This window comes from Cryptomeria japonica, chromosome 9, assembly GCF_030272615.1.
Source record: "Cryptomeria japonica chromosome 9, Sugi_1.0, whole genome shotgun sequence".
Lineage (NCBI taxonomy): Eukaryota > Viridiplantae > Streptophyta > Pinopsida > Cupressales > Cupressaceae > Cryptomeria > Cryptomeria japonica.
The window spans coordinates 395,623,930-395,912,287 of NC_081413.1; the positions used below are offsets into that span (position 1 = coordinate 395,623,930).

Here is a 288,358-nt window from a genome sequence, read left to right on the forward strand (position 1 = left end):
GGGATGGAGGTGGTGCCTTGTGGAGTTGCCTTTATGGTAACTTTGCTGCAACATGTAACAACATTGCAATTTGAGTTGGGATTTTTGAAGGTTATAGTTGCAACTTGTTCATTGGCATCATACAAATGATTTACAGTGTAATTATACACAGCCTGTGTATAATCAGTGGTATCAGTGCCTCGCCTGGAAGTGGAAGGACCCCTTTGATCTTGTGATGGAAGTGGATTTTTGAACATCAGATGATCATTATTTGTTGTTTTGGGGTCATGTCCTTCTATTTCAATTTCTCCTCGGTCAATAAGATCCTGAATGAGATCTTTCAATCAGTGACAATTACTTGTCTTGTGTCCTCTCCCTTGATGGAATTCATAGTGTTCAGTATCTCTCCACCATGACGGTTTGACTTGAGGCTCATAGTTTGATAGTTTAGGTAGAGTGACCAAATTTTGAGAAATGAGTTGTCGCAATACTGTTTCAATGGGTTCCCCTAAGGGAGTGTATGTGCGTTTCTATTTTTGCTGACGAGGTCTTGGTTCATCATGAGATGTGATGCGACTTTGATTGGATGGAACATTTGTGGTATTCTGAGGTGGAGGATTTGGTCCTGCAAATCGAACCACAAGTTGTGCATTTTGTATAGTCCTGGCATCCACAACCCCATCGTTGACAATATTCTTGTTTTTGTTCCAGAAGCTTGGTTTATCACTATTGAAGCATGGGTGAGGACCATCTTTTGGTTCATTAAAGATTTTGATGAGTCCTTTCTTGATGAGTGCCCTTTCACATTTCAAACCCTTGGTGATCATATCATTAAAAGAGTCTGTGTCTTTGACATCTAGGTGAAATTCCATTTCTTCGTTTAAGTTGGAAATGAATATTTCCACTAGTTCTCGTTTAGGTAACTGAAGAGAACGTCTACTAGACATTTGACATCATCATTGCAGGAATACTGAGAATAGTTCACCTGGTTTTTGTTTAGTGTTGTACAGATCAGCCATGGTAATGTCGCATTCAATGTTATGAGAGTAATGAGCTAGAAACTTCTGGATGAGTTCCTCAAATGTTCTAATGCCACCTGGTAGTCGGAAAAACCATGATGTGGTTGTTCCTCCCAAGCTTTGGGGAAAAAGGCGCATTAGGTATGTGTCTTCATATGCCACTTCGAGACAAGCAGAATGAAATTCTCTGACATGATCACGGGGATCTCCCTTTCCTCTATATTTTTTGAATTTGGGTGTTTCAAATCCTCGGGGAAAGGGTGGCATATAAAGATTCCTATCAAAAGGATAGGGACAGATGTCATTGAGTGAGAATTGGTTAGTTTTGACACCACTATGAAGTTGTTGGGCGAGATTCTTGACTTGTTGTCGCAACATCTCCATTTCATTTGGAGGAGGAGATGGTGGGTTACCTCGAGGAATGTTATATCTGATGGGATCTCTACCTCTTTCCTCTTCATGGCGACTTTGTCTTTCTGATGCTTGTCTTAATTGGGCAAGATCAAAGTCAGAGGGGAGTTTTGCTCCTTGAGCGAGCTTTAAAAAGTGAGCATCCGCATTGCTCCTGAGTATTTCATCAAAAAGTCTGTTAAAGAGAGGGTTATGCTGGGCCCTTTCTATTGTTGCAGGAGTGGGAGTACTTGGGTTTTCATCATTCACATTTCCTCCAAGTGCTTCTTGAAATTCATTGAGATTTTCTTATTCTTCTTCTTCCATTTCTATTTCTCATTGCCTTGACTGTGATCGGGTTTGGGCCATTTTGTTTACAAGCTTTTGTTGAAGTTGTGTGAAAATGATGATGAGTTTTTGATGAAATGAGAGATTGATGATTGGTGAATTGTGTTGCATGTAGATCTCTAGCACTTTTAAGGTAGATGTAACCAAAATTCCTTCTTTGAATTGCTTGCTTGTTTGATAAGATTTTGATGTGATAAGGTGTAGAGAGATCTGAGATGTGTTATAGATTTAACTACCTAGTAATGAGAGGATTCACTCATGAACTAGTTTTAACCTGCGTAGATGTGTCTCTTAGGATGAGCTTATCCTAGATGTAGAAACAATCTAAAAAGTGATGTGAAGTGTTTGATTCAAGCAATATCTAAAAGAGAACTTTGGGACAAGAACCTCTTAATATTTTGAGAGTTTGGAATGAATTGATGATGAAGTGACAATGGATGAATAAGATGATGGATGAAATGTTTTCAACTTTAATAAAAACTTTGTGTCACAAATGGGACAAACTCTATCTCTTCTCTTTCGGGTGTTGGTGGTATTTCTTGAGCTGTGTTGTATGTGATGCAAACATTTGGGAAAAAGTTGGGATTAATCTTACCTCCTTGGTTTTTGTGATAACTCAGAGCTCTATATTGCATAAAAGCTCTGTGGTTCAATGTCTCTGAATCAAATTCGTTTGTTTTGCCTTGAAGGTAGAGACGCATGTGTCGTAGAAAAACTCTATGGGAGACAAAGATTTGTCTATTGATATAGAAGAATTTCTCCTTTTGATCAAAGCCTTTGAGGTTAATGGTCTTCTTTTCAAGTTGATATTCTGATGACGCTTCTTCTTTCGCAAGATGTGAAGAATGGTCATAAAATTTGACTCTTTGTTGTTTGCACTTTGTTTTTGATGTGTTTGGTTGTTTTGAGAAATGTTTGGTTGGATGAATACTTTGTTTTTGGAAGTGATTTTTCTGATTTTTCTTTGACAAGAAAACAAAGCAAGCTCACAAACACAAGAATGTTGCCTAAAAAAGGCACAATTGAGTATGGGTTTAGATCAACCCAATCCTTGGACTTGTATATGACCCTTCTTTTAGATGTATTTTAAGGTGTATTTCCAAAGCCTGAAGTCGGCTCAATTTGCACTTGGTCTTTAAAACGAACACACTTCAAACACTGTTTATCCCTAAGGTCCAATGGCCAGTTGTGATAAATTTAGCCCACATCTTGATATTTCTTCGACTTTGGTACTACATACCTTATGAATCCTGTTGTTGCAGGTAAGGATGTGATATACTAAGTCTTGCACGAGCATAACAAATAGATGATCCCTATGATGGGGGAGCCACCACTTTTATCAAGCCACAAGTGACTTTTCAAAAAAGCTATGTTTCTACTCAAGGAAATATGTATGGTGAGTATCTCGGGAGCAAAACCATCTATGCTCTTGCACTAAATTATATCACAAATATCCTTAATCAATAGAATGGGTGGGCTACTATTTAAAGGTGTTTAGTCATTTTCGATGTTTTTGGACATAAGTTCATTCTGCAGTGACTCACTTAAGAGCCTTGTAACTGGTGGTGGGGCCCATTTGTCCTTTCAACCAGTTACACTGTAGGAACAACTATACCCAAGGTTACAGCTTTCGCTCTCACCTGATTTCTATAGCAGCTCGAAGGATTTACCACTCGAGGTCATTCCCAAGAGTATCGATCCCTTGGCAGGCCTCTCTTAAAAAGATAAATTTTGAGTGTAACTAACACTTTTCTCTTGCACCTAGGAACATGAAAGTCAAGGGAGAGAATAGTGTGTGTTAGAAGTGGGACCACTCGACCAACCTTTTGCACAAGTGTGCCAAACATGAAAAACACTTGTTCTTTTTAACCCATCATCACAATGTGGTCTAACTATTTGGAGATGTTGCTCCAACAATCATGATGTTCTTTTTAACTTTCAAAGGCAATATGTTTTATAAACTAGGAATGGGAAGTCCTGGTCAACTTAACAAAAAACACGTTTTGCATAAAGTAAATCGCTTGCAAAAATTGGAACAAGTGGATTGTAAGTTTTTAATTGCACCAAAATTTGAAGTGTGGCTTGTAAATTCTTTAGTTTGATGCAAGGAAATCAAATTGTTGATTTTAAGCCCCAAAAGAAAATGAGTCCTAACTTGCAATGAAAGCAAATGTTTGTTTTGTTCAATTTTTAATGCACCAAAAGATGAGTGACCCTAACTAGAAAACAAGTAAAATTTGTTTTTGTTCAAGTTTTAAAAGCACCAAAAAGACAAGTTTGTGATTCTTTTTTTATGGTGAGTTTTAAACCTGCACAAACAACAAATTGTTAGTAAAATCTATGTCCAAGGGGGGCTTCCACAAGCCTAAAATTTGCAATTTTTTTGGTTACAAGGTGATTTTTACGACATTCTGTTACAATAACACTAGTCTGTGTTTGAACAGAAGCGCTATTTAACTCAAAAACACTAAAAGAAAGGGAAAGACAGAGAGGCAAAAGTGTTGAAACAGGGTTAATAGCGCTAAAATGATGTCAAATGCCCCAAAACAGTTTCAAAAGTGCTGAACTTGAGACAATAGCGCTATTGTAAGAACAATAGCGCTAAAACTATAAGTATCGATAGCGCTAGAACGAGTTCAATAGCGCCAAAGTGCAACCTATGTGACATTTTCAACATTCAAACATGTTAGTTGGGTTTAAAAAAATGATATTTTTGGTGCTTCGATTCATGTCGGGTTCACCAAATGATTCTCTGCAAAATGGACAAGGTTAGTCTAAGATAAACAACACAAAACACACAAGAAAAACGTTAATGTTATTCAATCAAAAACTAATCTAAACAGGCATATCAAAAGAGACACTAAAATCATGCCAATATATCTAACTAATGAAACAAAGATAATGAGGCATCTCCAAATGCCTCTTAGCATGCTCTTAGTTCCTTCTCCCTTGTTCCTCTCCTCTCCAAGTTCCAAAATAGTGTAGCTCTCAACAGCTTTTTGCACTATGGATGTTTATGGAGGATTGAGATTGAAATATTGCTCTAAATGTAAATAAAGAAGCAAATATTAAGCTATTGATACTAAAATGATTTATTTTAACCAAAATGACAATATATGAGTTAATTATGCTAAAATGCTCTCTTAAAATGCCTATAGCTTAAATGCATACAAGTTTTTAGGATCTGGATTATGAAGAAATGGGCTCTATTTATAGGAAAAATGGAGCAATGGATGGTTGAGATTGAGTAATCTCAACAAGGGTCAGGATTGAATGATTTCAAATCCATGTGAGGGCTTTCAACCCAATCCCAGGATGACAAGTGTCAATGTGAGATAGGTTGGGAGGGGAGGGAATAAGCATTAAATGCTTGATATGACTTTGGGAGTTAAAGTCAAGGTTAATTGAATGAATAAACTCTTTATTCAAAGAATAAAGCTTTTATCCAATGGATAAACTTGTGCAAATGTGAAATGGATGAATATGGTCAAAACAATAAATGTTTGGGGAGACAAGTTTGAAATAACCATAAATGGTTATGTAAGAGCCATAAATGGTCATGTAAGAGCCATTAGTGGTCTTGGAAGACTTTGGGGGTTAATTTGTTGAACACACAAAGCATTAAATGCTTTTCAAAGACTTTGGAGTCTTTGAGAAGTGACTCCATTTTGCTTAGGAATGTGACAATAATTAGGGGATGGATTAGGCTAATTAGGAAGGGGTTAGAAGAATCTAGAAGGGGATTAGATTTTTGCAAGTGGATTTGGTGGGTGAGGGAAAATAGGATTTTATTAAAATAAAAATTCATTTATTTCAATAAATATGTGCAAGTTACATTTGTAGGAAAATGCAAGTGGGGTGGGAATAATGATTTAAATAAATGTTTTATTTAATTTATTTAAAAGAGGAAAAGGGGATTTAATTAAATAAATAGATTTTATTTATTTAATTGATTTGAATTTGATTTAATGAATTAATTAAAATAAATTGAATAATTTATTTAATTAATAGAAGAATGTTTGGGGATGAATTAATTAAATATTAATTTAATTAATTGATGGCTAGTGGATTTTTAATCAAATAAATACGAAATATTCATTTAATTAAAATGGACAGATTTGTGTGACTACAGTATGCTTTTTACTCCTGCAATTGATATGAAATTCGACATTTAATATTCTTTTGGGTATGTCAATATTGATAAATTTTTGAGTGCAAGTAATGCAGGATGAGGTGAAGGAGGTCGAAGGCGAGAACACAAATTAGGTAGAATTGCTTTTAACTAAATAACTTTGATGGAAAAGGGAATCTCTCACACACCACAGTAGAAAAGTTTGTTTGTGCAATTGTGACTTCTTCAATGTATGATTTTGTATTAGAAACAAAATGATGTGAGTAATTGGTAATCATTACATTGATTTCATCTATAAAAGTGAAAATTAGTTTGCTATTTAGAGTTATGAAATTTATCGACTTAACGTTCTTTATTAAGATGATTTAATGTTCTAGAAAAAGAGATGTGTTTACAATTATATGGAATTTGTATGCATGAAATTTCGATAATTGTTTTATAATTTGTCTTATTTTAAAAGTGATTAAGATAATTTTTATTTTCAAATTGAAATATTATGTCTCAAATATTCTTGTTTATGATTTAAGGATTATACATATATATATATATATCATCTTTATTTTTAAAACATTTTTACAAAAAGAAATCGGGCGTTATAAATATATATATGTATAATTAATTTATTAAATATCTTAAATGTTTTAATTAGGTTTTCTTTTTAAACATTTAAGAATTAAACGCAATGTATATATATTGTTAAATATAAAATTGTTTGTATTAACACGATTTATGCGATTAATATTTTGTTTATGCAAAGGTGGCGGGTTGGTATTGTTATCGACTATTAGAAGTCGATATCTGCAGTTAATTTCCTCCACCCATGGTAGCCGTTGTCAAACCATTAACACAGGCCAAAGCACGATGGGGGACTTAACACTCCCACGACCCTTTGTGGGTAACTTGGCATGCAACCCAATCCTTAGTGGATAAGCTGAGAAGTCGATAGTTAATGTAAACGCCTCCATGATCCATGTGAAGCATTGACTCATGCAGCAATCAAAGCTCCAACTGTAACCATTGCAAAGTTTAAACAATAAAATGTCTCAAGCTTGCCACAAAACGAGGGTTGTATTTAATTTAAAGACATGCATGGAGATTATAGTTACAACCAACTAATAAACATGACAACATAAATAATGGTAACAATAAATAAGACCCAAAGGATAGCAGCAAACGTAGCTCAAGATTAGAATAAATAGATGTATAAACACACACATTTTTTTCATTCTTTCTCACATGGAGAGAAGAGCGATAATTTCTTGAAGGGAAGGTTAGAATAGTTGGAGAGAGGAGAATATATTTGGATAATATCGTAGAGATTGAGCAATAAAGATAGTTGGATAGAGAGATAGTTGGATATAGAGGTAAGAATAGTTGGATAGAGAGATAGTTGGATATAGAGGTAAGGATAGCTGGAGAGGGAGAGACTTGCGATCAAGGCGTGGAATCATTTGACGAAAGAACGACAAGGTCAAAATCTTACAAACCACTCTAAGTTTCCAAAAGGTTAGAATCCTTTGTTTATGTTTTATTTTATTTGTTATGTTTGGTATAAAATGTGTACAAATGGAAGTTTAGATAATAGGTATGTACGTTCAAATGGGTAGCAATTATTATTATCTTATTTGAAATGCTTTGTAAACCATTGTGGAATAGAAGAAAAGAATTTAGAGAAAAAATGTTGTTAATATCATATTTTGCACAAAAATAATTAGTTCTAATTCTATTTTAAGAATGTGTTTGCGTACTTTTGGTTATATATGAGATTAATTTCATACATGTATAACACCTTCATTTGTATGTACCTTATTTAGTCGAAAGATTGATTTTAAGATTATTGCTTATAAAAGTTTATCGTTTTCCAAAATATGAAAGATTGTCTTCGATAGATATATTAGACAAGTAATGATCAGTAAGGAAAAATGATACCTATATTTTTGTTTTAAAAGAAAGATTGTATTCTCAATGGAATTTGTGTTTGAGGGAATCAAGCTAGGGTTAAGATTGAGTTAGAAAATTTACCTTTCGTGATGGGTACCGAATGTGGATGTTTTAGGGAGAATAGTTGCTTTTTCCAACTATTATTTTGCTGTGCATGGCATATACTCGGCCGAGTTATTGTTTGAATTATCAATAGAAAATGATGGAAATTCAATATTTATGCTCTCTACCACATCCGAGTATGATAGTGAATGCTTGTTTCTTAGAATGAAGTAGGAAAAATGAAAATGCATATATTATCTAGGCATGCACCAAATTCCCTCTTGCTTTCAAATTCTTTGGTTAAACCAATTCATGTAGGGTCGGGTATTCTTGATTGACCAAGAATTCTGGGGAAGCGTAAGCTTCAAGGTTGGGTGGAAAAAGCACCTGATTCTTGTTCTCGTCTGCATTCAAAAGACAGAAGGAAGCGACTCAAACTAAATATCGACGGATGCATCTTCTTGTATATTCTTAAGGCAATTTGGAAGCTTAAGTAGGAAATAAGAACTTCTTAGTAATGGATATTGTATTATTCATGTGCATTATAATGATATATCTATGAGTGTTTTTATATCCATATTCGATGTTTGCTTATATCTTGAATAAAATATGCTTAGAGATTGAAATTTAAGTTTATTTATGGATAAAGACTAGTTTAGGGTTAGATCCTAGATTGATGTCTTTACATTTTTGGTATTAGAGCCTAGTTTTATAACACTAGGACCTATATGAGTCACTTCACTAAGATAAATCTGGAAATTAATATCTTGTTGTTTAAACATTACAGAATTGGTTCGTACCAAGCAGACAGCCTGAAAGTCAGTAGCAGGGTATGCCCATTACCTGAGGGTTAAAAAGGATCCTCAATCACCTGTCAAGCCAGTTTTGGATGACGCCCCTTTTGAAGTGAAACAAGTCCCAGAAGAAAGTGTTGTAATACCTTCTGAGAAGAATATCCCTGAAAAAGAAAAAGAGCCTAAGTTGGAATATTCACCTATAAGGCCAATAGTAATCAGTTCTGAAGAATCCGAAGAGTATACCCCTCTAAGTGAGACTGAATCGGAAGGATATACCCCATTAAGTCGTAATGAGTGGGAAGAATCCACTCCCCTGACTCCTTCTGATGAGTGATGTAACATGTTACAACACTTCAATAAAATGTCTTTCCTTCTATTACCGAATAAGGATGTAATCCCTTCTACTATAAAATAAAGATGTATTCTCTTCTATTATCAAATAAAGATGTCTTCTATTGTATTTTGAGTTAAAAATTGTGTATTCCTTAATGATATCTATATATATACTTTGAACCTAACTTATATAGTAAATGGGAAAGAAGTAGAATGAAATTATTTGATATTGTTATATTTTAAATTTATATTGTTTTTCTTAAATATTCAATAGGAGTATTAAACTCTCTAGTTTCTTTATAAGGCTATAAGTTAGGGAATATTATAAAAGTTATGAAAGACATAACATTGCAAATATGTCTCTTATTGCTAAGAATTATCAATATCTCCCTGTTGTAGAATTAATAAATATAAATGGCCTCAAGAACCACAAAGGCGGGGTCAAGTAATGGGAACGAAAGGTTAGATCAAATTCTTGATCTACTAAATCAGCAAAGTGCAAGGATGAATGATCTTGAACAAGAGGTTCGAAGGGTCGGAGAAGTCCGACAGGAAGCCCCAAGGGTTGAGGAGCAACCCGACAACCAAGCCAGAATAGAAGAAGAGCTGGAAAAGGATTTGAAAAGGATAGCCCCGCCAAATTTTGATGGAAAAACAATTGGTGATGGTGCAGAGGCATGGGTAATTGAAATGGAGAAATATTTTGGTCTCTGCAACATGTCAAATGAAACCAAGGCAGTTTGGGCTGCTTATCAGTTGTCTGGTGACGCTGCTACTTGGTGGGACAATGAAAAGTTAGAAAGGAAACTACAACCAAGAGAGATCACTTGGGATTTGTTTTTACAATCCTTCAGGAAAAGGTGGCTTCCACAGTTATTCTTCGACAAGAAGATGACAGAATTTCAAAACCTTACTCAAGGTAGTATGTCGGTAACACAGTACTGGAAGAAATTTACTAATCTCCTTAAGTATGTTCCGCAATACCAGATGGATGAAAGGTTCTACATTCAGAAGTTCATTTTGGGTTTAAGAACCCATATAGGAGCAGAGGTGGATATCCATAATCCATTAACTATGGTGGAGGTATTTGAAAAGGCGACTAAGCAAGAGCAGAAGTTACAGCAGTTGGGGAACCTTCGAAAGAATGAGAACAACCGACCAAATTTTGGGAATAGAAATTTCCAAAGGAATCACAATAGCAACAATCGACAGATAAGAAATCTTAAGAGGGGACCCAACACCCAGGAAAAAGGAAGAGCAAATCAGGATGGAAATAAGAAAGAAAACAACAACACCAATGCTCGACAGAATATGGACAGAGGAAGGTCAGGTGGCCATCCTGGTCCTAGGGATGGGTGTTATAATTGTGGAGGGAGTCATTACGCCTCCAATTGTACACAACGTACCCCAGCACAGAGAGGATCATATCAGCAAGGAGCCCCTCAACATTAGATTCATGCTGCTGTCGACAATCGTCAAGCTGATTTCCAAGCCGCACCTATCCAAATTACGGGTAAGCTCTTTGGACAAACAGTTTCTATTTTAATAGATACGGGAGCTACTAAATGTTTTGTTGATCCACAAGTAGTTTCTAGAATATCTGTTAAACCTGGTTATATTTCAAATTCATGGATGGTTCAGTATGGAAATCGAGCAGAAAAGAGGGTAGATACTTGTCTATTTTGCAGTGAATTAGAACTGCCTAGTTTCCAAACCCAAGTTAACCTTTATGTTGCACCACTAGGATCATATGATGTGATCTTAGGTATTAATTGGTTGACTGAACATAAAGCCATAGTGAACTGTGAAGATAAGGTCATTAGTTGCATGGATGATTTTGGGAATTCCGTTGAAATTTTCGGGTCTCAAAGTCCTCTTGAATTGAGATACATTTTGGCAATGCAACTCAAGAAGGCCCAAAGAAAAGGATGTTCCATCATTGCCATCATGGTTAATGATTTGAATAATGTAGAGAAAATCCCTACAGATTATCTTGTCCTTGCAGAGTTTCTAGATATTTTTCCAGAAGATCTTACCATGTTACCACCTAAGAGAGAGTTCGATTTTTCTATAGAACTCTTACCTGGAACGGAGCCACAATCTAAGGCTCCATATAGAATGACAATGACAGAACTATATGAGCTTAAGGCTCAATTGCAAGAATTGCTTAGGCAAGGTTTTATTAGACCAAGCGTATCCCCGTGGGGTGCATTAGTGATCTTTGTAAAGAAAAAAGATGGTACTTTGAGGTTATGCATTGATTATAGGATGTTGAATAAAGTAACCATCAAAAACAGATATCCTCTACCAAGGATAGATGAATTATTTGATCAAATGAAAGGTACATCTATATTCTCCAAGATCGATCTTCGATCCGGATATCATCAGTTAAGGATTAAGGATGAAGATAATCCTAAAACTGCATTCCGAACAAGGTATGGGCACTATGAATTCACAGTTGTACCATTTGGTTTAACTAATGCCCCAGCAGCATTCATGAACCTCATGAATAGTATTTTCAGAGAATACTTGGATGACTTTGTTTTAATCTTCATTGATGACATATTGATCTATTCTAAGAATGAAGAAGAACATAAGAAGCACCTGAGGATAGTTTTGCAATGATTGAGAGATCATAAACTTTATGGGAAATTCTCTAAGTGTGCCTTCTTTCAGGAAAAGGTGCAATACTTAGGTCATGTCATATCCGCTGAAGGAATTTCAGTTGATCCTGCAAAGATAGAAGCAATAGTAGATTGGCCAACGCCCCAAAATGTTTCAGAAGTTCAAAGTTTTATGGGACTTGCTGGATATTATAGAAAATATGTGGAAGGATTTTCCAGGATAGCAGCACCAATTACCTCACTTTAGAAAAAGGAAAAAAGGTTTGAATGGACTGAGAAATGTGAGGAATCATTTCAACTCTCGAAGAAAAAATTGACAACAGCACCAGTACTAACAATACTAGATCCCAACGGACATTTTGTAGTAATTACAGATGCCTCGGGTGAAGGTGTGGGAGTAGTATTGATGCAAGAAGGAAAGGTGGTTGCATATGAATCATGAAAGCCAAAGCAATATGAGATGAATTATGCTCCGCATGATTTAGAACTACTAGCTATTGTGCATGCATTACAAATGTGGAGGCATTACCTTTTAGGGAAGCCTTTTGAGCTTAAAACGGATCATTTAGGATTGAAGTATATTTTTACACAACCTAACCTAAATGCAAGATAGAGAAGGTGGCTTGAATTTCTAAGTGATTATGACTTTGGTATTGAATATATCCAAGGGAAGGAAAATAGAGTAGCTGATGCTCTCAGTAGAAGAAGACACCTATCTGCAATGGTTACAACAAGGACAAATTTGAAGCAACAAGTGTTGCAGAATCTTTCCGAAGATGAACATTATATATGAGTTAAACGAGCCTTGGAAAGAGACTCTTTAGACCATCGCTATGATGGATATGAGATAGAACTAGAGGGTATTTTGAGATACCAAGGAAGGATGTACATACCAGAAGGGGTAGAGTTGAGGAAGTTGATCTTACATGAGATGCACAATACACCTTATTCAAGACACCCTGGAATAACAAAGATGGTAGCTAATTTGAAAACATTGTATTTCTGGCCTAAACTCAGGAAAGAAGTGGTTGAGTATGTAGCACAATGTCTGGAATGTCAAAGAGTAAAAGCTGAATATGTTCATCCAGCAGGACTTCTATTTCAACATGTTATACCAGAATACAAGTGGCAGGTAATCAGTATGGATTTCATCCAAGGATTACCGATGAGTAAGAATAAGCATGACACTATCTTAGTAGTGGTGGACAAGTTGACTAAAGTTTCACATTTCATACTTGGTAATCTAAAAGATGGATCATTTGTTCTTGTCAAGAAATTTGTGCAAGAAATTTTTTGGTTACATGGAGTTCCAGAAACTATAATATCTGATAGGGATACCAGGATGACTTCCAGATTTTGGACAACATTGAATGCAGCATTGGGAACAAGGCTAAATTTTAGCTCAGCATATCATCCTCAGACTAACGGCCAAACAGAAAGGGTTAATCAGGTAGTGGAGGATATTTTGAGAATGTATTGCATGGATCAGCAGTACAAATGGGAGGAGTACTTGCCCTTAGTTGAATTTGCTTATAACAACTCCTTTCATGCATCATTAGGTATGGCACCTTTTGAAGCACTCTATGGGCAAAAATGTCGCACACCTATCAGCTGGGATAGACTAGAGGATAGGATCACTATTGGTCCAAATTTACTCAAGGAAATGGATGAGCAGATGGTGTTGATTAAGAGTAGATTGAAGGAAGCAGCTGATCGACATAAGAGTTATGCAGACTGAAATAGAACTTTTAGACAATTCGCTGTAGGAGATAAAGTCTTTTTGAGAGTCAAACCTCATAAGAGCTCTATCTCGTTTGGAAAATCATCAAAATTGGCTCCAAGATATGTGGGACCCTTTGATGTACTGGAGGTTATCAATCCAGTTGCTTATAGATTAGCTTTACCCCCTGCTCTAGCTCGAATCCATAATGTGTTTCATGTGTCTTTATTGAAACTTTACAATGCTGATGCATCTCATATTCTTGATTGGCAATCCTTACAGGTTTAGGATCCAGGGGTGGTGCTAGTGGAGCCCACCTGAATCTTAGATAAGCGTACTGTGAAGCTACGTAGAAGAGATTTCACTCAGTATAAGGTTCAGTGGGACCAATATTCTGAGGATAGTGCTACATGGGAGGATGCTAAGATGATTGACCGTCATTTTCCTCATTTGCTTTCTTAGGAAATAACTGCTATTTAATTTTGGATATTTTGAAACAATTATTATTATTTTATGATGTAAACTTGGATAGCCTATGTGCTCTTGGTATTATTATTTGAATTTGAGGTAAGATTGACATTTTGTGAGATATTATGGTTTTGTGATTATTGATGAGTGGCAAGACATCGAGACGATGTCTCTTCAAGGAGGGGAAGGATGTCACGAATCGTTTTATTTAATAATGTGCAATTTAAAGATGTAATGTGATTTTGAAATTTAAAATAGATTAGATCATTCATAATCTAGTATGAGGAAATATAGTATGCTTTTTACTCCTGCAATTGATATGAAATTCGACATTTAATATTCTTTTGGGTATGTCAATACTGATAAATTTTTGAATGCAAGTAATGCAGGATGAGGTGAAGGAGGTCGAAGGCGAGAACACGAATCAAGTAGAATTGCTTTTAACTAAATGACTTTGATGGAAAAGGGAATCTCTCACACACCACAGTAGAAAAGTTTGTTTGTGCAATTGTGACTTCTTCAATGTATGATTTTGTATTAGAAACAAAATGATGTGAGTAATTGGTAATCGTTACATTGATTTCGTCTATAAAAGTGAAAATTAGTTTGCTATTTAGAGTTATGGAGTTTATCGACTTAACGTTCTTTATTAAGATGATTTAATGTTCTAGAAAAAGAGAATGCAAATATAATTTCATTTATGATTGATGCGTTTACAATTATATGGAATTTGTATGCATGAAATTTCGATAATTGTTTTATAATTTGTCTTATTTTAAAAGTGATTAAGATAATTTTTATTTTCAAATTGAAATATTATGTCTCAAATATTCTTGTTTATGATTTAAGGATTATATATATATATATATATATATATATATATATATATATATATATATATATATATATATATATATATATCATCTTTATTTTTAAAACATTTTTACAAAAAGAAATCGGGCGTTATAAATATATATATATGTATAATTAATTTATTAAATATCTTAAATGTTTTAATTAGGTTTTCTTTTTAAACATTTAAGAATTAAACGCAATGTATATATATTATTAAATATAAAATTGTTTGTATTAACACGATTTATGCGATTAATATTTTGTTTATGCAAAGGTGGCGGGTTGGTATTGTTATCGACTGTTAGAAGTCGATATCTACAGTTAACTTCCTCCACCCACGGTAGCCGTTGTCAAACCATTAACACAGGCCAAAGCACGATGGGGGACTTAACACTCCCACGACCCTTGGTGGGTAACTTGGCATGCAACCCGATCCTCGGTGGATAAGCTGAGAAGTCGATAGTTAATGTAAATGCCTCCATGACCCATGTGAAGCATCGACTCATGCAGCAATCAAAGCTCCAACTGAAACCGTTGCAAAGTTTAAACAATAAAAAGTCTCAAGCTTGCCACAAAACGAGGGTTGTATTTAATTTAAAGACATGCGTGGAGATTACAGTTACAACCAACTAATAAACATGACAACAAAAATAATGGTAACAGTAAATAAGGCCCAAAGGATAGCAGCAAACGTAGCTCAAGATTAGAATAAATAGACGTATAAACACACACATTTTTTTCTTTCTTTCTCACATGGAGAGAAGAGCGATAATTTCTTGAAGGGAAGGTTAGAATAGTTGGAGAGAGGAGAAGATATTTGGATAATATCGTAGAGATTGAGCGATAAAGATAGTTGGATAGAGAGATAGTTGGATATAGAGGTAAGAATAGTTGGATAGAGAGATAGTTGAATATACAGGTAAGAATAGTTGGATATAGAGGTAAGGATAGTTGGAGAGGGAGTGACTTGCGATCAAGGCGTGGAATCATTTGACGAAAGAACGACAAGGTCAAAATCTTACAAACCACTCTAAGTTTCCAAAAGGTTAGAATCCTTTGTTTATGTTTTATTTTATTTGTTATGTTTGGTATAAAATGTGTACAAATGGAAGTTTAGATAATAGGTATGTACGTCCAAATGGGTAGCAATTATTATTATCTTATTTGAAATGCTTTGTAAACCATTGTGGAATAGAAGAAAAGAATTTAGAGAAAAGATGTTAATATTGTATTTTGCACAAAAATAATTAGTTCTAATTCTATTTTAAGAATGTGTTTGCGTACTTTTGGTTATATATGAGATTAATTTCATACATGTATAACACCTTCATTTGTATGTACCTTATTTAGTCGAAAGATTGATTTTAAGATTATTGCTTATAAAAGTTTATCGTTTTCCAAAATATGAAAGATTGTCTTCGACAGATATATTAGACAAGTAATGATTAGTAAGGAAAAATGATACCTCTATTTTTGTTTTAAAAGAAAGATTGTATTCTCAATGGAATTTGTGTTTGAGGGAATCAAGCTAGGGTTAAGCTTGAGTTAGAAAATTTACCTTTCGGGATGGGTGCCGAATGTGGATGTTTTAGGGAGAATAGTTGCTTTTTCCAACTATTATTTTGTTGTGCATGGCATATACTTGGCTGAGTTATTGTTTGAATTATCCGTAGAAAATGATGGAAATTCCTTATTTATGCTCTCTACCACATCCGAGTATGATAGCGAATGCTTGTTTATTAGAATGAAGTAGGAAAAATGAAAATGCATATATTATCTAGGCATGCACCATATTCCCTCTTGCTTTCGAATTCTTTGGTTAAACCAATTCGTGCAGGGTTGGGTATTCTTGATTGACCAAGAATTCCAGGGAAGCGTAAGCTTCAAGGTTGGGCGGAAAAAGCGCCTGATTCTTGTTCTCGTCTGCGTTCAAAAGACAGAAGGAAGCGACTCAGACTAAAGATCAACAGATGCATCTTCTTGTATATTCTTAAGGCAATTTGGAAGCCTAAGTAGGAAATAAGAACTTCTTAGTAATGGATATTGTATTATTCATGTGCATTATAATGATATATCTATGAGTGTTTTTATATCCATATTCGATGTTTGCTTATATCTTGAATAAAATATGCTTAGAGATTGAAATTTAAGTTTATTTATGGATAAAGAGTAGTTTAGGGTTAGATCCTAGATTGACGTCTTTACAATGGATAAGTGCAATTGGAACACCCCTTCTTTTACATTAGGACATTAATGGACCAAAGATCCAAGAAAAAACTTGTGATACAAAAAAGACCTTAAGCAAGTCGCACACCATAACTATACATGCTGAAGGTGTCATAATAACATGAGATAACATTTGACATGCATACCAATGCACAATGCATGATGAGATGAGCAGAAGACTTAATTCTACCTTAAGACAAGACACCAAAGTTGGATTAAAAAACAGGTATGATGTTACATCCCATTTTATAAAACCCCAAGATTATGTTATTTTTAATTTGCATTTTAGTTTCAGCTTTAAAACGTGAATTGTGATAAATCAAGCACATTAAATATGATATATTAAGGATACGTTGATTTAGCATTTTGATGAGTTAATATAATATGAATTGATGAAATGTGCATTTGATGTTTAAAACGATTAAATGAAATTTAACGTGAATGTTCCAAGTGATTTATATGCTCTCTCACCCACACACACACGTGTTTTAATAATAGAGTAACTACATTCTAAGTTTCATGAGGTGAATGCCTCTGAGGCATAACTAGAGGGAAAGTATCACCAGAAAGAGAGAAGCAGATCGGGGAGAAAAAGCATGTTCATCAAGAGTTTGAGATTGCACAACACTAAACTAGTTTTTATGGATTTAATGTGACAGAGTGCTAATTTGTGAATTGTATGTGCTGTTCGCATTTTCTTTAGTCTCCTGCATCGACATTACCTGTATGCATTTACTGAATTACTACTATATCTTCTTAACAAAATGCAATGTGGAGTTCATAATCCTTTTTGCAATTTGAGCGGATGCTTCTATGTTTATGAATGTAAGGAAATACATGTTTGACATATGCGTATACATGTATGCACATATAGTTGTGTATATATATACATATATATGGGAAGGGTGATAATAGCTGTTATAGCTAATTTCATGCATTCACAGATCTTAAATGGTACATTGGATTTCAATGATTTTTTTTTACATGAATTTTTAATTATCATTTTTTTGATTTCTTTAAAATTAGTAATTTGGAGTTGGATGAGAAAGGAATGATCAGTTATTGAAACATGGATGGTAACTAGACCCCTTAGAAATTCGAATAGGGACACTTGAATTGATTTCCAATAATGACAATTAATGATATGCACAAAGAAATTAATGCAAGACATAGCATATGCTAAATCGTCAAAGTGGAGGTAAAAGAAGGGTTAATGGAGATGGCATGGTGAGGAGGGAAATGAATGAGGACTAGATGCAGAAGATGTAGGAAAAAGAAAGAGGATTAAGAGAACAGGGGATGAAGGTTTGAGGTAGATAGAGAAACAAAGGAAAATAGTGGAAAACTTCAAGCATTTTGGGTGATAACAGGAAAATGGTAAGCATCTTGAATTTATCCATTTTAAGTCGTTTGGAATTGCAAAAGAATTGAGAAGGTATTTGCTAAAGAAACCTCAACATTTGAAGTATATGTATAGTTTTGTATTAATTTTTAAGTGCAATGTTTAATGTTTGATTTTCCTTTATTGTAAAGGAATTACCATTTCTTGCTGAGGATAGCTCAAAAGATTGCAGTATTGTTAAGCTACAAACCTAAGAACCATAGGTTCTTTAGCTGGTTGGTTCTCTGTACTAGAACCCTCATGCAACCTCAAGTGCTCAACTTACTCTTAAACTCTAATATGGTTTAATGTTGGGGCAGATATTAGTTATAAAAAAAGTTTATTTTCTCTCTCTCTTTCAAGTTTAGGAGAGTCTCTCAGTTAACTAGGGAAACTTACATTCCCATTGACCCTTTATTCATGTTGCTGTACAGAGTTTGAAACCATTACAATCGTCTTCTGAGCATTGTGAAGTTTGAGAATACATTGTGATATAATATATGTTAGTCCAGCTTGCCCTTGTTGAAACAAGGTAATGATATCGGTCCTTGATCTTTGGATAATCAAAGAAGATAAGCTTGGAGATGTCTCCGATCGAATATAGCATATCTTATCATAGTAGTCGACCTTTATATTTTTTCTCTTCACCATAATTGTGATTTCTCTTCTCTATTTACATTAAGAAAGGATGTTAAACCGTCCAATTAATCTTCTTAGTTTAATACTGTGTTGCTATGAATCCATTGATTCTCGAGCTTAAAGTAAGGCGAGAGTAACAATTACTCAGTGCAAGTATTCCCAGATAATAAAGCTGGCTATAGTATTGCTTTTCAATGTGATTAATAGTATGTAATTAATATGTACATTTGTTTCGAAAGAATTGGTGGTTACTGAGCAGTACTACATGGATATGCTAGTTAAGTATTCATCGAAAATAGAATTAAGATTTAAATGTAAGTGCATCTATACACATATATAAAGACATATATGCACATTTATTTTTTGCCTATGTATATCTTTACGTTCAATAGTTGCACATTATATGCACATTATTCTTGGTTCTCTCTATATATGTGCGTTATTACTCCTCTATCCCAAAGGGTTATCTTAAGTATTTATATTTTCTAATGTCTATGTTTGGAACTGTTATGCTCTGTGCAAGTGATGATTTTCATAAATATTGAGTTTTGAACATTATATATGAAGCGTGAAATCATATTTCAATATCTAATTTAAGAAAGAGGCGTTCAAACATAATGGCCCCATAACACTTATGCATATTTTTACAAATATTTGGTCAAAGTAATGCAAATTCATTGCTTACATTATCAGTTCACCATGTCTAAAGTTGCAGATTAATTAAATGCATCATGTATAGCTAGAGAGTATCTAGAAGTTGTATGATAAATTAATTGCATTAGTAAACAACACTAGTTCTCAGATGGCTTGATGACCTTGGAGTTTCCTTGGATCTACTAGTCTCATGAAGTGTAGAGCCACTTCAAGTAGGAAGGTGTGCAGGGGATTGCTGGTTCGTGGTTGGAGGGAAAACACTCAAGTGATACTTTCTCTTTTGTAGTTGAATGCTAGAGACTTAGATTATCAGAGACATGATTTGGTTTCACATGAATTGTATTGATTATTGAACTTGGCATTGTAAGACTAAATTCAGAAGATTGTATGGTGTTATTATTGAGATACGGATGTTCTTTTCTATATGAGACATGAAATGTATCTGAACTATTGATTTCTATATCAGTCTATATATCGTCATCATGTTCCTAGTGAAAAATTTGTTATTTCTATTAGAAAAAAATAGAAATTAAAATATTTATGTACTTATGAGAAGAATTATTCTTTTATTTTAATGTTCTTGATTTAAAAAGCAGTGAGAACCAGGGTGCAGATCCTTTACATAGCAGAACTATCAATCATAGCGCAGAAACAACACTATAACAACAATTTACAACACCAAGCATAAAAAAAGAATAGTCTTTTAAACAATAAAAAACAACAATAGGAAAAAAAAAAAACTACAGGGGTGCCTTGTGCACCCCAGTGGCCTCCATGGTACTGCTCCATTCGGTAGACACAAATTTGTAGAGGTTCCTAGCCTCCTGTTTGTCCTCCTCAATGTCAGCATAGTGTTCCCTCGACAGAGATAGGGTGGGAGCGGAGCTGTGTAACACCTGCATATAGAATTTGTTCATGCCCACCATTTGGGCTTCCCAAGTCTCTATCTTGTTCTTGAGCTGTTTGACCTCCTCCTTTATGGACTGCAAATCGAGAACAAGGCCGAGGTTTTCAATTCTCTGCGTGATGTCCAGCACATCCATGCTCAACTTTTCCATTTGCTGCAGAGTAGGGGCCTCTTGGGGGTTCTCAACAACCAAGTCATCAGTAGTTTGAGTAGTCTCTTTGGGCTCGCCACCAGCAATGGCGTTATCAGTATCCTTAACCAGGTCCATCAGAGGGATAGAATGCATCACCTGTTCAGCCAAGTTTAAATCCGTATCCAAATTTCTAGGATCCAGAGCATTGTTGTCAGGGATTTCCACATCCATAAGACCCTCAGTGTCCATGTTCATAGGGGTCGTATCTTTATCATCAATGAGTTCTTGGGTTTTCCTTTTAGGGGTAGTCATGTCAACAACACCAATAGTGGTCGGGACTATGGGGTCCCTAGTCATATTATCTTTTATTTTAATGTTATACAAAAAAAAAAAAATTACAATATTTGAAATCAAAAAATTATGGTGTTTTTTTTATCGGTAGCATGTATGTTTTTTATATTATAAAATAAAGCAGTACAACACATTATCATCAATGATTTAAACATCCACCACCCCAAACCACCTACTAGATCCACCAAACCACCCATCAAAAACCAAAAATCAGTCCCACCAACTAGAAACTTACCCAACCATCATCTCACATCCAAAAAATAGTTGATCGAGCTCAAAAAATCGCTTGTTACAACATTGCCATACAAAAATTAACTGGCAATTCGAAGTTCAATGACATTTCTAAAAAAAACCATAAAACTTAAACATGAAGTTCCAGACTTAACAACCTAAAAAACACAGAGGTACCTGGGCCATAGCCATGTCATTCTCATTCCTCTTCTGTCACCTGCACAACCACAATACTTTCCTCATTACCTGTCTTGCCTCCTCCATTATTTAGAAGAGTTGTCAAAGGGACATTTTTCTCTGCCAATTCTGTAGATAAACACCAGGTCATTGGCTGCAACCTCCTTCCTTCCACTTCCTCATCTGCTGCTTCCGTGCGCGCATGCTTGATGACCTCCTCTAGCTCCATAATCTGAACATACAATTTCAGGGCCTCCCATCCCCGTTTTGCCATCTCTCGAAAATGAATTTTCACTTCATCTCTTTGTCTAAGGAAGGAAATGTGCATATGTCGATTTCTCGATTCAACCAACTGCTCTAGAATTCCTTTCGACATGTCAAAACCCCGACCCACCACTGCCCACTCCAGTAAAGACTCCATATTCTCCAGGTACTCTTGTGGTACTATTTCCTGCATAACACTTTGAACCTCTGCACATGAATACTCCAATTCGAGCCCCCATGCCATTATCAGAGAATAATTATCTGCCCTTGTTCTATACCTATGGCCATAACCACTACCTCTTCTCCTAGAACCAATTGCACTGCCTTTAGAAATAATGGTTCCTTCAATCTAAACATATTCTTCAGTCGTCTCTTTGGAATCGGTCCCCAAAATGTCGGCATCATTTTGTTTGTTTTTATCATGAAATTGGATTTCATTCCTCTTGCCAATCACAATACCACCTTTCTCTGTCAAAAACCACTCTTTCAGTCTCTAGAAAACTCCCACCATCTGCATTGAATGAGCATTCTTTTTCATTATTTCTATTAAAAAGTCTATTTCCATCTCCGTCATCACTGCATATCGACATTAATTGCCCATGTCAGTTGAACTAGCCTAGACTCACGCACAGGAACTGAAGACATGCTCTCACACACTTTGATTTAATCATAGGTACCATATGGTACAAGACAAAAAATTATGGTGTTTGATTAATGAACCGATTGGGTTTTTATACATGGAGGGGAGACAGGGTTTTGAAAACTATTGGCACATAGGAGATATTTTCCATAATAAGTCAAATTATGATATTGCTATCAAGATTCAACAATGTACTTTTCGAGTCAAATCAGTCAATGAGTTTGCCTTGAAAACTACATAGTTGAATCTTGATAGCAACATCATAACTATTGGCACATACTTCTTACCTCTCTACTAATCCACCCTCCAAATTCCAAAGGACTACAACAACAAGAAGGGTTATCATTTCTATATCAAGCTTGAGAAATAAATTTCCTACAAGTTGAATTCAAAGTCTTGAAATGGAGTTGGAACTTGGTTTATAAATCCCAATTACCTTTTGAATTACACCCTTTTCTATGCTAAATAGAAAAAGACTCAACAACTCAAAGATCTCTATCCCTTGCTTAAGTCCTAGCTTTTCTCAATCTTTGGGTCTTGTATCTCCATCAAAAATTCCTTTGTGGAGCTTTGGTAGTCATGGACCTACCTAGAACCTGTTTCCAAGTCCTAAGTTCCATATATAACCCATGACCCATGACCCATGGTACAATGAAAATCTCTACCACCTTCTCATAATTTTTAAACTAGCACTAGGACTTGACATGTTTGGTTTTGTGTCCCTAATTTGACCTAGTCCACATAACCTGCAATACGAAAACACTAAACACTATTCATTGCATGGACTTTTAGACTCCCACATGCACACTTGGGACTTGTTACCAAGTCTCAAATCCTTTTGAATTATTGTAGGTCACCAAACAACTTCATAGAGAAATACTTGTACATAAACCTATACATATAGATATTATGTAGTTCAAAGTCTACTCTGACCTTTGTGACCTGATAGCATGAAACACTACACCCTCTTGAAAGGCACCAATCTCAAGGAGCAAGTGGAGAAGACAACACAATTTAAAATTAGGAATAGAAATAGAAATCTATGCTCAGTGGACACCAAGGTTGAGATAGGCCAAAAACAACCACATAACTTACTACCCCTATGATAAAATAATATAGATTCACCCATTAACATCCATAATCTTATATAAAAACTTAAAAAATTAAATTAAAAATGCATAATGATCCTAATATTTGCTATATAAATATGGCAATGCCCTCACAAGAGGAGGTGTGAAAAAATGCCAAATTAGAATATAGTGTCAAAACTTGAATATCCCTACAATTTCACATTATGTTATATGTCCACTTTGGAATCCATTTTGTAATTCTTTTTGTGGGCTCATTTTACCCCCTGTGTCATCCTTTCTCCTTTTCAAGGTGATTATGTCACTTTTGTGTTATCCTTATTTTTTTTAAAGTCTCCCATTATTTTATTTGTGTAAATTGTCTAGAAACTAGCAACTCATGTGGATGCCCATTTTTCACGCTAGCGTTCTATGATAATTTTTGTTTTGTATTCATCTTCAAACATTTTTCCACTTTTCACCCTCCCAGGTTAGTGTAAACAACTCAAGATGATTTTAAAGAACTTGAAAACAACCTCCTTTTATTTTGTCTTCTCATTTTTTAATCTATTTTTTTATTTATTTAAGCTCTTTTGCTCTCTTTCACTCTCAAGCTTGCATATAGCTCTCTACAACACTTAATTTTTTACAAAATTCTCCCATTATATCTTTTTCTCTTGGCTTCCTCAAGCCTCTATAGATGATATCATCTTCAATCTCATTGCTATTAGAACATTTTATTTTGATTTTTCCCTTAAGAATCTTGGGATCTTCACATACCTTCTCTTTTATTTTAGTCACTGTTTTTAGTTATGGATGCACTTAAAGTAAGAACACACATTTTTTTCTATCACTCTTGATTGCTTTGGAGGTATAAATACCAAAAATAGAATTTGATCAAGGAAAATCCCCAAATAACCCCAAACATTTTTTCTTTTCATTTGTGTTTGTAGGTATTTTGAGAGCACTCAACCATTCCGAGGTTTGAAAGGGATTGTTTGTAAATTTATTTCTATTGTTCATTTAAATCATCTAACTATTGTTTTGTTTCTTTATATTTTCTTGTATAACATTCGTTGGAGTATTTTCCATTTTTCTTTTTGTAGGCAAGGTGAACAACTAAGTTCAATTTTCATGTTTTCTAAAGATTTTTCAACACTTTGATCACATGGATGACAACACATTGCATAGATTTGTGTGGAGACTGGTGTCTAAAGCCAAGACTTCCATTTTTTTCATCCCAAGTTTTTTGTCGTCTATATTTTCTATTTTATTATCAAAAAGTTATTTTTATTTATCTATTTTAGTAAATTTAATAGTTTATTTACCTTGAGCATCTTATCAAGTTACTTTTATTTTTTAATTGAAAGTTAAGTTTTCTAAAAAAAGATAATTAGTGTTTCTTTAAGTAAGTTTAAAATTATTGATCAACTTAGCATAATAAGTGAAGTTTACTCTCAAAGGAAGTTTATTCTCCTTTTGTAAATGTCAAATTTCCTTCATTACATGTTGGTGAATCTGACTCACACTTACAACCTTTTCCAAAAAACTTCTCAAAAATAAAAACAAAATCCTAATTGTCCACTTGTTTTCTACATTCTTCTTCTATTCTTCCAAAATGCTTTTTTCTTTTTTCTTTCTCCCTATCATTTGTTAACTCCATTAAGAAACTTCAAGAGGTTCTCTTACAAGCATGTGAAAGTGATTTATCATTTCCTATCTCACTCTTTTTTCTTGTTTCCTCTCCTGAAATTCATCCTTTTGAGGATATTTTGGTGCAAGAGGATGAAATCATTGATACCTTTCTTAACATTATTTTACCTTCTCTTCATGTCGATGCTCTCTCTTCTAGAGGCAAAGTATTTTTAGATCAAAATTTCATCTCACATTGAATCCTCTATTAATATATGTTAGTTCCATACTTCTCTTGTTCCTTCTCTTACATCCCATATTCCTTGAAAAGATAATAATGTTAATTCAACAATAGTCAATCAATTTATCCCACCCACTAAGGGGATGCTGGATAAGTCCATAAAACTTCAAAATGTTTCTTCTATTCCTAATTATTTTGTGCACACACCTTATTTACTTCTAGGTCCTCAATGCATAATATTCATGCATGCAACACCCAATTACCTCCATCTTCTCATCCCATAATAATAATTTGTGGTGTTCTTAGCACAATACAATTTCTAGGTTATTATGCTTAAATAGATAAATCTATTACTTCCACTGTGTCTATGGATAATGACTATAACTTAGTAGGCTACATGTGTAACACTTGTTGAAATAAATAGAATATTGATATTCAAACATATGTTCCTTCTCCCACACTTATTCTACCATCCATTCTTAAGCCCAGTTCTTACTTTCTAAGAGAGCATGATCTTACTAAACAACTTAGTGCTACTTCCATTAAGATCTCTTTCTTGAACCTTCTACAAAATTATCTTATCTATCATGGTATGCTTCAAGAGGCCTTGTAGAAGATCCTCATGCCATATTTTGCTAGAAGAAAGGATGTGAATTAATCTACGAATGCATTTATTAAAAAAAATCTAGACATTATATTTCGTTAGCATAAAATTACTCTTGAAGTACAAATTCAATCTGATGCCCTTCTATTGATAGTTGATGTTTATAATGTGGGTATGAAATTCACCCTCATCAATCTAGGATCAGATCTCAATTTTGTGGTGTTGGTTTATTTTTTATTAAAGGGTTAAAAAGGTTTTTAAGGGACCCAAAACCCTATATGAAAAATGTTGTCAACAAATAAACCACACCTAACCAACAACCAACCAACAACAAACAAAAAGAAATAGAACAACTAAAGCTAAAACAAAAGGAACCCTATTGCATTTTCTTGAGAGTTTTAGTTGCTTTCAATTCCTTTAAGTAGAAGTTCTTATGAAGGTTAGCCAAACCTAGCAACTCCTTTTTCTCTTCTTCAAAGTATTTCTACTTGCTCCCTTTAGTCCAAAAGCTCAATCCTTTCTAATTAATTTGATAAACTTATTTACCCTTATCCTTGATGTTTTTCCCATCACTCTTTTCCTTAGCAGTAGTGACCTTAACAATATGTTCCTCCATTAGATTCTAAAGTTTTTTAGTCGAAATCCTAATACTTTGCATTTTGTTCTGAATTGTGTAGTGGCTAATTTTCACTACTAGTTCCAAATTTTCATTGATCTCAATAAATATATCCTCTAAATTCTTGATTCTTTATCCAAATCATTCCTCAAAGCAACAATATCATTGGCCATTTCATCTAGCCTATAATGAATCTCCTGTTACTCAATTGAACTCTTGATCCTCTCTTTAATCCTCCTAGTGCCACCATCCATCCTGCAAGGACCTTAAATTAAAAATTAATCTTGTTAATTTCATGGAAGAACCATTTTGATAGCTTAACTTGACCCACAACACCTCTTGCAAGCCCCAAAACATCATACATATCTTCTCATTGGAATGAACATATGTGAAATCCTTTGAGTGATCGAGTATAAAGATCCCTTGTTCCCCCCTTCCTTTTCCAGTATTAGATAAGGGGCTTTTGTCAGTTTGTTTTCTCCCATTCTTCTCCTTCCATTTATCTTTATCTTTCTCCAGACCTTCCCCAATATTATTTTCATTGTGCTACTTAGCTATGACTTAAATATTACCACTAATATTCTCATACACACTATGTAAACCTCCAATCTAAGAAATCTGAGAACTCTCCCTTCGTTTACTTTATTTCTTCTTCCTTCTCTTATCCTTGTTAGATGGTGGGTTAGAAAACATTTCCATAGATGCATCCTTGTTCTCATCTTCTACTCACTCATTGGTGCACTCATAGTGGGAGAGTCCTCAAAGAGAACATTGCAAACCATGCAACAAGAGTTACATAGTAGAAACAACACAATCGTGGTGGAGGCAATGCAGAACAAACTTTATTATCTCATGAAAACTAGTTACAAACTACCGGCAATATGTGGGCTCATAGATTTGGCTCACAAGCCTGAGTACAAAATATGCATTTTATGCAACATTTGACTCTAACAAGAATGTGAGCCAACTCCGGACCTCCTATCCTTCAAATCTAACTTCTATCTTCTCACTACTACTTTCTAAATACTTAATTACATTGATTTATATGATCAAGGGTGATCTATGTCAGCTTGAAGGTGAAACAATCGCCGATGAACAAGATGAAACGTGTAAAACAACAAGGTCGGCCTTCGCCAAAGAGATCCATCCAGAAAATCCATAGGATGGAGAGCGGACCTAAGGGAAGTTCAGCCACATGCCAAGGAACATTGGAAACAACAAATTGAAGCTTCACAAGCTACGAAAATTATCCGCAAGATTCACCAATAGCCAAAATTGGTCCAAGTGGTTCCGATGTTCTAAGCTAGAAAACTATCTCAGATTTTAGAAGTGATAGCTTACCAAGAAAAAAATCAAATGTCCTGTGGACTCAGGATAAGGCAAATGAACATGTATACAATCAAAATCCAGCTTTGCAAGATCCGGTGATCAAATGCAAAGAAATACATAATGAAATGTTGAAACTGCAAAACAAGAACAAGCTAAAAAGAAAATATTCTTGGTTGATGTAAGATTGCCAAGAACTAGCGATGCTCCTACATCAGACATCTGAGGTTGGTTGAAAAGTGAGTCCCTCACTTTTCTGGGGTTAGAGGAAAACTAAGATGGTCTACCTCTTCCTAAGAAATCCATGATGAATCTTCAACTGGTTTGCCTTTCCACTTCACAAGATACTCATTATACTGGTTGCTCCAGGTGCTACACCCAATTCTATTGTCCAAAATATCCTCAATCTGATCCCGTTCCCTACAGGGTATTTGGTTTTTGAAGTCTGCTACACTGTCCTCACTAAATTTTGCCTCATGATATTGATGTAGGTCTGTGATGTTGAATATAGGTGAAATACCCAAACTCTCTGGTAACTCCACTTCATATGCATTTTTGGAACTGAATTTCCTCAAGATCTTACAAGGTCCAAACTTCCTCAACTGCAACTTACTATAGGTTCCAACTAGAAATCACTCTATTCTTAGATATACAAGCACTTCATTGCTAAATTCAAATTGATTACGTCTCCTTTTCTCATCTGCTTTATCCTTATACTTATTGTTCATGTCCTCTAAATGTTGTTTGATCTGAGTTTGTATTATCTTCATATGCTCTGCAAATTCTTCTGCTTCTGCAATCCTCTTATCTTCATTACTGATATCTCTCAATTCTGATAGACCTCTAGGATGTGCTTCGATGACTATCTCAAAAGGTGTTCTTTCGGTACTTTTGTTCACTAAATTATTGTAGGAAAACTCTGCTTCATCAAGAATCAAATCCCAACTTCCGGTCTTCTCTCCAACTAAGCATCTCAACAAATTTCCCAAACTCCGGTTTACTACCTTTGTCTACCCATCAGTTTGTGGGTGAAAAATAGAACTCAATTTTAAATATGTCTTCATCTTCTTCCAAAGTGTTCTCCAAAAATATCCAGCAAACTTAGTGTCTCTATCTGAAACAATTCTTTTAGGTAATCCATGCAATCTCACCACCTCCTTGAAAAATAAGTCTATAACATGCACTGCATCTATTGTCTTTTTACAAGGTATGAAATGTGTCATCTTCAAGAATCTATCAACCACCACAAATATAGAATCATTTTCTATCTGTGTCTTAGGCAATCCAAGTATGAAATCCATGCTTATGTCCTCCCAAGGTCTTTCTGGAACTATCAAAGGCTTATACAATCCAACATTCTGACTACTACCTTTTGCAATTTGACAAACTCTACAACTTTGCACAAATTTCCTCACATCCTTATGAATGTGAGGCCAAAAGTGATTCCCACTCACCAATGCTACTGTCTTATCAACACCAAAGTGTCCGACTAATCCTCCACTATGCTTCTCCTTTATCAGACTTTCTCTCGTAGAACTTCTAGGTATACACAACTGAACTCTTCTAAACAACATCTCATCTTGAATGAAATAATACAGCCACTTACTTCTATCCACCATAATCAGTCCCTTGCAAGCTTTCCAAGGCTCTATAGAATCTGGGTCATCCTCATACAAGTTCCTCAAAACCTAGTTCCTTCACACTCATCTCTGTCAGCATATTCCTCCTACTCAACGCATTAGCAACTTTATTTGACTTTCCACTTCTATGCTTCAAGACAAATCTATAACTCTACAAGAACTCTACTCATCTCATATGTCTCTTATTCAACTTACTTTGACTGTTCAAATACTACAAAGCTTGATGACCGGTATATAACACAAACTCTTTAGGCAACAAGTAAAGTCTCCACTTCTTCAATGCTTGAATTATGGCATAGAATTCTTGATCATACACTTAATATCTCCTCCTTGCATCATTCAAATTCTCACTTAAATAAGTTACCGGTATTCCTTCCTGACTCAACATTGTTCCAATTGCATTTCCACTTGCATCATAGTCCACTTGAAATACTTTACTAAAATTTGATAAAGCTAACACAGGCTACTCAATAACCTTATGCTTCAACAATTCACAACTCCTATTTGCTTCGGTTGTCCACTTGAAATCCTTTCTATCCCCTCTCATTACTTCTATCATAGGGCTACAAATTATACTAAAATTTCTGATAAACTTTTGGTAGAAACTAGCCAATCCATGAAATGATCTTACCTCTCCAGTGCTTTCTGGTGTAGGCCATTCAACAATTTCTCTTATATTCTTAGGATCCATCTTCAACAAGTCTTCCTTCATGAAATTGCAGTTCTTAATGTTTATCAACAACTTCTCTTCTCTTAGACTCTACAAAACTTGTCTCAAATGCAACATATGTTCTTCTTTGCTCTTACTGAAAATCAAAATTTCATCCAAATATACAATCACAAACTTACCTAATAATTTCTTCAATACCTCATTCATCAACCTCGTGAAAGTACTTGGTGCATTAGTCAATCCAAAAGGCATCACCAACCATTCATACAATCCTTCATTTGTCTTGAATGTTGTTTTCCACTCATCTCCTTCTCTGATTCTGATATGATGGTATTCTCTCTTCAAGTCTTTGTGTAGTATTTCTCTCCACTCAAACAATCCATTATGTCATCCATCCTAGGCAAGGGAAATCAATACTTCACTATGATCTTATTTATTTCTTTGGAATCAATACACATCCTCCATTCTCCATTCTTCTTAGGTGATAACATTGTTGGCATTGCACAAGGAATCAAAATTTCTTTGATCAAAACTTTCCTCAACAATTCATTCATTTGTCTATTCAACTCCTCATTCTCTATCGATGTCATCCGGTGTGTTGCTTTGTTAAGCAAACTAGCTTCGAGAATCAGGTCCATGTAATGACTGATACTCCTTACAAGCGGTAATCCATCAGGTACATTGTTTGAAATGATATCTCCATATTCTATTGGCAACTCCTTTATCTCCTCTGATTGTCCTCCTTCATGCTCCGGATTCTCAATCTTCTTAGGAACTATAGCAAAACACACATTCTCATGTCTCATCATGTCTAGGAATTTCCTTCCATCCACCAAACAGATTCTAGCACTGGTACAAAATTCACTCTTTAGGGGCTCTTCTAAGGGTAACAAGGTCTGCTTCATCACATTTACAACAACAATGTATATGTTCTTTCTCCCATCATGTATTGCCTATCTATCAAACTGCCAAGGTCTTCCCAACAAGATATGATAAATATTCATAGGCATAATATCACACAAAACTTCATCATGATAATTTCCAATCTTTATTTTCACCAAATATTGCTTGCTTACTAATATCTTATGATTATCCCGAATCCATGCTATCTGATAAGTCTTAGTGTTTTTCAATCTTTCCAGATTCAACTTATTCACCATCTCCTCTGAAACAAGATTATCTGAGCTACCACTATCAATTATCTTTACAACACTTACTAGATACCTTACATCTGGTCTTGAAAAAATTCCTTCTCTGCAAAGGCTCCTCATCATCTCCTGTATGACACAAAGCTCTCCTCATCACCAACAATTCTCCATATGATGGGTGAAAATTATGTCTTATCTTTATACTCTTTTTATTCCATTTCATTACCATTTTCTCCTCTTTCCTAAGCCCTTTTCCATTAATAATTAGGGAAAATGAATAATGTTTGATAGGGTTTTAAGAGATGAAAGAATAGTTCTTAAACGCCAAAATCATTCAAAGAAGTAAAAGATTCTAGTTGGCTTTGCTACATGAACTTTGTGTGAAGGAGGAACCAGCTATGGGGACAAAACCGTGGACACACAATTGAACTAATCATTGTAGGATTAATACTTGTTTCTGTTTCTATGTCCTATTTTGAGTCAGCCGTTTAGAACTTCTATGGTTTGTGGTCTGTAGCCAAACCAAAAATTATGTTTGGTATGTTTGTTGGCTAGTGGCCATAAAAAACCTCTGTTTTATTTTGATAATACCCAATGAACTAAGATGTATATATATGTGTGTGATCTCAAGACATATAAGGGATATACACAAACTTTAGCAAATCGTTTTTATCTTTCATTCGTGGATGATTTGATATAGCGTGCTGGTTGAGATAAAGTAAAACATTTTCATTTTTTTCTCACCACAAGAACCAGAGGAAGGCCCCCCCCTCTTGGAACCCTAGTGAGATTGTTTATATTTGTGTTTGTGTTACTTTTTATGCGTGGTTTTATTTCTGTTCGTGGATGGTTCATTGTGCGTTCATTTATATTCAGTGTAAGTTCCAGCGAGTGCCTACAGTTTGATTTAAATGTCAATTGTGAAAAGGGATTATAATTCTGTTTGCATAATTAGTTTAATGATAAATGAGTTATAATTTGTTCAATGATACCTTGTGAGATATATCTGTGACTTGAGAAACATGATGTGCATAACTATTGTTGTACTTACTATATCCAGTCTTGTTCCATTTTGTTCCGTTACACTTGATATTGAGCTTATTCTCGCATGCTTCATCTGCAATCCTCCATACTTGTATACACTCCATCAACACTGATCTTCCTGTTTCATCCTACCTTTTCACTATTTTCCATTGAATTGAACCTCCCGTCGCACTTCAACCTCCTGTCGCAGATTGAATTTCCTGTCACTTGCATTGTCTTGATTCAAATTTGGTGACTATGGTTTCTTTTATAAAGTAAATCTCTTAGAAGTGGTGTGATTTCAGTTTCACGTTTAGATCTAGTAAAGAAGTAATTTTATTTGCTTTGAATTTAAGAGTGTGTGTTTTGATAAAAAAGTGCATTATAGTTCAATTCTTAGAATAGAAAGGATACTTCAATTCCACTAGAGTGATTAATTGATTAATCCTTGGACATAGATTAAAGAGTGGGCTTTGGAGAGTGTGAGTTTCAATTCAAACTATAGTTGCATTTATCCCCACTTAGTTCATTATCTTCGTCCCTTAGGTAAACAACCACAATATCCTTCACAAGTCTACGAATCCCAGATTGACATAGTTAGGAGGAAACTAAAGGAACCAATATTCAAAATTCAACATAAGATAGAAATTGCTCATATTTAAGCCCTCAGTTTTGCTCAACATTTTTGGCACCCTTGTCGGGGAAGGTATTAGAGGCACAAAACCATAGTGAATTAAGTTAGGACCAGTGTGCCAAGGTGAAAGTCCGCGCGGTTGTCAACATCGCCTAGGTGATTAACTTTAGTTTGCACTGCTATAGATCATATAGGTGCATGAATCATAGTAGGGATAGTAAGGGTAGATTTTTAAGAAAAGACACATCAAGTAGTTCTCAACAAGAATTATCAAAATAAGAAAAAAAGCCATTGATTGAACAAGTTGTCGTCGAACCTGATCTAGAAAAGTGTGTTATAGAACCCTCTGTTGTCTCACCCCCTAACATATCACAAAAAATTCCTGAGTTCCCCCAAGATCCATTAATTACCCTAGAATTTGCCCAATAATTTGTCGATTCTTTCGAAACACAGTGGGAAGCCTGAAGAAAAACTATTCATAATTGTTTACACTCCTTGGATATTTGAAGATAATATGGGTGACAACAATAATAACAACAACCATGGGGGGGATACCTGGAAATAATAATCCTATAACTTTTGAGTTCCCTATTGTTGATCCTACAGAAGACACTCCAATGAAAAATGTTCCTCACTCTGCTTTGCTAGTTTTTAGGGGATTGACTGTGGAAGATCCTGATGTGTTTTTATTTGAATTTTAAGTTTTGTGTAACAACTATGACTATTGCAATGATGTACACAAACTCAAGCTATTCCCAGCCACCCTGAAAGATGCATCACTCAAATGGTTTTTGAGTCTCGAGCCACAATCAGTCCATACCTGGGACAAAATGAAGGAAAATTTTCTTGCAAAATATCAAGAGTATTGAAAGACCAAGAAGGACGAGATGAGATCTTTCAGATGACACAACCCAAAGAAGAAACACTAGAAGACGATTTGGAGAGATTCTTTTTCAGTCTTAAAAGAGCTTGACAAAATGGTTTGAATAATGATACTATTAAAATGTTATATTTAAGGGGAATTCAGGATGATTGCATGGAAATATTGAATCTCATGGGTGGGGATGATATTTCTAAAGCACGTTTTGATAATATTTGTGAAGCATGCAGGAATTATTCAAGGTCTGCTCGATCGGTTTGTGGATATACGGGAATAAACAATTTGGTGGGAGGAGGTACGTCAGGAGTTACTAAATGGGAACCTATTATGTTACTTTAAGACCTTAAAAATGATTTACTAAGTCATATGGGTAAACAGATAGATACGCTTTATACTCAAAAGAAATAGGAAGACACTGAACAAGAATTAGCAGTCTTTTGTCCAACTTGCAGGAAGAAGCATGGTAGTGAGGAATGCCCCTATAATAAAACCATAATCTCATCCTTAGAAGATGTTAGTAGGAATTCTATCTTATGGACCCTTCTCGTAGATATGGAAGAAGTTGAATATCCTGAGGAAACTGTTTACTTTATGGCCCCTAGACATCCTTGGCCACCTAGACCCATACAACCTGGAATGATTAATAATTATTCTCCAGCTGGACCAAGTCAACCTTCTTCCCTTTTAAATCAATCAGGATGGTATGATGGTTGGCAACAACCTATGCCCTATTATTCACCATGGCCTAATCAACCTACATCCCAACCATGGCAACAACCTTGGCGATCACAACCACAATACCCTCAGTATCCCCAACAATTTCCACCTTATCCTCCACCTCCTATGGTTCTTCCATATCAACAACAACAACAACTTCTTTCACCTCCTCCAAATAATCAGTTGCCTCAGCCTACACAACCACAAAAATCCACGTCAATGCCAACATAACCAAATCCCAATCCCAACAATAAGGAACACAACCCATGTATAATGACGAGGTGGTAGGATATCCTACTTATCCAATAAATGCAGTGGAACTTGAAGGATTACAATTAAGTTCAGGGAAAGCCCTCTAAGGCCCTACCATCACAGAAGTAAATGATGAACCTAAAAAAGAACCACCATTTCTCGACCGATTTCTTTCAAAACCTATACAAAAGGAGGTACCACCAACATAATTTAATTTTGTAAATGAGCTTCGTAATGTTAAAATTAAGAGTCCTTTGTTGCAGGCCATAAAGGATATTCCAGTGTACAACAAGACCATTCGTGAGTTATGCACAAGGAAGAAGAAAAAGAAGGAAGACCCAAAGATTGTCCAGGTTATCAAGCAACTAGCTGACCTTATGCTTGGGAACTTGACCTTTCCAAAATATTCAGATCCAAGGAGTCCTGTCATCAAGGTAAGTTTTGGTAAGGTCACTATTCCCAATATACTTGTTGATTTAGTTGCTACAATCAATGTAATGACAAATGAGACAAAGGAAAAATTATCACTTGGGGGACTTAGGCCTACTCCCACATTCCTCCATATGGCAAACCGTTCATTGGTCAAGCCTAAGGGGGTTAAAGAGGTTGTAATTATTTCCATTGATTTGTGAGACTATCCAACTGACTTTATGATCTTGCAGCCTAAAGTTAAGATGGGGGGATACCCCTTGATCTTGGGATGACCTTGGCTAGCTATCACCAATGCTTTCATCAACTGTCAGTCAGGTAATATGGTTATTTCTAATGGGGAACAAACAAAGAAGATAACATTATACCCACCACCACAACCCTTGCTAGAAATAGAAGACCCAATTTGGGTTGATAGTGACTTAGAAGGGTCACTCCCAATCTTAACAATTGATCAAGCACAAGACCTTGACAAACCTATTGAGGATAATATTCTTGTCAATTTCCTTCAGAATAGGTATGAATCAAATGGTATTCTCAAGAACCTGGTCCTTCCTTTAGGTATGAGTATTGGTTGTCCTTTTGGGAATTTTCCTTTGGTGGGTAGTTCTTAGTCTATTCGACACTTTTTAACATTACATCAATTGTTACCTCACCAATGTTTATATAGGCCATTATTATCTTTAGAGAGTCATAGTCCTTCACAAGTTCTTGCCCTTGATTAACCAACACAATCTAAACTTATGGAAATATTACCAGGTCACACACTTAACATCAATCCGCATTTGAACCCTGAACAAGTCCAGGACCTTATTGCCATGCTTATGGATAATAAAGTTGCATTTGCTTGGGAATACCAAGACATGCGTGGTATCCATCCAGACACTTGTACACACCATATTTAAATAGAAGAAGGAAGTTGTCCAGTCAGACAACCACAATGAAGACTTAACCCCGCTTTGCGAGAAATGGTCAAGGAGAAATTGCAAAAATGTTAAATGTTGGTTTTATATATCTTATTTCAGATAGTCAGTGGGTTTCTCCTCTAGTTGTGGTCCCAAAGAAAAATGGTAAGTGATGGATTTGTGTTGATTATAGAGCTCTTAATAAAGCAACTAAAAAGGATCATTTCCCATTGCCATTTATTGACCAAGTACTGGATACTCTTGGAGGAAAGCACTTCTTCTCTTTCTTGGATGGATTTAGTGGATACAACCACATTTGCATAGCATCGGAGGATCAAGACAAAACTACCTTCACATGTCCTTGGGGTACCTTCGCTTATAATGTTCTACCTTTTAGGTTGTACAATGCCCTCGCTACTTTCCAAAGGGCAGCGTTGAGTATTTTTGCTGACCTTGTTAATGATTGTGTTGAAGTTTATATGGATGATTTTACTATGCATGGTAACACTTATGAAGAGGAAAAAACAAACTTGGAAAAGGTGCTTAAGAGATGTATAGATACTAACTTGTCTTTAAGACATGAAAAATGCCACATTCTTATGACATAAGGAATCATGCTGGGACATTATATATCTTCTCAAGGTATTCAAGTGGATCCTAAAAAGATCTAGATTATCCAAAACTTGCCCACACCATCTAGCCAAAAGGATGTTCGTAGTTTTCTTGGTCATGCTGGGTTTTACTGAAGGTTTATCCAAAATTTCAGCAAGCTTGCCTCCCCCTTATTTTCTTTAGTCGCTAAGGATGTGACCTTTTTGTGGACACCTGAGTGTCAAGAAGCCTTTGAGACTCAAAATAAAACTTGTGACCACACTTGTCCTTAGAGGTCCGAATTGGGTGTTACCTTTCCATATCCATACCGATGCCACCGATTCTTCCATGGGGGTTGTGCTAAGACAAAAAGAAGACAATCTCTTCTATTCTATCTACAACATCAACAAGAACTTCACAGGCATTGAGGTAAACTACACAGTAACTGAAAAAGAGTTTTTAGCTGTTGTATATGCAATTAATAGATTTCATCATTACATTACTGGATATAAGGTGTTTGTTCATATAGATCATTTGGCTATTCATTTCTTAATGAATAAACCTGTTGTAACTAGTTGAGTTGTTAGATGGTTTCTTTGATTATAAGAATTTGATGTAACTATACTTGATAAGCCTAGTCAAGAAAATGTGGTTGTAGACTTTTTATCTAGATTACAACATCCAGACAATGAACCAACTCTAGTTGATGACACCTTTCTAGATGAGCACCTCTTTGCTATCTCAGCAAAGAGCCCATGGTTCACTGATTTTGCCAACTACTTGGTCACATGAAAGTTCCCACCCCACTTCTCTCTGCGGGATCGCCGAAAGTTGGTTGGCCTTAGTGGACAGTATACTTGGATCAATGGTTTGCTCTCCCATACTAAAATTGACATTATCATGTGGCAATGTGTACATGAGGACTATGTCTTTGATATACTTCGTGCATGTCACACAGAACCATGTAGAGGACACTTTGCTACTCAATGGACGAAACAGAAGATTCTCACTGCTGGATACAATTGGCCTATAATTCATAGGGATTGTAAGTGTTATGTTCACCATTGTGATAAGTGCTAGTGTATGGGCCACCCACAAGCTCTGATGAAATGCCATTGCATCCATAGTTATCTATAGAAGCCTTTGAAAAATGGGGTCTTGACTTTTTGGGCCCAATCAATCCACCATCCAGGAACAAGGAATACATCCTTGTTTGTTTAGACTATGTCACCAAGTGGATTGAGGTTGTCACCCTAAAACATGCAAGAGATACCAAGGTGGTTGATTTCCTCTACTCAGAGATCTTCATCAAGTTTGGTGTACCATGAGAGATAAGTGCAGACCAAGGGCCGCAATTCACATCCGAGCTTATTGTTGCCTTGGTTAAGGAATATGAGATTCATCACCAAAAGTCTACTCCTTATCATCCTCAGGCAAATGGACAGGTAGAATTCACCAATCGAGAGCTTGAGAACATTCTTATGAAGGCAGTCGCCCTTCATAAGCGTGATTGGGTCTCATAACTTCCTGAAGCTGTGTGGGCCTATCGCATAATGTAGAAGACCACCATTGGTTTGAACCCTTATGAACTCGTCTATGGTAAGAAGACAGTTCTCCCTATAGAATTTGAGATCAAGACTCTTCACACTGCACTTCAACTGGGTATGAGTATTTCTGATGCACAAAAGGAATGTATTGATCAACTCCACTCTCTTGATGAACTTTGCCAGGAAGCACTTTTTCATACTGAGGTTGTTCAAAAACAACGTGCTCTATGACATGATCATCACATCCGACAACAATCCTTTCAGCCTGGGGATTGGGAATTCTTGTATGATTCCGACTTCTAAGACTTCAAAAGCAAGTTTCACATGCACTGGCTAGGACTTGACAAGATTGCACAAGTATATGATAATGGAGTTGTTCGTCTTTGCATAGTTGACTTGGAAAGAAGAACCCTCCTCATCAATGGTCATCACTTGAAGTTATACCAAAAGCCTCTTTCCAAAGAAGCTTTCTTTTTGGATGTGGCAAAGGAACTCATAGTGGTTCCCTTTGGCCTCCTTCGACATTGATGATCAAAAGTTTCAAAAAAAAAAAAAGCAATAAAAGATCCAATAGCCAAAACCTTTGGGCATTATTGGCCAGTTAGTATTTGAAAACCGGTCTTTGACGGATGTTAACTTCTCTATACACCTAGGGGTGAAAATCGAGTTCTTGACACCCCTAGGTGTTGGTAGGCTGAAAATCAGGTTCCTGACCATCTATTCACCAAGGAAAAAATAACAAACCATTTTTTCTCTTAGTCATGTTGCCACTAGGACATCTTAGTTGTGTGATAGGAAATTTCTTTTGTTCCTGTCGCTGCTGTTGCTGGCTCCTTTTACCCATCATGTGGCCTCTAGATCATGTTGCTAACTTTCTACTATCTTAGTGTTGCTTGGTGGGGTCCACTAGGATGTGCCTCTTCTAGCATATGTGGGTGATCTATATGCCTCCTTGGCACATGCGACCCATGTTCCTGGCCTCCACATCCGCTTGTTGCAATGTTTCAACACCTTCTAGCTCTGTCCCATGCAATCTTTATTCCTCTGGCTCGTATCTATCTGTATTTATGCCACACGCTTGTGATGTTATCACCCGCTGTAATCAACATTTTCCAACTGAGCTCGTGCATTTACTTATTGTCCAGTTGTTGCATCACGATTCTTGGTATCAGAGAATATTATTTTCCCCTTTTAACTTATTAAATATTATTTATTCAACTAATGATTATATAGCATCGCTGAGATGGCTCATCTTTCAACTGGGTGGGGTCACGAGTTACCCATAGGATATCATTGGTTTACCCATGCCCATTTTATGATCTCTTTTACTCATTTTTCCATACCGTCTACCAAACTTGCCCATTTTAACCCGATATTGGTTATTGCCCATGACTTACCGTTCATAACTTCAAACAATCCTTGTTCATCACTTGTTTTGTATTTGCTGCAACTCGAGTAGTTGTTCTTGTTGCCTTCTACCATGGGGGGAAAACATGTGAGACGTGAACCTTCATCCATGCATAAGATTATTTCTAAGGAAGAGGCATTCAAAATCTTTGCCCAAGCCTCCTGGACATAGTAGTTTGAGCGGTTATGTGGTTCTGATGATAGCATTACCACAAATTTTGCTGAGGGGTTTCATAATAATAGTGTGACTTTGCGGGGTCTGTAATTTCTAGTTACATTTCAGACGATTGCCTCAATAACAGGTCTTCCACAAATTGGTGACAACTTCTTTCCTTCCACCTCCTCATGGGTCATAGACCTCAAGCTCCATCACAAGTAGTTTCTTCAACGAGGGGAATCTGTGAAAATTGTTCAAGGCTAGGGTGTCGATCGTAAGTCTCTGCCACCACCATGAAAGGATGTGGCCAAATTGTTGATCCAATACACTACTTGAGAAGGCCACTACAAGTATGTGTTTTCTCACCACTTTCACCTTATGTTGTATTTGAAAAATGTTGTTCTTGTTAATGTCTCTTATTACTTGGATTATTCATTGAAGTGTCATGTAAGCAATACCATGCAGGTCATGACAATTCTCTTGCTCATCACAGATTAATTCAACTAATTGTTATACACAACCTTCAAACTACTCAGCCCTCTTTAGAAAGGGATGCTTTCATAAGACATAATGAAAACCTTGGATCCCCAGATACATCCAAACCCTTAGCTAAAGGATCTTCTAAATGAAAGAACCTGAAACCCTCTTTAGCCACCCAAGCTTCTGGAGAGTCGAAACCTTGTTTTTCCCTAACTAAGGAATCTTCCAAAAAGAAGAAGTCTGAAAAAACCCCAATTGCTAGAAGCCCGGAATGACCAAAAATCAGTGCTACAACTACTTCAAGTCCACACCCCATGGTAAATGACAACCTTCCTCCAACTTGGATGAACTTGCTGAAGCTGTCAATTCCATTGCCGATGTAGCAATCATAGTAACCAAAACCACCAACAAGAAAAATAAAAGGATTCTTAGGGAGCTCCGAAGTCAACAGAGGTAGAATAAGAAACAATGAGATGAGTAGAGATAGAAGGAAACCACTCTATCTGAGGACATGGAAAACCTTGAGCAAACTAATGAATATGATGGTAATGTGCCTAATGAATAGGGACAAAATAATGTCAAAATGGAAGTGGGAAATAATGTTGGGGTTGCAGGTGCTAAAATAAAAAATATTGAAAGAAACGATGAAATCAAAGCTGAAGATGTATGGAAAGATACATCTCTTATGAAGAGAATAGAGGAGGTCTACAGAGAAAGTTCAGATATTTCTCCTGAAAATGAAAAAGAAGCCAATGGGTCATGACAAAGATATCCTTGCAGACCTATTGGGAATGAACAACTTCACATTTCTACTAAATCAATTAGCATGGTATGATGGTTGGCAACAACCTATGCCCTATTATTCACCATGGCCTAATCAACCTACATCCCAACCATGGAAACAACCTTGGCAATCACAACCACAATATTCTTAGTATTCCCAAAAATTTCCACCCTATCCTCCACCTCATATGGTTCATCCATATCGGGAACAACAACAACTTCTTTTGCCTCCTCCAAATAATCAGTTGCCTTAGCCTACACAACCACCAAAATCCACGTCAATGCCAACACAACCAAATCCCAATCCCAACGATAAGGAAACACAACCTATGTATAATAATGAGGTGGCAGGACATCCTACTTATCCAATCAATGTAGTGGAACTTGAAGGAGTACAATTAAGGTCAGGGAAAGCCCTCTAAGGCCCTACCATCACAGAAGTGAATGATGAACCTAAAAAAGAACCGCAATTTCCTGACCGATTTCTTTCAAAACCTATACAAAAGGAGGTACCACCAACATAATTTGATTTTGTAAATGAGCTTCATAATGTTAAAATTAAGATTCCTTTGTTGCAGGCCATAAAGAATATTCCAGTGTACAACAAGACCGTTCATGATTTATGCACAAGGAAGCAGAAGAAGAAGGAAGACCCAAAGACTATCTAGGTTATTGAGCAATTGGTTGACCTTGTGCTTGGGAACTTGACCATTCCAAAATATTCAGATCCAAGGAGTCTTGTCATCAAGGTAAGTATTATAGGGTCACTATTCCCAATACACTTGTTGATCTAGGTGTTGCAATCAATGTAATGATAAATGAGACAAAGGAAAAATTATCACTTGGGGGACTTTGGCCTACTCCCACAGTCCTCCATATGGTAGACCATTCATTGGTCAAGCCTAAGGGGGTTATAGAGGTTGTAATTATTTCCATTGATTTGTGGGACTATCCAACCGACTTTATGATCTTGCAGCCTAAAGTTAAGATGGGGGGATACCCCTTGATCTTGGGATGGCCTTGGCTAGCTATCACCAATGCTTTCATCAACTATCAGTCAGGTAATATGGTTATTTCTAATGGGGAACAGACAAAGAAGATAACCTTATACTCACCACCACAACCCTTGATAGAAACAAAAGACCCAGGTTGGGTTGATAGTGACTTAGAAGAGTCACTCCCAATCTTAACAATTGATCAGGCACAAGACCTTGACGAACCTACTGAGGATAATATTCTTGTCAATTTCCTTCATAATAGGTATGAACCAAATGACATTATTGAGAACTTGGTCCTTCCTTCAGGTATGGGTACTGGTTGTCCTTTTGGGAATTTTCCTTTGGTGGGTAGTTCTCGGTCTGTTTGACACTTTTTAACATTACATCAGTTGTTACCTCACCAATGTTTATATAGCCCATTATTATCTTTAGAGAGTCCTAGTTCTTCACAATTTCTTGCCCTTGATTAACCAACACAATCCAAACTTATGGAAAATGAATAATGTTTGATAGGTTTTTAAGAGATAAAATAATAGTTCCTAAATGCCAAAATCATTCAAATAAGTAACAAATTCTGGTTGGCTTTGCTATAGAAACTTTGTGTGAAGGAGGACCCCACCATGGGGACAAAACCGTGGACACAAAATTGGACTAATCGTTGGAGGATTAATACTTGTTTCCGTTTCTATGTCCTATTTTGAGTCAACCATTTAGAACTTTTATGGTTTGTGGCCTACAACCAAACCAGAAATTATGTTTGGTATGTTTGTTGGCCAACGGTCATAACAAATATCTATTTTATTTTGATAATACCTGATGAAATAAGATGTATATATATTCGTGTGATCTCAAGATATATAAGGGATATACACAAACTTTAGCAGATTGTTTTTATCTTTCATTCATGGATGATTTGATATAGCGTGCTGGTTGAGATAAAGTAATGCGTTTTCATTTTTTGCTCACCACGAGAACCAAAGGAAGGGCCCCCTCTTGGAACCCTGGTGAGATTGTTGATATTTGTGTTTGTATTTCTTGTTACGTGTGGTTTTATTTCTGTTTCATGGATGGTTCATTGTGTGTTCATTACTATTAAGTGTAAGTTCCAGTGAGTGCCTACAATATGATTTAAATGTCAATTGTGAAAAGGAATTATAATTCTATTTGCATAATTTGTTTAATGATAAATGAGTTATAATTCGTTTAATGATACCTTTTGAGATATATCTGTGACTTGAGAAACATGGTGCACATAACTATTATTGTACTTACTACATTAAGTCTTGTTCCATTATGTTCCATTATGCTCGATATTAAGCTTATTCTCGCATGCTTCATCTGTAGTCCGCCATACTCTGATACACTCCATCAACATTGATCTTCTTGTCACATCCTACCTTTTCACTGTCTTCCATTGAATTGAACCTCCTATCACACTTCAACCTCCTATTGCAGATTGTATTTCCTATCACTTGCATTGTCTTGATTCAAATTTGGTGACTATGGTTTCTTTTATAAATTAAAGCTCTTAGAAGTGGTGATTTCAGTTTCATGTTTAGATCTAGTAAAGAAGTAATTTCATTTTCTTTGAATTTAAGAGAGTGTGTTTTGATTGAAAAGTGCATTATAGTTCAATTCTTAGAATAGCAAGGATACTTCAATTCCACTAGAGCGAGTAATTGATTTAATCCTTGGACATAGATTAAAGAGTGTGCTATGGAGAGTGTGATTTTCAATTCAAGCTATAGATGCATTTATCCCCACTTAGTTCATTATCTTTGTCCCTTAGGTAAACAACGATATTATCCTTCACAAGTCTACGAATCCCAGATTGACATAGTTAGGAGGAACTTGAAGGAACCAATATTCAAAACGCAACATAAGATAGAAATTGCTCATATTTAAGCCCTCAGTTTTTCTCAACACCATCTTCTGATTTATTATCTGATCTGGTATGGTCTTCTTCCACCAATGTTGTTCTTCCAATGTTCTCAGTCTTCTTACATTCAAAGGCTCGATGCCCTTCTCCTTCACACTTAAAGCAGGTTCCTCTAAACACTGTAATGCCCATCATAATACCCTAGAGAAATACACTAACTAACTTCTCATATGAAATAACATTCATTATCTTAATAGTATTAAATTAATATGAGCATGAACACCAATAAGATACGCAAGCAAAATTAAACACAACTACATCAATAACATCTAACTTCCCTAGGTTATCTCAACATCATTACTTAAAACTAAACACCTAACAATTCATAAACATGATAACATATTTACTTCCATAATCCAAATGTAGTCTTCAATAATGCAACTACCATTTAACCCCATTAGGTTCGTTTTAAAGCACCAATACGAAATATTCCTAATCTCAACCATTCATTTCTTTTAACATCAAATAACCATTTCAATACCAATTACCACATTATTAAACCAAAGCAATATGAACTAATTACATCATCACAAGCATAGCACCAATACACATCCATATATTCAATATCCATTATTCTCATTATTAATCATTCACAAGATACACATGATACATCATTTTTCCCTAATAACATTTGCTAGATGAATACAATGTCTTTTACAACAATGAGCATAGTTATCAAATACAATTACATATACATGTCAAATTAATCATGTACAATAATGTTCTATGCATAACCATCCATGAGTTAAAGAGATAAGAGATCCACATCCATGCAAGGCATCCAAGAAAATCATCCCAATGGAAGAAAGGCACCAAATGCCCGTCCATGTGGAACCAAAGGAACCACCCCCCCATACTAGGAGATGACACAAGATCCCACACACACTTTAGATCTTAAGCTGACACCTAACAACCAAAGAGGAAACAATTCTAACACAAACCAAGGAAAATATACCAAACAACCAAGAAACCTCCAAAGGTGACTCAACAACAAGACATAAGGAACTAGGACCAACATGTAGGGAAAGAGTGTCATCACATGCTACCACATAGGATACACATGTGAAACCATCTCAACCTTTGAGAAAATCAAGGGAGTTCAATTTATCCGGTTGCCAGATCTACCACCTCACCCCAGTCTTCGATACATGAGATGGGTACTACTAAACTCATTTCTTATCTTACTTGTATGAGTTACTACTACCCAACCCACCTAAGATTTATTATTATGTTATCACTTATTAAATTACAGGAAAACCTCCACTGAGCTATCCAAACAGTCTAGACCCCGACTCTATTACTCAAGAATCCTAGCAATCTATTCCTCATGACCGCGATAGACTCATGGAAGCCCACTCCCCCTAATCATGCACCTAGGCCTCAACAACACATGAAATCAAAACAAGAAGGTGCACAAAGCACAATCTGAATAAGCAAGATAAAGTCTCATTAATCCACAAGGAGCCAACAACATATATTACATAAGTCACATAGATCACACAACATCACAAAGAAAAGAACCATTAACATAGAAAGGAATTACTCATCTTTCAATAATAAAAATGATCAAATAATGCATCAAAACACTACTTTGGACATCCACGAGTCACTCAAGACCAAGACATAGCCTCTGGACAGACATCATAACGATCTAAGGAAACCAAAAATACCAACTGAAATTCTAAAAAAATGGAAAATAGACCTAGAAGTAAAAAATGGCCAGATTAGTGTATATGAAACATCTCCTGACGCATTTGCGATAGAAAGTCTCACATATGAAACATCTCCTAGCGCATGTACAACATGAAGTTGCGCATATAAAACATCTCCTGGCACATTTGTGACAAGAAGGTGCATATATCTCTTGGCGCATTTGCGACAGGAATTAATGCATTTGCCACCCAGTTTGGCGCATCTGTGACATGAAGTGGCGCATATATAACATCTCCTGACACATTTGTGACAGGAAATAGCGCATATGACATAGAGGGTGAAAATATCAGAAAACGGAAACATAGATTTATGACTTGCGAAAATAAAATCACAGGAAACATATAAGGTCCCAAAATCACACTAAAAAATGATGCCTAGAAGAGAGGAATCGAAAGGAACAAACAAATAACAAATTTCCAACAAAAATAAAGAAGTAATCAGAATTCTACCAAATGCACTGCTGGCCATTCACGGTAGTAAAATCACAGGAAATATAAATTCCCCCAATACTATAGTCTAACCATATAATACATTTGTAAATCAAAATATATAACTTATGCAAATAAATACTTCCCAAATCTCCCGAAGACAATCTTTCTGGAAAACACTACGCACATAATCTTTTCAGAAAATAAAATTCACAGGGAAGAGATTTCCTCTAGCTTGGACAATAGAAGTAATGGCAAGAATTTGATGAAGTGCAATCCACAAATCCAAGCACGCCAAGAAATCTCCAAAATCCAAATCCTCAACCAAAACCAAAACTTGCAGAAGAAATTCCAGAAGGTAACCTAACAAAATGCACACGCAGCCGATTAAATAGAAAATCAAAGCCCAAACTATACAAAAATGTCAGCCAATCAAAATAAACAATTAAAATATATTTCTTACTAGCCCTTTCCAAAAACCAAGGTAAGAATAATAAAATATTATTTAATTAACTTACCCAATAAAGTCATCCAATAGAATAATAGAGTAGGTAAAGTAGATACAATATTTAATTAATCCCAATAGAGTAGAAAGGGAAATAATAAACAACTAATTTAATAAAATCATGTGCACAAATAATTATAAAGGCCCAATAATAAAATAACTAAAGATATATAAATAAATACCCAAATAATAATTAAATCTCACAACAAATAATAAATACTAAATACTAAATACTAATTAGATAATGAATCCTTGGTATTAAATTAAATATAAGACCAATGTAATAACCCACCCACGATTTGATCCAACAAAAATTGAGTATATATATATTTTTTTCATTATGTTTTATTCAATTGCATACTCTGGGCATCCATCCAATTAGGATTAGGCATTCATCCATTCGGGATGAGCTTCTAACCATACGGGTTAGGCAATTGTCCATACGGGACGTAAATTTCCATCTATCCAATACGGGATAGGCATCTACCCATACGGGGTAGGCATCTATCCAAACGGGATAGGAGGTGCTCTGGCCAGAGACTTAGACTCTTCGGGACCATTCGGGTCCTAAGCCACTCACTAAGTACTACATTCTTCTAACAAGAATGCACCGAGGTCGCCGTCCTTAGGAGTAATAAAAAAAAAAATAATACAAGCTTGAATTCCGCCTCGGAATTTGGCTTAAAGCCTCGAGAAGTCAAGCGAATCCATACGGGATTCCTTCCGAGTATGCATTGAATTAAGTTTGATTATCTTATCTTTCAATTAGGATTCTTACTCAACCAAGTACTAGACCCCACCCATGAACGCCTGAGTACGAGGGACAACTCCGTCCCAAGACTGCCTACATACCCGCTTCGGCACGGGATCAAGGCGTAAAGTATGTAGTTCTATTTTCTAATCTATGGTTTGATGTAAACTGATTTGTGGGTACGCAACCCTTTCTAGGGTCAATGTCCCAGACAGTTTCTCTGCGGTTGCTACCCACGATGGTAGCACTTAAGCGAAGGCTCAAGATGGCCTATTGCTTGTGGCCTAAACAAAATAACTAGATCCTAATACTTATCATGAGCGTCACCCAATTGCAAATCACCAATATCCCTTCGAGATGAATAAATAAATAAATAAAGAAAGTAAATTTCACGAGAGCTTTTAACTTGACCATCCCTAAGAGGGGTTTACTATGGTTTATCTCAACAGATGTGAAATTCATTTAAAAGTTATCTTATTAAATTATCGATCCAAGAGGGATTACCCGCCCCTTGGATTTTTTTAACTTCCAAATGTCCCTTATTACTCCCTGACGATTTATAGGGATGATGCCACAGACGTCGTTAATGCAGCTTTATTAGGCATTAAGTGCAGTAGTTCAACACGACGACATTACCCGTAAGCGTGACCTAGAGGCACCATATATACCGAACGCTGCTAGTTTTGGTTTTCCAACTTCCTTTATTTAGTTTTCTAACTACGAATAACAAAATGAAGGCGTAAATAATTGAAGTAACTACTTGAAGTGTAATTTGCATAATAATGAAACTTGCATAATAGTAATTGCATGAAGATATAATTATTCTATAAATAATTCGCATGCTATGAATCCAAAATAACGATTAAATTTAAGCATTTGTATTAAAGACCAATCAAGTGTCTCAACGATTCTTAATGGGTTGAGTAACTTAATTTTAAAAGGATATAGTCTACGATTTTAAAACTTACTAAGGCAATTTAATTGTGAGCTTGCTACATATTAGCCCAATTTTTCTAAGTCGAAATACAATATCTTAAAGTTTACCAAAATAATAAAAAAAAAACATTATTTCCTAAATGTCATTATTATCAAACTTTAAAAAAAAATGACTAAATAGAAATTAACTTAGATTATTATTTTTTTTTTTAAAAAACCAAATTAAAACTTCAAATTTCGAAATACTTAAAAAAAAAAACCAAATTTTAAACTTAATGGCAAAAGGCTTTGTATTTTGTTATGATAATAAAGAGGGTTGCGGGGTGGGGACCACGGGTCCCATCACCCTTGCGGCCCTGCATGCGCAGGTCCGCAGGGATGAGGGGATGTCGTGGGCCCCCCGTACCCCTGCGACGGTTTTATTGAAACCGTCCATGCAAACAGCGACCATTGAACGTGGAATGCTGTGCATTACGGAGGCGTAAGAAGATTTTTCTAACGTTCGATAGGGTTTCTTGCTTTTCGGGTTATTTATTTATATATATATATATGTATATATATATATATAAATATATGTATGTTAATATTATTATTATCATTTTTTTCTTATACAGGAGTATTAGAATTATTTTTTTATAAATTATTGAAGATTACTCAGAGCAGGGTAAATAATAGACAAATAACAATGTTGCAAATTAATTCCAGGGACAAAATGAAGCAGTAACCAGAGGGTTTCTTCTGCTCTTCTTTTCCCATTTCTTTTGTTTTCTACACAGGGAGATTCAATCACAGAGAAGGGAATAGTTTATCTCTTTTTTTCATTCCTTTTATTTTTCACACAGGGAAATTCTTTCACAGAGAAAGGATTAGTTTATATCTTTTTCTTCATTTCTTTTGTTTCCTACACAGGGAAATTCATTCACAGAGAAAGAAATAGATTATTTCTTTTGTTTTTCACACAGAGAAATTCTTTCACAGAGAAAGGAATAGTTTATTTCTTTTCTTTCATTTCTTTTGTTCTTTACACAGGGAGGTCTATTCACAGAGAAGGGAGATTTGTTTGTACACACAGGGAGATTTGTCTACAGAGAAAATTATTTGCACACACAGGGAGATCTAATTTTTATAAAAAATAAACTGAAGACAATGAATCTAATTTCCATTTACTCTACTTCTTTCAATCTGAAACTAATTTCTTATCAGAATTAAAACAATGAATCTTATTTTCTACAAAATCTGAAACTAAGAATTTAAACAATGAATCTCATTCTACAAAATCTGAAACAAATTTCTTATCAAAAATTTAAACAATGAATTTCATTCTCTACAAAATCTGAAACTAATTTCTTATCAAAAATTTAAACGATGAATCTTATTTAAACAATGAATCTCATTCTCTACAAAATCTAAAACTAATTTCATATCAAGAATTTAAACAATGAATCTCATTTAAACAATAACTCTCATTCTCTACAAAATCTAAAACTAATTCTTAACAAAACACAAATGAATTTCATTCTCATAAATAATTTAATCAATCTAATCTACCACAAAAATAAGATGCATAAACTAAGTTGAAGGAACCTGGATGCTTGAAGATGGTGTAGAGTCTTCCTTGATCCTCCAAATTGAAGAGAAATCCTCCCAACAAAAATCTTAGTTGCCAATGAAAGTGGACTACAAAGGAGAATTCAACTTGCAGAATTTCTTATGGAATAGCTAACACTCCTTTTGAAACTTGTACCTATTTTATAAAAGAAATTTCAAATTCCCACTACCTAATTTTTTTAATAGAAAAAAGAGATTCTATGCAAATTAATTAGGCTTAGTGGGAGGAGTTACATGCAAGGAGGTGGAGAAGCCTCTAGAAGCTTCTTATTCCTCCTACAACATGTGCCTTAATTTGGGTGAGGGAAATTAAATAACAAATTAAAATATATATGCATTTTCCATGTGTGTGTGGTTTATTATTTTTATTCCCTTACAATATTCATTCAATAATTCATCCAAAGAATATAAATAGAGTTTTGTATTTAAATCAAAAAAGGTGATAAAGGAGGGTTGTGACAACCAAGGGATAAAATAATAACAATCTCTCATCAAACTATCATTAAATATTAATATCAACTATTTTTTTTGATTTATTATAAACTATGTAAATCATTAATTTTAATTTAACATTATTAAACTATATAAATCTATTAATTAATTTAATAATTAAACCAATAATAATAATACTTCAAAACAAACCAACAAAGATAACTCAAGAGAGCACTAAACGCTAAATAACATCTCACACCAAAATACCAAACTGTCAAGGGTAATCAATCTTAAACCTAGAGTGTAGAATGGGTTTTCATGTCATCTTCGATCAACTTGCCATTGGGATAAGACACGCTCAGACCTGTGAAGCTAGGTGGAGTCGATGTCTAGTACCTGTAAATCTTGCATCCACAAAGCCACGATACAACATATACAATATATAATACAGGCAAGTGATAGAGAATCACAATGGCACATCCTGCTCACAGTGAGTGATGTGATATCGTCCCTATCATGAAGACAGTAGAAGACACTCACAACAAGAAAGCAATATCATAATCGATCGCACATCATGAATTAGGGTTATTACATCATAAAATATCCTCAAATCATCGTAAGAGAGTATAAACAACACATAGAATAGGTACATATAAGTCATCAAATGAGCACCTACCATCATAATAACCCATATAACAATCCATAATGTCATCATCCACATGGAATAGTAATGTCAAATACAATATAATATGTCCAATATCCATGATAAAGCATCTAAACCACATTTAAATCCACAATAACCTAATCCAAGCATCACGAGATAGTCTATTCTATGACAAAATAGTCTATCGAAGCACAAAAGGAAAATATAAATTAGGGAGGGACATTACAAACACTCTTTTATCTTGTCTTCTGTCTTCTTTTCCATAACCCTCATTTCGGTATCTATCAAGTTCTCTTCTTCGATAAAAAATTATATCATCCTTTTGATATGAACTTCCATCTCTACTAACTTCCTTGTATTTACTCTGATATGTACAAGGTTCTTTTCCTCCAAAAAAACTCCTTCCTCTTTAAAATATTCCTCCAGAAAACCTTCCACCTCTACCTCTTTTCTTTTGCTCATGTCTTTTGTTCAACTTCTCTTCTTCTTTCAGGGCATATTGATAGGCTTCCTCAACACTTTGCAACTTGATTAAACTGAGTTCATCTTGTATAGACATCCACAACCCATTCAAAATATAACAACTTGTTCAATCTCATTATCAGTATGTCCGAATCTGATGTTCAACTTGTAAAACTCTTTGGTATACTCCTTCACACTAGATTCCTTCTACTTCAGGTTCTGTAACTTCCATAACAGATTCACTTGATAATCAGTGGGCATAAACTTTTATTTCAACTTACTAACCATTTGTTGCCAAGATTTGATCTTCTCTTTACCTCTTCTCTGTCTATCTACTTGCAAATGTTCCCACCAAAGAGATGCATGACCTTTCAACTTAGTGCAAGCATATCTCACCTTCCTATCTTCTGCAGTGCCTTCAAAATCAAAATACTTTTTCATCTTCGTGATCCAATCTAGCAATTCATCTGAATCCAACTTGCCATCATAATCCAGTGGGGTAAAATGTGGTTTGGTATTTGCTCTTGACAATGCTCTTATAAACCTTTCTTCATATGAATCGTTCATCGGTGGATTTTCTCCTTGTTCTTTAGCTACTTCTTCTTCTTCATCTTCGCTCACATCTTCAACATGTCGACCTCTTCTTTGGTCCATTTCAACAAATTCTAATTAGTCTACATTTCCTCTCAACATTTCCATCACAACAGGGTCTACATTTCCATGTGCTCCACCATTTCTATTTCCTCTTCGCGTCATATTCACGCAAGTCCTCTGTAGTTGTAGGTCGGTTCTTCAATCTGCCATCCCACAAAAAATTTTATAGGACAACACAATCTTTAGAATGAAATCTTTCTTTCATACCACTTGGTGCAGTTACGGTGGGAGGGTCCTCAAAGAGAACAGTTTGGACCATGCAGCAAGAGTTACACAACACAAACAACACGATTGTGATGGAGGAAATGCAAAATAGGCTTTATTATCTCATGAAAATTAGTTACAAACTGCTGGCAATATGTGGCCTCATAGATTTGACTCATAGACCCAAGTATAAAACATGCGTGTTATGCAACATCTGGCTCCAATAAGAATGCGAGCCAGCTTTGGACCTCCTATCCTTTGGATCTAACTTCTATATTCTAACTACTACTTTCTAAATTCTTAATTATATTGATTTATATGATCAAGGGTGATCCGCATTGGCCCAAGGTGAAACAATCGCTGATGAACAAGATGAAATGTGTAAAACAACAAGGTCGACCTCCATGAAAGAGATCCATCCAAAAAATCCATAGGATGAAGAGAGCACCTAAGGGAAGGTTGACCACATGCCAAGGAATGTTGTAAATAATGAATTGAAGCTCCGCAAGCTACAAAAATGATCCTCAAGATTCACCAATAGCCAAAATTAGTCCAAGCGGTTCCAATGTTTTAAGCCAGAAAACTGTCTCAGATTCTAGAAGCAATAACTTAGCGGAAAAAGATCCAAATGTCATGTGGACTTAGAATAAGGTAAATGAACATGTCCACAATCAAAATCCAGCTCTGCAACATTCGGTGATCAAAAGAAAAGAAACACAAAATGAAATGTTGAAACTGCAAAACAAGAACAAATTGAAAAGAAAATATTTTTGGTTGATGCAAGATTGCCAAGAAATAGGGATGTTTCTGCATCACTCATGATTATCATCGTTGTCCTTCGTATCAGTGATCATTTCAAAATGGTGAGTCACACCATATTTTATTCTCTTACGAGCCCTAAATTTATTCCTAGTGTTCATTTTGGAAGAAAGGGCTTTCATGAACTCCATAATAAGAACGATAAACCCTTCATAAAGTATAAGGAGTTTATGATTTTGTTGTGTTCCTTAATACCAAACTCTAGAGAAGCCAAAACAAAATATGGGAAGGAAATAAACAATTTATGATGAAAATAGTTTAATAGAATAAAATGAACACCATAAATTGCAATAAATATACCATCAAGAGTTACATGCTGCATAATTACCTCTGCCACCTCGACCCAAATAGGTTTAATAGAGAGTCTATCATATCCTCTAGAAGTTAACATAACCAACTTGCCCTTCTCATTCCCTTTCAAGAATTGGTTCATGGCATCATCCACAGCCTACCCATCTCTAAAAAACATTTCTCCCTTGCACCAAAAGACCAATAACATGTGCAATAAAATCTTTAATGATAGTCATATTTTTTCCACACATAAAAATGGTTCTCTCCTTCTAGCCCTTAAGAAACAACTTAGTGGCTTTTGGATCACATCCATGGAACTTCTCCAAATAAGGAATTGGACTCCCATCCTTCATAATCTTCCATATTTAACTATTCCTATGAGCTTTATCACTAGATAGGGGCTCCACCCGTCTTTTATCCCCACCCATATCAAAATATACATGGAGAGATATATAAACCAAGAGACAACAACCCAACTGAAAATGCCTACTTCAAAGACCTCATCTAAAAGAGAGCAAGTAATAGGCACGTAAAACACCCAAAAAGTGCATGAAAAGACTTGTAATAATAGCATTAAAATGCTTCCCCAAACAACCCGTGCTGGAATTAACATTTAATGATGAATTGGACATTGATTGGAAGGGGATCGTGCAAACCCCAACATTGTGAAGATTGACTAGATGCCCCTAGGTTGCCAAATACATCAGCCACTCCATTACCTTCACAATATATTTGGGAAATATGAATTTATCCAAAATAATTAATAATCGATATAGAGTGCATAATAAGAGATTTGATAGATCAAATAATAATGTTATCTTTTTAAGGCATTGAATTATATTTAAGGAGTCCCCTTCTAGCCAAACCTTACTATAACCTTGAGAGTGGGCCAACATTAAATCATTGTTGGTTGCTGCAAATTTAGTGTAGTGATTACTTTGGGTACCCAAAGGGAGTGCCACAATTGAAATAAACCTACCTCGATCATCTCTCAATACTATCCCACTTCTAGTAGGCCTAAGATTCCCCTTAGCCACTCCATCAAAATTGAATTTAATTGAACCCCTCGAAGGGGGTTTCTAAACAACATTCTCCTTTGATTTATTTATATTAATTAATGGATTCTATATACCAAATAAAAAATTCCAAATTTTAACCACCTACAAATCATAATGAGAGACATAAATATTTGGCCCAAACACATTCTTGCTAGAAACCCTAGAGATGAAATTATCCTTAATAGATTTGCTAATTTTAATAAAACTCTATCTGACTCCAATTGATCCTCCCTAATCACCCGATTATTTATCTCTTTCCAAAGATCCCAAGAAACATGAATTATGATAAGGGACTAAAGAAATTTAAGAGCTAGGTTAATAGAAGGAGATATTCATTGAGACCAAAAACCACCGATGGAGTTAGGAAAAAACTAATTAATATTCCAAAGAAATAATTTGATCCCAAACATCCTTAAAAAAATCATACCCCAAAGGAAGGTGAAGGGAACCTTTGGAAGCATGCTCCCAAAGAGCACATGTATTAGGTAGAGAAAAATATCTCTTGCCATAAATTATCAAGGGTGAGGACTTTGTTCTCAATAAGAAGCCAAAAGAAGATTTTGACCTTAGGAATAAGCATCATATTCCATAAATTAGCCCAAAAGGGGGAGGGGATTGTGATTCCAACAATATATTAAAAGCATAAGATACAAAAAAAAATTCTAGGACACCCAATTTTCCATAGGAGACACCAGAACATGAAAAAGGGATAAAGCCCTTTGAAAGTTAGCCAAGCTTGAGGAAACATAAAATAATTTTTTTCCAATCTTTGTCAACTATATAATCAACCAAACAATTACTAATTTGTTTTGATAAAAATATCTTTGAAAGGAAAAGCCTAGGGAGTATTGGTAAGAGGAGAATTGCCATATCTCTAGTCCTCCAAAAAATTAATGAGCCAACCATTACCAACAATCCACTTGATACCTTTGAAAATGATAAATATGGACTTCTAGATATTATTCCACATGGTAGACCCTCAAACAAGCTCCTAAACATTCAACACTTCTGTGATATTACCATAACCTACAAGTTATTTACTAGACATCATATTCGTCCATTCATTTATTTTTAGATAGGAGTCTCTAGAACTAATTTGCAAGCAAGACACAATTGAACTTTTTGATATTCCTAATTCCAAGACCACCCATTTTTTAGGTTTACAACCTTGATCCCAAGCAAGAAGAGGTAAACACTTCCTTTCCTCAGTTCTAGCCCAAAGTTTTTTTGTGAATCTGGTCAATCTTATCAATAAATTTTTTGGAAACTTTGAGTAGGCACATTGAATAAACAAATAAATTATGAATAGTTTCTTTAATGAGTTGAATCTTACTTGCTTGACTAAGAAAATTATCTTTCCAAATGACAAGTTTGGATTGAAACCTATCCAGAAAGCCCAACCAAAAGGACTTTGACACATTGTTATCATAGAGAGGTAGACCAAGATAAGTAGAGGGAAGACAACCTGTGTTGACTTGAATTTCATCATCAGAATACTACCTACAACATGTTAGTTTCACAAAATACAAAGGAAATTCTATAGGAAATCCAAACTGAACCAATGAAACTACATGAAATACATATAAAATAAAAACATTATTTTTACCTTCATGATTTAAGTCTCAATGTGTCCTAACTCCATTGTTCTTGGTTGCAGATGGTGTGCTCTCAGGCAAGCATTGATAGCTTCCAAGATGGCATATGAAGAATGGACTGATAAATGATAGTTAATTGATACTATGATATGTAATGCTAAATGATTATGCTAAATGAGGAATGCTAAATTGCTAATTGCTTCAAGATAAAACTCACAGATGCATAATTTTTCACAAATGATTAACTTGAAAACTCACTTGAAGACTAACTTGAATACTAACTTTTTCTCAACTCAAACTCCTAATTTTATAGACTTTGAGAGGATAAGATGATGTATCCTAGATCAACGGTCATGATCAAATCTACAGATTTGGATGGCTATGAGAAAAGGTGAAGGTTGAGAGAAAGAGGGAAGGAGAAGACAAGTGACACTCATCTCACCTTGACTGGGTTGCTGATTGAGACAATCTAGGGATGGTTGGAGAAGTTTAGGCATGAGAGGACAAGTGGACTCAAGTCCTTCCTAAGATATAGGGGTGTTGGAGACAATATAGAAGAAGGTTATGAAATATGTGTACGTACACAATATTTCATTAAATTTGGAAGTTGGAGATAAATGATGAATTAATATTTAAGAAATATTAATATCTTTAGCCACAGGATTGATGAGTTGGCAAAAGGAAGATGAAGTGGAGATGGAAGGATGAGTTGGACAAAAGATTAAATAATTAAGAAATTATTTAATACTTGAGACTATAGGATAGAAGAATAACCATTAAATATTAGATATTCAAATGATTGGAGGAAATAATTAAATATTAGATATTTAACTAACCGATTAGAAGAATAATTAAATATTTATATATTTAATTAATTAGGGCAATAGGATAGATGAATTAATTAATAAAATATTTCAATTAAATTATTAGTAGAAAGACACAAAATGAATTAAATTAATTAATCTTTTCAAATTAACTGTGTAATAGAAGAATAAACATTAAATAAATATTAAATATTTATTTAATCGCTCATAGCCATTTTTATGTGTATACATTTTGCCCCTCTTTGAAATGATCTCGAGACAACATTGTTTCAAAGATTAAATCAAGTCTCGATAATGCGCCTGATGGAGATAAAAATCCTGATTGTGTGCCCCAGATACTGATTTTTGGATATTGAGTTGATGATGATGCCCCCTCGAGAGATCGTTTGTGCATTAAAGGAATGAATGATTTCTCGATAGAAGAATAATGTTATATGAAAGATAGATAAGTGAATAGATTGCAGATTGATCAGATGAATTGGATTGATAAGATTGATTGGATTGAGATCAAGTCTAGTTTTAGGAAGGACACATCTTGTATAAGACAAAAAATGATCAAAATGTCTAGTTTCAGGAAAGATACATCCTGTATAAGACATGATAGATGATCAAAACGTTTAGTTTCAGGAAAGATACATCATGTATAAGACATTATAGATGATAGTTGAATGAATGATGAAGATATCAAATTGAAGAATGATTCCATTGGATGATGATGCTGGTGCAGGTGTTGCAGGTGATCCATGTGTTAGACCCACAGGCTCGAGAGGCAGTCATGATTCTTGACTTGATTTGTATTGATGGGACTTTGTACATTATTGATTATTTTTTATCCAAACTTTTTATTATTTTATGATGATCTATATGCAGACATGGACTCTATATGATGATCTTTTATTATGCATGTTACTCTATATTATGATGATCTATATGCATTGATTATATGGATGATGTTATTATCTTTTCTCTTCATTATGATGATGCTCTATATGATGATTAAATGATATGCTTTTGATTTTGAAAATGCAAATGCAAATGATTATTAACTTAAATGATGTGAATGAGATGATCTATATGGAAATGCAAATGAATGATGAATTTCTTTTTCTTTTTAAATGCGAAAGATGATGTAAATGCAAATGATCTATATGCAAATGAAAGATTATGTAATATGTTATTCAAATGTTTTTTATGTTTATATGAAATGATTATAATGATTATGAATTTAAGTGCAAAGATGCCACTAAATGATCTTTAATGAAATGATAATGCAAATAATAATGATGATACACTACATGATTAATGAAATGCACTTAATTGAATGCAAACTAATACAATGATTAAAATGCAACTAAATGAAATGGATGATGATTAAAAAATGATTCTAAAAATTAATGCACCTACAATGATCAAATGCAAATTGTTTTTGTCTGTCTAAGTATACTCAATCTTTATTGGTGACCATTGATCTGTGAATGAAATGAAATTATTATAATGCAACTGACAATGAATGCTTATAATGCAGATGAATAATGAGCTAATCTAAAAATGATCTAAAATGATACTTCCATTCTTCATACGCTTGTCTTGTCATAGTGCTTGATTTCATTAGTGACCTTTAAAATGTTGTAAGAAAATACAAGCAACTTGACATAATGATCCAAGATGACCTGAGTATTTCTTACATGGATTTTGATATAGCAAGTTAATACAAGCAACTTGATATAATGAATCAAGTTGACCCGAGTATTGCTTGTAGAGCAAACAAGGATTATCCCCTTTCATGCATGACTTAGAACGTCCTCCTTGATATTTTTCTGATCATATCCTTAGAAAAGTACATACTTTAGTAAGAGATAAACCATAGACAACAATCAAAGAAAATAATCATGCCTCATCATAACTTCTCTAGTCATGGACATCCTTGAGTCGCATAGAGTACATGATTAGCAATAAAATCAAGAAATAAACACTAAATCTTGCATGTCATTCACATGTTCTAATGGTCATTAACTGATATAATCATCTTGATGAATGCTCTTTGATAATCCTTTATTACTTGCTGGTTGATTCTTCATTTTCTGAGTTTCACAATTTAGTTGTCATAATATGCCTTGATCTTCACTACTTTGTTGCTCATTATCTGTTTCAAAACCCTAGGTGTTTTTGGTTTTTCTAAGTTTTCCGAATGTTTTGGCTTTTCAAAGATTCAAAAGATCACCTTAGCAAAAGGAATTAGGATTTTGCCCCCAGCGAAATTTTTTTTTTATTATGAATGTATGAATTGATCAAGATCCAAACCATGGCAGGATACAAATGCAGATTGATTGATTCTGATAAAATCTAAGATAGTGACTATGACAAGTATGTCAAAGATTGATAACTGTTGGCAAGCTGCATATTTTTTGCTAATGGTTCAGAGCAATGGATGTGAAAGATGGAATGGATAAGCTAGGAAGTGATAGATTGGATATGATGGAGTGGATAGGTGCGCAAAGAGATCTCATAGATGGAAGGACTCACTTTTAAGATAGAGCTTGTTTACTAGGTTTTCACCATCTAAATTTATTGCATTTTTTCTTTTCATATTTTGATTTTTTTTTTCACTATTTTATGCTTTGTAGGGATTTTATGCTTTTTTGATTTTTGAGAGATGAAACATGTCCAACCATCAATTGATAAAGATAAGACTACTTAGAACAAAATCTAGTTATCATACTGATCTATGTCATTATTTTGATTTGTTCGATGATTGATAAGAATGTCTGGTTTCAAAGAGTGAGTACCCTATATAAGACCGATCTATCTGGTTTCAAGTGTACCTATCTCTATATAAGACATGTTGATGTTGATAGATGGATTGATTAACTAGACATGTGATCGGTTTGATTATAGACTTTAAGAGTTTGTCTGTTGTTGATCTGATGGATGGGCCATGCGCTCATGCTATGATTTTTAACTTTTTATTTGATTTTGTCGATTTTTTATTTTTTAAGACATTTTTGTGATTTTTGGAACTTTTTGGATCATAAGAAAGATGTATTTGGTTGCGCCAATGTATAACAAGACAAGGAATGGATGAATAGATGACTGGACCATTAAGGTGGAAATGGATAGGAGAAAGATGAAAGTAGCTTATGAGGAGACACATCAAGAGCTTCTTAAAATTATGTTTTTGTCCTTAGTTTTGATCAAGATCAAGGATGGATGGATATAGGATATGGATAGGAGAAACAAGATTATAGATAGTGATAGATGATGAAAAAATGAATAGTTAGGATATATGGTATAGATTAGCATGAAGCAAGATTGTAGATAGCATTGGATGAATTTAGATAGAGTAATGGGTACTGGAGGAAGGATAATGGGAGATGTGGTATGAAGAATAGAGTGGATGAAACTTTGACCCCAAGTATAGAGGTCTCCATATTTAAAGAGGTGATATGTAAGATTGTTACAGTATTTAGTACCACTCAAATAAGTGTTCCTAAACTTTTCAAAGATAGAGACCCAACCCACACTAAAAAACTCTGGAAAAATTCAACCAAACATATCTAGCAGCTAGGAAGTAGACTCAAAAGGGAAGAAGAACCCAAACTAGATCAAGGCACTTAGTTTTTGATTACCTATGTGTGTGCAATTAGGTTCATTCTGGCTCATATGATAATTGTAATCTTCAGAATCCAATGTGGCTAGCTACATGAGTTACCCTGACTTCAAAAGCATCCTGGATAGAGCCTCATTGTCAGCAAGCATCCATAGCTCCAATTAGGTTAGCACTGCAATATCACAAATATTACTCCATTTCCAGCTAGGCATGCATAGCCCCAATGAAGTTACTCGCATATTCCCATAGCCAAGCTTTTGATATTTTATTTTTTTTCTTTTTCTTATTTTGGATATTTCTTTTCTTGATCATGCTTTAGATCTTTTGATATTGTCTTTTTCTTTTCTTATTTTGATTGCATCAACTTGTAAGTAATCAAACTTACATGGGTCTGATAATTACAGTGGTGTTGAAGCAAGATTTTAGATTTTTCACTAGCCATGTCTTCGACTAAGAGATCACAATGATTTAGAGCAATTGATTAAGTGTATGAGATACAGTAATCAAAAGATGTCGGTACCAAGATACGATAAGTGGTTCTTTTCTAGATTAAGTGTGTATCCCAACCAAAAGATAATGTTAAAGAGGAATAACTTTAGATTCTGAAGTGTATCATGAATAGATATCTAGGAAAAGGACTAAACATGAGATTACAACATGGGCAAGCATGTGACAAAATGACACAAATGCTTATTTCATAGATGATGAATTTATGCAAAGGATTGAATGAAAGGGATGAAAGGATAGAAAAGAGGTGTTGGATAGTAGATAGAATTTTTGAATATTTGTGCAAGGATAGATGGAACTGTATTCAAGATGAGTGTTGGTACACAACTCAAGAAGTGATGAAGAGATGGAGGAAAATTGAATTTTTGGACATAAGAACCCAAAATAGATAAAGGAAATGATGGAAGAATGGTTTTGAAAAGATGTTTAGAAAGATGTTTGAAATAAGTTCAAAGATGTGTTACTTTGTTGATCTTTCTCATGGATCATTTGAGGTGATGGAATGATGGATGGAGGGAAGTAAGAACCCAAGATGGATGGAAGGGATGGAGAGTTTGAATTTGGAATGAAAAGGTCTAAAATGGATTTTGAGGATGAAGAGTTTGACTTTGGAATGAAAGAACCTAAAATGGATTTGGAGGATGAAGAGTTTGACTTTGGAACGAAAGGACCTAAAATGGATTTGCAGGATGAAGAGATTTCTTGATCTTGATCTTGACTTGGAGTAGGATCATTTGAGTTTGCGATTTTCTCTTGATTTTGAGTTAGATTAGTGAAGGAGATAGAAGAGATATCATGCTCTTCAGGAAGTGGATGTTGAATGGGACTTCGCTCTTGAGATAAAAGGGGATCATCGTGGATGGAATACCAAAATATTACGGGATCATCATAAGATTCTTGATAGGTAGGATCTTGATAAAAAATGGGATTAGATTGGAAAACCATGATATCTTGGTCTTGATTTAGGCTAGGACTCATTTCCTTTGAATAAGCTTCTTCTTTTTCAAGTGACAAGGGATGGTCACATGAGTGATCAAAGTTTCAATTTAGATAGGTTGATGTTGTTGACTTGATGGGTACTTCATTATGGATACTCAAGCTCACTAAGTCGAATAGAGGGTTTGTTCGATAGGCCCCTATGACAAAGTACGTCAAATGATATGGATAAAATCTCTTGATATGGAAACTTGATTTGATTAACTTGAATACCTAGCCAGGTATTGTTGTTGTTGAGATAGTTGGATGATAAACTCTTGATCACTTGGTTTGATACTCCCCTAATATTGTTGGATTTTTGTTCATTTTTAGATGATGATTTTCTTCAATTTTTGACCATTTTGAACATGTCATAGACATAGAAGACACAATGTTTTTGAAAAACAAAATACATAAACAAGTACAAATCCTATGGCAGGCTGAGACAATAATTGTTGAATCTCACATGGGGTTTCCCCAAGGCTACGCTATTCAAAGTGGATATTTAGATTCTTGACCCTACTGGGTCCACCCTCAACACTCACTTCTTCGGGGTAGCTAAGCACCAATTTCCATGAAAACTCCCCATGACAAACTTTATATCTCTACTAAGAACCGTATGTGTGTGAGCTGCTTCAGAGGTCCGACCTCCTGTGCCAATAATTAGAAGGATTTTGGCAACTAGTACAAGTGGTTTTTAGTAAAGGCTTCCGGTCATGTGGCCATACATGCGACACTTTCAGCTCTATAAATATAGAAGGTTCCCAGCCTATAGAGGTTACGCTCCATAGGGTTTATGGGGAAACATAGTGTCGGTATGAACTTATCAGCACATGTTGCTTGTGACTTTCATCACAAACACGATTTATTTAGAGTGGATTGGAAGGACTTGATATTAGCCCATTTCCACTTTGGGTCGTTCCCCTCTCACTGGCCCCCTCAAGGAAGCTCGGGAAGGCAGGCCCTCTAAAGGCTATACATAAAAGAAAGTAGGTCTAGTTTTCTGATCACCGTATGATGGTGAGAGCATACTTAACTACTACCTCATCAAGCACAAAAAATAAAAGTTCATTTTAGCCTTCTAAAATCTATGTGCAACTATTTTAAAGAGGTCACTCAAAATGCAAGTTGCATGCTGTTAATTTATCCGCCTTAGTTAAACTAAATGGGCATGACATGATGTGTTACTTTCCAAAATAGAACTCTTAATTAACTAGGTGAGGAAATGCATGAAATTTGCTTTAAAAATAATCCTGCACATACACGTTAGTAGTTTGAAAAAAAAATTAAGTTCTTGGACATTCGGACCTGCAAGAAAATTCTGTTAGTTGCAAATAAAAGCGCTATCCTAACAAATGCATTGTCTTTCACCTCTAAAATATGTCTTTCACGGTGGGCACCAAAATGTGTCGACTTGAATTTCATTATCAGAATACTACCTGCAACATGTTAGTTTCACAAAATATGAAGGAAATGCTACAGGAAATCCAAACTGAACCAATGAAACTACATGAAATACATATAAAATAAAAACATTATTTTTACCTTCATGATTTAAGTCTCATTGTGTCCTAACTCCACTGTTCTTGGTTGCAGATGGTGTGCTCTCATACAAGTACTGATAGCTTCGAAGATGGCAAATGAAGAATGGACTGATAACTGATAGTTAACTGATACTATGATATGCAATGCTAAATGATTATGCTAAATGAGAAATGCTAAATTACTAATTACTTCAAGATAAAACTCATAGATGCATAAGTTTTCACAAATGATTAACTTGAAAACTCACTTGGAGACTAACTTGAAGATTAAATTTTTCTCAACTCAAGCTCCTAATTTTATAAACTTTGAGAAGATAAGGTGATGTGGCCTAGATCAACAGTCATGATCGGATCTACAGATTTGGATGGTTGTGAGCAAAGTTGAAGGTTGAGAGAAAGAGGGAAGGAGAAGACAAGTGTCACTCATCTCACCTTGACTGGGTTGCTGACTGAGAGAATCTAGGGATGGTTGGAGAAGATTTAGGCATGAGAGGACAAGTGGACTCAAGTCCTTCCTAATATATAGGGGTTTTGGAGAGAATATAGAAGAAGGTTATGAAATATGTGTACGTACACAATATTTCATTAAATTTGGATGTCAAAGATAAATGATGAATTAATATTTAAGAAATATTAATATCTTTAGCCACATGATTGATGAGTTGGCAAAGGGAAGATGAAGTGGAGATGGAAGGATGAGTTGGAAAAGAGATTCAATAATTAAGAAATTATTTGATACTTGAGACTATATGATAGAAGAATAACCATTAAATATTAGATATTCAAATGATTGGAGGAAATAATTAAATATTAGATATTTAATTAACCGATTAGATGAATAATTAAATATTTATATATTTAATTAATTAGGGGAATAGGATAGATGAATTAATTAATAAAACATTTCAATTAAATTAATTAATAGAAATACACAAAATGAATTAAATAGATTAATCTTTTCAAATTAACTATTTAATAGAAGAATAAACATTAAATAAATATAAAATATTTATTTAATCGCTCATAGCCATTTTTATGTGTATACACAACGCACCTTACAATAAAAATTCTCATAACCTTATCTTGTCTCTCCTAGAGAGTATTCAAAAAGAAAACAACACTTTTAGGGATATTGATCTTATGTCTTGAAGCTAATTCACAATTGAGAAAAAATATTTAATCATTTTAGCTTTTAACATTGACACTTCCCCATGATTAAGGTATTAGATCAATAAATTGTTGATTAGAACAAGCCTTCCCACAATAAGAGGTACAAAGTGCCTTCAAAAAACTTCATTGATGACCCTTAGAATAATTCTTTACAAAGCTTCCACCATGATCACAAAGAGAAAAGGAGAAATTGGGTCTCCTTTCCTAAAGCCTTTGAAACTTTTGAAGAACCCTGAAGGACACCTATTAATAATAACATAACAATTGGGGGTAGAAATAAACTACAAAAGGATATCCATAATTTTTCCCCCAAAACCAAAAGCATACAAAACTCTAGAAAGGAATTTTCAATTCAATGCAATCACTAACTTTCATGAGGTCAAGCTTAAGAAAAAAACCAACCTTCTTGTTAACAAATAGTAAATGTATATTTTCATGCATCATAAGAATAGAATCAAGAATCTTCCTACCAAGCACAAAACCACTTTGGTGGATAGAAATAAAATCTAAGAGAATAGATTGCAATATAACCACCAAGACTTTGGAGAAGATTTTATAAATGGAATTCCATAATATGATTGGTCTAATATATCCAAAATTTGTAGCACTAGGAATTTTAGGGATAAGAACAATGAAAGTTGAGTTTTAATTCCTTGAGAATATTCCTACTACCAAAAAACTCCCTAGTAGAATCAACAACATCCTTCATAACAATATCCCAAAAAAAAATTAAAAAGAAAAGAGGAAAACCATTAGGGCCAGGTGCTTTATTACCTACCAAAGAAAAGACCTCCCTCCTTATCTCCTCTTCAAAAGGAATATTAACTAGCTTCTTATTGATTTCCTAAAAAACAAGCTTAGGAATAACTTCCAAAAACCAAGCCTCACACCCAGGATCGAGGACCGTATCTACAAAAACCTTTTTCGAAAAGAAATCAATGGCTACCACAAGAATATCTCCTTCATCCCCAATAATGGAATCACAAGCATGGATAGCTTTGATTTTAATATCTGCATGATTCTTTTGAGTACACATGTGGTAAAACATAGTATTACTATCTCCACTTTTAAGCCAAACATCTCTAGAACATTTTTCCAAAAAACTTCTTCTTTAGCAATGATATTGTGAAGACTTTTCCAAAAAACTTCTTCTTTAGCAATGATATTGTGAAGACATGATAAGAGGTCATTCTACTAAGACTAAGTCAAACAATCTAACCCTTTTTTCTTGAATCTCCTTTTACACCTCATACATTTTATTCTTGATAGATTCCTTTTCTCTAAAAAATTTATAAAGGGAGGCTTTGTTTCACTTTAAAATATTAGTCTTCACAAAGGACAATTTCTTAGCCACTCTGAACATAGTCGATCCCTTAATCCTAATTTTCAAACATTCTTTATTCCCATCTATGAGATTTGGATGTTTGGGCTACATCTTTTCAAATTCAAAAGAAAATATTTTCTTTCTACCCAAAATAATAGTAGAGAAAGAAATTGGAAAATGATCAGATCCCAACCTAGTGAGGATTGAGAGAGAACAAGAGAAAGAAGCTAACTAGGCCAAATAAATAAGAGCATAGTCCATTTTAACTTGAATAAGATCCTCCCTCACACAATGAATAGACCAAGTATAGGAGGCATCTTGGAGTTCCACATCAAACAAATCTTTCTCATTAATAAAATCCATCAGATCATACATACTGTCCATGGGAGCTTGATATCCCCTAATTTCTCATCTTCTTTTAGAGGAGTATTAAAATTCCCAGTAACCAACCACTTTTCTTCTTGGTAAGAAAATTTATAAATTCCTAACTTTTTCTAAAGCTTTTCCCTTGCATTCTTATTATTAGAATCATAAATATTAGAAACAATTCAATAAATTCCATCACATAAATGGTGAAATTGAGTAGTAACATGATTATTATCTTCAGTCAAAGGCACACATTTAACAATTCTTAAATTAAAAAACATAGCAAGACCACCTGAAGTACCATCTGCACTAATTACATGAAAATCATAGTCCTTAAAAAAATAATTCTTAATCTTTTCCAACTTAGCACACTACATTTTAGTTTCTTACATCACATTCATGTTGATCCTTCTTTTATTGCTGCTACATATCTTTCTATTTGTGGTTTCACTAACATTGGTCAAAAAGCTCTTGGCATGGTAATACTACCTATTGAGATAGGAATAGTTACACTAATACCCTTGTATACACAATTTTAGGTACCTTATCCTATAATGTGGGTATCAAATGCACCCTCATTAATATAGGATTAGGTATCAATTTTTGTAGTTACATCACATTCATATTGATCCTTCTTCTATTATTGCTACATCTATTTCTATTTGTGGGTTTGATAAATTAATCACAAATATCTTGGCATGGTAATACTATAGGACTCACTATGACTCACTACTTTACCTACCCTAGTGTACATAATTCCAAGTCCCTATCATATAATCTCTTTAGGTTAACAATGGATACATTGTATGGGTGGAAACCAATCTACCTTGTATCACTCCATAAAATTCATATGTAATAATCAAGCATATACAATACAAGTTGACCCTAATACCTTTCAATACTATTAATAGATTAAATTAGGTCATTTGAAGCCCACCCTTTATTCTTTTCATGACTTTGTGCATTTTACAAAAAAATCTCAAACACCATAATGCCTTCTAATGATGATGATGCACCTTCTTCTAATGCATTTCTTGGTGATGATTGAGGCTCCTTACACTTCACCCCTCATGAGCCAAGTGAGTATAAGGTTGACCCTTGTAACTTTGACATTCCCTCATTTAACAATGATGTATGTGAGCATGCTAGAATTGATCCTTCTTCTATGAATTCAACTACTATTTAAACATGTAATTATACTTCTCTTTTTTCCTGGGTGAGTGACATCGAATCTCTTTCTTTTTTGGAAAAATATTATGGGCTTGGATTCAAAATTCTTTTTAAGAATCAATACTAAGTAAATAGTCTTGGGTAAATTAAATTAGATGAATACACAAGGAGAGACTGGGCATTAAGTACGTTGGAGTTTGGTGAGCAGGGAGCACATGGGTCCAATGAATGCATGGCATTGCTTGTGAGGGTAGTTGTGTTTGTCTCACCCCCATTGTGTTTGGGGACTATTCCTTTTGGCATGCCAAATATTTTTTCTTGTACTGTTTTTGTTTGTTTCTTTTTTAGTGTTTTTCATACAAATTGGTGTCAAGTTCTGATCTATTTAGAGGTTTTCTTTTTGCTGATAGATGTGCTATTCCTTGTGATCTCTAACCTATGATGTTTTTTTCATTTTTATTTGCTATTATTTGTGGTTGGAGTGACTTCCTTGATTAGAGCTTGGTTTAGTATTCCTTTTTTGTATTGGTTTCTCTTTTTTATGCTTTGGTTTTTTGTAGTGGTCAGTAATATGGTAGCCTATGGGGGTTCAAGGAGCCCCCATTTTTTGTCCTTTAAGTATGTGATAAGTAATAATGAAAATTATTTTTTAGATCATGATAATGAAGTATGAAATTATGGATCCCATTGCTAATGATCCCTTGGGGTTGAGACCAAAAACGAATGGCTACTTGGAGAAAAGAAAAGATTGATCCATTTTGGCCATTAACCTTGACTCCATTATAGATGATGTTTTATACTTATTGGAGAATGGTATCAAGTATAAATTTTGTTGGTATTTTGGTATGGTTTTGCCATTGATGTCAACACCTACTAAAAACTAGCACTTTGGAGATCCAGCAACATTTATCGGCAAGCAAGTAACTATTGCACAGTTATTGGTATATGGTTCACTGGTAGGATATAATGTTCACCGCTACTTGGAATGATATGGAAGACACTTGGTAATGTCGAATACATCATGTGGACACTTTGTTTTGAAGAGTTAATCATTGGTATATTCATATTCACATATTTGCTTTTACCGGCAAATAGGTCCAGGGTTATCTAGGGTTACACCGGTAGGTTTATCTTTTCCAGATCAGCATGGCACGCTATGGAGATGATTTATTATTGTTGTAAATGCATTAAGCCAACATATTCAATCGGTTATTGCATTGGATATTATATTGTATGTAAAATGTTTTTTATTGTAATATCTTGTAGAGCTGACCTACTAAAACTGGTCTTAGGGTATGGTATAATGTAAGATCTTATTTGTAAGATCGAATGTGGAATACGAAGAAGAATTGTGAGAAGGTATATGTGAGATTAAGTAGAGGTATACACGAAGACATCATTTGAAGGTGAAGCTAGGTTTTTGAAGAAGCATATCAGCATTACACTGGTACTGAATCCAGCATATGAAGATGCTATTTTGTATAGTACATTCTTATTGGATTTAACCATCCAACTATAGTCAGTGTGATTCCCATTTTGTGATTGAACAGTGAGCTCTAGGCTATTGGCTTTTCGGCATGTGCAGACCCCATTTATTTACACTTACTATCTGTAGTAGTATCATCTGATTGTGGGTAAGGTTTCCCACCATGGTTTTTCCCTTTACAGGGTTTCCACATACAAATATTGGTGTTATGTGTTGTGGATGACTTTATGTTTATGTTTCATGCATTAATCTTTACCGGTATAGCAATTTACTGTTAACACTGTCTACTGACATACTTAACTGGTTTACCGATATTAAGCATTAAGTTGGTTAAATGGTTTTTGGTTTGAATGTATTAGACAACTGATCCACCCCCCCCCCTCTTATTTGTCTTTGAGACCTAACAATTGGTATCAGAGCGTAGTCCTCTTTTGCAGAAGTTTAACAACTTGAGGAGATCCAATGTCTACTAATTATTTCAGGAAGGACAGTCCTAAACTTGATGGAACCAACTATGGGATATGGAAGATCAGGATGGAGACACATTTGAATTGCATCAGTAAAGACATCTAGGAAGTTACAAAGAATGGTTATACTGCTGCTGTAGTTGGTCAGACTGCTCCAATTACCTTAGCTAAAGATGAGGAGAATGATTGCAAAGCAAGAGAAGCACTTTTGAGCACATTATCAGATCAACAACTCATGCGACTATCAGATAGGTCTACTGCTAAAGCTATTTGGGATCATTTGGAAACACTAAATGAAGGAGATTCCACAGTCAAGATTGCAAAACTTGAAAACTTCCGAGTCAGGTATGAACATCTGAAAATGGAAGAAGATGAAAGAATTTTTGCTTTTATGGAAAGAGTAAATGAAATTGTTTTGGGTATTAAATGTTGTGGAGGAACCATGAGTGAGGATGAAATTGTTTCAAAAATCTTAAGAGGTTTACCATTGACATATAAAATGAAGGTTACTGCTATAAATGAGTTGAGAACAATGCCTAATACATCAGTAACTAGGGATACATTGATTGTAAAACTTTCAGCTTTTGAAATTGAGGAATTTGGTCCTGTTGCTACTATAAAGACTGATTTGGACTTTAAAGCATCAACATCATCTACTCCATCATTTGACAAATCAGATTGGAAAGCCTTTTATGCAAGAGAACTTGAAGAAACCAGGAAGGAGAATGAAGAGCTTGAAGAACTTGAAGCACTATTTACAAGAAAAATGCCAAAAGGTCCAATTTGAAGTAAGTATGAAATTAAAGCACCCTTTAAATGTTTCAACTGCAATAAAATTGGTCATATGGCTTCGAGATGCCCTGATAGACATGCTAGACTAAGAGAAGAAGCTAGAAGAACATACAAGCCTAATCCTGAATATCAAAGATACATATTTAAGAAGAACAAAGACAATTCTTGTTACATTGTTGATGAAGGTGTGACTAATGACTCTGATGAGGATCCAATAGACAATGGATGGGTTTTTGTTGCTATAACAGAGGATCAACCGACACCTACTACTCAACCGATAGAACAAGCCCTAGCAACTAAAGTTGAAGCAAAGGATGAATGGATCATTGACTCAGGATGCTCACATCACATGACAGGAGACAAAGGTAAATTCTTGAACTTTCAAGAATACAATGGAGGTTTAGTAAGATTTGGAGATGACAAATACTTTTCAATCAAAGGTAGGGGTTCAATATCTCTTGATGGTAAGCATAACACTAACAATGTCTACTATGTTGAAGGATTAAAGAATAATATTTTAAGTGTTGGTCAATTAGTTGAGAAGGGATTTCAGTTACAATTCAAAATGGAAAATGCAAAATCATGAATAGAACTGGTTTGGAAATTGCAACCGGTAATCAAACTAGAGGTAATATCTTTCATTTGAATAACAATGAAAAGGCATGCTTGATTGCACATATAGATGAAAGTTGGTTATGGCATAAGAGACTATGTCATGTAAACTTTGATTGCATGGTAAATATCAGTACTTCTAAGGTAGTTAGAGATCTACCTAAAATTGTGAAACCTCATAATACAATTTGTAAGGAATGTCAATTTGGAAAACAAGTTAGAGCTAGTTTCAAAAGTATTCCAAAAAAATCCAATAATGCTCTTGATTTAATTCACACTGATTTATGTGGTCCAGCTAGAACTAAAAGCTTACAAGGTGATAGATATTTCATGCTAATTATTGATGATTATTGTAGAATGTGTTGGGTTAATTTTCTCAAAGAAAAATCAGAAGCACTTGGAAAGTTCAAACTGTTCAAATCAATGGTTGAAAATGAAACTAGTAAGAAAATAAATGTTTAAGATTAGATCAAGGAGGAGAATTCACATCTAAGGACTTTAATACATTATGTGAAGTGAATGGAATCAGAAAACAATTATCAGCACCTCAGACACCACAACAGAATGGAGTTGTTGAAAGGAAAAACATAACTATCTTGGATGCAACAAGAAGTATGTTATCAGAAGCAAATCTACCACATGTGTATTGGAGAGAGGCAGTTAGCACTGCTATCTATACATTCAACAAAGTTCACATCAAAGGTGAAACCGGTAAGACCCCTCATGAACTATGGTTTGGTAATACTCCTACTCTTAAGTATTTTAGAATTTTTGGAAGTAAATGTTATATTAGAAGAGATGAGTATATTGGGAAATTTGATCCTAGAAGTGATGAAGGAATATTTCCTGGTTATTCATCTAAGAGAAAGGCATATAGATGTTTTAATAAGAGATTGCAGAAAATTGTTGAGAGTACAAATGTAAAGATTGATGAACAATTCAGAGGAACTTCAAGGTATATAGACTCTGAACTGGCAATAGAAATTGTGACAAATGAACCTACACTAAATCCATCGATACAGAATGAAGATCTAGTTACCCCGGTATCATCAAAGGACTCCATAGTAATTGAAGAACAACAACAAACTAAGACACCCCGGTATGTAAGATTGAATCATTCTGAAGATCAAATAATTGGAAACAAATTTAAAGGAGTTATGACAAGATGAAGATTGGCAAATGAAGAGGTATGTCTTATTTCTCAAATTGAACCATCATCTATCAATGAGGAATGTGAAGATAAATTTTGGATTAAAGCTACAGAAGAAGAATTAGGACAAATTGAGAAAAATAATACTTGGATATTAGTTCCCTGGACTAAAGATAAAAATGTAATTGGAACCAAATGGGTATTTAGAAACAAACTTAATGAAGATGGTAAGGTTGTTAGAAATAAAGCAAGACTAGTGTGTAAGGGATATTCTCAGAAAGAAGGAGTTGATTACAATGAAACCTTTGCACTGGTAGCTAGAATTGAGGCAGTCAGATTATTCTTGGCTTTTGCAGCTCACAAGGACTAAAAAGTTTATCAAATGGACATTAAATGTGCATTTTTTAATGGAGATCTTGAAGAGGAAGTATATATTGAACAACCTAATGGTTTTTCTTTAACAGATGACAATGATATGGTTTGCAAGTTAAGAAAAGCTCTGTATGGATTAAAACAAGTCCCAAGAGCTTGGTATGCAAGATTGGATAAGTATCTTTTAAAGATTGGTTTTACTAAAGGAAATGCAGATAGAAATTTATATTACAAAATAACTAATGATGACATCTTGATTATTGAAGTATTTGTTGATGATATAATCTTTGGAGGAGAAGATGGATTATGTAAGGAATTTTCTATTAAAATGTAGCAAGAATTTGAAATGTCTATGATTGGAGAAATTAAATTCTTTTTAGGATTGTAGATTTCACAGACTGATAAAGGTATATTTTTTAGTCAATCCAAGTACTTGAAAGAATTACTAAAGAAATTTGGGATGGAGAACTCTAAACCGATAAGCACACCTATGACTACAAATGACAAATTATCTCAAAGGGATGAATCTACACCTGTTAATCCAACTAGATACAAATCTATGATAGGAGGTTTATTGTATTTGACACAAACTAGGCCTGATATTATGCATGTAGTATGTATTGTTTCTAGATTTCAAAGTAATCCTAGGGAAAATCATGAATCAACAGTAAAAAGGATTTTCCAGTACTTACAAGGCACTACAAATCTTGGATTATGGTATCCTAGAGATGAAAATTTTGATCTATGTGCATACACAGATGCAAATTGGGCAGGAGATGTGGATGATAGAAAAAGAACCACTAGAGGAGCATTCTTTCTTGGAAAGAGATTAGTTTCTTGGTTGATTAAGAAATAGAGTTGTAGATCTTTATCAATAGCAGAATCCGAATATGTTGCAGTAGCAACTAACTGTACATAGGTACTATGGCTTAGGCAAATGTTGAAAGACATAAAGGTAAAATGTAAGGAACCTATTACTATATATTGTGATAACACTACAACAATTGATATATCCAAGAATCCGGTATTACATTCTAAAACAAAACATGTTTCTATCAAACTGAATTTTCTAAGGGAAAAAGTTGAAGAAAAGGAGATAAAATTGGTTTATGTGAATACTAAAGAACAACTTGCAGATATTTTCACAAAACCTTTGCCTAAGGAGACTTTTGAATATCTCAGGGATCAGCTTGGAGTCATACCACCACCGGTAGAGACTTAGACAGTTGATGATTGTCATCAACCGGCAGAATTGAAAGACAAATCGTTTACTCCGGTCTTTGATGAGGAAGCTACTTCTCAGGGGGAGTAGTTGGTATTTTGTATGAACTTGATTTTTTATTGCTTTGGCATTTGATGTCAAAGGGGGAGAGATCTCTATGGAAAAACACATTATCTTTTGAGAAGTGATCAGTATTGAAGATTAATCTTTGGATAAACACATGTTGCTCCTAGGGGGAGAAATTGTTGTTTAAAGGAGATTGTTGGTTTTTGGTATTTAGCATTTCTATTTTGGCACTTTGATGGTTTTTCCATCTTGTGTTACCATCAATGCCAAAGAGGGAGATTGTTGGTATTTTGGTATGGTTTTGTCATTGATGTCAACACCTACTGAAAACTAGCACTTTGGAGATCCAACAACATTTACTGGCAAGCAAGTAACTATTGCATAGTTACTAGTATATGGTTCACCGGCAGGATATAATGTTCATCGGTACTTGGAATGATATGGAAGACACTTGGTAATGTCGAATACATCGTGTGGACACTTTATTTTGAAGAGTTAATCATTGGTATATTCATATTCACATATTTTCTTTTACCGACAAATAGGTCCAGGGTTATCTAGGGTTACACTGGCAGGTTTATCTTTTCCAGATCAGCATGGCATGCTATGGAGATGATTTATTATTGTTGTAAATGCATTAAGCCGACATATTCAATTGGTTATTGCATCAGATATTATATTGTATGTAAAAAATTTTTTATTGTAATATCTTGTAGAGCCAACCTACTAAAATTGATCTTAGGGTATGGTATAAATGTAAGATCTTATTTGTAAGATCGAATGTGGAATACGAAGAAGAATTGTGAGAAGGTATATGTGAGATTAAGCAGAGGTATACATGAAGACATCATTTGAAGGTGAAGCTAGGTTTTTGAAGAAGCATATCAGCATTACACTGGTACTAAATCCAGCATATGAAGATGCTATTTTGTACAGTACATTCTTATTGGATTTAACCATCCAACTGTAGTCAGTGTGACTGCCATTTTGTGATTGAGCAGTGAGCTCGAGGCTGTTGGCCTTTCTGCATGTGCAAACCCCATTTATGTACACTTACTATCTGCAGTAGTATCATCTGATTATGGGTAAGGTTTCCCACCGTGGTTTTTCCCCTTACAGGGTTTCCATGTACAAATATTGGTGTTATGTGTTGTGGATGACTTTATGTTTATGTTTTATGCATTAATCTTTACCGGTATAGCAATTTACTATTAACATTGTCTACCGGCATACTTATTTGGTTTACCGATATTAAGCATTAAGTTGGTTAAATGATTTTTGGTTTGAATTTATTAGACAACTGATTCAGCCCCCCCCCCCCCCCCCCCCCTCTCAGTTGTCTCTGGGACCTAACAAATTTATGGTGCTTTGAATTTCCATGTCTTTTCTAGAGAAATGGTTTAGGAGGAATTTGAGTGTAGAGGTAATTTAGAGATCAATATTGCTGCTAATGTGTATTTCTTTGTGGTACTTTCTTGAATGGAAGATCAAGATAAGAATTTTTAAGGAGAGCCATATTTTCATAATCAATCAGGGTTATTTTTTAAACCTTGACATCTATGGTTTGATCCTATGGAGGACATGCCTTCTCATATACTTATTTGGATTTTGCTTCCTATATTTGCAATATAACTCTAGAGGTTAGATATTTTACAATCTATAGCAATGATTATTGAGAAACTAGTGGATTTGCCTCAGCAAACCCTTGACAAGAAATTTGATTTAAAAAATCCACTTCTTGACTCCTTAGAGATCAAATTGAGTAATATGTCTTGGATCTAATAGATATATTATGAAGCACTTCCATTTTGTTATTGTGCATGTCATGAATATGGTCATTTATAAAGAAATTGTAAAAATACAAGTTGGCAATGCAAAAGCTAAGGGAAAGGATCCTATCTAGTTTTGGGTGCTTGGTTCAAATGGTTTCATGCCTATCAAATCTCATCGAAAGATGAAGCAGGTTAATAGGTTGAATAGAGTAGGTTTGGAAGGGACTTTTGATAATAGATCTGATGTGCTAGATTTTTTTTAAAGATTTGGACTTAGTGGAGCAGAGCTTTAATAAAGTTGGCCAAGGAAATGATCTCCAAGGCCTAGGTTCTAATTCCTTTTTAAACCCTTCTTTTTATTTGCAAACATCTTTTGAAGAAGGGAATTTTCTCGATTTTTCTCATTTGGGGAAAAAGAACATGCCTAAAGATGATTATGAAATTTATAGAAAAGAAATTGATTATGCCCCGTTGATAGAAAATAAGATAATTATAAGTGGATATGAGGTCATGAAATAACCCATATATGATATAGAGACTAAGAATTATGGAAAAACTAAGGCCTCTCTTTTGTCAGGTCTTCAACAAAAATAATTAAGAAGGGTGGTATAGATAAGGTGGTAAAGGTAGGAAGGAAGAAGGGCTAGGAAAAAAATCAAATTGATAGGGGAATCTTTGGTTGAATTTGATGTTATCAAGATATTAAATTCTCATTCTATGCTCCACTAAAATAAAGGTGATATATTGGAATATAAGGTGTCTAAGGAGCATCCCTAGAGAAAAGGCTACTCATGTAATGATTAGAGATGACAAACCAACTAATGTTTTCATCCAAAAAGAAAAATTATTATGTGAGAATCTTGTTAGCATTGCCTCAAAGATTTGGAGAGGTGGAAATTGTATTTCTATTGGAGCTTAAGGTACTTTATGTGTTTTGACAATGCTTGTGGGATCCACGTAGTATAACTGTTTGGTGGGATAATAGAAGAAATTCAATATTTTTGGTGGCCTCTTGTTTTATCTCAAGGGTTTTTATCCTACTCTCTAATTCCTATTCTCCTAATAATTTTCCAAATAAAGTTTTGTTGTGGACTTTTCCAAGTAAAGTTTTGTTGTGGACTCACATTAGATTTGTTCGATATCTTGTTCCTAGTTTGCCTTAGATTTAGTAGGTTATTTTAATTCTATTACTACCCTATGTAAGAAAAGAAGAGGTACATAGTGGTTGGGTCCCTCCTCTACCTTGATGAGGGAAAATATTTACTTTATCATTCTCATAGATGTAAAATTGAGGAATGGAACTTTTTCTTGGACCAAAAAAAGGTGTGATTTATATTCTATTTTTGAAAGGCTAGATATATTCCTTAATTTTGAATTTTGGATTGGTGAAATATAGACTTATTGATTTGATATTTTGGTATGGAAGGGGTTTGATCATTAGCTCATCATTTTTCACTCCATAGTGCTACCAATGTTGAAAATATAGCCTTGCAACTTCAACTAATGTGGCTCTGAGATGATGATCTCTATAAGCTTGTGGAGAGTTGGTGGTTAGAAGGGAAACTTTGATTTGACGTGAAAATGTTCTTCCTATTCAAACATCTTCAATTTATTAAGTATGAGCTCAAGACATGAAACAAGTTTACCTTTGGGAATATTTTTCAAAATAAGAAGCATCTTCAAGCTAATTTGAAGGATGTTACCTTTTAGATTAAGGATGAGGAATTAACATAGTAAATTTTGAGAGAGGAATCTTCCTTTCAAACATTCTTGGTTTTCTTCTATATTCTCTATTAACATTACCATATCTAACTATAAATTTTATCTTCTTGAGAATCTAGGTTGTAACTAGGAATTTAGGTAAAGGCATCAAAAGCATATAGAATTAGGCAACCACAAACCTAACAAGCTATGATAAGAACTCCTAATTCAATCAATAGAGATATGAAGACAAAGAACTTAAAACAAAATGCAAACCATCACAAAGAAATTCCTCCATGATTATCCACTGTTATTCTGTCTCCTTCAAATGGGATGTGGATCTCACCTACAAGTGAAAATGCAAGTGAAAAGAAAGTGGGTTGAGAGATGAAAATCGCAGCATAAGGGTACTAGAAGTGTGGTTAAGATTGATTGAAAAGAGAGCTAAATTTATAGAACAAAAGTCTCCAAATTTGAAAGAGGGCAATTGATTCAGAAATTGGCATGATTATGACAAATTTCATGACAAGTTACCATGTGCAAATATGACAAATTGAGAGAAAATTATGCTCATAAATTATGACACAATTAGGAGGGAATAGGAACTTGATTTATGAAAAATTAGGAGCAAACATATCTCATTGACTTATGACAAATTGGAGAGGGAAAATAGCTTTTCAATTATGACAAATTGAGCATAAAAAGGGGAGCTTATTTAGTGGAGAAATTGGGGGGAAAAATTAGTGGGAATTTGAATGTCAAAAATTAGTAAATTAGGTGGAATTTAATTAATTAATTCACATTTATTAATCAACTCACTTAAGAGGAAAAATGGAAATTAGCCAGCTAAATAATTAATTTAGTGGTGACATAGGATAAATAAATAAATCTATTTAACCTAGAGGGAAAGATATGTTAATAGGATTAAATGAATTAATCATAAAACCCTGTGAGACTTAGGAAATTAATTAGGCCAAGATAAAATTGAAGCACTAAAAATATGATGTTGATCATGATCAAGAAATTAAATGATCAAGGTTCAATAATTTCTATTAAGCCAATATTGATTGATGAATATCGACAAAAGGACAAAATTGATAGACGATAATTGACTAGGATTAGTGACTAATCAATCCAAAATTGATGAAGATTGATGATTGATTGAGATCGATGAAAAATCGATCAAAGATTGATAAAAGGTCAATTTGATGAAGGTTGACTTGATAAATACTAACAAGGATTGATGACAAATCGATCACAAATTGATAAAAGATTGATGACAATGACAATTGAAGATTGAAAGGGATTCAAAATGATCCAAAATGATTGATAATTGACCAAGGATGATTGAAAATTGATTGAAAATGATCGGGATCTATGAAAAAACCCTAATTAGACATAAATTAGGATTGGCAATATCCAATTTACATGATAAAGTTGATCGCGACCAATGATTGCAATTCAAAAAATGATATTGATAAGACCTAATTAAAATCGAATAGGGAAGAAACACATAAGAATGACACAAAATCGACAAATGATAAAGATTGATTGTGCGACATAGATGAAATGTTAATAGGATGCAAAAACCCTAAAATAAGGTCACATAGTCATGTTAAAGTATGACACCACAAGTGTTGACCATTTTTAGATGCCTACATAGGTCATTATCAATCTAGAAATGGTTCCCTTTCCGAAAAGAAGGTTTTATTGGTGGATATAGAGATAAATTTTTTTGCCTAATACTATTTGAAATGGTCATGTTTCATAACCTACAATCAATAAGTGTAGTTGTAGTAGCTAACTAGGGTCTTCTCAAGATTATTGGATAACTTGTGTATGCAGGAAAATGAGGTACGAAAATGAACAAATCGGATTCAAAAGACCCACACACCAATGAGAATTTGGTACAAGTATATGAACTGATCCAATCAGTTCAACTTCCTAAGGGGTGTCCCATTGTTCTCTATCTCACATGATCCCTAAAGTCAATATTTTTCTCTCTGATCATTGAGCAAGTAAATTAGGAATGACAACTCCAAGAATGAGTGATGTTTGATTTATATGCATGAATGAATTCTAAGATGTATGATATTGAAAATATGATGATTAAGCTAGTATAAAGATGATGATATGATAAAATATTATCAAACTATCCTAGCAATGATATAATAGTCTAACATGAATATTCTATGATATGAAAATGCTTCTAAATGCTATTATGATGATTTAACAAAGAGAGGATAAAATGCTTAGTAAATTAGACTATAATGTAGATGCATGAAAGATTGTTGATTATGGAAATGAGGAATGAGAGATCTATTTATAGGAAAAATAGGGTAATAGATGGTCAAGATTGAATAATCTTAACAAGGGTTAGGATTGAAAGTTAATCCATCCATGTTTACAGTTCTCACCAATGAAATGGTGACAATTGTCAACAAAGGGTTGCTTGAGAGGAGATGTAAGAAGGATTAAATGCTTGAGAAGACATGAAGGTTACCATAGGAGGTAAGGGTTAAGGTTAGGTTAGGATTATCCAATGGATAAATCTTTTACACAAGGGGTAAACTCTTGTGCAAGGATTAATATGATAACCAAGGTTAAAGCCATGAATTTTTGATGAGACCCTTGGGTTAGATGAGGGTTAAGTTAGAGAGAAAGTCTCTAACCATTCAAGAAGGTTGAGTTAACCATTAATGTCTAGGAAGACTTTGGGGGTTAACTTGTGGAAGACATAAAGCCTTTAATGCATTTCAAAGACTTTGGAGGCTTTAAGAAGTGACTTCTATTTGCTTAGGAATGTGACAATAATTAGGAGATGAATTTCATGAAGAGGCCTACCAAAAACTCCTAATATGCAGCCCAAAAAAGGTTAGGCTAGTAACCCCTTAACTAATCACTAGGGTCCTACAAGGTAAGACTCTACACCTTGGATGAAACTACTCACACACTCACTAGTCATAGGCATACTCAATATGAGGAAAAGGCTTCAAATCTTCAAATAGGCTTTCTGGTGATACCCACTCCTTAGGATTTGGAATTTGGTCAACACAAAACATCTAAGACCTCTTTCAAGCACTGGTTTTGATCTTGGGCATCAAATCCTTATACCTCCTTTGTAAACCTACCCCTCTAGCTAGTAGCCCTTCTAGACCAGTAATTTTGTTTTAACTCAAAAATATTCCACACACCCATACAAACAACTTAGAATTTCAGACACCCTTTTGGAAGATATATTGATCTCCAAAATTGTTTGGCCAGATCTACAATTTAGACCAGTTTTCCAAAGCAACACCTGTTACTGGTAAACTAATTGTAAAACCAAATTCATGAGAATGTGAGGGAGGGTGAGTAACCTCTAATTCTAGGGTTGCATGCCTGGGATCCACCACTATGACATTTTGTGATGACTGTCCTATATCTTTTCCTAGGTAGTCACATAGAGATGCCTACCTAAACTTACTCTTTTCTCCACAAAACCAAGTTTACCCTACAAAAAACCATGAAAAAATTAAAATAAAGAGGCCAATCCTACATCCCACCAAAGGAAGGAACTTCTAGATGGATAGAATGCAAGATAAGGCCATTTCTGGCTAAAACCCTAGCCAACCCTAGCTTTCTGGGTTGTAATTAGAAGAATGGAAGGTTCTCGCTACTCCAGAATAATTAAGACCTCAAACTTCATTCAAATGAAAGTTAATTCATGTCTCCACCTACTCCATGAATGGTGTGATTAAAAACCATTCGTATAGGCACGTACAATCAAAACAAAATCAGATTTTCTAGGAAAACTTCAGTATTCTTGTATTCAATTGATTCACAACTCCTCATACACCATCAAAAACCATAGGAATCATGCCCACAAGGCTTATAAAATTATACAATGGTTTCCCACAAAATTTGGAGTAGGTTGGAGCCATTGAAAGGCTTCCCCAATTGAATTACAAAAAGTTGCACTTTTGCACTTAAAAGTAGCATTTTTCAAAAGTTGCATTTTTGCAATTTTGCTCACAAAGTTGTAATACTTCCTAAGGTTTGGGATCCACACACATGGAACAAAAAAACACACACAAAACATGTATAAAACCTATTAAACATAAATATAAACCATCTACTACCCTTTTTACCACATTGTCCCAATTGGCTTCTCAAATTGCCTAATTGGTGACATGGGCTTACATGGTGGGGTTTATTTGCATATATGAAGCACGAGACACACTAGCACATCCTAATTATCTTAGTCTTCATCCTCAAGGTCATGAATAGATTTTTGATGAGGTTCTCCTGCACTATACTCCCCAGGAGAGGAGATCTCAAGCCCACTTGAGATAAGAGTTTGTAAATCTGCACCATGATTGGAAATCTGTTCACCGGTCATCCAAACTGCCTCAAAGTCTGGTTTGTCCTACCAAGCCACCAAGTAATAAATGTACTCCTTGTTTCTTGTCTTCTTTGTGACTCTAGTGTCAATCACTTTGCTCAACTTAGGTTATTCCTGTTTTGGACTGTCATTGTCTGTTGCAACCTGAATTGTTTCTTCTTCTTTATTGACTATACCTTTGAAAAGTGTAAGATCACACACATTAAAAATAGGTGATAATCCAAGATCAAGAGGAAGTTGGATCTCATAGGCATTTTTTCCACACTTCTTCAATAACTAACATGGTCCAATCTTCCTCTACATGAGTTTGGTGTATTTTCCTTTCGGTAGTCTCTCCTTCTTCAAATGTACCCATACCAAATCCCTAGCACTAAACTGTACATCTCTCTTCTTCTTATCAGCATGAGCTTTATACTTCACTATAGATTGTTGGAGATGAGACTTGATTTGGTCATGCACCTCTTTAATAGCTGATGCAAAGGCTTCACCATTTGCACTAATGGCTTCTTCTTTTGGTAAATCCCTTAACATGAATACTCCCCTTGGGTGTATGCCATAAACAATCTGAAAAGGAGATTTACCGATACTCCTATTTGTAATACCCTAAAATTGGTCATCTAAACCATGGCCCCCTAATCTTGACAACATCACCAAGGTCCTAACCAAAGGCAATGAAATCAACTTTGAGCACACAATTAATTAATTCTTCAATCATTAAATATCACATGGCAAGTGAATTATTCTATATTAATTAAATATTTATTTAATTAATTAAATCATTCAAAGAAAATCATTTTGATCAATTATCCTATTTAATTTATTAAATATCCTAGCATATTTAATTAATTAATAAGTTTGCCATTTAATCATAAAAAAAGAATTAATTTATTACAAAAGAGGAATTAATATGCAAAGCAAGAGTTAAATTGAAAATAAAATAAAAGAATTGAATTGAGAGAGAAATCAAACCTAAGATATTATTTCTTCTTCTACATTGAAATAACTTGAAATCAGAAAAACAATGAATTGAATTATTAATCATTCTCTAAAATTGGAGCTCAAAGCTTTTGAGAAAAGAAGTTCAGTTGCATTGAAAAGACTTTTTTTCTTGAATAAATCAAATAAGTGCATTGAATTACCTATTTTTATTAGAAGTGCATGGAATCAACTAAATTTATCCCTAATGCAACTCAAACTTGTAATCTAAATGCATTTCAATCAAACTATAATTGGAATCTATCTCAAGGTTAACTAAATCTGATTTCTCAATTATTTCAATTATCTTAAATTGAGATTTTTGCTTGATCTCTCTTTTGATTATCTATAAATGCAACCTTCATATTTCATTCAAAACACCCCAGAGATATCCTACAAACACCCTAGAGATTTATTGTTATTATACAATTTTTTTTGCTTTGGAGTCATTGAAAATATTGTGCTTGCTTTTTTAGATTATTGTATCTTAGTTTATCTTTTTGCATATTTAGCTTAATCATGATTTCTTGAATCCATCTAGCATAATCTTGCATCCATTTAGCCTAATATCATGCTCATATAGATTAAATCCTTCGTTTAGGTGTTGTCTAGTCACTGGTATTTGCTTATACAAATATGAGAGCAATCTAAACTCACATTTACTAGAAGGCAATAGGTCACTTTGTAATGGTTTATTATTTATTGATTATTGATTTATTAACCATGCATCTAATGACTTAATTGAAGTGTTGTGTATTCCATATATAGATTCTTATTCCACTTTTCACACACACATTTTTGGCACCCACCATGGGGTGGAATAGACTACATATTTCAGCTTCAAAGACTAACGTTTTATTTTATTTTTCAGATTTCATTTTTTTGGATTTTTCCATCCATACAGTTTCTACGTATTATCATACAATATTTCCTATTTGCCAGAACGAAAAACTTCAATTATCATACGATTCTATATGAATTATCGTATGAGTGGTATTACTGCATCGTACGACATTCTATCAAGATCTCTGTTTTATTGTATGAATTAGGAAATGGGCTCATACGAATTTCTGCTATGAATATATGATTTTGTACTTTGTCGTTTAATGTTCACTTCTAACTCGTACAATAAAATGCTTTTGTCATTTTATTCTGTGAGAATTGTCATACGATTTTGTATAATGTTGGGTTAAAGAAAATTTTATTTTTCAAGTTTTCATTTAGTTTGATTTCATTAATGCTAACTCTGGCTGGGTATCTATTTATCTGAAGAATTTTCACAGCCTAATCAGTTTTTGCAGAATGCCTGTCAAAGAATATGCTTGTTTCACAAAGACAATATGACTACTAATTCATTGCCTTTGCAGGTTGCCTGAGGAGAATCGACCAAATATCGTGTATTCTTTAAATTCATTTTTAGGCACCTAAATTGCTATCTAGTTAAAGAACAAATTTGTATTTCATGTTTTAAGAAAATTCTGAGAGGTAGGAGAGTATGCTCTTGTCTGTATAAACAATCAGAAATCCAGAACTTTGAGGCTTTTTCTTTAAGTTTGAGATTTGTATATCTTTAGCAGGCCTGCCCTCCCAAGAAGCTAATAACTCTTAGCCATTACGATCGGTGAGAGGGGAACGACCCAAGTGGGAACAACTAAATGCCAAGTACTCCAACCCACTATAAAATAAATGTGATTTAATGAAAATCAAGTCAACAACAGTGGTCAGGAATAGCTCTCCTTTGTACCTTCGGCTATATCAAACCTTGGTTTTCAAGGCTAGGAGATGCCTTAATTGAGTTTATACCCTGATGCACTGAACGAATCCCTTACTAGTTCCAATTAAAATTAGAAGCTACCCGGTTCACCTCCGAAAGTGGGGATAATATTTGTGCAAGAGAGATAGTAACTCTCCCAAGACACTTGCCATATCGTGCCCCCATTAGCATTTGGAGTCAGCTAATACGTCGTTGAGAATCCATTGCGTGAGACTCAGCGGCCGCATTCTGATTAGCTATTGGGTGTGTACCTAAGTCAGCAAGCAAAGGTTTTCTTCTCTCACCAATTTCCATAGGGTTTGCATGTTGTGTTTGGAGTTATTATTCATATTACGTATTTTCATCCTTGAAGTTGAAAGTGAAATATTGAAACTAGAGAAAACAATAAACCACTTGGTGATCAAAACTCTATCCGTGTCAAAACTAGTTTTTCATTAGACATCCAAGTTCTGCCCTGTAAAAAACTAGTCTACATCAGCAGTCAAAAACTCAGTCCACCTCTAAACTAGTCATCGCCAGTCAGTGAAAACTTAGTCCACCTCAAAACTGGTCATACTCAGGCATTGAAAACTCATAATTTTGCCTCTGTCCAATAAACAGTCGTACAAGTCTTCTTATTTATTGCCCTGGTTCATATTCTATGTCATACGATATACCATCAGTCTCAACAGTCTATCATTCGAGCCTCCATCCTGTGTCGTATGAGCTCTGATTGTTTGTCATCTGGTTCTGAGAATTGTTGTTTGAGCGTGTATCCTATGTTGTATGAAATTTCATTCCATCTCACAGTTTGTCATTTGAGCTTGAACTATGTATCATACAAGATCCTATTATCTGTTGTCCTATTTAGACAACTGTCATTTGAGCTTGCATTCTGTGTCGTACGAGACTTGATCATCTGTCATCCTATTTAGACAACTATCATTTGAGCCTGTATCCCCTGTCGTACAATAAAATTTTGCACTAAATCGTTTGTCATTTTAGACATACCCATCTGTTGTATGGTACTAGGTAGAAAATCATATGAAACAATATTGTTATCATCCTAAAGCTCTTAAAATATCATTTGGTCTTATAAAACCTGTCGTATGAATCTCTGATTTTGTCAGTCCAGAATAGTCAAACTTGCCTAAAATAGTCTACAATGAGCATAAAACTGGTTATCATCATCCTGAGCATAAACAAATGAAAACAATGTACCTCTTCTAGTTGTGTTGCACGATTTTGTCGATCATCTTTTAGCTAGTTCAATTAACTACTTATCAAAACTTAAGTCACTTAGATAACATCTTACACAGGATAGATCATTCCTGAAACCAGACTGAGTCTTAGTAACTTATCTTAAATCAAACTAGGTAACTTAGATAATGTCTTATATAGGATAGATCATTCCTGAAACCAGACTAAATCTTAGTTGCTTCTCTGAATCAATACGTTAGACAAACAACTAGCTTTAAATTTGATTTTGACTTCTGCATCACATACAGCTCTAGGTCACATCAGTCATAAAAATGCGTATTCAAACCAGAAGCTCTTCTAATAATTCTGACAAGAGTAAGAATCCCATGGCTACCTTGGCCCAACAAATTCAAAATCTCAAGAGAGAAATATATGACATTCAAGCTCAACGAAAAGATTCAATGACACCTCTTGAGATAAAATTTCATGATATTAAGAACACCAGACTTCAAGAAATGCTAAAACAATTACATAAGATGGAACAAAAAATAATTGACAATCAAAAGCCAAATCTCATACAAGTTCACAAGGCACCTTCACCAAGACAAAGACATCTATCCCCCGGATAGACAATTTACACCTTTGGGGCAATCTATTGAGTCAGCTTTGAAGGAGCTACTTGAGCATAAACTTATCATATCGCCTAAAAAGACCACATGGGGATGTGAAGTTTTGAGTAATTACTGTGCATGTCATAGACATAACAAACATAAGACTTCATATTGTATAGAATTAAAACATAAAATTCAAGACCTCCTTGATAATGGTGTTATTGAAATTGAAGGTCCTAATGACTCACCTAAAGAGAAACCAGATGTCATTACCAAGCATGATCAAAATAATGAACTTGTGTCTAGCAATGGCTCACATGTATCCTACATCTCTTCCATGATGCCTCCATCTCCTAAGGCTTCTCAACAACAGTCCATACCATATCCCTCAAATGATGAACCTAATGATGAAATTTTTCATGTTGACCCTCAAGTGATATCTCAAGGGCCATCCCATCCAATGGTTGAAAAGGATCTTACCTCAATGGAATCCCATGAGGATCCCATTATACCTTCCATTTCTTCCAAGATGATCCCCTTCCATCTCAAGAGAAAATAATCCTTCCTAAGCAAGATCATGATGCCTCTTCCACCTTTTTGAACGATCCTATTCAAAATGAAGAATCAAACACCCTTCTTGCTCTATTCAATGGTCCTCTTCCACATCAAGATAAACGTATACCTTCATGTCCTTGTAATAATCATCCATGTTCACCTCAAGGATCTACCATGCCTACAAATCCCTCTCATGATCCTACAAGTCAAAATATTTATAAACAAAAAGGGGTAGACCTTCACAAGCAAGAATCCATCCATGTTAAAGACAATATTAAAGTCATGGCCTTAGTGACATTCCTCGAAATGGTGGTATCCTTACTAAACCAAAATCTAGGTACACGCCTTCCCCTTCATCTCTTCCATCCATTTTAGGACCCTATATTCCTCCATCCCTTGTGTAGGATCAACAAAAGTGTACATCTTCGCATACCTTTCATTCATCTAAAAGGACACAAAGGCCCATTGAGCAAAAGAAAGCAAAATAAAAAGCTATATGGGTTCCTAAGGCACTTGTAGAAGCAATACGTTCCAAGGAACTACAAAGACATAAAAAACCAAAACCCATGTGGATCCCTAAGCATCTCCTTGAAGCACAACTATCTAAAGAAAAATCCAAATCAATAGCCAAGATTGTCGTTCCTCCATCCAAACCTTCCAAATCTATTTCTCCATCACCTCTTTCATCCATTCTGGATCCTTATATCCCAAAATCCCTTGTTGTTCCTCCATCCAAATCTCACAATCTGAGATCCACTTTTCCTCCATCAATCCACCATCCCTCAAGATGTGTGCCAATGGTGATTCCACAAATGTTTCCATTCGCTCATGCACCAAACTTTCAATATCTGATCCATTATCCAACACCTCATTTTCATCCTTCCATACCCCTTGTCCAATCGTTTGCATAAGAATTTACCCTAGTTTCATCACAAAATCCAAAAACTAAGGAAATCAACATTGGAGATGGTGGACATATATACTTAGCTGAGTCCTTCTTGGAAAGACATCTTTATGCTGGACCAATGCAACTACCTACACAAAACTCCCTAGCCCTATGAACAACATGCACCTTAAACAGTATCATATCTAAGGGCTGGGTTAGCTTAGCATTTTCTTTCTACATTGCATATCATTTTATTCAAAGCACTGCATCACATATAGTTTTTAAATACATCTCATTCATACAATTTTTGCATTTGCATATAGCAGCATTAATAAAACAAGGCAATTGTCCATGTTTATCATATGTTTGCATTCAAGACATACAAGGGTTGTCTCCTTTCTTAGATATTCAGAAATAAAGTCTTGGATGTCTTAAGGTCATCCATTTTCAACATTACCCTGTGACGACGCTTTACTTATGGTTGGGTAGTGATTTCACTATTTGAGACTTGGTAACCCAAAATTAATCAATTGATTTATCTCAAACACATTAATAAAATCTCTAATTCATTCTAGGCACCAAGTTGATCATATGACTGGTGAAAAATCTAAAATTCTACTTCAGTGCCGCTGTAATTGTCACACCCAAGTAGGTTTCATTACTTACACGTCAAGGCAAAAAAAAAAAGTGTTATGCCAAATATTCATCTCAAGGCAAAAGAGCAATGATATATAACTGAAATATCATGCATACAAAGTGTGACAAAAATATTGACTATGGGAACATATGAATAACTCCATCATGGCTATGGATGTCTGCTGGCAATGGAGCAATATTTGAGAAATTACAGTCTATAACCTCGTCGGAGCTCTAAAATCTTGCTGACAGTGAGGCTCTATTTGGGATGCTTTTGAAGTTAGAATAATCCATGTAGCTAGTCATATAGGATGCTAAGGATCTTTAGTGAACACAAGAGCGAGAATTAAATCATTTTCACTCACATAGGCAAAATAAGATCAAAGTTTCAAGAATCTATGGGGAAGTTTTCTGCGTCTCCATTTGTAAATCCTAGTCACTAAGTGTGTTAATTTGGATGTTCCAAGGGACCTTAAGGATTGATTGCCCACTTATCTATGAAATTTTTTGTACCTCCAATTCAATTGGTGTATTACAAAGTGCTAAAAAGAAACAGTCATCCTTGTTCAAATAGGAAATGCATCTTCATCATGCATATTGCATTAATATAGATCATATCAAAAAATCATTATCTCCACACGCATTATGTAGATCATCTTGTCATATAGGTATGCATATTGGGGGCATAGCTGAAGAAATTCTAAAAATCACAAAATGTCTTGAACAAAATCCTAAAAAGCATAAAATGTCCTAAACAAAATCCAAAAAAATAAAAAAAAACTCACAAAATAAAAATAAAAAACTGAAAAATCAAAGCAAGAAAGCATATCCATCAAACCAAATCAATCACAAACAAACTCTAAAAGTCTGCAATCACACTTATCTCATGTCTTGTTAATCAATCTATCAAACTCTATCAAACATCAACATGTCTTATACAAAGAAGGGTACACTCGAAACTAGACAGATCGGTCTTATACGAGGTATTTACTCTTTGAAATGAGGCATTCCTATCAATGATCACCAAATCAAAAAAAGGGCATGGATCAGTATGGCTGTTGGATTTTGTCCAGGTTCATCTTATCTTCTGTACTAAAGTGTTGCATCTACGCTTTTTCTTGTACATATCTTTTAGTCTCTTTTGTGACATTCTGGTTCTTTTTGGAACCTTCATGGCTTGAAATTGATCAATGTCCTAGTCTTAGGGTAATCAACTGAGCAATTTACATTTCCTAAGCAATATCAACCAAGTCATCATTTTGTCAATGAAACCTGGTTGTCCACTTTAAGTCAGTCACCTATCTCCTAACTACTGAAGAGTTTTATCACTGAGTACACAAGCAAAACAACATTACTAAAGACAATCACTAAACAGTTTGAGCTATGCATGAAAATTTTCTTTGCATGCTATTTTTTTTTATATATTGGTTTTCAATTATTATTCCTCTGAGTAACTTGAGGAAGTCTATCTTGACTAAGAGGAGAAAGGATTGGGGGCATAATATTTTCTTTGTTTTCTTCTTGTAGGAATGATTTCGATGATCTGGAAACATCTAATCAGCTAGGTGTCTGTGATAAGTGCCTTCATATTAAGGTAAAATTACCACACATACCTTGACTCTGCTTATTTTTATGCTACAGGGAGATTGGCATCATTTCTTTGTCTGTTTTGAGAAAATTTCTTTAAATGTGCAATCCGGATGCATGCATAGTCTGTCCAAGGATATGAATGAAAAGGGTCATTGCGGACAAGATAATTAATATTGCATATGAAGAGAAAGGAACTCTAATGTGCCTGTTATGTTTGTAAACACTCAGTGATGAAACTTAAGCATTTCAAATCTAGTGACTAGGTTTAGGTTGCATTTCATTTTGCATTTTGTGCATTTCGAGTGATTTCTGTATGATAACAATGATCTCTTTATCTTCCAAATGAGAGTTTGAAGTATCATCATTTCTATGCTAAGTGGTCTCTTTTTCATGATTTCTCCAATCGAGTACTTATGTATTGAGATGTTAGCTGCATACATAAGCATCTTATATAGACACATACATTTCATTATACACATTTATTTGCATTCATATTATTGCATAGAAAAATAAAAATTTGCATTACTCATTACTCATTTTTATTCATTTATTTGCATATGAAAAGAAACAAAAAATAAACATCCATATTCATCTCTGCATTACATACATCCATATTGAAAAGATATGTATACATATAGAATAAAGCATACAGAAAGACATCTCATAAATCAATCAACACAAGTATAATGAAATCAAATCAAGATCTCGTATATATATCATAAAAGCTAATTTGCCCGTTCTGATTCCATTTTCGGGATCGAAATCGAAATACAAGATCATTCTCCTAGTCAATTTCACACAAGTTGAACCACTTAACACTTCATCAAATGCTCATTCTTTCTTCAAATTTACTCTCATTTTCAACGTTGACTTTCAATTTTATTCTACAAATCAACTTTGCACTCATTTTCTCATTAATCATCGCTAAATATTCAAATGATCCTCTGAATCATTTCTTTGTGCTCAAGTAATTATCATCACCAAAAATTGCCTAAAATCATGTACCCTCACTATCTTTCGATTTCACTCCCGAGGGGGCATACTCATGACCTCATGACCTCACATCTTCAATGTCGAGAAAATTTTCAAATCTTCATCAAAAGTCGAGCAAATATCTTTTCAACCAAAGAAAATTAACAAATCCTAATCACTAGGGGCATCTCAGCTTCATCGCTTCATATGAAGTTGAGATTTCTTGATCATCTGAATCAAATTAATTGCTAGGGGTATATCGGTTCCATCGCTTCAAATCAAGCTGATATTGCCTTCATCTGAATCAGTCTCTTAACGTTAATTAGTTTCATCGCTTTTCATCAAGCTCATTATTCATTTAAACTCAATCAAAATTTTAAAGAGTATCTTTGATCACACGCTCAATCTAAGCAGGTGTTTAGTTTCATCGCATTAAATCAAGCTGGATAGTTTATCTTCGCTCATCGTATCTTGATCCATCAAGTTCAAGACCGGTTTTTATCTTCGCTCACTGTATCTAGTTCAATCAAGTTCTAGATCAATAAGATCCACTTTTTGATCAATCAAGTTCAAGTTCGGTATCTTTTCTCTTCATTGATCCTAGTTCAATCAAGTTCAGGATCGATATCACTTTAATCAACTCTGTTCAGTTTCATCGCTTCAAAACAAGCTAAAAACCTCACTCTTTATCTGGTTCGTGATCAATCAAGTTCAGAACTAGTATCTCCTAGACATCAACTATTCTTTGAACCAACGCGCTGCTCGCACATTAATTCAAAGAGGGGCAAATGTAATACCTTGAAATTGGTCATCTAAACCATGGGCCCCTAATCTCGACAACATCACTAAGGTCCTAACCAAAGGCAATTAAATCAACTTTGAGCGCACAATTAATTAATTCTTCAATCATTAAATATCACATGGCAAGTGAATTATTCTATATTAATTAAATATTTATTTAATTAATTAAATCATTCAAAGAAAATCATTTTGATCAATTATCCTATTTAATTTATTAAATATCCTAGCATATTTAATTAATTAATAAATTTGCCATTTAATCATAAAAAAAGAATTAATTTATTACAAAAGAGGAATTAATATGCAAAGCAAGAGTTAAATTGAAAATAAAATAAAAGAATTGAATTGAGAGAGAAATCAAACTTGAGATATTATTTCTTCTTCTAAATTGAGATAACTTGAAATCAGAAAAACAATAAATTGAATTATTAATCATTCTCTAAAATTGGAACTCAAAGCTTTTGGGAAAAGAAGTTCAATTGCATTGAAAAGACTTTTTTTCTTGAAAAAATCAAATAAGTGCATTGAATTACCTATTTTTATCACAAGTGCACGGACTCAACTAAATTTATCCCCAATGCAACTCAAACTTGTAATTTGAATGCATTTCAATCACACTATAATTGGAATCTATCTCAAGGTTAACTAAATCTAATTTCTTAATTATTTCAATTATCCTAAATTGAGCTTTTTGTTTGATCTCTCTTTTGATTATCTATAAATTTAGCCTTCATCTCTCATTCAAAACACCCCAGAGATATCCTACAAACACCCTGGAGATTTATTGTTATTATATAGTTTTTTTTGCTCTGGAGTCATTGAAAATATTGTGCTTGCTTTTTTAGATTATTGTATCTTAGTTTATCTTTTTGCATATTTAGCTTAATCATGATTGCTTGAATCCATCTAGCATAATCTTGCATCCATTTAGCTTAATATCATGCTCATATAGATTAAATCCTTCATTTAGGTGTTGTCTAGTCACTGGTATTTGCTTATACAAATCTGAGAGCAATCTAAACTCGCATTTACGAGAAGGAAATAGGTTGCTTTGTAATGGTTTATTATTTATTGATTATTGATTTACTAACCATGCATCTAATGACTTAGTTGAAGTGTTGTGTATTCCATATATAGATTCTTATTCCACTTTTCACACACACACTATTTATGGTGTCATTGTATGAGACTTCTACTAGTGACAAAATGTTATCCCACTTCTCAACATGTTGCCTTGTTAAACACCTTAATAGGTTTCCTAATAACCTACTGACAATGTTAGTCTGCCCATCTGTTTGAGGATTGTAGGCTGATGAGAAAGCTAGGTTAGTCCCCAACTTCTTCCAAAGAGTCCTCCAGAAGTGACCTATGAACTTCACATCTCTGTCTGAAATAATGTTTAGGGGAAATCCATGTATTCGGACTATCCCTTTAAAGAATAGGTATGCAACATATGATGCATCACAAGAAGTCTTACATGGGAATAAATGAGCCATTTTACTAAACCTGTCCACTACTACAAAGATACTATCAAATCCTCTCCTTGTTCTAGGAAAACCCAACACAAAGTCCATACTTATTCTCTCCCATGGCCTAGAAGGAATGGGTAAAGGCTGATATAAACCTGCATTTGTAGACTTTCCCTTGGCTTTCTAACATATGCCACATGTTTCCACAAAATTTCTCACATCTGTTTGTAATTTAGGTAAAAAATAACGTCTCTTTACAAGGTCTAGGGTCTTGTCAAGACCGAAATGACCTGCCATGGCTCCACAATACTTCTCCCTAATAATATTCAACCTCATGGAGTATTTAGGAATACACAACTACACTCCCTTGAACAACAATCCATCTTGTATTAAAAACTCAAAAAACTCAATATGATACCGATCACTCAAAGTTTCACATACCTTGTATATTTCTCCAAAATCTTCATCAGCAACATACATACTCTTCAAGGAATCAATACCAACACTCTCCATATTGATTTGGTTTATAGTAAAAACCCTCTTGCTCAAAGCATATGCAACTTTGTTCTTGACCCCCTTCTTATGTTTGAGGGCAAATGTGAAAGCTTGTAGGGTCTCTACCCACTTCATATGTTGGTGGTTAAGCTTCTCTTGGCTATTTATGAAACTGAGTGCCTAATTATCAGTAAACACTATGAACTCCTTAGGCAATAAATAGTGCCTCCACTTCTTCAGGGACTGTACTAGAGCATACATCTCCAAGTTATAAGATGAGTACTTTTTCTTAGCATCATTTAGCTTTTCATTGAAAAAAGAAACAGGCCTTCCTTCCTAATTGAATACTGCTCCAATTGCCATGTGACTTGCATCACATTCCACCTAAAATATCTTGTTGAAGTCCGGTAAGGGAAGGACTGGTTGTTCTACAACCTTCTTCTTCAATGTCTCAAATTAATCATCTGCCTCTTTGGTCCAACTAAACTTGCACTTTTGTCCTCCCTTTATGGTGTCAACCATGGGCGCACAAACATGATTAAATCCTCTTATGAACTTCCTATAAAATGTTGCTGAACCATGGAAACTTTAGACATCATTCATAGTTCTAGGTGTAGGCCAAGACAATATAGCACTCACCTTCTCTTGATCCATTTTCAACTCACCTTGGGAGATTAGAAAACCCAAGTAGATGATCTCTTCCTGCATGAACAAACATTTCTCCAAATTGATCATTAGTTTCTCTTCATGTAACCTCTTGAGAACCATATCTTTGTGTTTGAGGTGCTCTTCCCTTGTGTGACTGAAGATCAAGATATCATCTAGGTATACTATGACAAATTTTCCTATGAATACCACCAAGACTTCATTCATTAACCTCATAAAGGTAATAGGTGCATTGGACAACCCAAATGGCATGAATTTCCATTCATATAACCCATCATTATATTTAAAGGTTGTTTTCCATTCATCCCCTAGCCTTATTCTAATCTAATGGTATCCACTTTTTATATCCATTTTTGTAAAATATTTATCACTCCCTAATCAATCAAGCAAATCCTCTATTCTAGGGATTGGGAACCTATACCTGATGGTTATCTTGTTGATAGCTCTTAAGTCTGTACAAAGCCTACATGTGCATTCTTTCTTGGGTACAAGGACTATCGGTACTACACATGGGCTTAGACTTTTTCCAATCAATCCTGATTCAAGCAATTATTCAATCTGCCTTGCCATTTCTGCATTCTGGTCTGGGATGAGCTTGTAGGCTACTTTGTTTGGCAATGTAGATCCAAGGATCATATTTATGCAATGATTGATGTCCCTTACCAGTGGTAGGGACCTTGGTATTCCATCGGAGATGATGCCTTGATACTTATCAAGAAACTGTCTGACTATTGGTTCTATGTGTTTTGGTCCTCCTTTCTCTTCTGCATACTACTCTTTCCTTGTCACCTTTGGGCTAGGCATGAGGGCATAGCAAGCTGCACCTTTCTCTGCAATCTCCTTCATGAACTATTTACCTTCTATCATCAGCACTCTTGTATCCTTCCATTTTGACTCCATCTATTCCTCTATCAGAGGCAAGAGTTCTATTACCTTACCATCCTTGGTGATTGAATATGTGTTCCTTAACCCATCATGATGAGTTTTCAAGTCATACTGCCATGGTCTCCCAAATAAGAGATGGCATGCATCCATCTTGGCTATGTCAAATAGCAATCTATCCTTGTAAGATCCAATCTGAAACTCCACCCAAGCCTTCTCTTCTACCACTACTTTCTGACCTTGGGTGAGCCATGAAACCTTATAGGGATAGGGGTGAGGCAGCTTCCTAAGTTTTAGCTTATCTACCATTTCAAGTGATACAAAATTTTTAGTGGAACCGGAGTCTATCAAAACCTTGCATACCTTTCCTCCTGCTTTGCAAGTCATTTTGAAAAGAGATTTCCTTTGTGTAGGCTCCTTATTAGGTACCTTCATGGTGGTTACTACTTTCCTCATCTCCATAGCCTCTCCTCTTTCAGGATATCTATAACTATCATGAGCATTGACACTTTGATAAGTGCTTGCACTTGCCACACGTTGACAATCAGATTCCTACACCAAATTGCTTCTCCTTTCTCCCATGGAGCTAGAAACCTTCTTCGGACACCTATTGGCCATATGCCCTTCTTGATTACAATTGTAGCATCTATGAGGTCCTCTTCCTTGGTATCTCCCTATAGAGGGTGGTCTTCTCCCCCTAAAGCTTCCTCTTGGATTGTAGCCTCCTCCTTGATTGTAATTACTCTCTCCTCTATTGCCTTCTTGATTAGAGTCTCCCTGATAACCAAAACCATTTCCTCTACCTTTGAAAGGGCCTCTTCCTCCTCTCTATTATCTCCCTTTACCTCTGCCATTCTAATCCTGCCTTCTCTTCAACTTCTCCTCCACCTTGAGTGCCAATTGAAAATATTTTTGGACTATCTTCAGGGTGTGGAGATTCAAGTCTTCTTGGATTTTAAACCTCAAACCATTGAGATACCTTTCCACCTTCTCATCTTCACTCTCTTTCACCTTAGTCCTCACACACAACTTCATGAACTCCTCAGTATAGGAACTCACATCCATCCCCTTTTAATTCAAATTCTATCTCCTCCTATGCAATTGGATATTGTAATCCATTGGGACATAGGCTTCTTTCACCAAAGCTATCATCTTCTTCCATGTAGCTACTCTTCTCTTTCCCTCTTTCACCCTCTCATATTGGATGAAATTCCACCAAGTTAGTGCAGCCCCTTTCATTTTGGAGTGGGCCATCTTCACCCTTTGGTGTTATGGTATGTTTTCACTTTCAAAGAAATTGTCCAAGGAGTCCATCCACTCCATTACTGCATCCGGTTCCATCTTACTGGAAAACACTGGCAGATCCATTTTCAAATCCATTGTTCTTCTTTCCAAGGACTTGAGGATACTCATCAGGGGCCTCTGGTCTACAGGTACCTTTAGTTCTTCCTGCATATGGGTATCCTCTTCATCCCCTTCTTCTCCGAAGTCCTTCTCTCCCCTCTCCACTTTGTCCTTCAATCGGTCCATCTCATTTCTCAAGGCTTGATTCTCAACCGTAAATGCTCTACTCTCTGCCATTTTCTTCTTCACTAGGATATTTAATTCTATCATTCTTGAAGGTGCCTCATGGGATCCTTCTTCTTTCAACATCTTTTATTCTCCTCCTCTTCCAAAGGACACTCCTTTGCTCCAATACCACTTGATGCAGAGGCCTACCCAAAACTCCTAATGTCTATCCCAAACAATGTTAGTCTAGTGACCCCTTAACTACTCACTAGGGTCCTGCAAGGTAAGACTCTACACCTTGGATGAAACTACTCACACACTCACTAGTCATAGGCATACTCAATATGAGTAAAAGGCTTCAACTCTTCAAACAGGATTTACCAGTGATCCCCACTCCTTGGGATTGGAATTTGGTCAACACAAAACATCTAATACCTCTTTCAAGCACTGGTTTTGATCTCGGGCATCAAATCCTTATACCTCATTTGTAAACCTACCCTTCTGGCTAGTAGGCCTTCTAGACTAGTAATTTTGTTTTAACTCAAAAATATTCCACACACCCATACAAAAAAATTAGCATTTCAGACACCCTTTTGGAAGATATACTGATCCCCAATATTGTTTGGTCACATCTACAAATATAAGGTATGTTCCCTTTAGAGGCTAAGAGACCTAATAGGGGCATTTAGACTGGTTTTCAAAAGAAACACCTTTTACCGGTAAACCATTTGTAAAAAAAACTTCATGAGCATGTGGGGGAGGGTGAGTAACCTCTAATTCCAAGGTTTCATGCCTGGAATCCACCGCTATGACATTTTGTGATGACTGTCCTATATCTTGTCCTAGGTAGTCACATAGAGATGCCTACCTAAACTTACTCTTTTCTCCGCACCAAGTTTCCCCTACAAAAAACCATGAAAAAATTAAAATAAAGAGGCCAATCCTGCATCCCACCAAAGGAAGGAACTTCTAGATGGATAGAATGCAAGATAAGGCCATTTTTGGCTAAAACCCTAGCCAACCCTAGCTTTCCAAGTTGTAATCAGAAGAATGGAAGGTTCTCGCTACCCCGGAGTAATTAAGACCTCATAATTCCTTAAAATAAAATTTAATTCATGTCTCTAGCTACTCCATGAATGGTGTGATTCAATACAGTCCGTACAGACACGTACAATCAAAACAAAATCAGATTTTCTTGGAAAACTTCAATATTCTTGTATTCAATTGCTTTACAACTCCTCATACACCATCAGAAACCTTGGGAATCATACCCACAAGGCTTATAAAAATCTCCAATGGTTTCCCACCAAATTTGGAGTAGGTTGGAGCCATTAAAAGGCTTCCCCAACTGAATTAAAAAAAGTTGCACTTTTGCACTCAAAAGTTGCATTTTTGCAATTTTGCTCACAAAGTTGTCATACTTCCTAAGGTTCGGGATCCACACACATGGACCAACCAAACAAACACAAAACATGTCTAAAACCTATTAAACATAAATATAAACCATCTACTACCCCTTTTTACCACATTGCCCCAATTGGCTTCTCAAATTGCCTAATTGGTGACATGGGCTTACATGGTGGGGTTTATTTGCATATATAAAACACAAGACACACTAACACATCCTAATGATCTTAGTCTTCATCCTCACGGTCATGAATAAATTGTTGATGAGGTGCTTCTGCACTAGAATTAGGCTAAATTAGAATTGATTATAAGAATCTCGAAGGGGTTTAGGAGGCAAGTGGGAGATGTAGGAAAATGCAAGTGGATGGAGGAGGATTTTAATTAAAATAAAGTTACTTTATTTCAACAAAATTAGGTGCAACTTGCATAAATACAAGTGGGGGGATTTAATAAATAAATTAGATTTATTTATTTGTAAGGATCAATTTAATTAAATGTAAATTTAATTAAAAAGTGAGAAAGGGGAATTAATTAAATAAAGTGATTTATTTAATTAAAGGCTAGAAAAGGTTTAGGTGAATTTAATTAAATAAATTGAGTAATTTATTTAATCAAATAGATGAAAATGAAGAAATTAATTAAATAGAATTTAATTAATAGGAGGAATGGGGTTAAAATAAATATTAAATATTTATTTAGGAAAGTGGTTAGATTTATACGTCTACATTTTGCCCCTCTTTGAAGTGACGTGTGTGCGCATATTGATTCAAAGAAAAATTGCCAAATATGCTGCCAAAGTTTGATCAATATGATGTTGTGTGTTGAAATGTTGATATGATGCCTCAGATTTGATGAACGATATTGATGATGCCCCCTTGGGAGATGAATCAAGGATTGAGCGAAAAATTGTCAAGTTGACGAGTGTTTTCGAATTAATTGCACTATGAGAATATTGACTGCGTTGAATGCACATTTATTGATTCATCTCCCGAAAATGATGTTGATAAGGTAAAAAAATGAAAAAGTGGGAGTAAAATACATGCCCCACTTATTAACCTTTTTGATTTTACCCTATAAAAAGGTAAAAAGTGACTTTGAAAAATCATTTGCACACTTTTCTCTTTGTGATTGTGACATTTGGAGCTCTGACAATGATGTCGATTCCATACTCCTCACACCAATTTGAGCACGTCAGGTGACATCAGAGACCCACCACATATGGCCCACCAGTAAGTGGCCAAATTCCATCTTCGTTGTTGATTGATTTTATTTATTTTTGTCATGTTTTTCAATTTTGGGTCAGATTTTTCCAGTTTAGCGCATCGAGTAGGTTGTCTAGCGCATACGATAGGAGTGTTAGCACATAGAAAAACCCTAGGAGTTTTAGCGTCTAAGGGCCACATTGTAGCACGGTCGGGGGGTAGGTTAGCTCATAGGATGATTTAGTACATTGAGTAAATAGGGTAGTGCAATGGGTAGGTCAAGTAGTGCATAGGATAACTTAGCACGTTGAGCAAACAGGGTAGCGCAAAGGGTGTGCAAGTTGGCATGTGGTATCAAGATAGCACATTGAGTGTGTGTTTTAGCACATTGATGGATAAATTTAGCACATAGGAGCCTTGATTAGTGCGTAGGGACCAAAGTTGGTAAAAAAAGTGTTTGTGAAGAATGCATCGCAAGTCGAACAGATTAGATAGATTGTGTAGATGTCGATATGTGTCCGTTGATTGCTTTGATATGATCCAATGTGAGTCCTTCTTTGTGATGATGTCTAATTCTAATATGTTGCTGTAGTATGATCTAAGTCTTGTTACTATCAATATGTATTGCTTTTCAATATGGATTCTGATGGTGATTTTGATATGAGTCTAGATTGAATTTCGATGTGGGTCTTTGATGTTGCTTTTGATATGGGTCTTTGATTTGATTTTTGACATGGATCTTTGATTTAATTTTTGATATGGATCTTTGATTTGATTTTTGATATGGATCTTTCATTTTTGATATGGGTCCTTGATTCTTGATATGGGTCCTAATTGATTTTTCTTTCGATATGGATTATGATTATGATTTTAATATGATGTTTTCTTGGGATGCTTCGCTATTTTAAGTTTATTCTTGCTTTGATTGCTGATAGATTAGATGGAATTGAGAATTGATGATGGATACTTGTGGATTTTCACGCAGAGCTTGGCATGCTCTAGTCTCGAGAGCGATTTCTGAGACCATGGACACTGATTCCCCATTTGTCATAGGCTAACAGAGAAGTTATTGAGAGATGTGGGTTGTCCTCCTTATTAGACATGCCTTGGTATATTATTAACCGAGGTTTATTGGCAACATTGGCAGAGAGGTGGCACAGTGATACGAACACTTTTCACTTGGTGACGAGTGAGATGACAGTCACACCAGAGGACTATTATTGGATTCTGCAGATTCTTGTTGTTGGGACACTGTTACCTTACGAGTAGACTGAGGAGGGTGGGATAGAGGCTCTCTGTCACATCTTCCAGGATGATGAGATTTGTGGTTATGAGATCCTATGGCAGGAGTTTTTGGATTTAGGTTACGCTCCACTATTAGCAGGTTTTATTGGTGGGTTCCCGTGGCCTGACTGTAGGTCGAAGGGACTAGCCATTGGATGGAGATTGGTGCTGGAGGACATGGTGACTCAGGGATGCAAGTTTTCACGGGGGTCATGTATGTTGGCCCATCTATACAAAGAGCTTCCCTAGGTGGTATATCTGGGATATACTAGTTTATTAGCCGAGGTGACTTTGTTATAGATATGGGCCTGGGAGCATATACCAGTGTCGAGACCGCTTGCAGACAGGGATAGGACAATTGGTTAGGCTTATGTTTATAGGTATACAGGTGTAGTTGTCTAGCATAAGCTAGGAAAACTAGAGCATTGGTGGAGGGAACTAGATGATATCGATACGGTCATTTGAAGACCATATATGGATTGTAAGGTGTGTGCAGAGGATGGGCTAGAGATGCCCTATGTATATATGTCGAGGTACCTGATTGGGAAGATGCCCTCTATTATTGAGTGATTCTTGCACACTCATGTTCAACAGAAGTATGGTAGAAAATAGGGGATGCCACATGGAGCCTTTTTATATGATCGTCCATGAGAGGATGTGCCAAAGTGGGGACCTACCCTAGATAGCGTAGCAGCTGTTGAGGAGTATATGTCACTGGCAGGATAGATCTAGAATTATGGGGCTAGGGTTGTTGATGTTGGGATGATGGAGTAGTTTTTAGCTTACTTCGTGGCACATGCAGTGGCAGGTATATCTGATCTGACAACGCTACTATCTTCTTTGATGATGATGAGGATGAGTAGCCATAGAGGCAAGGAGGAGCTTGATGGAGAGATGAGAAGGATGGAGGGGAGGTAGGAGAGGAAGGTAGTGGAGGTGGTGGTGGAGGAGGTAGATGAGATAGAGGAGGGAGAGGAGGAGGTAGAGGAGATGAAGGAGATAGATCGAGAGGTAGAGGGGTGGAGGAGGAGGTCTCATTCTTGGTGCTAGCGGGGGTGGTAGGGTAGGTTTTGTGCTAGCTACAATGGGTGGGATAGAGGATGATAGGCGACCTGCCCAGAGGAGGAGATATGATGTTCTACCTCCATCGACATCTTAAACAGGGACAAGTGTGGGTGGGACCATGACACAAGTACCCATTCAGATTAGGGTTCCCACCCATCGACAAGATTCACAGATCAGAGCATTAGAGGCCTCAGCGTAGCAACTGCAGGCACAGGTTCTAGCACAACAACGACAGATTACACAAGTTATTGTCAAGTGGGATAGGGAGATAGAGCACTGAGGTCAAGCAGAGGCCCTTGCTGATAGGTTAGAGAGAGCCATGGTTGGTGCCCCAATTCGGGACATGCTAAGAGAGATATAATACTCAAACAAGGAGGCTGATCATTATAGGCATCTATACGAGGAGGTGGTCCCTCAAGATCACAGAGCTCCTAGCTACACTGCAGTGGCATCCAGTCGATCCGGTCATAGTCATACAAGGATAGAGAGAAGAGGTGTTATAGGGCCTGCCCAATGTGATCCACCTGGTGGAGATCAAGGAGTTGGGACATCTACTGCCAGACCATCTGCCTCGAGAGATAGTCATGCCTCAGAGACCTGTCTCTATTGTATTTTGACAGGCATGATATCCCTTGTATATTTCAACCATTTTTTAGATATATATATATGGCACTAATTTTCTCTGATCCACATGTGATATGTTGATTGATGATGATTGATTTATGATGCATTATGTTTTGATATGATGATAGTGTGAGGATAATTAGATTCTTAGATAATAATTATGCTCTTTTTTTTTGGATTTTGATTATGATGTGAATGCATGATTCATGATGGAACAAGTGATAATGTGATGATGTATTTGCATTGATTACTTTGATATGAGATGCAATATTATCTGAATGTTATGATTTGTGAGATATATGATAATGATGTGAGATGTATCTTGAAAATGAGATGTTGATAATGATATTGAACTCACACTAATGCAAGATTAAAATGATATGCAACTAAATGCAAGAATAAAGAATGATATGCAACTAATGCAAGATTAAGATGATATGCAACTAATGCAAGATTAAAGAATGATATGCAACTAAAATGAAAGATTAAGATGATATGCAACTAAAATGTAAGATTGAGATGATATGCAACTAAAATGCCATTGTATGCAGCTAAATGATCACTTTAATTCTATCGTTGTCATTCCTGTTTAGTCACTTGTTCGTACTTTGTTTGTCATCATTGAGATTTTGATATGTTGTAAGTTTAATACAAGCATCATGGTATAATTGAACCATAATGACCTAAGTAAAACTTACATGTATGTTTGATATTGTAAGGCAGCACAAGCGTCAAGGTATATGAACCAAGATGACCTGAGTGTTGCTTGCGTAAAATGGACAAGAGAACCATTTGCATGTGCAAAGTGGAAAATTTCATCAATGATATGTTTCCAATCATGTTTTGAGACAAATTTACACCATACAAATGATTGCCTCACAGACAAAAAACCAAAGAAAAATATCAGATTCCTTTGTTGTTCCTCTAGCTCAGTGCATCCTTGAGTAGCTCAGGAGATCTAATGATTCAGAAATCAAGATACAAATATGCTAAATGTAAATAAATCATAATTCAAAAAATCATCCATCATGTGTGTGTTTGAAGTTGCATTTGGATAATGATTTGGTTTTTCTAGCCTGATGAGTAGTTTTGACAATGGTTTCCTAGTATGTTGCGATCCTTGTTTGTTGTTTGAATGGCAAAATGAGAGGAATATTGTCCCCCAGTCATAGATATTTGTCGATGTGGATATATGCATTGATCACCAAGCCATGGTGGGATATGATATGGATAACTATTTTTAGATAATCAAGGACAGTGACTACGCTAAGTATATCTGAGATAATGCTGCGTGAATAAGTATTTGGTGATGGCTTATTAGCTGAGACTAGATGAAACAAATATATGAGTACTAATAGATAGAGAAGTTGTTCTCTCACAAATAGCACCTTTTTCCAAGTTTTCACCACTTGTTTTTATTGCACTTTTTGATTTTTTTGTATTTTTTTTTTGTATTTTTTGTATTTTTGTATTTTTTGCTTTTTCACTTGATCTATGCATTGGACGACTCAAGTGTAGAACTGCCTTAGATGGATGTTGTTAGTTGGTTCATCAATCACGTCCCCTTTCGAAGTTGACAACCGATATGCTCCTGATCCATAGGCTGATATGATAACGAAGGGACCCAACTAGTTAGGTTCAAACTTCCCCTTCTTTTCTTGATCTTGCTAATTTTGAGGATTTTTTTTAGGACGAGATCACCGACTTTGAAATCCCTTGGGATGACTTTGTGATTATAGCTTCTGCACATTCATTTCTGATATGCCTTGATATGGTCATAGGAATGTTGTCATTTTTCATCAAGAAGCTCCAGTTCATGCAACCTGTTTACTCGATATTCCTTATCTGGTATGAGGCCCTTCAAAGATACTCAGAGAGATGGGATTTTGACCTCAAGAGGTAGAATTGATTCTAAACCATACACTAATAAATATGGCATAGCCCCTATATGTGTTTGGATGCTTTTTCTGTAGGCCCAAAGTGTTGGATTGAGTTGTACATGCCAATCTTTGCCAGCATCATTTACTGTTTTCTTGAGGATATTCAAGATTGTTTTATTTAATGCCTCCGCTTGACCATTCCCCTATGGGTAGTATGGTGTGGAGAGGCAATTTTGGATTTTGAATCATTCACATAGCTCTCCCACATATTGATTTTTGAAAGGATGTTCATTGTCTATGATGATGGAATTGGGAAAGCCATATTTGCAAATGAGATAGTTGAGGATGAATTATGAGATCTGTTTTCCAATTATAGTGGTCATTGAGACTGCTTCAATCCACTTGGTGAAATACTCTATTGCTATGATAATGAACTTATGCCCATTTGAAGAAGAAGGATGAATTTTCCCTACCAAATCAAGTCCCCATTGATAGAAAGGCCAAGATGTGGTGAACGGTTGCAGCTCCTATGCTGGTGCATGGATAAGGTTGCTATGAATTTGACACTTAGGACATTTCTTAGAAAATTGATAGGACTCTCTTTCCATTGTCGGCCAGTAATATCGCATTCTCATAAGTTTCTTGGTGAGAGCAGGACCACCTGAATGTGTACCACAGATACCCCTGTGAAGCTCGTGTAAGGCATAGTCAGATTTGTTATGATTGAGGCATCGAAGAAGGGTGTCATCGAGACCTTAGTGGTAAAGTGTATCAATGGTTAAGGTATATTGGGCGACTCACCAGAGGAAGCTATGTTTTTGGTTACAAGATAGTTTAGGTGGGAGAGTATTGTTTTTGAGAATATCATAGATTATCCCCTATAGAGGTGAATCCAAACTAGTTAGGGCATAGATGACTTGGGATGCAGAATTGTCATAAGCTGGGGAAAACAATTGCTCTACCAGGAACTCGTAATGACTCTGGTTATCTAGAAGTTGCAACAATGAAGAGATAATGGCCATTGTATCGACAACTCTGTTATCCAATCTTGGGATTTGCTCAAAGGTGATGTGTAGAAATTACTATTTGAAATCATCCACCATTCTCTTATCATCCTTTGTCTGATAGTCATCGTTGACCTGATTGAAAACTAATTGAGAATCCCCATAGAATCTCAATTTTGTGATTCTCCATTCCACAACCATTTTGATTCCTGTTACCAGAGCTTCATATTCAGAAATGTTATTGGTGCATGGAAACATTAGTCTATAAGATCTTGGAATTGTGTGCCCCTCTGGAGTGATGTACAAGATGCCGACACCCGATCCATGTTGTATATAGGATCCATCAAAGTATAGGGTTCATTGCTTGGGTGTGATAGTGAGTACATCCATGTCTAATAATTCCACCTGCAGTGGTTGTTGGTCTGGTAGTGGCGCTTCTACCAGTTGATCTGCATTTACCTGTCCTTTGATAGCCTGACTTTTTGTGTACTGGATATCAAACTCACTCAGAATCATGACCCATTTAGCCAATCATCCTGTGAGAGATGCCTTGTTGAGTAGATACTTGAGAGGATCAATTTTTGCTACCAACTTGATTGTGTGGGCTAGCATATAGTGCTCAATCAATATTGGTGACCTTTCTTGATAATGTTCGGGAAGAGTGTCGAGTCTCCTATCTTTAGATGCCTCAAAAAGGTTTTCACCCTTAGATGCGTCCTTTATTTTTACTTTTTTGTGATCTAATACTGTCATTGACTAGTTTTCACCATTAGATCCATTGTTTATTTCATTTTTGCGACTGGGAGACTTGGCATTCCCCTTATTGCAGATATCATTATTTTTTTTGCTGGTAGAGCACATTTCTAGGTTGACTGAACACAGGTATTGGACAATGGATTCATTATTTAGAAATATTGGTATATCATGATGTTCGGGTTCTTCCTAGTTTATGAGATTAGGATATATGAGTGGTAAGGAGTCATTTGGTGGGTTAAGATCAACCTCTGTAAGTTTCATGATGGAGTCACCATTATATTTGTTTAGGATACTGGTGAGGTCTATGATATTTTTGAGGTCTTCGACGGTATTATCTTTGATGTTGCCTTGTTTTTATTATCGCTGCTCATTCTCACCAACCTTGTAGATATGACATGGTTTGAATTCAAGTAGTCAAGATTCTGAGCCTCCTCCCTCCTAAGAAAGGGGTGTGTATGCATGGATGGTATCCACCTCAATATCCTCAGTAATATCAGAACAACTATCCCACTCATATTCATTGGAATCAGTTTTAGAATCACTGTCCCAGGTTACCTCGTTGTATCTAATAGGTATGTTGTATGGTGAGGAAAGATCACTAATGATTGACACCAGTTTAGTAGCTTGTTCTGATTTAGGGTTGGTGCTTTCTTGTACTCTTTGCATTTGTTTGTACATTGTTTCCCCTCTATGAGTAGCAATTTCTTTAGGTGGTGGTTTCACCTTGGTTTGCTCAAGTTCTTGCACATGATGCACTTTCCTATAAGGAGCTTCTTCCCTTTGAATGGTCAGTTCTTTTTCTCAGTTCTCATTTTACTGATGCTTGTGCTCTTTCCTTATTGTTTCTGTTGCTTGGTGTAGTGCTTCTTGCCATGAGTTTTCATTATATTTTTTCTTAGCTCTCCACTGAGGTTTTTTATAGTTATTTTGCTTCTGCCTATGCAACACATGTTGTCCATACCCAAGTCCTATTTTGTCTCTCACAAATTGTGAAGGAGGTTGTAGGGGTATAATGCCTTATTGGCACTTGCCAATAGATCCTTTGCCATTGTATCCCATCCGTTGCATGATCTAGAACATGTTTCCATACTATTTTAGTGGTACAACCACTTCTATCGTAGCAGCTCTGACTTCTTCTTCATCCTTGTATAGCCAACTAAGGATGTCATTCTCTTCTGATTCATCGGTCAATATGCCCAGTTGGATAAATTTACCATGAAACTTGGTGATGGGTTGAGTTGCCTGATGCCATGATGTAGAAGGTTGTCCATAAGATTTTTCTGACATTGGCAATTTAGATAGACATAAGGGTTCAAAAGAGTATTACCCCATGCCTTGGTCCTTTATTTTCATCTTTTGTTTGAAGTCTATGGATAGAGACTTGAGTTCATCTTGATGATGATAGGATGCTAAGGAAGCTTGGGCCTCCCTGTTGTGTGGAACCAAGCTATCTTGAGCTACCCCCATAGCATTGCAATACTGAAAAGGGTTATTATGTAGATATGGAGATTTCTTGTCCATTGTAGGGGAACTTGATACATTGATGTTATGTGGAAGGTACTGCTTGCATTTCATGGATCCATGGACGATCCAATAGTATATTGTATGTCAAGTCTATGTCCAAGAATTGGCACATGATATCTTTTTGTATAGGACCTACCTGAATGGGTAGTATTACAGTTCCTTCAGATGGTCTCTCTTCATCATCATAGGCTTTGATGGTGATTTTCTTTTTTGGATCAATAGACTACTCAGAGAAGCCCAATGCACGGATAAGCTTTAAAGTATAGATATTGAGACCAACTCCTCCATCTATTAACACTCTTTTAAATTGATGTTTATAGACTAAGACTTCGATATGGAGTGGGGTGTTGTGTGGATGACTCAAGGAGACATCATCATGTTCAAAAAAAGATATGTTATGCAGCCCCGTCATATGGGCCACGATGGCTTGGAGTCAATCAATATCTAGATTATTTGGAATGTTTGTTTTGATAAGTGCTTGTTCAAGATATCCTTGTGTTTAGGCAAAAGTTTGAGTAACTCAAGTATAGATATCTGAGTGGGAGTTCTCCATAGTTGATCAACTAAGTTATATTGAGTCTTGGGGAGGGTTGTTGATGTTGATGTGTTCCCTTTCAAGACATATTTTTTCCCTCTGGTTGTCACATTTATCAACACATGTTCTTGTTTGTCCTTAATTTTTATGACATTTACTTGATTGTCATATGTCGATATGTGATTGATGGTGTTCTCATATAGGTTATTAATACAAGCCCCTTTGGTGTTGTTTGATGTTGATGCTTCTCCCTTGTAATTTGGAAGAGGATTTTTGAAGGCTTCATGGTTACCATTTGTTTTGTGACCATAAACTGTTAAATCGCCCATGTTAATCATGTCCTAAACTATGTTCTTCAACCTCATGCAATCATTTGTGTTGTGTCCTTTGTTTCGATGAAAATCACAATAATGTGTGTCATTCCACCAAGGTGGTTTGACCTAGGGTTCAAAGTTACTTGTGGTTGGCAATGTGATGATCTTATTCACCAATAGTTCTCGAAATGCTAATTATAAGGTTTGTCTTAATGGTGTGTATATGCATCGATATGAAAAAGTATTGGTCTTGCCTCTCTAATTCATGTTGTTTCCTTGGTTAGTGTTGTTTTCTTGATGATTTTTGTTGGTGTTCGATGTTGAAGCTCCTTGATTGGAATTTTACGGATAAGTGTTAGTGCCTTGATTGGCACTTTTTTTTTATCATTATTGTATGGTGGGTTGCTCGATAAAGTCACCAGTGGTTGTTTAGACTTCACATTGTTGGCACCAGCTACTCCATCATTAACAATGTTTTTGTTCCTTGTCCAAAATTTGGATTTTTCCGAAGTGTTGTTATTGTTTTGAATGTTAAGGGTGTTAGTATTTGATGAATTAATACCTTCCTTCAAGAACCTCAACGTTCCTTTCTTGATGCAAGATTCTTCTACTTGGATACCATTTTCTATCAATTTTGCAAAATATGGTATGCATTGGAGTTTGAGTTGATAACTCATCTCACTATTCAGATTGTCGATGAAGATTTCCATCTTTTCTTTTTCAAGCACATCCCGGGGATATCTCAAAACCATGCACCTCCACCATTGTAGAAACACCATGAATATCTCATTGCTCTTTTGTTTTGTGTTACACACATCCAACATGGTGATTGCATGTTGAATGTTATAGGAGTATTGTGTTATGAATTTTTTTACCAACTCATCAAATGATCTGATGGGAGAAGTAAGTTTAGACAACCACTCCATTGTTTTCCCTCCCAAACTTCTTGGGAATAATCTCATTAAGTAAGTGTCATCGTGAGAAAACTCTAAGCTCATGATATGAAATTCCCAAACGTGATCACGGGTATCACTTTTACCATCATATTTGTCGTACTTTGGTATATCTGAATTTGGGGGAAAAGGTACCATGTTCGATCTCCTATTGAAAGGATAAGGATAGAGCTTGTCCAAGGAGTATCGTACTATAGTTCCTTTTTGAATGTCTTGCATTTGTCTTTGCAATATTTGGAGTTGTTGTGAAAGAGAATCCATGGATGCATTTGTCCTTCGATGGGGAGCTTCCCCTCATTCATCAAGATTGTCCCGATTGCGGGCATGGTTTTGTTCATGGGTGTTGTCTTGTTCATGGGTGCGATCTTGGTTGCATATGTTTTTTGGATCATGTGTCTCTTCTTCTCTTCGTTGTTCTTGATAGGCATAGTTTCTTGGCCTTGATCTTGAAATTCTCTCATCTATATTCCTTAAGTTTTTTGAAACAAAATCCTCAGGAATGTTGACTCCTTTGCTACTTAGCATGAGTAGATATTTTTCCTTATCTGCTTCTATAGGTCTTTCTACAAGTTTTTGGAAAGCTGTGTTTTATTGACATTCTTGGAGAAGTTCTTCAGTGATCTCAGTTTCTCTCATATTTTCATTCTCATCAAAAGGATTGGACAATCTACGACCCATACTCGATTTTGGTTGTGATTCCTTCTGTTTGTTTCTCTGAGATCTAGTGACAAGGAGCATTAATATATCTCTACTATGATGAATTCTTCTTCTTCTATTGGGGTTCTTGGTGGATTTGGTGGCTCAAGCCGAGCTTAGTTATAAGTGATAAGGAACTTTGGGAACAAAGCGGGGTTAATCTTTCCTCCAGTATTTAGGCATTGGTTGAATGTCGCTTTCTGAATGTAAGCCCTACTTCTCAAAGGCTCTTTGTCAAACTTTTTTATTTATCCTTGGATATACAATCGCATATGATGCAAGAATGTGAGATGTGATGCAAAGAGTTGATGATTGATATAGAGAAATTTATTCCTTTTAACAAGTGTCTTAGAACTAGGTTGTCTCTTTTTCAACTTAGTCTTTGATGAAGACTTGTTCTTCTCAAAATATGAGGAGTGGTCATATACAAATGATCAAAGGTCGATATTGATGTTTGGATATGGATACTTCATTTTGAATACTCAAGTTTACTTTATCAAGTAGAGGTTTAGTTTGATTCACCTCCATGACAAAGTGTGCCAAATGATATGGATAAAGTCTCCCGATATGGAAACTTGATTTGACAACTTGAGGACCCAACTAGGTATTTGTTTTGAAAGGATCTGTTGGATGGTGGGACTCTAATCACTATTTTGATACTCCTTAATTTTGTTGGATGAAGTCTGATCTCAGGCTAGTTGATGATTTGAAAACTCATTCTAAGAGTGCTTTGTTGGATTTGGGAATTTTCTCACTAATAATCTTTTTTGAAGTTTTGTTGCTGGATTTCCTAAAGGACCCGAAAGGGTATTTGAAACCATTGATAAAAATTTCCTAAAGTGAATGGTCAGCTCTTTGTTTTTCACTAATACTGATCATGTGCTAAGATAGAGACCTGATGCGCTAAAAAAAGTTATTGAAGCATTACAAAATGTTCACTATGCGCTATGCTGCCTCTCCTACGCGCTATTTTAGACTGTTTGATAATAACTTTGCTAGATCAGTATGCATTAATATGTCCCTGTTATGCGCTAAAGTTTGATACGAAAGCACTATAATATGTCTTGAATGCGCTATAATGATGCTGATAAGCGCTACCTTAAATTTACCAGTATGATATTGATTGTGTGCTAAGTTGAGTGATGAAAGCACTAAGTTTTGGTGCAAATGCGCCACTAAATGGTCGAGATGCGCTAGGCTATTGTTCCTATGTGCTAACTGTCCTCATTTTTGCATTTGATGTTTTTGCTGTGATGTTGAAATATAACACTTGTGATTTGATGGATGATTTTTTGAAAATGACTTGAAAACATGGCATATAGAAGAGATAACAATTTGTCTATGCTAAACAAGTAGTGTATGTTATTTTGAAGATGTTTTCAAATCCTTGATGTTTTCACTGGTTTGGATTACAAAGAAGACATATCAAGCAGACTCTTTATTCAAAGGTCATCAACAATATCATAGCCCACTAGTCTTGATACTCCGTCAACTCAAATAGCCTTGTCACCCCTTGGGGGGTGCCCATTTTTTTTTCCTTTTGCCAGAAATTAACTCAAAGTGAATTGCTTCACAATTGAGTAGTTATCTTGGGAGATATATGGTGAGTGATCTTGGGGGTGGATTCTTCCCCACCCTTGCACTATGATATTGCCAATGTTTGGTGACTGACTCGGTTCAAAGTTTCTAATGCTAAGGTTCCTAATAAGGATTTCATTTGGTATTCAATGATAAAATCCCTCGGGAGGCTCCCCAACCTTTAGAAAAAAGGCTTTACATATCTTAAATATACTGGGGGAAGACTAATCACTGAGCAAAATTGTTGAAGGGGACTTTCGTCAGCCTCCACATTTGATTATAGTGGGTTGGAACACTTGGCAATAAAGTTGTTTCTCACTTAGGTCATTCCCCTCTCACCGGCCATTAATGGCATCCTAAAGGAAACTCAGTAGGGCAGACCTTCTAAAGGATTTATTTGCTTGAAGTAAAAGAAAGCATAAGAGTGGTTTGGCTTTTTGGTCACCCAATTAAGGGGAGAGCATATACCTTCCACTTTTGAGACAAGGCAAACAATATTATTTTTAACCTTCAAGGCAATGATTTGCTAAGATCTATTTGGAGATGTTGCTCCAACAAGCATGGTGTTCTTTTTAGCTCTTCATAGCACAATATGTACTTCAAGATTTTGGAAAATAAACCTAGTCAACAAAATAAAATCATGTAACCAATCATCAATGAGGTTCTTTTTATTTTATACCAAAATGAAAGTGAGATCGTTTTTTAACTTTGCAAAAATAAAGGTTTGTTTGTAGTTCTTTTTAACCTTTTGCAAAATAGTAAGGTTTTATTTTAAGAACCAAAGAAATGATGAGGTTATTTTTAGTTTGCACCAAAATGAAAGTGAGATCCTTTTTAACTTTGCAAAAATAAAGGTTTGTTTGTAGTTCTTTTTAACCTTTTGCAAAAATAGAAGGTAAGGTTTTTTTTTAAGCACCAAAGAAATGATGAGGTTGTTTTAACCAACGGGAAATGAATTCTTCTTAAACTAACTTGAAAAGCTAGGAAAAAAGAACAATCAACTTCCTAAATCTAACTCCTCCAATCTGCAAGAAATGATTAGTAACCTGCAATAAAAGAAGGTTTGTAAAAAAAATTAAAACCTTAGGCGGGCTTACACAAGCCTAATTTTCTGACCCTGTTACAAATTATCCTTTCTCTTTATTAGAGTTACCTATTGGACTTCTGCATATATTTGCTACAGAAAGGTACAAAAGTGCTAAAGGATAACTCCTACGTGCTACTCTGACTTCTAAATACGCTACACTGATACCTTGATGCACAAGAAAGAAATAGAAAGTGTTATGCACTAAAAATAAGCTCCAAAGCAATACAAGAAGGCTCCTATGTTCTAAATAGTGCAATGAATGCACTATTGTTTTCCACAGATACGCTAAAGTATACTCTAGACACGCTAAAAGGGTATTCTAGCATGCTTGGAATCCTTCTTTAGCACAAAAAATGATGTTATTTATGGGGATGTGCCCCACAGTGGGCACCATAAATGTATGCGGGAAAATGAGGTGACGAAAATGAACAAATCGGATTCAAAACACCCACACACCAATGAGACTCTTGGTGCAAGTATATGAACTGATTCAATCAGTTCAACTTCCCAAGGGGTGTCCCATTGTTCTCTATCTCACAAGATCCCTAAAGTCAATATTTCACTCTCAGATCATTCACTAGTACATTTGGGGCTAATTTTTGATGGCCTATTGTCGGAAGTCTGACTACTTTTCGTTAGATTGCTGACAAATGTAGCCATCGAAAAATCATCGTCGGACTTCTCGACGATGCCATTGAATGTTTAAAATTTGATGACACCATGAACTTTTCCGACGGCTGCTATGATTGCTCCTCCGACCAAAAATTTCATCGGAATTCCGATGCTCCCCCACTACCATGCATGGATGACCATCGGACAAGGAAGTGTCATCAGACATACAACATCCTTGTTGAATGTTTCTTTAGTTGTCCTTGGAATTCCGACGACATCAGATGCTTTGTGTCTGACAGTTTGGTCATTGGTACATGAAAGCATTGAATGAGTTCTACTTTTAAAAATTACATAAAACATTTTTAATTTATTTGATTTAGTCTTATTTGAAAAAAATAATATTAATGATGTTTCCTTTCTCCAAGAATTGGATCTAAGATCTTTTTGTCAAATAATATGTAATATCCAATGACTAAATCTTTTCTTTATAGATGCTTATTTTATTTAATCACGTGAGCCTGAATTATAATTTATATTTGTGCAGAAGAAAAAGATACAAGTTGAAGAGTCGTGTGCAAGTAAATTTCACAAAAGAAAGCAAGCTTGCATTATCTTGAATGACATGGAAACAAGCTCATTAATTGCCCAGAAGAGAGCAATTGCAGAAAAGCAGAGGAAAGTGTTAAAAGGTGATAAATACATAGAGAGTATGCAATACAAACAAACAATGTCTGGAGTGTGTGATGTGACGTCTATAATTTATGTCCGGAGGGACTAACTGGTTTTGGAGTTCTTGGGAAACCTATTGGGCCACGCTTGGAGGAAATCAATGTGTTCATGCAAGGGCCACCTTTTTCTATTATGAGAATGATGCTTTTGCACATAAGGATATTTGGAAGACAATGTCCAAAAAATTGTATAGTGTGGAACCAAAGTTGGTACACTCAAAGTACTTTTCAGCTTCTAGAAGACCAAGAAGTTATGTACACAATCTCCCAATAGAAGGGCAATTTCAAACATTACCTCTACCCCCATGACTATTCAGGAAGCACTTCCTTAGACAAAGGACTATTGGCCTCCGTGGGATTAAAAAAAAAATTGAATTGCATAAACTCTAGACGATGTGGTAGTGTCCTTCGTGAAGAACTCCGTACTATAATTGAAAATTCATGAGGGAAACTACAAGATAGTGAACATAAATACATTCTTGAAAAGTGCGAAGAATAGAACTTGGTTTGGGTGGGGCCAGGTCAGGTGGCTCCTCTAGAGGTTGACAAGATAGAAATTATATTAGGATTTGAAAAAGATCACACTCGTGGAGCTTCTTGTGCGACTGATCGATTGAATTGTTTGGGTAATGCATTTCGAATAGATACAGTTGCATACCATTTATCTATCTTGAAAGAATTTTATCCTGATGGCATTAAAGTTCTTTCTCTATTTTCTGGTATTGGTGGAGTGGAGGTTGCTTTGTATCGACTTGGGATACATTTAAGTTGTGTTGTGTTTGTGGAAATATGTGAAAAGAATAGGCTTGTTCTTAATAGTTGGTGGACAAAAGCCCAACAAACAGGTAGGTTGATTTAGAGGGAAGATGTCCAAGATTTCAATACAGAAGTACTGGAGCTTTTTATTAGAGTTTTTGAAGCCGTCTTGAACTAGAGTTGCCATTGCTGCATTTGAACTCTTTTAACACTTCAAACTTTTCCTTACATGATTTACCTCCTTACTTTGCTGTAGAGGATGCCAATCTCAATCCCTTAATGCCATTATCTTCTCTTCAGTGTTGCTGACTAGAAGACTACCACAAACTGAATGAGAGAAGGATGACAAGTGCAAGTGATATAAATACACAATCATTCATATTATTGAAGACAAAACTGGTCGGCCATAATTTTAGGCAATATTAGGTTGGTCCTAATTGAATTTGACATATTGTTTTCTGAAATTTTAGTAATCATGTAATAGTTTACATCATGTTTTTATTGCAAAGCTCTTTTTCCATTACTTTCTACCCTTGTTTGACACTTTTCAAAAGAACTTTAGCCAGTGAATATCAATCCTAGTTGTGACATACTAGTAGAAGTGATCAAATCATTGAAGGTAGGGTAAAATGCTCCAAAATTGAAGAGATTTTTTTTAACTAAATTTTTAATGCATGTCAAATTCCTTCCTAAGGAAAATGGTTTACCAAAGCTCTGGTTGCCAGCAACTCTCCACATTTTCTGCAACTTGCCATTGTTGCTTCTCAAGGAGAGGGAAATGATCTAGGAGGATCTGACACTTTGATGGATTTGAATGAAATGGTAGTACTTAATTACATATATTTCTTCACCACTACCTTTAGTACATTGCCTAAAACACATGTTCACATTGCAGCACTCTTAACTCCATTTCATTTTAATCTCACAACTTTGACAATGACAATGCTATTTTCGTTTACAATTTTTCAAGAAAACAAAAAGACATGGGACATTAATGACAAAAGGTGAGTGGTTGCAGGTCTTGTAACTTCCATGACACTCATCTTTACTCTTGTATAATAATGTAATACAGTTGTTCCTAGATAGAAGAATATAAGGCTACAAAAAATAGACACCTGGCAGATACTTTTGCATAAACAATCTTGCAACATACAATTTAGCATAGTGTCTTCTCATTCTTAAATCTCTCTTGTTGTGTGACACTGATATGTGCTTTGTAATACATTTGTATTCATTTTCATGTGTTTTCTCTAGGCACACCTGAGCCCTAGATCACTAACATAGGGTTAACCATTATGTTCTACAACAGGTTTCTATTTCAGAACTTCAAAATAACATCACCCAAAGTGAGTCCAACCTATTATAGCCAGGTACCATTTTTAGACCTTGGTTTGTTGAAATAGTAGCTAACTCAGATACCTATTGTATGCACTTGTATTATCCTCTATTTAAATATGCCATTGGGCTAGACCCAAAATATAACATGGGAGTCATCTTAAATTGGGCTAGATCCAAATATAGCATGATAAAGGAATTCAATGTGTCATTGGGTTGGGCCCAAAATGTAACGTGCTAAGGAAAATTAAACAACTATTGGGCTAGACCCAATATCCAACATGGGAATATAGAATAATAATTTATTATTATTTGCAAGCCAACCTAAGGGTGATTAGCGCCTAAGGTTGGTATATAATTCTCCAAGATGAAGTCATTTGGAGACACAACACAATTCATATTTCTTATATCTGTTCTGCTAGCAATGATTCTCTCTAATGTGAACTTGTGCAAGGCCATTATGCAAGGTTGAAGATAACGAAGTTGTCAAAGTATCTTGTGCAAATCAGATCCAGTATTTTGCTGCTCCACTCTATCATTTGTTGTTAAAGGGATGCATTCAACACTGATTTCTTGAACTGAAATATGAGATAAGTCTTGTAAACTATCTACATTTGAGATAATACATAACACATTTAAAAGTTGGGTTTTTCACCTCTAGGAGGGAGGATTTCACAAGGTATTGGTGTCTTGTGTTTTATTGTTGTTACTGTTCTTGTTTCTTGTGTTTTTATTGCTATTACTATTTATACACGATCTGATTATTTTTGGCATATGATGAAGCGATGATAATGTATGTTGCCATTGATGTCAATAAGTGCAGGTGAGCCGTTATGAAGATCGGAAGATGTTGTCTTTGATGTTCAAGCAGGTGAACCAGTGTGAACCGATATGGAGATTGGTAGCAGTTATGGTCAATTGGAATGGAGTGGACTAGTGTTAGGGTTCACTAAGTGACTACTGGTTGGTAGTCTCAGTTCAGCTCTAGGGTTACCAGTTTGGCTTGTGCAGAGCAACCGATGATGTTGTTTGGCTTGTGTGGAGCAACTGATGATGCTGTTTGGCTTGTGTGAAGCAACCAATGATGTTTTGTGATTAGTTATTGAGATACCACGTCAGCTGTGTGCACGTGAAGGATTTCTTTGTGGTTCTTGTATGTGAAGATCAAATACATTAAATTCCTACCTTAGGAATGAGCATTTTTCTTAGCGGTGTGCGAAGAGCGCGTGATGGGTTATTGACTTTCAGATGCGGTGAATATTGGACGATGCAAAATGTCTTGAGATTTAGATCATTTCATTCTATGTAAAGTGTTTGGACGGTCAGGATTGGACCGCTTGTAAGTTTGAAATATTTAGGGTTTAGGGTTTATGCTACCAACCTAGTTGTTGTCTATAAGGTCGATGAGTTTTGTTATTCTAGTGGTTGGCAAAAGTTGTATGTGTGTCTGCATGTTGGAGATTTGATACTTGCCAAACCAGAGTGAGAAATTTGTAGAGTGTGATTGTAGAAGAGAGGAACTGAAAAGGATCTGCCTTAGCAAGAAGTGTTGTTATTAGATTTGTGTTTTACTTGTTGTCTTCTAACCATTTCAATTGAAGGAAAATCCCTTGACTGGGTAGCTTTAACATGTTGTAAATCCTCTAACAAGGTGGCTCAAGTTTATTGAGTTGTTTAAATCCTCTAGTGAGGTAACTCTTAACAGGGTTTCAACCTTGAACATGGTATATAGCCATCCCTTAACCGGGTGATCCCTAACAGGATCGGTTCCTAACAGGACCTTTATTGTAAAGTCTTTAAATAGATTAGGATCCTAATAGAGCAGACTTCTAAAGAGTTCACAAACAAGCTTGTGGGTATTCATTCCCACCGTGGTTTTTCCCATTTGGGTTTCCACGTGAAAAATCTGTGTGTTATGAGTTGTGAGATTTTCATGTGATGATTGTGTGGTTTTGATTAAGTTAGATATGCATGCATTGTTAAATGGTTGTGGTACTGTTGGTACAACTCATGCATGATTATATCAGCGAAGTAGTTATCAAGGTTTGAGATCTATTGAATGTTGTTTGAAGTATTTATGTTTAAACGATATAGCTGTCCGAGGTATTTATGTTTAACCCCTATAGCTATAGTTAAGTTCAGTGGTGATGACAACCGATTAACTGTGTTTTGATATGTCAAAGTATTGAAGCAGTAATTTTTGTGTGTACTGATTCACCCCCCCCCTCTCAGTACCGGTTAGGACTTTAGTAGTTCATCATTATTCATCAATTGGTATCAGAGCTCATCTAGGTCCTGGGTAATATAAGCTTAACTGCTTGAGGCAAAAGATCTTGTTTTAATGATGAAGAGGGAAGGTCCTAAGTTCAACAGGGACAACTTTAAAATATGGAAGGATAGGATGAAGATATATATCAAGAGTTTGGGTGCACAACACTGAAGCTATGTTGAGAATGCCTATGTGTAGCGTCGTAAATTGTACGCACTTGCTAGGGTGGTACAATTTCACACCTAGTTTAGCACCCATCTTGGCGCATTTTGCATTTTGCATTGCATTTCCCCTTTAGCACTTAATTAATTAAATTAATTAGGTCTAAGGTTCTATTTTATCATCTCCCACATCATAAAGTTGGGCCCTTTCATTAAAGTGTGCCCTTTTCATTGTATTCCTCCTATACATCATTTAATCAAAAACCCTAATTAGGTCCTATTTTGAACTTGGGGGCTTGATTTCGGGGGTCAAAACATCTCGAAATCACCTGTAACTTCGGGATTCTCTCTAAAATCATCATATCCGATGGCCCTGAAAATTTGGTGAAAAGTTGTCGCGACCGTGGCGCCCGGTGCACATGGTCCCGGACATTTTTCCTGAAATTTTGGGAGCACGATCCAATCATAAAATAAAGCTTAACCCCAAGAAATTGGCTGGATATTCAATCTCTAGGTCGGCCAAAAGACGAATTTAAGACCTAGGGTTTCATACATAAGAGCTCTCTTTCTTCATTTGAAAGGATCCGATTTTTTGCTTTGGAGGACCTCATATGCAGTGAAAGAGTAGATCTTGGAAGACTTCAACAACATTCAACATCCATCTATCAAGCATTATCAATTTCATTCATCCACTTAGGGCTTGGAAGACATTGAAGAACAATAGGAGATTACCGACTGAAGATTGGCTTGTACTCCTCCCTTGAGGGTTGGGTATGATTTCATGTTGTTTTCATGTCTTTGCATAAGCTTCAATATATCCTTTATTCATGCTTTAGATCACTTTGCATCTTGATTTAGAGCATTTACATTATCATTTACAAGCAATTAGGGTTTACTTTCTAGGTTGCTCTAGTTTGCTTTCTGGCATTTTAGGACCTTGCACACACACTAGGTCTGCACACACAATACATTTTACAATACAACTTGGCTATTCGTGGAGGTGGAAATCACCGAAGTGGGGGTTTGACTAAGGCAAAACCCTATATAGCCACCCAAAACACCTTTTCAGATATAAGTGCAGGTTTCGGGACTCGGATGACGCCGCAAGTTACAGATCCGGAAGAAGCAGACGGAGACCGAACTTCACACCAAATCTCAGAGCAAAAGACCAAGACAGGGGCGTGGGGCACCCTGGTCCTGCCAGGACAGGGGCACTGGGTGCCCTGGTCCCTGGGACAGGGGCGCTGGGCGCCTTGGTCCTCCTGACAGACAACATTTTCAACATTTTTGACAGCTTTTCCAGAGTGCAAAACAACAGTTTTCGGAGCAGTTTCAGGGGCAGAATCAGGACAGTGGCACCCGCGCCCCCGTCCCGAACATTTTCAGTCAGATTTTAACTTTGGGTATGCATTTGCATTCTTGTCTTGTCCTTGTGTTTACAGCTTTCCATCATTTAAGTTCAATTCTGCAATCTTGTTATTAGTTCATACTTGCACTTTGGGGTTAGGGATTGAACTGGCATCATTTCATCTTTCAATTACAACAAAGGAATAGAAATCCTAATAGGTAGCTCTGAAAGAAGTATGGGACAAACTGGATTCCATTTATGGCGGTGATGAACATGTTAAGAAGGCTAAGGAAGAAATCCTTAGAGGAAAGTTTGAAGATATGAGGATGGTTGAAGAAGAGACCATTCACTAGTATGGCATAAGAATCAAGACAGTGGTTGGAGAAATCAAGAGCACTGGTGGAAAAATTGATGATGCCACTATTGTCAGTAAAGTTTTGAGATCACTAATACTGGTCTATGTAATCAGGGTTGTCGCTATTCAGCAGCTAAGGTCTATCAACAAAACCAAGGTATCTTTAGACTCTATTATTGCAAATTTGACTACATATGAATTGAATGGCTATGATGGTAGTGTTCAGAAGACCGAGTTAGCCTTTAGAGCATCATTTTCCTCTGCACCGACCAGGAAAGGAAAAGAGGTCAGTACCAGTTATGAATCTAGGCCAAGCAGAGATGCAGACGATGAGGAGATTCTGATGGAGTTTGAAGCTCTTCTTGCTAAGAGACTTCCAAAAGGCACTGGAAAATATAGAGGTAAGCTTCCTTTGAAGTTTTTTTTCTGCAATTAGATAGGACATATAGCTGTTAACTGTCCTAACAATGACAATAGGGATAAACTGGAGAGGTTTAGAAAGTATTAAGGAGTAGGTAGGAGAAATTGTCTTGTTGCAGTGGATGAAGGTGTTACAGATGAGGAAGAGAATGAGGACATAGTGTTTGTGGTTGTCAAGGAAGGATTGTTTGACCAGAAAGCCCTTGTCTCACATATTGACAACTCTAACGAGTGGATCATTGATAGCGGGTGTTCTCACCACATGACCAATGACCGAAGAAAGTTTCTGACTCTTGAAGAATATGATGGTGGTGTTGTCTGGTTTGGCAACGATGCACCTTGCATGGTGAAAGGAAAAGGATCCATCCCACCGAATGGAAAGAGCAGTGCAGATGATGTCTAATGGGTGGAAGGCCTTAAGCATAATCTTTTGAGTGTTGCTCGACTGAATGACAAAGGACCCATACTGGAATTCAAAGGATGAGTCTATAGAATAATTGGAAAGAGTGGTGAACTTATTGCCACTGGTAAGAAGACCAGAGGAAAACTGTTTCAGCTGAATGCCAAGATTAGTTAGTGCCTGATGGAAAAATTTGATGACAATTGGATATGGCATAGGAGACTTTGTCATATAAATTTTGACAATACTGTAAAGGCTAGTAGGAATAAGGTAGTAAGAGGATTGCCTTTGCTGAACAAACTAGAGAATGCCTTGTGTAGAGAATGCCAAATTGGGAGGATGTCTTCCTCAACATTCAAAGGTAAGTCTTTTTCCTTGGAGAACTTACTTGATCTAGTGCACACCGATCTATGTGGTCTGATGAAAACTAGAAGCATTCAGGGAGATTGGTACTTCATGATTCTTGCCAATGATTGCTCAAGAATGATGTGGGTCACATTCTTGAAAGACAAATCTAAGGCATTTAGAAAGTTCAAAGCCTTTAGAGCATTGGTGGAGAAGGAAAGTTGTAGAAGGATAAAATGACTAAGGACTGATCAGGGAGGTGAATTCACTTTTGATGAATTCAATAAAGATTGTGAGGATAACGAGATTAAGAGTAAATTGTCTACCCCAAGGACACCACAATAGAATGGCATAGCAGAAAGAAACAACAGGACTATAGTTGAAGCAACCAGAACTATGTTGATCAAAGGAAATGTCACTCACATATTTTGGAGAGAAGTGATGAGCACTGTAGTATATACCATGAACCAGGTACTCATTAAGAAAGGTAAAGACAAAACCCCCTATGAAAACTGGAACAGGAGAACTCCCAATGTGAGTTATTTCAAAGTGTTTGGGAGTAAATGCTATATCAAGAGAGGTGAGCACCTGAGTAAGTTTGATGCTAAGTGTGATGAAGGAATATTTCTAGGATATTCCACTAAAAGCAAAGCTCTCAAGTGTTACAACAATAGGACTCAGAAAATTGTTGAGAGTATCAATATCAGGGTTGAGGAATCCTCTAAGAAGCCTCAAGAAACTGACAGCGAGCAAACAAAAGATGAACTAGTTAAGAAAGAAACAAGTAAAGACCTCAATGTTTCTGTATCGGTAGAAGATTCAGGAGGTGAAGAAGAAGATGAAGTGGAAAAAGAAGAGGAAAAGCAATCGGAACCTTCTACAGTCATTCCTAGGTATGTAAGACTACATCATGATCCAAATCAGATCATAGGAGACAAAGATGCGTGAATACTTACAAGGAGAAAGGTGAAAGAAAATTCTTGCATGATTTCAAAATTTGAGCCTAAGACCACCAGAGAGACACTTACCGATGAAGATTGGATAAAGGCAATGGAATAGGAGTTGGACCAGATAGAGAAGAATGTAACATGGTCCTTGGTACCAAGACCAGAACACAAGAATGTCATAGGTACCAAGTGGGTCTTCAGGAATAAGCTGAATGAAGAAGGAACAGTGGTAACGAACAAGGCAAGACTTGTATGCAAGGGATATGCTCAGAAAGAAGGAGAAGACAATGGAGAAACCTTTGCCCTAGTGGCTAGACTGGAAGGTGTCTGAATGCTACTTGCATTTGAAACATTCAAGGGATTTAAGGTATACCAAATGGATGTGAAGTCTGCCTTCTTGAATGGAATCCTCAAAGAAGAAGTGTATATTGAGCAACCAGATGGGTTTACTTTGTAAGAAGATAGTGACCTGGTGTGTAGATTACACAAGGCCCTGTATGGATTGAAACAAGCACCAAGGGCATGGTACAAATGGTTACACTCTCATCTTGTGAAGATAGGATATCAGAGAACAAGTGAGGAAAACAACATCTACATGAAATCTGAAGGTGGTCAGATTCTGATATGTGAAGTATTTGTACATGATATAATCTTCGGTGGAGATGATGATATGAGTCATGCATTTGCAGATGAGATGAAAAAGGAGTTTGAGATGTCTCTGATTGGAGAGATAAAGTTTTTCATTGACGTACAGATTCAGTAGATGAAAGAGGGTATCTTCATTACCTAGTCCAAGTATATCAAAGAGGTATTGAAGACCTTTGGCATGTAGGAGAGCAAACCGGTTGGAATGCCGATGGTGACCGGCTGCAAACTAACAAAGGAGGATGTTAAAATGTTGGTGGATGAGAAGGAGTACTAGTCAATGATCAGTAAGTTGCACTATGTGGTACACAATAGAATGGATATTGTTCATGTAGTGGGCATAGTGGCCCATTTTTAGAAGAGTCCAAGAGAATCCCACTTAGTAGCGATAAAGAGGATTCTTAGATACTTGAAAGGGACAGTTGATTATGGATTGTGGTATCCATATAATAGTTACTTTGATCTTAAAGTGTTTACCGATGCAGATTGGGTAGGTAATGTGGACGACCAAAAGAGCACAACCGATGGAGCGTTCTTCCTTGGTGGAAGACTTGTCTCCTGGATGAGCAAGAAACAGAGTTGTATTTCCTAGTCTACAGCTGAAGTGGAGTATGTGGTAGCATTTATAAACTGCACTCAGGTAATTTGGATGAAGCATGTATTGACTGGCTTCAAAGTGATTATATCTAAACTGGTGAGTATATTTTGTGATAATACAAGTGCAATAAATATTTCCAAAAATTTGGTATTGCATGCTAGGACCAAGAATATTGAGCTTAAGTATCATTTCTTGAGAGAAAAGGTCCAGAAATAAGAGGCTGTATTAGAACATGTTTCCAGTAAGGATCATCTAGCAGACATATTCACTAATCCCTTACCAAAGACTACATTTACCTATTTGAGAGGTGCATTAGGGGTTCTGCCCCTAAATGAAGTAAATTAAAGATGTGTGCTCCACATTAGTCAGGTAATACCATGTCAGATCTTACAGGATTGATATGTTGAAGGATACTACTCCATAGGGGGAGTAGCATAGTGGAGACTGGAAGCTTATGCCTCCACTTTGGCATTGCTGTTAAAGGGGGAGAAGATATATGTTTTAAGGGGAAGAAGATATATATGTTATTGATGAACCTGTATATGAAAATATATATGGGGGAGAGGGTATATGTTATTGATAATGGTGTAGATACTGAGTAATGATACACTAAGTATTGCCATCAATACCAAAGGGGGAGATTGTTGGCATATGATGAAGAGGTGATAATGTATCTTGTCATTGATGTCAATAAGTGCAGGTGAACCAGTATGAAGATCATAAGATGTTTTGATTGATGTTCAAGCAGGTGAACCGGTGTGAACTGATATGGAGATTGGTAGCAGTTATGCTCAACCAAAATGGAGTGGACCAGTGTCGAGGTTCACTAAGTGTGACTACTGGTTGGTAGTCTCAGTTCAACTCTAGGGTTACCAGTTTGGCTTGTGCGGAAAAATCGATGATGTTGTTTGTCTTGTGCAGAGAAACTGATGATGTTGTTTGTCTTGTGCAGAGAAACCGATGATGTTTTATGATCAATTAGTAAAGGAATAAGGATAAGGATCGAGATACCATTTCAGTTGTGTGCATGTGAAGGATTTCTTTATGGTTCTTGCGCATGAAGATCGAATGCATTAAATGCCTACCTTGGGAATGAGTGTTTTTCTTAGTTGTGTGTGAAGAGCGCGTGATGGGTTATTAACTTTTAGATGCAGTGAAGATTGGATGATGTAGAATGTCTTGAGATCTATTTTAGATCATTTCATTCTATGTAATGTCTTTGGATGGTCAGGATTGGACCGCTTGTAAGTTTCAAATATTTAGGGTTTAGGGTTTATGCTACCGACCTAGTTGTTGTCTATAAGGTCGATGAGTTTTGTTATTGTAGTGGTTGGCAAACGTTGTATGTGTGTCCGCATGTTGGAGATTTGATACTTGCTGAACCAAAGTGAGAAATCTGCAAAGTGTGATTTTAGAAGAGAGGAACTGAAAAGGATCTGCCTTAGCAAGAAGTGTTGTTATCATATCTATGTTTTACCTGTTGTCTTCTAACCATTTCAACAGAAGGAAAATCCCTTGACCGGGTAGCTTTAATAGAATTTGTTGTAAATCCTCTAACCAGGTGACTCAAGTTTATTAAGTTGTTTAAATCCTTTAGTGAGGTAACTCTTAACAGGGTTTCAACCATTAATAGGGTATATAGCCATCCCTTAATCAGGTGATCCCTAATAGGATCGGTTCCTAACAAGACCTTTATTGTAAAGTCTTTAACCGAACTAGGCTCATAACATAGCAGACTTCTAAAAAGTTCATAAACAAGCTTGTGGGTATTCATTCCCACCGTGGTTTTTCCCATTTGGGTTTCCACGTGAAAAATATGTGTGTTATGAGTTGTGAGATTTTAATGTGATGATTGTGTGGTTTTCATTAAGTTAGATATGCATGCATTGTTAAATGGTTGTGGTATTGTTGGTACAACTCATGCATGATTATATCAGCGAAGTAGTTATCAAGGTTTGAGATCTATTGAATTTTGTCTGAAGTATTTATGTTTAACCAATATAGCTACAGTTAATTTTAGTGGTGATGACAACTGGTTAACTATGTTTTGATATATCAAAGTGTTGAACCAATAATTTTTATGTGTACTGATTCACCCCCCCCCCTCTTAGTACCGGTTAGGAATTTAGTAGTTCATCATTATTCATCAATTATAATAAAACTGGCTACATTAACATCTGATTGCTTAAAATTAACATTATAATCAAATTAAGATTATACCCAAATTGGGCATCATTCTCATAATAGAAAAAAGGTGGCCCTTGTATGAACACATTGATTTCATCCAAGCCTAGCCCAATAGGTTTTCCAAGAACTCCAAAACTAGTCAGTCCCTCTGAACATAAATTAGAGACCACATCACACACTCTAGACATTGTTTGTTTGTATTGCATACTCTCTGTATTTATCACCCTTTAACACTTTCCTCTGCTTTTCTCCAATTGCTCTCTTCTGGGTAGCTGATGAGCTTGTTTCCATGTCATTCAAGATAATGTCTGCTTTCTTTCTTTTACAAAATTTACTTGCACATGAATCTTCTGCTTCTGCACATATATAAATTATAATTCAGGCCCTGGTGATTAAATAAAATAAGCATTTGTAAAGAAAATATTTAGTCATTGGATAAAGGAAACATCATTGATAATATTTTTTTCAAATAACTCAATCAAATAAATTAAAAATGTTTTATGTAATTTTTAAAAGTAGAACTCATGCAATCCTTTCATGCACCGATGACCAAACCGTCGGACCCACAATATTCTCATCGGTACAATTTTATGGTTAGATGGAAGAGGTAAGAAAAAGATGCATGTTGTTAAATGGAAATGGTGCTACTTGAGTAAGGACTTAGGTGGATTGGGGATCAAAGACCTCAGGCAACAAGGTATTTCTTTAGAAATCAAATGGACTGTCAAGGCTTTAGAAGGGAATGAACCATGGAGGATATTGATAAGGAGAAAATTCATCATTGTCAATTATTATAAAATTTTAGGTGGGAATATTATTGATAATTTCTCATGGTTTGAAATTATTGTTAGGTATGTCTACAATCTGAGTAAAAAGTCTAACTATTTTTGGATTTTATTGTCTATTGAAATTCTTTGGTTTCTTTGGAAGAGAAGGAATGAGAATGTGTTCCAAGGTAAAGGGAGGGTTCTTATTGAGTGTAATCTTAGAATCACAATGCTAATTATTATTGAATAGGTATCATTTACATTGAAGATGCCAACAAGAAGATTCATGAAGATATTGGATGAAGGTTCCTCTTCAATATATAAAGAAGACTTTTACAATAAATACCAAAAAGAACACCAATATCAATTAAAGAGGGGTGAAGCTATAAGACACCTAGAAATGGCTCACCAAAACTTTGATTGCTCTAGTTGAGAGAGGATCTTTGTGGCCCTTGGAAGAGAATTTGATACTTTCTAGATTAGTAGGATTGAACCTAAGAATAATGACAAAGGAAAAGATAAAGAAGCTAATAATGAAGATGAGGAGAATGAAGAGAAAGAGGAGAATCCACATAATGATAGTGATAATGAATCTTAATAAGATATTACAATCTATCTTTTTGAATATGTTGTTAATAGATGATATAATATTGATGTAATTTGATGTTGACTCAAAGCTCTACATGTTACTCTTAATCATATAAACTGATTCTTTTTTTCCTTCTAATTTTAAGGTAGTTTAGCCTGGTTGGGGATTTGATGGAGTAATCAACTTGGTCCCTATTATTGTAATCTGACTTTGTGCTCTGATTTTATTTTGGTAATCGATCTTCAAAAAAAAAACCATTCTACATAGCAAACACACTACACTCACATACACTCTTATACAAACCTTGACATGTGTCTTGCTTTAGGGATAACCTAGTGTACCACAAGCCAAATAGACATAGACACAAGATGAGGGAGCTAGTATTTGTTTCTACCCTCATTTCATCACTTATCATCAACCAACTCAACACTATCAATGATTAATTTGAGGTGTAAAGATTCAACAAATTGCTACAAATTTCATTGAGTAAAGGCAACATAGGTGACAACCACCCTAACTTCCACCAAAAAAGTCTTAGACATAAGATTCCTACCTTTTGATCTTTTGTAGCTTGATCTTGCAAGATTTAAAAATCCATGTGCTATTTTTTTTATCATATAAGATTCACATATATGATTTTATCCTTAGGCTAGAGAATGGGCATGGTCCAATTTTAGTTGTTTAAATTCATATTTTTTTCAAGGTTGATGATTCCTAGATCTAATTGTTATCCATTGGTATGATGTCAAAAATTTTGAATTGTGTATCTAAGCTTGTGTACTTAAAGGCATCATGCTAAGATTATTTCACATAAGATAAGAAAGATTCAAACATGGTTTAGAAATCACAAAGTACCAAAAGAACATGAATGTTTCTTCTCTCATTTTTCATAGTTGCTATGTGGGTCTTTACACTATCATCATAATTAATGTTAGAGAGTGTTGTGAAGAAGAATGTCCATGAAAGGAGTGGCTATCCTAAGAGCTTGAGACTGTCACAAAAAGTGAGTGTTGCAGTAGTGAATCTTCCTTTGACCTTTGGGTGGTTGGGAGGGGAAAGACCCATGGTGGTATATGTTGAGTGGCTGGAAGGGTAAATACCCACATATCAACTATCTACTTTGACATTATAAGATGGTGTCCACCTACTCTAAGACTTTGTAGGCACTCTCTATCTAATACTAACATATGTGCCTCTCATATAACCCTATGTTTGCTAGGCCCCACCATAATTAGAAGATCCTAACTACTAAAAACACTAGATTCTCCCCTAAAAGGTTGTTGAGTCATAAAAGGCCTAGCTTGATAGCCGTATAGTCTCTCATACCTAAAATATCGTTATGTAGATGATGGTCACATGTGACTACCCTATGGCCCCTACTATGCTCTAGACCTTTGTCCCTAATATTGATACTATTGGGTTTCTCTTTGAAATCCTATAGTAAGTATAAATTCTCCTTTGAATGATGGGGAGGCCTATGGACACTTTCTTCCCTTGATCAAGGTTACAAACTTCTCTCATGACTCTTGTGTCCTCCCATCTACCTCCTTTTCCATAAGAGACTTTGCCATAGCAATCCTAAAGTCATTTGGATTGGCCATGTGTAGGAAAACTGAAATTTTGGGCTTTCCACCCCTAATGAAATAATTGACAAGTAACTTGTCTTGAATGTAATCTAAAAACTACAAGAACTCCAAAAACTAACTCTCATACTTAACCATTACGAAACCTCATTATGTAAATTGTGAAACTCATCTATGCATCTCTATCAAAAATATTTTGAAATAGAACACACTTGGAAGCACTCCAAAATGGTATCCCATGAGAGGGTTTCCAATATGAGTTGGTGCATTTTATCCTCCCAGTACCACAAGGTGGAAGCAAGTCCTCTCAAAAATTGCATTGCAAATTATGCCTTTAGGTTTCTCACATATAGATGCAACCCAAAGCATAAGTCCAAGCTAAGTAACCAAGACTTAGCCTCAACACCATTTGTGGATCTTAAAAATTTAGAGGATTGGAGCTGAAGCAACTCTTGAATATGATCCTTTGGCTCATGATATGTGCTTGCTATAGTCTTTACCTCTTGTATTTATGAATGATGAGGCTAGGTAATGTGTATTGATCAATATTCTATCTCCTCTATGTGTATTTCCCAAATTCAAGGCAAACTCCTAATAAGCTCCCAAGATGCAAGTATATGCTCCTCTAGTACAAGTGGATCCTCATGAGGTGTCTTGGTTGTGGGTGAAAACCTATCCTGTATCACACCTATCAAATTCTATAAGGCTTTTAAGATTTGAGGTCCATACTCAAGCTACTCATCTTGGTGAAAAATCTCAAAGTGATATGATGCTTCTTGTCCCTCATGTGAATGTGCTCCTCTTGAAGCACTACGACATAGATGACCCTTCCTTCTATTTCCTACACTCTATTTTCTAACCCACACCTCATAACCTTTACCTCACTTCCTATCATTATTACCTTTCATTTCCCCTATCTTAACCTCCTTCACTTTCCTACATCCTATCCTAAAGCTTAACCTCATACACATTTACTTTTATAGAGATATCGAGGACAATAAGCAGACTCGATGACGCAGATGGGTCTTATCGATTTCATATGTTACTTAGGGCTTCATGAGTTGATCATTGTTTAAGGGTTATTGCGTTGAAGGGAGAAAGCATTCGAGTCTTGAGGTGCAGAGATGGTTCATCATTTTGGATTGATTTGTATGTTTAGGGATGAATCCTTTCAAGTGCAGTGTAGAAGTCTGTTTCTCACGGATGAAAGTGTCCTCGATGCAGTTTGGAGATTGGTGGCATCCATCCTTGGCGGAGGTAGACACTGGTGTGATGGTTTCATTTATGAGGCAGTGATTTTCCCAATGATAGATATCCTAGGGTTGAAGAAAGTATGCATCCAGAGGATAGATGGTTTTATCCATGCGATGGATGGGCAGGCAATTGCTAGTGAGATTTTGAATCTAGATGTGGACAGGTGTGTTAGCCGGTTGGGTAATTACTTCAACTCAGATAACTATGTTTCCTCAAATTTGAAAGATGACCAGGACCTTGAAGATGAGGAAAGAGATCATGCCAAGGCAAATAAGGAAAAGTTGAAATCCCTGATAGAGGATGCCTAGGAAGTCTACCAGATTGGAGTCATTAACAAGAATTTTGCCCCTTCCAAAGGCTGTTGGACAGAGATGTCTGCTAGCTCACGAGGGCCGTTGCAGGCAAATTAATGGAAATTGGAGCGCACCTAGCCATCATCCTCCAGGCTCTGTAGATTCCTCTATAGGTATAGCCTTACGATTGGATGTATAGACCTGTGTCTGGTCGGGTTTATTTCTATCATAAGGGAGTTAACCCCCTTTGGTTAGTACTTATCTATAAAAAAAATGCAGTGTTTAATTAATACATGATTGTAGGATTGTTCAAGGGTTTAGGTCTTGTAAGAAATTTTTCTTTTAAATTGATCATATCATATTACAGAAACCTCTCACCATCTCTGTTATTGGCAATTAATCTGATAAATCTATAATAAACTTTGAATCTAGATATTTGAAAAGAAAATAATATTTTTCAACACAATATGTATAACAATGAATTGGTTGATTATGCCCTCCCTTTTTTCTTCAACTAAATCTTGGCGGCACCCCAATCCAAAACTATTTCCCTCCTTACAGTAATGCCCTAATTTTTTTGTGATGGTAGAGGTTGATAGGATGAAGAGGTGGGAATAATGTTTATCAAATGACTTGGTCTTTTTTTTTTTTTTTAAGTAATGCCCGCAGTCGTCAGAATTTCGACGAACGCGGGCACTTTTTCTAAAAAAACACAAATTTCATTGCCAATTACTTCTCTGTCGAAACCAAATGTTGAATTATCATCGATTTTCCGATGAATGTGGGCATTTTTTCAAAAAAAAAAATCAAATTTGGTCATAATATACCTTCTCCGTCGAAAACCTCCGTAGGAATTTCAGGCCAAATGTATTAGTGATTGAGCAAGTGACTTAGGAATGACAACTCCAAGAATGAGTGATGTTTGATTTATATGCATGAATGTACTCTAAGATGTATGATATTGAAGCTATGATGATTAAGCTAGTATAAAGATGATGATATGATAAAAGATTAGTAAACTATCCTAGCAATGATATACTAGTCTAGCATGAATATTCTATGATATGAAAATGCTTCGAAATGCTATTATGATGATTTAACAAAGAGATGCTAAAATGATTAGTAAATTAGACTATAATGTAGATGCATGAAAGATTGTTGATTCTGGAAACGAGGAATGAGATCTCTATTTATAGGAAAAATAGGGCAATAGATGGTCAAGATTGGATAATATTAACAAGGGCTAGGATTGAAAGTTAATCCATCCATGTTTACAATTTTCACCAATGAAATGGTGACAATTGTCAACAAAGGGTTTCTTGAGAGGAGATGTAAGAAGCATTAAATGCTTGAGAAGACATGAAGGTTACCTTAGGAGGTAAGGGTTAAGGTTAAATTAGGGTTATCCAATGGACAAAGATTTTACCCAAGGGGTAAACTCTTGTGCAAGGGTTAATAGGATAACCAAGGTTAAAGCCATGAATGATTGATGAGACCCTTGGGTTAGATGAGGGTTAAGTTAGAGAGAAAGTATCTAACCATGCAAGAATGTTGAGTTAACCATTAATGGTTAGGAAGATTTTGAGGGTTAACTTGTTAAAGACATAAAGCTTTTAATTCATTTCAAAGACTTTGGAAGCTTTGAGAAGTGATTTCTCTTTGATTAGGAATGTGAAAATAATTAGGAGATGAATTAGGCTAAATTGGAAGTGATAAGAAGAATCTAGAAGTGGTTTAGGAGGCAAGTGGGAGATGTAGGAAAATGCAAGTGGATGGAGGAGGATTTTAATTAAAATAAAATTACTTTATTTCAACAAAAATAGATGTAACTTGCATAAATACAAGTGGGGGGATTTAATAAATAAATTAGATTTATTTATTTGTAAGGATCAATTTAATTAAATGTAAATTTAATTAAAAAGGGAGAAAGGGGAATTAATTAAATAAAGTGATTTATTTAATTAAAGGCTAGAAAAGGTTTAGGTGAATTTAATTAAATAAATTGAGTAATTTATTTAATCAAATAGATGAAAATGAAGAAATTAATTAAATAGAATTTAATTAATAGGAGGAATGTGGTTAAAATAAATATTAAATATTTATTTAGGAAAGTGGTCATATTTATATATCTATAACTTGTCCCCTTCTTCCTACTATTAAAAACTAGGAAGTCTACAAGGTAATCCCATGTGTCTATCGTGACAGTAATGTCTTCTAAGAATCCTTCTAGTTTAGCTATTGATTAATCAACTACTCATAAAACGAGTTGTTGGCTGAACACTAGTCATCCCTAATTTTTTTGTTGTATCTACCGTTATTATGTTGATTGTAGCTCCTAAATCGATCAAGACATTTGATATCTCCATCCCTCTAAAGCTCAAGGTGGTCAAAGGACTTCCAATATCACTATATTTATGAGGAATTAGCTCCCTAACAAGACTTTGGCGAGTTTTTCCCCAATTTCGATGGTAGGAGGTATTTTCTTTTTCCTCCCTATAGTGTTTATACAAAGAGCTTTTATGGTTTGATTGATCTCAACAATATCTTCTATAACATGAAAAAGAGGGATCTCAATATTAATATTTTTCATCTCTTTATGAATTTGAGAGTCCTCTAAGGTATCATGTCCCTCTTCAAGTGCTCTAATGCTACCAAATTTTGTTTGAGATGTTCCAGAAATGGTGCTTTTCTAAGGAAAGGATTGATTCCCTCATTTCTTTGTTTATCATACTGTGAAACTAGAGGGTTCCTCCCCCTTTTGTTCTTCAAGAGTAGGATTGATTGATATTGTCCTTGTTATCAAGTGAATTCCATTGACATCAATGATGTTTAATCCAATAGCATATGAATCAATATTATAAGCCTGCTATTGAGGTCAATTATTCTTTGGATTGGGAACATGTTAGGCTAGAATTTGAGGTAGTTGACCTGTTCATTGCTTGTGGTTTGTGAAGGACTAGTAAGGAGATGTAGGGATGGATTCCACAGATGTTTTGGCCCTTGATTTTTCCATGATTGATATTAGAGCTGATTAGGTTGCCATTGGAGTTGATTATATTATGACATAGTCCACTCAGGAGGACCCCATGAAGATCCCCAAGGTGTGGGCATTGTAGGAGGAATCCACTAATTTTCCCACAAATTTGGGCCCCAACTAGTATTATTTATAGGAACATATCATCCCTGGTAGGGGTTATAGCTAGAATTTTGTTATCTTTGGCTTATAAAATTAACCTCTTCTTCCACTATATGGGTCTTCTTCAGATGGTTATTGATCTCTGGAAGGAGATTACATGAACTGGTGACATGTTTATTTTCACATATTTCACAAAGATCCAACTGATTCAAGGGACATCCCCTCAATGGATATTTTATCCTACATTTTAGGAAATAAATGACTAAGGGCTATGTATCCTCCTATCACTTTGTGTGTTAAAGAGAAGAAGAATGGCAGTTTTTAAATTGGACAGCTCTTCCATCACTTTGGAAACATCTAATGAGGCATTCTTCCCTTTTCCTAGGTTCCTAGTTCCAACTCTCATTTGTGAGTAATTCCTACAAAATTCTATAATATCCTCAAAAGATAACTTGTTGATGCCACCTTTTCCAATCAAATTTAGGACTTCTCTAGAATCTTCATCAATGTCCCTCATAAAGATAGTCCTACTAATTTCTTGATTTGATCCACTTCCACATATTTAATAGATAAAAAGATAATGGTCCATATAATCTTCTAGACTCTCATCCTCCATGTACCTCATTTTGAAGAGTTCCTCCTTCCTAGATACTTAACCCTACAATAATCCTTATATTTATCTACGAAAATAGTCTCCATATCATTCCAAGTGGATATAGAGTAAGCATTTAAACTCATGAATCAAAAAAAGTTGATTCCTTTAATGTGGATGGAAATAGTTTCAAATTTTGGTTATCTATACCTTAGTCATAGGTTTGACATAACACTTTGGACTCAAATAGGAACTGACCAAGGTCTTCATATTTTTTCCCATGAAAGGTGGGTAAAGAAGGAGAGATATTCTTCATTGGTGGTTCATTTGCTTCTATTGTTCAAAGTAGTTGGGTATGAAATAATTATGTTGAGAGGAAGTTCTTCCTCTTGTTGTTTTCATTAGTCTCCCATTTTTTTTATTTGTTGGAAGAAGTTTTAGAAGATGATGGGTCAAAATTCAGAGATAAAGATTCTTCAAATATATCTCTAGGTATTCTTTTGACAAATCTTCCAAATGGGTCTCTTGCTCTTCTCATCAACTTCCTACAAATGAATTCTTACTAATAGTGAGGATAAATTCTCTTGTTTAGCCATATTTTCCCTAGAAACAATGCCGTAAATGATGGAGGGGTTGTTGTACAGTCATAGCCCCTTCTCATTTAATTCTTTAATATGGGGATGTCTAAAGATATCTATAGTAAGAATGATTGGTTTGGGGGTTCTTTTCAAAGGATTGTTTTTGTAGTTTTTTTGGGTCTAGCTCTATCAGGAGCAATCTGTGGTTTAAATCTAAACTACTTTGTTCTTATTTATTTTATGATCCTAAACTTGAGCTTAAGAAAATTATCTAACTAATTGAACATTCGCAGATATTTACTTTCACTTCATCTCGAATCGACGTTATGGGTTATGGGTTATGGAGTTCCCTAAATCTAATCTAACAACACACTTGTAGAAAGAAGACCTAAATATAATCACACTTGCAAGAAAGGAAATTTCAACTATGTAGAAAATAAATCTTTACTACATTTGAAGGAAATGAAACTCTATCTAAACCACATTTGCATAAATTAAACCACACTGCATGAAAATAAATTACCCTATTTCCACCATGTTTCATTAGACTTTCCATTTCTATCTTTCTACTGCAATCGAAAAGAGAACATTAATCTATTCCTAAATCTAATCAAACTAATTACCAAAAAAACTAAGAAAAAAAACTTAAAAACTAGAAATGAAAGGAATCAAATCTGAGCTAGAAATGAAATAATAAACTAACAATTTAACAAAGAAAATTTGTAGTATTTCTAATCATGTAAGTTATAATAGAATCAAATATATGAATGCAAAAATAGAAATTACATATAGTAATCACCTTCTTTCATTAGAGTGGGCCCTACTCTACCTCTAGAGGGTTCTGGGACAAATTAAATCAAATTCTTCTACATTTTATTTTCATCAAATTGGCCCTAGGTGAGGGTGAACAACAAAGTTAACAATATAGAATGAAAATGTAGCTCAGAATCAAGATCTTAATCAATACGCTAACCTTAGCTAACTACTTGTCCAAATTATATATTGGCCTTATTTTTGAAAACAAAATAAAAGACTAACAAATTATTTCACAGTGGAAATGAGATTGAAACTACAAAATCAAGCTTGGAGTGCTTAGGAACACATTCAAAGCATTTGGAGGAACTAGGCTTAGAACATGGAACATGGAGTTCATGACAAATTGTGAGTGGAAAGAAAAATTAGCTCACCTAATACCAAGAATGCGCCAAACGATACTTGGCCAAAGTCATAGTATGCCCACATGGAATTCTAGTTCAAATATAGCCACAACATCAGATGTTTTGAAGCTATCACAACTTCAATTAAAAAATATTAGATGTAAAAGATGTATTTCAAAATAGAAGATATCATATGATAATTTCATAAAAAAAAAGCATTCATATAAAAAATTAACTTCTAAATTTATTCACAATTAGGTCAAATATAGTGAAAAAAGGAGATAAAATTATTATTTCTAAGTAACATGATATCAAATCATTAAAATAAGTTTTGATAAGTCTTCATAAAAGCAGGAAATTAAATTGTCATCTTGTGCACTCATTAGGCAGTGGAATGTGTTGGGGTCATAAAGACCCAATTTATTGCACACATGTAGAACTAGGCCTCTTGCTCACTTGTTGTCCAATGAAAATACAAGGACCACTCTTTATCAGAAGCCACCTTGACCATATTAATGTCTTTTCATAAAAAAACAATTGGTAGGAGGCTTTGAATCTATAATCCACCTCCAAAGGGTAGATCTCTCAACAACATCATTGGGAGTAACAACATTAAATATCCCAAAAGAATAATTATCGATTGACATGAGGATCTAGATAAGTTTCTGAGTAGGATCTAACCCATGATCAATCATACAAGAATACCACCATGGCGCAATAAGGGTAACAACCCCTTAATGAATAGCTAGTGTAGGAGCACCCTTCAAAGGGCTCCCACCATTTGATTTTGATTGTGTTCTTGCTTCTTTAAGAAGCCATTGTATATACAATAAGAGCCATGTGCTCATTGGGTCTAGTTTAGGTCCTAGTTGAGGTCCTAGGGTCATAAGTCAAAGTTGAGTTTTTCTTGAAAATAGAGGGTATGTGTGCCTTTGTGGTGTTTAGGGTCCTTCTTAGCATGGTGGTGTCCTTAGGTTAGCCCAATGTGGGCCTAGGAGTCTAGAAAAGCAACATTGAGAAAGTTGCTCAAAAGTTGCAAAAGTTGCATGACAACTTTTCAAAGTTGTCAAGCAACTTTTCCACCTAGTGGCCAAAATCTTTAGTTTAGCGTGGACAACCCTAATATGGGCACACAAACTAAGGAAAGGGTGGTATAAGTAGTTGAAAACCCTAAGACAATGGGTTGGATGTCAGTTGTTGTACGACAAAAGCAAAGTGACCTAACTGTGATTGCAATTTTGTTGCCAATCGGCACAAATGGAGTAAGAAAGGATCATTAATGGATCGATTTTTGAGCAAAAATATGTTGAGTGTCTTGTATGGAGTATTTAATTCCATTGTGAGCATTTATATTAGGTTTTTTTGTGCAGGTTGTGTGTGTTTGTAAATATTTTGTAAACTTGCTTCTCACTGTCCAGTTTTGGACTGGTTTGTGTCAATGGGTTCATAACTCCATTCCCCATTGTGGAATCACCATGAAGCCATGGGAAATGAGAGTGTAGACCCTATATAATAATTCAGAGAAAGTAAGGCCCTTGAAGATGTAGGGAGGCCATCTAAATACCCACTCCTAGGCGAGGCTGGACAGTGCCCGACTAGGAAGGGTTAAGTTGCAGAGGTCTTGTAGAGAAAGGAAGGACAGAGGAGGAGGAACCCTTTGGAGGAGTTGTGGAGGGGTGAGTGGAGAACCATTAGTGTGAAGGAGGAGCTTCTACCAATCCTAAAAAGGTGGCAAGAACATCAAACCTACATTGTGGTCCTGGCAGGCCTAAAAACCATCTTTAAACCCTTAAAAACCTTAAAATCCACCAAGGGTAGTGTACGGACACTTGGAGGCCCAAAACCAAAAAAATCCTTGAGCCCTTGCCAAATGAATAGTAGGTCTTTTAGGAAATTTCACAAGCAAGTGCATCGTTTGCAAGAGGGAGCCCTAAAAGTTCGGATAGGAGGCCTAATTGGTCACAATCCTTGTAGCCCTATTTTGTAGGTAAAAGACAAAATAGTGAAATCGGTAAGGGGTAGGAAGTTTGAAACCTCTTGGGGGCACATGAATGGGTGGAAAACCATGTCTTAAACCTGACCTATCCTTTCCAGGACCTCAGAAAGTGTGGAACAAGCCAAACCCTTATTAGCATAAGTAAGGGTTCTTTGGATCTCATGAGTAGGTGAGACCTTAGGAGAAAAAATTCAAGTTGCTGGTGGGTGGATTGGGCAAGGTCAAGGGATTCCACAAGCAGGGGAAGTCCTAGAGACCCTAGGGTATGGTTAGTACACCTAGTGATCTAAGGAAAGGATCTAAGAGTATAGACTAGGCTAGTCTATCCCAAACCCCATCCCATCACTAGCATCGTGATTGGAGGGAAAAACCAAGGTAGTTGGCCAACTAACTCAACGTGCTATAGAAAGAATGAAAGAAGAAATCTTACTAGGATAATTATATTGAGTATCCCACACAAAATACTTCTTGGCGAGGCCAGTAAGACCTAAAACATTCCATGAGTGAAAGTTCATGACTGAAAGTCTTGCATACCATTCTCATCCTCAAGAGAGGAGCATCTATTTTGCAAGAAGTTTGAAGCCTTTTGAAAATTATGCAAACCATTTAGGTTCATTTTTATGGAACAATATTTTCTTCCTCCATGTGCCTAAAAAGGCTACAAGAGTAGCACAAACTATGTGACTAAGCAAAGAAAACCGAAGTTGACTGAGGTGTTCACACTGTAAACTTTGGATGAACAAGAACTTTAGTATCAACAAAATTGGTGTTATATTTCCCCTTTGAAGAAGGGTCTAGATCAACATGCTGTAGCTACGTAGTAGTACGCTCTTAGGGTTTTCTTGGCATAGTGCTAGATAGGGTAGGGTTCTAGAACCTTATGAGTCACTATCATGCATTTCTCTTCTAGTTTCAAAACATCAGGAGCACGTAGAGGGTTAGGAACCTTGGGAGGGGCCTTAACCCCTAGAAAAACTTGTGAGTAATCCTTAATTTCTACTCCAAGGATTGACATTAAAATCATGTATTTGGAAATTTATAATAAAGTACATGTTGGGTGTGACGAATACCTTCTATTTGAATATCAATCATGTCTTTGAAGTCACAAGATAAATCCACTTTGATACAAACTTGTTTTTAGGGTCAAGCATGATAGAAACAATCAAGTTCAACACATAACATGTTGTTCATTTGGTGGAATTGATTATGTGTTGCATTGATGTTTTTCCATTAATGCAAACACTAGCTATTTGGATGCTTTATTGACACCCTTCTGGTCCTAGTAGGTTGAGTGGTTTCTGGTTCATTTGGATCTGGCATGATCCGGTAGGCTCCAATATAGTTTGGTGATGGAATTGGCTTGTTCATGATACTCATACTCACATTTGGTCAGTTGGTTTTGGTCTGGTGATCGGATGCTATCCTATTTTCTTAGAAACTTAGTTTCTGGTTCCGGTGAGGGTTTCACCGACAAAGCTTTTGGTGGAGATCCCTGTTGAATTGCATAAGTTGTGTTGGTGCAGTTTCTGGAGGAGTTTCAAGATTTTGTTGGTGATCATGTTCGAGACTTGGTGGATGGAGATCATTGTTGTAGCATATGAACCTATACTAAGTCCTGATTGATCTAGGTTATGGACCGACTTTAATGTATCATGTGGATTGGACCTCTCAATGTATTTTTAGGATGTCTTATGTGTTGGATATTATTTGTTTGGTTTAACGCCGACATGGTTTGTAATTATGTAATTGGTTTATTATCTGGTGGCCAACCTAATTGTTTATTGTCGAGGGTTTGTATATATAGATGTAAGATCTCATTGTAGATCATCATGGTTATGTTAGAGGTCCTGGTCAAGGAATGTAATGTGTGAATAATGTAATATCATTTAGGATGAGGATTTGGTCGATCATTGGAGATCAAATTGGGTTTATGTAAGAGGATTTATTCCTTTGGTATTGAGCTTAACCAAAACTATACTCAAGCATAGGAGATTCTATCTTTTGCAGTTCAACACTTCTCTGGATTGTATTATGGATTTATATGTAGTCAATGAGGCTCCTTTTGTGATGACCAGTGTGCTCTAGGTTATTGGCCTTCCTGCAAGTGCAAAACCCTCAATTTTAATTCACATACTTACTACAGAAATATTATCTGAATATGGGTAGGCTTCCTACCATGGTTTTTCCCTTTACCGGGTTTTCCATGTACAAATCTTGGTGTTATGTGGATGAATTTTATTATGTGATTATTGCTTATGCTTAATTGGTTTAACTTCTATTCTGGTATGAAAGTTTAAATTTCTAATGGTTCTGGTAATCTGTGACAACTAATTCACCCCCCACCCTCTCAGTTGTCTTTTGGTTATTTGAATTGTCTAACAATTGGTATCAGAGTTTTGGTCCTCTGCAGAAATATTAACCGCTTGAGGAAGATCCTATGGCAACTAACAGTTCAAGTTCATCCATTTCTTCTTGAGCTATCTTTAGAATGGATATTCCAAGGCTTGATGGAACAAATTATACAGTATGGAAGATTAAAATGGAAACTCATCTAAGATTTCTTGGCAAGGAGATTTGGGAGATCACATAAAATGGTGTCACACCCTATAATCTGGGATCTGGTAATCCTCCTCCAGAAAACCTGGACAAGGAGCTTGATAATGATTATAGAGAAAGAGAATCCCTCTTGTGTGCACTTTATGATCAGCAAATAATGGGATTAACCGACAAATCATCTAGAAATGCTATATGGGATAAATTGGAGACTCTTAATGAAGGTGACCCTACAGTGAAGATTGCTAAACTTGATGGTTACCGGGTGAGATATGAAAACAAAAAGATGGAAGAAGATGAAAGGAAAACTGCATTCATGGAAAGGCTAAATGAGATTGTTATGGGATTTCAATGTTGTGGTGGAACTCTGAGCGAAGTTGAAATTGTTTCTAAAGTTCTGAGAGCCCCACCACTAGCTTACAAAATGAAGGATACTGCTATTAATGAGTTGAGAACAATGGTTAATACATCTGTCAACAAAGATACTTTAGTTGGGAACTATCTTCTTTTGAGCTTGAAGAATTTGGACCTTCTAGAGTTGTGAAGACTAAACATGCTTTTCATGCATCTACATCTACAACCAGTAAGCAAGATTGGAAAGATTTGTATGCAAAGGAATTAGAAGATATGAAGAGAGAAGATGATGAGTTTGAGCAACTTGGAGCACTATTTTCTAGAAGAGTACCTAAAGGACCGGTAGGAAGTAAGTATGAAGGAAAATCACCTTTTAAAATGTTTTGCATGTAATAAGATTGGTCATTTTGCATATAGATGTCCTGAAAGGAATTCAAGATTTGAAGAAAGAGTTAGAATATAATTTAAGCCTAACCTTGGATATCAGAACAAGTATAAGTACAGGAAAAACATATACAAATCATGCTACATATCCCATGAAGAAAGCATTACTGATTCTGATGATGAACTGATAGAAGACTCTGCTAGTGGTTCCGGCAATTGGAAGGAATGGGTGTTCCTGGCTATCAAGGAAGATGATTTGGCATTGGAAGAGAATGTACCTGAAGAGAAGGCACTTGCTGCTAAAATTGAAGACAAGGATGAATGGGTAATTGACAGTGGTTGTTCACATCATATGACTGGAGATAAAGGGAAGTTTCCATCTTTGCACGAATTTGATGGCGGACTAGTTAGATTTGGAGATGACAAAGCATGTATGATCAAAGGAAAAGGAACTATATCATTGGATGGTAAGAATAATACTGACAATGTTTATTATGTTGAAGGCTTGAGGCATAATATTTTGAGTGTAGGACAATTGGTAGATAAGGGATTTCAATTACAGTTCAAAGATGGAAAATGCAAAATCATTAACAGATCTAGATTGGAGATTGCAACCGGTACACAAACAAAGGGTAATATATTTCATTTGAACTTCGGTGAGAAGACATGTTTGATTACACAGATTGATGAGATTTGGCTAAGGAATAAAAGGTTGTGTCATGTGAATTTTGATTGCATTGTGAAGATAAATTCAACTAAGGCAGTTAGGGATATACTTAAGATTATGAAGCCCTATAATCTGGTATGTAAAGAATGTCAAATGGGTAAATAGGTCAGAACCTCTTTTAGATGTATACAAGATAAATCAATTTCTTGATCTTATTCATACTGATTTGTGTGGGCCTGCTAGAGTTAAAAGTTTTCATGGTGATAGATATTCATGCTAATCATTGATGATTATTCTAGAATGATGTGGGTTACTTTTCTAAAATAAAAATATGAAGCAATTGAAAAGTTTAAAATATTTAAGGCTAAAGTGGAAACTAAGATAGGATTGAAGATTAAATGTTTGAGGTCAGATCATGGTGGAGAATTCACATCTGGTGAGTTTAATAACTTTTGTGAGAAGCATGGTATAAGAAGACAATTTTCTGCTACCCGAACACCTCAGCAGAATGGATTTGTGGAAAGGAAGAACACAACTATCTTGGATGTTGCTAGAACAATGATGATGGAAGCTAGTCTACCTCATATCTACTGGAGAAAATCAATGAGCACAATGGTTTATACATTCAACAGAGTACATATCAAAGGAGAAACTGGTAAGACACCTTATGAATTATGGTTTGGCAATACACCTACAGTTAAGTATTTCATAATTTTTGGAAGTAAATGTTATATCAGGAGAGATGATATTATTGGGAAATTTGATCCTAGATGTGATGAAGGCATATTTCTTAGTTATTCTAATGAAAGCAAACCATATAGATGTTATAACAAGAGATTGCAGAGAATTGTGGAGAGTGATAATGTCAAAGTAGATGAGCTAAACATAAGTCAAATCAGAGTTAATGAGAAGGAACTGACAGTGGAAATGATTATATTTGAACCAGTAGCACCTTTATCGGAACAGAGTGTTGAATCGGTTACTCTGGCAGTATCAGAGAATTCTACAATAACTAAAGAATAGGGAAGAGGGATAGAAAGTCAGAAGACTCCTAGGTATGTGAGATTGAACCATTCAGAAGATTAGATCATTGGGGATAATAGCAATGGAGTGATGACAAGAATAAGACTGGCAACTAATTAGGTATGTTTAATTTCACAAGTTGAACCAGTATCAGTAATTGAGGCATGTAAAGATGAATATTGGTTGAAAGTTATGGAAGAAGAATTAGATCAGATTGAGAAAAATAACACATGGACCTTGGTTCCCCAACCTAAAAATAAAAATGTTATTGGAACTAAATGAGTTTTTAGGAATAAATTTAATGAGGATGGTCAAGTAATAAGGAATAAGGCTAGATTGGTTTGTAAAGGATATTCTCATAAGGAAGGAATTGATTTAGGAGAAACTTTTGCACTTGTAGCTAGGATTGAAGCTGTAAGAATATTTGTTGCCTATGTTGCTTATAAAAACTACAAGGTTTACCAGATGGATGTTAAATGTGCCTTTTTTAATGGAGATCTTGATGAGGAAGTTTATATTGAGCAGCCTGATGGTTTTTCACTATCAGATGATACAAATATGGTTTGTAGGTTAAGGAAAGCTTTATATGGATTGAAACAAGCACCTAGAGCTTGGTATGCAAGATTGGATAAATATCTTTTGAAGCTTGGTTTTACTAAGGGCATTGCTGACAATAATTTATATTATAAGATCATTGATAATGATATACTGATTATTGAAGTACTTGTTGATGACATTATTTTTGGAGGTGAAGATAAGTTATGCATAGAATTTTCTAAGAATATGGAGAAAGAATTTGAGATGTCTATGATTGGTGAGATGAAATTTTTCTTAGGTTTGCAAATTACTCAGCTTGACAAAGGTATTTTCATCTGAAAAACTAAATATGCGAAGGAATTGTTCAAGAAATTTGGTATGGGATATTCTAAACTGGTAAGTACTCCTATGGTTACAAGTGAGAAATTGACAAGAAAAGATGTTTCTGCATCGGTAAATCCTACAAGATACAAATCTATGATTGGAGGTCTTCTTTATTTGACTCAGACTAGGCCTGACATTATGAATGTTGTTTGTATTGTTTCAAGATTTTAGAGTGATCCTAGAGAAAATCATGAGATGGCGGTGAAAAGGATTTTTAGATACTTACAAGGTACATTAGAATATGGTTTGTGGTACCCTAAGGATGATAACTTCACTTTATGTTCATATACAAATGTTGATTGGGCTAAAGATATTGATGACCTGAAAAGTACTTCCAGTGGAGCTTTCTTTCTTGGAAAGAAGTTGGTTTGATGGATCAACAAGAAACAATCATGTACTTCTTTATCTACTGCTGAAGCTGAGTATGTTGTTGTTGCTACTAACTGTACACAAGTTTTATGGATGAAGAAAATATTGTAGGATATAAAGGTGGATTGTGATGCACTGGTAGTTATTCACTGTGATAACTCTGATGCTATTGATATATCAAAGAATCTGGTATTTCATTCTAAAACAAAGCACATATCTATCAAGTATAACTTTCTAAAGGAAAAGGTTGAAGAAAATGAAGTTAGACTGGTTTATGTGAGCACCAAAGAGCATATTGTAGATATTTTAACTAAACCTTTGCCCAAGGAATCATTTGAGTACCTGAGAGATATATTGGGAGTTTCTGCCCCTCCAGTAGAGACTTGATTGATGCGGTTTGGAATCAGTCCAGCATGCACTATTAGATTTACTATTCATTCTGACATTGATGTGGGATGCTACTGCTCAGGGGGAGTAGTCAGCTTTGTGATTCAGTGGTTTATGTTTTTGCTTTGATATTTTTGTAAGATTTATGGCATTGATGTCAAAAGGGGAGTGATATTGATGTGAAAAAAAATGAAAGGGGGAGAGAAGACAAAGAAAAGAAAAGAAAAAGTCAAAGGAGGAGAAATGTGAATAAGAAAAGTAAAGGGAGAGATATTGTCATTTAGAATTGTATGTGGGAGATTGTTGGATGTCTTTCATTTGGGGGAGACTTGTTTGACATTTCTTGGTACTTAGATGTTTTTCACATCTAGTGTTGCCATGAATGCCAAAGGGGGAGATTGTTGGCCATTTGGTGGAATTGATTATGTGTTGCATTGATGTTTTGTCATTGATGCCAAAAATCATACTCATATTTGGTCAGTTGGTTTTGGTTTGGTGGAGTTTCAAGATTTTGTTGGTGATCATGTTCGAGACTTGGCAGATGGAGATCATTGTTGTAGCGTATGGACCTATACTGGGTCCCGATTGATCTAGGTTATGGACCGACTTTAATGTATCGTGTGGATTAGACATCTCGATGTATTTAAAGGATGTCTTATGTGTTGGATATTATTTGTTTGGTTTAAGGCCGACATGGTTTGTAATTATATAATTGGTTTATTATCTGGTGGCCGACCTGATTGTTTATGGTTGAGGGTTTGTATATATAGATGTAAGATCTCATTGTAGATCATCATGGTTATGTTAGAGGTCATGGTCAAGGAATGTAATGTGTGAATATTGTAATATCATTCAGGTAGAAGAGTTGGTTGATCATTGGAGATCAAATTGGGTTTATGTAAGAGGATTTAGTCCTCTAGTATTGAGCTTAACCGGAACTGTACTCAGGAATAGGAGATTCTATCTTTTGCAGTTCAACACTTCTCTGGATTGTAGTCTAGATTTATATGTAGTCAATGAGGCTCCTTTTGTGATGAGCAATGCACTCTAGGTTGTTGGCCTTCCTGCAAGTGTAGGCCCCTGAATTGTAATTCACATACTTACTGCAGAAGTATTATCTGACTATGGGTAGGCTTCCCACCGTGGTTTTTCCCTTTACCAGGTTTTCCACGTACAAATCTTGGTGTTATGTGGATGGCTTTTATTCTATGATTATTGTTTATGCTTAATTGGTTTAATTGCTATTCAGGTATTAAAGTTTAAATTGCTAATGGTTCTAGTAATCTATGACAACTAATTCACCCCCCCCCCCTCTTAGTTGTCTTCCAGTTATTTGAACTGTCTAACATAACCTTCCCTAGTGAGGAAGCAATAACTAAAAGAAAATAACAACAAGGAAAAGGAAGACCGAAAAACTCTAGCTAGATAGGAACATAGAGCTTCTTGTTGTTAGAGATAGAAAAGTCTTGAGACCAAGGCTAGAAGACTAGCATACTAACATATCATGGGCCATGCTAAAAAATATCCTAAACATGACTAACCTCGGTGAAATAGAAAAAGAAAAAACCCTTTGGTGAAGTTTTGGAATCTATCAAGATGGAGCTTGCGAGGGGCCCTTAACTTGGCAACCCAATCCAAGAGCATTCTTTTAGGGGGGACCCTCCCAACAAAGTATCCTATAAGAGTGTGTTTCTCTAAACATTAACATGCATAATCAAATTTTTGAATGGGTAAAACCACATCCATAGGGTTATCAAAAGGCATACCTTGTGATTTTTTTTTGATATGAATTTCCAGGGATGCTTGTTTAGAGGAGTCATTGTTGCCAAATGCCAAATCATCAACACGAATAAAAATTCCTAGGTTAAAGTTGGTCAAGGCCATTTTTAAACTAAATCTCCCATAGTTAATGTAGTATGATTCAAGGAAGGAAGTTAGTGACAAACCATAATATGTAGAATAAAATCAAAAAACCTAATAGAGCCATTTTTCTCCATTTTTCTATTGTAATATTTGAATGTGCAACAAAAAGTCAAAATGACTCTTTAAGTTCTTCGTATTTTTCTTATTTGACTTTTTGAGGGAATGAATCTTTGTATTCATTATTCTCAAAGGGAACCTATATGTACCTGGTTATGTCTTTATGGGTTTTCATGTTTTTTACTTTTAATGTTGAATTTATCTTCTCTTGAAGTTTCTACATATTTAATTCATTGAATTTTGATGGATTTGATGAGTATTTAAACCATTGATACTTGACTATAGTGAGGTAATTTTTTTTAGCCAATGAAAATTAGTTCATACTTTATAATAATTTATTATCAATTAATCACAACATCCTTTGGAGATAGCATCATCTCACATTATTGTTGATGGAGGATCTATCAAAGATTAGTTACAAGTTGCAAATTTCCATTCAAAGAATGGCTATATAAAATAGAAGATGAATTTGGATTCACTTTTATTCCTCTTATAAATTTTTTATACATGGCTTTAGTTTAGTATTTCAATGACATGTTTCAAATATTAAAACATAGTAAATTGAATAAGCTATGTGCATGACTATTCATCTTCTCTTCATGTAATTAAGGTTTTGAATGAATTTGATGACTTGTGATGGCTAATAGCATTTCATTTCTACTAAATGAGTTTTCTTTTAGTATTAGTTATTCTAATATTCATGTATTCTATTGAATGGACCAACCAAAGCACTTTTCAATTAAGAGATTTTGGTACAAGCATTTCTATTATTTGAAAAGACTTATTTTATTATTATTGATAAAGAATCTTAAGGCCATCCAACTTTGAAATAGGGGAGTGACCGCTTTTTTCCACCGTATAAGTTACACAACTATAGGTAATTTAGTGTGTTTAAATATCAACAAACACCATCTTCTCCAAACAACTCAATGTTAACTTAATGTTAAGATATCATTAGTTGGGACAATAGTTTTCTTCTTCCTAAGAGAAAAAATATCTAACACATAAATAGTCTAATCCAATGAGGTTGACACAACTAAATCCTCGAATTCCTACATTGAATAGATCAGCTGATAAGAAGATTTGCCCGTCGATAATAGAAATTAGGTTAGTGGGATTATAAGTTAAGACATCTTTAGCTTGAGTCTCCACTATTGGTAAAGTAGTCAAACTCCCTCCACCTAACTGAGAATTTAATTTAGCTGCTCTTTCTAATAAATGAGAATATAAATAGAAAACATCTCCTGGATAAGCTTCCGGGCTAGGGGGTCTTCTTAATAGAAGAGACATTTGTCGATAAGCTTGTGCTTGTTTGGAAAGATCAACTCTATACACAATTAATGGCACATTAGGTTGAAGTGCAAACTGGTTCACTCCTCGATCGTTACCTTCCAAAATATATTTGGTAATAGTATCACACCCTCCAAACAAATTGTTGTTCATTTGAACTAACCTAAAGATGTCATTAGCTAGGGAAATATTTTTCTTCCTAGAAAAATACTATCCCATACCCAAACACTTTGATCTAATGAGGTTGACACAATTAAATCCTCCTTAAGATGAAAGGAATCACACATCACATAATAGTTGTGGCCAATAAGTATAGATATATAGATTCTTGATTGCCAATTTTGTATCCTTATTATTTGATTATCACATTCACTCATGATAAATGGGTACACATTATGGAAATGTTCTAATTAAATGTAGACAAGATTCTCAATAGTGTAAAAGGGCATCAAAGAATCTTCTAATTCCATATTTTGATGTTGTAGTCATTACCTCGAGAGACAAACAAAAGGCTCATACTTCTAAAAATGCAATCCTCTAATAGGTCCATCATTGTCATCAAATTATCCAATGAGGGATCCCATATTATAGTCGCATAATTGAATGACATTTTATGGATATTGACCAAGATTTGTGTAAATTCTTAGCTCTTTTACCCTGTCAATCAATCTCAAATTTCATCAACATTATCATCAGTAACTCAATACAATCATCTTCTTTGTAAATGCTCCTGATGAGTCCGCCCCATGACGTTTCAGATCTTGAATTACTTAAAACTACTACACAATACCTATATTAATTTCCCAAACAAATAAAAAAATTAAGAGAAATCACATATACTTATACTTAAACGTAGAGAAGAAGGGAAAAGATTGATTTTGCAAAAGCACTCAAATAACTATTTTGGTGGAGAGGCCATAAATACCTAGTAATTTCATGCTCTCTAAAATGTTGTCTTCATCGACTCAAAATTATGTTCCTTGGTCATTGCAAAACTTGTATAATTATATAATTATATGCGACCATGATTTAAATTACAATTATCGAAATCTAAATAATGTTCTCTAATTTTACATGTCTACACATCTCACTCTTATATTTTCGCATGCTCTACGTGTATTGAGGAAGTGATATTTTGAAATCATTTCGTAATCTGTACTAATTTTTTAGTTTTTATTAAAAATAGTAAATAAACATTTCTTATTTGTTTTGAATATACAAATAGAATTTGTTTTTTTTCAATAAAAGTGGATTATTCCACTAAACTTTTTTATTAATATTTTTTATTTTTTACAGAGGATTCAAAGAGCATACTGGAGGAAAGAACCATGGGAAGAAAACCTTCGGTCACAACTTATAAAATAAACCTATAGTATCTAACAGACCAGTTTATACATCTTGCCCAAAACCACATACAAAATGTGGTCACAACACATATAATATCAGTTTTACAAAGAGCCCATATGGCAATTTGCAAACCCATCGGATAATTTTCAAATGTAGACTCCACAACTGCTATCAATGGAAGAAGACAAAATTTTCCAAAGCCCTGTTCGAAATCCCATGAGCCAAAAACCTTCCTGCCAAAAAATAAAGTATCAAAAAACCTTTGGAAAAAAACTATTGTATCAAATACCATAAGATCAAACTCTCCTCTAGACAATGAACATGAATACTTGAAATGAAAGGGGAAAGCAAGAATAATTATCATCATAAAATTTTACATCAACATTACTCAAGAAAATCACATAACTATTGCTGCAAACCTTCCCATACCCTAGAAAGAATTTCCCCAAAGCCCACCTCTCACTGATTAGCATTGCTATCAATGGCTAAATTTGCCAAATAATCTGCAATCTTATTAACTTCTCTATAACAATAGGATAACACAAAAGATTCAAACAATTCTAATTTTTGTAAAATGAGATCAAGTATATACAGCAAATTCCAACAATTTGATTTCTTTTTCATAACACATTGAATAACCACCATCGAATCACCTTCAATTATTAAGTCCTTAATTCCCAAAGAGATTGCCATATCCAATCCAAAAGACAAAGCATGGAATTCTGCATAATTGTTAGTTTTAAAACCAATAGCATGACACTTAGCTCAAATAAAATTTACATTGTGATCATAAATTACCATGCCTACCCCAGCTGGCCCAGGGTTACCACGAGAGGCCCCATCAAAATTCAATTTAAAGTGCCCCCGCAAAGGAGGTTTCCATCTAGCAGAGCATCTCTTACCTATTGCATCATTCTTTTTTAAAATTGAACCATGAGAGGGTAAAACCAACAACATCTTCCAAACTCTAGTAACTCTACTATCCCAGTGTGAAAAAGAAGTAAGATTTTCCAAATTCTTATAAATAAATGACAAAGAAACCTCAAAGATTGAAGACTAAATTTTTAATAGAACCTTAGACACACGAGAACTTGTTTTTTTAAATATCTTGTTGTTTCGCTCTATCCCAACGTTCCAAATCACAATAGATGGAGATATGATCCAAAGGCATGCATAAAAAGATGAGGCAAACACAAAGGGCCACTATCTAAAATGGGAAATGGGATCCTTAACAATAACAAAGGATATATTTAACTTTTCAAACAACCACTGCCAACATTCATAAGCATAATCACAATGTAGGAATAGGTGTGAAGAAGATTCCAAATTTTTGTTACAAAGGACACAAGGGAAAACAATAGTAATACCAAGCCTGTCCAGTATCATACCTATAAGGACTCTGTCCTGAACTGCCAACCAAGCAAAGGCTCCAGCTTTAGGAAGACAAGTTGAATGCCAAAATAACTTATAAGGCCAAGATGATAAATCTTTAGCAACCATAAGAGAGTTGTAACTATCTTTAACGATTTACTTACCAGATATATTCTTTGTCCAAATAAGTTCATCCTCAGATTCAGAAAGAAATACAATTCTATCCCCCAAAATATTCTCAAAATCTAATTGCGTACTTTGATCAACATCTAAGAAATCAATTGACTTCCATCTAGCTAGGTTAAGGGGTCCACTAGTCACAATTTCAAAATAATCTGCTACGAAAATACCCCAAAGGGAGGAAAGAATAGTGATTAGATGAGATCAATCCCTAATATTCACCAGAGGTGTGTGTCCATTCCATACTTCATCCCAGAATCTGATCTTTCTACCATTATGAACGATCCATGAGAGATGAGGCAAAATAACTGATCTACATTTACAAAGGAAATTCTAAATAGCAGAACCCGAAGGCAAATTTGAGACTTTAAAAATGTACTCTCTCGGTCCGTTATTTAAATATTTTTCAAACATAATCTGTGCCCATAAGGAGCTAGGCTTGTCATATAATTTCCAAACCAACTTAGCACCTAAGGCTAAATTATGATTCTCCAAACTCTGAATTCCTATTCCCCCAAGTTCCTTAGGCAAACATACCTTATCCCATGCAATTAAATGGAGTTTCTTCTTGCCATCTTTATTATTGTTCCAAAGAAAATCTCTAAGAATATCCTGTAAACTAACAATAACTGCTTTTGGAGACTTCAAAACAGACATGAGATATATGGGAATGACATTCAAAACAGACTTGATGAGAACAATTTTACCTGCCAAAGTTAACCATCTATGATTCCATGAGAGAATTCTTTTAGAGATGACCGAAATAATCTTATCCCGAAAAACCAATCTTATCCTATTTAACAAAGAAAGGAACCCCAAGGTAAGTACATGGAAGATTTCCAGTCTCAAATCCCCAAAAGGATTGCAACCTATGCTGAACTAGTTGTGATGTACTAAGGAAGAAAATCTTTGATTTATCACAATTCACTTTCTGACCAAAAAATGATGCATAATTCTATATTATTCTTTTAATCTCTTTTGCCTCAACTAATGAAGCATGTCCAAATAACAAAGTATCATCTGCAAAGAGACAATGAGAAATACTTTGGGGAATATTCTGAATCCTTATACCTTTCCAAAGCCCCCCTAGTTTAGAAGCCTTTATATCCCAACTAAAGGTTTCACCAAGGAGAATAAACAAAAAGGGAGAAAGGGGATCTCCCAGTCTCAAACCCCTGGAGGAAGTGAAAAAACCAAAGGGAGAACCATTAACTAAAACCAAGAATCTTGCAGAAGAAATGCATGCACGAATCCATTTGACCCAGGCTTTGGAAAAACCTAACTTCTCAAGAATAGAACATAAATCCCCCCACTCTACTCTATCATAAGCCTTCATCATGTCTAGTTTAAGTATCATGGTCGAGGTTCTTTGGGTGGAAATAGAATGCAGAACCTCATGTGCTACAATTTCACCCTCTGTCATCTCCCTTCCAGGAACAAAACCAACTTGCTCCAATGAAATGATCCTAGGTAGAATTTTTTTCCAACCTAAGGGAAATTGCCTTCGTAAATATCTTATACAAAGTGTTACATAAAGCAATGGGATGGAAGTTAGCAAAAGTCTTAGTATCCTCTTTTTAAGTAATAATTGCAATCATTGTAGTATTAAGTTCTTTTAAAATAGACCTATTTCTCCTAGCTTCCTCGAGAGCCAATAAAACATCATTTCCCACAAAATCCCAACATTTTTGAAAAAATAAAGGAGTAAAACCATCTGGTCCTGGAGCTTTATCCGGATTCATGGCAAAGACAACACTCTTAACTTCTTCTAAGGAAAAGGGAGACATCAACATCTTATTGTCTTCCAAAGATACTAAAGGAGGAATATTAGATATAATCATTGTTGAGATTTCCATTTTCTGAGGATAATAATGACTTAAAAAACCTAACTACCTCTAAAGCAATGTCCTCTGACTTTGTCAATAAATTCCCATTCTAACACTGAATACAAGATATCCTATTCTTACATCTTTTAATCTTAGTTGAAGAATCAAATTTTTTTGTGTTCCTGTCACCATCTGAAAGCCATAACTCTCTAGATTTTGTCTCCAATAGATTTGCTCTCTAGCTAACACCTCCTCAAGCTGTAATTTTAGTGACTTCAATTCATCAAACACTTGTGGCACCATACCATGTTGAAGCACATGAGTATTAAGATACTCAAATCATATCTTGAATCCTTTGTTTCTCCTAAAAAATGTTCTTAAAATGCGAGATATTCCATTCCCTAATATTCAATTTCAAATAACTTAACTTCTTAGAAATCTAGAACATACGGGACCCAGAACAAAAAAGAGAAGAATTCCACCATTTCATAAGTAGAGGCAAAAAGGAAGAATCCCTAAACCATATGGGCTCAAATTTAAATGGAGACTTAAAAGAAGCCCTGTCCTCAATAACTGAAAGGGAAATTGGAAAATGATCAGAACTCGAGACCGATAGAATAGAGGAAAAGAATTCAAAATCTGAATCAATTCAATTCTCAGATAACAAAAACCGATCTAATCTCTCAACAATCTGAGAAAAATTCCTTCTCATGTTTGTCCATGTGAAAACCCCATTCTAAGACTTACAATCAAAAAGGCTCATATCATAAATGAAATTCCCAAAGTCATCCATAATCCTTTTATTAGGGACAACACCTCATCTTTTCTCATCTAAATCAGTGATAGCATTAAAATCACCCCTGAAGATATTGAAGGAACCATATCTTAAGGGAGAAGAAATCCTCTTTAATTTACCCCATAACTTACTCTTTCCTTGAATTCTTGACGGAGCATAAATATTAAAAAGCTAGAATTTAACCTTCGAAATCTTGCTTATAACTAAAGTCAACATCCAATTTGTAGCAGATGCCACTAACTGTACCTTAATATTATAATTATTCCAAAGCAGTGCCAAACCTCCTGAAGCACCACAAGCAGGAGAAGAAAGAAAATTCCACCTTCTCCAAGATGAAAAAACCAAATCAATAGACTCCTTTGACAACTTTGTTTCTTGCAACATAAAAATATCACACTTAATTAAGTCCATTTGGGACTTAATTAAGAGTCTCTTATTAGGGGCATTTAAGCCCCTAACATTCCAAGAAATAATTCTCATTTTCCTCGAGGGGAGGTCGAAGCTCCCCTCTTCCCATTAATCAGAGAATTTTTGCTTTCCCCAAAGCAACTTTGCAAATTACGTTTCACAACCCCTAATCTTGTCATAGGAGGACTAGTCACGGATCATTTACTCCTCTTTCTTTTTACACTTACAGGAGTTAGGCATGTTTTCTTAGGCCTACCAAGAGAGACTGAACGCCTCCCTTGCCCACTAGTAGGAAAAAGGGACAAAGTCTTTTGAATTCCAACATCAATTTCCATTTGAGTCTTAAGATTATTTGGGGGCCTACCTCTCCTAGGAGAAACCACTGATGGTGAAAAAACTAGAGTTGTTTGGACAATTGGTAAACTCTTGCATGACTTTGGAGAAGCCGGGATAATTGGATTATCTTCAAAACCCAACTCTGTTGTAGCCAAAACCACAAAAGGATTAGCAGATGTAGAAATTGGAAGGGTCAAGTTTATACCCCCCAAATCATTCTCAATTGAACAAACAACTCTATCAGTAATACCCTCATCCATCTGATGTGCATGATTCTTAAAAATATCATTTACTTTTTGTACCAGATTCTCATTTGGCATAATAATAGGGATAGCCTCTAACGGATTACTATTCCCTAAGGAAGATTCATTAGCCATATTAATTTCAACATTCAGAGGGGGAATTATTAGATACCAAATTCTTAATTTCCTGAACTAAAGAAGCATCATTAGGAAAACCTATGGCAAGTACCTGTTTAATAGTTTTCATATCAACCATTGCATTTTTATCTAAATTCACATTCTTTGAAGAATCCAAAACCTCCTTATGAGTGCATGAAGATAAATTGTTGTCCTTACCCTTTATGTGATTATTTGGCATCTTAGGGAAATCTATAGTCAATGGATGATCTACTCCATTTATCAGGGGATCACCATCCATCACTATACCCTCGTTATTAGAAAATGTCTTCAGTAAAGACGAAAGTGAGACCAAACCCGAAGTCTGATCATTTGGTTTCCCAGAACTACGACACAATGGATTATTTTCAAGATTAATGTGACCTGTTTCTACCAATTTATGTGAAGAGACATTTCCACATCCTTCAACCAAACGTCCCGCCGACAAACTATCTTTATTAAGGGATTTAGGGATAGGGCCAACAACTTGTTGGTTTTTCTTAAAATCCAAAAGTAAAGGAGACTTAAGAAGCTCCGTATCTAATCTCTCTATTGACTGGTGCCAAATACCATCATGAGACTTTATATTACAAGTAAGGGGGAAAACATTGTTAGGGCTAATAAGAACACAAATTTTTACCAGAATTTGTTTTTTTTTACTCAATCTGATATTTGAAATCATTTTGTAATTTGTAGTGCATTTTAGAATTTGATTATAGGCATTGTCTGCTACGACTTGTTTTAAGACACTTCTATCTTACGTACAAAGGATGGTGGACAATCTAATATTTTGAAATCATTTTGTAATTTGTACTACATTTCAAGTTTTTTAGAAAGATAGAAATTAAACCTTTTTTATTTGTCTGATATACACAAATATAACTAGAATCTTGGTACACAATTTGATATTTGAATTCTTTTTTATAATTTGTAGTACATTTTAGAATTTGATTATAGGCATGGTTTGATATGAAATAGTCTACGACTCCTTTCAAGACACTTGTATCTTAGGTGTAGAAGATGGTGAAAACAATTTGGAATCTAGGTAGACAATCTGATATTTTGAAATCATTACAAAACTAATTTTATTATTGATTCATTCTAAAATGCATTACAACTCCTCTTTTATTTATAGAAGATTCATCTATCCTTCTATAGTTTGCACTACATTTCAAGTGTTTTAGAAAGATAGTAAATAAAAAAATTTCATTTGTCTGGTCTATACAAATATAATTGGAATCTTGGTATACAATTTGAAATCATTTTGTAATTTACCATACATTTTAGAATTTTGAAAAATGTTCATTCTTTTGCAACTTGTAAGTATATTTCAAGATTTTGAAAAAGTTGTCATTTACAACTTGTAAGTTTGGAAATTTTTTGCAACTTACAATTGTGAACTAAAATTCATCTTTGTAACAAAATGATTAAATATTTGAAGCTTTTTAACATTTCAAATTTAAATTTTAGAATTCAATTTTTTTTTATGTTAATTTCTAATTTCATTTCAAAAAAAAAAAAAATTTAAATTACATTTTAGAGTTCAAATTAAAATTTAAAATTTAAATGCTAATTTAAATAATTTCATATTTAAACTTTAAATTCAAATATTTTATTATTCAAATCTTGAATCATCTATTACTACACACAACTAGGTCAAATCAAATGAAATATATTTAATAAGAAAATTATGACATTACTCCAAATACAACAACTCGCCTAAAAATTAAAAAACAAACATGATTATAAAGTACAATAATATAGAAAAGAAAAATTATGTAACTACTCCAAATACACCAACTCACATAAAAATAAAATAACATGATTATAAAGTACAAGAATATAGCAAAGGAAAATTATGACATTACTCTAAATACACCAACTCACCTAAAAATAAATTAAAAATGATTATAAAGTACAATAATATAGCAAAGTTTGACAAAAGATCATAAAATTAAAAATATCAAATCAACTATTCACAAGTAGGTAAATAAAAGTGCAATGCAATTCAATAAGAATAAACAAAGAAAGGTCCCCAATTTAACATAAATTAGGGGTAAATATCAAAGTTAATGTAAGACAAATTATAATGATACTTATAATTTTCATCTAGAGTGTGCTTGTGATTCTTTTCCTTCTTTCACCTACAAATTTAGTGAAAAAATTATATATCAAGCTTTTTAACATTCATATCGATAGAGGTCATATTTAGATATGAAACTCTATTTCATTAGACTTTCCTTTATTTGATTACCTAGACATAGCTTCTCTACTAGCGAAGCACCTATAGCCTTGTTGGAAACTCCTTTGGTACCTTCGAGGTATATCTCTAGTGCGAGGCAATCATCTATCATCTCAATAGAAATACCTAAGTCACCCTCTCTACAATACCAAAGAGGCTATTTAAATCAAATTCAATCTACCCTCTCTACAATACCAAAGAGGCTATTTAAAAGGGATTCTATCAAAGAAGTAAAGTATTGTATCATATTTGATAGAAGAATTATTAGAAAAGGAAACTAAAGAATTTCAATAATGGATGTATCAATTTTTATTTCAAAGATCAACTAATAAATTGTTATATGACTTCTCACTTAGTATATGCCTTAGCCCAAAGCCAACAAATTTCTTAAGGACCTATAGTTTCTCAAATTGTACATGAAATAATTTCTCCTCTGGAAAGAAATTTCTCTCATGTACCACATAGAATCTCATCACCTAGATAATCCTTATCCTCATCTTTCAAGAACACACATTCCTATCTTTTTGAGGCCACATTTTAGATCTCTAGATAGAACACCTTCTCCCCCTCTATTTAGAAGACACCTACTCCATCCCTTACGAAATATCTTCCTAATTATCCTCCTCGTATTACAAATCCCCCTCCACAATTATTTAGTAGACCTTGAAGATTTCAACAAATATATTATCAAACATGATAGAGGGACTCACACAATAATAGCATGATTAAACTTAAGATATACAAAATCAAGGATATAGTAAATAATAAGCATGGGATATAAATTCCTCTTGATAATTTAATTAGATAATTTAGGGTTAAAAGAGGGTATCTTACCCAACTATAGATGATTTTGCATAGCTACCATCTATCATTTCTGGGTCACCTCTTCCTAATAAACCCAATGTTAGAACCATTGTTATTGCAAATGCACAAGGATCTTAGTAGGCACAAATAGTCACCCTATAAAAGGATATCGTAGTAACAAAAATGTAGCCTTATGATTATATTATTACTACTATTGCATTTTAAAGATGATCAAGGGAAGGAACATAGTTTCTACAAAATTTTTAGAATGGATGGTACACAAAATAAAAAAGGATAAAACTATAAAATATGAGTTAAAAGAATAATTACTTTCTTTGACATCCTAAATTAAAAATGTAGCCTATCTAATGTATTCTTCTACCACAACCAAGTAGTTTCACAATAGACGTTGGACATAGGTTAAGGAATTCAATAAACTAGTGAAGTCAATGATATTTTTATAGCTACAAGACCTTTGAGCAAGGAATTGATGACACTAGGTTACAAAATTATTCAAAGAATGGTAGAAGAATGTAAAAAAATCAAGATAAGGGAAGATTGCAATGAAAGTATTAGAAGTGTTCATCTAAAAATAAAGAAAAATGATAATATGATCACAACTATGTTTTAAAACTTGTTAGTATAGATTATCTAATTTTGGTTAGCATCGATATATAGGTTCTTGATTGCCAATTACATATCCTTATTATTTGATCTAAAACTTGCAGTCATAATCTATGGGCATTCATTATGGAATTGTACTAATAAAATGTATTTGATGTTCTCAATAGTGCAAAAAGGCATCAAAGCATCTTGTAATCCCATATTTTGATATTGTAGTCATCACCTCTAGAGCTAAACAAAGGCTTGTACTTATGAAAATTGTCTCCTCTAATGGGTCCATCATACTCATCAAATTATTCAATGAGGGTTCCCATATGATAGTCCCATAATTGAATGACCATGCTATGGGGATTGACAAGATTCATTACCTTTTTTGTGTGGATGCTCAGCCCCTTTATGACATTTTTCTTAGTCTCAAATTTTATCAACACTCTCATCAACAACTCAATACAATCATCTTGTTTTCAAATGCTCTTGATGGATTGAACCCATGATTTTGCAAGCCCTTATGAATAGAATAACATTACTAAAGTAGATCTATATTAATTTTCCAAACAATTCAAGAAAAATAATATGAAGAGAAATCAAATATATATTTTTTTTTTTGGAGAAAGTGGCAAGGCACTAATAATATATTAATATAATAACTAGTTCAAGAGCTCAATAAGGAAAGAACCAGTGAAGAAAACCCTATATCCTTGCTCAAGTATAAACATATAGATAAAATCTTGAAGGAGAGCCCTAGTCTATAGTCTGAATCTGATACTATTAACAAAATCCAAGCCATAAAAAAAAGAGAGTACAAGATGCCATCAATATGCATCTAATAGTTCTGATACTTAATTGTTAAGTACAGATGCCAAGCTAACAAGATGAGAGGGGGGGGGGGGGTGAATCATACAAACTTAATCTTCCTTTAAAAACAACAGATTCAACCTCGGTAACATATACTTCAACAATATAACCAAAACTGCTAAACATGCAAACTCATAAGCATATAAACCTCATAACACTCATAACACCAGATTTAACGTGGAAACCCAAATAGGGAAAAACCACTGTGGGATTTTGGACCGACTAAGAAATATACTCTTCTAGAGTATGCTCGGTTAAAAGCAAATCCTGTTAAAGATTACAAACACATTTCTAGATGTGACCCAGTTGAGGGATTTCCCTCAGATCTGTTAGGATCTTTACCTTGTTAGAGGTGACCTCGTTAAAGGATTTCAAACACTCAATCAGAATGTCACCTTGCTAAAGGGTTTTACAAATAAGACTGTTAAGTCCACTCGGTTAAGAGATTTTCTGTCACTTCACAAAAGAACAGTAATAAAAATCTATCTACAACTTCACATCTAAAATGCTAAAGCAAATTCTTATTTGCTCAATACAATCTAGTCATAGGACTTATCTTGTCCCTCTATTGGGCTCTATACTCTATTATTCAAATAGGTCTTCAAGCTTCTATGCTTGGTAATCACTATGTAGCATCCCTATGCATACACTTGCCCACATACATTGTTTATCAAAAGTTCTTTATTTATAAACAATTGCCAACTGCTTAATCTCCTTGATCACATATCCCATGATCAATCATAGCCGTCAGATCTTCAAACTTGACCAAGTTCAATGTATCCTTCGATTTGAAAACATTTTACCTCGCCTTGGAACTTGCATACATTTCTTGGAACTTGTGCTAAGGTATTGTGGTTCAATCTGAGTTGTAGATCTTCCTGTCGATCTTCTATTGCCATAGATTCTTTAACAAACTTCATGCATGACATACCAATCATTTAATTAATTCCAGCTCATCAGCTTCCTTCATTAAATAACACTTTTAATCATTTAATGCATTCTGTTACAACTTGGTTGCAACTCGGTAAATACTAAACTTCACTCGGTAGACCTTCCACCTTCATTAACCGATAGCGATAACCTTAGGGTTTACCGACTAGGTTCTTTGCTCGGTAACATAGTATAGTATTAACCTTACAATCAACAACATATGTAGGATATCAAAACAATCTAAACATCATGCTCTCATCATTGTCTAACTCGGCAATAGTTGCCCATTGAATAACTTATTTCTCCCCTTATTCATCACATTCTTTTTGTGTCTTTTACCGACATCTTTATATTCATCAAATCATACTTCTTAAGATATGGCAACATCATACTAAATTAGAAAATCAATTTCTTGACATCAATTATAAAATAATAATATTAAGACAGTAAACATCCGTAAACAGTTATATCCATAATCATCAACAACCTTCTCAATATCCTTATTGAAATGCCAATAATCTCTTATTATCTCTTATAATGCCAACAATCTCCCCCTTTGGCATTGATGGAAAAACTAATTGATTTGACCTAAGTGATTCGGATTGTTGTGAGATTCTAAAATGCTCTCCCCCTGTCATCAGACTTCTCCCCCATACATTAGTCTTCTCCCCCTTTGACAACAATGCCAAAAAGTAAAGAACTAAAACATGATTTCTTCCACTGAGAAGTGAATTCCTTGCAGTTATGTGTCAACTCAGTCTCAGTCAGAGCATTATGTCTTCAATTCTTGTTCCCTATATTTGTTCCCCTACACACCTTTAGAAAAACATCCTAAAGTGTGTAAATAAGCATCAATCCACACATAATATTCTATAGATTCATCGAATTGATGCTTTCACCGAACTTGGTCAGTGAGTAGAAGATAGGGGTAGGACCCCTAACTTACTTCTGAGATACTCAAAAGTGTCCCTTGATAGTGGCTTGGTGAAGATATCTACTATTTTTTCTTTTGTGCTAACATACTCCAACACCACTTTCTTCTTTTGAGCTTCTTCTCTAAGATAATGATATTTGATAGAGATGTGTTTTGTCTTAGAGTGCATAACAGGATTCTTTGAAATGTTAATGGCACTAGTATTGTCACAGAATATAGTTACTAGCTCGGTAACTTTCTCATTTATACCTTCCAACAGTTGTTTGATCCATGCTATATTAGTACAATTCAATATTGCAGCAACGTATTCAACTTCTGCTATTGACTGTGAAACACATTCTTGTTTCTTGCTAAGCCAACTCACTAGTCTTTCTCCTAAAAAGAAAGCTCCTCCACTTGTGATTTTTCTGTCATCAATGTTGCTTGCCCAATCAGCATTAGTATAAAATTCTAAATCAAAGTCATTTCCTTTCTGATATACTAAGCCATAATCTTCAGTGCCTTTCAAGTATCTAAAAATTCTCTTGATTGTTGTCATGTGTGTTTCCTTGGGATTTGCAAAAAATCTTGCAACTATACCTACTGCATGTGCTATGTCTGGCCTGCTATGAACAACATATTATAGCTTACCAATCATGGATCGGTAAAGTGTCTCATCAACAGATGCAGATTCATCATTCTTTGATAATTTATAGTTGGTAGTCATAGGAGTACTTACTGGTTTTGAGTCCTCCATTCCAAATTTCTTCAAGATTTCCTTTATGTACTTGGATTGAGTAATGAAAATCTCATTTTTCATTTGCAGTATTTGTAAACCTATAAAGTACTTTATCTCACCGATTAATGACATCTCAAATTCTTTGCACATTTCATTACCAATGTTTTTGCATAGAGAATCATTTCCACAAAATATAATGTCATCAACAAATATGGTTGAGATCAGTATTTTATTTTCATCATTCTTCATGTACATATTGTTGTTTTCACTTGTTCTTATAAAACCAATCTTGATCAAATAAGAGTGCAATCTTTCATACCATGCTCTAGGTGCTTGTTTCAGACCATATAAAGCTTTGTTCAATTTACATACCTGATCTTTATTCTTGTCTTCAACAAATCCTTCAGGTTGTTCAATATAAACTTCTTCTTCTAATATACCATTCAGAAATGCAGATTTGACATCCATTTGATATACTTTGAAATTTTTGAAAGCAGCATATGCCAACAATGTTCTTACTCCTTCAAGTCTTACCACAGGTGCAAAAGTCTCACCATAATCTATTCCCTCTTCTTGAGCATATCCTTTGCAAACTAGTCTTGCTTTATTTTGAATGACCTCACCTTTTTCATTCAGCTTGTTTCTGAAAATCCACTTTGTACCGATTACATTTTTGTCCTTCAGTCTTGGGACCAGTGTCCATGTGTCATTCTTCTTGATTTGATCAATCTCTTCTGTCATAGCATTTATCCAATCTTCACTATTAAATGCCTCTTTCACTATCCTCGGTTCAAATTCAAATATCAAACATGTGTTCTATCTCAGTTTGTTCCTTGTCATCACTAGATCATCCTTATCTCCTATAATCTGACTTGATGCATGATTCCTTCTGACATACTTGGCTAATACAGGCTCGGTAGGCTCTGTATGATCTTCTTCATCACTCGATAACTGAATATCTTCTTTATTTTCTTCAGTAACTCTCTCGGTAGGACTTGTCGATTGAACATAGACAAATTCTTCATAATCTTCTGGTTCTTTGGAGTTTCCTTCATCATTTCTTTCTACAAATTCATCAATTTTCACATTTGCACTTTCTACTATTTTGTTAGATGATTTGATCAGACATTTAAATGCTTTAATTCTAGAATAATAACCAAGAAATGTTCCTTCTTCACTTTTCTGATCAAACTTTCCATTTCTATCATCTTTGTGTACATAGCATCTACTTCCAAAGATTTTGAAGTAACTTACATTAGGTTTCTTGTCATACCAGATTTCATATGGTGTCTTCAAAGTTCCTTTCTTCAGTTGTACTCGGTTCAGGGTGTAAACTGTTGTGCTTATTGCTTCTCTCCAAAATGTTTATGGTACTTTCTTTTCAATCATCAGGGTTCTGGCACAATCCACAATAGATCTATTCCTTCTCTCAGCTATCCCATTTTGGTCTGGAGTTCTCAGTGTAGAGACTTGTCGTTTTATACCATGATCATTGCAGAATAAGTTAAATTCATCAAAGGTAAACTCTCCTCCTCTATCTGATCTAAGACATTTCAGTTGTCTTCCTGTTTCATTTTCAACTCTTGCCTTGTACCATTTAAACATTTGAAAAGCTTCTGATTTTTCTTTTAAAAACATAACTAACATCATCCTTGAATAATCATCCACAAATAATATGAAATATTTATCACCATAATAATTTTGAACTTTCATAGGACCACAAAGATCAGTGTGCACAAGATCTAAAATTCCATTAGAAGTGTAGGACTTACTTGTAAAGCTTGATCTTGTCATTTTACCCATCTGGCATCCTCGGGACATAGCATTCTCAAGCTTTTCCAAACTCGGTAGACCTCTTACGCGGTGCTTCTTACTTATTTTGATCAGATTATCAAAATTTACATGAAAAAACCTTTTATTCCATAACCAGGTAACATCTATCTTTACATACAGACACTTGTTCCTAGTTGAGTCAAGATGAAATGTATTACCTTTTGTTTGTGTCTTGGTAGCAGCTAACTTTCCATGCTTGTCATGAACTTTGACAATTCCTTTCTGAAATTCTATTCGGTAACCTGTGTTGTTTAGCTATGCTACACTCAACAAATTATATTTCAAACCTTGAACCCAATAAACATCATTACATTTAGCATTGTCAAGAAGTGTTATGGATCCTTTACCTTTTACCGGACATGGTGCATCATTACCAAATCTTACATAGCCTCCATCATAATCTTCAAATTTAACAAACTTGTGTTTATCACCTGTCATGTGATGTGAGCATCCACTATCTATGATCCATGAACCATTAGTATTTATGTGAGATATTAGGGATTTTTCTTCATACCTTTCTTCATATGATCTATCTTTGATAGCCACATAAACTACTTCCTCTATATCAGTTTCATCTGACTTATCATCATTTGATTCCTCATCGGCTATTAGGCATGACTTTCTATCTCTTCTTCTAAAGTCTCGGTATCCTCTGTAATGATTTATTTTCTATCTGTCATCTCAGTAATCTCTCTTTTCAGTAGAATCTTTGTCAGGACAGTTAGAAGCCATATGTCCTATCTTATCACAATTGAAACATTTCAAAGGCAACTTTCCTTTGTACTTACCTTTTCCTCTTGGTAACCTTCTAGCTAATAGTGCTTCAAACTCTTCTTGCTTTTTGATTTCCTCATACAGTTTGTGTACCTCTTCCATGTTCTTACGAAATCTTTCACTTGCTCCACTATGATTCCCTTCAGAGTACTTATACTTTCTATCATTGTAATCATTAGATTCATCAAGATGAAAAGAACTAAATACAGATTCAACTTTATTTACTGAAGACCCACAGTTATCAAAATTACTTAATTCAAATGCATGAAGCTTACCAATAGTAGCATCCAAAGAAATTGGCATATTGGGTATAGACCTCAATTCATTGATTGCAGAGACTCGGATTGCATAAGCAGGTAGAAGGGTTCTCAATAACTTACTTGTGACATCCTTTTCTTCAATGGTTCCTCCTACTCCTTTGATTTGATTGACAATCTCCTTTAGTATTGTACTGTACTAGGTTATGTTCTCACCTTCATTCATCCTCATAGATTCAAGTTGTCCTCTTAGACTATCCACTTTTTCTCTTTGAACATTTTCATCACTGCCATACATAGATATGAGCTTGTCCTACATTGCCTTGGCATCATTGCATCCTTCTAGATCATTAAACTCTGAGTCGGTCAATGCAGATGTCATTTCAATCATTGCTTGAATATGTTCTTGCTTTGCCTTTATCTCTTCCATTGTCAATGGATAGGTGCTAGGTGTAATGAAATCATTCTGTAGATAATATACAACATATTCTCCAACTCCTGATAAGTGCAGCTTCATCCTTTTCTGCCATGTAGAGAAGCTTGACTTGTTCAGCTTCAGTGCATCCCTCTTATACATCTTTGGATCTTTTCTTCAAGTACCTTTAAACTTTTTCTTCTAGAGTCCAAAGCTCTGATACCAATTGATAGTTCTGATACTTAATTTTTAAGTACAGATGCCAAGCTAACAAGATGAGAGGGGGGGGGGGTGAATCATACAAACTTAATCTTCTATAAAAACAAGAGATTCAACCTTGGTAACATATACTTCAGCAATATAACCAAAACTGCTAAAAATTTAAACTCATAAGCATATAAGCATCATAACACTCATAACACCAGATTTAATGTGGAAACCCAAATAGGGAAAAACCACTATGGGATTTCAGACCCACTAAGAAATATACTTTTCTAGAGTATGCTCAGTTAAAAGAAAATCCTGTTAAAGATTACAAACACATTGCCAAGTCCTTTGATAATTTATAGTTGGTAGTCATAGGAGTACTTACTGGTTTTGAGTCCTCCATTCCAAATTTCTTCAAGATTTCCTTTATGTACTTGGATTGAGTAATGAAAATCTCATTTTTCATTTGCAGTATTTGTAAACCTATAAAGTACTTTATCTCACCGATTAATGACATCTCAAATTCTTTGCACATTTCATTACCAATGTTTTTGCATAGAGAATCATTTCCACAAAATATAATGTCATCAACAAATATGGTTGAGATCAGTATTTTATTTTCATCATTCTTCATGTACATATTGTTGTTTTCACTTGTTCTTATAAAACCAATCTTGATCAAATAAGAGTGCAATCTTTCATACCATGCTCTAGGTGCTTGTTTCAGACCATATAAAGCTTTGTTCAATTTACATACCTGATCTTTATTCTTGTCTTCAACAAATCCTTCAGGTTGTTCAATATAAACTTCTTCTTCTAATATACCATTCAGAAATGCAGATTTGACATCCATTTGATATACTTTGAAATTTTTGAAAGCAGCATATGCCAACAATGTTCTTACTCCTTCAAGTCTTACCACAGGTGCAAAAGTCTCACCATAATCTATTCCCTCTTCTTGAGCATATCCTTTGCAAACTAGTCTTGCTTTATTTTGAATGACCTCACCTTTTTCATTCAGCTTGTTTCTGAAAATCCACTTTGTACCGATTACATTTTTGTCCTTCAGTCTTGGGACCAGTGTCCATGTGTCATTCTTCTTGATTTGATCAATCTCTTCTGTCATAGCATTTATCCAATCTTCACTATTAAATGCCTCTTTCACTATCCTCGGTTCAAATTCAAATATCAAACATGTGTTCTATCTCAGTTTGTTCCTTGTCATCACTAGATCATCCTTATCTCCTATAATCTGACTTGATGCATGATTCCTTCTGACATACTTGGCTAATACAGGCTCGGTAGGCTCTGTATGATCTTCTTCATCACTCGATAACTGAATATCTTCTTTATTTTCTTCAGTAACTCTCTCGGTAGGACTTGTCGATTGAACATAGACAAATTCTTCATAATCTTCTGGTTCTTTGGAGTTTCCTTCATCATTTCTTTCTACAAATTCATCAATTTTCACATTTGCACTTTCTACTATTTTGTTAGATGATTTGATCAGACATTTAAATGCTTTAATTCTAGAATAATAACCAAGAAATGTTCCTTCTTCACTTTTCTGATCAAACTTTCCATTTCTATCATCTTTGTGTACATAGCATCTACTTCCAAAGATTTTGAAGTAACTTACATTAGGTTTCTTGTCATACCAGATTTCATATGGTGTCTTCAAAGTTCCTTTCTTCAGTTGTACTCGGTTCAGGGTGTAAACTGTTGTGCTTATTGCTTCTCTCCAAAATGTTTATGGTACTTTCTTTTCAATCATCAGGGTTCTGGCACAATCCACAATAGATCTATTCCTTCTCTCAGCTATCCCATTTTGGTCTGGAGTTCTCAGTGTAGAGACTTGTCGTTTTATACCATGATCATTGCAGAATAAGTTAAATTCATCAAAGGTAAACTCTCCTCCTCTATCTGATCTAAGACATTTCAGTTGTCTTCCTGTTTCATTTTCAACTCTTGCCTTGTACCATTTAAACATTTGAAAAGCTTCTGATTTTTCTTTTAAAAACATAACTAACATCATCCTTGAATAATCATCCACAAATAATATGAAATATTTATCACCATAATAATTTTGAACTTTCATAGGACCACAAAGATCAGTGTGCACAAGATCTAAAATTCCATTAGAAGTGTAGGACTTACTTGTAAAGCTTGATCTTGTCATTTTACCCATCTGGCATCCTCGGGACATAGCATTCTCAAGCTTTTCCAAACTCGGTAGACCTCTTACGCGGTGCTTCTTACTTATTTTGATCAGATTATCAAAATTTACATGAAAAAACCTTTTATTCCATAACCAGGTAACATCTATCTTTACATACAGACACTTGTTCCTAGTTGAGTCAAGATGAAATGTATTACCTTTTGTTTGTGTCTTGGTAGCAGCTAACTTTCCATGCTTGTCATGAACTTTGACAATTCCTTTCTGAAATTCTATTCGGTAACCTGTGTTGTTTAGCTATGCTACACTCAACAAATTATATTTCAAACCTTGAACCCAATAAACATCATTACATTTAGCATTGTCAAGAAGTGTTATGGATCCTTTACCTTTTACCGGACATGGTGCATCATTACCAAATCTTACATAGCCTCCATCATAATCTTCAAATTTAACAAACTTGTGTTTATCACCTGTCATGTGATGTGAGCATCCACTATCTATGATCCATGAACCATTAGTATTTATGTGAGATATTAGGGATTTTTCTTCATACCTTTCTTCATATGATCTATCTTTGATAGCCACATAAACTACTTCCTCTATATCAGTTTCATCTGACTTATCATCATTTGATTCCTCATCGGCTATTAGGCATGACTTTCTATCTCTTCTTCTAAAGTCTCGGTATCCTCTGTAATGATTTATTTTCTATCTGTCATCTCAGTAATCTCTCTTTTCAGTAGAATCTTTGTCAGGACAGTTAGAAGCCATATGTCCTATCTTATCACAATTGAAACATTTCAAAGGCAACTTTCCTTTGTACTTACCTTTTCCTCTTGGTAACCTTCTAGCTAATAGTGCTTCAAACTCTTCTTGCTTTTTGATTTCCTCATACAGTTTGTGTACCTCTTCCATGTTCTTACGAAATCTTTCACTTGCTCCACTATGATTCCCTTCAGAGTACTTATACTTTCTATCATTGTAATCATTAGATTCATCAAGATGAAAAGAACTAAATACAGATTCAACTTTATTTACTGAAGACCCACAGTTATCAAAATTACTTAATTCAAATGCATGAAGCTTACCAATAGTAGCATCCAAAGAAATTGGCATATTGGGTATAGACCTCAATTCATTGATTGCAGAGACTCGGATTGCATAAGCAGGTAGAAGGGTTCTCAATAACTTACTTGTGACATCCTTTTCTTCAATGGTTCCTCCTACTCCTTTGATTTGATTGACAATCTCCTTTAGTATTGTACTGTACTAGGTTATGTTCTCACCTTCATTCATCCTCATAGATTCAAGTTGTCCTCTTAGACTATCCACTTTTTCTCTTTGAACATTTTCATCACTGCCATACATAGATATGAGCTTGTCCTACATTGCCTTGGCATCATTGCATCCTTCTAGATCATTAAACTCTGAGTCGGTCAATGCAGATGTCATTTCAATCATTGCTTGAATATGTTCTTGCTTTGCCTTTATCTCTTCCATTGTCAATGGATAGGTGCTAGGTGTAATGAAATCATTCTATAGATAATATACAACATATTCTCCAACTCCTGATAAGTGCAGCTTCATCCTTTTCTGCCATGTAGAGAAGCTTGACTTGTTCAGCTTCAGTGCATCCCTCTTATACATCTTTGGATCTTTTCTTCAAGTACCTTTAAACTTTTTCTTCTAGAGTCCAAAGCTCTGATACCAATTGATAGTTCTGATACTTAATTTTTAAGTACAGATGCCAAGCTAACAAGATGAGAGGGGGGGGGGGTGAATCATACAAACTTAATCTTCTATAAAAACAAGAGATTCAACCTTGGTAACATATACTTCAGCAATATAACCAAAACTGCTAAAAATTTAAACTCATAAGCATATAAGCATCATAACACTCATAACACCAGATTTAATGTGGAAACCCAAATAGGGAAAAACCACTATGGGATTTCAGACCCACTAAGAAATATACTTTTCTAGAGTATGCTCAGTTAAAAGAAAATCCTGTTAAAGATTACAAACACATTGCTAGATGTGACCCGGTTAAGGGATTTCCCTCAAATCTGTTAGGATCTTCACCTTGTTAGAGGTGACCTTGTTAAAGGATTTCAAACACTCAATCAGAATGTCACATAGCTAGAGGGTTTTACAAATAAGACTGTTAAGTCCACTTGGTTAAGAGATTTTCTGTCACTTCACAAAATAACAGTAATAAAAATCTATCTACAACTTCACATCTAAAATGTTGAAGCAGATTCTTATTTGCTCAATACAATCTAGTCATAGGACTTATCTTGTCCCTCTGCTGGGCTCTATACTCTGTTATTCAAATAGGTCTTCAAGCTTTTGTGCTCGGTAATCACTATGTAGCATCCCTATGCATACACTTGCCCGCATACATTGTTTATCAACAGTTCCTTATTTATAAACAATTGCTAACCGCTTAATCTCCTTGACCACATATCCCATGATCAATCATAGCCATTAGATCTTCAAACTTGACTAGGTTCAATGTATCCTTCGATCTGAAAACATTTTACCTCACCTTGGAACTTGCATACATTTCTTGGAACTTGTGCTAAGGTATTGCGGTTCAATTTGAGTTATAGATCTTCCTGCCGATCTTCTATTGCCATAGATTCTTTAACAAACTTCATGCACAACATACCAATAATTTAATCAATTCTAGCTCATCAGCTTCCTTCATTAAATAATGCTTTTAATCATTTAATGCATTATGTTACAGCTCAGTTGCAACTCGGTAAATACTAAACTTCACTCAGTAGACCTTCCGCCTTCATTAACCAATAGCGATAACCTTAGGGTTTACCGACTAGGTTCTTTGCTCGGTAACATAGTATAGTATTAACCTTACAATCAACAACATATGTAGGATATCAAAACAATCTAAACATCATGATCTCATCATTGTCTAACTCGGTAATAGTTGCCCATTGAATAACTTATTTCTCCCCTTATTCATCACATTCTTTCTGTGTCTTTTACCGACATCTTTATACTCATCAAATCATACTTCTTATGATATGGCAACATCATACTGAATTAGAAAATCAATTTCTTGACATCAATGACAAAATAATAATATTAAGACAGCAAACATTCATAAACAGTTATATCCATAATCATCAACAATCTTCTCAATATCCTTATTGAAATGCCAACAATCTCTTATTGTCTATTATAATGCCAACAACATCTACCCTAGCCACTAAAGTATATTGAATCTATTTTAATTACAAAGTTTGTATAAACCCTTGAATATACATAATGGGCTATAATTAAAAATGAAAGGGATATTAAGAATTACATTAAAAAGAAGCCCCATAATAACATCCCATTATGGGAAATGTCATCATGAAAACACCTCGGTCTTTGTTGTGAATGTCATACTAGAGGAACCAACCACCATGCCCCATGAGGCTTAGCATTGTGCCGCACATACCAAATAATCATATCTATTGTAGGTTTGCATGTGAAAAATTCTTGTCTTCACTAACAATCTTTACTAGTTGAGGGGATTATGAGATGTTTATATCTAAAGCCAAGGAAGGAGTCAATGAGTACCTGATCACACCCCATATTAGCCAAAAAATCTGCCAATTTATTACCTTCTCTATAGGCATGAGAAATGTAACATTCTTCAAATGAGTCCAACAACGACCATGCTTGTTTTAGTATATAAGAAATGCAACAATTGAAAGCATGCCTTTTGATACAAGCATTAATGATAAAAGATGAATCCCCTTCTACATGAATATGCCTAAGCCCCAGTCTTCTTGCCATGACCAGGCCATTCAACAAAGTGTTAGCTTCAGCCACATTGTTTGTATCTGGTTGAATACTTGCAAATTTCAAAGCCAAGAGATTACCCAAGTTATCTCTAATTTCAATCCCGATCCCATCATTCCCTGGATTTCCCCTTGACACTCCATCAAAGTTAATTTTAAATTGGCATGATTGTGGGGGCTGCCATTTAATGTTGGCTCTAGAATTATTTTGTTTATGATGGTAGATGGGGGATGGGAATGAAGGTAACTTGATGTCACCCCATATCTTAATAATTGTAGCTTCCCATGGAGTAAAGGTATGTTTTCCCTCCAATCTATGAGCATTGGCATTGACCATTTCAGAAATATATTTTTCCAGGACAACAAGAATAGATTGGATAGGAGAGTGAGCTTGCCTGAAGATTCTTTTACAATGCTCCCACCATATGGTCCATAGGACTGCAGCTGGTGAACAATACCATATACTTGCTAACATTGATTTTGAATATAGGACTGGCCATGATAGAAACATGCCCCAAAGTGAATTTGGAAATGGGAAGACCAAGTCAAGCTTATTCATGACAAAATGCCAACACTGTTGTGCAAAATTGCAATGCAAGAAGAGATGATCCACTGATTCTATAGATTCGTTACATAAAACACACTAGAAAGGTTGTGCTATATTTAAATATTGAAGTTGATTGTTGGTAAGAATACACTTTTTGAGTGATAACCAAGCAAAATAGCCAGCCTTTGGGAGTACAGTTTTGTGCCAACAAAATAATAATGCACTTTGTTTGGTTTTTGTATTTATCATATGTTGAATAGCCTTATATCCCTTCTTAATTGTGTAATTTCCCTCTAGAGATGGCACCCAAAATAGTGAATCGAAATTGTTATAAATGTATACAATCCTTTCATTTAGTATAGATTTGAAAATTGATATCTGTAAAGGTGAGATTAGTAAAACCGAAGGATCTTTCCAGCATGCCTTATTGTATGTATATCAATAGTACTAACATAATCAATTAAATTTGTGCCCCAAGAGTCCTTGGCTATATCAGCAACACCAACCAATTCATCATTTTTTATTAAAGGAGGTAGAGCATTCCATGAATCTTCCTAAAAGTCAATGCTTTCTTCGCTATGTACCTCCCAAGAGATATATTTTGTAATTACATCCCTAGAAGAAATAATGAAGTTCCATATTATTGATCCACTAGGGGGGTCAAGAACTGTAATAATTCTATTTGGTTCATGTGAATCAAGATATTTTTCTTGTAGGAGTCTACACCATTTTCTATTTGGTTTCTTGAACATATGCTAGACTAATTTGCCTCCAAAAGCTTTGTTTCTAAATACTAGATTATGCAGTCCTGTGCCACCCACATTTTGTGAAGAAGATATATCTTTTCAAGATACTAATGGAATTTCTTTTCCCTCGACATATTACTAGTCCAAAGAAAATCTCTTAAGATTTTATCAATTTTTTGTATGACATATTTTGGCACTTGAAGAATTGACAAGAAATAGTTAGGTATGGTTGATAATACTATTTTAATAAGAAATATTCTACCAAATAGAGACAACCAACGTAACTTCCAGAGAAAAATTCTATTTTTGATCCTATCAATGATGGGCCTCCAGTAGCCAGCTCTATTGGCACCCATAAAGAATGAAATACCGAGATAGGTAGAGGGCATATTTTCCAGTGAGAAACCCAATGTAGAAATAATTTTGTCTGATATTTGCTTGGATGTGTTGAAGATGAAAATTTTAGACTTATGATAATTTATTCTTTGACCAAACACACTTGTGCATAGGTCTAAGACATTCTTCATTTGTTTGACTTCGTGGAGGTTAGATCTGCCAAAGAGAAGTGAGTAATCCGCAAAGAAAGAATGTGTGATTGATATGGAAGTGCCCACAATTTGAACTACTTGCCACAACCCCTAGGCAGCTTTGAATTTGATAATCTTGCTAAATGATTCAGCCATAATATTAAATAAGAATGGTGAGAGGGGGTCCCCTTGCTTGATGCCTTGAGTTGAAGTGAAACAACCTGTTGGTGAATTATTAATAAGGGCTGAAAATTGGGCTCCAGATATGCATGCTTGAAGAAAAGGAATCTATGAAAAAACAATTACAAGAATTAAATGATGATATTAGTAGAGATGGACTGAATCAGAATTCTTATGAGAAACAAAAGAAACTGACTGGGGAATGGGAAGAACTTTGCAAAAGGGAAGAAGAATACTAGTGCCAAAAATCTCGGGAACTCTGGCTCTCTCATGGTGATAAGAACACAAAGTTCTTCCACATGTTTGCTAAACAAAAGTGAGTAGCTAAAACTATTTTCTCTATTCATGAAGCTGCAACAAATAAGTTATTGTCTAATCCATGGGATATAGATAAGGAGGGAGTCAATTTCTTCAAAGGTCTCCTTGCTCCAACAATTCCCTCTACTTCTTCTACACATGAAGATGAATTACTAAGGGTCATTCCTACACTAATAACAAAACAAGATAATTTGTTGATGATGGCTCCTTTCACCTTGTCGGAAATACGCAAAGTTTTTTTTTTGATGACGATCGATAAAGCTCCAGGTCTTGATGGCTTTACTAGGCTTTTCTAAAAAAATGTTGGTAAGTTATTTGCTATGGTCTCCTGGTTGTAGTTGAAGAATCCAGGAAAAATGTTGCAATTCTTAAACATTTCAATGCAACAAACATTGCCCTCATCCCTAAATGTAAGAATCCTAAAACCTTTGTAGATTTTTGCCCTATCTCATTCTGCAATACAATTTACAAAATCATTACAAAAGCAATTTATCTAAGGTTGCAGCACCTAATTACAAATATCATCTCTCCGGAGCAAGGAGGGAAACCATGGAAGCACTAGTACATTTGGGGCTGATTTCCGATAGCCTATCGTCAAAATTTTGACTATTTTTTGTCGAACCGCCGACAAATGAAGCCATCAAAAACTCATCGTCAGTCATTCCGATGGTGCCATCTAATGTCATAATTCTGACAACATCCTGAACTCTTCTAACAGCAACCATGACTACTCATCCGGTGAGATAATGTCATCGAGCATAAAGTATCCTCATCAGATGGACGTCAAAATTCCAACGCCTACTAGGAACTTGCACCAAGGAGGATTACGATGAGCATCTAACAAAAGAGTATCACCAGACATACAACATCCTTGTCGGATATTTTGTCAATTGGCATCGAAATTCTGACACCTGCCAGGAACTATGCACTGATGAGGATGCTATTTGTCCGATGGTTTGGTTGTCGGTGCAAAGTTGGGAGGATGTCAGAATTTCGACGGTGATTTATTTTTATTAAAAAAAATAATATGTATGCCAATTATAATGGTTCTTGTTGGTTCCCTTTTAGCATATCCTACTAGATGGACCCAAGTAGTTCAATTTCAAGTATATTGGGATGAATTTCAATGCCATTTGGAATCTCACATGAAGCCACATTGATATTTTATCCATTAATGCTATTCATAATTCCAAGGGTGGTAGGTTGAGAGGGGTAATAAAAAATGACAAGAATGTGGTTTGAAGGTAGGGGTTGGCAAAAGGGATCGATGATGGCATGTACAACTCTAAAGTACCAATGAAGAGATGAGTGAAAAAGAAAGCAATGGTTGGGAGATGTGGTAGGGGAAGGTTAAATACCTTGATGGGGATAGAGAGAGAAGTAAAATTGAGAAGGGAGTCATTTCAGGAAGGTTAACTTTGTCACTCTAATTTCTTACACAAACTCATTAGATTTACTATGCTTTCATACTTTGACCTTTAGGGGACTTAGACTAACACTTGGAAGATAAAGGGGAAGGATCTATATGAAAAGTGATATCAAGGAAAGTTTCAAAGTCAATAAATATGCATTTCAATCCATGACATGAGTTACATGAAAAGGGGACATGACAAGTCTAACCTAACCAATTTATCTTTCCCTTGAGCAATTAAAAGCTTGGATATTCAAGAAAGTGTGGGCCTTCCCATGTTGCATCCTTAGTAAGAATATTATTCCATCTAATCAAGTACTTGGTTATGGTTTTTCTCTTGAAATTCCTTTTTTTGGTCTCTATGATTGTCTTAGAGACCAAGATGAGGAGGTATATTTGAGGAAGGTTCAATATGTTTTCCCAGTGCCCTCTTCAATTAGAATATATAAAATACGTTATACATTTTAATTTCATCTAGTAATTACAACTCATACGCTACCTCAACTACCTACTTTTGGACGTTATATGGCCTCTAAAAGTGAGGACCGATTTTTTCATATTTGATTGCCTTTATGAATGACTACTTGCAAGGCTACAATGAAAAACATACCAACTCTCCTATTTCAAATGTTGCATCCATATGATGGAAATCAACACATATTTTTGTTGATTTTATGGTTGTTGGAGATTATTTTTGAGTGACTTCAAAATGTATTAGCCTTGTAGGATCAAGTCACTTGCTCCTTGGAACCTAATATCAAAATAAACAGGGTCAACAAATTTTTTAATCTTCATACCCATATAATATCATGAAGGGGTTCAACTCAATGACAATATGATGAGTTGTATTATAGTGGTACTTCCCCAAGGGGAGCCATTTTATCCATGCATTTTTCTTGTCCATTGCATAGTTTTTTATTGCATGCAGACCTAAACAATAGCATAAATCTTTATCATATTTTATGTGCCTACACACTATGTTAGAAAAGGTCTCACTATGGTAGGCAACTAGATGCTAATGTTAGCCAAGATTGTTCCCCATACATTCTCTAAGGCATCTATTTTGATCTCAAAAGATTGCTACAAATCAGACAAAACAAAGAGTGGTACTTCCTCTTATTCAGTATAAAATCTCACATAATGCAACCATAGTGTCCTAGGATCATCCCTAATGAAACCAAAAAGGGACCAGTAAAACATCCTTCACCAATTACTATTTCATGTATATCAGGATAGCTAACCCAGTCTAGTAATATCAATATTGAAGGAGGTAATCGAAATAGCTATACCGAACGCTGATATTGAGAAGCTTGTCGGAATAACTAACAAGGGCGGAATAGCAACATTTCATAATAGCGATGAGGTGAAGTTGTCCCAATGAAGAAAGTATAAGCGTAAGTGCCATTTGAGCTTATCGGGATAACCTGTGAAGTCAGAATAACATATTATAGACATTCTGACCAATGAGAAGTATCTCGATGACATGTAAACAAGGCAGTATCAGGGAAACTATCCCGACTATAGAGTTGCAATTGGAAGATGGATATCGATGCAATCTATCGTGATACAAAGAATGATACCCTTATCAGTGAAGTTCATAAAAATCAGAGTAATGGGATCATCAAAAGGCCGATAGAACATCCTATCCCGATAATGAATATATCTAATAACATCAGAATAAGACACTTCGATAATGCATCCTCTTCTAAGTACCTATATCAACATAACTTATAAAGAAGGGATAGCATCTTTCTGCTTCACCAAAGGTAAAGGTAATTCTGATAAAGCACTACTTAAGAGGTATTCGAGATAACTTACATAAGTGGAATAGCACATAAAAGTCGCTTAGATCAATGAAGTTATCCTGATGCTTTACAAATGAAACAATGTTGGGAAAGTTATCTTGATCTAACATTCACAAAACAAACAACTTGATAGAAGACGACAGAAGGATAAAATCCTTATCGGGATAACTTGTAGTGTCGGGAAAATGAACTTTGGGTATGTTGATAGTTAAAATAATGTTGATGGACACCGACCGAGACATTATAGGTTCAGACGGATAAAAAATAAATAAATTGAAGATTACTTGTCGAGATATCTCAAGCCGAAATGACACAAGAGGCAGATGGTTACTAATATAACCATATTTATCTAGCCGACTAATTTTTCAGAAAAGCACCAAATTTGGAGTAGTGACGGAAGGAGTTAAGCCAATGTCCTACATCATCAGAAAATTCATATTTCTAAAAGATGGCACATTGATTCACAAAGTTGAGGCACATTTATTGTTGCATGAAAGACAATTTCTGAGAAGCGTATTTAGGAGAATGTTGCATTCATAATTATAGAGACTTTGAGATGATATTGAGGTAGGTTGAAGGCAGGTTGGACAATGGTGAGTAAGTGCTCTGATCGATTCCCCTATTATTATTTCGAATAGTTTGTTTAATAGCCTGTGAAATGGAAAACCCTAGTGGTGCTACAAAGAGACAAAGAGGGGAAACAAGCAAGGGTAAGGGAAAGAAACAAAAAATAGCTGAGACAAGTCCTAAAACTAAGGATGAAGATAGAAAACTAAATTAGGACTTGCTAGATCAACTATCAGGTTCCACCCCAAAGCCTAAGAGATCTATAGAGTGGAAATTAGAGGATAATTATACTGATGTGGGTGACATGTACACAACCATCAGGGGATATGAATTGTTTTTGTTTTATTATCACAGATGAGAGAAACTAGAACCCATATGCAATCCATGACAGTTAGGTCTGGGAAAACTTGCAGTCCCAAATGTCTTTGTTAATATTGATCTCCTAGAATTGTTAGCACTGAATTTTAATCCAAACAAAAGAGCAATATGTGACCGAGATGGAAATCCTTGTTTCTTCATGTCACGAGAAGCAGTTATTGAGGTTTCTGATTTGCGTGGAGTTTATGACCATCCCATCATTCTTGAAAATTTGTTGGAGGAATATAGAAGATTGGATACCACTTATGCTGGGTGGAGATTACCACTTCATTTGTTGAATCCTAAGGTCCCGTTGGAAATAGAGGAAAGTCTAACATTTCATGTAAATCTATTCAAGGACTACTTCAAATACACATATTATTCAGTAGGACAAGTAATGGGGCTAAATACTCTAGATTTAATGGGAATTGAATATGTGGTCATTGTAGCAGACATTCAATCGTAGAAAGCTAGAGAATTTGACTATGAAATATTTATGGTAGAACAGCTTGTCCTTGGACTCACAGCCTTCCAGAGGGACTCTACAAAAATTCACTTCTTGCAATACTCCCTACTTATGCATGTGGTGCTATTCTATGGGCATGAGATGGGTCTATGGCCTAAAGAGATGAAGATAAGAATACATGATGATAACAACCATTCTCTACTAGTCCAATTATGGACTTCAATATGGGATTGTAGATTTGTCAGATCTAATTACATTCATTTTGAAGAATATTTTGTTAAAACACTTTACAGGTTTTATAGTTATCCTTACCACTCTGCAATTTCAGAAGATGTAAAGAGATTCTTGAGGCCTCTAGACTTTGGGGGACCAAAAACTGTCAAACACAATTGGGGAGATTGGTACTGCTTCTCTGATGTAACCATGATAAGGGTTTATGACTTTGAAGATGCCCCACTATTGTTGCCTAAAACAGTTCCCAATAGGATAGCTTATCTGGAGATCATAAGGCAATTGGGGGAATCAAATTCTATGCATTTGGCTTCACATGATAAGCAATCATTTCTGTCTGGGACTCTATGCATAGGAGAATTTGTTGCAAATGGAAGAGAAGAGAAAGAGCTCACATGGAACAAATTGTTCCATTATAACATGAAATTGGGAGCACCAAGAAAAGGCTTTGACCCAAGGGGTATATTCATTTGGTGAGAAAAAGGCAAAAACTAGGTGCCTATCAACACATCATGTATCTAAGAGATGACTTGATAAGCAATCTAGATAAAAATGATGTTGAAGTGGCTATAGATGATCACAATATAGATGTTGAACAAAAGGCTAAGGAGAAGAAGACTATAAACATGTCATCTTCAGAGGATAAGGAATCATTAGAGGAGGATGAGTCTCATTTGAACAATTCTCTAAAATACTGATTGACAAGGATAACTTTAAGAACCCCCCCCCGGGAAACTATGTAAAATCCTAGCGAATCAAACATTATTTTCAGGGTGAAATTTTCATATCGATGGCAAATTTTTTTTTTTAAATGGGGAAAAATATATAATTGTATGAGCAAAAAATTGTACTCTGAAGGATTATTTAAATGTATTGGCAATTTTTATCCACCACTTGAAAATTATTTAAATGTATTGGTGATTTTTATCCACCGCTTGAAAATTATTTAATTTGTTTTGGTGAATATTTTGTTATTTATGGAAAAATATATAATTTATTGGCGATTTCATGAATTCATTGCCATTAATAGACAAGGCACATCACATCACATCACATAAATTCATACTACAATGAGTCCAGACTTTGCATGATGTATCAATAAGCGCGACCTCTTTGACACGTGAAGGGTGACACATACCTAAAATCTATCAATGATTTTAAATCGTTCAATGATCGTAGATCAATGGCTGAAGTTTTATTTCGGCCCAATTTTCCGAAGAGAACATAGCTCACCAGAAAGAGCCTAGAATGGAATTGGATTCAATAGACACATATCAAATGTCATGAATCACAATTGATAATTTCGTTCATTTAATATATATATATATTCACTTACGGAAATCCACTCTGTCCCCACGACTTCCAATATGATACTTGCCAATTTGGTACTGGTTCATAGCTGTTTCCATTTTCGCACAATAGCGCATTTATGGGAAAGATTTGTAGAGATATGAAAGATTTTTAAAAAATTATAACAGTTAATATGGTTAAAGAAGTAATTATTAAAATCAAGAGCTTCAACAATTTATATAAGATCTCTGCTACTTTCATCTTCAATTAGCCTTTGCCATTTGGTAGATAAATCGTCGGAGCTTCAACTCATGGTATTTTACGTTTATAGGCTCAGGTTGTTTAATTTGTTAATCTGTTTTCTCAAGATGGACACTCCCATCCACTTGAGAAGCATTTCTACAGAGGACTAGAGGGCCTTTCTAGGCTCTGTTAGAGATCCAACCCTCCAATCAGTTTACAATGAGGTTGGGTCATTCACCAATGAGGCTATGTGGATGGTGTTGGGTAGAGAGTTTCTGCGAAACAAAAATAGGTACCCTGTTAACACGGACATTACATCCTACTTCTTAGCATCTCTTATGGACCTGGGAGGAGACAAGGTGGATATGCTAATGCTGTTGAGGAAGGTTTTTAAGGAAGACTTCCTTGGAGATGACATTACTCTTGTTGTCCTTGCAGAAGTAGGGGTGGGGATCCCTTGGGCGAGTGAATTATCCAGGCTTCTCCTCCCTGACCAAGTAGTGCCAGTGGCCAGGCAATCATTTCTCCTAAACTTGAATGCAGAGCAGCTGACGCATCACAGAAAATGGGCATAGATTGGCAGGGACTTCCTCCGAAAATGGTTCCTCTTGGACCACTTTCCAAACTACATGTGGCTTGGAGAATTCTCTCAGCTTATGCTATCTGAAGAATTCTACATGGAAGGAGGGCCAGATTCTTAGGGCAAAATTGTAAACAATTCCACTTCTGGTGCCCTAGCCCCACCCCCCTGTAGTTTTTTTTTTCCTATGTCCTCAAACCCTAATAGGCTCAGTGCTAGTGGCTCACTCATTTTGGCTTTTAAGTTTTGGGGGGACTCAAGTCTCAGACGAAAAAATTGTAAATTTCAAAAGCATAAATATTAATGATAATTTTGCAAATTCCAATTTGTTTCAGTTTGCCTCTTATGGATATAAAAATGCTTTCTATGATTCTATTTCATTTTTATTAATTAATTTCTTTCAAATGCTTTTTGTATATGAGCTACGTTATTTCAATTATTTGTTAAACAATGGAAATAAGATTAATACTGTGATCTTTTTTATGTAAAGCTATAAAAAAAATTTAGTTCGTTCCCTTAATTATTTGTACATTGATTATGGTTGATTATAATTTTATAAATATATAGTCATTCAAAATACAAAATTTCAGAAGTTTCAAGATACAAAAGTTTATTGGTAAAGGTTTTTTCATTCTATTAATTCAAAAGTTTCAAGATACAAAATTTGTAGTCATTCATGCATAAACGTAGACAAAGAGAAAACCATGCTACCCACAGCTTCTAACAAGAAGACAAAAAAACTAGTTCATTGTCAATAGGCCACTCACTCAGTCTCACTATCCCCCTGGGTCGCCTCCTCCCAGTCCCTTCCCTCCTCGGAGGTCGATGCTTTGGCTTTCCCTTTTGCCACTTCAGCTTTCATTTTTGGAATGCAGTTTAGGCACTCGAGGTCGGGGTCACCCTCCAAGCTTGCCAGTAGCTATATGGCCCTTCCTTCTTCAGCCCTATCTCTCAATTCCCTACCAACCTCCATCCTTGCCACCACATGCAAAGCCTTCAGGACTTCATCCACCCTGGTTAATTTCACAAAGAGTTTCATCGCTTCCCACCCCACTCGAGCATGTTCACGGCATTGGTATTTGATTTCATTCTCTGGGCCATGAATAAAAGGAAGTAATTCATCTTGGTCGTCCCCTTACTTAATTTGAATGCCAACTCCCGACACCACCCACTCCAACATTGAATCCAGGTTAATCAAAAAATCCCCATCAATCAATTTGAACAACGTGAGTTTTACCTTTTCCACCTCGAGTTTGACTTCACAGGACCACGCCAGAATCACAGAGTAAACCTCCATGTTAGTTTGATACCAGTGACTGATATGTGCCACCTCCTCCACAAGCATCAGTCGAGTCATCACCCACAACTTCTCCTCCTTAAACTTGAACAATCCTTGCATTCGTTTATCAGATACTTTGCCCAAAAAGGGCACCAACTTCTTGTCTATTCGAAATGTGAAATTGGCCTCCATGGTCACCTGCAATTTCAAAAGTACTTCCTGCAAAAAATGTCTTACAGAAGCTATGATTCTACAAACTACAGATTTGTTCAGCTTCAAAGCAAAAACTGGTACACAGATCAAAAGGTAATAAATTATGCCTCTGTCTTAACTCTTATAGGTCGGGTAATGAATGTGCACGATAAGGCATTAATGCCATGAGATCAAGAAAAATATTTCCTGTCATCCTCCCCTTCCTCCGTTTGTGCGACATGCTACGGACAACTCCTTTTGCAACAATTAATCGCCACCTTGGCATTTTTACTTTCCAAATTTGCTCGCCTTAATAGGTTGAGGACTACACATTTTTTTAAATTAATACACTAAATTTATGTTGAACTTTTATATATATTTTTAAACTATTTTTTAAAATTATATATCATAAACATATTTTCAAAGAATTTTGATAAACTTTAAATTAATATTTTAGATTTAATATTGAATGTTTTCTTTTTTATATTAAACTTTTACCTTTCAAATTGTATATCAAAATTTATATTTTTATTTAGTTATTTGTTTTATTCTAGAATCTAAGTTTCATGTTTTATACTATTTTTTAATTTCAAATTTTTACAAATAATATTAACATTATATTTAATAGTTATCTCAAACTATTGCAGTTTGCACATCTTTAAAATTTAAATGTCTCTTATTATGGGACCAACAACATCTGACAACACTCAAGTTCTCAACAAGTATCATCGTCCGTCAGATCAGTAAAGATCAACGACTTAGGGTAGATTTGGGCCCAAATGTGGGTAGTGAACACATTTGTGAGAACTTCGCTCGGAATTGAACATTGTAAATTTAATTAAATATAATTAAGTCTATAGTCTATAGACTATAAATCTCTTTTTCGGGTGGAATTTTAAAATGATTAAATAGACTTAAAAACAAACCCGAAAAGTGACACGAGTATGGTGACTTGCCAGAAAAATGGTAGAAGTTGTGGGACCCACTTCATCTAAAAATAGGTACCATCAACCCGACGACCGTTGGATGAACAAAGATCAATGGCTTAGGGTGGATTTCAGCCCGAATGTGGGAAGTGAACACCTTTCTGAGAGCTTCACCCGGAATTGGATATTTTAAATTTAATTAAATATAATTAAGTCTATAAAGCTTTTTTTTGGGCAGAGGTTTAAAATGATTAAATAGACTTAAAATCAAACCCGAAAAGTGACACGAGTATGGTGACATGCCAAAAAAATGGCAAAAGTCATGGGACCTACTACATCTAAAAACAGGTACCATCAACCGTTGGATGAACAAAGATCAACGGCTTAGGGTGGATTTCAGGGCGAATGTGGGAAGTGAACAGCTTTATGAGAAATTTTCCTGGAAAAGTGACATGGGTATGGTGACGTGCCCGAAAATTGGCAGAAGTCATGGGACCCATGACAACTGACAACAGGTACCATCGTCCATTAGATGAGAAAAGATCAATGACTTAGGGTGGATTTCGGCCCGAATGTGGGAAGTGAACACATTTGGGAGAACTTCGCCCAGAATTGAAACGTTTTAAATTTAATTAAATATAATTAAGTCTATAAAGTACTTTTTCGGGCGGAAGTTTAAAATTATTAAACAGACTTAAAAAATAGACCCGTAAAGTTACAACAGGTACCTTGGTCCCTTGTCTGTTGGATGAGAAAAGATCAACAACTTAGGGTGGATTTCGGCCCGAATGTGGGAAGTGAACACATTTGGGTGAACTTCACCCAGAATTGAACGTATTACATTTAATGTCCTCAGAATTTATACTAAAGTAGTGAATGTTTTGTCCTTCGGCATTGAATAGTTATTAATAATAATTAATAAAATTACAACATGATTCTTAATGTCCTCAGAATTTATACTGAAGTAATGAATGTTTTGTCCTTTGGCATCGAATAGTTATTAATAGTAATTAATAAAATTACAACATGATTCTAGATATTTTGCCCTTTAGGTTATACTTTTCTACTTTTCAGAGTTTTCAAAATAAGAGACTCATAAATCATAATTATCTTTCATTTCATGGACAAACCTATAAATTGAGGGAGATTCAGAAACAACTACTAGATTGAGGAATGCAAGTTGCAACAGAGACTGTCTGCGCCAATCTAGTGAAACAGAAATTCCAATTACCGAGTAAAATCTAGAACACCTACATCCCACCTTTTTTGCTTTTGGTAATCTCGTGGTCCAATTTGAGGGTTAGCATTTTTAGGTTTTTATCTAGCATTATTTTGAATTATTAACAATAATAGTGATGGGGAAAATGGGAAGCAGTAGTTCAACAAGAAGCCAAGTGAAAAACAAAATGTACCTAACTGAACTGGTTAAAACACCAGGTTTCACTGATGAATACCATGTTATTTATGACCCTGCTATCCATGGTGAAAAGTGTGTCATAGATATTAGATATATATTGTCTAGTAAGGCGGCAGATGCATCCAAGGCAAAATTTACTATTTTCAACCCAATGTTAAAACAAAAAACAAATAAAATCGCATCATGGGATGTTGGATTAGGAAGCATGGTGTTACTTGAAGTATTCCCTTGCCCTGATTTTTTCATGGTCTGTGCCGAAAATTATGATGAAGATAAAAAAGCAATTGTCAATAAAAATACAAATGAGGAAATTCTATCCATAAATGAGGGAGAATTTGCTTGTTTGTTGAACCTAGGATTTGAAGCCCAAAACTCAAGCGTCCAAATTGAGCTTGAAAAGCTGGTAGGGAATTATGAGAGTCTTGATCCAAGTTGCAGATATTCATTTATCAAAGCTCTAATAAAGAGTGGTATTGGTATTGTGTTAGATCAGAATCATAAGCCTCCTTATGATTCTAACATTTTTGTTCCATGGGTTGGGGATACTATTTCCTTGCTGTCATTTTGCCTGGGATTGGAAAATGATAGGGAAGTGGGTGCAAGCCTTCTTGAAATGATTTATAATATTCATTGTGCAGGTCAGCCAGTAAGATATAATTTTATTGAGCACATTGTAAAATCCATGCAAAAAAATTACTAATGATCAAAAAAGGTTCCTGTAAGACATTTAGGTTCTCATCCTACTTGTGCTATCTCCTTCTATCCAAGTATCATGCAATATTCAAGACCAACAAGCTTCAAATTGTGAGCTATAAGATTGATGAGAAGATTGGGAAGAGAACAGAGTGTCCAATATATGATTGGACACCAAAGATAAGGATGCATGATAATAGAAAGAACTACAACCATTTTGTAGACTTCTTTTTGGCACCAATGTATAATGAAATTACAAGCACTCCAATGCCTAGGTTGCCTGTGTCTTGTAGAGATTGCATTCAACTCGAAAGTCAAATAGAATTGGTTGACTGGTTCTTCATGGAAGAATTCACTGTGTTAAGGTTTTACAGATCGGCAGTAAAACCATACAGACTTCCAATACATGTGACAGAGAGGGTATTTGCATTAGAGTATGTATGGAAATTGGAGAGCTTAGATAGGCACTTCCATGGTTAGCAAAAGAAGAGCATATTTCCTTCCTTTCCTTTCTCATGTGGAGGGTTCACATTTGAGAGAAAAGCATTCAATGTGGCACATGATTTTTTGATAGTTTTTAACTTTGGTGATGAGGGTGGTCTCTGGCAGTATGATCCAATCGGTGTAGTTCAAGCAAGGCTTAATAAAAGTGGGAACTCTTCAGCGTTATGTCAACATGAAAGTAAACCATTGCTAGAAAAGCTTCGAAATATGGACTCCTGGGATGAGGTTAAAAAAGAGATGGAGAAAATTGCAGCTGACAATAACATTTCAATAGAAGAAATTTCATGGCATTGCAAATGCACACAGAGAGGACAACAGAGGAGGGCCAGGGCATCCAAAATAGGATGTCCTACAATTTCTACCTTAAATCTGCTAGTCCATCTAAGAAATCTATTCCCAAATCAATTTTGCATGAATGTAAAGAGAATTATTGGACTCAAACCAAAACAAATGATTTTTGGACTATGAGGAAGAATCTCGGTGAACCAAAGACAAGTGTAGAATTTGAGACCATCGACGAGGATGCAGAGTTTAGCAAATTGTGGGATATGGAGCATGGCAGGACTGAAGATGATGAGCATGAGGTTGTCATTGAGCCCCCTCCAACAACTACTACAGTCCCAAAAATATTAGGTGGAGTCAATGAGTCCATGAAAGAAAAATATAGCAAAGGGGTAGACCTTGTGGAAACAATTGGTTTTGAAGGTGGTGGTCTAGGTCCCAGAGGAGAGGGTATTTTGTATCCACTTCAGGTACAACTTCCATCAGGGTCAAAATCAAAAGGTCCTTATAAACCAGTCATTGGACTTTATTCTTCAGATTCATCACGGATAGGTACTACTCATTACCCTTAGGGTCCACCTACATTTGTTTCAGGTTCAAATCCACAACCACCACCACATCATGGTATTCCCATTGGTGGTGAATCAAGTGCCACTGCCACTAGTGGGGAATCTGGGGATAGTATTTCTATTATTGTTCAGTCAAGTGCCACTATGATTGGTGGGGTTGGCATGGGTACTACTATTGATACTAGTTGTCTTGGTGTTGGACAAGGGCAACAACAAAATATCTCTCGCAAGAGGCCACTAGAGGTAGATACTCAATCTCATACTATTGAGAATCCTATATCAAGTGCCACTGACACTACAAATCAATCATTTGCAGCTCCAGATCACACACCTCAAAAGACTATAAAAACTACACATGAAAGTGTCAGTGGGAGTGGGACAACATTAGGAATTGTTGTTGGTAATCCTGGTCAAGAATTAGTTAAAACCACAAGAATAAGTGGAACTGGAGCCTATGGTATTCCTATGCCACCTTTCAAACATTCAATTGCTTCAGCAAGCCCAGATTTTTGATTTTGTGATTACTATGAAAAATATGAACACACAACAAAAGCAAAAAAAGAAAAAAAGAAAGCATTTCATAGGGTTTCCGTGTCTGAAGTTTTGAATGAACAGCCTGGAAGGAACAAGGTATTTCCAACATATGACCCACATAAAGATATGATGGAGTTCATGGTTGTTATGCCCCTGACCCCATCTAAAGATAAAAATCCACCACACAGTCAGATAGATCCCTCTCAATTTCAGGTTAGCACCCTCCAAATGGATTTTTCTAGAGTACATAATGTGGACAAAATTAGTGTGTCAAAAAGGACTAACAAAGTGGTCTACACTTCACTGCTAAAGGTGGAGAGAGAAAAAAATAAACTGGAGAAACAAATAGAAAAGTTACAGGCAGACCTGGAAAACAAAAAAATCAAGGAGGAAAGCAGCAGATAACAAGTGCAATGATTTATAAAAAAGGATTAAAAATTTGGGCTCTGTAGTAGAAATTGCAGAGTAGGAGAAGATGGATGCAAAATTGAAGGACTTGACAGAAAAACTAGCTAAAAGCAGTAAAAAAATTGTTGAGGAAAAAACCAGTTTTCAAAAATTATACAAAAGCTATGAGTTTGCTGCCGCAAAAATGAGAAAATTACAAGACCTATTGGATCATGGGAAGGAAAAAGAAAAACATTTGCAAGAGGAAGTAGAGGAAGAAAGAAGAAATGTGCACAAATGAAAGAAGACCTGCACAATGCAAATGATAAAATAAAAACTCTGGAGGATAGATTGAAAGATAATATGAAAAATACAACAAAGTATATACAAGAAAACATTTGGTGGCAAATAATGCAGAGTGAGAAGTTGTGTGAATGGTTTCAATTGATTGAAAGTATGAGACTAATTTATATAAAAATCAAAGGGCACTATGAGAAGAGGAGGCATGTTTATTCAAAAGAGGATATGGCAAAAAATATTCTGAAAGTAGTCTACAGCTCTAGTGACAGCTACTTGGCATCTAAGGGAATTAAGAGCCGCATTGATGCCACAGTTAAGACATCATCTATCATTCAAAAATGCCAAAAGCTAAGGGAAACAACAAAAGTTATGGAAAGTTGTGGAAAAAAGATATTGAAGCTACAAGAAAAGAAAAAAAAATTCATTAAACTTGGTTTGCCTAGCCTTGTTGACACATCAAATAAATTCTTTAGAGAAGAAGCTTTCAAAAAAAACATGGAGATAAAAATGAAGTCTGATTTAGACTTGCTTCCAAAGGACACAACTCCCCAAAGCTTTTTGGAATTCATCCAACCATTTACAACTCTAAATTCGGTATTGGATGAAACAGTGATGTCAAGTAAATCTTCTAAATATGAAATGTTGATGGAGTTGGAGTTGACTTTCCATAGTTTATAGAATTTTGACCTTCCATCAAATGAAGAGTGGAGCACCCTACAAAAACTGGCACATAATTCTTAAGAATCATATTATGTATTGCACAATTTTCTTCTTTTACTCTTAATTCAAGGTTTTATGTTTTTTCTGTTTGCTATGTTGCTAATCCAGCCTATGAATCTATTTTATGAATAGGAAAAAAACAACACTCGCTATTGCTATTTTGCTAATCCAGCCTATGAATCTATGATGCACAGTGCAAAACTTTAGCCAGTAAATTTGTATTCTCAAATTCTCCCTTGCTTTAACATTTATGCATTTCTCTATTTTTGATTAGTAGGTTTTAGGCACTGCTATTATCTATGTTTAATTTGTCATGGCATGAATTAATATTTAATTTTGAACTTTGTTTTTTGAACAAGAGACATCAAACATGTAGCAGATGGTAAATTGCTAATACGGCCTGTGATGGCCATATAAATCTATGCTGAGTTTGTGATTTTGATGTTCAGTCTTCACATGTTGCAAAATTGCAATTTGACCTGAAGTTGTTGTTGCTCCCTTGTTTCTATAAAAGGGAATTTAGGGTCATTTGCAAAGGGTTCTGAAACTTTGTATTCACTTTTGCATGGACATTGGAGAATCACACAGGAGCTGTTGTTGCTCTCTTATTTCTATAAAAGGGAATTCAGGGTCATTTGCAAAGGGTTCTGAAACTTTGTATTCACTTTTGCAATTTGCATGGAGAATCACATGGATTGGTGTATTACTATTGAATGAATTGTATCATATGGCAATATTTTGAAAGAATTAATGAAAATCAAAGTTCTCGACATGTGTATTACTATTGGATGAATTGTATCATATGGTTCTGAAATGTATCACACATATTTGAGACTCAAACATGTATAAATAAACAATAAACATCTTTGTATCAATAAACACATTATGGTTTTTTTAATTATGCTATTTAAATCTGGAAATAGAAAGTTGAAAAATAAAATTACAAATCAATATTAAATTCTAATTGTAAAAAGTAATATGCTTTTGTAATATGAATGATGAGATACAGTAATAAGATTAATAAATACCAATCTCTTACAGTTGCCATTCATCCTCATCAAATTCAGAGCTTTCTTGATTCTTGTATGTGGTTTGAGTTTCTTCACTCTGAGTCCGCATACCTTCACTGAACTGCATCTCAATGCTACCAGTAGGTGATGGTCCAGTACATGGGGCAATAGTCCCACTGGCACTTTGGTTTGAAGTGTTGCCCAAACCTCTTCTTTCACATTTGGACCTCTAGATTTGCAATGCCCTATCGTAAGGAAAAGTGTGGACATCATACCTAGATGTATAGAGCCTCAAGGAATTTTCCAAATTTTTGTCTAGTTTATTTCTTAGCTTTGATTTTAGGAACCCCAAAGCACTGAAAACTCTCTCATCTTCCACCGAACCCAATATCATGGTAAGACATGAATCATCAAGCTTCAAATATTCTAGCATTGAATCACACAACGTTTTGTTCTCAGCTATAGTTTTCCAAAGCCTTGTTATTGATCCCTCTTCGCGGGGGTTCTCCATTTTGGCATATTGTTCTCTCATAGTGTATGCAAAATGAGATTATTTCTCTTGAAGATGAGTTTCATCTAATATTCCATTCAGTTCTCTGGATATGCAAAATTGTTTTATCAAAGTCAGTAGCTTACTTCAAAAATTGGTTGCACTGTTGAGGCTCCAATAATGAGGAAACATGATAGACATGGCTTCGAGTAGGTTGTCAGAAGGGAATCTACTTCTAATTTGTGAGAAAATATCATACGCAATTTTCTTCACAGAAGTAGTTATAGTCTCAACAATCTTGTCAAAATCTTCCCTTGTAACTCTTGCTAGTTGCTTCCTGGGGCGCTTTCTTGGTTCCTCGAGGTCGACTGTGGCATAGAAGTGCATTGGTATCTCAACTCCTCATACATTGGCACATACCTCCCTGTCTGCATCGATTTGTAAAAAGTTATCAGGATTGTTCAAATCTGTGAGTGTCCACCACTGAACAAATTTTTCATCAAATAGTGTTGGTTGATTTCGATAGAGATTGTCGAGGGTCATGCATGTCATCTTACGCAGCATAGCATATTTTGCAATATACAAAGCTCTTTTTGGGGTAGCCTTCATAATATTCCTCATTTCCTCTAGCATGGGTAGAAGAGCTACTAAAGTTAAGAGTGTCTCTAAATTACTTAACCTGCTAAGAAGTTCAGGAAATTTTGGTTGATATGATTCGTCGCGAGTTGTGTGAAATAGGCCAATCAAGGATGGATATTCTGAAAATACTTGATGCATTGGACCATCCAAAGAGATCCATTTGGTATCATTATCCTTGAGAAGCTTGTTCCCATCACTTATTCCATCAGTTATTTCATCATCTATTCCATCAGCAAAGTGTTGAAATTCCATAGATCACTTGGGACTTCGATAGAAGTGTGAGTAGAGCTATCTGATTAAAATATCAATTTTTTTAACAGAAGGAAACTTGCTCACAATTCCAAAAGCTAGATTCATTCTGTGAGCCATGCAGTGAATTACAGTAATGTACGGTGCAAATGAAGTTTCAATCTTTGTACAAAGACTGTTTCTATGACCTTGCATTATTGAAGCTCCATCTGCTCCAACACAAACCAATTTTTTGGCTACCATCATGTCATCCATACCTCCATGTTCAATTAAACTTCTCTTTTCTAGTTGAAATAATTTTTCCGTTGTCACACTCTCCTTCATTTTAGCAACAGATAGTAGATGAGGTTGGCAGGTATGATTCTCTACAGTATAAACATGCATTGCATACCCATGAAGTATTGTCTACTGCCGTAGCTTCGTCTAAAGAAAATGCAATAAAGTTTGACTCTCTTATTTTTTCCTTTACATCTTATTTTTCAACCTTAGCAAGACAACTTGCCCATTCCCATCCATTGTTCACTGACCAGTGTCTATTATGATAGTTAGGAACTTTCAAAAAGTATAATAAACCACTAATTGATGGGAAATCTATCATAGCACGCCCTTTGCTCAAAATATAAAAAACAACGCTTAACTGAACAACTTTTCCTAGTTGTTCTATTTGCATTGCTTTTCCAAAAACAACTTCAATAGAACCTTTAACTTCAGCAGGCTTCATCTATATTTTCTCATGAAAATAATACTCTTTGGCATTCTTCACATGCTTACATTCCTCTTTTGTTTTCCATCTAATCACTAATTTTTCAACCCCTTCTATCATTTGTTTTTCATAAACTTTACCCATATGCTTTTCTATGGTGTCAAATTTTAGCTGCAACCTAATTTCCTTGTTATGTTTCCAAGTGCAAATCTTACACCTGCATTCTATTGGAGGCTTGCCTTTGATTGGATTCTCCACTGGTTCAATGAATGGATACTTTGACACCCAATTAATTTGAAAATTCCTCGCTGACATATCCCACTCCCGATCCTTTTTTGATTGTGGTTCACCCTTTTTTGATATGGCTTTTCTTTTCCCCTTCCATGCATTATCATCAATGGCATTATCACCCAAGTCAATTATATCATTCTGGCTAACTTGGGTATCTACCAGATAATCTTCTTCAAGATCATCCTGATCTAAGATATCAGGTTTTCCACCATCTTCAACATGCGGTGCAGGTGGTGAATTTTGTACTTGTACTTGTGATGATGTACCTTCCTAATTTTCACCACAATCTTTTCCAATGCCAAAGTACAAAGACAACGATCTGCTTTTTGTTGGCCTCTCCTGGCCTTCCCCACATTCAAGTTTCCTACCCCTCTTCCTATTCGACATCTCCAACAAAATAAAGGCTGCCAAAAAAATATCAATTTGTTGAAGAAGCAATAATAGACTATAATGTATATTATACCACTTTAAAAATATGATCGCTCACCTTTAGGCTTTAGGTCACTAGAAGTCACCAATGCAATCAACAAGAATGATTTTCCTTGGTCTAAAACTTTGCTATTGATCATAATTCAAAGCCTAGAACCCACCAGATTGTGTTGAGATAGATCTGATCTTTGCATGTATTTATACCAATCCTTATATGGTGAATTCCACGGGAATTTTATATGGTATACAAATATTTGGCAAATCCCGTGTAACTATAACACGACTTATGTAATTTTCGAGGTGATTATAGGTCGTTCGAATAATAGGTGAATACAATATAGCTGGCCAAATTTGGGGTGAATGGAGACACGCATCGACAAGATGTCGGGCGAATTGGGTCCCCCTGGCTAACAAATCTTCACATGCCTATAGGAGAATTAAGGTCATCTATTAAGGCAACCTCGGAGAGTGTAGGCGAAAAAATTAAATTTACCGTGTGTCCACCATACATTGTATTGGCAAAATCATCGCATAAAAACATTTAATTGCATAAAACATATGGTGATCGGGCCATGACTTTGACGGAAATTGATAATGTTCTGGCAACATGGCCACCCCCAGTTGGTACAAAATATTCACCATTGGCGAATATTTGTCACTAAAGTAAACTCTGTTGATTGAGGAACACATGTTGTTATAAGAGATCCTAATGAAGGAGCCCTGGTGGAAGATGATCCAAGGCAATTAGCATGTGACACTCTAATATCTGATGATGATTTCATAGCATCTCCTGAGTTCATGTCATTTTTATATAGGATAAAAGGGAAAGCAATCAGATAAAATGTCAATGAGGTCAATACCTCCAATGAAAGGCAATTATTGGTCACCTTAGAAAATGAAGTAGCACAAGAAATGACTTTGATGACTCCTGAAAAGGGGAGGAATCTTCTAAAGGATGTCAGTGTAGTACCCCTCCTTGATAAGACTCTTTGTGTATGTTTTTGATTGACTTCAGTGGAATATTATTGTATATTGATTCAAATTTTATGTGATGTTATTTCATGCTTTATCTAGATTTGTGGTGTATGATGTTATGCAGTATCTCAGTACTTATGATTAATGTTATTTTATGGATCATTATCATGGACTGACACTCTTACCTTAAATGTGTGATGTGTTATTTATGTGTTGTGTGTTTGCATGTGTATGGGATGTGAGGAGATGATTTTCCTTCACTCACTCCGGTGAGACAGGGAACGTCATGACTCTCCTCCATCGGTGTGCATGTCATGTCTATATATATATATATATATTCGTCTATATTCATGTGTGGTTCTTTGGTACAGGACATTGTAGGTACATGTAACAGGTAGGTACGGGGTATCAACTCCACCTGATTTCATAGATCTGAGCGTACCTTATATGTCTGATGGGAGTGGAGGAGATAGTTGTTGGACCCTAACTTGACCTGCAGTTACACTCGTGTGAGTGTTGTCAGTCGGTTGTCTTTCCTGTCTGGCTGGTATGCGAGTCATAGTGCTTTGGTTTCATCATTTGTGAGTCGTCATTTGATCATTCTTCATTTTACGTGCTTTCATTCATCTAAATGATTATTTAATTGAATGGTTGATGCTATCTTATGTTGGCATAATTAGTTAGTCATTATGCTCTGAGATTAGTGATTTAATTAAATTAATGATTTGCTAGATTAAATGGTTAAATGGCTTATTTCATTATTTAAAGTGCATTATTATATATTGTGGAAGGAATTAAATAATTGCCTAGCCATTTAAATGATAAATGCTTATGTTGAAGGAATTATGGAAAATAGAAAATAAAATTAAAAGATTTTCTTTTTAGCTTTCCATTTGACTTTTTTCATTTTAATTGTTGGAAAAGAGGAAAATCTGATTGCTATTTACTTTTTAAATAAATTAATCTAATTGGTGGAGAAAACTTTCAACCTAGAAAGTTTAGGTTGAAATTATTTTCCCATATATTCCTGAAATTCACGAGAAGAAGGGGGCAGAAAATTGGGAAGAGAAATTTGGTAAAACATTCTGAAGGAGGAGCTGGAATTTGATTTGGTTTGCAAGGACTGGGATTCTTCCACCATTTTGCTTCTAGTTTGCTTCAAGGTTGGATGATCTCTTCTTGTTTTAAATTTAATTTTGATTTTTTAGTTGCTTCTTGTGTATGAAAGAAAATGCAAATCTTCTTGTAGAATCTTGTGGAATGATTGGAATGGAAGAAGAAATACTTGTTATTGTTGATTTTGTGAAGCTTTTATCATATGTTTTCTTATAGGAAAGATATGGCTCATTTCTCTATTTGTTGTATGTTTTTGTGTTCTTGAAAATCAACTTCTTGGTTTACCTCTTTTATTTGGAATAGAATGAATTGGATTTAGTTTGTTGTGTGCTTCCTATTATCTTATTGCCCAAGATTTGGGGTTCTTGTGTGATTATAGTTTACCATTTACCTTACTGAAAAATATCCATTTGAATTTTGGATCTTGGCACTATGTGTGTGTGCTCGTGAAACGATCTGGAAATGAATTATTTTTATGTTTAAATGATTAGTATCTTTTTAATTTTTAAATGCTTAAGAAGTAAGAATTTTTATTAATTTGGACTTTACCTTACCCCATGGTGGGCTAGTCCCACCACATGGGTCGGTAGTGTCTGTTTCCTATAGGTAGCAGTACTACTGGTTGGTAGTACTGCTACACAGTAGCAATACTACTAGTTGGTAGGACTGCTAACGGCTGGTAGCGGCTACTACCGACAGTAGCAACACTACCGGTCGGTAGGACTGCTACCGGTTGGTAGCAGTGCTACCGGTCGGTAGCATCTACTATCGGGCAGCAGTAGCACTACCAGCAGGTAGTGTCTGCGGCCTCGGCAACAACACTAATGTGGGTTGGTCTCGAGCCCCGCATAACCTTGTACCCATAGCGGTACAAATTCCTATGTGCTATGAAGTTAATTTTTATTAAATGAAATATTTTAAAGTAGATTTTTATGTTAAATAAATAGTGATTTTCAAGTGATTTTTATTATGTGGGTTGATAAATTTATCAAAGGAAATCAAGGCATGAATTAGTAATGCAAATTGGTTAATTTGGATATATTCTGGAAATGAATTAAATGCCTATTAGGAATTCATGTTTTTATTCAGTTGAGTATTTGACGTGAATTTTATCCTTGATGGAATATTGATTTGGAAATTGAATAGATGTAAATGGTAAAAGAGCATTTTATTTAATTTTCAATCAATGATGTTGCAAGTGCTTATGATGATGATTTTCTCAAAGATTGTCTGAGTGCAGACTTAGTGAAATTAGCTTTCCTTGCAAGAGTTGTATTGTGTTATTTCTATTATGTGGTTCAGTCGTCCTATGGTGGCATATTTGGTACCTTTGACCAAGTGATATATGATGGCTTCGTTGTCTTAACCATGTAGTGTCCTTGCCTTATAGTTAACCAAGAGTCAGTATGTCCTTGCTTGACCACTTGTATTTGGATAGTGGTATTTTGGTTGTCTATTTTACCTTAGGGTCCTCGTGGAGTGACCATGTTTGTTTAGTGTCCTTTGAGAGAGTGGCTTTCGAATGGGGGTTGTGCCCAAAGAGGTTGATAGGATGACCCTTTGAAAGTAAGATAATAAGTGATAATGTAATTAATTGATTAGGTGGGGTTCTCAAACATTAATAAAGATATTGTACCTCTCGCATAGGTGAGTGCTTGTAATGAGGCTCATAATGTAGCGGGAAGGCCTAGAATGGAAAACCGACCACCTTGTCTTCACGAAAGGCTGGTAGGGTCCACATGAGACTTAGTTGGAGCCGGAGGTTCGGGAAAGGTTACCAGGACAGTGAGTCAGGACCTATGGAGGGTGACCATGGTAACCATCATAAGCTGACCATGGTAACCATCGTAAGCTATGTGATGACACTCTCTCTTTAGGGTCACTTGTATTTTGTGATGTCATTTTACTTATGGTTTGTGATGTCGGTTCACTTGTGTATTTTTGATGTTGAGTCACCTGGATTATTGTGGAGTCTCTTTGTGCTGTCATGGAGTCATAATGTTTTTGTCGGCCATGTCATGCTTTTTCTTTCTTGAGGGTCCTCAACTATCTCCTAGCACGGTGGGGGAATTACATGGTCGGGTGGTAGTGCCACTTCCCATCGGATGTTCTTGTTCGTACCTTCATGTGAGGATTGGCTTCGTAGGTGTTTCTGTGGATCGTGGCTCACACTTAATCTCAAGTTTGGAGATTATTGTTATTTGGAGACCTATGTGGTCATTGTATCATGATCTTTTGTAACCTTGTAATTAGTTAAGTTTGATCTTTATATGTATATTGAGAAGCCGTATATTGGAAGAACAATGTAATCCTAGATTGGGATGTTATTTATCAGTTTCCTTTATGTTATGTGTACATGCTTATTGAAGAGAAATTATATTCTATCCTTTCAATCTTTGAATGGTGTAAATTGTTATTTCATATGGCTTCTTGTGATCATTGAGATAATGATGGATTATTGGATTAACCTTAATTGTGGGATTTATCTTTTGGTTTTGATTCTTCATTGGTAACCCTTAAGGAATTTTGGTGTAAGTCTTCCGCTTGTGTTATCATTTATGTTGTGTGCTATGCACTTATTATGTTTATACTTTAAAAAAAAATTGTTTCACCCTTGTTGTGGGTATTCAGTTGGGGTTCCTCGCAGGGCATTACATCGGTGTTTTGATTTTTCCTTGGTGGGATATGAATTCAACCCTGATCTTTAATAGTTTTCTCCATGATGTTGGTGCCAAGCACAAATTATCTCCTGAGGGTGTGACCCAAGTGTATATGGGATCACTATACAACCCTAACAAGCATTCCATGCAAATATGGTCACTATATCCTCTGAGAAAAAATCCTATGATTATTGATACTCAGAAGGCCTTCGGGCACATTATGAACTTACAAGTTGGAGAGGCAGACCCCATGATGACAACAGGTAGGGGTAAACATAGCCAAACTGAACAAATCACAGATTCAATTCTTGGTGAAAGAAAACCAATCAAATAAGCTTGAAATTGTAAAAATGAAAATAGGGGTTGATCGACTTAGAGAAATTACGAAACTGGGGGAGCCACAAAGATTGTTAATACAAGGTGAATCTTCCCAACCCCAAATAAAGGCTGATCAATTGAAGGAAGAAAACTATCAACTGCAGGCCCAGTTGAAGACAACAAAAAGCGAAGCCATGTCAGCCCTGATTTAGAAAAGATTCACTAATATAATGATATGGATGGATAAATATTGGGTTACAAACAACAAGAACCACACTGTCATAGAAGAACATGAGCGGTTGGATAAGTAGCTACGTGAGAAAATCTTGGAACTACATAATAGGGATGAGAGACAACCTAGTGATATACAAAATTGTGAAGATTTGATAAAGGCTCACAAAGAATACCTAGAGGAGTTGAGAGCAGAAGGAGCAGCCTTCCTCGATGGAAAAATGAACAATATTCCTTCATTGCTTAGCAATAATGGAGAACAAAAGGAAAAGTTGGGTTGGACCTGTGACTACCAGCATATACTCCGGAGTGCACTAAAAGCAGCAGAAGACCAGGATGTTGAAAATGTGGTGGACTTCATAGAGAGCATGGTTTTGATGGAAGTAGAAGCCCAAGACACCATCCATGATTGTGATATCAGATACAATGAGAAGTATCTAGCACATCTAACTAGTGTACACTTGTGTTTAACTAAGTGATTAGTTGTTAGTTCTCTTTTGTTTTAAAAAGACTTGGATAAAAAGGCATGACCTTTTGATATGTTATATAATATTCGATGTAATCATTTGATAGGGTAGGTTTTTGGTAGGAGAAAATAAATAAAAAAAAGTGAAGAACAGTTTTTCTTTCTGTACTGTAGAACAATACATTATTTTTAGATTAATACAAAGCCAGTTCCTTTATTTGCAAATGGTGTTATGGATTCTCTCATTTTAAAAATCAGTTCTCTATTATAATCATCTATAATTTATGATTCCTACTCTAGATCTTTGTGCAAAAAGGTTGTGTGTTATACTATTTTGGTGGCGGAAAAATAGTGATTCATTTGCAAAGTTGCATGCACTTTCAAGGATGCAAGTAGTAGCAAAATCTGTTAGAGGATGTGAGTTATGATGCACTTTCAAATCCAAGATGCATAAAAAAAGTATATAGAACTAAAGAAAAAGACAATAAGTTCTTGAATGAATGGTTCAAAACACAAAGAAAAAAAGAACAAATGAATATTTTAAGCCATGAAGAAAAAAAGAAAGATAGAATCAGTAGTAATATTATATCACTTGGTACCTCCCCCCTATTACTTAAAAGATAATACTATGCTCTAGATGTCAAAGGAAATTTGGTCATGTGCATTGACCACTACAATTTGGAATGCAAAAGAGGGAATGTACCTGAAAGTCCACTACAATTTTAAGAACAAAGAGACTCTATGGCACCGAGAGGTTGCAATCGTATCCTATGATGACCATAATCCTTGTTGCAGCAATAACGAGATGTGAGGTAACAGTTATAAAATTTGGATGAACTCAAAGAGACATTTACAAATATAGCCTACCCTTTATAATACCTAATTGAAAAAATGGATGCAGTGCAAGTCCTTGTATCGATAATGTCTGGAAGATGGTAAAAAACTAGAACAATAAACTCCATATAAAAGTGGTTAGACTTAAAATGATAAGGAAAATAGAAAAATGCTAAAGAAAATGTCAACATGGGAGTTCATTATACCTAGCAACTTGTGGTGTTATTGTTCGTGTTGGCTCTGTTGGACCCTCCAATTAAGATTCAATATACATTATTCAATAAGATTAGCTGTGCAACATCTTCAATTGTACCTGTCGTGCTCTGTGAAGTGTACCTGTACCTGCAAACACAATGCACTCAATAAATCATTTCAAGCATGGTTAGTAGATTAAATCAATGAAATGAAAAACCATAGCTAATCGACTTATTGCCTCCTAGTAAATGCGAGTATGAAAAATGCTCTCAGATCGGATTATGCAAAATTCAGTGACTTGACTACACTTAGATGGAGGATTTGAATACTGAAAATGCATGATCTAGCAAGAATAGCATGATTAAGCTATATGAGTTCATGATTGATCTAGAAAATGAACTATAATGAAGATGTAATTAAGATAAAATGAGCATGATAACATTGCTAAGAAATGATAAACTAGAAGCTAGATGCCTATAGTAACAATGCTTAAGCTACGAATGAGATGAGATCCATATTACTCAAAATGAGGTCTATTTATAGGATTTTCCAAGGCTAGGGGTGAGTTGGCATGAATCAATGATTGAGATTGATCTAAAGATATCAATGGTTAAATTGGAGGTTGGCAAAGGGGGTTGGATTAAAGGGAACACTTACTGACAAGTGTCACAAAGGTTCTAGAAGATGTTGGATGAAAGGGGACAAGGTGGTAGGTAGAATGGGTTAGGTTTAGGAGTGGTAGAAGTTAGGAGAATTTGAATTTAGAAATTCAAATAATAGGAAAATGGCTAATTAATCTCAACAACTCATGATTTGATTTGGTTTAATTAATTAGGGGATTTAGAAGAAATGATTTTGATGAGGAGAATTAATTAATTAAAGGGGTGAAATGAACCTATTTAATAAATCCTTAGATTTATTAATAAGTAGATGAAAAGGAAATTTTAATCAAATTGCTTAGTGAACTCAATTAAATTGGGAAGGAGAGATTAATTAAATAATTGCTTATTTAATTAATTATCTTCAGACCATTTTTAGGTGTATACATTTTGCCCCTCTTTGAAGCGAGGTGTGATGACGCGTTGATTCAAAGAATAATCTCATTTTGATGTTGCTATTGATTTGATAGGATGCCCCAGCTCTTGATTGCTAAATTATGGTATAATGATGCCCCCTCGGGAAATCAATTGAGATAATTGATCTTTGGAGTTTTGCGAGATTGATATCCCAATAGATTTGATTTGATTTCTGCAACTATTGTTTGATGAAAGTGCGATTTCTTTGGTTAGCTTGATTGCCTAGATCGGTAAGATTGAAAAATCTTGATTGATTAGATTCAGTCTAGTTTCAAGAAGGATTCATCCTGTATAAGACAATGATGATCAAAGCATCTGGTTTCAGGAAGGATTCATCCTGTATAAGACATGATCAGAACGTCTGGTTTCAGGAAGGATACATCTTGTATAAGACATGAATCAGAATCAGATCGTCTAGTTTCAGGAAGGATACATCCTGTATAAGATGTGATAGAATGTATTAGGTTTGATTGATTGATTTGATTTGATAAGGTTGATTAGATAAAGAACTGACATTTTGTTGATATCAAGTTGCAGAAATATTTTGGATATGCTGATTGTTGGTTCTGTTGAGAGAGATAGCATAAGATTTGAGCTAGGTCGATAATATCTGAAAGAGATGAGTCGTCATTCTGATTGCGTATACACTTGTGATGATATTTTGATGATTCCTGAGATATATTTATCCTTGCATAAAAGGAGCTTGTAGGATCCCATGCAAGAATGAAATGCAAGCTAAAATGCAAATGAAATGCAAAGCTATGACTGGACTAGTCACTAGATTATTTTGCATTTTTGTCATCATTGAGCTTTTGAAATGTGGGAAGTGAGTGCAAACAATGATGGTATAATTAAACCATGATGACTTGAGCATTACTTTCTTGGATTTTGATATAGCAAGTTAACACAAGCATCGAGGTATAATTCAACTGAGATGACCTGAGTGTTGTTTGCATAAAACAGGCAGTATTAATCATTTCAATGTGCAAATCAGAAATGTCTTCAATGATATTCTGATGATCATGTCTCGAGACAAATTTGCACATATTCGTGATTAATTTTCAGACAGCAGACAAGAAAAATATCATGTTTCTTCCTTGTTCCTCTAGTCAAAGACATCCTGGAGTCACTCAGAAATCATGATAGTGAAAAGCAATATAGAAAAGTTGAACAATCATGTTACAATCATTATTCAAAAAAGATATTATCCACTGAAAAGTGTGTGATGTGCTTAGATTGACTTCGTGATAGCTTGATAGTTGATAGTTTGATCTTGTGTTCAACGTTGGATGTGTCTCAGTTTTTGCTTGATAAGAGTTGTCTAATTGTTTGTTCTACTTGTTTGATTAAGCTCAAAATTGATCAAAAGTTTTGCCCCAGCTAAGTGTAGGATTTTGCCCCAAGCATAGAAACAAAGTCGTTATGATATATCCAGTGATCCAAACCTTGGTAAGAAGCCACCTGGGATGCTTGTGTATGTATAAAGGCTTTATGATGGTCAGCGCTGATGAAAAATGAATGCAAGCGGAAAAATGCCTGAACTAATAGATGGAAGAGCCAGCCAACAGATAGTGCCTATTTGCCAGGTTTTCACCATCTGTTTTTATTGCACTTTTTCTGATATTTGATTTTTTATTTTTTTTCTGCTTTTTCACTTTTTTTTTATTTTTTTGACTTTTCAGTGTTTTTGATTTTTTTTTATTTTTCACTGTTTTTTTTTTTTTTTTCTGATTTTTCACTGTTTTTTATTTTTTCTGATTTCTTAGACATAGAACTTTTTCAGGTGCATGCTATTGATAGGTTCCTCGATTTGATCTCCATCCTATGTTGATAATTGATATGCTCCTAATCCAAATACTGTTGTGACCACAAATGGACCTAACTAGTTTGGTTCAAATTTTCCTTTCTTTTCTCGATCTGCCTAGTTGCATGGATTTTCCTTTAGCACTAGTTCTCCAACTTGAAATATTATTGGTTTAACCTTATGATTATAGCTCCAGCACATTCTTTGTTGATATACCTTTAGATGATCAAAGGCATTGTGTCTGCGTTCATGGATTAGTTCTAACTCTTGTAGTCTAGATACTCTTTGTTCTTCATCTGGGATAAGACCTTTTAATGATAAATGTAGAGAGGGTATCTCTACTTTGATTGGCAATATGGCTTCTGATCCATATACAAGAGAAAAAGGTGTGGCACCTGTCAGTGTGCGGATACTGGTGCGGTAAGCCCATAGAGAAGGGTTTAGTTGGATATGCCAATCTTTCCTAGCATCATTCACTGTCTTTTTGAGGATTTTCAATATAGTTTTGTTAGATGCTTCTGCCTGCCCATTTCCCTATGGATAATATGGTGTGGAGAATCTGTGCTGGATTTTGAACTTCTCATAGAGTTCTTGTACATCTTGATTCTTGAATGGTCACCCATTATCAGTGATAATGGTCATTGGTATTCCATAGCGATAGATGATATAGTTCAAGATAAATGCAACAATTTATTTTCTTGTGATATTTATGAGAGGTACAACTTCAATCCATTTTGTGAAATATTCAGTAGCTACCAGGATGAATTTGTGTCCATTAGATGAGGAAGGATTTATCTCTCCTACTAGATCAAGTCCCCATTGACAAAAAGGCCAAGATGTTGCTAAAGCATGTAGTTCTTGTGATGGTGCATGGATCAAATTCCCATGGATCTAACATTGTTTGCATGTTCTTGCTATCTTAAAAGAATCTTGTTCTATAGTCGGCCAATAGTAGCCCAAGCATATGAGTTTTTTTGAAAGGGTAAGACCACTTGAATGAGTGCCACAAATGTCGTTATGGACTTCATGTAAGGCCTTCTCAGATTCTTCTTGTTCAAGACATCTTAAGAGAGTACCGTCTAGACCTCGTTTATACAAGGTATCCACGATGAGAGTAAAATGTGAGGATTGGTGAGTAAAATTTCTGTTTTGGTTTTTTGATAATTCAGGAGGTAGGGTGTTATCTTTCAGGTATGTGTAAGTTTGGCCATAGCGGGAGCAATCATATCCAATAAGTTGATAGATGGTTTGGGAATCAGGACAATTATAGGCAAGATGAAACAACTCTTCAACTAGGAATTCATAACGCTCTTGATTTTCCTGTGTCTGCAATCGAGAAGCAAGTGTAGCCATGGCGTCTGCTGCTTTATTGTCATTTCTGGGGATCTGTTCAAAAGTTATTTCTATAAAGTATTTCTTGATATCATCCACCATGTTTTTGTAAGGCATGAGTTTGTCATCTTTTCTTTGATAGTCATCATTGATTTGATTAATGACAAGCTGAGAGTCTTCAAAGACTTGAAGTTGTTTAATATTCCATTCTACAGCCATTTTGATGAATAGAATGCCTGCTTCTGATTTATGTTGTGTTCCTTTAGTGATGCTTGCTCTTGATCCATGATGTGTTCCATTATTGATGTTTTCTCCTAGACTGATATTTGGGTGATGTATTGTAAGATATGGATCAAACCCTGGAACATCTGTATATGACTAGGTAAAGTTGATTTGCCATCTTGTCAATGATTTCAAATATTTCTGCCTTGCTGGTTCTGATAGAGAGATTGCTAGATGTAGATCAGTTGTGTCAATGATAGTTACCTCTATTGGTTCTATTATGATAGATAACTTCTCTTGATAACATTCAGGTAAGGTGTCAAATCTCCCATCTTTTGGCACCTCGAGGAGGTTTTCACCGTTAGATGCATCCTTTATTTTTACTTTTTCTCGGTCTAGTGTTGCCAATAAATGGTTTTCAGCATTAGACCTGATATTGTTTTCTTGATTTTCAATTTTGCGACTAGGATATTTAACAACCCCATGAATCAAAGATACGTTAGCGGAATCACTAGTGAAAGTTGTTGCGGGTTTGATTTCATCAAGATATAAGGATATGGCATGGTCATTAGGTAAGGTATCATTGGCAGTATGTCCTTCATTTTCCTAGTCCATAGGTTCAGGATAGCTTAAGGATAAAGGATCTTTAGGTTGAAGAGTTTCAAAGATATTAGGGGTCATGATAGAGATGTCAGAGCTTTCAGTATGTATTTCCATGTCTACAATGATACTCTCGTTAGAATGACCTCATATAAGAAAATCCTGATCGTCCTCGATTAAGTCCATGTCAGTCGAATGTGATTTTGATTCAAGTAGGCTAGTTCCTAATGTTTGTTCTACATACGTGTGAACTATATCGACTACTATATCTACTTCTTCATCCCTCTTGATTTGAAGTTGCTCTTGTTTGTTTTTCCATGATTGGAAATATTCTCCATTTCCTTGATCTTTTAGCTACATTTGTTCTTCCATGTTTGACAAAATTGATGCAAATGATTGTTCCTTGGATTGTGTTCTTGAAGGTGCTGCCTCTCTATTATGTGAAACAATGACCTCTTGAGCTAATTTCAGATTATTACAACACTGCAATGGATTTGAGTCGACTGATATTGTGATTTCTTGTCCATTGTATGGAAATTTTAAGCACTGATCACATGTTGATGTAGTAGCTTGTATGTCCTGAATCCATGGTCTCCCCAAAAGTATATTATATGGTAGGTCCAAGTCTAAAACTTGGCATGCTATGTCCTTCTGCAAAGGTCCCACTGTGATGGGTAATATCACCATTCCTTTAGATGAATGTTCTTCTTCATTATGTGCTTTGATTTTGATCTTTTTATAGGGATCAACTACCTCTTCTGAATATCCTAGAGCACGGACAAGATTCATAGAGCAAATGTTCAAGCTAGCTTCCCCATCTATCAGGACACGTTTAACAAGCATTCTATGAATGAGGACTTCAATTTGCAAGGAGGCATTATGGGGATTTTGTAATGAATCAATGCTTGGATATGAAGGAGATGAGCTTTGAATAGGATCCTCTGAAATAGGTTTGATGGCAATTATGGATATCCGTTGGGGAACTTTAGCTTTGGATGCATTATTTGGTAAGGATACTATGGAAGGTTCTTGCAAGCTTTCAAGAGGTGTAGGAATAGATGCCTTTGGAGAATCAATTTGCTTATGGATGGATGGATCATTGTTAGACATGGGTGCACAACTTTGATATTCTTTAGCCAAATCCTTTAGGGATCTCTTTAAGAGGTGCATAAACGAGCCACCTTTCTTTTGAGATGTGTTTAAATCCTTGCGAGGTTTTAACATAGTTGTATTTTGATTTTGAACTTGTTTGATTTCTTTGATATGTTGGTTTGTCATGTTTTCTTCTTGTGTTTTGCTTTGATATGTCATGTTGATATGATCTTCAGCTATTTCAAATGTTCCTGTTTCCATTTCAGGGGTTTGATTGTCTAAAAGTTGTTTTGGGTAAGTGACCAATAGTCAATTTCAAGGCCATAGAGTGATATGACACTAAAAGAGGATTCAAGTGTTTAAAAGTTTGCAAGTTATTCGATCTTCAGTTTAGGAGTGCAATGATGATGGTTGATAAGAACCAAGTCCAGTAAGAATGATCTATCCTATTATGTGGGACAAAGTTATCCAGACCAAACATTTCAGTTTCGTGATAAAGGATGATTGATCCTGATGAGAAACTATGTTTGAGTGATCAATGTACCAAAGAGGGTGATAATGCACTTTGAGATGTTTAGATCTTGAACTTGTTAAGGGTAAGTACTTTGAAAATCTTAAGGTGTTTATGTTCTAGAGTTTGATTTTGATGAGTGATAACTTGACCAAGCAAACCGAGCAGACAATTTAAGCACAAATTGATAGATAACAAGTGTTTATGCTTACTGCAAATTGATCAGGCAAAAATGATAAGTCTAAAATAGGCATGTAAGACATAGTTCTAGAGTAACAAATGTAGATTTTCGTATGACAGATTATGCAGCATAGGACGACAAGAGATACAAGATAGAATGACAAACTAGTGACTTCATGTGTAAAGCAGTGTTTCGTATGACATAGAACCTTGACTCGTACGACAAAAGATCAAGCAGTATGACAGAATATCTTGACTTGTACGACAGAGGATCAAGAAATATGACAGAGACTTTTGACTCGTACGACAGGTATTTGAACAGTGATAAAAATTGTTTGCTTGTTTGAGTTTGGGTCACTTAATTTTGATGTTTTACTTTGGTTTTCCAATTTTAAGTGTCTGATTTTTCAATTTTAGGGATGAATACACAGCAAACACATGGTGTGATACATGACTCTCAATCAAGCTAAACCCTAAGGAAGTTGGTTGAGAATGAAATCCTTTGCTTGCTGACTTAGGTACACACCAAATAGCTAATCAGAATATGACCACTGAGTCTCATGCAATGGATTCTCAACGCCGTATTATCTGACTCCAAACGCTAATGGGGGCACGATATGGAAAGTGTCTTGGGAGAGTTACTATCTCTCTTGCACAAAGATTATCACCCTTTCGGAGGTGAATCGGGTAGCTTCTATTTTAACCGGCACTAGTAAGGGATCTGTTCGGCGCGTCGGGGTATAAACTCAATTAAGAGGTCTCCCAGCCTTGAAAATCAAGGTTTGATATACCCGAAGGTACAAAGGAGAGCTATTCCTGAGCACTGTCGTTGCTTTGATTTTCATCAAAAACACATTTATTCTATAGTGGGTTGGATTACTTGGCATTAGCCATTTCCACTTAGGTCGTTCCCCTCTCACCGACCTTAATGGCTAAGAGTTAATAACTCCTCGGGAGGGCAGGCCTGCTAAAGAGATGCACTAATGAAAGAAAAAAGATGAGTCTAGCTTTCTGATCACCTAAGAAAGGTGAGAGCATACTCATCTATCATCAAAGACACACAAGACATGATAGTTCATTTCTTTAAGCCTAAATTGAAATGTGCCTAAAAATCTTAAAGAATACACAAAGTTTTTTTTTGCTGAATCCTTAGGCAACCTGCAAAAACTCATTAGTAGTCATTGTTTTGAAATTTGTCTTTGACAAGTGTATCTTTGACAAGCGTCCCGCATAAAAGAGTTAGGCTACAAACATCTCATAGACATAACAAGATTAGCATTAGCGATCCGAACTATGAAATTTTCAAAAAAATTATATGAAATTTTAGCCTAACTTCAAATAGGCATATCTTTCTGCTCAGGTCTTGAAATTACAAGCCGTTTACCTCATTGTAAAGGTCTCCAAGAGTTCTAGATGTCATTTACCTTGTTGGGCACTCTCAAGGGCTAAAAATGACCAGAAAGCCTTCAAAAACATAGATTACCAACGTATAGACAAATTTGAAATTTCTAATTTGCAGTTTTTTCAAAAAAAACACAGAACCAGAGACTCGTACGACACAAATTTGCAATTAGCACGACAGAGGATTAAACTTTGCACAAAGAGAAAAAAAAACATGTACGAGACAGAATCATCCTAGTATGAGTAAACAATTTTCAAAGAAGAAATTCGTACGAAAAGGATTTAGTTATCATATGACAGTGAAAATAAACTCGTACGACAAAGGATCAGCATAGTACGAGACAAGAATTTGCAGTTTAAAATATCGTACGAGTCAGGATTATACCTAGTACGAGTCAGGATGAGATATCATACGAGACTAAAAGGAAGTTCATACGAGCTAGAAAGGCAACTCATACGACAGTTTGATTCTGATCTAGCAGAGATGAAGTTTGAGGAAGCTTTGGAAGCTGAAAATGATCATTTCGGCCCCACGGTGGGCGCCAAAATGTCATGCTCTATGAAGTGTACTTGTACCTGCAAACACAATGCACTCAATAAATCATTGCAAGCATGGTTAGTAGATTAAATCAATGAAATAAAAAACCATAGCTAATCGACTTATTACCTCCTAGTAAATGCGAGCATGAAAAATGCTCTCAGATCAGATTATGCAAAATTCAGTGACTTGACTACACTTAGATGGAGGATTTGAATACTGAAAATGCATGATCTAGCAAGAATAGCATGATTAAGATATATGAGTTCATGATTGATCTAGAAAATGAACTATAATGAAGATGCAATTAAGCTAAAATGAGCATGATAACATTGCTAAGAAATAATAAACTAGAAGCTAGATGCCTATAGTAACAATGCTTAAGCTACGAATGAGATGGGATCCATATTACTCAAAATGAGGTCTATTTATAGGATTTTCCAAGGCTAGGGGTGAGTTGGCATGAATCAACGGTTGAGATTGATCTAAAGATATCAATGGTTAAATTGGAGGAGGTTGGCAAAGGGGGTTGGATTAGAGGGAACACTTAGTGACAAGTGTCACAAAGGTTCTAGAAGATGTTGGATGAAAGGGGACAAGGTGGTAGGTAGAATGGGTTAGGTTTAGGAATGGTTAGGTTTAGGAGTGGTCGAAGTTAGGAGAATTTAAATTTAGAAATTCAAATAATAAGAAAATGGCTAATTAATCTCAACAACTCATGATTTGATTTGTTTTAATTAATTAGGGGATTTAGAAGAAATGATTTTGATGAGCACAATTAATTAATTAAAGGGGTGAAATGAACCTATTTAATAAATCCTTAGATTTATTAATAAGTAGATGAAAAGGGAAATTTAATCAAATTGCTTAGTGAATTCAATTAAATTGGGAAGGAGAGATTAATTAAATAATTGCTTATTTAATTAATTATCTTCAGACCATTTTTAGGTGTATACAGTACCATCATCTTCAATTGTGTTTTGTGGCTCATGATCATCATCTTCCATGGGATCATTATCTTCAGCTTCGATATTCACACCTCCATGTTCCTCCACTTCGAAAACAATATTCTTCAGGTTGTGTTGATCCATATCATGTGCTTTCGGGTGCTCGACCTATATAAAAATTATCAACATAAATATGCCATGATCATGATCTCATCATCAAGTTATTTCTTATATATATAAATTATTAAAATGACATAATGAAAAACTTACCAATGAATGATAATCATGTCCCCCTTCAATGTGACCATGTTGTTGGCATTATACACTTAGATGAGAATAGTTGATGTTGTCATTGATGGCAACCAACTGGTAACATGGTTCACAGGTTACACCAGCAACAAACATCATCTATCGGCACCGACAGACACAACAAAGGTTATTCACACCGGCACCCAGTCTACACTGATAGAAGATCTTATCGGCACTCCTAGCCGACATGGAAATTATATTGTTTTGTATTGTAATTATATTGTATAGCCGACATGATGTATTGTAAAGACTCATATATGTATGAGATCTTGTAGGTCATTTTGTAGGTATGTGAGCGCCGAAATAAATGTGTATAGGTAATTAATGTAAGTGGTATATGAGAGAGAATAACTATATATGCATTATGATGTAATTATTTTATGAGAGAATAAGAGCATAGAAGAGTGAAGCAAGGGTTATGGCAGAGGTATTTGACAGAGCTTAAACCGGTACTGAATCCAATATTGCAGATGCTATTTTGAGCAGTACATTGTCATTGGATTTAATCATCCAATTTTGTAGTTAGTGGGACTCCTATTTATTATTGAGCAGTGAGCTCTAGGCTATTGGCCTTCCTGCATGTGCAAGACCCTATTGTATAAGTAATATTTATTCATATTGGCCAGTGAGTAAATATTGTGGGTCATAAATCCCACCGAGGTTTTTCCCCTATCGGGTTTCCTCACCAAAAAATATATGTGTTATAGTGTGCATTGATGGTTATACTATTATTTCTCTTTATTGCATTATTGCTTGTTTACCAGTATATTAATTTGAGTTATAAATTTGCAAACAAGTTTAAATATTTTGGTTACTGGTTAGACATTGATTCACCCCCCCTCCTCTCAATGTCTTGGGGACTGATCAAGTATCTAACACATGCAACCTACAATGTTTCTTAGTTGTTTTGATTAGAAGTCTTCTAATCTTTAACCCCTTAAAAATTTTGTAGGCATAATAACATTTTCCATCACCTTTTATTTTCAAGTTAGACCACAATCTAACAACTGTCTCCTTATTTTGTTGTTTGTTGATATTGTCTGACATGGTCTTTCTTCATAGGCAAAAAAATTGAGCTATAGAACTAGTTATATATAAGTAATACTCAATTAAATTACTTGAAAATAGAAATAATGCAAATTAAACCAAAAACATTTAACTCTTCTTTTTCATCTCAGAACATATCTAATGGCTTTGTGGTGATTTAGAGCGGGTGATATGCTAATGGCTTTGTGGTATGCAATCTATGTATCATATCTTAAGTTGACTAATGTCTAATTGGGGTAATCCATGAGTGTCTAATGTGAATTCATTATCAATGTTGTAAAGTCTTTGAGAGTATGGTGATAGCCATCCTTATAGGATCCTCTCAATATTGTCCAAATCAGTGACAAGTAAGACAAAATTCTTAGTCACACCTTGGGTGCAAGTGAATGATATTACATATACTTTTGGGATGAATACCATTGAGAGTCATAGACCCAAGTTAGTCTTAAAAGAAAGTAACTATCCATTCCCATGCTCATGCATACTTACATGACTAATGTTTCCCTTGTGTATCCTAAAAATTGGAGAGACCTTATTTGACTTGCCTAATCAATGTGGTTATTGTCCTAATATGAAATACTGAGTTCTACCCTTGCCTCTACATCAAACTTATCACATCATGTTTCTTCAACAAAACACACTATTCCCAATCTTCCTCAATACCCTCAAGGGAGGGGCGTGTATAATGGTTTCAACATATAAATTCAATGATCATACACTCCATTCTTCTAAACACCCTTGGATACATTACTTGGCTTCTAGGCTTGGGAAAACTAATATTAATTGAGCCAACACCCTGAGGATAGGGTCAAGTATCATGGAAATTGATCATAATTTGTGAAGACAAGGTTCACACCTAAGTGTTGGCTCTCAATAATGCCACACTTCCAAAATTGTCAGTCTCAAGACTTATCCTATTGGTTCAACACTCATTGATGGCCACAAGGCCAAATCAATGTATCTAGGCTTCAAACTCCTTACTCTAGGCTTGGAGAACCCTACACAAGGTCTATGAATTTTACCATTGTAAATTTTACCATTATAATTATTTTTTAATGGATGAGGATCTATATTATCATTTCCAAAATAGTGTTATGCATATTCACAAAAAAAAAGGTAAGTGGAAAGAGTCACATCCCAAAGTCCAAAAAAGACAATAGCTCAAAACAAAAAACAATTATAACAAGACAACTAAGAGGAGGAGGTTAGCCCTAGTCATTTATTTTTCTCTTTATCTACAATTTCTTGTTTTGCATATGTCACTTGAAACTACACTTCTATGACCCTATTGCAGACAATAGGAATAATTTCGTAAAATTAGCAGTAGCACTATCTTTTCACCCAACTATAGTGAAAGTCCCAAATCATCTTTGGTGGTTACTTATTGAGAATAAAAATGTGTCTCATGTAGCATAGGAGCTCATTTGCTATGTGAAAATCAAGAACCTACCACCTAACTATGAATTTTTGGTATATGTCAAAGAATTCAAGATCTCTAATGTTAAGTTAATGTCATTCTAATGTTTCATGCTTGCAAGAACCAAGTGTTGTTATCAAAGTTGCAAATGAAAGATAAGTCAAACAGTCAACAACCTTATCAATACTCCTGTTCTTGTGTCAAATGGTCAATTGAAAAAAAATGTTGTAGGTACATGGAGCACCTTTGATGATGGTAATTTTAAAACTCACCTCAAGTCTACATGAACAACAAAGGCTTGTAATAAGTATGCATGACTATCTCCTTACCCAAAATGTAATCCTTCCATTGCATGCAAACCTAAATGATAGCATATATCTCTTTTTTATATTTTAGGTACTTACCCACTATGTTATAAAACATCTTGTTATGGTAAATAGAAAAAGTCTCAAGTGACACTATGTTAGAAATGGCTCACCATTGTAGGTACATGGAGAACCTTTGATGGTCATTTTTCAACTCACCTTGAGTATACATGAGCTACAGAAGCTTGTGATAAGTATGGATGATTGTCTCCTTCCAATATGTAGTCCTTTCATTGTATGCAGACCTAAACAATAGCATAAATCTCTGTCATATTTTAGGGCCTTTCTTACCTTTGGGGTTGAGTTTATCTTCAACCAATATTTTGACGTTTAAAGATATCATTTTCATCTAGATGTACTGATGATAGATGCTAGACATTACAATTTGTAAATAACCAATGCTTCTTAGAGTTCTTGATGCCAATTTTTGAACACAATGTGTGTTAATTATTGATGTAGTCAAATACAAATTTTCTCTCACAGTTGCCACAAAATTTACTTTTCTTCATTTGTATCTTTTGGAAAAATATTCCTTGATGACCTCCATGAAACCACCCAAACTAAAATTCACCTCCATCACTAAATCAAGTGGAGTTCCTTCAACTCCTCCTTGGATATCAAGCTAGCAATCCAACATTGTTGAACTAGAATTCTAATTTAAGTAGGGCAGACATAATTCTCTCTAATCTAAGAAATTACAAAGAAATACATCTCCAATTTAGAAATATAATCATTGACAACATCTACATCAATTTTCCTGTCAAACTTAGGGATGTCACAACTTACCTAGGCTCCAAAGGGAGTCCAATTGCCAAATGACCTTTCCAATGGGGCCCACTACTTATTTTGGTTGCTTCGAAGCATCAACACAAATCGGTTCATCATCCTTGATCTTTGTTTTCCTCAAGCCACCTAGATCAACAACTTGAAGGAATTCGAGGAGTTAGTAGCTAGTTCTTCAATATCATTGAATCTTGTCTTTAATTCAAATATTCAATATTTGACTGCATTTGATGGTACATTAATATAATCCAGGTATTTTTTGAGGTTTTGGTTAAATATTTAAGTCCAAATTTTAAATAGCCAATATATTTTCATAAGATTTTGTGGTTATGTTTTCCACTTTATCAGTCAAAGATGCTTTGGTGGTTATGTTTTCTATTTGGGGATTCATTGGTTGAGCCCATGTAACAGCTTTATGAAGTCATTTTTGCCTTCCAAATTCAAAACCATGGTGGCTATGGTCTACAGATGATAACTATTTATTTCTTGTAAGAGTAAAAAATCATAATGGTGAATTCTACAAAATTCTTACATAGGAACTCAAATAATCACCATTTATCAAAACACACTAAACTCCTATGAAAGTTACCTTTAACACTTTGGAGAAGAAAAAAGTCAACCTACCCGAGTCACCAAATTGTCCAACTCAATGCAAGATTGTATTGTCATTGCTACTTGATTTGTATCTAGAAAAGACCTTTCGGGAATCCTCGAGGTCACTTTCTTTCAAAAGTGGATCCACCAATCAATAGCACACATTATTGTTGACAATTCTAGTGATAACTCAAAAGGAGTGTAGGAACTATTAGAAATTTGGGTTTAATAGATTAGGGAAAAATATATATTATGCAATCTTTAATCTATTTGTGAACACTATTGATCAAACTAAATCAGATACCCTTGATTGTAAATAAAACCTTACCTGAGGAGCGCACGGTTGTGGAGAGATCACTTTGTGGGGGGGAGGGAGGCAATAAAAGCTTCAACTTTGGCAGACGACACTCCTAACAAATGCTTGATTTTTTAAAAAATGATCCCGCATTATATTTTTTTTCTTTAAAGTATCTGAGTTCGTCGAAATTCCAACGGAAAGCATCCGTCGGAATTCCAATGAACTCGGGCATTTAAAAATTTAAAAAAAAAAATTGATCACAATATGCCTTGTCCATCGGAAACCTTCGTTGGAATTTGAGGCCAAATGTATTAGTGAAGGTGCTCTAGTTGCTCATGAGACACTTCATTCAATAAACTCTCATCATATTCTAGCTTATGTAGTTAAACTTGATATGATGAAAGAGAAATCAAATATTGATGTTGTCAAAATACCCAAATAACTATTTTTGTAGAGAGTCCATAAATACAGAGTATTGTCAATGCTCAATTCTCTTGTTTAATATATTATATTAATCTAGCTCCAAACAAAATCAACTCAAAATTATGTCCCTAGACCCCAAGAGAGGCATCATAAAAGTTCAAAAATTACACGCTCCAAAATAGTCATCATGATTGAAGTTACAATTAAAAAAATTTTAGTCACATCTACATTGCACTCCAAAGGTGTCCCATATCTACTTGAGATATTTTTTCAAATATTTAATGGATATTTAAGTATGTTAAAAATTATTCTTAAATATGTTAACTAATAGTTCATATGCCACAACCCTTCATTCATGGAGATATGATGCCAAATGATTCACATGCTCTAATTTTATAATGGCTTTATATCTACTTCACATGGCTAGATATCTCAGTCTCATGGGCATGGTCTAGTATGAAAGTCTACAAATCCTTTCATGGTGTATTGAGCAATAAAATTATATAATAGGTGTAGAGGATGGTGGAAAAGGGTTTGGAATCTTGGTATGTGTTGACTTCCAAAGATTCTTCTTATTATGAGGCCAGTCTAGAAGTTTCATAAATGTGGGACCATATGTGGTCTGTGAAACAACCTCTGAGATTTTAGAAGTCAACTCTTCATTTTCTATGAGGGTTTTGGAAAGGCAGAGAATTAAACATCAACTTAGCTAAACTAAGACAATACACCAATGCAAAGATTCTACAACACTTCAAACCCTTTTTCATAAAAGACAAGGAACTGCCAAATTTTTAGAATGAGCACAACACACCACATACCCTTCATTGTTGGAAGGAGAACACAATACACAAGGTTGTATAGACACAAGATATAAAATTCAAATCCTTATATGGAAATCACTTGTGTAGGCTTAGGGAAATGAGAATATCCTTTTATCTTTTCTAATGGTTAACCAGTTATAGATTCAACCTACCAAAAGGGCATAGTCTAATTTCTTAATTTGAGGAAAATGAAAGAATAAAAGATCCTTACATGATCCATAATTCACAAATTATGCTAGAAATCATAAAAGCCAAGACTCAGGACTATTAGTAGTATGTCCCTTATTAATGGTACAAAATATTACAAAACATTCAAACAAAGATAAAATGCGTGGAGAGGCAAAATTTCCACAATCCATTAGTTATTGGCTAAAGGCCACATTCATCTTAGTATTTTCCCATTGGGAGAACTTGTCATCTTTGTTGGGAAGAAGGACATATATTTTCACTTGTGCATTGATTAGCGTTAGTTGAATAAGGTGATGGTGAAGAACCAATATCCCTTGCCAAGGATAGATGATTTGTTTGATTAGATGAAGGAACTCAAGGTCTTCTCTAAGATCGATCTTAAGTCGGGGTATCATCAGCTTCACATTCATGAGGTTGATATTCATCAGACTAATTTTCTACTCATTATAAACACTATGAGTTCACGGTTTTCCCTTTTGTGTTGACTAATGCACCTTTACTCTTTATGAGTTTGATGAATGGAGTATTATGCACCTACCTTGACTAGTTTGTCCTTGTATTTCTTGATGACATTTTGGTTTGCTTCAGAATGATGGAGGAGCACGAGGTCTACTAGTGTTAGGTTTTGTAGTATCTTAGAGATCATCAACTGTATGACAACTTGGCCAAGTGTGAGTTCTGCTAGACAAAGGTGAAATATTTGGGTCATATCATTTCAGGAGAGGGCATCTCGATAGATCCCTCTAAGGTTCAAGCTATTGTTGATTGGCCAATGTCAACCAATATTTTTGAGGTCCATAGCTTCATGGGAATGGCAATATATTATCGTCATTTTGTGTAGGACTTTTCTAGACTGGCACACCTTATCACTTCTCTTTAGAGGAAAAGGAATAAGTTTTCTTGGTCAAAGAGGTGTGAGGTAGCATTTTAGGCTTTGCAGGAGCGACTAACCCATGCATTAATCTTGGCAGTGCTAGATCCAGTTGGATAATTTGTTGTGTGCACTAATGCATCTTTGGAGGTTTTAGGGGCAGTTCTCATGCAAGAAGGACATGCGATTTCATATGAGTCTCATAAGCTGAAGGATCATGAGCTAAACTAATTCACACCTAATTTGGAGTTAGTAATAGTTGTGAATTCACTTGTACATCATAGGAACTTTATTTTGGGTCATTGGTTTGAGTTTCATAGTGATCATCATAGTTTTTAGTATATTTTTACTCAATTGCACTTGAATGCTAGATAGCGCCATTGGATGGAGTTTCTTTGTGAGTATGATTTTGATGTCCACAAAATTCAGGGAAAGGAAAATTTTGTAGTAAATGCCTTGAGTATGAGGATACATAAGATTTCACTGATGACTCTTGATGTAGATTTATGGAGTCGCATCCTTGATGCACTTTTTCAAGAGGTGAGGGCACAAATTTAGTTAGGGAGGGCCTTAGAAGGCCAATTCTTAGGGTATTCTTTGGAATCATATGGACTATGGTAACATATTGGCCATATTTATGTCCCTATTATAGATGGTCTTCATACCTTTATCCAGATTGAGGCACATCATGCTCCTTATTTCATGCATATGGGTGCCAAGAAGATGAACTTAGATCTTTGACAGTTGTACCATTGGGTGGGGATGAGGGGCGATATTGCAGATTTTGTGTCTAGGTGCCTAGAGTGTTAGAGGGTGAAGGCAGAACATCGTTATCCTATAGGTCTCTTATAGTCACATCTCATTCCCAAGTGGAAGTGGTATACGATTTCTATGGATTTTATAGTGGGTCTACCTATGTCTTCTCATCGACATGATGTTATTATGGCTACAGTGGACAAAATATCCAAGGTAGCATACTTTTCCCCCATTAGAACATCTTATATTGTTGCTTCGATAGCACACATTTTCATGGAGGATTTTGTACGATTGCAAGGGATACCATGTAGGATCATATTAGATCAAGACTCAATGTATACTTATGTATTGTGGATATCTCTACAATATACATTGGGTGCCTAGCTCAATTTTAGTTCTGTATACCATCTTGAGACCAATGGCTAGACTAAGAGAGTTAATCAAGTATTAGAGGACATGCTTTGCATGTATGTGATGGATCAACAATATCTTTGGGAGGACAATTTGTACCTAGTAGAGTTTTCTTATAATAATGGGCAACATAGCTCTATTAACATGCCACATTTTTTAGATCTTTTATGGTTGGCCATGTCATCATTTAGAGGACTATGTTATTTTGGGTCCTAAGATGCTTCGGGACATGCAACAATAGGTAGTTCATATCAGGTAGCATTTGACCACAACTCAAGATCGAAAGTAGAAGTATGTCAATACCCATAGGATAGATCGCTAGTTTTTGGTAGGTGATCATGTGTTCTTGAGGGTGTATTGCAAGGCTCTAAGCTGGCACCATGTTTTGTTGTACCTTTTGAGATTCTAGAGAGGATCGGTCAAATTTCCTACCATCATGCTCTGCCACCTATCCTATCTTGCATTCCTTATGTCTTCCATGTTTCAGTGCTCAAATAGTATATTCTCTATGTGACTCATGTTCTTGATTGGAATGCTTTACAGGTCAAGGATGGGCAACTTTATTTGGAGCCCATTTGTATCCTTGAACATCGGAGGTTGACCCTTAGGGGTCAAGATATATAGCAGGTAAGGGTCTAAGGGGACCCAAGTGATGATAATTAAGCCACATCAAAGAATGATACATGGTTGAGAGAGTTGTACCTTATCTTTTTGTAAGCTTCTAGGAGTAAGCCTAGCCCTTGGGGGAGGATGTAATGCCTCCCATGTTTGTATTTTGTCAGTTACTTATTTTGATATGATATTGACTCATTTATGTTTTATCATGATTGTGTGTATATCATTATTTTGTATGGGCATCTATGAGGTGCATCCTTTGTATAGTTATATTCTTTTTTATATATATGTACCATCCTAGATTGTACACCCTCACAATTTAGTCCACATTTGGGCCCTCACCTTAGTGTTCATGTCCCAAAGCCGGTCTAGAACCTAATTCTACTCATACCATTCAAATCTAGCCTATTTTTCTCCTTGCACATCACTTGGCCCTTTTGTTCTGGTCCTCAAATGGGGTAGGACCAGGGCATGGCACCATTATCCTCATTAGGCCCAAGGAGTGTGATGCAAGTGCTAGGCTAGGTGAGTGTAATTCAAGACAAAATTGTCACAATAGGCCACCAAGGAAACCCAAAACACTCTACCAACCAGACTTACACCTTCAAATCACTCTTCAATAAATCATAAACAACATTCTGGACCCCAAGGATAACATTGACAAGATCTTGGGATCAAAAGTTGAAAATTTCTCAAGCCTACTCAAACCGGCTAAGCACCAAACTTGGCTTCAAGTTGGAATTTTGACAAAACAGTGAGTAGGGATCAAACCAAATGGTCAAGGTGGGTTCAAATTCCCATACAAACATGCTCCAGGTGTGGTGACACAACAAAGTGATCAATTCAACAAGGTTCCTTTGTAAAACCCCAAAATCCTTGTAGCCTTACTCAAGAGGACTTAACAAAGCAACTTTGCAAACTTGCAAATGAACAACAAAAAAAAATGGATATACAAATACCCTTTATTGAGAAAGGTCTAAATCCAAAAGGAGGAAGTCTGGAAAGCAAAGGAGACCTGCTGCCCTTCCCAATCAAGTAGGCCTAATTAAGGCTTAGATAGGTGGGTTTGTGAAGGAAGTGCATGAAAATTGATGGATCAGAATGTGTCACCAATTGGTAAAGTGCTGTCCACACCCCAATTGACCAAATCCATGAGTTTTTGCATTGGTTCAACCCCTATTTTGTTTTATCACCAATTTTGCATTTGAAAACTAGGTTGTCACATGAGGATGCCAACCTAAAAATCAAAGGAAAAAGCCAAAAACATCTTCCAACCTGCAAATTTCTTCCATAATCATTGAATATATATACAAACCTCTCATTCCACCAATTTTTATAAGTTTTATACAGTGGACATGAGAGGCAATGCAAAAAGTGGTCAAACCCCTAGGGTTATGAGAGTTTCAAAACTGTTTTTAGAAAAAATGCAATAACTTTCGAACCAGAGCACTTAGAGACCTCAAATCAAAAGAAAAAGAAAGGTAAGAGGCCCCTCAATCTGAATCCATAAGTTAGAACTTCCCAGTAGTCTGAAAAAAATCCGTACAAGAGCAAAAACGTGACTGTTTGCAGGAAAACAAGGTTTTTTATTGATTTCAAAAATGAAAATTTACATCCAATCCTTCATCACCCACCTAAAAGGGCTTATGAAGGCCTCCCCCATCAGTTACAACCAATTTTTGAACTAATTATCCAATGGGGAAGGTTATTTACTTACAAACAAAAAGTTGTCAAATGTTGTTATGACAACAATGACATTTTTTTTTGACAATTTTTGCTCAAAAGCACTTAAAAGTGAAAAATAACTTTCTAAATCCTACCAATGGTCATGAAGGACCAATTTATTGCCAAAAACAAGAAAATAACTCAAAAATCAAGTTTTATGACCCTTTGACCATAGTTGACCAAGTGGCTCATAAATTGCCAAACTTGGGACTAGGCCTCACAAATGGATCAAAAACAAGAATAATAATTCCTAGCATGAAATAAACATTCCAAGACACCTTAGGAGTCATAAAAAAAAGTAGGATAATCAAGTTTTTAAAGTTGGTGCTCTTGCAAAATACTCCCCATGAGTTTTTGAACTCAAGTTCCCACTTGAGTCAAGTTTATCAAGTGAAGATCCATGATTTTGGATCTGCTCTTCAGTCATCCATGTGGCATCAATGGTGGGGAGTCCTTTCCACTTTACCAGGTACTGCAAATATGTCTTCTTCCTGGTTTGTTTCAAAATTTTAGAATCCAAGATCTTTTCCAACTCAACTGGCTTGCTTTGAGGAAGGTTGGTGACATAGTCTTCTTGGTCATGAAAGATTTGATCATTGGAAGTACCTGCACCTTCAGAAGGACCTGCAACAATGTCAATACCTGCATCACCTTTATAAGAGGTCAGATCACAAATATTGAAAATAGGAGAAATTTGCAAAGTAGGAGGAAGAGAAATCTCATAAGCATTGTCACCCATTTTGTTCAAAATGGTGCATGGTCCCACTTTCTTCATATGCAACTTGGAATATCTACCCTTAGGCAATCTTTCCTTCCTGAGGTATGCCCAAACTTTGTCTCCAATTCTGAAATGTACTTCCTTTCTCTTTTTATCAGCTTGGGCTTTGTACTTTTGAGTAGTATTTTGAAGGGTTTGTTTCACCTCTTCTTGCACTTTTGCTATCAAATCTGCAAGTTCCTCTCCTTGTGCACTGATTTTAAAATCAGATGGTAGATCTACCAAGTCTAAGGGACCCCGAGGATGCATGCCAAACACTGTTTGAAAAGGAGTCTTCCCTGTTGATCGGTTTAGAGAGTCATTGAATGCAAACTCCGCTTGAGGGAGTACCATCTCCCAATTCTGATTGTATTGCTTTGTTAGGCATCTAAGTAGATTACCTAATGACCTATTCACCACTTCTGATTGGCCATCAGTTTGTGGGTGATATGCAGAACTATAGGTCAGATTTGTGCCCAATTTCTTGAACAAAGTTCTCCAAAAATGGCCTTGAAACTTCACATCTCTATCTGAGACAATTGTTTTTGGTAACCCATGAATTCTAACCACTTCTTTGAAGAAGAGATGGGCAATATGTGAAGCATCATTTGTGCTTTTGCAAGGTACAAAATGTACCATCTTGCTGAACCTATCCACAATGACAAAAACACTATCATACCCTTGCTTACTCCTAGGCAATCCCATTACAAAATCCATTGAGATTGATTCCCAAGGCCTAGAAGGTATTAGTAAGGGCTGATACAATCCTTGATTGGTTGACACACCTTTTGCTTGCTGACATATTGTACAAATTTGAACAAACTTTTTGACATCATTTGCCATTTTAGGCCAAAAATAACTCCTTTTGACTAGATCTAGAGTTTTATCAATACCAAAATGACCACTCATGCCACCACAATGTTTTTCCTTGATAATATTAGACCTCATTGAGCATTTAGGAATACAAAGTTGAGATCCTTTAAACAATAAACCATCTTGAATGAGAAAATCTGAAAAATCAGTGTGATATTTACCCACAAGTTTAGAGCAAACCTCAAAAGCTTCACCAAAATATGAATCACCTGCATAGAGAGTCTTCAAGGCATCAATACCAACGCTTTGAAGTTGGATTTCTTGCACCAAACCCACTCTTCTGCTTAATGCATCAGCCACTTTGTTGGCTTGACCCTTTTTGTGCTTGATAGTGAAAGTATAGGCTTGAAGTTGCTCCATCCATTTGATGTGTTTAACACTTAGTTTCTCTTGTGAGTTTAGGTAGCTAAGAGCATGATTGTCTGTGAAAACCACAAACTCCTTTGGTAGAAGGTAGTGTCTCCATTTTTTCAATGCTTGAACCATTGCATAGAGTTCAAGGTCATAAGTAGAATACTTCTTCTTGGCCTCATTGAGTTTTTCTGAAAAGAAAGCAATAGGTCTGTTTTCTTGGCTTAGGACAGCCCCTATAGCCAAGTTGCTAGCATCTGTTTCAACTGTAAACACTTTGCCAAAATCAGGCAAGGTTAGAATAGGATATTGTGCCACCCTATTCTTCAAATATTGGAAAGCCTCATTGGCTGCATTAGTCCATACAAACTTAGTTTTTCTACCACCTTTAATTGTATCCAACAATGGAGCACAAATATGACTGAAATTTTTAATAAACTTCCTATAAAAGGTGGCTAATCCATGAAAACTTCTCACATCACCTGGATTCTTTGGTTGAGGCCAACTTACAATGGCTTCTACCTTGCTTGGATCCATCTTTAGTGTGCCTTGAGAGATGACAAAGCCCAAAAATGTGAGCTCCTTCTGCATAAAGATACACTTCTCTAGATTGATGATTAGTTTGTGCTCATGAAGCTTCCTTATAACCTGCTCCAAATGGTTAATATGCTCTTCTAAAGTGCTGCTAAAAATCAGAATATCATCAAGATATATAACCACAAACTTACCATTGAAATCTTTGAAGATTTCATTCATCAACCTCATGAATGTGCTTGGAGCATTGCTCAAACCAAAAGGCATGACAAGCCATTCATACAAACCATCTGTTGTCTTGAATGCAGTCTTCCATTCATCTCCCGGTCTGATCCTTATTTGGTGATAACCAGATTTGAGATCAACTTTAGAGAAGTAGCAAGCATTTCCAAGTTGATCCATTAGGTCCTCCATCCTTGGAATTGGGAACCTATATCTTATTGTGATCTTGTTTATAGCTCTACTATCAGTGCATAACCTCCATTTCCCATCTTTCTTGGGTGCTAATACTGCTGGTACAGCACAAGGGCTAAGACTCTTTTGAATGAGTCCCTTTTTCAACATCTCATGAACTTGTCTTGAGATCTCAGCATTCTGATTGGGTGTCATCTTGTATGGTGCCTTGTTGGGCAATGATGCACTAGGAATCAAATCAATTTGGTGGCACACATCTCTCAAGGGTGGGAGGGTAGGGGGAAACTCACTTGTGTTGACTTCCTTATACTTGTCAAGTAAACCTTTCACAACATCAGGAATAGGTGCTATAGGATCAGATTCATCTTTGTCCTTGGGTTTCACAACCAAAACAAAACTCTCTTCTTGAGACTCTTTCAATGTTTTTACCATCTCTTTCTCACCAATTACTATAACTGTGGGCTCTTTCTCTACCTTAGTGTCAGGCAAAGGTTTCATGGTATAGGTGACTCCATCTTTTACAATGGTGTATGTGTTCTTCCTACAACTATAGGTGGCATCCATGTCATATTGCCATGGCCTCCCTAGTAGAAGATGGCAAGCATCCATCTCTACAATATCACATAAAACTTTGTCCTTAAAGTCACCTAAAGAGAACTCAACCATGGTTTGATCAGTCACAAGAGTTTGCTGCCCCTTAGTAAGCCAAGAAACATGATAAGGAAAAGGATGAGCAGATTTGGTTAGTCCAAGTTTATCTACCATTTCTCTAGAAACCAAATTTTCAGTTGAACCGGAATCTATGAGTAGGTTACACACTTTACCTTGGCACCTTATCCTTGTCCTAAAGAGATTCTTCCTTTGGGGGGGTTCTTGGGTGTGGGGAACTTGTAGGAAGGCCTGCCTCATCATTAGGATTGTACCTTCTTCAGCATCAAGTTCATGTCTCTCCTCTTGGACCACTTGAGTTCTTCTTTCACCTTGGTTATTGTTATTGTTTCCTCTTTCAGGGCACCTTCCAGCATGGTGTCCTAATTGATTACAATTGAAGCATTTGAGGGGTTCATTTGATCTCCCTCTTCCTCTACCAAAATGTCTCCTCCCTCTAGAGTTTCCTCTACCACCATAGTCACCTTGTTCTTTGTTTCCTTGGGGCTGCTCCCAAGATTTGCTGTCATTACTTGACTGCCCTTTACTCCAAAAATTGCTCTTGCCTTTGGGGTTCTTGTTGAAATTGCTCCCTTTACCCTTGTTGCCTTGGTCTTGCCTCCTCTTCAACTTCTCTTCCACTTTAAGTGCCAATTGGTAGCATTGTTGTACTGTGGTGGGGGTACACAAATTTAACTCATCTTGGATATTCATTTTTAAGCCATTCAAGTACCTAGCTAACCTTTCACTTTCCCTTTCCACGGTCTTGGACTTCAAACACAACTTTTGGAACTCCTCGGTGTATGTGCTAATGTCCATGTCCTTTTGCCTGAGATTTTGCCTCCTCCTATGAAGTTGAACTTCATAATCTACAGGGATATAGGCCTCATGTATCTTGGCCTTCATGGTTTTCCAAGAGGTGATCAAACTCTTGTCCTCTTTCACCCTTTCTCCTTGAAGAAAGTTCCACCATGTCAAAGCTCCACCTTTCATCCTGGACTTTGCTATCTTGACCCTCTGACTTTCAGGGATCTCTTCACAATCAAAGAAACAATCTAGGGCATCAACCCATTCAGTGACCACATCAGGGTCCATCTTGCCATTGAAGGTAGGCAAGTCAAGCTTACTATCAGTGGTTCTCCTTGCCACTGTCTTGAGGGCATTCACAAGGTACCTTTGGTCTGCAGGTACATCATCAGCATCATCCTGCCATGAGGGTTCTTCTTCTTCTTCAACCCTTTCTCCAAGGTCTTCTCCTTGTCCCCTCTCTCTAAGCCTGCGGTTAAGACTATTTACTTCATTCATAAGGGATTGCACCCTTTTTGCCAATTCCACATTTGTCATGTGGGGTGGAAGTCTTTCATTGTTATCATATTCATCTGCATTGTTCTCTGACATATTTCCCTCCTTAGGTTCAAACCCTAAGCTCTGATACCACTTGATGCAAGTGCTAGGCTAGGTGAGTGTAATTCAAGACAAAATTGTCACAATAGGCCACCAAGGAAACCCAAAACACTCTACCAACCAGACTTACACCTTCAAATCACTCTTCAATAAATCATAAACAACATTCTGGACCGCAAGGATAACATTGACAAGATCTTGGGATCAAAAGTTGAAAATTTCTCAAGCCTACTCAAACCGACTAAGCACCAAACTTGGCTTCAAGTTGGAATTTTGACAAAACAGTGAGTAGGGATCAAACCAAATGGTCAAGGTGGGTTCAAATTCCCATACAAACATGCTCCAGGTGTGGTGACACAACAAAGTGATCAATTCAACAAGGTTCCTTTGTAAAACCCCAAAATCCTTGTAGCCTTACTCAAGAGGACTTAACAAAGCAACTTTGCAAACTTGCAAATGAACAACAAAAAAAAATGGATATCCAAATACCCTTTATTGAGAAAGGTCTAAATCCAAAAGGAGGAAGTCTGGAAAGCAAAGGAGACCTGCTGCCCTTCCCAATCAAGTAGGCCTAATTAAGGCTTAGATAGGTGGGTTTGTGAAGGAAGTGCATGAAAATTGATGGATCAGAATGTGTCACCAATTGGGAAAGTTCTATCCACACCCCAATTGACCAAATCCATGAGTTTTTGCATTGGTTCAACCCCTATTTTGTTTTATCACCAATTTTGCATTTGAAAACTAGGTTGTCACATGAGGATGCCAACCTAAAAATCAAAGGAAAAAGCCAAAAACATCTTCCAACCTGCAAATTTCTTCCAGAATCATTGAATATATATACAAACCTCTCATTCCACCAATTTTTATAAGTTTTATACAGTGGACATGAGAGGCAATGCAAAAAGTGGTCAAACCCCTAGGGTTATGAGAGTTTCAAAACTGTTTTTAGAAAAAATGCAATAACTTTCGAACCAGAGCACTTAGAGACCTCAAATAAAAATAAAAAGAAATTTAAGAGGCCCCTCAATCTGAATCCATAAGTTAGAACTTCCCAGTAGTCTGAAAAAAATCCGTACAAGAGCAAAAACGTGACTGTTTGCAGGAAAACAAGGTTTTTTATTGATTTCAAAAATGAAAATTTACATCCAATCCTTCATCACCCACCTGAAAGGGCTTATGAATGCCTCCCCCATCAGTTACAACCAATTTTTGAACTAATTATCCAATGGGGAAGGTTATTTACTTACAAACAAAAAGTTGTCAAATGTTGTTATGACAACAATGACATTTTTTTTTGACAATTTTTGCTCAAAAGCACTTAAAAGTGAAAAATAACTTTCTAAATCCTACCAATGGTCATGAAGGACCAATTTATTGCCAAAAACAAGAAAATAACTCAAAAATCAAGTTTTATGACCCTTTGACCATAGTTGACCAAGTGGCTCATAAATTGCCAAACTTGGGACTAGGCCTCACAAATGGATCAAAAACAAGAATAATAATTCCTAGCATGAAATAAACATTCCAAGACACCTTAGGAGTCATAAAAAAAAGTAGGATAATCAAGTTTTTAAAGTTGGTGCTCTTGCACCAGAGTGGTGCCTTGGTCCTCTCAAATTGGACCTTAATTTGGCCCCTCCTAATGGTCACAAGTTGGCAGGAATGCAATCTCCATGTCGGCCTATGTTATAAGATTAAGATTTTTTTTATGGGAAAGTATAAAACGAGGTCCATCCCTCTTATTTCAGGGTCACACAAGATCATAGGAGAATCATAAGATGCCTGATCAATCCATATTCAAGCATTGAAGCATTCATCATCAAGAATTTCTAGATATCTTCAAGGCTGCATATTCTTCATTTATGCATTGTGGAGCAACATTGCACCATTCATATGCAAGCATGTGTGTGTGATTAGGGTTTTTTCAAGTTCATGTTATTTCATACAACATATGTGGTTACATTCAAGAAGAAAAGCATCATTATCCATCATTGCAAATCTGAGGTATATATTTCTATCATTTTTTTCAATATTTGTGTAGTGTCAAAAATTGCATACCCCTTTAATTCAACCTACATATTTTGTAACCAATTTGGTGTCCATTCCCATAGCACCTGAGTAGGCTCATTCAAGCCCTTGCATTAGCCTTTTCCCTCTCAGGATGCTCAAGACACCTTTCAGTAGCTATCCTTCAACTTTTGTTTCATGCTAGCGGAATGTCTCCCTTATCTCCTATCATTTTCAAGCGTGATTCATTTGGACACTAGCACACCACGTGGACATTTTCACGTCATGCATTAGTCCCACAACATCTTAATATTTGAATGCCAGTTCTGAGTGCACCTTTCCACTTGTCACCTATCTTGGTCAGTGGAAATGGCTAAGAGTCTTCTAAATGGCTCGCCAGCCCTCTTTTCCCTCTTCTCTCCTCATTCAGGCTCTTTAGCTTCTCCAAACAATTTATTTTGGCTCTCTTTGTTATTCAACCTCTCTTAGCTCTTGCTAAAACAGTCTCTAGTTTTCTACAACACTCTCAAGCTCTTACAATATTATTTTGCAACTCTCTTAGCTCTCTCAATCCTCTTTGGTAATATCTATCTATTTATCCTATCTCTGAGCATCTTGGGATTTATCACATCCCTCTTTTATCATTTATCATTTATCTTATCTTGCATTTATCTTTTATTATATCAATCTATCTAGCTATCTATGGAGGTGGAAATACCAAAATAGGGATTTGACTGAGGTAAGTCCCCAAGTAGCCCCAAACATTTTTCCTTTCTAGCTTGTGTGTAGGTTGCATTAGAGAAAGATTTATCCAACTAGAGGCTTCATAGCATGGACATATTGTCTGTCTACTTTCTTCTCTTTTCTCTTATTTCATTTTATTTCCTAGTTGTCTATATTTTAATGTTATCGCACTTCTTTAATTTATTTGTATGACCATCAGTCCCTTCTCTATATGGTTCTTTGTTTCTGTCTATACAGGATGTTAGCACACCATGTTGGAGTCCTAGTTCCACGTGTTCATCCTAGTCATAGAGAGATACCATAACTGTCTAGAAGGTCTATCTATCTTGTATTATCTTAGTTCTATATCTCGTATCCCTTGCCTCACCTTTAGAGCCATTTTTCAGTGAAGTAGCGACAGATAGTTTGTTCTCTGAGCTTCATCATCTTAGAGGTAACAAATTCCCACCTCTACAATTTGCAATATTACATTCAAGGTTAATTCCTAAACCAGGGTTTGACTTAGGAAAACCTCTATTCCCAACCTATTTCCCCTTCTTTTTGTGTGTGGGAAATAGGTACAAGCTGTGATATTCAAAATAAGCATTATTTACAGTGACGAATTGATCCCCCATTGGAGTGCAAAAAGTTTGGATGATCAAGGCGATGGGCAATATGGTCCCTACATTTTAGGAGCTCTATCTAGGATCAAGTCCAAATATGCTTACATTTCTTAGATCCATGTTCATGGCTCAATCTCGCAACTATACCTTACTGTTTATGCATTTCTACTTCAATTTCCAACACTTTTACCCTAATTTCAGAAATTCAACTAACAAAAGAGGGTTTATTAATTCACATCATCAAAACCCCAATCCAATCAAAATTATCAATCCTAATCCTTGTTGGTTTGTGACTAGATCTATTGGATTGGGACCCTCTATTAAATGTAATTTTCTTTAAGTCATAAAATTAGTAGTTTCTTCTTTCTATGGTGGAAACCCTAATTTTTCACCATTACATTTTTGTGGACCCAAATTCTTCTATCTCTCCTAGGATATCTAATGTGAATGAAGAAAGAGATAATACTCCTATCAATAATCTATCTAATGGAGATTAAACATTAAAGAGAAACATGGCACCATCTTCTTCTCATACGCATGCCCTAGTGCAAGGCAAGATCAAGATATTGGTGTTTCCATCTCTCTAGATCCTCCTTATTCTCCTAGAGCCTATCTTAGTCATCAAAATATTTATAGAGAAGATTATGTTATACATTTTATTCATGATCTATCTCCCCACACAATATTAAGCAAAGATGAGGCCTTAGATGATAAGGATCTTCCTTCCCAATCTACTAGAGAGGATATCCCTTCTCCACATGATATCCTCCTCCACATGCTATCCCTTCTATTGGTATTATGGATGTTTTGCATTGGTTTTTTCATTGATGTCAACACTTGTCAACACTTATCAGCACTGGAGATCTTTGGTTATGTTCACCAACATGTTCAATGACTTAAGCACAGTCACCGATATTTGGTTCACCAGTGGGTTATATTGTTCACCGACATAGAGGATGACTTATTATCATCTGGAGATTACTTGATTATGTTGAAGACATGGTTTGGACACTTGTTTTTGGTGATTTGGTTATTGATCTAATCGAGTTTGCATATTTGTTGTTACCGGCAAATTGGTCTAGGTTATGGACCGATAAGCGTTATCTATTCCAGATCAGCATGACACGTTATGGAGATGATTTATTGATTGGTTATTATTGTAAATGCATTAAGCCGACATGATGCATTGCATATTGATTCATTTGTAATTGATTTAATTGTAACATTCTTAGTGAGCCGACCTACACATTTGGTCTTAGGTTTTGGTATATATGTAAGATCTCATTTGTAATATTGATATAGGGAATGAAATAAGGTATTACAAGGTTGTTATATTCGGTATATGCAAATATAAGTAGAGATATACATGTAGACATCATTTTAAGATTCAAGGAAGGTTATGAAGAAGACAATCAGAGATTAACCGGTACTGAATCTGATATATGAAGATGTTATTTTGAGCAGTACATTATCATTGGATTTAACCATCCAATTTTAGTCAGTGTGACTCTAATTTTGTGATTGAGCAGTGAGCTCTAGGCAGTTGGCCTTTCTGCATGTGCAGACCCCATTTGTACACACATACTATTTGTAGTAGTATCATCTGATTGTGGGTAAGTTTTCCCACCATGGTTTTTCCCCTTATAGTGTTTCCACGTATAAATATCTATGTTATGTGTTGTGGATGTTATTTGTCTTTCTGTTTCATGCATTAATCTTTACTGGTATTGTTATTAACTATTAAACTGTCAATCAACATTAAGTTTGGTTTACTGGTATTATGCATCAAGTTTGATTAAGTTATCTTTGGACTACTATTAATAGACAATTGATTCACCCCCCCTCTCTTAGTTGCCTCCGGGTCCTAACACCTTCTTCATCTTGTATTATCCTAAATTGTATCCCTTTACAATTTAGACCATATTTGGGGCCCTCACCTTAGTGTTCACATCCCTATGCTTGACTAGGACCCATTTATGCTTGCACAATGTAAATATGACCTTAATATCACATTTTACCTTGCATTGCCCCTTTATCGTAGCCCCATATTAGGGTAGGACAAAGACATGGTGCCTTGGTTCTCATTGGGACCATGGTGCCATGCCATGGTTCTCCCTAATTGGGCCCTATTTTAAACCCATTTCTCCATCTCAAATTTGAGCGAGAAACCTTTCTTCGTGTCAGCCTATTTCAGAAAATTAACATGTTTTTTGACAGGCAAGTATATAAGGAGGCTTTCCCCTCTCATTTTGGATATAGATGGATAATAAGGCGACATACAATCAAGCAATCAAGCAATCAAGCAATCAAGCATTTATAGAGGTCTTCAAGGGTGCATATTCTTTATCTATCTATTATGGAGAAAATTTACATCATTCGTATGAAATGATGTATGTGTGATTAGGGTTTTTTCATGTTGATGTCATTTCATACAACATATGTGATTATATTCAAGAAGCAAAGCATCATTATCAGTCATTGTAGATCTGAGGTATATCCTTCCATTATTATTTCAGTATTTGCAATGTTTTATTCAAGGTTGATTCCTCACCTGTGGTTAGACTTAGGCAAACCCCTATTTTCAACCTTTTTCCCCTTCTTTTTGTGTGTAGGAAACAAGTACGGAGTTGTGATCTTTGAGATAAGCTTTATTTATAGTGATGAATCAATCCCTCTTCGGTGTGCAAAACGTTTGGAGGACCATGGTGACCACCACCATGGTCTTGACATTTTAGGTGCTCTTTTGGGGATCATATCCAAGTATGCTTACATTTCTCAGTTCCAGGTGCATAACTCAATCCTACATCTATAGCTCTTTGTTTTCATGGTTTTTCCTTCATTTCTAGCACTTTATCTAAATTCAACAATTCAACTTACAAAAGAGGATCCCAAATCAATCAATCCAATTAGTATTTAATCTAAATATTTGTTAATTTTTTATTGAATCTATCAGATTCCCCCTCTTTTGAATTCAATGGTCATCCCATGCAAAAATTAGTGGTTTTCTCCCTCTAATGGTGTAAACCCTAATTTTCACCATTACACATCTACTTGTCCCTTTGTTCCTTCTAAACACACTTACACTACAAACTTCAAAGAAATATATTACAATGTTCCTCTACCTTTTCAATTAAAATATTCCTATAGGAGTGACTTTAACATAATGTCAAAACAAGGTTTTAGAGGACGAGGACTTCAAAATTTTGAAAAAGGATTTCGAGTCCCTATAAACCGTCCTATACAAACTAACATAGAAGGCTTAGGAAATGATCATAAGTCTCTTATGGATGATCTCTTTAGGATTAAATATTTCAAACACCATCTTGCAAGTCAACAAACCATTCATTTAGATAAAAGTGATTCTTCTTCAAAACCTCCTTTTTGTTCATATTGCCAAACTAATGATCACACTACCAATGATTGTCCTGATTTTCAGAATACAATGAAAGGACTCATTGATAGAGGCATAGTTAAAATCATAGATGACAATCCTTCTTCTTCTAGAAACCCTTGCCCTATATCACAAGAGACAAAGCCTATTCTTATTGATGATCAAGAAAAGTTAGCAACTAGAATCTTTTGGAAGTTAAAATATGACAAGAATGTTGTTTTTCCTTCTATAAAATTTAGCAAAAAGCATAAAAAAAGGTGACGAGCATTGTCTTTTTCATCATAGTTATTTTCATTCTCTTGGAAAGTGTAAAGCATTTAAGGACTTTGTTCAAGAGAAATTCGATACAGCTAAAATAAATCTCTCTATTGATATTTCTCTCTTTCTTGGTGGGAAAGTAGTGCCTTAGTACTCTTCTCACCCTTCATGTTGCTCCTCACCTTATGACACATGCATTTAACTTAATTAGAGGCTCTTTGTCATTAGAAGTGGTTATTTTTCAATTTTAAACATCTTGGGGCAGCAACATGGTTCATTCTTGCCTCTGTACTTGGAGGGTAAAATCCTTATTCTTTTCTCTCTCTTCCCTTTAGGGGTTGCATTTTTCATATTTTGACATCCTTTCTCACATAAAATGGTATGTATCTTATGACTAGTCCCTCCTTGGGGGAATCTATGATCTTTACTCCTTTTTCTCTCTTTCTCTTTTAAGATTACCTCTTCTAAAGAGTTGCATTTTACATAAATTAATGTTTTTTCTTACATTCAGTATTAATATGAGTTCATTGTGCATTTGCTTATGTTTATCTCTCCTTAGAGGTTGTGTAATTCTTCTCATTGTCTGTACACTTGGGGAACAATGATATCTTCCTTCCTACTTTCTAAGTATCCATTTCTCCCTAGTTGGATGGTGTTTGTTTATGATTTGATGTCATTCCTTGTGTGAAGTTGTTGTTTGCTCAAGGATTCTCTCTTATGCAAGAGGTGTATGTCCTCGGCTGCAACCTCTTATTCACTTGACAATGCATATCTATTATAAACTTACCCCTCACATTGGGTCTATTATCACTGTTTAAAAATTGGGTTCTTCTTTTCCCATAATTGGCTATGGTTCATTAAAAAAATTTCAAATAGGGTGTAATCCCAAGTGCTTCAGCTTTGTTCTAAACCTTAGGGGTTTAAGGGTTTTTGATTTTTATCCTTTTGTGTTAAACCCTCTAGTTTCTAATCTTCTGTTACTTTATTCACTTAAGATATGGGTCGTGGGGTCGTGGGAAGTGTCCCCCCTTATTATTTGCCTAGGCGGTTACGTTGATTATTTGAAAATTTTATGCCTTGTATGCTTTTCTTCTAAAGTTGTCGGGCCCAGTAATTAGTGATCAATTTGAGAGATAATCCAACGGCCCGCGCTATTTCGCAAGGGTAAAATGCTCACCCTTTAGGCCCGCGAAATAGAAAGAATTAATGAGGACCGTCCATGTGTCATGATGAAGGAAGTAAAGGAGGTAGCTGTCAAAGGTGGTCGGAGCCCTGTGGCTTTCTTCTGGAATTTTAAAAGGTAGCACGTGGCACAAGTCACCACAGTCAATGGGTTAGGATTAAAGGTTCGAAGTGGGCCCCAGAAATGACCTGGCAAGTATAGCTGTTAACAATCTATTGAGACCCTATGACTTCCTTCTGGCAAATGACAGAGTGACAAGTCAGCTCCGAAAGTGACAAGGTGCCAAGTGTCCATGACGAGTCCACGGGCCCACCTCTCCTGAAAGCATTCTCAAAGGATTAAATGCCAATTAATTTGAGAGATGATCCAACGGCCCACGCTATTTTGAAAGGGTAAAATGCTCACCCTTTAAGCCCACGAAATAGAGAGAATGAACAAGAACCGTCCACGTGTCATGATGATGACGTGAGAGATAGACCTGTTGAGACGAAAGTAAGGCCCCTCGTAGTGTCCTTTTGGCGAATGACAGAGCGACAAATCAGCGCCGCAGGTGACTGGATACCAGGTGTTAGTGACAAGTCCATGGGCCCACCATTCCTGAGAACCTTTTCAAAGGATTAAATGCTGATCAACTGCAGGGATGATCTGACGGTCGGTGCTATTTCGCAAGGGTTAAGTGCTCACCCTTTAGGCCCGCGAAATAGCGAGAATGAGCAAGAACTGTCCACGTGTCATGATGATGATGTGAGAGATAGACCTATTGAGACAAAAGCGGGGCCCCTCGTAGTTTCCTTTTAGCGAATGACAGAGCGACAAATCAGCGTCGCAGGTGATTGGATGCCAGGTGTTAGTGACGAGTCCGTGGGCCCACCATTCCTGAGAACCTTTTCAAAAGATTAATTAGTGATCAACTTGAGGGTTGATCCAACGGCTTGCGCTATTTCGCAAGGGTAAAGTGCTCACCCGTTAAGCCCACGAAATAGCGAGAATGAGCAAGAACCGTCCACGTGTCATGATGACACATGGTCAAAGAAGAAAGTGTGGGCCCGCCAAGGTGGAAACGTCGTTGTAAAAAAAGACACGCGGCCAGTATCAAATGGAATGCGAAGGGAATTTTAAGGCCAATGATTTGATGCCACGTGGTATTATGTAGCCAATAGAAAAGCGGGACCCAGATTAAAGACAAAGCCGTCAGTAACGAAAAGGTAATAGTGAAACACTTGCAGGAATGTTATGACCCGTTGGAGCGAAAAATATGAATTCTCGTATGAATTCGATTTTGAAGGGACGGCCGAAGCATGCGGAATTAGTGTCATAGTTAAGGCCCTGAGTACAAGTATTTGATTTCCTAACAACCAAGTGAAGATATCTTTCAAAAGATTTTGCAGAAGAGCAGACGTAGAGTTATCTTTTTCAGATACAGAATAGGCGGTTCAGTTGCAGAGCAAATTCCTTCAAGCAAGCATCAGGTTCTCTCATATTTGGTAGCAATTCTTGTGTGGTGTTTTAAGTAAAATCATTCAAGTGTTGCAGGATTGTTTAAGAGTGATATTCATCTTCTCGCGTTTTCAAATGGCTCTTAAAAGGGAATTTTCTGGCAAGGTTAATTATTTAGAAAGAAGTGTATGTGATGATTTTTTAGAACAGTTGACATTGTCAACTAACCAGGCATCAAAGGCCAAAGAGTTAGTGCCTAGGGCTCCCCGTCTGAAGATAGGAGAAGGATTGTATGATAAGGGTTATTGGCTGAGAGACCCACAGGTGGGACTGTCCGGGTTGGGATTATTTAAAGTCGGATTTGGAATGAGAAATTCTCCTGCCCCTCAAAACAGTATTTGGGAGCTAGATGTTGGGAAGTTGGTAGTCCCAGGGGTATTCATGGATACAGACTTGTTAACCCAAATGGCATTAAATTATGATCCAGTAACAAGATGCATCCGGGACATAAATGGGAAAACCCTTGTGGAAATTAATGCTAAGGAATTTAGGACAGCATTTAGACTCAATGAGTTCACAAACTTCCTGGAACCCATAAATTTCACATCATTAGCCCAAGTATACAGTGCACAGAGGAGTCATCTCAGGAATGGGCCTCTTAAAGAATTTTTTCTGAAAATAGGAGGGTTAGCAGTTGTAGGACCCAATACGCAAGAGCCTTTCTCATTGAGTATGTTTACCTTGAGGGCTAAAGGAATGTATTGGGCACTTTGCCAAGTTCTAGGAGAGGATGCTGAAGCAAATATGCCGAATCACTACTTGCTAATGATTGTTCAGATTTTGAATCCTTCTCTTGCTATCACATTTGATTATGCTTCTTTTATTGTCGATGCTATCCATGGAGGGCTGATAGGAATAAAGAATGGAAAGGTGGATAGACCTTTTGGATGGTATTTTCTCTTAATGCACCTTTTTCTCTTCAAAGGTGGTGATTATTTTGCTAGTGGATTGGACCTAGTTAAAGAGAAGGAAGGAGAGAAAATGTCAGTACAATTATGGAGTACTGTGTTGTCATGGGACAGAGAGGATGCTAGTTTCCTAAAGTTTGATAAATATTTTGCATCTAAAATAAGGACTCTCCTTTGCTCTGATAACCCAAGAGTCCCCAAAGTTCTTCTGGAATTCATAAGGCCAAAAGAATTCACAGAGAACATCAAAATTGTTCATAACTGGGGCGACATGTATTTATATCCAGTCTCCACAGTTTTCAAAGTTTTTGGTTTCAGGGGTACTACATTTTTGTTACCTTACCAGGTCCCTCTCAAAGTGGGAATAGCGGAGATCCTTAGGCAAATTGGTGGCCTACAAGAAGCAGAGTGAACAGGCAAAGGCAAAGGGACTATTTTCCCTGCAGCTACCATAGCCCACCAATTCGTAATTACAAAGGGAGGCTGGAATTGCTTTGAGGATTTCCTCAAACCTTACCATTTATCCACTGCAGTGTCCAGGTGTGCTGATCCAGAGGACTTCTTCAATGGTGTGTTCAGGAAGAAGGTAGCATGCAGAGGTAGGCCTCATCAATTCCAATTTCCAAAAGACCTCATCAGAAATGAATTTGATTTGGATGAGCAGGAATTAAGGAAAGAAAAATGGGTGGCTTACAAGAAAGCCTTGGATTTTGTGCATCAATTTGATGCTAGCTATGACCCATTGTCTAGCTTCTTCCCATTGGAAGAAAAAATAAAATTTTTCATTGTTTGTTTTGAAGATGTGATGCAAACACTGAAGGAGAAGAGGGAAGCTGTAATTAAGAGTAACCCTGAAAAGGCTAGAATGATCTTGAGCAAATCAGCTTCCACCAAAGCAATTCCTCCTGGTGATTATACATTGCACAAGAAATCAGGTTATAGTATGCTAGTGCCTACAACAGGGGATCCCTCCACATCCAAAGGAAAGAGGAAGGTACAAGATGTCATTCACATCCAGGATAGCCCAAAGAAGCAAAGGGTGGGGAAGGAAGTGCAATCAGATACACCTTTGTATTCCCCATCCCAATCCCCTATCCATATAGGCGATGAACAAGCAGGAGCCGAATACCTCTTGCAGTTGGGTAGCTTGGGTGAAATCACATACACCTATGATGAAGTGGAGGAGGGAATGCCAGAAGAGTCCATTGATGCTGAAATGGACATCACCTCTACTGAACTTAAAGGCCAGGAGTGGGATCCTAAGATAAAAAAGGCAAGCAATGTCTTTTTAGCTGATGACAACTTTGTTACATCAGAAGCATTCATGCAGTTCATTTGGAAACAGCATATAAATAGATATAATGCTAGATGTGAGACAAGGAAGGCTGAGCAGCCTGATAAAGACCCAGCCTCAGTGGAGGAAGAAATAAAACAGGAGATGATGGAAGAATTCAAAACCATCACTCCTGAACAGGGAAGAGATCTAGTAGCACAAGCTGGAGTGCTCATCTTACCAGAGTGGGATATTGTCGATGCTCTGGTGCTAGATGCAGTAAGAAAAGAAACTAAACCCATGGAAGGGGTTACATTCAGTAAGGATAATGCTGCACTATTTATGTGGTCCCTCAAGAGAAATGAGGACAAGAAAAGTAAAGACACCCCAGGGTCAAGTCACCTTGGTGGATTGATGGTAAAAAGAGTGCAGAGTACAGGGGTAGTAGAGGTTGCTTGCACTGTGCTAGAAACTGCAAAATTCAGTGTTGCAGTGGCTAAAAAGGAAGCCAAAGAAAAGGAGGCCCTCCAAATTAAGTTGGAAACAGTTTTGAAGGCCTACAATAATGCCAAGGAGGAGGTGAGAGGTAAAGATAGCATCATTGCTAGATCACAAAACCAGTTGATGGGACAACACCAACAAGGTGAGCCTTCAACATTGATGATTTCCTCCTCTCCTGCAAGACCTCCACCTACAAGCCCTATCATCGAACTTCCACTATCCCTAGCACCTTCCAGCTCCCAAATGATTGAGATTACTCCTCAAGAACTAGAAAACCTGAAGCAAGCTCAGGCCTTTTATGCAGGGAAATATGAGGAGAAAGTAAGGGCCACAATCTCCAGTTTTGCAGAGACAATAAATGCCTCATTGCTCTACAACAATGTGGGAAAGATTATGGAGATATGGAATGAGCTGAGAAGAGATAAGGCAATTTTGACACCCATTTTTGACAGATGGAGACCTAGGGAGCAAGATCTAGAGTTCATGTGTGTATCCTGTGATGAAGCAAGAGCTAATCCCATTATCAAATCCACTTCTGATGTCACTAAGGTCTTATTGCAATTGGCAATAGAGGTGGATAATGTGGATAGAAGGGTTAAATTGCTTAAGAAGGAATACACTGATCAAGTTTGTGAGTTGCTCCTAGGAATTTTTGCCAATCCGGATCAGTTGAAAGATAAGCAAATATGGCTTAAAGAGATAGAAGTCAAATTGTCAGCAAGGGTTAAGGGAATCATTGATCTTCATGATACCTCTTTCTTTGTTATAACAATACAGGAAATAGAAAAAATTAAATCACATTATAGTTTTCTTAATTCAGAAGTCAACAAACTGAGAAATTCTTGGAAAAGGTTGACTAAAAATAAAGATGATGTAATTAATTTTTCATGGCCGACAGAAGAGACATATAATGACTGGGAAGTTAAATATTCCACCCATGATCCGGAGCAGTTGGAGAGCGCCCCTGAAAAGATAGAAGAGGTTGTAACCGAACAGCCCGTTGAACAAACTGCAGAGGCTGAAAAGAACGCATAACTGCTTTTGCGGAAAAAATTGTAATCTCTTCAATTTTTGAAATAATTGTAACAAACTCTCCTCGAGAAGTCTGAAGCTTTGTGCATCCATATTGTTATAAATGGATACCAGGACTAGAGGAAAAGGGATCACAAAATTTTGTAAGAAAACGCTGCAGAAATTTATCTGAGCTTTTCTAAGTATAATGGAGAATCAAAATTTATTGTAATACTCTTTGAACTGAATATCAATATACAGGCCATTGGTTTTGAGTAAAAGTTATGTGTTGTCTTCAAGTTTGTTCACAAATTTATTTACTGTCTTTATTCTGAATAATCCAGGGTTGTTTAGTTTGATTGGAATTGCAAAGCAATCTCAGTATAAGTGTTTGTTAGCTTTTCTCTTTAGGAGGGAAATTAAATACGCAAGATCACTCATACCAATAAATTCTTTAGAAGGAACTTCGAATTTTGAGGACCATAGCTTAGTCTAGAATGATTGAATTCTTGTATGTGTCAGGCATATATCAGGATTAGTGGAAACCAAGCCGACGGGAAGCATAAAGATATACTGTTTCAGGAGTTTTCTTTGAGTTTAGGTGACTCTGTAACCTTGGATAAGGCACTGGTGTTAATCGAGGTTGTTTATTGCATACTTTGTTGATCAAAAATGCTGAAGTTAAGTACAGTTTCTATTCTTTGCATTCAGTTGATTTCAAGGTGAATAAATCCACTGGTTTCTGGACTGGTTTGCTGTGGGTTTATCGTTTAAAAGTGTGAAATTATTTCACAAAGGTATACCCACCTGGGCTCTAAGGAAGCCCGAAGTGTAGAAGGTCTAATCAAACCTTGTCATATGTCATCTCTGGAATTTCCTTATTTTTGATGTTTTATTTGCACCCAGTTTAGACCATATTATCCTAAGGACATTGAAGGGAATCAAATTTTGAGGACAACAAAAGTGGCGACTCTGCTGGGGAGAGTTATAACAAAGATATAAACACAAATCTGTGTCGATACTTGTGGAGAATATTGTTGTGTGTTTGTGGGTAGGACTGCTTGTTTTCATTTTTCCCATATTTTTGTGGGTGGCGACTCTGTTACTATTGAACCAGTCCTTGTGAGATACGAATTTTCTAAAAGAAAGACAAGCGAGATGCAAGGAAACAAGAACACGAGATCATTCATGAAGAAACATCCTCATGAAATCTTGCAAGAAGGTCTACCAGAATAGTCACGAAGAGGCCAGAAGAGATCTGTGATACATGAGCCATCAAATGCTGCGTGGGTGCAAAAAAACAATAATACTAGTAAGATGCTTGATCGACCTATTTATGCAAAGTCAAATTCATCTTCTAGAGATTCAAAGCATGATATTTTAGGTTTCCATTCAGGATTGTTTGGAAATATTGATGATGCCCCTATTTTAAATCGAGATCTATCTCATGTTAGTGTTTCTGCAAAAGATAGAGCCAGTGTAAATGCAATTAGGCACTCTGTTCCTAGAACAATAGATGGGAATATTAGACTAATTGACATAGATCAAATTAATGCATCAGACTTTGAAGAAAACTACCCTGATGAGGATAAGATGTCTCAGGAGATTGAAGATTTAAACAAAAGAGTCCATCATTTAATCTCCCTAAGAGCTCAAAAGGAGGCAAATAAGGAAAAGGAAGTTAAAGCCAAATTGATGGAGAGGGATAGGCTCCTTAGACAGATAGCCGATCTTGAAGTGCTTGCTAAGGAAAAAGAAAAAAGTGATGAGGAAGGCCCAGTGATTAGGGAGATCCTAGTCCCTAAGACTAGACCAGCTTCTAAGTCAGTAGCCCAGCCAATTAGGGAAGTATCTAATGATTCCCAGCTTCCTAAAGCCAATTTAGACAAAGGAAAACAGAAATGGGTAGATGATGGAGTAGAATCTAAAACTGCAGAAGGGATTTCTCATAGAATTCTAGCACATGAGAGAGACATGGAAAGGATGAGGAAGGAAAAGGAAGACCTCCAAATGGAATTGGAAAAGGCTGAGTTAGAAGCAGCGAATCAGGAAGTTAAAAGAAAGTTTAACTACTTAAAAGCTCCCCGTATTACATTTCCATCGGAAGACCTTAGCAAGCCTAATCCCCAACACATCTCTTTTCCTCAGATCAATACTCAACCTGCAGTACATGCTAATATTGCCTCAGTAAGCCAAATACCCTCAAATAAACAGTACACCCAAACATCTCAATCTCCAATCCCAAATGCTAAAATGATTATGGGAAATAATAGTTCTATTTCCCCTTTTCAAAGAAGGCCAATCAATCTAGAACAATATAGGCAATTGTTTTTTGATGGGATCCCAGGATATCCAAATCATGTTCCTACTGAGCTAAGAGACAGACTCCATAAGTTTGCTGGGAACAATGCAGTCAGTGCTGAGGAACATCTGAAATCTTTTGGGGATTTGATAAATGATTATGAGATAGTAGATGAAGATGTTATTATGAAACTGTTTGTTCAATCCCTGTTGGATGATGCAAGAGATTGGTACAGAGGTCTTCCAGTAAATAGCATAGGTTCATGGGAAGATTTTAAAAATTGCTTTCAAGAACAGTATGGTGATAAGACTAATGTGAGTTTCATGCTAAATGAGTTCAATAACATTAGAAAATCTGAAAATGAAATAGTCACTGATTTCAATGCTAGATTCCAGAAAGCTATGCACAGATTATATCAGGTAATGAGGCTAGATGATAATATGTGTCTTAATACATATTATAATGCATTTGATTCCAAAATGGCCTATATTTTGAGAGATAAAAATCCTCATAACTTAAGGTATGCTTTTAGAATTGCTATAAATGTAGAAAGTAATAGAAAAGCATCTGGAAAATTAGGAAGAAGAACAGATGGTAGATTATGGCATGAAACCAAACAACAACCTAACAAAGTTGCTAAAGAAGATGATAAAATGGAAAAACTGGTTAATGCTATGAAAGATTTGACTGCTAAGGTTAGCAAAAATGATAAGCCCCATTATAACTGGCAATATAGACCTCCTAGATTACATGATATGCCATACAATACAAATTGGAAGGATGGTAAACCCCAAGTTGAGAAGCCTAAAATTGCCCAAAGCCAAGACACACCAGATCCTTTGAAAGGGAAAACTGTTAATAATATAGAAAATACTCCTTGGTGTATTGCTTGTGTTGGACCACATTCTCCTCATCAGTGTGCAGTGGCTCAAGCTCTGGAAGAATCTATGAGGCCAGAAGCAGAGCCTGACATTAATATGTTTGAAACCATCATAGAAAGTGATAAGGAATCTATGCAAAGTGAATACAGTGATGTGCTGGATAATGAAAGGTTAGTGCAAGGACAGTTAGCCTTAAGTTGGCATCCTACCTTGAATGTGGTAACAATTGAAGATGAAGAAGTTCATCTTAGGAGGCCTAGTGAGGAAGAAGTTAAAAATCTTACTAAGGCTGCAATCGCCAAAGCAAAACATAACTACAATTTGAGAAGCACCAAGAGAGACACTGATCAAGGTGAGCCGGGTTCTATGTTTGTAAAAGAAGTCACAAAGAAAGGGGCATCAAGCAGTGTTACTGCTATTCTTAAAGCCAGTCAAGAAAAAGAGGAACAAGTTAAAGACTTACCTAAAGGCATACATGACAAAAATGCTGGTGATGTACAAAAGGCAGAGATGGTGAAGAAGGCCAGTCAATTCAAAACAGAAAAGGTTAAGGTTAATACTGAAAAATGTAATAATTCTGCATTCGATATGGCCCAAGCTTTAACTCAAATGATAGTCACTATTCCATTAATAGAATTGCTAAAGATTAAAGAACATAAGGATGCAGCTTTGTCTTTATTCTCTAGTGTATCTGATGGTGACCTAGTATTACCCACTGGTTCGGATAAAGTTGGAAAGGATCAAGAGTTCCAAACCCCAAAGGTATATGTTGGAACCACTATCACTCAGGAGCCTTCTCAGGTAGATCCCTTCTATGTTACTTTGCTAGTAAATAACCGGTTGATTAAAAACTGCATGATAGATTCAGGAGCAGCTGCTAATGTAATGCCCTATGGTGCTATGAAAGACTTAGGGTTATCAGTAACCACTATATATGGGAAATGTTATGCCATGGATAACAGAGAAGTGCCTGTGATAGGTACAATGAAAGATGTAGAAGTAAAAATAGCTGCATTTCCTGAAGCCACTTATAAAATGAATGTTATTGTTACTAATACTAAACCCCACTATGGTATGTTACTTTCTAGGCAGTGGGCAGCAGCAGTAGGGGGAAATGTTCAACTGGACTTGTCTTATGCTACTATTCCTATTGGTGGCAATCAGGTCAAACTATACAGGGAGCCACAGGCTCCTAAGGTAATTGAGAATGTGGACCCTAGTATGCTTAATTGTATGATTGATGTAGATTTAGACAATTTCAGACTTCAACCAATATCACCTCAATTGAAGAATACTGACCCAATTGTAGTTGAGTTACAAGCATAGCAGTATGGGTTGTGGCAAATGTATTTCAATGGAGCTTGCTCCAAAGAAGGATCTGGCGCAGGGGTTCTTTTTGTGTCCCCTTCAGGTATAACTTTCAAATATTCATTCTTATTGGCATTCCAGTGCACAAATAATACTGCAGAGTATGAAGCCCTATTATTAGGACTTGAGGTTTCAAAAAGGCATGGAATCCAACTGTTGAAAGTAATGGGGGATTCAGAATTGGTTGTCTCTCGGGTGAGATCTAGATATGCATCCAAGAATGATAGATTGAAGCAATATAAGCATGCTATTTGGGATGTTATTGAGCATTTTGATGCATTTTCTATCAATTGGATAGAGCGAACCAAAAATATTATGGCAGATTTCCTAGCTAATGTTGCTTTGAAAAATGATCATGCAACACTAACCGGTATTTCCACTGTAGAAATAAAATCTAGGCCTGCTATCCCTGATAATGTGTACAATTGGCAAGTTTTTGCTGATGATGAGGATATTCTTAGGTTTATCCAATGTGTTGATGATTATGATGGACAAAATATTGATTGCAACGCATTGGTGGAAGTGGTGGATAATAGAGAGACAGTGTTTGGAAATGACATTGTCCAGTTGGAAACCAATGAGATACCTAAAGGGTTGGTGGAGTTAGAGAGTATGTTTAGTTATAATGATAGTCATTTACACCAGCAATCTACCACCAAGTTAGAAGAATTGGAGGAGGTAAACCTGGGGACAGAATCATTCCCGAAGTTGGTATATATTGGAAAGAAATTACCCCCTCATGTTAGGACTAACCTTATCAATTTATTGAAAAAGTATAAGTATGTCTTTGCTTGGTCTTATGAAGACCTAAAGGCGTATAGACAAGATCTTTTTCAGCATGAAGTTCCTTTACTTCCAGATGCTAAGCCTTTCAGACAGAAACAGAGACCTATCAACCCCTTATTAGAAACAAAAATGCAACAAGAGTTGACTAAATTGAGAGAAGGGGGAATTATTAAACCAATAAGGCATTCTTCATGGGTCTCTAATTTGGTCCCAGTAAGGAAGAAGAATGGAGACATCAGATTGTGTGTTGATTTTAGGAATCTTAATGTTGCTTCCTTAAAAGATAATTACTCATCCCCAAATATGGAAGCAATGTTACAAAGAGTGACAGGATGTGATCTTTTATCCATGATGGATGGTTTCTCGGGATATAATCAAGTGCTTGTAAAGGAGTCTGAACAGTTTAAAACAGCTTTCACTACTCCATGGGGAACCTATGTATATGTGAGAATGCTATTTGGATTAAAAAATGCAGGAGCTACATTTCAGAGAGCTATGGATGTGGCTTTTAAGGAATTCATAAATATCATTATGGTGGTTTACCAAGATGATTTAACCTATTTCTCAAAGAGAGCTAATGATCATTGTGGACATCTAGAGAAGGTGTTCGATAAAGCCTTGGAATTTGGTGTATCACTGAATCCCAAGAAATGTCATTTTGGGGTCACTGAAGGAAAGTTATTGGGACACATAGTTTCCAAGGAAGGGGTAAGAATAGACCCTGAAAGAATTGAAGCAATTAACAGAGTGTCTGAACCTAAAAATGTGAAAGGTATCCAATCCTTTTTAGGCAAAGTGAATTTTGTCAGGAGATTCATTGCAAACTTTGCCAAGATAGTGAAGCCTATTGTCCAGTTGCTCAAGAAGGACACAAAGTTTCATTGGGATCAAGAAGCTTCAAAAGCTTTTGATGAGATTAAGAAGGCAATCCAGGAGGCACCAGTGTTGAAATCTCCAGATTATGGTAAGCCTTTTTCTCTATTTTCTTTTGCTTCATATCACACGGTGGCTGCAGTACTATTACAAAAAGACAATGAAGGATATGAACATCCCATAGCCTTCTATAGTAAATATTTGCAGGCGGCAGAACTAAAATATGAAACCATGGAGAAACAAGCTTATGCCTTAGTTAAAGTTGTTAAAGCTTTTAGGCCATATCTGGTGAACGCAAACATCATTGCTTATGTTCCACATGCTGCAGTTAAAGATATTTTGTCTCAGTCTGAAGTTACTGGGAAGACGTGTAGATGGATCAATAGAATTTAGGAGTTCAATTTGGAGATAAAGATCACTAAATTAGTGAGAGGGTTAGGTTTGGCTAAGCTCATGACTGAGTCAAATCTCATGAATGTAGAAATACACAATGTTGAGGTTAAAGATGTTTTGGTTACTAGTATTGAGAGACAACCTTGGTACACAAAGATAATCCAAGTATTGAAAGGCAACATACTCCCAAAAGAAATGACACAGAATCAGAAGAGAACTTTGAAGCTTAAGTCCCAAACGTATGTGCTCATTCAGGGTGATCTTTTCTGGAGAAAAAGAGATGGAGAGTTACTAATGTGTTTGGATGAATTTGAAGCTAAACAGGTGTTAATTGAAATGCATGATGGAGTATGTGGAGGTCACTATTCTGCTAAGACTACTTCTGGTAAGATAATACGGGCCGGGTATTATTGGCCTACCTTATTTAAAGATACCCATGCATATGTTCGAAAATGTGATCCATGTCAAAGATTTTCTTCTAAGCTCAAGTATGAAGGAGCCTTACCCCTAAATCCAGTCTCTGTAGAAGCTCCTTTTGTCCAATGGGGCATTGATTTTATTGGAGAAATTATTGAGAAGTCAAGAAGAGGTCATGGATGGATTATAGTGGCCACTGATTATTTTACCAAATGGATAGAAGCCATCCCTACAAAAAGAGCTACTAGTAAAATTGTCATTGATTTCCTGATGGATAGTATTGTGACTAGATTTGGAACACCTGCGAAATTGGTAATGGATAATGCTATGTGTTTCAGATCAGAAGAATTTGTAGGTTTTTGCAATAGTCATAGTATACTCATGTCATACTCATCACCTTATCACCCTCAGGGGAATGGACAGGCAGAATCCAGCAATAAAAGCCTGTTGAATATCATCAAGAAAATTTTAGAAGAAAATAAAAGATCTTGGGATCAAAAGTTGAAGCTAGCTCTGTGGGCAGATAGAATCACAGTTAAAAAATCCATTGGAATGTCACCTTTTGAATTGGTTTATGGTACCCAAGCCAGATTACTGGTAAATAACCTTCTTCCAGTGTATAAGTTTTTGCAGGATGAGGACATGGAGATATCTGAACCGATGGAAAACAGAATGATCCAAATTGTAGAAATGGAAGAGCTTAGGACTTCTGCCCATAAGAAAAATCAGAAGATCCAGTTGCAGTCAAAGTATCTTTTTGATAAAAGGACATCATTAAGGAAAATTCAAATTGATGACATGGTTCTTCAATGGAATGCAAAAGGACAAGATAAAGGAAAGCATAAAAAATTTGAATCATTATGGATTGGCCCTTTTGTGGTTTGTGACCTGAATGGTAAGGATTCATATTTTTTGAAGAATATGAATGATGAAATGTAGGAATTTCCAGTGCATGGACAATTCCTGAAGCATTATTTCTCTTAATGTCCATGCACGGTAGGTCCTTTGTTTGTATATATTTTGTTTTCTTTCCTGTTTTCCTGGTTTTGGTCTGTGTTTTGGTCTGTTTCTCCAGAGTTTCTGAGTTTTCTTGTATTGATCTCGCAATCAACCATCCCTAGTCAGAGCCGCTGTTATTACTGTTTAAAAATTGGGTTCTTCTTTTCCCATAATTGCCTATGGTTCATTAAAAAAATTTCAAATAGGGTGTAATCCCAAGTGCTTTAGCTTTGTTCTAAACCTTAGGGGTTTAAGAGTTTTTTATTTTTATCCTTTTGTGTTAAACCCTCTAGTTTCTAATCTTCTGTTACTTTATTCACTTAAGATATGGGTCGTGGGGTCGTGGGAAGTGTCCCCCCTTATTATTTGCCTAGGCAGTTACGTTGATTATTTGAAAATTTTATGCCTTGTATGCTTTTCTTCTAAAGTTGTCGGGCCCAGTAATTAGTGATCAATTTGAGAGATAATCCAATGGCCCACGCTATTTCGCAAGGGTAAAATGCTCACCCTTTAGGCCCATGAAATAGCGAGAAATAACGAGGACCGTCCATGTGTCATGATGAAGGAAGTAAAGGGTGTAGCTGTCAAACGTGGTCGGAGCCCTGTGGCTTTCTTCTGGCGTATTAAAAGGTAGCACGTGGCACAAGTCACCACAGTCGGCGGGTTAGGATTAAAGGTTCGAAGTGGGCCCCAGAAATGACCTGGCAGGTACAGCTGTTAACAATCTATTGAGACCCCGTGGCTTCCTTCTGGCAAATGACAGAGTGACAAGTCAGCTCCGAAAGTGACAAGGTGCCAAGTGTCCATGACGAGTCCGCGGGCCCACCTCTCCTGAAAGCATTCTCAAAGGATTAAATGTTGATTAATTTGAGAGATGATCCAACGGCCCACGCTATTTTGCAACGGTAAAATGCTCACCCTTTAAGCCTGCGAAATAGCAAGAATGAACAAGAACCGTCCACGTGTCATGATGATGACGTGAGAGATAGACCTGTTGAGATGAAAGTGGGGCCCCTCGTAGTTTCCTTTTGGCGAATGACAGAGCGACAAATCAGTACCACAGGTGACTGGATACCAGGTGTTAGTGATGAGTCCGCGGGCCCACCATTCCTGAGAACCTTTTCAAAGGATTAAATGCTGATCAACTGCAGGGATGATCCGACGGTCGGTGCTATTTCGCAAGGGTTAAGTGCTCACCCTTTAGGCCCGTGAAATAGCGAGAATGAGCAAGAACCGTCCATGTGTCATGATGATGACGTGAGAGATAGACCTGTTGAGATGAAAGTGGGGCCCCTCGTAGTTTCCTTTTGGCGAATGACAAAGTGACAAATTAGCGCCGCAGGTGACTGGATGCCAGGTGTTAGTGACGAGTCCGCGGGCCCATAATTCCTGAGAACCTTTTCAAAAGATTAATTAGTGATCAACTTGAGGGTTGATCCAATGGCTCGCGCTATTTTGCAAGGGTAAAGTGCTCACCCGTTAAGCTCGTGAAATAGCGAGAATGAGCAAGAACCATCCATGTGTCATGATGACATGTGGTCAAAGAAGAAAATGTGGGCCCGCCAAGGTGGAAACGTCATTGTAAAAAAAGACATGCGGCTAGTATCAAATGGAATGCAAAGGGAATTTTAAGGCCAATGATTTGATGCCACGTGGTATTATGTAGCCAATAGAAAAGAAGAACCCAGATTAAAGACAAAGCCATCAGTAACGAAAAGGTAACAGCGAAACACTTGCAGGAATCTTATGACCCGTTGGAGCGAAAAATACGAATTCTCGTATGAATTCGATTTTGAAGGGATGGCCAAAGCATGCGGAATTAGTGTCATAGTTAAGGCCCTGAGTACAAGTATTTGATTTCCTAACAACCAAGTGAAGATATCTTTCAAAAGATTTTGCAGAAGAGCAGACGCAGAGTTATCTTTTTCAGATACAGAATAGGTGGTTCAGTTGCAGAGCAAATTCCTTCAAGCAAGCATCAGGTTCTCTCATATTTGGTAGCAATTCTTGTGTGGTGTTTTAAGTAAAATCATTCTCGTGTTGCAGGATTGTTTAAGAGTGATATTCATCTTCTCACGTTTTCAAATGGCTCCTAAAAGGGAATTTTCCGGCAAGGTTAATTATTTAGAAAGAAGTGTATGTGATGATTTTTTAGAACAGTTGACATTGTCAACTAACCAGGCATCAAAGGCCAAAGAGTTAGTGCCCAGGGCTCCCCGTCTGAAGATAGGAGAAGGATTGTATGATAAGGGTTATTGGCTGAGAGACCCACAGGTGGGACTGTCCGGGTTGGGGTTATTTAAAGTTGGATTTGGAATGAGAAATTCTCCTGCCCCTCAAAACAGTATTTGGGAGCTAGATGTTGGGAAGTTGGTAGTCCCAGGGGTATTCATGGATACAGACTTGTTAACCCAAATGGCATTAAATTATGATCCAGTAACAAGATGCATCTGGGACATAAATGGGAAAACCCTTGTGGAAATTAATGCTGAGGAATTTAGGACAGCATTTAGACTCAACGAGTTCACAAACTTCCTGGAACCCATAAATTTCACATCATTAGACCAAGTATAGAGTGCACAGAGGAGTCATCTCAGGAATGGGCCTCTTAAAGAACTTTTTCTGAAAATAGGAGGGTTAGCAGTTGTAGGACCCAATACGCAAGAGCCTTTCTCATTGAGTATGTTTACCTTGAGGGCTAAAGGAATGTATTGGGCACTTTGCCAAGTTCTAGGAGAGGATGCTGAAGCAAATATGCCGAATCACTACTTGCTAATGATTGTTCAGATTTTGAATCCTTCTCTTGCTATCACATTTGATTATGCTTCTTTTATTGTCAATGCTATTCATGGAGGGTTGATAGGAATAAAGAATGGAAAGGTGAATAGACCTTTTGGATGGTATTCGCTCTTAATGCACCTTTTTCTCTTCAAAGGTGGTGATTATTTTGCTAGTAGATTGGACCTAGTTAAAGAGAAGGAAAGAGAGAAAATGTCAGTACAATTATGGAGTACTGTGTTGTCATGGGACAGAGAGGATGCTAGTTTCCTAAAGTTTGATAAATATTTTGCATCTAAAATAAGGACTCTCCTTTGCTCTGATAACCCAAGAGTCCCCAAAGTTCTTCTGGAATTCATAAGGCCAAAAGAATTCGTAGAGAACATCAAAATTGTTCATAACTGGGGCGACATGTATTTATATCCAGTCTCCATAGTTTTCAGAGTTTTTGGTTTCAGGGGTACTCCATTTTTGTTACCTTACCAGGTCCCTCTCAAAGTGGGAATAGCGGAGATCCTTAGGCAAATTGGTGGCCTACAAGAAGCAGAGTTAACAGGCAAAGGCAAAGGGACTATTTTCCCTGCAGCTACCATAGCCCACCAATTCGTAATTACAAAAGGAGGCTGGAATTGCTTTGAGGATTTCCTCAAACCTTACCATTTGTCCACTGCAGTGTCCAAGTGTGCTGATCCAGAGGACTTCTTCAATGGTGTGTTCAGGAAGAAGGTAGCATGCAGAGGTAGGCCTCATCAATTCCAATTTCCAGAAGACCTCATCAGAAATGAATTTGATTTGGATGAGCAGGAATTAAGGAAAGAAAAGTGGGTGGCTTACAAGAAAGCCTTGGATTTTGTGCATCAATTTGATGCTAGCTATTACCCATTGTCTAGCTTCTTCCCATTGGAAGAAAAAATAAAATTTTTGATTGTTTGTTTTGAAGATGTGATGCAAACACTGAAGGAGAAGAGGGAAGCTATGATTAAGAGTAACCCTGAAAAGGCTAGAATGATCCTGAGAAAATCAGCTTCCACCAAAGCAATTCCTCCTTGTGATTACACATTGCACAAGAAATCAGGTTATAGTATGCTAGTGCCTACAACAGGGGATCCCTCCACATCCAAAGGAAAGAGGAAGGTACAAGATGTCATTCACATCCAGGATAGCCCAAAGAAGCAAAGGGTGGGGAAGGAAGTGCAATCAGATACACCTTTGTATTCCCCATCCCAATCCCCTATCCATATAGGAGATGAACAAGCAGCAGCCGAATACCTCTTGCAGTTGGGTAGCTTGGGTGAAATCACATACACCAATGATGAAGTGGAGGAGGGAATGCCAGAAGAGTCCATTGATGCTGAAATGGACATCACCTCTACTGAACTTAAAGGCCAGGAGTGGGATCCTAAGATAAAAAAGGCAAGTAATGTCTTTTTAGCTGATGACAACTTTGTTACATCAGAAGCATTCATGCAGTTCATTTGGAAACAGCATATAAATAGATATAATGCTAGATGTGAGACAAGGAAGGCTGAGCAGCCTGATAAAGACCTAGCCTCAGTGGAGGAAGAAATAAAATAGGAGATGATGGAAGAATTCAAAACCATCACTCCTGAATAGGGAAGAGATCTAGTAGCATAAGCTAGAGTGCTCATCTTACTAGAGTGGGATATTGTCGATGCTTTGGTGCTAGATGCAGTAAGAAAAGAAACTAAACCCATGGAAGGGGTTACATTCAGTAAGGATAATGCTACACTAGTTATGTGGTCCCTCAAGAGAAATGAGGACAAGAAAAGTAAAGACACCCCAGGGTCAAGTCACCTTGGTGGATTGATGGTAAAAAGAGTGCAGAGTATAGGGGTAGTAGAGGCTGCTAGCACTATGCTAGAAACTGCAAAATTCAGTGTTGTAGTGGCTGAAAAGGAAGCCAAAGAAAAGGAGGCCCTCCAAATTAAGTTGGAAACAGTTTTGAAGGCCTACAATAATGCCAAGGAGGAGGTGAGAGGTAAAGATAGCATCATTGCTAGATTACAAAGCCAGTTGATGGGACAGCACCAACAAGGTGAGCCTTCAACATTGATGATTTCCTCCTCTCCTGCAAGACCTCCACCTACAAGCCCTATCATCGAACTTCCACTATCCCTAGCACCTTCCAGCTCCCAAATGATTGAGATTACTCCTCAAGAACTAGAAAACCTGAAGCAAGCTCAGGCCTTTTATGCAGGGAAATATGAGGAGAAAGTAAGGGCCACAATCTCCAGTTTTGCAGAGACAATAAATGCCTCATTGCTCTACAACAATGTGGGAAAGATTATGGAGATATGGAATGAGCTGAGAAGAGATAAGGCAATTTTGACACCCATTTTTGACAGATGGAGACCTAGGGAGCAAGATCTAGAGTTCATGTGTGTATCCTGTGATGAAGCAAGAGCTAATCCCATTATCAAATCCACTTCTGATGTCACTAAGGTCTTATTGCAATTGGCAATAGAGGTGGATAATGTGGATAGAAGGGTTAAATTGCTTAAGAAGGAATACACTAATCAAGTTTGTGAGTTGCTCCCAAGAATTTTTGCCAATCCGGATCAGTTGAAAGATAAGCAAATATGGCTTAAAGAGATAGAAGTCAAATTGTCAACAAGGGTTGAGGGAATCATTGATCTTGATGATCCCTCTTTCTTTGTTATAACAATACAGGAAATAGAAAAAATTAAATCACATTATAGTTTTCTTAATTCAGAAGTCAACAAACTGAGAAATTCTTGGAAAAGGTTGACTAAAAATAAAGATGATGTGATTAATTTTTCATGGCCGACAGAAGAGACATATAATGAGTGGGAAGTTAAATATTCCACCCATGATCTGGAGCAGTTGGAGAGCGCCCCTGAAAAGATAGAAGAGGTTGTAACTGAATAGCCTGTTGAACAAACTGCAGAGGCTGAAAAGAGCACATAACTGCTTTTGCGCAAAAAATTGTAATCTCTTCAATTTTTGAAATAATTGTAACAAACTCTCCTCGAGAAGTCCGAAGCTTTGTGCATCCATATTGTTATAAATGGATACCAGGACTAGAGGAAAAGGGATCACAAAATTTTGTAACAAAACGCTGCAAAAATTTATTTGAGCTTTTCTAATTATAATGGAGAATCAAAATTTATTGTAATATTCTTTGAACTGAATATCAATATACAAGCCATCGGTTTTGAGTAAAAGCTATGTGTTGTCTTCAAGTTTGTTCACAAATTTATTTACTGTCTTTATTCTGAATAATCCAGGGTTGTTTAGTTTGAATGGAATTGCAAAGCAATCTCAGTATAATTGTTTGTTAGCTTTTCTCTTTAGGAGGGAAATTAAATACGCAGGATCACTCATACCAATAAATTCTTTGGAAGGAACTTCAAATTTTGAGGACCATAGCTTAGTCTAGAATGATTGAATTCTTGTATGTGTCAGGCATATATCAGGATTAGTGGAAACCAAGCGGATGGGAAGCATAAAGATATATTGTTTCAGGAATTTTCTTTGAGTTTAGGTGACTGTGTAACCTTGGATAAGGCACTGGTGTTAATCGAGGTTGTTTATTGCATACTTTGTTGATCAAAAATGCTGAAGTTAAGTACAGTTTCTATTCTTTGTATTCAGTTGATTTCAAGGTGAATAAATCCATTGGTTTTCTGGACTGGTTTGCTGTGGGTTTATTGTTTAAAAGTGTGAAATTAATTCACAAAGGTATACCCACCTGGGCTCTAAGGAAGCCCGAAGTGTAGAAGGTCTAATCAAACCTTGTCATATGTTGTCTCCGGAATTTCCTTATCTTTGATGTTTTCTCTGCACCCAGTTTAGACCATATTATCCTAAGGACATTAAAGGGAATCAAATTTTGAGGACAACAAGGTCAAAAGTGTGTTATCCTTCATCAAGAATCCCTTTCACCCCACAATAGGGGGAAGGTATGTATTCTTGTTTTCCTTCCCTTCTTTGGTAGAAGATGTTATGTTTATTCAAGAATCTCCTCTTGGAGGTATTTATAACTTCCTTAAGACATCAAAATAGGGCTATGTTGACATCTTAAGGGGGGTCACCCATATTGCCCTCTTTGTACCATATTATATCACATTTTTGCATGCCATAAATGGGGTGTTCATCCTCAAAACCAGAGAAAACAAACTCTTATATGAGATGCTTCAAACCTGAAACCATTCACAACATTTGATATATGTCTTAAATGAGGTATACATTCCTAAAACCAAAGAAAAAAAACTCCTACATAGGATGTCCTCGAAACCAAACATGTATCTTTCTTAAACGGGGCTACACATTCTCGAAACCATAGAAAAACTCTTAAATGAGATGTTCCTGAAATTGGTTGTTCGCCCCTTGGAATTCACACATTTTCTTCTTGGCATTTGCATTATATGTCTTAAACAAATTGAAGTACACTTGAAACCAGAGGAAACAAACTCTTATACAGGGTTTTATGTACACTTGAAACCAAACATCACTTGCACACATGCACAAGGACGAGTGGAACTCGTGGAACATGGCTAGACTATTCCTACTCTCCTCCTCAACATGGATCACCTAGAAGAACATATCTAGGGGCAAGTATCCATGTCCTTTCTCATCATTCTTCTCATGGATCACCTAGAAAAAATATAGCGTGTATTTGTGGTCTCTCTTTCCTTCTTCTCATGGACTCATAGCTTTTCTATTGACGGTTCATGGATGATGCATGATTTTCTCTTTTATGTGACCACTTGTGTTCTTAAGATGGCATTTTTCAAGAATGATATTAGTTCTTGAGACATTTTGATATTGAGGTCTCTTCAGCTAGTTTACTGGAGATCTTGTTTTCGGTCTTTAGCTTTTGTGTTGTGTGTCTTTTGCCTTTGTTTGTATTTTTGTCTTTGTTTTTCTTTTTCTTTTTTCTTGTTTTGTGCTCCCTTGCATATATTTGAATGAATTAATATCCTAAGATTGGGGGCTTGGTCCCTCGAAATTAATGAGGTCTTTTGTCTACTTTATCGTGAGTATTTGAATAGGCTCATACTCCCACTAAAGTGGGGGCTAAATGTAGCATCCTAAATTGTACTCCCTTACAATTTGGTCCACATTTTGGCCCTCATCTTAGCGTTCATGTCCCAAATCCATATTAGGATCTAATTCTACTCGTAACATTCAAATCTAGCCTCCTTTTCTCTTTACAAATCAGATGGCCCTTTTGTTCTATCCCTAAAATGGGGTAGGACCAAGGCATGGCATCATGGTCCTCATTGGGACTAGGGCGTGGTGCCTTGGTCCTCTCAAACTAGACCTTAATTTGGCCCTTGTTAATGGTCACAACAAGTTGGTGGGACTGTAATCTCCATGTCGGCCTATGTTGGAAAATTAAGATGTTTTTCAATGGGAGTATAAAAGGAGGTTCATCCCTCTCATTTCAAGATCACACAAGATCATAAGAGAATCATAAGGCACCCGATCAATCCATATTCAAGCAACCTATCATTTTAGCATTAAAGCATTCATCATCAAGCATTTCTAGAGATCTTCAAGGCTGCATATTCTTCATTTATTCATTATGGAGCAATATTACATCATTCATATGCAAGCATGTGTGTGTGATTAGGGTTTTGTCATGTTCATGGCATTTCATACAACATAAGTGGTTACATTCAAGAAGCAAAGCATCATTATTAATCATTGCAAATCTGAGGTATATCTTTCTATCATTTATTTTAGTATTCGTAATATTTCATTCAAGGTTAATTCCTAAACTAGGGTTTGAATTAGGAAAACCCCTATTCCCAACCTATTTCCCCTTCTTTCCATGTGTAGGTAATAGGTACAGAGCTCCGATCTTTAAAAGCATTATTTACAGTGATGAATCAATCCCCCATTAGAGTTTGAAAAGTTTGGAGGACCAAGGCAACGAGCATCGCAATCCCAACATTTTAGGAGCTCTTTTTAGGAATAGGTTTGAATCTGCTTACATTACTTAGATCCAAGTTTGTGGCTTAATCTCATCACTACAGCTTAGTATTTTTGCATTTCTACTTCAATTTCCAACAATTTTACCCTAATTTTAGCAATTCAACTTACAAAAGGGTTTATTAATTCACATCATCAAAACCCCCAATCCAATCATAATTCTTAGTCCTAATCCTTGCTGGTTTTTTACTAGATCTATTGGATTGGGACCCTCTTTTGAATGTAATAGTCTTTAAGTCATAAAATTAGCGGTTTCTTCTTTCTATTGTGGTAACCCTAATTTTTCACCATTACAATATGATATCATTGTGGATGTGGATGGTAGGTTATACTGATAGCTCAATGATGATCATATATGCATAATGATGCCATGATGTTGTGACATCATGTTATATGATGAAGTTTAGATATATTATGATGATATTTTGGTTATATGGGTGTTATGTGATTACTTGATGCTATCTAGTTGATGATATGTGGATTCAGTGAGATATGATGCTACTAACCATGATTGTTATTGTGACCTGTGTGGGGGAAAAAAGTGAGACTAGGTTATCATGCCCTAATCCTACCTTTTGACACACATTACAGAATACGAAAGAGCCTAGATGTATCACACAATTGGCTACTTCCTTTTGTGAAAGAGAGAGCCATGCGCTACCTATTAGGGTTTCTATTCCTTTGTTGTAATTGAAAGGTAAGATTATGCAAGTTCAATTCCTAACCCTAAAATGCAAGTATGAGCTAACAACAAGATTGCAGAATTGAACTTAAACAATGGAAAGCTGTAAACACAAGGATAAAAAAAGAATGCAGATGCGTACTCAGAGTCAAAATTTGACTAAAAATGTTCAGGACGAGGGCACGGGCGCCACTGTCCTAATTCTATCCCGGAACTGCACCTAAAACTGCTGTTTTGCACTCTGGAAAACTGTCTGAAATGTTGTTTGTCAGGAGGACCAGGGCGCCCAGCGCCTCTGTCCCAGGGACCAGGGTGCCTAGTGCCCCTGTCCTGGCAGGACCAGGGTGCCCCACACCCCTGTCCTAGTCTTTTTCTCTGCAATTTGGTGTGGGGTGCTGTCTCGACCTGCTTTTTCCGGATCTGCAACCTGCGGTGTTGTCCGAGTCCCGAAACCTGCACTTGTATCTGAAAAAGGTGTTTGGGCAGCTATATAGGGTTTTGCCTTAGTCAAACCCCCACTTCGGTGATTTCCACCTCCACGAATAGCCAAGTTGTATTGTAAAAGTAATGTGTGTGCAGACCTTGTGTGTGTGCAAGATCTAAAATGCAAGTAAGCAAACTAGAGCAACCTAGAAAGTAAACCCTAATTGCTTGTAAATGATAATGTAAATGCTCTAAATCAAGATGCAAAGTGATCTAAAGCATGAATAAATGAGATATTGAAGCTTATGCAAAGACATGAAAACAACATGAAATCATACCCAACCCCCAAGGGAGGGGTACAAGCCAATCTTCAGTCGGTAATCTCCTATTGTTCTTCAATGTCTTCCAAGCCCTAAATGGATGAATGGAATTGATAAATGCTTGATAGAGGGATGTTGAATGTTGTTGAAGTCTTCAAAGATCTACTCTTTCGCTGCATATGAAGTTCCTCAAAACAAAATTCGGATCTCTTCAAATGAAGAAAGAGAGCTCTTATGTATGAACCCTAGGTCGTAATTTTGTCTTTTGGCCAACCTAGAGATTGAATCTCCCGCCAATTTCTTGGGGTTAAGCTTTATTTTATGATTGGATCGTGCTTCTAAAATTTTGGGAAAAATGTTCAGGACCGTGTGCACTCCGGGTGCCATGGTCCCGGCAACTTTTCACCAAATTTTCAGGGCCGTCAGATATGATGATTTTAGAGAGAATCTCGAAGTTACAGGTGATTTCGAGATGTTTTGACCCCCGAAATCAAACACCCAAGCTCAGAATAGGGCCTAATTAGGGTTTTTGATTAGATAATGTATTGGAGGAATAAAATGAAAGGGGCACGCTTTAATGAAAGGGCCCGACTTTATGATGTGGAAGATGATGAAATAGAACCTTTAGACCTAATTAATTTGATGAATTAAGTGCTAAAGGGGAAATGCAACTGCGCCAAGGCAGGTGCTAAACGAGGTGTGAAATTGTACTGCTTTAGCAAGTGTGTACAATTTATGATGTTACATTTAGCCCCCACTTTAGTGGTCATATGAGTACTACGTGCATATGCAAGCTAAAGTACAGAAAGTAAACATCATTTGAAAAAGGATATATCCATAAGTTGTCGGACGAAGCCCCCAATGGTATTTGCAGTACACAGTTTGGAACTGCACCCTACAAAACACACGTTAGATCACAAAATCACCTAATGCTTACTAAGGAAAGTGATGAAATTTGTGAGTAGCTATATGCCCCCCCCTGTTTATGCTTGCTTATTAGGGAGGTGAAACAGGGTAACATGTTTACTTACGACAAATTGTGTAAGAGAGTATTGATGAGGGATGTTCACTGAAAAGGCTTCATCAGAGCACTTTTTGGAACATCCCGAGAGTAGGGGAGCGAAAATACGATTCCTACGCAACAAACGGTTCGAAAATCGCATCTCCCAAACTCAAGTTATGATGAAATGAGTGATAGAGGAAAATTAGGGTTTTGAAAGCAAAGGTAAAGGAATGAAAGTATATACCTTAAAAGTGACATTTGCATTTGTCACTTTGTTGATTCTGAGTACTGTTCATTGTAGTGGAGCCCACATAGCCATCATCATGCCTTCACGATGACCGGAGCATCCCACGAGGATTGAGATCCTGCGACAGGCTGTGATCGACGACGAGCCACTGGACGAGGTGAGTTGACTGAACTTTGACTTTTGATTTTCTGCATTTGACTTTCTGTGATCGTTTGCGGGCCCTGGAACCTGACCGTGGGTCCCACACAGGGTGCCATGGTCCCTGTGGGGTGCCATGGTCCCTTCAGGGCGCCATGGTCCCTGTGGGGTGCCATGGTCCCCTCAGGGCGCCATGGTCCCTGACAGGGCGCCATGGTCCCTTCAAGGTGCCATGGTCCCTGACAAGGCGCCATGGTCCCAATCAGGACTTGGCGATAGATACCAGGGTTAGCATACGATGTTCGACAATTTGCGTGAATGATTTTGATGATTGAGTACTGATTATAGTTATGTTTTTTTGATTCAGGGTCTCCCGTACATGAGAGAGCACACGGCGGGGCAGATTCTTCGCAGTCTGCGTGATCAGATTCCCTGACTTACTCAGGCAGAGAGAGACACATTGTCGATAGTAGGTTTATGGTCTATGATTCTTATGTCAGCCATTCGATTTCATCCCGCGATGCTGATGGCACTCATGGAGCGATGGGATCCTGACACATGCACATTCCAGCTTCCAGTAGGGGAGATGACGGTGACACTTGAGGATGTGTACCGCATTCTTCTCCTACCGATCAAAGGAGCTACCGTGACATATGCGACCGATCGGTCAGTAGAGGATCATTAGAGGGAGTAGGTATATTGCATAGGGAGAGTCATGCCGAGTGAGATGAGAGGTCGTATCATGGTCAGCTGGCTCTTACATCCTATAGGAGAGGTGCCCCTCATGAGATGTCTTATCATAGCCATCATTGCACTAGCTGTCTGCCCTAATGGGTGAGGTACACACATGCATGGGGGTCTCACATGGTGCATCAGGGCTATGGAGAGACACAGGAGAGTATACGCCCTGGGTCGGAGTATGCTTGCACATCTCTATCACGACCTCGAGGAGTACGTTTTCGAATAGGGTTGCAGCTTGATGACATGCACACTTCTGCTGGTGTGGATATTTGAGCACTTTACATGCACCAGGCCTGTCGGCTATCCGATGAGTATGGCTAGCAAGCGACCTAGGGTATTTGCTTATCCACTTACCAGCGAGTGGAGATTTGGAGATCTATTGTATTGGAGAGTGACATTTGAGAGATTGACAGCTGAGGTGACTGTGTGGAGATCATATCTACGGATGCACAGATGGGATGGGATGGAGAGACAGTTAGCATGCCTATAGAGGAACTGCCTTCTGAGAGGGCAATATCCACACATCATAGTCCCATTCTACTTTGACCGAGTACGGAGGCAGTTTGGGCTAGAGCAGTGTGTTCCAACCGATGTGCCCATCTACACTCGACACTCACGAGTCCTTCCCAGACCCAGAGCAGTAGCGAGACCCACGATAGATGATATCGAGATCACAGATATAGAGGGGTCCGATCAGGATGTGGTCACTAATTATGCTGCAAACCCCAAGGCACAGTGCAAGTATCTCTCATGGTTTATGAGATCATACCCAGGGCCTATCTTTCCACCAGATCACCCGACAGGCCATCCAGGCCCATGGAGACATGGAGACCGAGATGAGGATCAGGGATCTAGGTCGGAGGAGCCAGAGGAGGGAGAGGGTCATGAGGAGGCAGGAGAGCTTGATCCGCCCATAGGAGATCAGCCTAGTGCCAAGGAGGAGGAGGATGAGGATGACGACGAGGAGGAGAGAGATGATGATGAGGAGAACAAGGATGCAGATGAGGATAGAGATGATGAGGAGGAGTCAGATGCAGCTCCCCATCATTCAGGGGATGATACCGTAGCCTTAGATCCTCTCGTTATTCCCCAGAAGGGGGAACATGAGGCGATACGGAGACCTATACCTATCGCGCACAGATCATTCGAGCGTGGGGAGCCTAGTAGTTCCCAGTCACAGATGCTACCATATCACGATCCCTACTGGCGTGAGGGAGATCCAGGTATAGTAAGTTTAAATTTATTGATTGATGTTTTGATGATATAAAATGGTACTAATACAAAATCTGTTCTACTGCTACAGTTAATGTGCAGGAGTGGCATTCCTTGATCCAACAAGTAGTGACAGATATCTCTACGACGGCGCAGATCCCTAGTTCCACACAGGTTGGTTATAGACCTCAAGGGAATGCGAGTCGGCATGATGATTTGTTTTCCCCATTTTGAGTACAGGTAGAGATATGGAGGGAGAGAGAGTGAGCTCTATCAGAGGAACTTCAGCGGGTATAGCGTGATCTAGCAGCCGCTCAGGCCGAGGCTACCTCATATCGCGCGATCCTTATGGATAGGGATCATAGGAGTTCCTCTCGGAGCCATTCACGATCTATATCACGGTATACCCCCATGGGTCCACCTGCATGGCCGGATCAGGAGGGAGCATCTAGTCATCACTCTCCAGCCACCAGCCCTAGAGATAGGAGATGATCTTATGATGTAGGGTAGGTCACATTTTGGATGTGTAGTGACCTACCTTTGTATATTGATCCACACATATATATATATATACATGCTTCTTTGTCTCAAACGTGTTATCTTTAATGTCTAAAAAAAATGTGTATTTTGATTAAAGTTAATACATTTGGTAGATGTACATGTATGTTCTGAATTTAATTTCCATGTGATTGATTTCTCAATGCTCCATGATTAAATTGATACATGTGTGACTTAATTAAAATATTTGATCAAGTACTACATTGATGATAAGGAAGAGAATATGTATTAAGCCTACGAATCATATAACTAATGTGATTTAATTTGAGTTTAAACACAACATGACACGATTCAACTTAGCACATAAAGATATTGTATAATATGTCAACATAATGAAAATGTAAATCCTTTGCAATTTACATAAATGAATTCAAGACAAATCATAAAGTAAAGAAACACGCTTGTTAGGAACGAAGCAATATAGATTAAACAAAACATCATTTAATTCTATTTGCTCTAACAAAGATATGCTAACATATTATCCAATTTTGAAGAAGTGAGAAAGGAAATAGATGAATGATAAGGAATGAGGAATTAAGCATAGTATCTACGCAAGTGCATAGCGTTTATAGGGTCTTTAAGAGACGTACCGTCTACACCCGCTATTTTGTAAGCAGCTGACCCATAATCTTCAATAACAATATACGGTCCAAGCCAATTAGGACTAAATTTTCCCTTTTCTTCAAGTAAGGCATTCACATTGTGCTGATTCTCATAGAGAACTAAGTCACCCACTGAGAAGGAACGTTGAATAACCTTATCATTATAGCTTCATTGTAGAGTTTTGTGATACGCTTGAATATGCTCAAGAGCGTTTATACGCTATTCATCAAGCATTTCAAGCTGTTGAAGTCTTTGTTCTCTATAAGTGTCATCATCTACTATACCTTTGAGAGAAACTCTGAGTGATGGAATCTCTAATTCTAAAGGCATAATAGCATCAGCACCATAAACAAGATTATAAGGTGTAGTTCCGGTAGCAATTCGTACGCTTGTTCGATAGGCCCAAAGAGCATAGATTAGCTGAGTACTCCAATCCTTACCATGCTTGTTCATAGTTTTACGAAGAATTTGTTCAATTATCTTATTGGATGATTCGGCTTGACCATTTGATTGAGGATAGTATGGTGTAGAAAATCGATGTTTGATATGATACTTCTCGAGGAATTTCTTCACGTCTTTGTTCTTAAATGATGTCCCATTATCAAAGATTATAGTGGAAGGTATCCCAAATCAAGAAATAATGTTTTCTAGAAGAAATCGACAAATCACTTCAGCAGTAGTAGAGCGAAAGGGAACAGCTTCTACCCACTTTGTAAAGTAATCTGTTGCAGTTATAATGAAAGTGTGTCCTTGAGATGAAGGAGGGGAGATTTTACCAATAAGATCCAGCCCCCATGCAGAGAAAGGCCAAGAAGCTACATGAGAACGAAGTTCTTGGGTAGGAGCATGAATCAAATTATTGTGTTGTTGACATTGATGACATTTCTTAACAAATGAAAAAGAATCCTGCTGCATAGTTTGCCAATAATATCCCATACGGAGCAACCTTTGAACCAAGGATTTGCCTCCAAAATGCCCCCCATAGGCACCTGAATGCCCCTCTTCAAGGGAAATAGGGATTTCCGATTTGTTAAGACAACGAAGGAGAAGACCGTTATAACCCCTTCGGTAAAGAACATTAGAAAGAATGATATACCTAGCAGACAACTTGCGAACTCTAGCCCTGGTGTTCCTATTAGCAGAATCAGGAAAGGTACCATCAGTCAAGTATCTCATGATATGCGAGTACCATTCATCTGAGTCTATAAAGTCGCAACATGTCACCTGGCTGGAATCATCTACAATAGCTGGTGAAATGAGGTTGTGAATAACGAATTTAAGATCAACCACGGGGTCCTCTAAAGATACAAGAGAAGCCACACATGCCATTGCGTCCGCATGTCAATTATCTTTTCGAGGAACAGGTTCCATGGTGTAAGAATCAAATTTTTGTAACAAAGAGATAGCAAGGTCTTTATATTGTGATAATTTGTCTTGTTTTGCTTGATATAGTCCTGTTACTTGTCTTATAATCAGTTGAGAATCTCCAAAAATATGTATGTGTTTTATATTCAGAGCTAAGGCTGCCTTTATTCCTACTATAAGAGCCTCATACTCAGCGATGTTATTGGTACATAGGAAATTGAGACGATAAGACAAGGGAATAGACTTCTTTGTAGGAGAAATCAAAACAACACCTGCCCCCGATCCCGTACGACACTTAGAGCCATCAAAGTATAACTCCCAAGTTTCATCTTTCTCTGTACAAAGGATGAAGTCGTCAGGAAAAGACTTAGGGTTAGGGAAGGAGAAAGGTGAAGGGGCCTCAACTAAGTGATCGGTCAACGCTTTCCCTTTAATTGCCCTTTGTGAAACAAATTTAAGGTCAAATTCAGTTAACATCATAACCCACTTAGCTAGGCGTCCTGATAAATCAGTTTTAGAGAAAAGATGCTTCAGAGGATCAAACTTTACCATGACGTGGACTTCTAAATTTAAGAGATAATGTCTCAATTTCTGAGTCGCAAACACCAAGGCCAAGCATTGTCTTTCTATCGCAAAATATCGGGTCTCATAATCAAGTAAGGTATGACTTATATAATAAACAGGACACTCCTTACCATCTTTATCATGTTGTGCCAATAATGCTGCAAGAGCATGAGAGGAAGCAGTTGTATAAAGAAGGAAGGGTTGAGAAGGTTCGGCCGGTCGAAGGATAGGAGGATTAGCCAGATACATTTTTAAATCTTCAAATGCTTGCTGACAATCTTCATTCCATTAAAAAGTGATATTCTTTTTGAGAAGCTGAGTAAAAGGAAAAGTGTCATCCGCAAGTTGAGATACAAACCTACGAATAGCTTGAATCTTTCCTTGTAAGCTTTTGAGTTGAGACACATTTCTAGGAGGTGGCATGTTGACAATAGCATCTATTTTCTTAGTATCCACCTCAATCCCACGATGCGAAACTATGAATCCTAATAGTTTTCCACTATCCACACCAAAAACACATTTTCGGGGATTCAAGCGCATGTGATATTTACAAATTCTTTCAAAGATTTGATGAAGGATTTTAATATGATCTATGCGAAGAATGGATTTGGCCAAAATATCATCAACATAATCCTCTAAAATCTTATGCATATAATCATGAAAGATAAGGGTCATCGCTCGTTGATAAGTTGCACCGGCATTTTTAAGTCCAAAAGGCATCATTATCCAACAAAACATACCCCAAGGAGTGGTGAAAGCAGTTTTGAATTGATCTTGAGGGTTAATGTAAATTTGATTGTATCCTGAAAAACCATCCATGAAGGATAACAAGGCATGTCCTGCCATAGAATCAACTATCATGTCAATGTTTGGAAGAGGGAAATCATCTTTTAAAGAAGCCTTATTTAAATCTCAGAAATCGGTACACATTCTTATTTTATTATCTAGTTTAGCCACAGCGACAATATTTGAAACCCACGGGGAATAATCAATAGGGTGGATAAATCCAGCCTCCAATAACTTTTCAATCTTAGCCTTAACAAGCAGAGCCACCTTAGGATTCATTTTTTGAATCTTTTATTTCACGGGCTTAGCATCAGGAACTAAGACAATGTTATGAGTAACAATCTTAGGATCTATACCAGGCATGTCAGAGTATGTCCAAGCAAAGATCTCAGGGAATTCATGCAATAAATCTTCATATTGCTTTTGTTCCTCTTCATCCAAACATTTTCCAATTTTAATAACTTTTTCTTCATTGCCAGAATCCATCTTAACATAAATGGTGTCATTTATAAGAAGATTACTTTGTTGAGGAGTATCTTTTAACTGAGGGAATTCTTTCACAATCTCATCATTGTCAATCTCTTTTCCAAAATAGGCTTCAGTGTTCAAACAATAAGGGAGTCCCCTATTGTGATGATAACGAGGAAGAGTATCATATGCTCCTAAAAACTCAACTAAAGCATCATCGGTAGGAAAAACATCCAAAGCACAGGCACACGAAGGATCCTCATCAATGTACTCAGGGTGTTGCATTGATAGAGATGTAGAAATAGCATTAACACTAATACATGGTCTCTTAGAAGCTTTAGTGCGCTTGCAGGGATTATAGTCAAGTCCAAAGGCATAATTGTGAAGATTATTCTCTAGAGGAACCTTTATCCCTTGTTCGTGAGTGCCACAACCATTTCCATGGTACCCATGCTTAGCAAAAATGCGAAAACCACGACCATAACGATCAGCCATTTCAGAAAGAGAAGGTAGTTTTTCATAAGACAAAGAGTCAAACTCTTCAGAATTAGAGGTGTGAGGAGAAGAAGTTTGAGAAGCGGCCATGAAGTTATTACTCATAGGCTCAGGTAATGTTGATTGATTTTTAGCTTCTTCCTTCTTTTCAGCTTTAAGCTCTCTAGAAGGAACTTTATATTCACCTACAAAGGTGGGAGTAAAATCAAGAGATCCCCAATCGTCTTCTGCGAGAACCTTCTCAGGATCAAAATCCTTTTTATGTGTAGTTTCAAGTCGAGAAGAGTCTTCTTCAGGAGCTCCAGACTCATCCAAAGAATTTTGATCATTAGAGGGCAAGGATTCATCGATAGGTATCTTGTTTAAAGAGTCATCACTAGATGAGGAAGGCTTAGAAGAACCCCCTTTGGAAGTAGATGTTTGTAAACAAGCTTGGAAATTAGTATCACCTATCAAGGTATATGTCTTATTGTTATAGATAAACTTAACTTGTCTGTGCAATGTAGAGGGGATAGCTTGCATACTGTGAATCCAAGGTCTCCCTAATAACAAGTTATATGTTAGATTTCCCGACATAACATGGATAGGAGTAGACAAAGTAACAGGCCCCACTGTGATGGGTAAGGTGATAGTACCTAATGAAGTTTTAGCCACATTATCAAAGCCTCGAATAGGACGAGAGTCTGGCTCAATTAGGGATGTATCCACATTCATCTTATGCAAAAGATTAATGCTACACACATTAAGACCAGAGCCATTATCTACTAGTGTTCATCTTATAGCAGTGTCTTTCATGATAACCACAATCATCAAGGGATCATATTGATGTTGAATTTCACTAGTAGGCAACTCATCTTGGGTAAACACAATTTGAGCTTTAGGATTCATCACAGAGTTAACCAAAGATGCTATATTACTAGATGTATTCAGTGGAGGAACATTCAGATCTTTCAAGGCATCTTGTAACATTCCATGATGAGCGGAAGAAGTTTGAATCAAATCCCAAAGGGATATCTTAGCAGGGGTAACTTTAAGTTGTTTTATGAGATCATATTCCTTACCAATAACTTGTGAAATACGTGGAGCTTGCAGAAGAACTGGTTGAGGATTCGGAAGAGAAATTGGAATAACAGGAGGAGGACTAGGCTGCCTATTATTTCTGGTATGATAAGTATGGGCAACTGCATGATAACTCTCTCTAGTTATTTTCTTGGCATAACTATAAGGACTTATAGGTTTTCTTCCTTGCACAGTGATGATTGGTTTATTCGGAGTACAAAAGGAATCATGATCATACCCTCCTTGGACAATAAGGAGAGGTGATTTAGGAACTTGAAAGGTGGGAGAAGGATAAGCACCTTGGACTTCGAAGAGAGGCTTGTTATGCTCATTCAAGTTTATCATGTTAACCAATTTAGAAGTCTTGTTCTTGTTTAAAGATTTCGATAAAGCCACAAAGTCATCAAGAGCATCATCCAACAAAGCATGATCATATCTATTAAAAGGTTTATCTTTTGGTTCAAAAGGAGATATCTCTTCATAGAGGGGATTGTTGAAAACAACCATGTTACTAGATTTAGTGGAAGAGTTGATAGGAATGTACCCTTGAGAGGAATCATTCAACTTATCTTTCTCATCACAACGAAATGGCATAGTAACAAGGTTTATGAGTTTTTGGTAAAATGAAGGTTTGGCCTCTTTAGGGTTCAAAAACTCATCTAAAGCTTCATCTAATTCATCTTGGCTATACTCATAATAATCATCATAAGCATGAGCATTTTGCAAATAAAAGTCTGACATTTTGAAATAAAAGTTGCATGAAATTTAAACACACAATGCAAAGAAACACACTCTTTTTTTTTTTTCTTTTTAATGAAAATGAAATGAAAACACACTAAATCTAGATCTAGATCTAACAAATGCAATGCAAGAGGAAGCAATAATAGATTTCACGTCGGGTTCACCAAAATGTGTGGGGGAAAAAAGCGAGAATAGGTTGTCATGCCCTAATCCTACCTTTTGACACACATTACGGAATACAAAAGAGCCTAGAGGTATCACACAATTGGCTACTTCCTTTTGTGAAAGAGAGAGCCACGGGCTACTTATTAGGGTTTCTATTCCTTTGTTGTAATTGAAAGGTAAGATTATGCAAGTTCAATTCCTAACCCTAAAATGCAAGTATGAGCTAACAACAAGATTGCAGAATTGAACTTAAACAATGGAAAGCTGTAAACACAAGGATAAAACAAGAATGCAGATGTGTACCCAGAGTCAAAATTTGACTGAAAATGTTCGGGACGGGGGCGCGGGTGCCACTGTCCTGATTCTATCCCGGAACTGCACCTGAAACTGTTGTTTTGCACTTTGGAAAACTGTCTGAAATGCTATCTGTCAGGAGGACCAGGGTGCCCAGCGCCTCTGTCCCAGGGACCAGGGCACCCAGCACCCCTGTCCTGGCAGGACCAGGGCACCCAGCACCTCTGTCCCAGGGACCAGGGTGCCCAGCGCCCCTGTCTTGGCAGGACCAGGGCGCCCCACACCTCTGTCCTGGTCTTTTGCTCTGCAATTTGGTGTGGGGTGCTGTCTCGACCTGCTTTTTCCAGATCTGCAACTTGCGGCGTCGTCCGAGTCCCGAAACCTGCACTTGTATCTGAAAAAGGTGTTTGGGCAGCTATATAGGGTTTTGCCTTAGTCAAACCTCCGCTTCGGTGATTTCCACCTCCATGAATAGCCAAGTTGTATTGTAAAAGTAATGTGTGTGCAGACCTTGTGTGTGTGCAAGATCTAAAATGCAAGTAAGCAAACTAGAGCAACCTAGAAAGTAAACCCTAATTGCTTGTAAATGATAATGTAAATGCTCTAAATCAAGATGCAAAGTGATCTAAAGCATGAATAAATGAGATATTGAAGCTTATGCAAAGACATGAAAACAACATGAAATCATACCCAACCCCCAAGGGAGGGGTACAAGCCAATCTTCAGTCGGTAATCTCCTATTGTTCTTCAATGTCTTCCAAGCCCTAAATGGATGAATGGAATTGATAAATGCTTGATAGAGGGATGTTGAATGTTGTTGAAGTCTTCAAAGATCTGCTCTTTCGCTGCATATGAGGTTCCTCAAAACAAAATTCAGATCTCTTCAAATGAAGAAAGAGAGCTCTTATGTATGAACCCTAGGTCGTAATTTTGTCTTTTGGCCGACCTAGAGATTGAATCTCCCGCCAATTTCTTGGGGTTAAGCTTTATTTTATGATTGGATCGTGCTCCTAAAATTTTGAGAAAAATGTTCGGGACCGTGTGCACTCCGGGTGCCATGGTCTTGGCAACTTTTCACCAAATTTTTAGGGCCATCAGATATGATGATTTTAGAGAGAATCCCGAAGTTACAGGTGATTTCGAGATGTTTTGACCCCCGAAATCAAGCCCCCAAGCTCAGAATAGGGCCTAATTAGGGTTTTTGATTAGATGATGTATTGGAGGAATAAAATGAAAGCGGCACGCTTTAATGAAAGGGCCCGACTTTATGATGTGGAAGATGATGAAATAGAACCTTTAGACCTAATTAATTTGCTTAATTAAGTGCTAAAGGGGAAATGCAATGCAAAATGCAACTGCGCCAAGGTGGGTGCTAAACTAGGTGTGAAATTGGATTGCTTTAGCAAGTGCATACAATTTATGATGTTACATGACCCAAATTGGGAAATGACTATTTACGCTTTCAGTTATATTGAATTATATGTATATGTATGCACAGGTGTTTTCATGTTCTAGGTCATGTAGGTGTAGACACCTAAAATTGTCCTGTCTAATTAAATAAATATCTTTATTTATTTAATTATTTTAGCCTAATTCTTCTATTAATTGAATAAATCTTTATTTATTTAATTAATTCATTTACCCTCTTATAGCCCTATTTCTCATTTAAATAAATACATTTATTTATTTAAATTATCCCCTTTTCCTAAATTAAATAAATATCTTATTTATTTAATTGATCCCATTTCCTCTATTAATTAAATAAATCTTTATTTATTTAATTAATTCATTAGCCTTTTCTACCTATGACACATGTCATTCATCTCTTAATTCCTACACTACCTACCCTCTCATTATTTTCTTATTTCTTCTACCTACCCTCTAATCATAGCCGACCATTTATCTTTTACACCTCTCAATCTTATCCCTCCATTTTTTATAGTGGCTTCTATATAAGAAGATGTTTCCTTCATTATCAACCCTGACTCCTCAATGACTACTCGACTACACTAGCATTTGACCTTTCATATGCGATCTAGCTATCAACCACATTTCCGTTCTTTGTTGAGCTCTTGTGCACATATAAAATCTGAGAGCAAATATATCAAGCAAGATCAATGGAGATAGGAAGAATGGAGATCCAAACCCTATTGGACATGTGATGGTATAATCTTTGTGATTTCATTTGATTTGCATTGTCTTAGGTAATCTTCATATGTTATGGTGGATCTTTGTTGTTGTTAGGCTAGGGTATTGTGGTTGAATTCATTTAGTCTTTCAATGTTGATTGTTATCCATTTTCACCATATAGTGTAGGTACCAAGCATCAACTCCACCTTGATTCACAGGTTTGAGCATGCCTATATCCCCAACGGTGGTTACAGGAGATAACACATTGGCCAAAATGTTACTTAACCCAACCATCATTCCTAATTTGGATTATTTTTCCCATATGTGACTTGATTACACTATCGGTTACCATTTTGGTAATGTTTGGTTACTTTTATGCATCAACGTGGAAGACCAGTAAAGATTGTTTGCACATTGTCGGTAAGTTGTTAATTATTGTTGTTGTAATGTGCATATTTAAATGATATTTAATATTATAACTAGTATTTTAATATTTAAGCATGAAATATGCCTTATGTGTATTTAATTTAATGAGATTTTTATATATTATCATTTTGAATTTCTAGGGAGTTAAGGAGATTTTATAATTTTAATTTAATTTTATTATTTCATATTTTCTCTCCAAATAGTGAGTTATATTGGGAAAATAGAGTTCATTTTGAATACTTAGTGTATTTTTTCTCTTCTCCCTCTTGTTGAAAACCCTCTTGATTAAAAATTTGAATGCTTGGATTGGGATGTTTGGGTTGCTTGCAAATTTGTGGGTAGGAGCTTGAAGAATTGGTGTTGATCTTCCCCTTGTGCCTTCCAAATTTCATGAGCTCCTTTGGAAGATTCATTCTTCTTTTCTATTTTCAAAATTTTGCCATTTGAATGTAAGTTTTGCTAATTTCTCCCTCTAATCTTGATCTTTTGATTGACTCTGGTTGTTGAAAGTTTGAATTTGAATTTGGATTCATTCTATTTTTAGAATTTGTATTTTCATCTAGTTTTAAATTTATTGTTTCAATTTTCAAAACCATGTTTTATAGAAATGAACTCTACCCAAATTTTTATGTGTGCCCATAATGTTGATTTTATTTGAGAAATGCGATGTTGTTCATTTGTAGACTAATGAGTTTTAAGGAAATTTGAATTGGAAAAGTTTGAAAAATTGATTTCTTGAAGGTCTATTAATGGTGGATGATCTCCAAGGTTGGTTATTGGGATTTTGGGTCTTTTTCATAATTTGATAATTGGATGATAAAATCATGTTATTATTATGTGAAATACTTACATTAGCTATGTAAATTTTATTTTGGGATCCATTTTCTTGCTATCGTGTCCACTTGAGTATCTGGCTCAATATGTGGAAATGTATCATTGTATGAGTCCTTTGAGTTGATTCCTTTGCTCTTGGCTATGGAATGCATTTTTCATAATTGTTAATGCGATGATCTTGGGTGTGGGTAGCCAAAGTCAATAAAAAGAGTGGCTCTCAATGGGAGTCAGAGCCCAAAGTGGTTGCTAGGGTAACTCATTGAGAGTTGGATTAATAAGTGAAAGAATGAATAAAACAATGGGGTAAAACACTAAAAAGATAATTAGATGCTCCTTGCATGTCGTGAGTGCTCATAAAGTCTATAGACATATTGAGAAGGCATGGTCATCTGTGGGGCATTGATCTAGCAAGATCAAGTCTCCTTGTCTTCACAAAGGGACTATTTGGTTCCGCATGAACCATCCCTTCAAGATATGTGATGACACTCTTTTTTATTGGTCTCTACTATCCATCTCCATGTAGATTGAGTAGTGACCCTTGGTGGACTCATAACCTATTATCATCCCCATCCTCGATTATGCATTGTATTGTTGTATGCTTGAGATGATGTGTATGCTCTATGTGAGGTTTGAGTGTAAGCTATTAGTTTCTCAATTGGTTTGCTTGAGTGTTTGGGCCTTGTGACTATCTCCACGAGCATAGTGGTGTTAGAACCTATGACTTCCACATGGTCGAGTGGAATTTCCAACCACCGTTGGGGACTAGTGGACTTGATCATGAGCACATTGGGAGACTTCTTCACCTTCCTCAACAATTGGCCTTCTTCATCTCCTTTCATTTGCAAATGTTATATAAATGTAATTTGTTTCAAGCTTTGTAATTATTAATCCATTGTATATTGAGACACACCAATTTGAGATTGATTTGATGAGATGAATAGAGATGTCTTAGAGTGGACTTTAGTGGTCTGGTGTTGGGACTGGCCAACTCTCATGAGTATGCACACTTTGCATTGACTTCTTGTGTTCATTGTAGTGTAAATGGATAATGTAATTATGTTTGATGTTTTGGTTTTCTAGTATCTCTTATCATGATGATAGTGGTTTAATGACACCTGGTAGGTAGTATATTTTTACTTTAGCATTGGGATCCACTCGGGGCAAAGTCCCGACCTATCTCCTTAGTTCTGTGGGAAAAATCCTAGTTCAACATCTATGGTTGTCCTTTGGCATCTCTACCTCTAACTCAACATCTCCACCTCTCTAGTCTAAGATAGTCACCGATTTGGCCTAACTATAGTTTGACATCTTCGTTTGTAGTTTGATGTCTCTACCTAACTTGGTAGTGTGTTTATTTGGTTGACCCATTTTGGCACAAGGTGGTGCATCATTTATCTCTAGGGATATTTCATTGGAGCATGGTTATGTTTTAGCTTCATATTGTGATGGATCGCTCATATGTGTGTCATAGAAACACTTCAATTGGTGCTTTTAAATGAATATTGTTTAGTATTTCTTGAGCAAATGATGTTGAGTATAAACTCCTAACTGGTTATGAGGTCATGAACCTTATTTAGATGTATTATGAAAGTAATACATTAGGGAACCTTGGAGGATATTGTTAGAGTTGTAAAGTAGTTTTCCACTAAGTGTGATTGTTCTTGTGTTAGTAACATTTACATGAGATCTAAGCATGGTTCTTGCTTTTGGTATGTATGTTCACACTTAAAGACTTTAAAAAAAAAAATCCTTGTTTACTTTATGTGTTTTTCTCATATCCTCTTGGGTTCCTTGGTGGGTATTACATATACATATATAAATGCATACTTACATACATATACATATAACATATGCATGTGTGTGTGGTATACATACAAACACGCACACACACACACACACACACACACATATATATACACTCCTATGTATAGGAGGACTCTCGATTATATATGTTAGTGAAAGGTAGTAAAATGGATTTCTTAAATGCATATCTTGTTTAAGGATCAAATTATACGAGAAAGTAATGTTAACCCTTCTACTTTATTTATGTCTCATTAAACCTTTAAAATAAAAGAAACCAATTAGAATGAATAGTGATTATATCTCTATCCTCCTTATTGGTATAACCATGAAGAGGTCAAATAAATTAGTACTATTTTGTATTTTATGTTATGATCCATATCTTATGCTTATTAAATTATATTATGAATTGATAAATGAACCTAATATTAAAAAGATAATTGATATATTATATACCTTTATAATAAGAACAAGAGAGTTTATCATAGTTCCAAATTACTAAATCCACTTTATCTATTCATATTTATTTAATGATTAAAATGAATAGATCATAATGTGTATTCTTCCATTATATTAGTCACTCATTAGTGTGTGTAGTAGTGTTGTATTGTAATACCCTTCTATGCTTTCTTCCTATTATGTTTCTTTTGGACATATGATTGACTCTATATGTGTGTTGTTATCCTATTTGGTGTGTGTGTGGACAAACTCATTTGCTCTATGTTGGTGGACTATTCATGACAACTCTATATTTCGGGACTTGATGATGATGATGTTGTTGATTTATGCATATGAGGACATATTGATGATATTAGGGTTTATTGTTTATGATTTCTTAATAAGTTTTATATGAGATGATATATTAATATTATTATGGATCATGATGTACTAAAATGTGTTTCAGGTGATCTAACTGGAGGATTTATTATGATTACTAATTCTATTATATATCATGTTAAATGTACACACACACACACACAAATATATATATATATAAATATGTATATATATGTATATGTCTATATATATTATGTATATATATACATATGTATATATATACATATATATATATATATATATTTGTGTGTATATATATATACATATATATGTACATATATATATATATGTGTATATATATACATATGTATAAATATACATTATATATATAGACATATACATATATATACATATACATATACATATACATATATACCTATACATACATACATATCTATATATATATACATATACATATATATATATATACATATGTATACATAAACATGTATATATATATATATGTATGTATATGTATACATATGTATATATACGTATGTATATATGTATATGTATATATGTACATATGTATATATATACATTATATATATAGAAATATACATATATATATATATACATATACATATATACATATACATACATACATATACATATATACATATATATATACATATGTATACATATACATATGTATATATATATATATGTATATATGTATATGTATGTATGTATATGTATATATGTATATGTGTGTGTGTGTGTCTATACACACACACACACACACACACATATATATATAATATGTATACATATATATATATATAAATATATATACAATATATATCTCTATATATATGTATACATATATGTATATACATATATACATACATGTGTGTGTGTGTGTGTGTTGTGTAGGTGTTTTGTATTTTGTTTGATGCAAGTACAAGGCATCAACTCCACTTGGCTTCATAGGTTTGAGTGTGCCTATACAATTGATGGGATGGGGTATGGGATCGACTAGCCTAGTCTATGCTCTTGGATCCTTCCCTTGGATCACCTGGTGTTCTCTTCACACCCTAGGGTCTCTAGGACTTCCCTTGCTTGAGGAATCCCCCGACCTTGCCCAATCCACCCACCAATGAGTTGCAATGCTGCTCCTAAGGTCTCACCTACTCATGAGACTCAAAACCCCTTACTATGGCTAATAAGGGCTTGGCTTGTCCTATTGCTTCCTAGGTCCTAGCAAGGTTAGGACAGGTCTATTTCATGGTTTTTCCACCCATTCATGTGCCCCTAAGAGGTTTCAAGATTCTAACCCCTTACCGATTTCACTATTTTGTGTTTTTGCCTACAAAATAGGGCTACAAGGATTTTGACCAATTAGGCCTCCTACTCGGTCCTTTAGGGCTCCCTCTCACAAACGATGCACAAACTACCCAAACTCCAAAAATGGACTACCATTAATTTGGAAAGGGCTCAAGGATTTCTCTAGTTTTGGGCCTCCAAGTGGTCTTACAGTGCCTTGGGCAAATTTTGGGGTTTTTAAGGGTTTTGTGAGGGTTTTTTAGGCCTGCCAGGGACACAGTGTAGGTTTGCTGCTCTTGCCACCTTGTTTGGATTAGTGGAAGCTCCTCCTTCACACCAATGATTCTTCACTCACCCCTCTACAACTCCTCCAAATGGTGCATTCTTCTCTGACCTTCCTTTCTCTCCAAGACCTCTGCAACTTGACCCTTCCTAGCCGGACACTGTCTAGTCTCGCCTAGGAGTGGGTCTTTGTTTGGCCTCCTTGCATTTTAAAGGGCCTTGCTTGCATTTAACTATAGTACAAGGTCTGTACCCTCATTCCCCATGGTTTCATGGTGATTCCACAATGGGGAATGGAGTTATGAGCCCATTTACTCAAACCAGTCCAAGACTGGACAAAGAGAATGCAAATTACAAGCTATTTACAAAAACACCTCACTTACAAACCAAAACCTGATCTAATTTCTCAAAATGAAAGTTAACACACCATACAAGACACTCCACATATTTTTGCATTAAAATCAATCCATTAATGATCTTTCTTTACTCCATTTGTGCCGACTGGCAACAAATGGAGTAAAGAAAGTCAGTTAGCTTGCTTGGGTCGTACAATGTCTGACATCTAACCCATTAACTTAGGGTTTGCAACATCTTATACTACCTATACCTTGGTCAGTGTGCCAAAATTAGGGCTCTCCACGCTCAATAAGGGTCTTTGACCTTTTTGGGTGGAAAAGTTGCTTGACAACTTTTAAAAGTTGTCATGCATCTTTTGAGCAACCTTGCCATTGTTGCTTTTCATGACTCCTAGGCCTATTTTGGGCTATCCTAAGGACAACAACATGCCAATAAGGCCTAACACACATCCAAGGCACACTCAACCTCTCCTGCACAAGAAATCCCAACAAAAACACTAAGGACCTAAAACTAGGACCTAGTCAAGAACAAATGAGCTCATGGCTCTTATTACATATACAATGGCTTCAAAAGAAGCATCACACCAACAAAACAAAGAAGGGGGAAGAGCTTGGAAGGGTGCTCCTACACCAATCCCTGATAGTGGTTATATGGAGATAGCATCAAGGCTTGTCTGACCTAACCCTAGCCATCATCTTGAATTAGGGTGATTATATTGGTCTCGAGTCTACCTTATTGAGTTTCTATGAAGCCGATGTCTGATTACCTAAGTTAATGATTTTGGTTTTTGATGGATTTATCTTGGTGATGGTTATTACCATTTATGTCATATTTTATTAGTAATATTAATGTTAACAATATTATTATTAATCATATAAATATTCCTCATCCTTATTATTATTATTATTATTATTATCAATTTATTATTAGTACCTTTATGTTGTATATTTGTCAATGTTATTATTGTTATACTTATCTCGTGTGTATTTATGTGAGCACAATTATTAGTGCAAGTGTATTGTATGTTTGGTGGGGGTAATTGATTAGTAAACTAATAAAAATGTATTTTGGTGGGTGTTAGTTGTATTTTAGTGAATTAATTGATAAGTTATTTGATAAATAATTTGTTTATGGTTAATGTGTTGGTTGGAATGGTTGCATTCTTGTGTATGTTTGGAGAGGGAGATTTATTGTTTTTGGGGGATTTTTATGGGGATTCCTTTGGCAACACTTTTGAGGAATTTTTGGAGAAGGTTTAGGTGTGAATCTATTGAATTTTTTTGTCTTGATTATTGCTGAGATTTTTCTTGGATTTGGAGAGGATTTTGGCTGGAATTGGATTGTTGTTGGTCTTGGAGGTTTTGTGTGCATGTTTCGTTGTCTTCCTTTGGATTTCAAGTTTTGAGGTAGTGTTTTATTATTTCCCCTGTTTTACCATTGAATTCATGATTGAAAGAAATTATTGTTGATGTGGATATTTGGGTTCAATCTAGAAATGTGTATTTTATTTCTGGATAGATTTGAATGAGTTTGCCTTTATGAAATCATTGTGTTTTAGGGTTTGTTATGTATTTGATGTTCTAAATACTTGTAGAATGATATTGTAAATGTTTTTATTGTTTAACTAGGAGGTTATCATGCACCACTCAAATGTGTCTTGCTCTAATTTTATCTCTTGTGTCGTCCGTTTTCCATATTGGCTGCCCTAAATCAACCCAGGTCTTGATTTTCACAACCGTGATTGATTTTTGCAACTATTAATTGATTTTTGCAATTATCAATCAAGATTTTCATAGTTTTAATCAATTGATTTCATATTTGTTATCATTGGATTTTGCATTTGTTGTTTCTAGTTCTCATTTGTAGTTTTGGGTTCTGTATTTGTTGTATGGACTTGTTTTGGTCCCCAAGTTATCCAAGAGGCTCAATTTGGTATTGTACCCTATCAATCATGTGTCTTTCGGTTTGTTTGATCTAATTTGGGTTGGTTTTGTGATCATATTCCCAGTCCTATTCTGATGAATTAGTTGATATTGCATTCATATTTTTTTCATGGTTGAATCCTTAATGTTAAGGCCTAGATAGGTCTATGTTTATGACTATGTGTTTCAATTCCTAATTATGGAAATTAATGAATGTTCTATATGAGTTGTCTATATCCTTTATGCTTTATGATCCCTTTTTTTAACCTTGGGGTATGGGTAACTAAATGTATTAAGGGAGAGTAGCTCTTAATGGGGGTCCTAGCCCTAAAGAGGCTTCCAGGGCAACTCATTGGAGAATTTCTTAGTCAAGTGATAACTTGATTAATAAAGTAAGGTAAAAACACATTAATAAGATAATATGGTGCCCTGCCCATGGACTTGAGTGCTTGTATAGACTAAGGATGGGAATGGGAAGTCCTATCCATCCGAGGGGCATTGATCTAGCGTGATCAAATCTCATTGTCTTCATGAAAGGACTATTTTGTTCCACATGAGCTATCTTTTGAGGCTATGTGATGACACCTTTTCCTTCTTGTATTCTAGTATCTGATCATGTGTGGTTGTGAGTAGAAGCATCTACTAGATCCTCATCATTTTCATACTTGTTCTTGTGTGTGCTTTATACTTGTGTATACCTTTTGTTCCCTTGGATGTTGGTGTTGTGCTTGATAGTAGACCTTGTTTACCTTTTCTTGTTGGATTGTGTGTTTGGGGGCTTATGTCTATCTCTTGAGCACTATGGGGTGGACCTAAGAGTTTCACATGGTTAGTTGGTTGTTTCCAACCTCCATTGGGGACCCAATGGACTTGTTCATGCAGGCATTTGGGAAAGATCTTGTCTTCCTCATTCTAGTACCTTTTCATTCAAGTTACAAGTTATTTAGTAATTGAAATCAATATATATGTTATGCATAACTGAGAAGCATTTTAAGTGTATTGTAATTGATTCTTGAACACTCCATAAGGAGGTTGATGCAAATTGGATTGGTGTAATTAATATTAAATGTAATGATAGAATAGTTTTTTTCTAGATTAGTGTTGATACCGACTACTCATATTTGATTGTATGATCTATCTTATTTCACGTTGAAAGGTTATCATAGGAACATTTGGTTTGGTGCTTAAAATGAACATAGTTGTAGATATGGATGTTCTTAATTTAATGTTATAGTTGTATCATTAATAATTTATCTATTCTAGTTTATGTTTAGATGTGTTCCATAGTAGCGATGTTAGGGAACTCATAGAGGATATGGTTCTAATTCTATGTTTATCTTCTGCTTATGCATTGTAATGGTTACTTATATGACGTGTTTATAGATATAATGTATTATATTTTTTGAAAAAATCATTGCTTTATTAGTTGTTAGTTGTTTATCCTTTGGGGTTCCTTAGTGGGGCTTAACATCTAGAATTAGATCCCATATTCATACATTGGGTACTCTAGTGCATATGAGCACATTATGTATCCATTATGACATGTGTCCTTGCATCATGTCCATTGATACATGTCTCCTTATGTATCTTGCTATAGTTGGGCCTTAAGTTGTTGCCTTATGTTTGCACTATGATTGTGTTAGGATATATGCCTCCTAGGGGTAGGGGGTTAAGGGTGAGGTAATCATCTAGGAACCTGATAAAACCCATATCAGGAATATTACCAAGAGAACCATTAGGAGGAGCAAGAATATAGTCATTAGAGTAATCAAAGAGAAGACGATCAAGGAAAATATCATAATGGTGAGTTTGAGGTTGTGTAGGTACTCCATCTCTTTAAGGAGATTAATGTCTAAATAGGACCTAGGTAGGAGGGATCTCAACATTAGGAGTCTCATCATTCTGAATATTAGGAGAGGAAGAGGACTCATACCCCTACCCACTCTAGGGCTAGTCATGGGAAACACCATGAGTCTCCTCGTAGGAAAGCCACAATATCATATGAGAATGCTATCTTGGTTGGACACATGAGAGACCTTTTGAGGTCTCATCCACCCACTTTTGATGTTGTTAGTAGTGGTTTAGAGGCCAAAAATTGGTTGATTGATTTGGATAGATATTTCTCTGTGCATCCTTATGACAGTAACACTAAGGCTAGATGTGCCATCATGCATCTTAGAGGGTTTACCTCCACATGGTGGTGCATAAAAGATAAAAATCTTCATATTGACATTGATTCCATATCTTGGGAGATGTTCCTTGAGAGATTTTAAGTCTACTTCTTGTCAGATCATTGGAGGCAGAGATGTGCAAAGGAGTTTCATGATTTACATGAGATGGCCATGTCAATGGAGCAGTATGAGCACCGTTTCTTTGAGCTTAAGTGGTATGCCAATATTTCAGATGATGAGCCCATGTTGGGTTGAGAGGGGGGGTGAATCATTGTTCTACCAGTAATGTTAGATTTGAACTAAATGCTTATAAAATGGTTAAGAGTAAATAAAATTAAAGTGCATATAACAAATAAAACATAAAGAAGCAACACCATAACACCAATATTTATATGTGGAAAACCCTGCAAAGGCAAAAACCATGGTGGGGTTGATACCCACAATATCTAGATACTTGATCAAGGCATACAAATATTACATTGAGGGGATTGCACATGCAATTAGGCCAACTGTTTAGAGCTTAATGCTCAAATAGAAGTCTCACTGACTTACACAGTACTATAAGATGATTACAAACAAAAATGAATTCATAATATGTATCTAACCATGCTAGATAAGTTGCAATTTAAGCTTCGTTAACCCTCACTTTGTATTGGTTTTGTTGATGCTATGGTCTTCTCTGTTCTACTACCAATTTACACTATGCATGTGAAACTACACACAAGTGCCTCCTTTCACTGACCAAAGAGCATATCATTAATCTCTGAAAGATTCGTAACCAAAATTGCATTCCATAACATGTTTAATCCATCACTGAAAGGATCTCCTTATATACCCTTCTAACTTTTCACCATGTTGGCATCAATGGAAAATATAATCTTGTCAGCTGCCGAATCACAAGGTATTTCATAAATAATCCCAATGACCATGTCGATCTTCACATGCTACCATAAATTCCTTGAAAGAAATAATCAGGGCTGCAAGATATCTTAGTCATTTCCTATCCATAACCGGGTTCCAAATACATGTTACTAGGATTAGGAGTTAATCGGTTGTGAAGCAAAGTGAATACTGGCTGAGTGAAGTGAATGTCGGTTAACCCAAACAAAGAAAAGTGATAAATCAATGAATCCCAATAGAGAATATTTACACCTAGAGATGAGTTTCCATCAATGACAAACCAAAATGACATTAACCCTTATCGAATGAGTGTCAATTGCCAAAAATCTCCCCCTTTGGCATTGATGGCAACACTCATGAAAAATCAACGTTGTCACTGAATCTGCCTCTAAATCTGTACATCCTGACATGTACAATAATCTTCTATATACATCTGATACTCCCCCTAAGTAATATATACATTTTTCACTTTATTCCTTCCCCTTTGACATCAATGACAAAGTGGAGTGCCCACAAAGAATTTTATACATCTATAAACACATGCCAGTTCTATATAAGTTTCAAAATGTCTGCATACATAGACTTCAAAAATGAAAAGTAAGTATCCCAACCTTTCTTACGAGAGTCAAGAATGGAGGTAAATCCATTCAAGAGATTGGCATAATATTCAATTGCTTCTGATGTAGTGTGATCCTCCTTCTGCATATTAGAAATACATTCGGTCTTATGAAATTACAAAGTTTCCAACCGAGGACCAATCAAATTCCGGAGCTCATTTGCTTGCTTTATTAAATTGTCCCTTTCCTTCTCTAATTTCAAAATTTGATCCATGACTACCAAAATTGGACCATCTAAAGAACTGGTTAGGTTAACTGTCGGGTTGTAAGAGTTAGAAGTTTGAATCAAATTATTCCTACAGTCTAACAGTTGCTTGTCTATAGGAGTTGTGAGCTTAGAAAAATCTAGACAAGTCTTGTATACTTTACCTCCCTCCGCCAATGTTGCATCAATGGATTGAAAGCAAGTTTGGAGTTTCCCCTTTTCAGACTCGATCATTTAATTTGCAAAAATGTTTGTTTTCGGGCCTCAACAAATTTTTCTTTAGTCTCGGTTAATGCTTAGGAATAAAATTAATAATCTCCTCCAATTTTATGGATGATCTTGCGCTCTCTTGAGCCTGAAACTCGGGTACCAACTGGTTCAAAACTTCAAAATTGTGTTGAATTAATTCTTTTTCTTTTGACTCCTCCTAAGCCAACTCTTGGGTTGCTTGAGCTTGGAGTGTTGTTGCCGCCAAAATTTTCTCTGTCGGAGACATCTTGTAGTATGGCTTGTGAAAATAGATAGAAAATTGTGACAAATTTCCTTTGGCTATGGTTGAAGTGTCAATTGCCAAGACGGAAGAGAGATTTGTCATAGTTTCATTGCCCTTGTCTACCGGAGAGGTATCCTTATAATCCTTTATTTCTTGTGCATGGGTGGCTTTGCCACTTGGTTCCCTATCCAGATCATGTACATCCTCTATAACTTTATTATCTGTACCCTTATCTATATTTGTCTCTGTATCATGTATATTATCTGTCAGGGTATCTTTTGTTGTAAAATTTGACACACTAGCCAGTACAATGATATCTGGTGGAGTGCTAGCCGATCGATTTGTATTTACACTTTATTCCTCTGTTGATGCTGATTTCATATCCCCTAGTAACTGTATATTCTGAGACTATATAAAACTAGGGCTCAATTCATATCCCAAACTTAAAAGAATTTTCACCCAAATGTCTATGGTTTCTTTTTGGATCTCCTCAAACCTTTCCAACATTAGGTTATTTATTTTGTGCTTTGGATTAAATTTAGATGAGTCAGTTCTATTTATTAAATTTTCCATCTCTAGAGGGGTTAATGTTGGACAGAGATTAACCAATTTGGTCTCTTTTATTTGTCGGTCTAGAGTTTGAGCATGTAATTTCCTGGCCTCTAGCTTATCATACAACTCCTTAGGCAAAATTTTATCTAATTCAATCAATTCTCTACTAAAATAATCAAGATATAAAAGAATAGCTTCCTCAATCTTCTTTTTATCCTTCTCATCAAACTCATCAAAGAATGTAGGAATGTTATCTAAATTAATAATCTGATCAATTAAGTCTTGAGCATCCAATTTCTTCTTACCGGTTCTTATTCGTTTATGTGCAATGGTAATTTTGGGTTTCTAGGGAGGCTCCTTAGCTGGTTCTTTCTTTTGCTCTTCCTTCTTCTCCCTCACTACCCTTGCAAAAACACCTTTCTTCTTTAGAACTTCCTTGATGTCTTCATCTGATTTTGTTTCCTTAGAAGAGAATGCCATATATTGTCAGGTTGCCTTTTGTTTTTTCTTTGTTGACTCAGCCGGTTTGACTGGTAAACTTTGTAATTGATTATCATTGCGGAAAACTTAACATCAATTTCCCTCACATCATCTAACCTCATCAAACGACCATCAAAAGTGGCGCTGGTGACTTTGCAAAGTTTAGCGTTGGAGAGTTTGTACCTAGGGTCGGGTAGACCTCCAATCTTGTGCAGGCAGGTAATGTTTTTTATTACTTCCTCCATGATTTTATAGGGTCAGTCCAACTAGATGAATTCACTATGAATGCGGCTCAAAATGTATCAGACCCATTCCACCTCATCAAATGTGGGAAAATCCATGAATTGAGTGAAACCCTTCCTCTACAAGTGGGCAAATTCTGGTTTCAGCTAGTTATCTGTAATGAGGTTCTAAGTGAAAACATAGGATAACTCATAATCCCCAAGCTCCTTGATGTCGTAGTGAATGTATGCCCAAATGTCTTCGGTGTGATGAACACCATGGAAGATGCTCGAGAATTCTCTCAATGGTTCATCCAAAAGAGATTTGAAGGGATTCTTCTTGAATTTAGGATGGGGGTGGTTCTTGATTTCCACCACCAAAGGAGTATCGACATTGGATGAAGAAGCCATGATATGCAAATACTGAAACTAGGGTTTCTGCAAACAGAAAATACCTTAAGATACTGACGGGAGATGACATTGCTTACAAGAGAAAGTGCTTGTACAAATCGCCTTGGACTCTAAATCGCTCTAGAAATCCCTCTTCTGAATGTTTGATTGTTGTGTGAAGAAAGTAACTTAACTTTCCCTTTTTATCATCGTTAACCCTAATTTTCACTGTCATAAATGCTACTGGGAATTTTTATCGGGTCACATAGTCTACGAGTAGGTTTCGGTAAACACTTGAAATTTCTTGAGTATCCATCTACAATTAGAATTATCTGACTACAGATCCTATTCGAGGTATTTGCATGATCTTCAATTATTTGCCTACCCCTAAGGAAGAGTGCCTTAGTTACCAGTTGTTCCTGTTGCTAATGCAGGACCAGATGGTTCTACTAGGTGTTCTGCTGGTTGTGTATATGATCTTGTTGGCATATCATGGAGTGGTGATAATGTATGTTGTCATTGATGTCAATAAGTGCTCAATTAGGTGAACTGGTATGCATTGGAATGAAGATTGGAAATGGTTATGGTCAATCAGATGAGTGGACCAATGTCGGGGTTCATTAAGTGTGACTACCGGTTGGTAGTCTTAGTTCAGCTCTAGGGTTTCAGATTTGGCTTGTATGGTGCAACTAATGATGTTTTGTGATGAGTTAGTTAAGAACAAGGATAAGGATCAAGATTCCATATTTGTTGTGTACACGTGAAGGATTTATTTGAGGTTCTTGCACGTGAAGATCGAATGAATTGAATATCTACCTCGAGAATATGCAATTTTCTTAGTGGTATGTGAAAAGTGTGTGATGGGTTACTATTTTCTAGATGCGGTGAAGATTGGACGATGTAGAATGACTTGAGATCTATTTTAGATCATTTCATTCTATGTAATGTATTTGACAGTCAGGATTGGACCACTTGTAATTGTAAACCTAAAATGTTTAGGGTTTAGGATTTATGCTACCGACCTAAATGTTGTCTATAAGATCGATGAGTTTTGTTATTGTAGTGGTCGGCAAAATTTGTTTTTGTGTCCGCATGTTGGAGATTTGATACTTGCCAAACTAGAGTGAGGAATCTACAGAGTGTGATTGCAGAAGAGAGGAACTGAAAAGGATCTGCCTTAGGAAGGAGTGTTGTTATCAGATTAGAGTTTTACCTGTTGTCTTCTAACCATTTCAATAGAAGGTAAATCCCTTGACCGGGTAGCTTTAATAGAATTTGTTGTAAATCCTCTAACTAGGTGGCTCAAGTTCATTGAGTTATTTAAGTCCTCTAGCGAGGTAACTCTTAACAAGGTTTCAACCTTTAACAGGGTATATAGCCATCCCTTAACCAGGTGATCCCTAACAGGATCGGTTCCTAAAAGAACCTTTATTGTAAAGTCTTTAACCAGACTAGGCTCCTAACAAAGAAGACTTCAAAAGAGCTCACAAACAATCTTGTGTGTATTCATCCCCACCGTGGTTTTTCCCATTTGGGTTTCCACATGAAAAATTTGTGTGTTATGGGTTGTGAGTTTTTCATGTGATGGTTGAGTGGTTTTTGATTAAGTTAGATATGCATGCACTATCAAATGGTTGTGGTTTTTATTGGTACAACTCATGCATGATTAATCTGGTGAAGTAGCTATCAAGATTTGAGATCTGTTGAATGCTGCTTGAAGTCTTTTTGTTTAACTGGTTTAGTTGTCCGAAGTAATTCTGTTTAACCAGTATTACTATGGTTAAGTACAGTGGTGAAGATAACCGGTTATCTGTGTTTTGAATTGTCAAAGTGTTGGAGCAAGTTTTGTGTGTACCGATTCACCCCCCCCCCCTCAGTATCAGTTAGGACCTTAGTAGTTCATCATTATTCATCAATTGGTATCAAAGCACATCCAGGTCCTCGATGATATAAGCTTAACCGCTTGAGGCAAAAGATCCTGCTTTAATGATGAAGAGGGAAGGTCCTAAGTTCAATAGGGATAACTTTAAAATATGGAAGGACATAATGAAGATATACATCAAGAGTTTGGATGCACAACATTGGAACTATGTGGAGAATGCCTATGTAATCCCCTCTGGCATTCTAACCGATGATTATAAAAGAGAGATACAAGAAAATGGACAAGTCATGGAAGCCCTTATTAGCAACCTGTCCGATGTAGAGTTCATTGATGTACAAGATAAGGACAATCTGAAAGATGTGTGGGACAAAATGGAATTCATTTATGGCGGTGATGAGCATGTCAAGCAGGCTAAGGAAGAAAGCCTTAGAGGAAAGTTTGAAGATATGAGGATGGTTGAAGGAGAGACCATTCAGCAGTATGGCATAAGAATCAAGACAATGGTTGGAGAGATCAAGAGCACTGGTGGAACAATTGATGATGCCACTATTGTCAATAAAGTTCTAAGATCACGTTTACCAGTCTATGCAATCAGGGTTGCCGCTATTCAGGAGCTAAGGTCTATCAACAAAACCAAGGTATCTTTAGACTCTATTATTGCAAAGTTGACTGCATATGAATTGAATGGTTATGATGGTAGTGTTCAGAAGACCAAGTTAGCCTTTAGAGCGTCTTCTTCCTCCGCACCGACCAAGAAAGGAAAAGAGGTCAGTACCAATTATGAATCCAGGTTAAGCAAAGATATGGATGATGAGGAGATTCTGATGGAGTTTGAAGCTCTTCTTACCAAGAGACTTCCAAAAGGCACTAGAAAATACAGAGGTAAGCTTCCTCTGGAGTATTTTTCCTGGAATAAGATAGGACATATAGCTGTTAATTGTCCTAACAATTACAATAAGGATAAACTAGAGAGGTTTAGGAAGTATAAAGGAGTAGATAGGAGAAATTGTCTTGTTGCAGTGGATGAAGGTGTTATTGATGAGGAATATGAGGATGAAAAAAATGAGTACATAGTGTTTGTGGTTGTCAAGGAAGAGTTGTATGACCAGAAAGCCCTTGTCTCACATATTGACAATTCCAATGAGTAGATAATTGATAGCGGGTGTTCTCACCACATGACTGGTGACCAGAGAAAGTTTATGTCTCTTGAAGAATATGATGGTGGTGTTGTCCGGTTTGGCAATGATGCACCTTGCATGGTGAAAGGAAAATGATCCATCTCACTAAATGGAAAGAGCAGTGCAGATGATTTCTACTGGGTGGAAGGCCTTAAACATAATCTTTTGAGTGTTGCTCAACTGAATGACAAAGGACTCATACTGCAATTCAAAGGTGGAATCTATAGAATAATTGGAAAGAGTTGAGAACTTATTGCCGCCGGTAAGTAGACCAGAGGAAACCTGTTTTAGCTGAATGCCAAGATTAGTTAGTGCCCAATGGCAAAATTTGATGACAGTTGGATATGGCATAGAAGACTTTCTCATATGAATTTTGACAATATGGTAAAGGCTAGTAAGATCAAGGTAGTAAGAGGATTGCCTTTGCTGAACAAACCAGAGAATGCCAACTTGGGAAGATGTCTTCCTCAACATTCAAAGGTAGGTCCTTTTCAGAAAAGAACTTACTTGATCTAGTGCACATCGATCTGTGTGGTCCGATGAAAACCAAAAGCATTCAGGGAGATTGGTACTTCATGCACTAGTACATTCAGGGCTAATTTCTGACGTCCGATTGTGGGAATTGCGACTACTTTTCATCGAAGTGCCAACAAAAGTAGTTGAAAACTCATTGTCGGACTTGTCGATGATGCCTCTAACTGTCGGAAATACGATAATCCTATGGACTGTGCCGACGATGGGCACGATCGCTCTTCCGGTCAAAAAAGTCATCAGACATACAACATCCTCGTTAGATGTTTGTTTAGACTGCGTCAGAAACTCGACGGAAGTCTGAAACTTTGCACCAATGGTGATGTTGTTTGTCCAACGGTTGTGTCGCGATCCATTAATATGCATCGACAATTGTCCAACTAGGAAGTATCATCGAACATATAGCATCCTTGTCGGATGTTTGTGTAGTTTGAGTCAGAATTGCGACGACTCGAGAAACTTTGCACCGACGAGAATCTTGTTGGTCCGATGATTCCATCATCGATGGAAAGCTTAGTATCCATTGTAATTCCAACGAACATTTATTTTTTTCAAAAAAAAATATTATTATCTAGACGTAAAGCAAACCTCATTGATATGTACAGCAAATGATATTCTATCCACATCAACTACCAATAGGGGGCATAGGTTTGAAGCTAATATTAGTTGCATTGGTTTCAAGCTAATATGATCAGGTGCACCATGGTTGAGATGGTCCAACTCCTAAGAGGACTGTATGAACCACTGAGTACTGGTAAACTTATTAAAAATGGTGTTGATAGGGAATTAGCTAACCCAAATATAAGAGCCTTTAAAGCCAATCAAGGAGATGAAATGATTTCATCTGCCTTATCTAAGTTAGTTGTTCTTGGGAGCTACCAAAACTTATCAACTATATATATACATAAAATGAATTTATCTACTATATATGCACATATTTCCTATAAGTATATCCCAAATTGATAATCTCATATAAAGTGTCATCCTATGTCAATACATGACATATACCTATTGAATGATATGTATATATCTCATACTAAGTAGTCACTTGTTATTATATATTCAACATATATTCAAAGACGATAATCATGCATTCTGGACTACATGAATATCCTCTTTAATAAAATAAATCACATGTACAAGGTTATTGGGTTGATCGAGTCTAATAGAAAAGTACAATAGGTAAAGATAGTGTATATATATATCATACTAAGTAGTCACTCATTATTATATATTCAACATATATTCAAAGACGATAATCATGCATTTTGGACTACATGAATATCCTCTTTAATAAAATAAATCACATGTACAAGGTTATTGGGTTGATCGAGTCCAATAGCAAAGTATAATAGGTAAAGATAGTACTCAAAATAATGTTACTAGCATCTTAAAAGAAAATATATTCATTATGACCACCCACAAAACACTTGATATAAAATAGTTCCAACCTTTCTTTTTTTTAAGTCCACCCGACCATGTGGAACCCTTAGGTCCACCCCATTGTGCTTGTGGAGATAGTTCCAAATAGTCAATCAAAGTATACAAGCGAGATGATAGGCTCACACATGCCATACATGATGCATACATGACACAAGTATTGGAACAATAAAGTGAAACATCAATAGAGAAGGATGATACCAAGTCATGAATCCACATAGGGTCACTACTTTAAAACTACACAAGGCATTAGATTCTAGAGTGTAGTGGAGGAAGTGTCATCGTATGTCTCTTCGCACAAGTCCCAATGCTCCATGTGCGGGCTTTCCTTTCATTGTATGTGCTCATGGGGATGCACCATATGGAACCAAGCATTATCTCATATGGACAAGAATGAAAATCACACAATACCTATGCTACATGAGCGGGTATGTCTCTTTGCACAAGTCCCAATGCTCCATGTGCAGGCATGTCTTTCATCGTATGTGCTACATGGGGACGAACCATATGGAACCAAGCATTCTCTCATGCGAATGAGAAAAATGATCACATAATACTTGTATGAGTGGGTATTCCTCTTTGCACAAGTCCCAATGCTCCATGTGCGAGCATGCCTTCCCAAAACACCCTTGGTGTTGTGTTATCCCTCAAGGCATGCTCAAGGAACCAATTTTCTTGTTATTTGTTTTAACCCAAGTCTATTGTTATGTTATTGCTTGATTAAAAAACTCCCCAAACATGAATGCCAAGAATACTAGCTACGCTGATGGATGAGGGACAGGAGTGGGAGCCACTCCCTAGTCTCACTCTAGGACTAAGATCATGCCATATCTAAATGAAAGACATCTCAAATACATCGTTGGTGGAAAGCTGCAAAATGCCATTTTCATACATAAGAAAGACATAATCAATTGGGAACAATCACAAAGAGAATGGTAAAAAGTGTGTTTGAGATCATTGTCCTAATTGTGGTATGGTCACCAAGAGATCACCGTAAATTTGTCAATGCAACTTTTGTTGCAAAGTTGTAAAAAGTGTGTTAGTTTTGTTTAAATGTTAGTTAATACTCAAATATTGGTTATGGACATTGGAGGGTTGATGAGACACATAAATAGCCTTGTTTCATCGATCATAGGATCGGTTGTTGGAGGTATTGAAGGAAAAGTCAATAAAATTTAGAGATTTTCTGCAATTTTCACTGTTTTTCAGAACGTTATAGTCTATTTTCCATCATTTTTTTGTTGTGAAATTATTTTTGTTGGTATTATAAACCTATTGGGAATGAGATAAAAATGAATCCATTAACTTTTTTCTTTTGTTTTATTGAATTTCATTTTGATTTGGGCAAGTTACCATAGTTTTTCTAAAAATTGTCATAAACCCTTGTTAGGGTATCCAGTCATAAAAATAAATGTATAAATCATATCCCCACTAGTGAAAAGTCACCCCAATGGGTGGGAACATGTATATTGGTATTATCTTTCATGTTTTCATTCTTTGTAGGTCTCCAAGATTCATTGGCACGTGCAAATGGTGACTGTTGGTATGATATTGGTCATGTATCAGACCTAGTGCAACATCAAGGGTAGATTTGAAGTTGTAATTGCATGATAGACCCCCTTGGTGTTTGGAGAAAAGTAGTGAGGGGTGCAGAGGGTTAGTGCAGACCCTTTACAAGATATTGTGGACCTTGGGTAGGGAAAATCATCAAGAACTTTATGACTGTCCCTAGATAGTGT

The 288,358-nt window shown here is 36.0% G+C and overlaps 1 protein-coding gene across 1 annotated transcript; it reads left to right on the forward strand.

Annotated features, from left to right (window-relative positions):
* The first annotated feature begins 9,395 nt into the window (after window positions 1-9,395).
* On the forward strand, window positions 9,396-10,433 carry LOC131858408 (uncharacterized). Its single transcript, XM_059211642.1, has 2 exons — window positions 9,396-9,662; window positions 9,855-10,433. Exons 1-2 carry the CDS (start codon window positions 9,396-9,398, stop codon window positions 10,431-10,433), a joined length of 846 nt encoding a protein of 281 aa, XP_059067625.1.
* Window positions 10,434-288,358: the final 277,925 nt, after the last annotated feature.

Excerpts from the sequence above, each read along its gene's own strand:
- LOC131858408 (XM_059211642.1), top strand. The coding sequence starts at position 9,396 with ATGGCCTCAAGAACCACAAAGGCGGGGTCAAGTAATGGGAACGAAAGG. Across the intron at positions 9,663-9,854 it reads GTGATGGTGCAGAGGCATGG|TTATTCTTCGACAAGAAGAT; the intron begins GTAATTGAAATG and ends TGGCTTCCACAG.